This window comes from Malaclemys terrapin, chromosome 6, assembly GCF_027887155.1.
Source record: "Malaclemys terrapin pileata isolate rMalTer1 chromosome 6, rMalTer1.hap1, whole genome shotgun sequence".
Taxonomy (NCBI): domain Eukaryota; kingdom Metazoa; phylum Chordata; order Testudines; family Emydidae; genus Malaclemys; species Malaclemys terrapin.
In genome coordinates, this window is record NC_071510.1 from 39,815,477 (window position 1) to 40,040,299 (window position 224,823).

General features: G+C 41.2%; 1 protein-coding gene across 3 annotated transcripts; it reads right to left on the reverse strand.

The window, feature by feature from the left end:
• Positions 1-2,239: 2,239 nt before the first annotated feature.
• Positions 2,240-172,477, reverse strand: PIP5K1B (phosphatidylinositol-4-phosphate 5-kinase type 1 beta). Of its 3 annotated transcripts, XM_054032394.1 has the most exons (15): positions 172,414-172,472; positions 115,536-115,617; positions 114,071-114,139; positions 94,030-94,160; positions 79,824-79,941; positions 74,581-74,733; positions 72,091-72,390; positions 53,235-53,446; positions 51,313-51,396; positions 51,146-51,194; positions 50,141-50,225; positions 42,319-42,474; positions 40,904-41,048; positions 15,681-15,798; positions 2,240-3,002 (listed from the first exon to the last, which is right to left on the reverse strand). In XM_054032394.1, exons 3-15 carry the CDS (start codon positions 114,137-114,139, stop codon positions 3,000-3,002), a joined length of 1,623 nt encoding a protein of 540 aa, XP_053888369.1. In that variant the 5' UTR covers positions 115,536-115,617; positions 172,414-172,472; the 3' UTR covers positions 2,240-2,999. The 3 variants fall into 3 exon arrangements, with proteins under 3 accessions (XP_053888369.1, XP_053888371.1, XP_053888370.1); XM_054032396.1 differs by lacking the exon at positions 15,681-15,798 and having other exon boundaries at positions 172,414-172,477; XM_054032395.1 differs by lacking the exons at positions 115,536-115,617; positions 172,414-172,472 and adding an exon at positions 115,378-115,414.
• Positions 172,478-224,823: the final 52,346 nt, after the last annotated feature.

The window sequence follows — 224,823 nt, forward strand, 5'->3', positions numbered from 1 at the left end:
ATTGAAAGCAAATGTGCACATCATCGTGAAATGACTCAACAAATGGCTTATGTGCTGAATAGACAGCGTGTTGCTGATTTGCTCTTTATCACTGTCTGCTGTTCACTGGGTTGAGGCACGTAATGGTGAAAGATATCCTGTTGTATAGTAAAGCCAACACTACCTAAATAATACATCAAAGTAGGAGTTTGGTGGCTTTCTCAGTACTGAAATTTTAGAAGAGGTGCAGAAGTATCCAGTTTTTCAGTCAAGGGAGTATGCCACAAAATCTTGTTAAATGCAAATGATACCTTGATTTACTTTTCTCCCTCAGAATTCCACAGGATTACAGAACAATATCAGTTACAAGGTCACGTATAACAAGCCTAAATTATTCCCCGTACATTCCCCTAGTAGACATCAACTTTCTGCCTTTTCTTCTGGGAGGTTCATATTTAAACTAAAGAATTTAAATACCTGTGTATACAGATAGTGCCACATTTCTGTGTCCTACTTCTTCACATTTTGTTCCCTATGGGGTGTTCTATCTGCCCAGACCTGAAGAAATAAGCTAAGATGAACCTCTTCTAGACCAGAAAACCTAATATTTGGTGACCAGGCCTTCTTGCACATATTTTAATTTTTTCTGGCAGGTGTCCCCTTTTCAACTCTTATTGATGTGCATAAAATGATCCTTCAAGCTTACTTAAAAGCCATCCATGCAAACTAAATAGCTCCCAGTTACTTAAGGGTGAGACATGCAGAGTCCTTCCAAACCTATTTTTCAGTAAGATTTTCTGATATAGTTTCAGGCATTACAGCGCATTAGACCTTCTCTGGGTCAGGCTTGAACCATTGGCCATCAGGAGTGCTCCACTGGACTTCCTTTCACAAAGTCCATTGGCTGCACGGATTGGAAAATCATATCAACAGGAACTGCACACTTCAGAATGTGAGCCTTAGAAAGAAAAGAATCTTTTCACTAATACTTGGAATCTAACCTGGATTTCCTTTTGTCTGCATTGGATGGCTGTTTCTATTCAAGGCGGAAAGCAGACATGCTGGGGTGACACATGAACATGCTATGTAATCTTTTTATGTGGAGCAAATTCCCATTGAAGATTACAGCATTTTCATTTATAAAGCCTTTTAAGCAGCCACACAGAAGAAAGCATGTTATTTGAGAATTATACAATATAAAAATGCATCCTTGCATAGACAGGTCACTTTTCAATACATTTCTTTTTTCTGGGGTCTTGCTAAGGATAAGTGATTTGGGCATTCTGTAGTCCTAGAGAACTGGAAAACTGACATGAATCTACCAAGAAAAATTAAGCATCTATCTGTTTTGAAAAAAATCTCTGATGCCAAAAACTAGGAATTTTGTTTTTTTATGAAACAAAACATTTAAGTGAAATTTATTTTGTACATAGACATATTCTATATTTGTGATAGATTATGCAGTAAGCAGGAGGCAATTATCCCACATATACACATTATATGCAGCAGTTTTGGTCACAGGGCATAGATCTCTCTGTTGCTTAAGATCCATGGTGCCACTGGGAACTATCGTCTTTCTGAGAGTAGATAAAGCAGAGCTAGGAATTAGGAGATGGGGTTCTAGTCCTGCCACTGATTTTCTATGTACTTGAACAAATTGTATGACCTCGGTTTGTCCATCCCATCTGTAAAATGGGGATAATGCTCACCTACTTCACAAAGGTACAGAGGTTTGATTTGTTAATCTTGGGGAAAATCCTCACATGGCAGGTTCTACAGAAGTGCAGCTCCAGTGTCCTACACTTTATCCACTCTGCAAGGAATGTTATTTTTGGGAGAGATATAATCATCCCCAATAGTTTCCATACACCTTAAAGAGGCATTTATGAAGTTCCTAAATATGCTCCCACATCAAGGTCTGTATTCTTAGAATGATGCTTAGCAGTCCTTACCTTGCTATGACTAATCTCTGCTCCCATGTGGAAACAGATTGCTTCTACCTTTTTTGGCCTGGCAAGTGTTGCACATGGTGAGATCTGCAACATTTATCAAACCATACATGTTGCATCTGTTCCTTTGCCTTTCTCCTTCTAGTAAAATGTTTTTTCCACCCTCTTTTCTATGTGAGGCGAAATGGGACAGATTACCTGTTATATACTGTTTGGCACAGTGCATAAATAATGATTCTCTTAGAAAGGCTCAGAAGGACAAGAACAGGAAGCGTATAGACCAGAAACAGCTTGAAATGATGCACCATACATTTTGAGAACAAAATATTTTATTTCTGTCAATAAAACTATAGTTTACAGTAGTATTTACTAAATAAATTATATAATTTCTCTTTTACAAGCAATAAACTAAATCACACATTTCAAAGACAATGTATGTACATAACATAAGGCCTTGTTATAAATAGCTTTTTTTCTCATTTCACTATCAAACAGTGAAAATATCTTTAGAGGCTATTGTCCATAAAGCAAGTGCAGACATTTACATTAATCCTTGTTTGAAATCAATTTGGACTTCCAACAATATGGTCCTAAGTAATTACGATTCTGGGGGAGAAAAAAGTGGAATTAGTTTTATTTACCACTGTGTTGATGATGGATCTTTAAATAGGTAAAGCAGATTACATATTTTGCTTGTACACAATCACTGAATACATGCAAATGAAATCATGAGAGTCAATAGGAAAATATCACTTTCAAGTCCAAAAAAGGTGATTGGCACTAGTATAGAAAGCATCTTAAATACAGTTTATGCAGTTCTTCACAGTTTAGCAAGCAACAGCACATGATAGCAAAGTGTGGAATGTTTCATGTCACATCTGTTGAGTCTAGCTATCATTTCCACGGTTCAAGGTTCCCATGACATTTCTCAGAGATAAGCTCCATTGATTATTACTCTTTGTCGATTAGGCTCAGCAAATTCTTCCCTTTAAATCAGGAGTGCAGAAAGTGCTCTTCATCAACCATGGTCACTTCTTATCCACTTTTACTTTGATTTTCTTTTATTCTCTATTACTGGAAATAGAAAATGATTTAAGAGGTCAGGAGGTTTTGTTTCTTTATTCTGCACTTTATAAAATAGTAATTGGATAAAATCTTTCTCTGTGACCAAAAGCACTCCTGTAGTCACACCCTACACAATATTGTAATAATCTTTGTGCAAAATATGCCTTGCAAGGTATCATTTATAAACTAGTAACACTGATCATGAATATTCTTGTGTAATGTATATACAAAATGTATATGAAGAATTATGAACATTAAATGAAATTATAACAACCGTGTTTACCAGTCTATCTGGGGAGGGAGCAAACTTGTTTCTCAAAAACAAAAGACAAGCTGACACCTCTAGCCAGGTGTCAAAGTTGGTTGGTAATCACCTGTCACGAGGGCATTCTCTGGCAACAAAGGGGGACAGGAACAGATCTATATGTATTTTAGCAAATGACATTGAACCTCTTTAACCACAAGTTTCTATGTATTCTTCCTCACATCTGGAATGAATATTATCCATGGATAACACATTTCAAGGGTGCAAACACGCCCCAGGTCTTTTTCACCTAAGATGACAAAGGAACAAGCCCTTTGACTTTGTGGGGAGATTCTGACCCCTTAGCAGGAGTGAAAGTAACTTAAAAGTCTTACCAGTAGGGGGGCCTGGCTCCAGGCCCCCAGAAGGGGCGGGGCCTCGGATAGAAGGGGCAGGGCTGGGGGGGGGAGGCATCAGTCTCTCCCAGCCAGCCCTTCAGCACTGCCGGGCCCACACAGCCCAGACTCCGACAGCGATTTAAAGAGCCCGGGGCTCTGGCTGGGAGCCCCGGGCCCTTTTAAATTGCCAGGCCCTGGGACACCTGCCCCTTTTGCCCCCCCCCCCCCTCGGCGGCCCTGGGGGAGGCAAAAGGGCAGTGACATTAAAGCACTGCCGTGGCAACACTTTATGGGCCTGTACACAGCCAACGTTAACAGCAGCCACTTCTTACCTGTATGCCGTACTGGCCCGTACCAGCCCACTTTCATCTCTGCCCCTGAGACTCTGGTCAGCACAGTTGCTGGAAACATGTGGTAAGGATTTACCTTGAGCCAAGTCTAGCTTGTTAAATTTTAGCTACTAGGAAGCATTTTATCTTGATTTTTCCTGTAACCATTTCTGACTTTGATACCTTTATATTTGTAAAAAGCAACAAGAGAGTCCTGTGGCACCTTTAAGACTAACAGATGTATTGGAGCATAAGCTTTCATGGGTGAATACCCACTTCGTCAGACGCATGTGGGTATTCACCCACAAAAGCTTATACTCCAATACATCTGTTAGTCTTAAAGGTGCCACAGGACTTTGTTGCTTTTTACAGATCCAGACTAACACAGCTACCCCTCTGATACTTTATATTTGTACTCACTTAAAACAACCTATTTCTGTAATTAAATAAACTTGTTTTAATTTTAATCTAAACTAATCTGGTGTTGTGTTTAAACTGAACTGTTTGGTAACACCAATTAAAGTAGCAAACTGTTGAAAATTGACCCTTTACAAGACAACAGACCTTTAATATCCAGACTGTCCAGGAGAGGGGCTGGAAAGTGCAACACACATTTTTTGGGAAAATTTGGGACTGGGAATGTGTCGGCCCTGCAAGTAGTAACCAAGTCTGCTGGAAGCCAGAGTGTGATTGGAGTGTTGCTGATAGGCTGCTGGGATCAGAGTGGCTGGACCAGGGCTGCAGCTACACACAGACACTCAGTGAGTGACCTACACAATGTTAGGCTGTTTGTGAGTGGCCCTGGTTGGGAGCTACAACAACAAAGCATTGTGAAGCACTCAAGGTTGCAGGGCAGGTGGTGAGACAACCTCTCACTGGTCTGGATTGCAGCCTGGAATGAGAGAGACACCCTCCATCTCCACGCTTCAGTGACTTGCAGTATAGTTCTGCAGTGATCCTCTTTTTTTTTTTTTAAATTCACATGTATAGTATTATCTTCTCCCCTGTAAAATAGTATCCCTCTTACATTTATGTCTGTGAATATTGATATACTTAATACATAAAACCAATATTTGATCTTGCAAGATGCTGGGCAACCTGGATATCACTGAAGTCAGTGAAAGTGAAGGGCACCAGCCAATCACATGAGGCATTTATAACCTTGTAGGATTGATCAGGGCCTTAGAATGCACATGGGGCAAAATCCTGGTCTCATTGAAGTCAACTATAAAACTTCCATTAGCTTCAAAAGGACCAAGATTTGGCCCTTAGAAAATAAACTGAATATACATTCCTCCAGGTGTATGTTTTCTTATGGAGCTGTAAAGCCTCATGAATAATTAATGCATATGTAAATAATAAAGCTACAAAAGTCACTCATAATATGACTAATGAACATGACAGATTTAAAATTATATAACGAATTACTATATTCTATAATATTACTGGAGAAACTCATTTTTATAGCACAAATTTTATTTTTAATATTTCTGTAGGATCAGATGTGTCTATATTGGGCACTTAAATCAAGGTCAAATGGATCCCCAACAAACTTCTAGAAAAACCAGGGAAGACCATAATTGACATCACTAGAATTTCTAAAGTGAAAAAAGCCCAAACCAATCCAGACTCCACTTTAAGAATTTCTTTGTACATCCAAATAAAGCACAGAAGGCACAAAAGCCCCATTTTTATTAAACTCTTTTGTAGGTCACTGTTAACTTTAGTTCCAGATAAAGGTATTTAATTAACCTTCAAACAATTCAAGAAAAGAATCTAACCTTGGCAGTGGAGGAAAATGAAAGCTCCTCAGGCATTTTGAATAGCTTATCTTATTTAGGAAAAGGCAACCAACAGATAGAAATCATACACATAATGCTAATTAAAATAAATGTATCTGGCACCAGGCATATGATCCACATAATGTTACACTGCTGCAAACTTTCAGAACTGTGATTCAGTTGTACACTGGAAAATGGCGCAAGCAGAATTTTGTAATCAGTTGCTTACTGAATAGACTGAAGCATATATCTCCTCATCCTCAGTGTTTGGACATGACGTCCTGGCCATGGCAGGTTATGCTGCTATATGTGGGACGTGGGTTCAGTATGCAAAGTAATTTACTATGTAAAGTGAAACTGCTGAATAGGTGAATAGAATGAATTTGGGTGGATGGATGATGTGGAACTGATGACTGAACAGAAGGAATGTATTTTGATGACTGAGTGAAGTGAACCTGACAAATGAACCTTTTTTTTTTTTAAATCATCAATTTTGCAAGAAGACAGAGCTAAATAAATCACTTTGCTAGCATGTTTTCATGAGACCAGGATAAATGAAGCACAGTTTTCCCATTGATAACTGAGCTAGTGTGTGTGGCTGAGGGGCAGGGTCTGAGTGGCCATTGTTACATCTTTGGAAAGGGTACAGTATGCGTTCCCTCACCACACCAGTCGAACTCAGGCCCCACCCTCACTTCTCCTAGCCCCCAGAGACCAATAGCGCTGTTGGCACTTGCTTTAAGTGGTTCCTGTACTGTGTACTCTGCCATTGTGACTAGCTTCTCCTTGCTTCTTCTCAAATCCCTGACCTGAACAGGCTAGTCACAATTGAGCCCTAAACATTTAGGAAAAAAGCTGCACACAGTTTACAATGTGTAAGGAGAAGGATTGACAGGACTGAAGTTGGACATGACTACAGACTGACAGAATTAGTGCTGTGTCACAAAAATGACGCTCATGGTAGTGAGAAGAAAGGCAACTGGGCTGTAGGGGGTTGGTGTCTGGAATGCCCCACTCTGGGTCCAAACTTGCTATTTCAGGCAAAACTCCCATCTTCAATGTTCAGGAACTGTTTCTCTTTGAGCAATACCTATGGCGCAGTTGTTGCAGAGACACTGAGGGCAAACAGAGAAGCAGCGTTTCCTGCCTATATTGATAATGAATGAATATGGTCATGGCGATCAGAGCTGAGATCTTGGATGGGAAACGCATAACAAGACAAAAGTGACCGACAGCTACAATGGGCGAAACACTGAATCAAATAATGAGTTTGTACTAGCCAGGCTTTGTTATGTAATGGATTTAGAACGTGCTCCATCATTGGAGCATATTTTTGTGCTCTATTAATTTTTCATGCATTCATTCCTCAGTAAATTGATTTCCTCATGCAACACATTAAAAAGCCTCAGGGCGCCAATAATTTATGGTTTATTGAAATTTACACAGGCTTTCTGCACTCGACTCACTTCGCTAATGTGTTAATTGTAACCTGAAATACCTTTGCATTTAGTAAAGCACATTTTTCTTGTATCTGACTTTGATACAAAGAGAGATGGATGCCTTGCTGTGGTTATATTCTTTCTTAAAAACTTAAAATATGTCCCGTGGTCCAAACTCTGCTCTCAGATGCCTGGGTATAACTTCAGTTAAAGTCAATGGCAGCCATGCACTCCTATCAAAGGACAAAATTAGGACCTGTGTATTTCAAAGTGAACATTTTCCTTTTTAAAAAGAGGCAGTAATAAATGGATAAAAAAATACTTTCAACCATATTAGACTACAAATGTGTACTCCATTTTAGATGCCACAGCAACAACAGATGGCAGCATTGTGGGGGTTGTTTTTGTTCCCCCCCCCCCCTCAAAAGAAGATAATTTTGAAGGCCTCCATTTTTGGGTTCAGAGCCTTGGACATCTTGGGCCTGATCTTCAGAGGTACTAAGCATCCACAGCACCAATTGATTTGTCAGGATTGGGTCCACTCCATACTACCCAACCTCCCCAATACATACCTTAGGATTCAAAGACATTTGTTGAGATTTAAAGGAGGGCTCCAGATGCTTTTGTGTTCAGTTCAAAAAAGCTTCTGCTTGTGCACAACACTGACAATGTCACTTAATAAACAGGGAGCTTTGGACAATATTGTCCATAGACATATACACTATCCCTGCAATGACTGGATGTGGAGAAAGCTACTAGAGGGGAGGCTGTTCTAGATTTGATTTTGACAAATAGGGAAGAACTGGTTGAGAATTTGAAAATGGAAGGCAACTGGGGTGAAAGTGATCATGAAATGGTAGAATTCACTATTCTAAGGAATGGTAGAAGGGAGAACAGCACAATAGAGACAATGGATTTCAAGGAGGCAGACTTTAGCAAACTCATGGAGTGGTAGGTAAAATCCCATGGGAAGCAAGTCTAAGGGGAAAAACAATTGCAGACAGTTGGCAGTTTTTCAAAGAGACATTATTAAGGGCACAAGAGCAAACTATCTCACTGCATAGGAAAGATAGGAAGTATGGCAAAAGCCCGGCCTGGCTAAACCAGGAGATCTTCAATGATCTAAAATTCAAAAAAGAATCCTATAAAAAGTGGAAACTTGGTCAAACTACAAAGGATGAATATAAACAAATAACACAAGTATGTAGGGACAAAATTAGAAAAGCCAAGGCACAAAACAAGATCACACTAGCTACGGACATAAAAGGAAACAAGAAAACATTCTACAAATACATTGGAAACAAGAGGAAGACCAAGGACAGAGTAGGCCTTGGTTACTCAATGAGGGGGGAAAAGACAATAACAGAAAATGTGGAAATGGCAGAGGTGCTTAATGACTTCTTTGTTTCGGCTTTCACGTCAATCGGAGGTCTAAAATAGCGAATGCCAGTGAAAATGAGGTAGGATCAGAGTCTAAAATAGGGAAAAAAACAAGTAAAAAATTACTTAGACAAGTCAGTTGTCTTTAAATCACCAGGGCCTGATGAAATGCATCCTAGAATACTCAAGGAGCTGACTGAGGAGATATCTGAGGCATTAGCAATCATCTTTGAAAAGTCATGGAAGATAGGAGACATTCCAGAAGACTGGAAAAGGGAAAAATATAGTGCCCATCTATAAAAGGGAAATAAGGACAACCCGGGGAATTACAGACCAGTCAGCTTAACTTCTGTACCCGGAAAGATAATGGAGCAAATAATTAAGCAATCAATTTGCAAACACCTAGAAGATAATAACGTGATAAATAACAGTAAGCATGGATTCGTCAAGAACAAATTGTGTCAAACCAGCCCGATAGTTTTCTTTGACAGGGTAACAAGCTTTGTGGATAGAGGGGAAGTGGTAGATGTTGTATATCTTGACTTTAGTAAGGCTTTTGATACTGTCTCGCATGACCTTCTCATAAACTAGGGAAGTACAACCTAGATGGACTACTATAAGGTGGGTGCACAACTGGTTGGAAAATCATTCCCAGAGAGTAGTTATCAGTGGTTCACAGTCATGCTGGAAGGACATCATGGATGGGGTCCCGCAGGGATCAGTTCTGGGTCTGGTTCTGTTCAATATCTTCATCAATGATTTAGATAATGGCATAGAGAGTACACTTATAAAGTTTGCAGACAATACCAAGCTGGGAGGGGTTGCAAGTGCTTTGGAAGATAGGATTAAAATTCAAAATGATCTGGACAAACTGGAGAAATGATCTGAAGTAAATAGGATGAAATTCAATAAGGAGAAATGCAAAATACTCCACTTAGGAAGGAACAATCAGTTGTACACATACAAATTGGGAAATGATTGCCTAGGAAGGAGTACTGCGGAAAGGGATCTGGGGGTCATAGTGGACCATAAGCTAAATATATGAGCCAACAGTGTAACGCTGTTGCAAAAAAACCAAACATCATTCTGGGATGTATTAGCAGGAATACTGTAAGCAAGACACGAGAAGTAATTCTTCCGCTCTACTCCGTGCTGATTAAGCTCAACTGGACTATTGTGTTCAGTTCTGGGTGCCGCATTTCAGGAAGGATGTGGACAAATTGGAGAAAGTCCAGAGAAGAGAAACAAAAATGATTAAAGGTCTAGAAAACATCACCTATGAGGAAAGATTGAAAAAATTGGGTTTGTTTAGTCTGGAGAAGAGAAAACTGAGAGGGGACATAAGAGTTTTCAAGTACATAAAAGGTTACAAGAAGGAGGAAGAAAAATTGTTCTTAACCTCTGAGGATAGGACAAGAAGCAATGGGCTTAAATTGCAGCAAGGGTGGTTTAGGTTGGATATTAGGAAAAACTTCCCGTCATGGTAGTTAAACACTGGAATAAATTGCCTAGGGATATGGTGGAATCTCCATCATAGGAGATTTTTTAAGAGCAGGTTGGACAAACACTTGTCAGGAATGGTCTAGATAATACTTAGCCCTGCCTTGAGTGCAGGGGACTGGATTAGATGACCTCTCAAGGTCTGTTCCAGTTCTATGATTCTATGTGCACATAATATCTGACTCCATACATCATTTAAGGTATAATGCTACACAGTGTATATTCAAATTTTAACCAAGATTTGAGTATACAATACAAGCGTTAAAAATAAATGATTAGTTAGAAAAACAAACAAGCCAGGGGTTTTATTACAAAGCTCATGTGCTAAAGGATTTACCCTTATTTTCAAAATATACAACAAAGCACAGTATTTATAAAATCAAGTAAATTCCACATTTATATGACACTGTTGTATTGCTGGAAGAAATTATTATATTACTCAGAGTGGGTTCTGTGCGAAGATAAAGATAATGGAGACTGTTACTTGGACTATGCAGAGTGTTTGGCAAATAGAAACTCTCAGCATCACCGGCCCTATCAGACGAGGAAAGAAGAAACAAGGATATTTTAAGGAGGGATTAAAACTATTTTGTTGCGCTCGTTCTCTATATTTAGTTATATAAGAATGTTTTGATTATCTCTTATTTTGTTGCTTTGTTTATGGTTAATCATAAATATATGTTTATACTTAACATTTAGCAAGAAATTTACCTTCATTCTATTATTTGCTTTACTAATTAACTGCATCTTCCATGAGAAAAAAGCACACTGATATTTTAAATATGTATAAATTAGCTATTAAAAATTAATGGATTTCATACAAATGCCTCTTTTAAATTAAAGGCTCCAGAAAAATAAAGTCTTTATGATTTATAAAGTTCAAAAATTAATTAACTGAAAACATTCTTTAGCCATCTGACACCAACCCACCATTCTTACACTACTTGAATATTTGGAAACCACTGAGATTGCCTTGAACTTATTCTGCACGAAGCACGCTTAGTCATGTATTATTAATAAATTCTACGTTTGATTAATTTAGTATCTGGACTAAAAAGGTTTAACAGGAAAATAAAATAACCAGCAGTGTTTTACAGTAAAGTCTGACAAAAGTATTTTAACGTGAACACCAATTAAAGTGATCATATGTCCCAATTTTTCATTTAAGGTCCTACAGTCTCAGAATCTTCTTTTATGACACCTGAAATGTCTTGTTTTTTCCCCATTACAATCAAAATATTTGGCTTTTTTATAGTCACAACATATTTGTTCATAAAATATTGTTATACAATGTGGAATTTGTTCTATTTACCAGGAACAATTCAGTGGAACGAGGGTTCAGAGTAATGACTAGTGTTTGGAGTGAAAAGAAAAATTGAATGATGTAGACACTGTCAAAGTTGTTCTTTTGCTCAGAGAGAATGTTAAATGACACTTGTTCAACATTTCATGATAATTAATTCATAATGATAAGCTAGTGGAAAAAATTCTCCACTCTGAGTCAGAAGCTGGCAGTAACAACATCAACTCTTTTTTTTAAGTGTCCTTTTCTGTGTCTCTTTCACAACCTGAAAAAATGTCATCACAATTTTCCTGATTTTCAGTTTTGAAAATATGGTCACCTTAACATTATTTGTCATTAGTGTGCTTTCAAGGTTGTCTTCCCCCCCACACACTGCCCCCATATGTTCAGAACAGCACCTGCAAGAGAGCATTTTTTGCATTTCTACCCCGATTTAAGAGTTTAAAAAGCAACAGCTGCTAATGCAGAGTGAAACTAACCAGGACTGTGGTCAGCAATGGACTTCCTGGAAAAGTGACTGCAGGAGTATGGCACTACACTTCCTTAGCAATCCCCAATATTGATAGTTTGTCACAGGCATTCACATGCAACATGTAATATATATTAGACATAACAGACCCAATTCTGATCTCACACTAGCATGGACACGAACCGAGTAACTCCACACCAGTTTAAAATTAGATGAGAATCAGGTCCAGTAGCTATGAATAAATTTCTGCTGGCTGATGCCCATACACAAAGGCCAGAAAACAAATGGCCAAAAGAAAATGTAAAATGGAAGTTCTGTCCTGATTTTGGCTTCCCCACAAAACCCATGAAATACTCTGGAGGCTTTTCAGAATAGAAGCCTTGTAGGGGGTTTCCAGGTGGGTGTGGTCTATACATTTGTCTGTGTAAACCCCTTTACCTTTCTATGGCATGTAAGCAGCACCCCAAACCTGCAGATTGGATTACTCCTATTCTGGACTGAAATCTCCTTTGCAGGGCTTGGCAATTGTGCTTGGAGATACAGATGGCAAAAACAGTCAAGACGACATTTGCAGGATTATGTGCACCTGTTTCTATGATGAAATAGTGCAGTTCCAGAATTTGTCCATTAATACAACACCCAATAAACAAGAGCTCTTATCTACAACAAACTAATTTCTACCAAAACCCCCCAAGTTTACCCAACCATCTAAATTATTTGTTATACACAATATTGTTCAGAGCTAGATACTCTGCCCTCCCTGTAGGTGGTAAGTCCATTTTATTTTACTATTTTCCTCATTTATAGGATAAAAGACATGACTGATCTTATTTTATTGAAGCCCTTAATATTCTTTAAGAAGCTTAGCACTTCAAAGCAAGAAGAATAAGGCAATGGAGTTATTGAAATGAAGCAAGTTAAAGCATTACACATTATAATATCTAACAGATAAGGTTTTAGAAGCTTGCCTTACAACAAAACCATTGATAAGGATTAACCAGCCTGCTAACAAGATAACCTTCAAATGACATTTAAACATGTTTTCCTTTAATGATTGACTCATGTCAATTTCTTTTAAGATGATGTTCAACAGATGCTTAAATCCATCTGAAAGTAGTCATCTTTGATTTGTCTAGTTTTCCTAGGAAATGCATGATTAGAATGACCAGCTTTGGTGCGTTGTTCATGAAAACCATTTAATCATGATCCTAAACACAGAAAATGGAAGTGTACTCCGATCTACCAGCTGTGAATTAAGCTGAAAACATATCACTGCTACTTCAGTCCTGAGTCTTATTTTAATCCCAGCTTTACCATTGTTTCAAACTATATATGATGATCTAATGAGGTCTTCAGAAGTAAAAGGCTTGTGCCACAGACTGCGTCGCTGACCCTTCCTTCCTCCAGCATACAAAGTCACAAGACACCTGCTGGTCTGGGACATCCATTTGATTCTTTTGAAGTAGTTAGATGCAGAATAAGGCTGTCTACACTATAGCCTATGTCAGCATAATTTATGTCGCTCCAGGGGGTGAATAAACCACCCCCCAAGCGACATAAGTACACCAACTTGTGTGCCCAGCGCTGTTGGTGGGAGAGAAACTTCTGCCGCTTGCGAAGGTGGTTATTTTATGCTGGCATAGAGTGTCTTCACCATAAACATGGCCTCAGACCCTTATCAGTTGGGTGACATAACCTTGTCTCCATAACTCTTTTATAGTTGAACAAAAGCTTGACGACCTTCAGGGCACAGTTTCTTCCTATTTGTCCAGGCTTTTGCTTGAGGGGCAGAGTGCTGTGTACACAGTCTTCTCTAAGGGGCAGGATTTTATTTACATTGCTAGTCACACTGATCAATAATACATTTAGTGTTTTAATCAGAGACAAAGTGATGAAATGTGTTACCTTCACCTTGAATGGTCACTTACAACACGTTAACTCTTTATGCTAAAACAATCTATTCCACCTTGTATTTAGCTGTGACACTGAGTACCTTTCGCAGACCTAAAGAAGAGCTCTGTGTAAGCTCGAAAGCTTGTCTTTCACCAACAGAAGTTGGTCCAATAAAATATATTACCTCACCCACTCTGTCTCTCAATAAATCTAAAAATACATACCTCTGTGAGAGTCATAATGAGAAAGTTTATCACTTTAATTAAATCCAAACTAAGTTATTCCCACCACTGGATTTCCCAGCACATTCTGTCTTTTGTGCATCTTTCTTTTAGACTGTAATCTTTATTTTGGGGTTTACTTTATTTAAGTGTCCACTAGCATTTGTGCTAAGCAAATAATTAAAAATAAGCATATTATAGTTTTCTAAGCAAAATAAAATGTTTCATCTAGGCTGGATTTTTTGGGAGGGAATGAAGGGAAGAGGAGATCCATGTAACTGCTCTTTATATCTCCATTTCCCCTGATTTCCAACCTTAGCAAGTGCTCCATTGGTGGTGAATATTAATGTCAACAACAAACCAGCAACAAGGCTGATTTATACAAAGGGTAGAGTAGAGTGTAATGGATTGCTTGATGGACACAAAATTGTCAGTTAAACCAGTTCTATATATAAGTGAGCACTGGCTGCTTGCAACTGGTACTGAAGTGGGGAGCAATGACTGTTACATGGGTTGGATTATTAAAGGTGTTCGACATTCAGTTTTGCATGGCTTGAAAACTACTCAGGAGATAGAACATGTTGTGTGATAGTGCATGTAAAGTGCAAGGACAGTATGGGGATCTGAAACACAAACCACTGTAAGAGGTCTACTGGATCCCGTGGGACAAGAAAGCCAGAAACCATAAGACATCAGGAAAAACAGAATCCTAGGATAATCCTTTTCTAAGTGATAAATGATTGTCACCTTTTGGGATTTTTCATTCTAATCAGACATTTTCCTTTTTTCTCCACTGTAATTCATGCCAAAGTTTCACACAAAAACCTCTTGCCTTCATCCTATTAATCTTTTGCCTGCTCCATTTTTGAGGAAATTTCTATTTTCCATTTTAAAAACACAAAACCCCTAGAAAAATAGACCCAACACAATATCATCACGTGAAATTGAATGTATTTGGGTGGCAGGGGGAGAGACAGCAAGTATTGATTTTATTACAAAATGCTGTCTTCATGCTGGGATTTCCAAGTAGACCTGAAAGAGATATCTTTCCAAATCCCCATTACAATCCAATTGGATTTGGGTGCCTTTGAGGCTTGAAAATCCTAAACATAGTGATCAGAGTTATTTAAAAGCAGAACTGCACAGACACACATGTAGATAATCCAAACTGTGGCCTTATAAAGGAGTTTCTCACTTCAAATAATGAAATTTACTATACAGCAAAACACAGACTACTCACTGGGAACCACAGCAAAAGAGGAAAGCTGTAACTTCAACATACTTCTGCAGCCACAGCTGCGTTATTAAGAGTGAAAAAGGAACCACTGTTTATTTTAAGTCCAGCTGTGCAAAACCAGTTGTTTTTGACTTCACAAATATTTGTATGCAGAAATGATAGTTTTCAGTCTTGGAAAATTAAGCTGCAACACTATGAAAAGTTCATGGTGTGAAGTAAAAAAAAAAGTCTGCTTTTCCACAAGATTGTAAAAAAATTATTATTGCTAGGGTATGTTGAGAAATGTTTTGGCATACCTCTTGAATAATACAACAATGAATAATCACTTAGTGAACATTTGAATTCTTTAAGATTTTGATTAAGCAGGGTACTTAAGTGTGTGCTTAAGTTTAAATACTTGGAATATTTCAGTGGGACTATTGTGATCTTAAATAAATAAAACTAGAAGAAATCATAAATTAAGAAATGAAAGCAACACAGTCTGACAACTTACTAAATAGACATCCAAAACTGAAGCATTATCATTTTCCATTTCCAGTGTGCTCTGTTCTGAAGTCAAGTAGATGGCACTGTCTTCTAGGGTGAACGTTGAACTCGAAGGTAACCCTTTACTGGAAATACAGGGGGGGGTATAATGAATACAAAAGCAAATTACATAGGGGAAAAAAAAAAGCCCTACAAACTTCAACACTTACGTTTTTGTACTATTTTACAACTTGTTTTCCCCCCCTCCCCACTTCTTCAGAGCTATACTTTTTAAGCCGACAAGTGCAAATATGGCCGATTCCTCGTTAGCGAAAAGTGCTCACGTACGACTAATGTGCCTTATCCACACATTTCTATTGGTTGGGTTGCATTAAATAAAATGCTATCAGGAAGAAATGATGCTCTTTCTGAACGCTGTAGGCCAAATCCTGCTCAAAGTTACATCAGGATAAATCTGGAGTAACTTCACTGTCGTCAGAAGAGGTATTCCAGTTTTCACCGGATATAACTGGGAGAAGAATTTCCTGCTGTGCCCTTAATTTTTAAATTAAACCCAATGACGAGCGTAATAGCACCCCCACATAACACAAAAGGCTAAACCGTCCAAATAATACTCATTATATCCCCTACTTCAATTTAGTACAAAAGAAAAGGAAAAATTGACATTTTAGCCTCCCACCAATGTGATCAGGTTATACTGTGATCAATTTATAGTCATGTTTTTCCTGTTTCACTCATCCTGAATTACAAACAGTCATTACTTTGACAATGTAGCCTATTATTTATTATGCTGAAGTACCATTGTTTTCTTCATTTGGCCTAAATTAACTGTTATGTGTGAGGGAACACCCACAACAAGATTGTACCTGCACACAATTCAGAGTAACGAAGTTCAGTAATCGAGGACTGACCATATTGTATTCTGATGTGCAAATATGGGATTAATTTTCAAAAGCATGTCCCCATGCAAAACAAACAAAAAAAACAACAACAAAAAAGACACATGAAAATGTGCTAGTGTGTGCCATTAATGCAGTTGTGCATATGTAAGGCTAATTCTTTATCCACTGGGTGTAATTAGCTGATTTTAATGAATAATCGTAGGGAGGAAGTGTGAAACTGCAGGTGGATTTTTGCACTTTCTTGCAGGAAGAGCTTGGGCCTTCATTTTTAAAAATTGTCCCTTAAGGCTAGGATTTTTAAAAGGAGTCTAAGAGTGACATGCCCACCCCTTGCTGAAAGTCAATGGCACTGTGGTACCAAAATCCCAGCCTAGATTTTTAGTCCCAGATTTTCAAAGATGGTCATCCTTGCTTCATCCACAAGCATCCCAGGCAACCAGCTACAGTGCTGCCACTCCAGGACCTAGGAAAGAAGGATTCATTTATTCCTCCCCTGAAGAACTTCCCAGGTTACAGTTTGACTACTTGGGTTGTGTGCTGGGGACAGGTTTTGCTCCTATGTGTATGCCTAAGAAAATGCACATCACATACTACAAGAGTATTAGTCATTGCACTAGTCAGTATTATTAAGTCTCCTTTTCAGAATCAGTAAAATTAACACTCAAAATATAAAACAAATACAAACAGAATATAAAACAGAACGGATAAAAATGCCCAATACACCTGATGCCATACTAGTATTAGATGCATTCTATTACATTAAGATAGTATTGTTATTTTGTTATCTAGTGTATTGGGTGTCTTTTCAATAATAAGGCCTTATTCCCTTTCCTTCTGGGCTTATCCAATTCCCACTAACTTCAGGGGAAGTTGGATAAGACCCTCTATTTATATGCCATCTAGTAACATTTCAGTCATACTACTTTCACTTAACTAAAGACAACAAACAATAAATGAAGCCAATCTGCCAGGGTAGCACTGGGAGTGCTTCTTGAATGTTGACTATGTTTTATCATGCCACACAAATAAAGCACTGGCTTGAAAGATGTTGTCCCTGGCAAAAAAATGAGAATTAAACAGAAACAAGAGTTGCTTTAGCTTTCAAAATTCAATAAACTCATAGGGCCTAATTCAAACCTCAGTATGTACAAAGGCACACACACACACGGCCATGAAAGGATGGGAATCACACAGAGGGTGTGGGGTAGCTGTTATTTATGTAAGGATGGGGGCAGGTGTGACTGCAGAGACCAAAGGTCACCCTCCACTTTGGAAGATAGTGCTCCAGGCAGCTGGGTGTAGAGCAGACTGGCAGGCTGCAGTTTACAGCAGGTTCTCAGTGCTGTTTTGTAATGTTTAAATAGAAATAATTTAAATGATTAAAACACAAGCTCTTCATGCCCTAATAAGACTGCCGCCAATACACAGTGGCTTTTCTATCCTGCCCCAAAAAGCTGCAGAGCTCACATTCTGCAAGTCCTCTATGTTGGGAGCTGGAGAGACAGGGTGTAAGAGTTGGGTCGGGACATTTTAGCTGTTTTTCCCGATAAATCAGCCAAAAGTGGTTCTCTGACTACTTGGAACAAAAATCTACTTCTACTCCAGTTAGTTTATTGTTTCATTCAAAGCTCCAGAAAGAACCTGGTACTATACTTTCTTTTCTAGAACACACTGCTCTCCTTTCCTTACCAATACATTATTTTCTGCTACAGCCGATGTTGCTATAGCCTCCTGTGGCTAGATAGAGCTAACACCAGTGACATGATGCTAAGTGCTGTGAAATTTAACCAGTCATTTTAGTTACTGTACAGATAGAATCCATTTTAGTAGTTAGCAGCAGTAATGGTTTCATCTTTTAAAAAATGTAGATGCACTGTCTTCACCTTACAAGGTGCCCATCACCTACACATAGCAAGGAAGGACAATGGTTTCCATGTTATAGTCCCACCATGCAACAGGAGATGGGTATAAGGCAGCAGTTGAGGGAAAAAGAAAAACAGAAGGTGGGAGAAGACAAAGAGAAGCTACTCTTAATGGTCACAATCTAGTCACCCAGCCATGAACTTTCTATGAATAGGGCCCTACCAAATTCACAGCCATGAAAAACACACCATGGACCATGACATTTGCTCTTTTGTGTGCTTTTACCCTATACTATACAGATTTCATGGGGGAAACCAGCATTTCTCAAACTGGGGGTCCTGACCCAAAAGGGATTTGCAGGGGGTTCCAAGGTTATTTTAGGGGGTTGCGATATTGCCACCCTTACTTCTGCACTGCCTTCAGAGCTGGGCGGACCGAGAGCGGAAACTCTTGGCTGGGCGCCCAGCTCTGAAGGAGGTGCCCTACCAGTAAGGGTGGCAACATCATACTATTCCACCCTTACTTCTGTGCTGCTGCTGGTGGCAGCTCTGCCTTCAGAGCTGGGCAGCCGGCCTGCAGCCACCGCTCTTCAGCTGCCCAGCACCGCTGTCAGCAGCAGCAGCGCAGAAATAAGGGTAGCAGTACTGCAACCTCCTCCCCCTTCAATAACCTTGCAACCCCCCTGCAACTCCGTTCGGGGTCAGGACCCCTACAGTTACACCATGAAATTCCAGATTTAAATAGACTGAAATCATGAAATTTATGATTTCAAAAATCCAATGTCTGTGAAATTGATCAAAGTGAACCGTGAATTTGGTAGGGCCCTAACTATGAGGCAACAGTAGAGAGAGTAGGGGAGAGAAAGAAAGACATGGGAAAGATATAGGTAAGAGGGAAGAGTAAAAAACCCAATGATAAGATAAATCATTGGTTTGGGAATTAAGACCCCAAGGCCGTGGTCCCCAATCTTTTTTGTCTGGCGGGTGCCAGACGATGAGCCACAGAGGACCGTGGCGGTGGACAAGCATCCGCCGAAATGCCGCCGACAAGCAGCAACGTCAATATGCGTCGCCGCCGAAATGCCGCCGACAAGCAGCGTCATCCAGAGGCGTTGCCGCTGAAATGCCACCGAAAATCGGCGGCATTTCGGCAGCGACGCCTCTGGATGCTGCTGCTTGTCGGCGGCATTTCGGCTGATGCTCGTCCGCCAGCCAGTACGCGGGCGCACTTAGATGCCCAGGCGGGCACCATGACACCCATGGGCACCACGTTGTGGACCCCTGTCCCAAGGGAAAGAAGGCATCATAGGAGAAAAAGGAAGAGGAATGAGACAATAGGAAGTGCGTGAGCCAGCACATTTCTTCCTGTAATTGAACTCCCTACATGTATCTATGTGGACAGCAAGCTGCCTCTTGCTTCTGTGACTATCATTTCAAATGGTCACAGGCCATCCCTTTAGCAGCCATTCATAAAAAGGTGATAGTCTCCAGCACAGAGCTGTTTATTAGATGGGGCCTTCCTCCGGTGGTCATAAGATTTCAGTTGATCAGGTCCCAGGCTGCAGGGGAACCTCACTGTTGTGTGGAGGGATAGCAACAAGGAAATCACCACCCTTTCTTTCTTTTTCTTTCTTTCTATAGAAGATGGGGTAGAAAGTAAAAGCTCAACTACAAATCCTTGAAAAAGGCATGCTCAGAGCTACCTGGTGAACCAGACAATGCAAAACCCAAGATAAAGGCTGTCTCAAATACTGTGAAAAAGCTGCAGTGTGTCAATGGGCTGGCCATGTTACAAGAACTAGAGAAACTGGATTATGTGTGTGATAAAGTGGAGTACAATGGACTTCAATGGTAGGGACAATAGTAACCAACACCAAAAAAGTTGTTGTCAGAAGTCTTTGCAGCACTGATAAAATGTCACCTTTGTCCCTGGACAGGGATGGTCAGGTGCACTCACATTTCATAGGCAGCTCTTCATTTTGCAGTAAACAGAAAAAGGTTATGATGATGCCAAAAAGAGTAACACAGGAACCTGTAGTATCCTTGTGGCAGAACAGAGCTTCTTTTTAATCTACCTTGAAGTTCAGTAATTGGAAAATTACAGAAAATGTAACTGATACTATAAGAAAATGTTAGCTTTTACAGACTGAAAAAAAAAATCAGTACTTTATAATTTATAATTAATGGAGATATCCCATCTCCTAGAACTGGAAGGGACCTTGAAAGGTCATCGAGTCCAGTCCCCTGCCTTCACTAGCAGGACCAAGTACTGATTTTGCCCCAGATTCCCAAGTGGCCCCCTCAAGGATTGAACTCACAACCCTGGGTTTAGCAGGCCAATGCTCAAACCACTGTGCTATCCCTCCCCCCCACTTTGCAAACTTGGAACAGCAGGTAGAAGCTCCCCTTTATTTATATACCTGAGAAGTTTGTGTCTTATTTTTAGGTGAAGCATCTGGTTTGGAATCATTGCTGGAAAGGGCATGTGAACAAGGTCTGTCAGTACTGGGAAGCTAATCTGTCAAGTGAGTAAAGGAGAAAGTGGAAATTCTGAGTCACCAGCACATTAGTTTGCATTTGGAACCCATGCTGGTGCCAGAATGCAGGCTATAGCCTTTGCCAAGAGCCAAGTTCTGCCACACATTAAGCTGCAGTTTAATGTTTATTGATAATACTGTAATGTCACTTCAGTAATACACTGTCTGCAGCAAACTAACACAGAAATACAAAAGAACATACTGCCTGCGCCAATAAGGCTCCTCAGTTGGAAATCAGTCTGATGGCAGAAACCAGTCATTTAGGTTTATTAAAATTGTTTTCTTCATTGTGTTATGACAATTTCTAGAACAGTAGGAGAGACCATGCAATAGGCGGAAGCTATGTTTAAAGCTAGGCCTACTCTGGTTGTCTTTTCCTTTTAGAGGTATATGATGAGAATCAAACAGGCCTTCCCTTATTGTTTGCTGAGCAACTGGATCAACTTTGAGAGGTGCTGTAATCTGCCATTGTGTTATAGCATGGAGAACAGCTAAACGCCCTCGCTCCTCCTCAGCGCAATCTGGTAAATGCACTCAAGTGAACAGACTTCATTTTTATCTGCTCCTCAGCTAGAACAGATGTTGCTTGAGAAAGTAAAACCTTTACCTACTTAGATGAATTGCAGAAACCCTGCCATGGACATGAGATGCAACAAGTATGTTGATTTTGTCCTGGTTAAGGATTACTCACATAAATCAGGGTTGCGGGATTGGGCGCAAAGTTACTGATAGAATAATCAAAACTAAGCTAAACCTATGGTAAATATGTAACAGCACAACTCTTACATGCTTACATACTGCTCCTAGTTTTCTAACAAATGAGGGTAACAATGTCAGACTAGGTCAAAAAACTGATTGCACAAAAATCTGGCAAACCTATTTGAGGGGGAGGGTGGAAATCAACAGACTGAAAATCTGGTAGGAAACCCTCAAACCTTCCTAAATTTGAACACAGACATTTTTACTCTTCAACAAAATCTCCTGTCTTTATTTACTTATTTTTATTGAATTGTACTGGTCATTTAAAAGGTCCCAAAATTGAAAATTCTGGAAAACGCTAGTTATAGAAAAGATATGGCATTGAAAATGCAAGCTTCCCTATGCTGCTCTGTCAGTAAGCTTTGACTCTGGTCTACCTGTAGGAGTAATGGGATCATTTAGTCTCCACACCAATTCGATATATGCCTCCGCAGAACTCCAGCAAGTGTGCCAATTAGCAGGACAGGCATAAATAGATTTTTTGGGGGGGTGATATGGACATATCTTGTAGGAACTGAATTGAAACTATCAACTGCTTTCGTATAGGCTAAATTAATGTCACAGTTTCTTCAGTATAAGGTGTGGCTCTGGTGTATTGTAGTGTTACTATCATCTAATATAGATGAACATTATACTCATTACTCAAGTATCTCACAATATTTACCCCTATGCATCAGCACCTAGAATAGCTGCACACTGACAACTTTCCCATAAACATGAGGGTTCTCATGATAGAATATTAAGCTTTTCTGAGGCAGCCTACAGCATATCAACCCTGGATATAAAGTTTTCAAATGCAGTGCTTACAGAAGGAGGGCAGAAAACAGCCTTGTTTCACAGTGGCTAAGTAAAGTAGCAGCTACATGGGCAGTAAAACAGATGTCCTAACAAATGAGCTTTTAAAAGCTGTGGAAAATGCATCCAAATACATGTACATATTTGCACGGAGACAACTCACTCTTTATGGACCTATTTGGTATGACTGAATAATTAGTCTAATACAGGGGTGGGCAACCTGAGCTTGTTGTTTTGTGGCATGCAGGATGCTCAGAGGGGGAGGAGTGAGGGCATGGCAGGCTCGGGGGAGGTGGCAGGAAGGGGTGGAGTGGGGACAGGGCTGTGACAGAGCCAGGGGTTGAGCAGTGAGCACCCTCCGGCACATTGGAAAGTTGGCGCCTGTAGCTCCAGCCCAGGAGTCGGTGCCTAAACAAGGAGCCGCATATTAACTTCTGAAGAGCCGCACGTGGCTCCGGAGCCAAAGGTTGGCCACCGCTGATCTAATATATGTCAGCAGTGGCATCACTGCTGAAGCCCAACACTGCTTTTTGGTCTATAAAAAAGGAACAAATTGTATTATAAGGAAACTATCAATGATATTTTATTTGCACTGCACTCACTATTAAGTACCAAAGATACAGCTACAGAAAAACAATAAGCAGGACTAACTTTTTTAATGCTGGCTTTGCAGTGAAGTAGATTGACAGGAAAGTTCTTTTGTGCTCCCAGATCTAAGCTAATTGCAAACCATAACTTATGAATCGGTAAACATCATGGAAGCAGGAGATCCAATCCATGAAGATGACCGAGTCAATACTTTTATGCAGCTTCCATGGTAAATCATAACAGCAGTTGGCATACATTTTCAGCACAATAGGGCTGAAAACAAGAGACCAGCATTTAAAAGCCCACTCAGTGTTTTATTCCCAGCTACAGAAGGTGTTGCAAGTGGGCAGCATGTATAGCTTCTGGGAGGCTGGATCTTGATTCAGTTTCGCATCTGACCAAAAAAACCTCCAGCTCAGTGGTAATGACTGGGTCCAGCTGGAGAGAATGTAATCCTTTCTACAGAAGCCAATCAGAGTGAGTTTTTAAGTCATTCGCTCATTGAGTTTAGATGGAGGAACCAGTCTATCACATGACAGAAGCCCTCTTCTCCTTCGCTAGTTTATACTCTGGCTGTAAGAGGCCATTAGATATGGACCAGCCTTTTAAACCTCAAAATTATTGTCTGTCTCTTTCACCTGGCTTTGTCTTACCCACTGGTCACATCTTTCATTATGTTAAAAGACCTTCCAAAACTACTGAACTATAATTTTTACATAAAAACTTTTGTTGGTAGTTTTTGCAACCTTGGTGGTTTATTACTTGTTACTGAGGATCCCTCGTTAGAATAGATGACTTATGACAAAACAAACTGTCAGTTTTTGCCACAGATGTTGGATTCTTATTTGATATCTTTAGCTGTTGTTGATTCATCTATTTGCCTCCTTGTATCTACATGGGCAGATGGTCTACCAAATATTTCTTTTGGGATCCAGAAAATTCTTCTTACTCAATTAGGGACAGGGCCGGTGCTTCCACTAGGCGACCCTAGGTGGTCGCCTAGGGCAGCAGGATTTGGGGGCGGCATTTTGCCGCCCTCAGCGGAAATTGGTCAGTGGGGGGGTTCCTTCCGCTCCAGGTCTTCGGCAGAAATTCAGCAGCGGGTCCTTCACTCACTCCGGGACCCGCTGCCGAAGTGCCCCGAAGACGCAGAGCGGAAGGACCCCCACTGCCGAATGCTCAGAGGAGGAGCGCTGCTGCTAGGGCGGCAAAAACCCTGGTGCAGCTCCTGATTAGGGATTTTTTATTTTTGCTATTCATTCACTGAGAGATTTAACAGTACAAAGTATGCAGAAGTTGTATCAAAACCTAAATATTTGCCTCTAGTTTCTAACATCACCAAAGATAATATTTTAATGTGTCAATACAAGGAATAGTTTCATAAGAATCATAGAAATGTAGGACTGGAATGGACTACAAGAGGTCATCTAGTCCACATCCCACCTACCCAAGGCAGGATCAAGTATACCTAGACTATCCCTGACAGGTGGTTTGTATAACCGGTTCTTAAAAATCTCCAGTGACAGGGATTCCACAACCTCCCTTGGTAACCTAGTCCAGCACTTAACTATCCTTATAGTTAGAAAGTTTTTCCTGATTTCTAACCTACCTCTCCTTTGATGCAGATTAAGCTGGTTACTTCTTGTCCTACTTTCTGTGGACATGGAGAACAATTGATCACCATCCTTTTTGTAACAGCCCTTCACGTATTTGAAGACTTGTCAGGTTCAACCTCAATCTTCTTTTCTCAAGAATAAACATGACCTCATAGGCCAGGTTTTCAAAACTTATTTTTGTTGCTCTCCTCTGGGCTTTCTCCAATTTGTCCACATCCTTTTAAAAGTGTAGTGCCCAAATCAGCACACAATACTCCAGAGGAGGCCTCACCAGTGCCAAGTAAAGTGGAACAATTACCTCCCATGTTTTACATATGATACTCCTGTTAATATCCCCTAAAATGATATTAGCCTTCTTTGCAACTGCATCGCATTGTTAATTCATATTCAATTTGTGATCCACTATAACCCCCAGATATTTTCTGCAGTACTACTGCATAGCCAGTTATTCTCCATTTTGTACGTGTGCATTTGATTTTTCCTCCTTAAGTGTAGTACTTTGCTGCAATATCATAATATCAATTTCTGGCACCACAACGCCTGCCCAGGCTATGCTTAGAGAAACAGCTCAGACTGGCTTTGTCATGTAAATTTCCTTGGTTAGAGTACATTCAGAATTCTTTACATTCTCTAGGCCTCTCAAAATTGAAAATGATTAGACTTATTTTAAAAACATGAAATCCCTAATCAAGTTGAGATTAGAGGATATTAATAAACAATTAGACATGGCAGTTATTTCCATTACAAATGTGTCTCCTTGGTTCCCCCTTGTTAAAAAGAACCCAGGGTATGCAAGTTATTTAGACAGTTTGTCCAATAACAAGTTAAGGAGCTCTCCGTTTTCAATTTATGCAGTCAGATTACTTAGGGTATGTCTACACTTAAACACACACACACAAAACCCTGTAGCAGCAAATTTCAGAGCCCAGATCAACTGACTTGGGTTCACGGGGCTTATGTTCTGAGGCTTAAAACAGGAGGGTAGACCTTCCCACTTGGGGTGGAGCCCAGGCTCTGAAAACTGGCGAGGGGGGAGAGTCTCAGAGCCTGGGCTTCAGCCTGAGTGGCAACACCTACACTGCTATTTTTAGCCCCATAGCCCAAACCCTGCTAAAGCCCTGAGTCAGTTCACCGGGGCTCTGAGACTTGCCAACCGTGGTTCCATCTCCCCTTCCCCCAGTGGAGACATACCCTTAGAAGGCTGATGTACTGACATCAAGAAACATAACCACTTCTGTCCATGCGGCTCTGAGCAGGTAGAAGACCTATCCAATTATTTATTTTGTTGTAATCTGTACTGCCACTTGAGGTCAAAATGGCTTTCCATGGTTTTGTCCTTTTTCTATGACCTCTCAGAAAACAGAGTATTTATTAGGAAATTACATATCTGATCAAAGTGATTGTCCTATTGCCCTATTTGCATGGTCAGCCAATAAAATAAGGAAAAGGCAAGTGGCATGGTGCATATATATGGCTTAATCACTTTATGGTCTTTCAACATTTGTATTCATATTATTTTAATATTCTAAAATTTTGGATTTAGTTTTAAGCTTTACAGTAATATATTTTGGTTTTGGTGCATTGGTCTCCGGCTAAGTCACTGATAATAAACTTGACCTGCTTGTAGTACTTTGCACTTGCCTATATTGAGTTTCATCTGGTTGATTTCAAACCAATTTTCCAATTTGTCAAGGTTGTGTTGAATTCTAATTCTGTCCTCCAAAGTGCTAGCAACCCCTTCCAGGTTGGTGTCACCCACACATTTTATGAACACTCTGCACTCCATTATCCAATTCATTAATGAAAATACTTAATAGTACTGGATCCAGGACAAACCCCTGCAGAACCCCACTAGATTGTTCTTCCTAGTTTGACAGGAAACTATTGATAACTATTTCTGAGTAGCTCAGTAGAGCAGTACCATAAACTCACAAACCAACTAATGCAAGATTTATAGCAAAGACACATACATTATTAAACATCCTCTAATGTCTCATTGAGTAAAAAAAAAAAAAAGTACGTTTAAATGGTACAGAACTCTCTAAATGAAGAAAAAAACTGGATTTCTTTTCTGAAAGCCCAAATCAATCCTTGGTCTCAGCAGTAAACAGTAATTTCAAATCTTGTATCTGAATTCATGAGTGAGTCAATATTCCTTCTGCTGTCAAAGTACCTCATCAAACAACCCAAACTTCAATAAAGAAAATTTCAAATTAAATTCTTCCTAGATTGTAAACTCTTCAGGGAAGTGACCATCTTTTGCTATGCATATGTGCAGTGCCTAATTCAAGGAGATATTTGGGCTACTGCAATAAATGTAATACAAATCGAACTGAGGCATTGTTAGTTAAGATTACTTAGAATGCATATTTAAAAAGTCTTGTCTACTTAGTATTCAGAGACAAACAACCTTTCAGATAACTGGTGTAGGACCAGTGCAATAATGAGACAGATTTCTGTCCGTGTTCCCCCCCGCCCTAAAATTTAGCCACTAATATTACATTAAAACGATGCTAAGGTTAGTGATGATATCATTGGACAGAAGGAATTCTACGCTTTCCAACGGCATAAATAATATTATTGTAGTGCATGTGACTCAGAAAATATCAGGCTTTAAAACTGTCAAAAACTTACATTGACCTTTTGGTCTAGCAGTACTTTTGTGATACTGATCCAACTCTGTATACCTCAAATCCTGGCTTACAACAGTATAATTTTCAATCCTGCTATCACATTTTCCTCTTTTGTATAATACTTTAGTACAAGGTTTCCTACTACTGAACCCTGTCACCAATCCTTAGTTTCAGTAAAATATTTATCCTCAAGAGGAACAGGTAATTGATATATTCTGGTGACATCATTTGTTTCATACTGTAGGCATAAAACATTTTATACATGGTGCATCAAAATTGAGAAATGTGTTAATTACTGCAGCTGGAACCCTTTTCTAAAAAAGAAAGATAGCACAGCCTTTCAAATGGGCAAAGCTTTGCAGACAAGATGAAATACTGCCTCAACCAACTTTCCAACCATTCAAACAAATTACTGCCTACTCTTTTGAATCTTAAATTAGTAATTGAACCGAAACTGGCATGTGTATCAGTACTGCTCCAAAAAAAACTATATACAGTAAATGCACAAAATCTCTTAATGCAACTCTTAAAATCATCAAAAGCCTGGACGTGCAAAAGTTCAGGTTTCCATAGTGATGTCTACATACCTGCACACCATATAGGTTTGAAGGTATACATTCTATTATGCAATAACAGATTAAGCCATGTATTTAACTGGAAAAACACTACTACTAAATATATGCGTAAGCAACAGATTTTACATTGCATTCGAATTTTTTGCATTTAGTTTTCCCAAGAGTTTCATAAATGGAATGTTTCCTGCGATTAATACTAGCAATTAAATGGTCCCAATTAAGTTTAGCAGGTCACACAGAAGTGAACGGGGTTAAAGTGGAATGAGGTCCCATCTCTGTTGTTGGTCTCATTTTGCTGAATACAAGTCAATGTTACAGTCCCCCCCTACCCCCGCCTTTTTTTTTTTTTTTTTTTTTTTTTAGTGTAGTTAGAAATTTCTTACAATGGAAAGCTATTTTAACTCCCTCCCACCTTGGAGGAGGGGAGAGAGAGGGAACAAAACAGTTGAGTAGATTTTGCGAACTCTCCCATCTGCTCTCAAATATATTCATTTTCACAAGAAGTCCAGGCATAAGATGTTTCAGACCAAAACATTAATGTTTCAGCAAGTTTTAACAGTATAAAAACAAGGAGGAGGATACAATATAAAGTGTTTTGCAACCTGAATTATAGTAATTATCATCAGTGATGTCTATGTTCTATAGAAACACAATATTAGTGTTTCTCTCTGGTTACCTTACTTTCTTCAAGCTATGGTATAAAAACTATAGAGAACAGAACAGTCAAAAAAACCATATATAGATGAAATCTTATCTGATGGAAGTGGAGTAAGTTTTACTGTTTAACCTAACACCCATACAGAACTCACAAGGACAGATTATGCAATTGAATGAATTCATTACATGTGGCACAAGTCACAGAAGGAGATGTTGCTTTTTATTTAGAAAGTGGCTTTTTGACAAAAGATACGTTTCATTATAAAGTTCTTATGAGATGTATTGATTAGTTACTTTTAAATTAAACCTCACAAACAAGTCCTGAAGATATTTCCTTTGTGTTCTCATTGTTTTAAAAGAGAATGCCACAGCCTTTGCCTATGGATCTTGCAATTTTTGTGTAATTTTATGAACTTTTTAGTACACAGGCATGACAGAGGGATAGACTGAAAGCAAAAACAGTAGGCAGAAGGAGAAGAGAACCACAGGGAAACAGAGGAAAGGAGCAATAGAGAAAGCTAGAACAAAGGAGCAGACAGGAAAAATAGGGAGAAGAAAAGAAGCAATTGAAAAAACACAGCTAAGAGGCAGCAAACAGGAGAGAAATGAAGAAAAATGGAGAAAACCCATCCTACAGACACACCAGCTTGCATCCTTCAGAAAGAAGGGCTAGCCTAGGAAAGAAGCTAGCAAGAAGTAGGAATTTTCTATGAACAGAAAAACTAAAGAGGAGACAGAACATGCAACATTTCTTCCAGTATTAATATACTTCCAGGAGCTGCGCCAGGGTTTTTGGTGCCCTAGGCAGGGGTCCTTCCGCGCTCCCAGTTGTCGTCGGCAATTCTGTGGCGGGGGGGCGTGGGAAGGTGTCCTTCCGCGCTCCTGGTCTTCAGGGCACTTCGGCGGCGGGTCCCGGAGCAAGTGAAGAACCCGCCGCAGAATTGCCGCCGAAGACCCGGAGCGCAGAAGGACCCCCCGCCGCCGAATTGCCGCTAATGGCGGCAAAATGCCGCCCCCCCGCAAATCCTGGTGCCCTAGGCGACCGCCTAGGTCGCCTAAATGGAAGTGCCGGCCCTGCATACTTCATATTACATGAAGTTCTCAGCACATTCTGGTTATAGAAATCCAGTTCTTTACTCCTTTACAATCATAAAATATCCTGCTATATTTTATTGCTGGGCCCCCAAGCTACCATTTACAATATTTCAGTAGGTGGCACTGGACTTCCATAAAGACCATGACCTGACTGAGCTCTTTGCAGGTTTAAAAACAGAAAACGAGTTCAGGTCCTTTTACACAATCATGGCAACTGATACTGCACTTGACCATTTTGGATATAATTATGTGTTTTTAAATTTTTGCTGTGTGAAGAAGTTTTAGCACTCTGCTTTAGCAAATAGAGAAACAAATATTGCAGTCACTTCTGTTACATAAACAATGCACAGGATTACATACAAGAATATACATTTTCGAAGGTAAGGTTGAACTCTTTCAAATAATGGGACTTAAACTGAGCACACATGTATGTTATTGACTATAGTCATAAGAATGGCCATATTGAGACAGACCAAAGGTCCATCAAGCCCAGTATCCTGTCCTCTGACAGTGGCCAATGGCAGGTGCCTCAAAGGGAATGAACAGACAGGTTATCAAGTTATCCATTCCCTATCACCCAATCCCAGCTTCTGGTAAACAGAGGCTAGGGACACCATTTCTGCCCGTCCTGGCTAATATCTTCCACGAATCGATCTAGCTCCCTTTTGAACCCTGTTATAGTATTGGCCTTCACAGCACCCTCTGGCAAGGAGTTCCAGAGGTTGACAGTGCGTTGCGTGAAAAAATACTTTCTTGCTACCTATTAATTTCATTTGGTGGCCCCTTGTTCTTGTATTATGAGAAGGAGTAAATAACACTTCCTTATTTACTTTCTCTATACTACTCATGATTTTATAGACCTCTATCATATCCCCCCTTAGTCGTTTCTTTTCCAAGCTGAAAAGTCCCAGTTTTACTAATTTCTCCTCATACAGAAGCAGTTCTATACCCTTAATCATTTTCCAATCCCAATATATATTTTTTGAGATGGGATGACCACATCTGCACGCAATATTCAAGGTTTGGGTGTACCATGGATTTATATAGAGGCAATATGATATTTTCTGTCTTATTATCTATCTTTCTTGATTCCCAACCTTCTGTTTGCTTTTTTGACTGCCACTGCACATTGAGTGGATGATTTCAGAGAACTATCCACAATGACTCCAAGATCTTTCTTGAGTGGTAACAGCTAATTTAGACCCCATCCTTTTATATGTATAGTTAGGATTATGTTTTCCAACGTGCATTACTTTGCATTTATCAACATTAAATTTCATCTGCCATTTTGTTGCCCAGTCAAGCATTAGAACAACCACAGCATCAAAAGAAGACCTACTTGAGAAGGAGAAGAAAGTCTTTGAAGACTTCATAATGGGAGAAATTTTATTTCCTTATGAAATTAGTATTTGGCACTGCTTATCTGGCAAAACCACTTAACTGAGACCCCCTCTTTTGCCCTGACCCCTACCCCAAAACCATGACAACTGTCAATTTACAAATAGAAGAAAGCCAAAGGTCATTGACTAAAGTATTTATTACACATTATTTGCCCTGCATTAGTCATCATTTCCCCCCCTCTTGTTTCTGTTTTGTTCGTGAGGCCCTGCTACCCTGGAAATCTCAATTTGGCCATTCCCACCTGCTTCCTGCTGCAGTTATGGCTTCTCTAATTCTCCTCCAGCTATTCAAAGTTTGAAGAATGGCATGCTGAAAGGGGGCAACCCAGTAGTGCTCAGATACAGGTATGCATAATGCTACCGATGTCAGGATTTTATGACTGTTTATAGGTCCCTACTTCACCTCAATGACAAGCCTCTTTGCTGGGCCCTAGTGCATCGACTACCATTTAGTTGTGTGTGTTCTAATCTACAACAGAGCCCAGGATTCTCAAAACCCCATACTTTCACAGTACAACCTTCAGCTTCAGCAAAGCACTTCTGCATATGCTTAACGTTAAACACACAAGTAATCCCACTGAACCCAGCGGAATCACTGAGGTAGCGGATACCCTCCTCAACACAGACGAAATTCCTCATTGCCATAGCACATCTGGGTGGTTTGCACTCTCTCTCGAGGGCATGCAGAGTTTCTTTCCTCTAAGAAACTTTCCCCTCCCACTGAAAAATAGTTAAATGCATAGTTGATAAAAACCATTTATGTTTCAATAAATTAAAGCTAATACTCCAAATGAAAATCTTTGTCAAGCAACACCACGCTGTTCAAAATTAATGATTTGTTTTTCAACAGGCAATTAATGGATTCCATTTTCCCCACTGATCCATGAGTATATTCCCTTAACATTAATGGAAGTCATGAACACACACCGATAGATATATAACTACTAAGCATACATGCAGTATACATTTTATTTAGTAAATATAATACAGGGATTCCTGTCTACATACAAGCAGTTTCCTCATTCTGTACTTTATGCCAAGAGGCTTCCTAAAATACAGATACAGAACATGACAGATTGGAATGATATTAAATAATTTAGCAAAGTAATAGTCTGTTAAATATTTAAGGGCTGAAAATGGGTCATGTTTGTAAACAAATCTTTCAGTTTTAATGTCAAAGCCTGCTTTGGGCTTCCTTTTTATCAAAGAAAGCTCATGGAGTAATGGCTTTGCAATTAAAGTTCCTCATAAATTTAAAACACAAAAATCTAATCTCCCAAAATATCAAAGTACACCTAAAGTATCAATTTCATTTAATCTTTTTCCCACAAGGATTGAGGATTACCCAATGTGCCATAAAATGTAGGCAAAATGTAAAAAAGTGCTGCAGCATAAAGCATGTGTTTATGTCCAAAGAAAAGGAGAGCAGCTATGGCGAGGAGGGATTGGTATTTTTGCATCACCTGCCAGCAGGAAGTGCCCCGAATCATCCAAAAGGGCATAGTACAGAGTTGCCACCTTGGAGGTGCAAAAAAAACAGGACATCCAGGGTGATCCTGAGCCCGTAAATCTAGACAGCTGTCAGTGTGTTCCGAGCATCCTTACAGATTTCTGGGGGCAGCTACCTCAAGAAATGGATGATCCTGGGAAAACTTGGACACGTAGCAACCCTCGTGCATTAGCCGTTATTGAGCATGATCATTAGGTTTCTTTAAACCAAACAGAAACCATCATGGGCAAGAGGTTTTCTGTCTGTCCTACATACTCTGCCTGAGGGCTGAGCCAGAGCTTAGGGGAGAAATATAATAGTAATTAAAAGCCCTATGGGACTTTGGCTGAAGAAAATCACGTAAGGCTGGGAGGTATGCTGGGTATTAGGCCTGGGTCATCAGCACCTGTGGCATTGTGGCTACGGAGCAAGATCTTCCATTCTGAAACACAAGCTGAGGAGAGGCAGTCATCTAGTAACAGTGGAGGAAGAACTGCTAGCTAGAAGGATCCACTGACTAGACTTCTGTTTTGCTGACAAGACAGAATTATTTGATTCTGGAGAGAGTCTTGCAGTCCTATTCCAATTCTATAGGATCCTGGTGGTATGCACTACATTACAGGCCACACTAAAGACAGACAATAATTGCTGAAGATGAACCAGGGGGGAAAAAAGAACAAGTTTATAGGAGAGCACTAAAGTACAGCATAGGAGTTATTAAAAATGTAGGATTTTAGCACAGCAGCAAAAAGTTTGTGAATGTCTATATAGGGAGAACATGATAGATTCATTATCTAATAGCCTGTATTTAAAAATTATTTCAGAGTATTTAGAGTATTTTCTTGGTTTTCATTAAATATAAATGGTTGTTTACTAAGCAAATTGTGTGGTACCACTGGATTGAAAACAAAGGCACTATCTGCTTCCATAAGAGAAGAAGGTTGATCTTGTTAGGGTGCTAAAGTAGCACTCAGGGAATCCTCAGCTATGCCACAGACTTCCTGGGCAAACCAGTAGGGCTGAAGTTTCTAAACCCAACTAGCCATTGATTTCATTGCATGGTTGAATCCCCATAATACGTATGCAAAAGGAGAATGAATTAAAGAAGCCTGTGCCCAAAGTCACAAGGAGGAAAGGAGCTGAAGTCAAAAGACACTGAAACGTGGAGTAGTATATATGGTTGGGATCCTGGGACCAGCACATGGCTGGTATTTCTTACACAGCCATGCGAGCCTCAGTGCTTTTGCTTTCATAACAAACTTCCAAAACTATGCATTTCACTGCAAAGGGTTTGGACAAGCATAGTCCAGAAATGACTCAGTCCTACCAGTCTCCATATACATACAGAAGCGGGCAGGCAAGTATACTTCTAGGAATGAAAGATGTTACCTTGGCCAGAAAAAGACACACACTTGGTAATGTATTTTACATCATGTGCAAAGATAATACCAAGGCAAACATAAGCACATAGTTACAATGCTTAGTTGTTCATTTCTGCACAATCTGTAGCTGTGTGCATGTACTCAAATTAGGGCTGTCAAGCGATTAAAAAAATTAATCGCCAATAATCGCACTGTTAATAAATTACAATTTAAATAGTTTTAGATGTTTTCTACATTTTCAAATATATTGATTTCAATTACAACACAGAATACAAAGTGCACAGTGCTCACTTTATTTTTATTACAAATATTTGCACTGTAAAAAACAAAAGAAACAGTAATTCAATTCATCTAATACAAGTACAGTAGTGCAATCTCTATCATAAAAGTTGAACTTACAAATGTAGGCTCTAAGGTTTTACATTGTTTTATTTTTGAATGCAGTTATTTTTTGTACATAATTCTACAAGTTCACTCAGTCCTGATTGTTCAGCCAATCGCTCAGACAAACAAGTTTGAGCTCAGTGGTTTGAGCATTGGCCTGCTAAACCCATGGTTGTGAGTTCAATCCTTGAGGGGTCCATCTAGGGATCTGGAGCAAAAATCAGTACTTGGTCCTGCTAGTGAAGGCAGGGGGCTGGACTCAATGACCTTTCGAGGTCCCTTCCAGTTCTATGAGATAGATATATCTCCAAATTTGCAGGAGACAATGCTTCCCGCTTCTTGTTTACAATGTCACCTGAAAGTGAAAACAGGCGTTTGCATGGCACTGGCGTTGCAAGATATTTACATGGCAGATGTACTAAAGATTCTTATGTCCCTTCATGCTTCACCCACTGTTCCAGAAGACATGCGTCCATGCTGACGACGGGTGCTGATAGATAGCAATCCAAAGCAGTGTAGACTGATGCGTGTTCATTTTCATCATCTGAGTCAGATGCTACCAGCAGAAGGTTGATTTCCTTTTTTGGTGGTTCGGGTTCTGTACTTTCCACATCCAAGTGTTGCCCTTTTAAGGCTTCTGAAAGCATGCTCCATACCTCGTCCCTCTCAAATTTTGGAAGGAACGTCAGATTCTAAAACTTTGGGTCGACTGCTGTAGCTATCTTTACAAATCTCACATTGGTACCTTCTTTGTGTTTTGTCAAACCTGCAGTGAAAGTGTTCTTAAAATAAGCAAAATGTGCTGGGTCATCATCAGAGACTGCTATAACATGAAACATATGGCAGAATGTGGGTAAAACAGAACAGGAGACATACAATCCTCCCCCAAGGAGTTCAGTCACAAATTTAATTAATGCTTTTTTTTTTTTTTAAATGAGCATCATCAGCATGGAAGCATGTCCTCTAGAATGGTGTTCGAAGCATAAAGGGACACACGAATGTTTAGCATATCTGGCACGTAAATATCTTGCAATGCCGGCTACAAAAGTGCCATGCGAATGCCTGTTCTCACTTTCAGGTGACATTGTAAATAAAGAAGCGGGCACAATATCGCCTGCAAATTTAAACAAACTTGTTTGTCTGAGCGATGGGCTGAACAAGAAGTAGGATTGAGTGGACTTGTAGACTCTAAATTTTCACATTGTTTTGTTTTTTGAGTGCAGTTATGTAAAAAAAAAATCTACATTTGTAAGCTGCACTTTCACGATAAAGAGATTGGACTACTGTACTTAGTATTTTTCAATTAACCTCATACAGTGCATTGCTATTTTTACAGTGCAGATATTTGTAATAAAAATATATAAAGTGAGCATTGTCAACTTTGTATTCTGTGTTGTAATTGAAATCAATATATTTTAAAATGTAGAAAAACATCCAAAATATTTAATACATTTAAATTGGTATTCTATTGTTTAATAGTGTGAGTAAAACTGCAATTAATCACGACTAATTTTTTGAGTTAATCGCGTGAGTTAACTGCGATTGACAGCCTTAACTCAAATCCTTTAATTATTCATTACTGTATTTAACACATCCCCAACCTTATTGCAGGCTGTTCCAAGTTGTGGGGAGGGCAGAGTAATGAAGTCTGCACTTTTATGGGGAATTTTTAGCTGCAGGAGATACTAAAAGTGCAGGTAGTGGCTTTGGCTGTTAAAGATAAACACAGAACGCAAGCAATCTCCCATATGGCCTTTTGAGCATTTACAAAATACATTGTATGAAAATTACGTAAGTGTGTGTCCAAAAATGGTCTTGGAATGAAAACATTTAAGTCTCATTCTGTTTGTAAGTTTTAGCAAAGTTTTGAAACAACACACAAATCCAATTGGTTCTCTGAGTAGGTGAGCATGGTAATGTTTTGTCTGCACACATCAACCTAAAGCTAACTGCTAGTGAATGTGTCCTAAATGCAGGTTCTAAACATATATCCAGCAAGCAAAAAACCTATTGATTCTTTATTCATATTGAAGAAAAACTAGCAACTGAAAATTCCAAAATATTTCAACCAAAATAGTTCCACAAAAATTTTGCTTTGGTCAAATGAAATGTTTTCTTCAACCTGAGCTAGAGTCACAAAACAGCCAACGGAAGAGGAGGGGGAAGCTCCCTTATAGCATTGAGCCCAGCAGTTATGGTGCTCACCTGGAATGTGACGCACCCCGGTTCTATTGCCCCTTTGCCCGATGTGTAGGAGGGATTTGAACAGGGTCCCTCACCTCTCAGGGGAATGCTGTAACTACTGGCCATTGGGGTAGTCGGGGATGGGTGTCTCATTCTCTCCTGTTTAAGCTTTTAAAATCTGTATAAATTAGTCACTGGGGCAGGAGGGCTGGAACCTGGGTCTGCCACCTCCCATGTGACCAAAAGCACCCCTTTATTCACACCCAACATATTATTTTAATGGTCTTTGTGCAAAATAGGAGTTATCATTTAAAAACTGTAAAAAGCAACAGAGGGTCCTGTGGCACCTTTGAGACTAACAGAAGTACTGGGAGCATAAGCTTTCATGGGTAAGAACCTCACTTCTTCAGATGCAAGATCATTTAAAAACTAACACCACAATGGTCATCAATACCCTTCGGTCATCAATATCCTTCTGTAACATATGAACAAAATGCAAATTAAGAGTTATGGATAAAGTGAAATTATGACTACACTGTGTTTACCAGACAAATCTGGGGGTGGGAGTAAACCCATTTCTCAAAGACAAATAACAGGCTGACATCTCTAGCCAGTTGTTATCAAAGTTGATTGGCAATCACTGGTCAAGTAGCCATTCTTTGGCAGCAAAGGGGAGCAGGAACCAAACAATCTGCATTTTAGCAAACAATGTGGAACCTCTTTCACCATGAGTCTCCAGGTCTCCTTCCTCACAGCTGGAATGAACTTTATCTAGGGATAACCCACAGGAAAATGGGTCTGGGAGTTTGTTGGGGTCACCCTGCAGGTAGTAACCAAAGCTGCTAGAAGCCAGCGTGTGACTAGTGTGTTGCTGACAGGTTGCTGGGGTCAGAGTTGGTGGACCAGGGCTATAGCTATACACAGACACTCAGGGTGTGACCTGCATACTGTTAGAGTGTTTGGCTGTCTGTGAGTGGTCCTGGTTGGGAGCTACAACAGCAAAGCATTGTGAGGCACCCAAGATTGCAGAGCAGGTACAACCTCTCACTGGTCTGGATTGCCTGGGTCTTCCACCTCCCATGTCAATGGCCTGACCACTAGTCGACAGCCAGTCTAATTCTCTTACTGGCCCAATGAATAATTAATTATTTATATAAGTGGAACAAGAGATTGAGAGAGACCTGCCCAGGATATCCCATAGCCCAGTGGCTAGGGCACTCTCCTGACAGTGGGTGACTCAAGTTCAAGTCCCTCCTCCACATCAGGCAGAGGGGAGAACTGAATGAGTGCCCTAACTGCTGGGCTAAAGGTTGAAGGGGAGATGGAGGCAGCACATGCTCCCCACCCCATTTTGTGAAAGGTGCTGAAGTCGTGTCTCTGCCCTCCCCCCCAAATATGGTTCAAAACCATGTGGCAAATTCACATCTAATTCACTAATAGTTTTGGGTCAACCAAAACTGCATCTTTTGGGCAAATAAACTATTTGCCTGACAATTTTTCCCCTCCTCTACACAGGACTATGCAAAGCAGTATATCGTTATAAGACTGCACAAAAAACCTTGTATGAATGTACATATGGACAATTGATGCACTAAATTCTGAATGCCTTATGCAATTTTTACTCCTGCAGAGCATTTCAAGGTCCCTTCCAGTTCTAGGAGATGGGATATCTCCATTAATTTCATTTCATTTCATTTATTTATGGTAGTAAATATGATTTATGTGGTAAGTTAAATTTATGGGATTGATGAAGCAAAAATGTGGTAAAAAGTGATTAAAATGCTTCCCTCCCCCCTTGCAGATTTACAAAAGAAACTTGCAAACATTTCATACATGTGAGGAAGAAAAATGACATCAGAAAGGAAAGAAAGCAGAGCACCAAATACTAGCAAAATGAAGAGCTAATTCCTTTTCATTTTATGTAAGCATGTATGAAATTCAGAGAATCACAAACAAGCCTATGCTGACCACAGTAATGTAACAAGGAAATCATATGGAAAACAGATATTACTTTTAAAACTTATTTGTAAAGAATCATATATTATAAGAAATATTCATAAAAAGGTGTTTTAATTCTCTTCCTGTTAAATAAGGAATACAACATCCCATAATAAAGGCCTTAAAATAATGATTACATGCGACATAGCAAATGTGTCCTCAGCTGAAAATTGGAATTGCTCTCCCACTAGTTTTCTACACCCTTTCTACCTATTTTTAGGCACAACAATTTCTGAGCATGCAAATAATTTATGCACACAAATTTGTGTTTCCTGAGAATGTACTGCAAATGCAAATTGTTTGCTTAACTTTACATACTAAATTAAGTCTGCAAGACAAGTCTGTGTTGATACGACTCTCATTGAAAAAAAAAATTATATTATATATATAAAAATAAAAATAAAAATGCAACCTCCATGCAAATTAGTAGACACAAATCTGACCAAACAGCCTAGAACAGTTGAACTACCAAAGAATGTATGAGCTTCTTAATTTCCTACAGCAAACATTTCTACTAAACACAATAAAAACTTAAAAACCTAAAATTAAATAGTTTTAAATTAAAACAAATATTTTTTTTCTGCTCTCAGCCACATAACATATCAATATGTGGAATGTTAATTGAAAACACTTTCACTATTAACCTTGAAAATGTTCTCAACATGTTTATCATCTTACTATTAAGTTTGTGAATATGTGGACAAAAGCTTAAAGAGAATGTTGGGTTTGTTTATGATTTAATATTAAAATAATCATTACAAAATCCAAGAATAGATATGTTTACAGTGAATATTTAGATAGAAATAAAAATAGTTTTTTGTTTGGAATGTTACATTCACTTGTAATATCACAACCCTAACATTGTAATAGTTGTGCTAGCACATTGGACCTATAAAATGAAATAGATTAGCAACTCACTGTAGTAACAAACATGAAGCTATTTATTTTCACTGCCAAGCTGAGTGAAATACAAGTAGTCAGGAAAGAGCATGAATGGGTAAATATGTATTAAATCTGAAAGAATTTTTAAAATCTAGCAACCTAAAAGGTATTATAAGTAGAAAAAGGCAGGCACTCTTAAAATATATATTTTAACCTAATAAAACATCATACTGTTATAAACACTAACCTCTTTATATGCAGAGCATAGATATATTATGTTTACATTTGATAAGATTTATTATGGTTGTTTGTCATGTACCAATGTGAATCTTTTCATGATTAAGAGGACTTCAAATCTTCATCATGAAAAATTTCATGATGGTACACCGCTACCTCGATATAACGTGACCCGATATAACACGAATTTGGATACAATACGGTAAAGCAGTGCTCCGGGAGGGCGGGGCTGCGCACTCCGATGGATCAAAGCAAGTTCAATATAATGCCGTTTCACCTATAACTCGGTAAGATTTTTTGGCTCCCGAGGACAGCATTATATCGAGGTAGAGGTGTATATGGCAAAGATGAATTAAAAACAAAACAAAACAACTCCCCCCCCAAAATCTCCACCATAGCTAATTCGAAGCCCAGTTGAAACAGGAGGAGGGTTGGTGTCAGATTGGTGGCTGACCATGAAAACTCACCATAAACTGACACTACGAGTCCTCAGATGAATCAAGAAAATGAGGGGGTATTCTAGAAACGACGCACAGTGCCCCAAGTGCTGAGGATAGAGAAGCCAATGCAAGGAGAAGTGGTGGGATGTTATAGGAAGACACGTTAGCATGTGATATGATAGAGACTGTGGTACTGAACAGAACACCTTTTAGGGAGAGGACTCAGAGCAACTCCCCTTTTGATGGGGTTAACACAAGGAAGAAGATGGCAACTTCAAATGAAAGGCCAAATTCTCTCCACTATATCATGAAAAAAACAAAGGCTGAAGACAGAAGTTTTCTGCTCCAATTCTCACTCCTGTACAAACTCCCCCAGAGGTGCTGCTCCATGTGTTTTCTACAAGCAGGGGAACTGGCATTTTCCAGCTCAGGTCTTTGGGTCTATGTGTCTGTGTGCACAAACCCAGTAATCCAGCAAAACACAGACATGCTATTCCAAAATGCAAATACCTACATGTATCACAGTAATGAAATCAGCAGAGGACCACTGCAGTTAAAATATGGGCACACATTAATACTGATTTGTAGCACGTTTGCCTGTTTGGAGGGCATTTTTACAAGGAAGCAGAATTTGGCCCAAACTGGTCCCATCAAAAAATAGACTAATGATCGTAGTAGGTTTCCATTATAAATCATGCAAATAGATTATTTTCCAAGCAAGAACGTGTAAAATAGCTCCCAGGGTTAAGATATTTTCCTACATGATATGATATCTGTGACATATTTTCTGTAACTTAAATTAAACAAATCATTACCTGCTGGAATAAAGCAGAGTTCCATCACGTTGATATTGTTCATCTACATACAAAGAAGAAGAAGAAATAGTGGTTGCTAAGGAAGCTGCTTCAAATAGAGATGGAGTGCTTGGCACTAAATCCGGACGGTGCCGTGAGCCTAATACTGCATAGGAGAAAATACACGTTTTACTGTATATTCATTTTTAAAACTCATTTCTAATACAACTACCAGGGAAGTTATTGTTACTCCTGGGGAAATTCTGCACCCAAATAATTTAAAATTATGTGCATGATATTTTAAAATTCTGCATATTTTATTTGTCAAAAGAACAATCACAACAGTTTCAATTATTTTGGTAATTTATTTCAAAATACCTGTCAGCAAGTATGTCTAACAGTACAGACAACGAAAAAGATTCAGGAAATGTTTTTTTGATAAATAGTTTCCTTACTAGGCATTTTAATACAGAACTTTAAGTAATAATTCATTTAAACGTCAATACAGAAATATTTCCTGCACCCCTCAGAAACAGTGCAAAGGCTTGGGGGAGTCAGGGGTAATGGAGGAGCTGAGGGAGAGCGAAGTAATTGCTGGGAAGAAGCCTGGGAGTGAACTTGGAAGGTTGTTGGGTGTGGGAAGTATGGAACAGTTTTTTTTTTGGTGGGGTGCGGGGGGGGGGGGGGGGGAAGGATTGTTAGCGAGTTGGGGAGCCTCCCCCATGCAGATCCTGGCTGACCCCCAGCCTCTCCCATTCAGTCAGACACATCTGCCCCTGCCCCCATGTGTCCTGCACCCCCACTCCCATTCAGTCCTGGCTCAGTGCTGTCCCTCCACCAGCTCCTGTGCCCACACCCCAGTCTGTCCCCCCACTAGCCCGTCTGAACCCCAGTCTATGTGCCCCTCTCTGTCCATCACCCCAAGATCCCGTGCCTCCTCAACTGGCCCTGCAGGCAAGGCACTATGAGGAAGGCAGCCACTGCCCCTCCTTCGCCCCCTCCCCAGCTGGCTGCCCTCTCTTTTGGTGCCACAACAGCCCCTGGTGGGCAAAAGGTGTAATTGCAGCATCTCCCCAGCAGAATCTATTTTCTGCAAGGTGGCATGGGGGTCTGCAGGGGACATGAATTCTGCATGTGCACAGCAGCGTAGAATTCCCCCAGGCTTATTATATTATATTCTATCAGTAGCTAAACAACACACATGCATACGGTATAACAATACTAATTTTCCAGAAGCAATCCAACACATTTAACAGATGACATTAATAGTTAATGGGGTCTAGTCAGTGATGTAGGCACACTTCCACACCCCTGTAAGCCTCTTTAAAACCAAAGAACATGCTTATGCAGCTAGCCAAGACATTTATTATAATCTAGGTTCTCTATTTTGAACAACTGTGGCACTGATACCCAGGTTAGCCATTCCCAAATATTACCTTCTTCATCAAGGCTGGAAAAGCTCTGTCCTTCAGTAAGCATGTCATGCTTTTCATCCTTCCATTCTTGGCTAACAGCAGACACAATTTCTTGTGATGTTGCCTTTAGGGCTGCAATGGAACTGCATCGTCTCTTGGAAGGAGAGGACTTTAGAGCTGCATTAAGAAAAGAGTGCAATGAACAAAGCTGGTGAATTATAATGTTTTACTTTTCTTTCACAGAGTGCATATAGTTTTACTAACTACAAACCCCTTTCTAATGCAGATCAAGAATAAATCTAGTTAAAAACATTTTAACATATACCAGTTTTATTCTACAGAGTCCATATTAGACATTGTCTCTCAAAGTCTCAATTGAGTTTTTATGGTCTTCGGGCAAAAAAGGCTACAAATGGGATCTGCCTGTTAATTGTTTTGACATTTCCTACACTGCAAGTCATAACTTGAGTATCTGCCTGTAAAAGTCAGAGAAAAAGAACAGAATGCAGGATAATGAAAGGAAGAAAGAAGAGAAACAGTGATTGAGTAAGCAAAAAATAATCAAGGCTTTGGGCATTATCTGAGGATTAGGGACAACCTAAGATTGTTTATAGCCTGAGGACATAACTGCTATACTGTGAAAATATTTATCCTGCCTTATTTCCACTGTAGTTATGTACATCAATATATGTTTTGGATAAAACAAACATTTCCAAAATATTACTGACTGATATATTCGCTAATGATGTTATGCAGCTGATTCATGAACATTCCTGATAGTTTATAATGCTGAGCAGGACTTGCCTTGAATTCACTGACATACTAGACAAACACAGGATCAGATCCTCTCCACTATTACTCCCCAAAATTTGGTCCTTTGTCAATGCAATTTCCTCTCCTAAAAGGAGGTCAACCATTTCTGTTTGTGTGTTTAGTTCCCAAATGCATTAGAGCTCCTAGACACTGCCTGCAGCAACTCGCACAGAAAGAATTCTGGAACAAGATAGATACCAGAAGAACCAACTGCATACAGCTAAAAAGCTGTGACACTCTTGGAATGAGGAATTAGAAGCACAGAAACTCAGCACCAAAGACCCAGAGCTACTCCAGAACCCCTAGAGAGGATGCCATAGGCAATGGCCATGCTAACGCTGAACTGGCCTATGCCTAACATGGCCTTTTAAACAGACTAAAAATAGCGATCATCAGGGACCAGGTAAACTCTTGTACTGTGCATTGAACACTGGGGTGTGACATTGTAAAAACATATAGACAAATTTGTGGTTAAGGCGCTGGAATAAGACTGCTTTCCTACTATGTAAACAAGTTTTTCTTCCTACTGTGATCTCCCTGCATTGCAAAATGAACTATGGGACTCAAACCTCCATGGACCCACAATGGTGAGCAAAACAGAATTCAGTCCGTCCCATCTCATGACGGCTAACAGATTTCCTTCCAAGGACCTTGACTGAAAAGGCCCCCAATCTCCCATCCATTTCCCAAGCCATCCTCCCAAAATGAGCTACTGACATTGCTAGAGGTCCAAAGCACTATGTTCATACAAATAAATAATAATAATCACTGAAGTCTTCTAGGAGTCTTACTTTTCACACAGGATGCCACAAGACCAAGTGCCAGAAAGAAGCTTCCTATAGATGGTGAGGTTGCTGCCTTTACAATGCTTACAGCCTCCACTACCCTGAAAGCTCAGGGTTGAAACTGATCCTCATCTATAGGGAACTTTGCACTGACATTAGGATTGCTGGGATGGCCAGTTGACAGCATTCCCAATGCACAATTATTTTAGAAAAGCTACCTGTCCTAATGGAAGCATATTAATAGCTTCTCAGGATTAGCTGGAAGTGAGAGAATAGCAGGGTAAGATCAGAGACTCTTACCATAGAACACAGCAGAACCTCTGATCAACTAGGGATCCAGCAAAGGGACCAGAGGATTGAAAGTTTTTAGAGACATTCTCAGAGGAAGCTAGCAGCCTTACAAAATTTGGCTAAATAGGACATTCCGAATTCTTTATTTTGCACAAAAATGAAAATGTCCTTAAAACCTTTAATCCATATACAAGTAGATACACAGTCTTGCGTCAAGAACAAACCATGAAAAGAACCATCAGATACATCCGTTAGAACTTTAGATATGATTAGTTTTGAAAAGAAAGAAGATGGAAAATTATGATAACTAAGAAGAGCGAGCCCAAAAAGGGATAGAAGGCAAATACTCAGTCTTTCAACCTAGTCACCAACAATATATGGTCTTCCTGGGAATAAGACAGGAGCAGACTGAGAACAGACCGAAGTCTGAGAGTAGCCCAACTAGTAACCAACAAAAATGAATATTCCAAGTATAGTCACACTGTAGCCATAGGGAAAGGAAACAATACTGTTCCATGACAATGCCTTATCAGAACAGGTTTTTACCATTCAAAGATTTACCATTAATTTGATCACTGTCACCCTTAACCATTACTACTCAAAGATTCTCTTTCCTATTATAAAGCAACAGAGGGTCCTGTGGCACCTTTGAGACTAACAGAAGTATTGGGAGCATAAGCTTTCATGGGTAAGAACCTCACTTCTTCAGATGCAAGTAATGGAAATCTCTAGAGGCAGGTATATATCAGTGTGGAGATAACGAGGTTAGTTCAATCAGGGAGGGTGAGGTGCTCTGCTAGCAGTTGAGGTGTGAACACCAAGGGAGGAGAAACTGTTTCTGTAGTTGGATAGCCATTCACAGTCTTTGTTTAATCCTGATCTGATGGTGTCAAATTTGCAAATGAACTGGAGCTCAGCAGTTTCTCTTTGGAGTCTGGTCCTGAAGTTTTTTTTGCTGTAAGACGGCTACCCCTCTGATACTCTTTCCTATTATGTCTCTGAATTTCAGATTCCCCCATGCTGAATCACATTTTAGTATTCTCATTGTCTAGATCCCTTTGTCAGGAGAAGGGCTTTTAATTGTGCATTTTCCCAGCACCTCGCAACACAGAGCCCTGATCTGGGCTGTTAGGTACTCCCATTAATATATGGGAAAGGTCACAGAATTTCATGAGTTCAATCAGATCATCATCCACATTGGATCTTTCCAAGCATAATTTTTGAATTCTGGTCTGCTAGAGACTAATACTATTGTCTTTAGATCAAATGTAGATGAATAAAGGCCAGTACAATGTCAAAAATATTGACTTCCAGTGCTGGAATTTTTAATAAAAATAAAACCTGAATTGAACTTTTGATGGAAAGAGCCAGTAAGAACATGGCTTGCTAGAATCAGATTTTACCAGATAATCTCTTTATCTCATAATGAGCTAGTGACGGACCAATTTTCATCTGTAATTATATACAACCAAAATGGCTTTAATATTATGTAAGCCTAAATCTTCCTGAGGACACAATTACAAGTGAAAAGCTTATTTAACTCAAATAATTTAAAAAGGTATCTGACATTTTCAGCTCTACTGTACCTAAGGTTAATGTGAAAAACTTCAAAGGCCAAATCTTCAAAAGTGACCTTTAATTTTGCTCCATTTTTTTTTCAATATTCAAAAGATAATGAATTAAAACTGCATTCAAAAGTAGAGGCACGGTGTGACCCCTTTGAAAACATGGCCCATGTTGGCTCCTTATACCTCTCAGACCACACTATGAGTAAAGATTTAGACAAGAATACTGCCAGAAGAAAGAAAGACTGATGCTAATCCCATTTGCTAGACACTGTCCAACCTGCCCACTTATGAAGCATAGGCCCCAGGTAAATAATAGTATATGATCATGTAATTAAAAATTATAATATAAATGTATATGCACAAGAATGCAGAGTTAAGACTGCACCTACAATCTTAACTTAAGCATTTCCTGACTTTTGAGTGCTTCAATTTGCTGCCTTAGCATTGTTTTTATGGCATAATATGTTTAAAAGAAACTACTACTCTGCATTTCTGCAGCTCATTCTAAGGATTACAAAGAACTTTATAAACAAGAATAAACTAAACAGCCCAAGACCCCTGTGTGCTGAGGAAGTACTTTTCCCCCCACTGTAATGAGGTGTTAAAAGGCTAAGGGACTTGCTTGTGGTCATACAGTAAGTCTATGACTGAGTAAAGTGTAGAACTTTGATTCCTATTTCTATGCTTCAACCATATAACTACTACTTCCCTTTTATGTATTACTAATGGTTACTTATGTATATAGTAGCAATCACCTGCCCTGATCAAAATTGGGCCCTATTGTGCTAGGCATTGTGTAAGCAGAAGGTAGCATGATCCCAGCCCCAACCAGCAAGACCAGTCTTCATGTATACCTTGTCACACGTCTACAAAGATGCTTTTCAACTTTCTTATTAGCATGGGTTAGACTTGGACATTAGTAAATATCATTAGATTTGCAAGACAGCAAAGAGAAAAATCATCTATTTATTTATAAAATCCAACTGAGGGGCTTGGTTGCTTTCTTTTGCATATAGCAAGTTCTTGAAGTGAATAATTTTAAAGAAAAATTCAAGTACTATATTGTAGCTCTGGTCCAAAATTTAGATTTTGATCACATGTGTACACACACACACACACACACACACACACGTATTTAAAAACCTAACAAGAGAAATGTTTTCATGAAATTACATTTTGAAAATATTTCAAGATTTATTTTTACAAAAGCCCTTCAGTACTTAAAAACAAAAACATGAAAAGAACCAGCTTAATTTCACAGTCTAAGCTAAATGAAGTGCAAGAAGCAAACAAGCAGTACATGTAGGGCTTCTGTTTGGGGGGGTTTAATAATTTCATTTTTCTGGCTTTATTTTTTAGCATATTTTGAGTTTTATATAGATGTCCAAAATTGGAGATTTTCATGGATCTCTGCATATACTGTAATGAGTAATGTATATGATATACTTTACAGCATACTACTATAATGAATAATTTCTTTGTAATGGTCACTAGTGCACTTTAATGTGCAGAGAAACCTTTAGTGCCCACCAAGAGGGTTTATATGGACCAATTAATGCACAACACATTAGAGCACTTTAGAAATCACACCCCTCATAGTTCGCATTACTACTCTGTGCGGACAATCCCTCAGTTACAAGTAACCATTTCTGGTGTTTTTCTTGTGATTATTGGATACACCTATTTAATTTTTTTCCCTTGGGATATTTTATCAATGTTTATTAGTTAAACCCAAAAAAATCAGAAGCCCTGAGTAAAAGAATTTCAAAAGATCTTAATTGAAAACGAGTCTCCTGTTTTTGGTCACAAACATAATGCATAACTATTATGCAAGAATTAAGGTTTAGTTCAAATCAAATGTACAGTAACAGTAATACATTAATATAAAAATTATTTCAACAAATTCTTAGAAAATTATCAAAGTCAAGGACTGCATTATTTTATGGGCTCAATGTTCAGTGTGGCTTACCAGGAATAAGGGCTTAATAGAATCTATATTAATTTAACCAAATTTGAATACATGGAGGTCAGACATCAAAATTTTTCTGGAACAATCATATTCCAAATTTTCATGAACCAGCAACCCAGACTGGGTACACATAATCCACGGGCCAGACTGTCCCTCCCAAGCAGTGCTTAATTTGTAATGAAAGAGGCGAGGGGATTCAAGCAATTTTTTACTTTCATAAGTGACATAGCAAGCCTAGAGGTGCTTGGGTTATGAACGGCCAAGCCCAGAGGTGCCAGGTCTCAGCCCTAGTACAAATTAACCATTGCCTCCAGGGTTAAAAGCTGTGAGAGGGCACTTTTTGCTTGTAAATCTCCATAAGAAATTCCTCCAAGATTTTCCCGCATCATCATGTTCACTCAACCCTTTCCCCCTATGTGGAAAGCCCTTTGTAGGGCCCAAGGGGGTGGTGTCCGAGAGGCGTCCTCCATGTAGGGATCTAATTAGGGAGAATCTAGGTCTAAGATCTTAGCAGCAACTTTGGAACAACATATGCCTTAGGAACTTAATTAGAACATATGCCTTTTTAGCTTGTGTAACAGGGAGATCTGTCCCCTTTAAGGAGTAGTGGGGATTGGAGCCATCCAACCTGTTTCACGACATTGCCTCTTTAAGGAATAGGTGTTTAAGGGAGCAGCAGACAAGCTTGGAGAATCAGAGCCAGATAGTAATCAGGGAGCTACCTCCTGAACAGGATAAAAACCCAGCTAGTAGCGGACTATAGGAGATAGAAGAGGTTCTGTGTAGCGGGGTTGGAACCCAAACACCAGTAGGCCCGGGAAGTCTGCTGGAGTCAGTACCCAGCCCTATGCAGGAGGGCTGAGGAATCCCTTAACCAGGGGTTCGGATTTAAGACTCCAGGGACCAGGGTTGGGTGAGGCCTGTGGAAAAGACTGTCCAGAGAAGCCATGGTTTGCAGTGTGACTGACTGAGCTCCCTGCCTCACAGGTAACTGGAGGAGAAAACTGGGAACCTGAAGCCCTGGAAGGAGGATGAAATTGGAAACCTCAAGAGGGAAGGGTTTGGGCCTGATGGGCCAACGGAGACTGTGCTTCATAAAGACTCAGTAAATTGAACCCCTGGAAGGAGAATGTTACATTGAATACTCTGGGCAGTGAACAATTACTGGGAGAACTAGGAGGGAACTGAGGGTGAGATGCCTACAGGGCCAGGCAGTGCCACAAGGGGGCATGCTCTGGGATTGGACCCTGTCATAGCTTGACAGTTTCATTTTGAGCAATGGTAGGGAAGAAATTGAATAAAGCAGACTTGGAAACAAATCACTTTCTTCCTCTGGGACATTTGCAAATTCTTTTGTTTCTCTTGATAAGTGTGCCCAGACCAGGATAAAAGACCTGCTGTACTCCGTGGGACTATGGCAATATTAATTTGTTCTTCTCTTTACGATTTGGAATCAAGAAACAAAATATCTGATAGTTATTTCTCAAAAACTTTTACTGAAATCCAGGTTCCCACACCCAAATGGAAGGTAATTACTGGAATGTTATTTGTTCTACTCTAACTTTCTAGGTCTTCCTAGTTTTACTTCTTGTCTGGTTAGAGAGAAATGGGCTCTCACATCTTGTACTTTTGAATGTTATAGATACTCCTGCTCTTTTAAGTCAGAGAATCCAGTGCCATTTCAGTGGGTAGGGATGAGGGTGATAAATGTGGTTAATAAACCTTCCAGCAACATTTTAAATTTAATTCAGCAGTGTTTCATTGCTGCCTGCAGTACTGGTGGTGCTCTCTGGTTACACACATCTTTGTATCCTTAGTGAAGTATTTTTGTAATCTTTTTGGTGCTGCTTTCTCATTTCTGCCCAACTAACTTCTAGTGACATGCCCATTAATCTTGAAATGAGTTAGATGATTAAAGAAAGGCAAAATGAAGAAAAAAAGTTGAAATGGGATTTTAATCACGAAGAGGAGAGAATTTAATAATTTAGACACCTCCATCTTTCCAGGTTCTCAAAACCCATTTTTGTTCTGCTAAAGCACAACAGAAAAGGAATCGGAGAAAGTCCATCCTTACCAAACTTGTCAGATTTAGGGTCCAATCCTTCAATCTTTATTTATGTGACCTAGACACATTCAAGTCAATGGGACTACTCATGTGAACCAGGGTTGCAGGATAGGGTGTTACCTATAAGCTCTAAATACCCTTGACATCATTTAAAAATAAATCACAAGTGTCCTAATTCCAAAGATACGGGGAAAGCTCCTATTGGCTTCAGTGATTGGAAGATTTGGGCTCTTAGTGTTTGTAAAGTGCTGTGAGATCCCTAAATAAAATGCGCTATTCTACAGGAGTGTAAAACACTATAAAAAACCAGAGTATGAAGTTATCCAAAGGTCTTATAATGACAAACCCTTACCTTGAACTTTTTTGAAAACCCTCGAATTCATGAACTTTAAAAACCTGTCTGCATAAAAACTTGGTCTGTGGACTGAAACAGTGTCCTAAAAAGACAGAAAAGGCCTTAAAGTTACACTCTTCATATACAATTCAAAATGAAATGCGCAAGGAGAAAAGCCTGACATATTTTGGGTAAGTTATTTCATGCCCTGTTTCGGAATTCATGCAAGGAGATCTAGGATTTTGCCTTCTCAGAGGTTACTGTATAATTACTACATTCCTCTGCCACCCATTTTATTTCACTGTAATCTTGATAAAACACCGGTCTAATTATTTTAAGCATTCAAGATAATTTAGAAATATCCCTTTATAATTTATTCTATTCATATTTTACAAAGTCCTGCTCATATTTAAAAATGTGTCATTTCCCCTTTTGGGTAAAAATCTCAACAACTGAAGGCTCAATATTCAAACATGGGTGCCCTAAAATGACCAAATTCCTTATCTGAATGCTTTAATCAAGCACTGATGGGCACTTAAAATGGCAGTACGTCTAAGCACTCATTTAAGCACTGAATACCGTGGGGCCAAATTCTGCCCTGCATTACATCCTTTGCAACTGGACTGATGTTGATTCAGGGCACAATTTGAATAGTTAATTAGCTTTGAATTAGCGTTTCGGATGAATTACTCCATCCCCATTTTAATTGTATTGTGAGGATAGTTTTGTGTAACCTGGTACAGTGTAATTATAAGGATGATCTGGTCACCTTTGCACGTGTGTCTGTTTTTCTTTTTATCTTTTCTTTTAAAAAGTTAAACAATCAGCAAAATAAGATGGACATATAGGTCAGAAATCACATAACTAAAATCACTAAGGAAAACGTACAGAAAAAAAAAAAAATCACATCTAATTGCCAAGATACCACAGTGATGGGTGGATTATAAACGAAGTAGCTCACTGTCTTAAACAAGAATCAGAACTCTATTATGAAAAATGCTGATAATTTAAAAAGCAACTTACCCCATCATAAACAAGTGCTTTCCAGGAATGTTCTAGCTTCTTCATTAACCTAAGCAATTAAATCAAAAAAACTTTGTGGAATTCCCTCATCTTGCAATCTCAGAATACTTTATTAAGATAATGGCTTTAAATATAGCAAAATATTTTCATTCTAAACTGCCACTTACCTGTAAGACTGTAGGATATCAATAATACCCATAAATAGAAGCAGCTTCTCTCCTTTATGGCTTTTAGCTGGAATGCCTCCCATTCTAATGGCAACAAAATAATTTTTAGATATTGTATTTTACAGACTTTTTAATATCACTATTTAGAAGGTGAACTGCATTTACTAAAAAAAAAAAAAACAACCCACAAAACAAACAAACAAAAAAAAACCACCAGCAACATTAAGGCTAGTTGTCGAATGCAAGCTGCCCAGGGCTTCTTGCCTCCTCACCAGGAGCAGGGGTGCGGGGTGAAGTGGAGGGGGGGAAGCCGCCGAGGGCCTCTTGCCCCTGGGGAGAGGAGTCCAGGTGCCCTTGCATCTCACCTCCGCTCCCAAGCTATGAAAAATCACAAGACAGCCAACATTCCCAGCCGGGAGTGGGGTCCAGCTGCCCCAGCTCTGGGGGCAACTGGGCTCTAGGTGCCTGGCTTTCTTGTCAATTTCATGGTGCACAACAGCCAACAGCCAGTGTAAGGAATTCAGTGTCTACACAAACACTGCATTGTCCTAACCATAGGTGCCAACTCCCTGGGTGCTCCAGGGTTGGAGCACCCATGGAAAAAAATTAGTGTGCTTAGCACCCACCAGCAGCCAGCTCACGCCTGCAGTGCCTGCCTTCCAACTGCCAACAGCTCTGCTGATCAACTCCTCCCACTCCCTCCCACCCGCTGCGATCAGGTGTTCTGTGGCATGCAGGAGGCGCGGGGTGGGGGTGGGGGTGGAGGAGCAGGAATGGGGCGCGCTCGGGGGAGTAGGAGGAACTGGGCAGGAAGAGGCAGAGTGGGGTTTGGGGCAGAGTGGGGGTGAGAAGAGGCGGGGCGGGGCGGAGTGGAGATTTGGGGGAAGAGGTGGAGTGGGGGCTGGCCTGGGACTGAGCAGGGGTTGAGCACCCCCATGGAAAGGAAGAAGCCAGCGCCTATAGCCCTAACTACACAGACATAAGCCCTATGCCTCTCATTGAGGTGATTTTATTATATCAGCATAGCAGACAAGTTACATGAATGGATTGAGCATTTCAGTGTGTACACCTCCACTGTTTTGTGGACAAAACTGTGTAGTGTAGACACGGCCTTAGAAGCCTACATTCTATTGACTTTCAATGGGGCTTAGGTTTCTAAGTCTCCTGGGCACTTCTTAACATTTTACCCAACATCCCTACTCGTGTAAATAATGCCACAGGATTTTTGATGATCAAAAGTGGTCAGAACCTTAGCTTTAAGACTCATTGAAAACAGAACACTTCAAATAACAAAGTCCCCACCACCATGCTTGAGCATTGGTTCAGTATAACTCAGGACATCTTGTATGCAAATGAGAGTGTAATATTGAACACACTGGGCACAATTCAGCTCTGTCTCAACTTATATTCTAATACTTCAAACATTTAAAGCTGTATATAAATAATAATAATGCCCAGCTCTTATATAGCACTTTTTGTCAGCAGAGCTCAATGTGCTTTACAAAGGAGGTCAGTATTATTATCCCCACTTTCATATGGGGAAATTGAGGCACTGGAAGGTAAAGTGACTTCTCCAAGGTTACCCAGCAGCCCAGTGGCAAAGCTGGGAACAGAACAGCATTATCCTCCCATTAATTTGTTGTACGTTTAAACGCAGACTTCATTAGCTTTAATGGTATTTACCTGCATAACTCCCTGGTTAACCGACAGTTTTAACTTTCTGATCTCCAGTGAACCTTGGTATGAAAGTTTTGAACGCTTTTTAGAAAGTATTTAGTTTAATCCTTCAAATCACTCCTATGTAGTGTCTTCCAGGATGGGAAGATAGCCTGAGTTAGATTTAATACAACGTAGAACAGTTTGCAGAAATAAAATTTTAGAAATTCCCAGTCAATTTTTAACAACAGATTTTGGGGACTTACGTATTTGTAGCTTCTGTGATGACAGATTCCCCAGACTTTCCAGGACCCTGTATGGATTCCATAGCTGTAGAATAGAGAACTTTCTGTCCCCCATGACGTTTGGCATCAGATGCATTCTGGGAACTCTCCCCATCCTTCTCTTTTGTGATACTGTCCAATACATGGATCCCCAGCAGCAGACTATAATCCATGATTTTAAAGCTTTCCAGCACCTATGAATGAAGGAGGACTGCATGTATTGTAACACACACAAATGACTACACATAATTTAATTTCTGCTGTGTAATTCAACCACCTGAGAAAATCCAAATAAAAGGAAAAAACCCATACAGGTATGTCAATATAATGGGTTTGACTAGGACAGTTTGCAAAAAGATTAACAAAAATCATATTTTTGTACTAGCCTCCCACCTTCTGTCTGAGATTCCCAAATCAACTTACAAATAAATGTTAATAAGCTAACCATCACAGCACCCTCATTAAAAGTGGGAAACCTAAAGTACATAGAAATGTAAGACCATTTTCAGTTGGAGAGTTTGGCTCACCAGCAACTCCATTTCATTTATAGTGAGAAAGCAGTTAATTAGTGGTCTTCTACTCTGAAGCACTATGTACATCATTTTTATCCTATCTGATGTACTTATGGATAATCTGCTATACATATACAAACCCAATGTTGAAAAAAATCCTTGAAGGGCAGACTTTCAAAAAGGAAAAGGGGCAGTCAAGATGCCCCACTACCATGAAAAGTCAATCGGATTTGGCACCTAACTCCCATTTGTGCCTTTGACAATCTCTCCGTAACAGGCCAAAACTGGCCAATATAAACTTTATACTTCAACTATGACTTGATTTTTAACCAGTCTCCTCCCCTGGTCCTACCAATCACTTTGACTCCCAGACCTTGACAGGTTCCACTTCCCCATTCTTGCAAGTACGTATAAGATTCTAATCTCAGTTGCACCAGTACGAATCCAGAGGAACTCCATTAAAAGGAAAAACCTCTCTCTGAGTCAATTAACTGTGCACAGGATCTCCTTCAGTCCCCCTTTTTGCATTTTAATACTATATCAGAATCACCAGCAGACAGGTATGAAAGCCCTGTTTGGCACAGGGATAGCAACCTATTTAACTTCCTGTAATCTCAAAGAGAAATATGGAGCAACATGTGTCCTTTTCTTCATGCAGCTCAAGAATGATTTAATACAGATTTTAATACAAGATGCCTTACTGTTAATGTTGTAATTTTTGGCCCCGAACTGCAAAGTTTTTATGTCATTTTACCAGGAACAAGAACAATTTGATTTTACAGAGACAACAAATGAAGCACAGTAACTCCAGGTGTGCCAATTCAGTCAGGCTTATCAGAGCCTGACTGAATTGGTGTTTTACACAAAACACTGACTTATCTTATGAAACCCAGTGCAAATATTTGCATTTTTAAAATGAGATCTGAAAAGATTTCAACATAGCTGGGAGTTATGTAACAGGGAAGGGGAGATCCACCTCCTATGAATACATTTTATCTTACCAACCATTGACTGTAGACATGGATGTGGGGAGGCTGTTTTATTCAATATGCACATTTCATGCAAAAAGCACTCAACACTGTAATAACTAGAAGGTGTGTGTGTATGTATGTATATACACACACACACACTTACTTGATATTAGCATCCATTCTATCCCCATTTTGCAACTCTCCTGCATCTCATGTTACTTTATTGAATTAAATCACTTTTTGTAGTTGTCTTCCATGAGTAACATCAAGGCCTCCTTCTACCACTATTGTTAATGTGGGAAGGCTTGCACAAAAAGTCTTACATTGTACCCTAACTGCAGAAAGGTCAGGTCTCACTCTGATCTCTGGGGTAACTCATGTAAAATGACCGAGCAAGTGGTGTGAATATAAAAGGTAACTGAGCAAAGTCCAACACATACATCTTGCAGAATTCTTCTATAAAAAAAGAGGAACAGGTTGGCTTCAAACAAAGTGCAAGAAAAGTGCCTCCACACACAAATGCATGAGATGAAGCTATCAGCACCCCAGCACATCCTCTGATCCTGCCAATATAGGCTTTTGGGCAGCAATAAAATAAAAGAATCTAGAATATCACATGACAAGATCAGGAAAATATTTCATTACACAGAATGTGGGACTGATGGGTCACTAAACACTTCCTGTTTTATGGCACTGGGAATGTTGAACTGCAAAAACAGCATAGTTAAGGAATACAAGATCCTGTATTGTATGAATACATTAGAATACTAGAGTTAGAGGAACTCACACGAGTAGTTCTCTTTGCCTCTGCCATAGTAAAAAAGTTTATTTTAAAAACATTTATTGAAGATTTATTTTCATAGGTTGTCTATTTTTATAAAAATAGATGGTACAAGACAACCTGTATGTGTTCCATTTAAAATGGAGAGAAAGCTGATGCCTAGCATATTGCAAAAAAATAAATAAAAGGTAAACTAACATTTGCCCTTCTGAAAATACTACTCTGGTATTGCAGCCAGTATGAGTATCTATGTAAATCATGATTTCATCAGCTAAATATGCTTGGGAAGATGGTGCCATTTTCACTTGTGCACTTCACTTAAAAAAAAAAATAAATAAAAAATCAGCTTACATTCTTTGCTTTACTGAAATCTGTTCTTGCCCCATTCTCTAACCCCTTGGGATTAGATACTTCATGGTTCCGCTGAATTAAAATCAAGGGTAACATCAAGTTAATATCTTATACAGTCTCTTGAAAGACTATGGTGTATCTCCAGCTTGCCAGTGCAGAGGGATATATTGTTCAATACAGAAGAACTTTTCTAACTCTGACTGAAGTGATCAACCCCCATCTTATTTTGCCCCTGATCCTTGCGCTAAGCATTGACCAAGAGTTTCATTGCTGTCTGCATTTGTGTTCCTAGATCACTAAAACTAACTATGTACTACTTCCTAGCTGCTACTATGTACTACTTCCTAGCTGCTCTAAATCTCTTGGAAACTGAAGTGAGCAAAGTGATATTTTTTCCTAGGCAGACCCTCAGCACATATTTCATTTTTACATGCAGCAACCTATGTGAACCCTACTGTAGCCGTTTGAATCCTATTCTTGCTCTGTGGACATTTAACTGCACAAACCAGCTGAACAGATCCTGAATAAACAGAAATAATACTCAAATATTTTCACGGTACATTAAAATAGTGACTGCCATATAAATTATCTAGGCTCCAACATATCTGTATGCCTGTTGGTATATGAAACATGTACATTCTGATGACCTCTGTACCTATATATTTGCTAATCAAAGCAGGTAGCTAAGCCCTGATGCAAACTGATCTTAACCATGGTTCCATTTCCTTGTCAAAAGAAAAATGTTAATATGAAAAGACCATTAAACTAGCCAGAATGGGCAGGAAATTAAAAACTTCAGGGCCAATAAGTCATTGTCACCAAATCCTGCAGTCCTTACCTCAAGCAGAACTCCCATTAACCTCAGTGTGATTTTTGCCTGACTATGAATTGAGTAAGGACTCCTAGATTTGGCCCACTGTTAAGACTTGAAGGGGAGGGGGAAAAAACAAACAAACTAAACTCTGCTTCATTTAGAAAACAACATTTTTCATGCATTAATGTTAATGCAAACTAATAACTTTGGTTACACTCATAAAACTTACATGATCCAGTAAATCCTGGTATTTCTATACTTCTAATATCCCAAGAAGTGACAAAGGGCCCACTTCTACAACCTTTACTCATGTTGAATGAGGTCCTAATGTAAGGAGAGAGAAACCTCTCAAAGCAGAGATTGTGATACTACCTCTACAAAAACAGTAAAGCATTGACAAAAGCCTCATGCTTGGTCACGAGGGATCTAGAGATGCAAATGATGTCCCCACTTCCCTAAGAGCACGTTCCCTCTAGGGTTATAAATGGAGAGAGAAATTCTGTCATTTTCAGTTTCAGTCTTTCTGGATTTAAGGGCTCAAATGTATAGCACCAACATAATAAATCTTGCATTTTGCAAGAACTTCTGGATTTACTGACATTTAGACAAACAAGGTTTGCCGAAGTGCTATATTATATTGTAGCAAATTAGTACGAGTTTCAGTGAACAGAAATTACAACAGTCATCTAGTCTGCTCATTAGTAAACAGACATTCTCAGGGCACAATCTCAACTAATGAGTAGGTATGTCATCCCCTTCCCTCTAACCTGGGATGCCCTTTACAAGGCTTTGCTGCTGTAGCCTCCAGTCTGGAGTGCTCACAAACAGCCTCCAACATGTGTGTGTCCATGTTGCAGCCAGCCATACCTGGGCCCTTACCAACCTTGGTTATATTGCAGGTGTCCCAACACATCCCCAGTCCTAGATTTCCCTCAGAAATGCATGTCCTGTACTGCTCAGCCCTCTCCTGGACAATTACAAGCCTACATAAAAAGTCTGTCATTTCATTAATAAAAATAGGTTTCAGAGTAGCAGCCATGTTAGTCTGTATCCGCAAAAAGAAGAACAGGAGTACTTGTGGCACCTTAGAGACTAACAAATTTATTAGAGCATAAGCTTTCGTGGACTACAGCCCACTTCTTCGGATGCATATAGAATGGAACATATATTGAGGAGATATATATACACACATACAGAGAGCATAAACAGGTGGGAGTTGTCTTACCAACTCTGAGAGGCCAATTAAGAGAAAAAAAAAGACTTTTGAAGTGATAATCAAGCTAGCCCAGTACAGACAGTTAAGAAGTGTGAGAATACTTACAAGGGGAGATAGATTCAATGTTTGTAATGGCTCAGCCATTCCCAGTCCTTATTCAAACCGGAGTTGATTGTGTCTAGTTTGCATATCAATTCTAGCTCAGAGACTGCTGAGCTAGAATTGATATGCAAACTAGACACAATCTAAGGTGCCACAAGTACTCCTGTTCTTCTTTTTGCAGATACAGACTAACACGGCTGCTACTCTGAAACCTACAAACATTGAATCTATCTCCCCTTGTAAGTATTCTCACACTTCTTAACTGTCTGTACTGGGCTAGCTTGATTATTACTTCAAAAGTCTTTTTTTTTTTTTTCTCTTAATTAATTGGCTTCTCAGAGTTGGTAAGACAACTCCCACCTGTTTATGCTCTCTGTATGTGTGTATATATATCTCCTCAATATATGTTCCATTCTATATGCATCTGAAGAAGTGGGCTGTAGTCCACGAAAGCTTATGCTCTAATAAATTTGTTAGTCTCTAAGGTGCCACAAGTACTCCTGTTCTTTTATTAATAAAAATGACATCCACACATCTTGTTACCCCAAATGGCGTTTCCAGACATGATGATTTAAACTCATTGGATCAGATAAGACAATAAAACAAGTTTATTTACTATATAGAGATAGATTTGAAGTGAGTACAAATGATGAGACATAAAAGTCAGAAACAAGTACAAAAAAAAGTTAAAATACTACAGGTGCCTAACAAACTATATCAAATCCAAGCAAAGTTTCTCTCACCACATGCTCTCAGCAGTCTTACTGACCAAACTTCGTAGGCCAGGACCCCTACCCCAATTCAATGGCTGCTTCCTTTGTTCCTTCTGGTACAGTAAATTGATGGAGAGAGGGAGGGAGTCTGATAATTTTGATAGCTTTGTCCCTCCTTTGGGGAGCATTTCTAGCTGGGATCAAGGCAACATGCAGTCTGTATGGAAGGGAACTCCATACTATTTCTTTGCCAAAATGCAGATATTTTCGCCCTGTCCCTTTTCCCGTCAAAAATGGCCATTGAGAAGATAATGGCCCATCAGCCTCGTTTACACCTGGCTGAGGCATCAGCTTGCCCTTTGTCTCTGAAGAACTGGTTTGGCCTGCTTTTAGTCATGAGTTCAGTGTGTGTTTATAACTTCACATAAAACACTGCTATGTGCATTTTGCCATGATACCTCACAGGGCATATTTTGTACAAAGATGATTACAATAGTGCGTAGGGTGTGGACATAGGGTGCACAGGCCTCTGTCACAAACTTCCCCTGTTGGGGTTAATACATAAAGGGCTGGCTTCCAGCATAATAGTATCATCTGGTAATGATGCTAATGGTTATGGGTCTGGCTAGAGATGTTGTGAGAGCTTCTAGGTCATGGGCCCCAATTGCCCCTTCTATTCTTTACTTGTACTGTACAAAGATTTAACAGAATTGTCAAAAATAGTGTCCAAGCTGAATTTATTATGTGCTAAGAGGCAATACACTGTCAAAAAGAGTATGCCATAAGGAAATTATGAAAAATTCTTCTACCTCCTCCCATACACATTGTCATTTGAATGATTAGGTTCTCCCTCTGCTGAGTCTTTGAGTTAGTCAGGGGCCCTGGGAATAACCCTAGCGAGAGCCAACCACTTAAGCTACCACCGTTGCACTAAGCCCATGATAAACCAGCTAGTTCTGCCTCTGAACATCATTGTGTTCCTGATGCAGCATGTGCTGTACAGAGACTAATGATGGGTCTGCATGTATAATATGTGGTCACGGGCTATCACAGCACATACAAAATGATTACAGTATAGTAAGACATACTCCTAGTAGAACTGCTAAACAAGTTGTTCACAAGAACTAATACCATGAGCACATGGAATACACAATCAACCTTTTCAGATTTTGCCAATAGATCATTTCTTTTCTAGATGTATTTTCTTGACCCTGAATTTAGCAATACCACCAAAGTCCATCTGAAATCCAAAAATGTACATCTAGAGACTTGAATGCTGATTTCAGTAGACTTTGGATAGTGACAGTAATATAATTGCTAATACTACTGATAAAAAAAATACTTGACCAGATTTTTATCTCTGAATATATTACACTAGGAGAAATGTAGGGTTATTTTGGATTTCAGCTGATGTGAATGAGATCAGAATCTGGCCCACAAACAATAGCTGACTGCCATGGAAACATCCCACATGTGCTACAATACATGTTAGGCAAAGGAGAATGAGATACAAAAAACTATGGGCTTTACATAAGCCCACAAAAAGCAAAATTTGGCCATACAGACATCTATCCCTGGTACTCCATAACACCGCAACGGGTACTCAGCTGCCGTATGAGCTGTAGCATTTGGGCACAACAGATTGAATTAAGGCTGAAAGAAAATAATGCCTAGATCTAAAGTTCTTCTGAGAAAGGAGCTTTTTGTCCTTAACTCTGAATTTCCTTTACTTTAGTAGGTTTAAGTCAGGCCATTAATGTAGCTCTTTTAAAATTTAATTTCCTCAGTCAAGTTCACAATGTTCTTTGCTAATGCAATAAAAGAAAAATACAGACTGTGACAAACAATACAACTCTTACTGGTAAAAAAAACAGTATGAAATATCTGCCCTGTTCTTGAAAATTCATGATCACAACTAGATTAACTATTGTTGCTTCTGTAATAGCTATTTTGAATTTCTAGTATCAGTGAGTTAACTACTCTAATACTATGAATTATGAAACTTATGAACAGACTACACAACTGTTTGAAGTGTTTAAAGACTGCACTTTATTTACATATAATTTTGTAACTATAGAGAATGTTGCCTAACAAACAAACTTGTCTCTTCTTTGTTTTGTCTTCCTGATTCACTGGCTCCAGAGACCGAATAATTTCTTAATACTAAATGTTGCAAGTGTATTCAGAAAAGGAAGAAAAATGAATTCAATTATATGTTAAAAATTCTTTGGGACAAATTTAGCCTTGGAATAGGTGGGCCCAACTTCCATTGAGTTGAACAGGACAGATACCGAGTTACTCAAAATCTAAATTTGGCTCTTTAGTTTTGTTTGCATTCCAATTAAAAATAGCAGACAGACACTTAGGCTGGTCAGATAGCATATATCAAGATGAATTTCCAACTAGAAAAACAGGAAAATTACACAAATTTCCCACTATTTTCTGTCCAGCTCTATTTAGCATTGAAATATTGATTTTCCTTCTTCAGGATACTTTAAAACCAGTAACTCAATCCTCATAACATTCCTGTGAGGCATCTAAGTATTGTCCTAATTTTAAATTGGGAAAACTGAGGCAGAAAGGTTAAATAACTTGCCATAATATAAAAGAGTAAGAGCAGTCTTTAGAACTCAGAAATTTTTAGCTCCCTCACTTGTAGTCACATCATCTCTCTTACTCAGCAAATTGGGGGTTGAGGCTATTTGACTCAGAATTTTCTCAAGAGCGCTACATAAAATGTCCCCCTTTTCTCTTTTTTCTGGAAAAAAGACACTTGTGAGAAAATAATTTAAAAAACTGTAATGCATCTTCTAGTATATTTATCCTTTTTCTAGGTCATTAGCATTTTGATTGACAACTTTTCCTCATTTGTAAAACTGCTCCTGTTGAAACAGTACATCTAATTGCTTAGCATTAGATAATGGATGTCTTGTTTCAACACTGCCCAACAGACTATTCATGCATAATGACATAACTCTCCCAAATGTGTAAAGATACATGCCATGGCTAAAACTAAGCTACTGCATACCCAACGGGTACACCACATCAGGGTAAACACCTGGAAATACAAGCCATCTAAAACTTCGATTTCAGCACTGCAGGTAAGTGCGCTTGCCTTGTTTTCCCTTGAGGCAAAAATTTCATCAGAAAGTTCCACAATAAGACCTTTTTGTCTAAACCAAAAGTCACCACATGGTTATCCTCAAAAACTCCTTCACATGTCCCTTTTCTACAATGCATGTAAACCTGATTATCAGAATTTTTCAGGCGATATTTACAATGCTTAGTACAAACAAAATTTGTTTCTATACAAGGTGGGGTACACACAAATTCTGGATAAACTGGGTTCAGACAACAAGGTTTTTTGTAATCCCACAACAATTTAGTAAATCTTTCAGTTACATGATTACAAGTGTTTATACAGAAGCACATTGACAATTACTGGAATCTTTAGCTCACTTTTGACCCAAGTAGGATGGGGAAAAAACCCAAAACATAAAATTAGGACATTGTGTGGTTTTACAATCCCCTGTGGGGAATTTTGGTCTATAAACTCTCACACTAAAGAGATGCTGCTCATCTGGATAAGTTTTGCCCTCTGTGAGAGTTATAATCTCAACAGTCAGAGATACAAGGAGACAGTTTAGAGGTTTAAAGCAGCGGTTCTCAAACTGTGGGTCGCAGCCCCGTTTTAATGGGGTTGCCAAGGCTGGCATTAAACTTGCTGTGGCATGGGGCCGAAGCCAGAGCCCCACTGCCTGGGGCCAAAGCCCAAGGTCTTCAGCCATGAGTGGCAGGGCTCACATTACGAGCCCTCCCACCTGGGACTGAAGCCCTGGGGCTTTGGCTCCCCTGTCCAGGATGGTGGGCTCAGGCAGGGCTCGGGCTTTAGCATTGGCTTCGGTCCCCTTTTATGGGGTCGTGTAGTAATTTTTGTCATCGGGGGGAGGGGAGAGGGTTGCTGTGCAACCAAGTTTGAGAACCCCGGTTTAGAGCATGGTGGATGGAAGGGGGCTGGCTGGGGAATAAGACTATGGCTGTGGTCGGTGTCGGAAGTGAGGATGGTTAAGGAATATTGTGGTCAGGTGTCTTCCACCGGACAGGTGCTCTGTTTTTCTGATCTGGTCTTGCTTGATTCAGCAGTGAGTGGAAAAAGTGACCAGGTTCGCTGTTTTACTCATCTTCAATCAGAAATTTCCAAAGCTGCTCACAGATGACTCTGACATACAAGAACATGCTTTGTGCGCATGACACAGGATGTAAAGATTTCCAGGAAAATCAAGGTCTTGTCATTGACTCTATCCCCTTAGAATACAAGTTTCTCTGTTACCCACCAAAGCATGTTAGTTTAACTGGATTAGAAACAACAATTTGGAAGGGCCAAAGGGTCTGCACTACTTCGTAATAAACATTTATATCACTAAGATATTATTAGATTACATATCAGCTTTCTTTGATGAATTGCTTCACCTGCCTTGCACTCTGTGGGACTGAAAGGAGACAGAAAGGATGGTGTTGTACTTAAGACACTGAACTGGGACTCCCAAGATAGGATTTAATTCCCAGCTCTACCATATTCTTCCCATGTGACCTTCAGCAAGTCATCTACTCTATCTTTGCCTCAGATATCCACTGTAAAACGGAGATGATAATCCTTCCTTTCTCCCATCCTTTGTCTGTGTTGTGTATTGGGATTGTAAACTCTTTGGGGCAGGGAGTATTCCAGGTGTACATCTTTTACAGTGTATCAGTATAGTGCCTAGCACAATGATATTCTGATCTCAGTTGGAGCATCTTGGCACTACTAACAATGAAATGTTGCCTAACTTTACTTGGCTTCTGTGCCATCTGAGAACTAGTTCAGGGAAAAACAAACCACTACCATACCTCTACCGATTTCCCAAAGGAATCTGACTGCTTTAAATTGAATTATTGCTAATATACATACAGGGCCAGAATCATTCCTCAGATATGCACCTACACTCCCCCGACCCACTCAATTTCATCAATCGTTTAAATATTTGTCATTTAATTAAAAATAATCTGATTTTTAGTTCAATCTTCTCCATCTTTAGCACAAAATTCTCTAAAGACTGCACAATTCAACTCTCTCCAATGTCTGTGTTATATAATTGCAATGTCTTTCATATATTAGTGCGTAACATACATGACAAAGCTTCCATATTTTTGGACAGTTCACATTTAAAACAGTTTCTATTAATATTTATGAAAATGTAATTATGTCTATTGGAAATTGAGAATCTGCACTATGCTTAAATAATTTATTACTTGAAGCAAAGAACAACAGTGTAATGAATAGCATGATGATTAAGAATAAAACCAAGAAATTTAGGTCACACAGTTACTAAACTGACTGTGATCCATTTTCTATTTAACAATAAGAAATAAAGCAATGTTGATTTACTGACCATCATGAGGTAAAGCAGGTCTCAAAGGAAAACCACAGGAGAATTCTAAAGTATAAGAAAATACTAATGGCCCAATAAGAACAAATTGATTCAGTCTGGTAGAATGCTTTATATTGGTACTGTATACTTGATTTTAAGCTTGAAAATATGCATTTCCAATGTGTAATATTCATTATATTCTTTATCTATATAATTAACACTGACATTTTAAAAATAAGTTTAGCTTTCAATTGTGTACTATTGTATAATCTGAAGAAAACAGTATTTTACACTGAACCAGTATCTATTATTCTCCTTCTCAGAGTCCAGCATGGTTTGTATAATATATTAAATGGCAAAAAGCTATGTTAAAGGAATACTGAGACTGTAATTTTAAACAAGATCATACAAAAGGCAAGAAACACAAAAGTTAAAGGTATTTGTCAACTTCAAATCTAGTCATTGAAATAAAAAAATTGTTAAAAGCAATTTAAACAAACTTGCCCCCAAATCCTCCTTACTAGTTTGTGACTTTACAGTCACATTTTTCCCCGCTTTCTAAGAAAATGTTCTTCTCTCCCACTGTTGCTGTATAAAAACACCCACACAAACCAACAAGAGAAAAACAGTATGGATCTATTCCTGAAACCTGATCTGTGTTGGTGGCCCCCTTGGGATCAGGGTCTAAGACTGCACAGAAGTCCTGTGAAACACACAAATACAATTAACTGAAAGTAAGATGGAGATATTCCCCCCCCAACACACACACTTAATTTCTTTCAGTTACAGTAAAATTAGCATATTACTTGTTAAAATTGTAGGTAAAAAAATTATCAGGACAAATGTTCTATTTTTAAGTTCATGATATCTCTAGAGTACCAATAACAATTTGTCCACTGGGTATTTTATGGTTTATCTGGTCACAATTTTTCATTTTTTTTTTAAAAGTGAAAAATGGCCTTTTAATAAAAATTCTTTGTTTTCCCAAAATGCAATTCCCCTTCCCCCCAAAAAACAGGGGGGGGGGAAATCACTCCCCTCCTCCCGGTTTTCCCTCCTTTCTTTCCTATCCTCTCTCTCTTTTTCAGTGGCAAAGTGGGAAAAGGGGGGAAAAAGGGGGAAGGAAGAGGGAAAAAAACTTTAGGATTTTGATGAAAAATGGACAGATGAGAAAACTTTTCAAAATTTGTGAGAAACATTTATGGTTTTTTTACTAGCCATACTAAAAATATAAATAAGTTTAACTAGAAAAACAGCAACAGGAAATGCTACATATACACAATGCAGCCAAGTTAACATAGCCATTGAAACAATAATGGGATGTCTAGTTTAACATTACACTTCTACCTGAAATTTGTTTATCTATTGTTCCACACAACAGCTAAGACTAAAAGAGCTGAAAGATAGGATAATAAAAACCATAGCTGTAGTTCTTGAAACTTTTTTTTTAAACTTATTTTTTTTAAATTATATAGATTTCAAGTGGGTGTTTAACTTCTGTATTTCCTAATTTGTTGTTGAGCCATAAATGTGCATTAAAGTTGATAGAATAGTGTTTGCCATAATTTAAGGGAAAGATACATAGACTGTACATTAGGATACCACAAAGGAAGCACATTAGTCTCTGCTAAAATTCCTAGCAGATGCCTAAGACACATACTTCAGAGTTCTTAACTATTATATATTTTTTAAATGAACCTTTTCCCTAAACTACATAAGGGAGAATATCCTCCTTGTGGGTGGGCCCATGAGGCCATTTAGAGCCCCATTACAGTCAAATGGACTCCATGTGGGCAGAAGGGTCCATCCCATACACAGATAGTTGCAGGATTTGGGCCTTAATCTTTAAAGTCTTGGCCCTGCTGCTAAATAGATCAGACAGAGAATAACATCTGAAATCTGACATACCTCGTTAGCTTTTACTTGCCAAAGTTTTAACTCTGGGGTTTCTGTGAGGTTTCAGAATTTCTGTCAAGTATAATATTTGTTTTAGGGCATTGGCTGATCTCTCCTGAAACAGAACTTTCAACATTTCCCTCCCACCCCCGCCGGCCCTTTTTAAAAAAAAAATAACTGTTTGTTTGGGAATAAGCTCATGAATTGTGCCTGGAATGGAATCAGTGTCTACACAATTTGAGAGAGCACCTGCTGGGTACGTACATTGCTTTGGGGTTTACACTGCTTAGGACTCAGCACTCCTTTTTCCTCCTGAATGTTTACACTCTAATGAAAAAGAAGTGGCTCAGGAACCATTTATAAATGTGGGCAATTGACATTAGTTTAGTAATGACTTGGAAAAAAAACATCACCCAGTACAATAATTGGCAGAAGGACAAAAGAAAATGCCAGCATACATCCAAGTTCTTGTGGGGAGCTATTTCAGTATTGCCAACTCTTGCAATTTTATTGGGAATCTCATATCTGGTGTTTAGCTCATGGGATACTGTGATTACATGAGAACCTCAGCTTTCATTTAAAAATAAAATCAAAAGTTTCTAGACTTCGTGACTGCAAAGAAAGTTTGAAAATGTGAGCCGCCTCCCACAACTCTGCCTACAAGCAGCTGGGACAGGTGGCCGCTTGTGGGGAGCAGCCCATGGGGAGCAGCCCGTGGATCTGGCACCCCTCCGCGCCCCAACCTGCTGCCCCGAGCCTCTTCCCGCTCCCAAACTCCCTCCCAGAACCCGTGCTCCACACCTCAACCCCCTCCCTCTTAGTTAAGTGGCATTTTTCCACTTACCGGCACCCCCTATTCCCCCCACATGCCAGATAAAACAGCTTTTACTGTAAAAAGAATACAGAAAATTATTATTTTGTAAAACCCTCATGGCTATTAAACTAATCTCATGATTTTTGAACACTTGTGGTTGGCAATACTATCATTTCCTAAAAATCACTGCTATAAAGTGCAGAGTTTTTCCTTTCTCAAAATAAAACTGTCTGTTCCCATTGAAGAACAAACATATTAGTAATTGAGTAAATGGTTACTAGACAGCAGTATGCATCCTACCAGGTAACAACAGGGTACCTCACGGTCTAGTGATTAGTATTCTAGTCCCCCTCACCAACCTATTTAGGTCCTTCATCAGGATCCCATTTGAATCATAGACTATCAGGGTTGGAAGGGACCTCAGTAGGTCATCTAGTCCAACCCCCTGCTCAAAGCAGGACCAATCCCCAGACAGATTTTTGCCCCAGATCCCTAAATGGCCCCCTTAAGGATTGAACTCTCAACCCTGGGCTTAGCAGGCCAATCCTCAAACCACTGAGCTATCCCTCCTCCCCCACATTGAAGTTAATGGGAATTTTGATGAAATCCTGGTTTCACCTGCAAATTTCAGATTCTAATCTGAATTCAACCCAGATTCAAATTTAAAGTACCGATCGCCTGAAATAGCTGAGTTTCACTTCATTCAATGCAAACATAAAGTGATCCATTACTTGTAGAAAATAAACAGATGCAGATGGCTGCTCTTCCTCTCCCTTTTCCCCCACCCCTCTCCCAGTGACATACATCAGGCAAGAATTTGGATCTAGATACAACTTAATTTTAATACATCTTGACAAAGCTTAAAGTCTGATGTTGCATCATTTGCTACTGTAAATCTTGCATTGTATATTCCCTCACCTTTGTATATAATATGCTGTACACATTATTTAATGGAAAACAGGATTGTAATAAGCAATCGCAATAAACGAGAGCAGTGTTTTCTGAAGCAAGGGGTGTGTCTGCCTGAGGGGGAGCATCACAAAATAAACAAATAGAAAATCCTAGCTGGGGTGAGATGGTCAAAGTGGGAGCACACACACCTCTCAGTAGTTTTTTTAGTCTCAGATTTGGTTTTTAAAAATGTAACTCCCTACCTCCTATGATTGCAAAAGTAAACCTTGAAAATGTGAATCACGTGCAACTGACACATGAATGTCTGCCTGAGTTTGCAGAGAGCCTGAAACAATCATTCTGAAGTGTGAGTAGCCCCAACTCCTCAATGAGTTCTAACCCAGATGTCAATGATAATACAATGCAAACCATGTTAACTATTTCACTGTTAATCAAACCATGCAGAAAGGGAGATGAAGTATCGTTCTGAAAGTTTATGTAATCTATTCTAAGTGATTATTCATACTGGGTAGGCCTCTAACACCACATGGGCAGGACTGAAGTTGTAGCAGTTGGTTTTAGGGTGACCAGATGTCCTGATTTTATAGGACAGTCCCAATATTGGGGCATTTTTTTTAAAAATATGGGCTTCTATTACCCCCCAGCCCCCTTCCCGATTTTTCACACTTGCTATCTGGTCACCCCTAGCTGGTTTCATTTTTCTGAAGGGCAGGTTCATCTTTCAAAAAAGTTTGAGAACCACTGAACTAGTGTAAGACAGCATCACAATCTGCATTTTGGTCCTCCTTTTTGTCAACCTTCATATGTATGAATAAATGTTATTTTTGGTTTGGGGTAGAGGGGTAAAAATCAACAGACATTGTGGACTCATAAGAAGATGTACATACAAAATAGAAAATCTATAATCTTAGGGCTTATCTTCACTACTGTGCTAAATCAGTGCCACTCTATTGATGTAGTGGACTCAATGTAGCGCGTCTGGTGAAGGCGCATTATGTCGATGGGAGAGTGCTCTCCTGCCAACAAAGCGGTGTCTACACTGTGCTAAGTTGATGCAAGTTACGTTGCTCAGGGCCAGTGTTACCTCTAATTCTTCCCATCCATGTGTGGAATGAATTTTGTTATGTGCACCAACATGTAGGTGATGTGTGACACATCTCCATAATGGTGCACATAAAATTTATGTGGCGGGGGTGGGGCCAAGAGATTCGGAGTATGGGAGGGGGCTCAGGGCTGGGGCAGAGCGTTAGGGTACGGGGAAGGGAGGGCTCCGGGGTAGGGCTAGGGATGAGGGGCTCAGGGCTGGGGCAAAGGGTTGGGGTGTACAGGCTCTGGGGTGGGGCTGAGGGGTTTGGGGTAGAGAGAGAGAGAACGAACGAACTCCACCCAGCTCTCTCTCCCCCCTCAGCAGCACCTGGGCTGGGCTGGAAGAGGGGAAGGTTCCTCTCCTCGCCATGGCAACTCCATGGCTGGGTTGGGGCTGTGGGAGGAGCATCTCCCCCTGCCACGGCAGGTCTGTGCTGGGGCTGGATTGGGGCCAGGGAGGGGGCAAGGGGCGCATCTCCCCCGACCGCAGCAGGTCCGTCCATGCCGGGGCTGGATTGGAGCCGGGAAGGGGCGCGTCTTCCCTGGCCGCAGCAGGTCCGTCCATGCCGGGACTGGATTGGGGCCGGGGAGAGGGGTCTCCCCTGGCCACGGCAGGTCCATGGCTGGGCAAGGTCGGGGCTTGGGGAGAGGAATCTCCCCCACCGCAGCCAGAGTGCCTGCGCGGCGCTTAATAGGCTGCTGTGCGGCTGCGCAGCTTAAAGGGAACTTAGTTCAGGGCATGGTTTTTTCACACCCCTGAGCAACGTAACTTACGTTGACTTAAGTGGTGGTGTAGACAAGCCCTTAGTATTCAAAGACCTGCTTCTCCACCCTTTGTGACAACAATAAATCTTAACTCTGCCTTTGAAAACCTCAGGCTATTTTTTTTTTTTTTTTTTTTTTTTTTTTTTTTTTTACAGTTAAATTAAGGTGACGCTGTGAAAACTGATGTTTAGCCCTTACCTCAACGTAGACTACATGCTGAGAATACATCATGATTTAAAATACAGTTCCAATAAGAAACCCCTTCACATATTATAATTAAATTACTGATTCTTGTTTTTAATTTAATTTTCAGTCTATTTCGGTCTCTTTTAAACAACCTGTTTACCATTTTCTGTACACCAGATTTTTCTTCTCAAAGCTTTGATTGTGTAATTAACCTTTCTGACAATTGGGGGCAGAAAAGAGCATCTGGATTTCCAGATGTGACACACTGGTGCACTCTGCATTATCGCTAATGGCAGAAACTCAGGACATGCTCACTGCAGAACACTACAGGAACAGTGCCCTTTGTTAGAAAAGTGTCCGACAGTGAGCATGCAGCTGACTGTTAGATCACCCTGTTTTCCTTACAAAGCACAAGCCATTTCAGACACTCATTTATTAAACAAAAAGTAGCATTCATGTTCAACAACAAGACTTGACGTACAGCAGCACAGGTGGCAGCAAACAACAAAGTGCTGTGAGGGATGCCCTTTCTAGGCTATGAGCTCATCCCATCCATGCTGCTGTTTTCTCATCGAACTGTTAGAGGACTCCTATAGAATCCAGTTTTCTTCTTCAGTGGACCTCTCAGAGCCCTGGGAATCTCCCCCATTTCCTCCTTTGTGCTCGCTCTCCCTTTCACAGCAAGGCCAGAGATCTCTCCACTGTCACCAATGCCATCCTCCCAGTTGGATAGAGGGGCTTCTTAAGAGCAAGGGCAGACATTCTCACCCTCCCCTTGAAAAGACTTGCAATATGTTCTACTCCCTACCCTTCCAGCCTTGGACCAGAAGAGACCTCCTGGCTCATCAAGTCCAGTCCTTGCTCAAACAGGCACTCTGTCATATAATCCTTACGGGATTATGCTCTAGAACAGGGGTCGGCAACCTTTGAGAAGTGGCGTGCCAAGTCTTCAGTAATTTAAGGTTTTGCGTGCCAGCAATAAATTTTACAGGACCCCAGACGTGCAGCGGGCTGAGCGGGGCCAGCGGCAGGGACCCCGGCTAGCAGGGGCAGGCGGACGGAACCCCAGACGTGCAGCGGGCTCATCCCGCTGCCGGGCTGAGCGGCTCATCCCGGCAGCGGGATGAGCGGCTCATCCCGCTGCCGGGCTGAGCGGCTCATCCCGCTGCCGGGCTGAGCGGCTCATCCCGCTGCCGGGCTGAGCGGCTCATCCCGCTGCCGGGCTGAGCGGCTCATCCCGCTGCCGGGCTGAGCGGCTCATCCCGCTGCCGGGCTGAGCGGCTCATCCCGCTGCCGGGCTGAGCGGCTCATCCCGCTGCCGGGCTGAGCGGCTCATCCCGCTGCCGGGCTGAGCGGCTCATCCCGCTGCCGGGCTGAGCGGCTCATCCCGCTGCCGGGCTGAGCGGCTCATCCCGCTGCCGGGCTGGGGTTCCATCTGCCACCCGCGCTGCCGGTCTGGGGTTCTGTCCGCCGGCCCGGGGTTCCGTCTATCCAGGCTGGCAGTGGGTTGAGCGGAGCTGGTGGCTGGGACCCCAGACTGTCAGTGCAGGCGGCAGACAGAATCCCAGACTTGCAGCAGGCTGAACGGGGCCAAGACCCCAGCTGGCAAGGGGCTGGCAGCTGGAACCCCAGACCGGCAGCGAGCTGAGTGGGGCCAGCGGCCAGAACCCCAGACCGTCTGGCCCCACTCAGCCCGCTGCCGGCCTAGGATTCTGTTCACCCAGGCAGGCAGCGGGCTGCGCGGGGCTGGCGGCCGGGACCCCGGCTGGCAGAAGCGTGCCAGTAAAAATCGGCTCGCGTGCCGCAGGGTGCCGACCCCTGCTCTAGAACTAAACCAGAATCTGCTGCAACTGGGGTTTCATTCACTTTGTCAACTTCTGTTTGCTAATGCACAGATTCATTTAACAAAGCAACATACAGCACGGACAAGCCTGCAGATACTTTTGCACATTTGAGAACAGTACAACAATTATACTTGCTATACCTCAGAGAACAATTTTAAAAAATCCCGAAGTACAAAACCTCTGAGTTCTAATCCTTTTTTATTATGGTCTTCTAATAGGTATTCATCACAGAAAGCAGTTTACTGTTACATAGCAACCCATGTCAAATCTCAGCAGCTGGAGATAGAACACTTATGCCATTATAAAAAAATAACTGCAGTTGGAATCTGTTTATAATTAAATTGCATCAGAAAGCTTCACTAGTTTGAATGATTTACAGAGCCAGATTCTGTTCTCAGTGTTCTCTGGTATACATCTGGATTAAACAAATCTGAATGTCACTTTAAATATAAACAATTTTTACTTACTCGGCAATCCCTCTGTAGTGTTTTCATCAGTGCGCTGTACGTTTCTGAGTCAAAATACAGTCCTTCATGCATCTCTTGCAAGAAATCCAAGTCTTTAAATGTGGGGTTGGACTTCTCCCTCTCTTTTCTTGATGCTCTCCGTTTATAGGTAGAGCCTTTCAAGTCATATGTGAAATGCATTTTCATTGCCCGAGGCAAAACATTGTTCATCACAACGATTCTGATGTTAATGCCCCCGGACTGAACACAGTATAGTCCATAAAATTTTGGTAAGAGTGTCCTTGGATTCTGGTTCAAATTCTAAAAAAAAAAAACAAAAAAACCCAAAAAGGTAGAATAGATTTTTTTATAAACATCCACATCTTAGAGGGGTTTTCACACTTAAGCATATTAACATTGAAAAAGGGGTGTGTGTTATTTTATATTCTAAACAATTTCTTCGACCAGTCACTCATTCTCTCCATCCCACTGGGCACAAACTTGGCAAAGCTAGCACGACCCAGGAGATAAGTTTAAATGAAATTGAGGGATCTGTGTGACAGAAGTGTTAGGGCCAAAATCAAAGAAAGTCCCAGGACAGTCCAAAAGCCAGGCCATGTCTCCCTACACCTGTGCACTGAGGAGGCAAGAGCAGTGACGTAGAGGGAAGAGACTTGGCCTGCTGATTCCATTTTATGTCACTTTTGGCCACGTAGTTCACTCTGAACATTTTAAGCTTCTGACATGACCACATTTCCTCTTCTGTACTGCCTTGAAGAGAAACACAGAGTCTTTCATCACTGCACAACATAGGGTTTCTTTGTCCTCTTGCACGGGATCTATTTAAATTAGGTCAATAGCACAGCAGAAACTCAGCATTTTTGCTGTACTTGGCCTTAATGTGCCCTCATGAGAAGGCTCTTGATTGAGTCTAGAGATGTACTGAAGACTTTTAGCAGAACGACCCTCTCACCAAGATTTTTTAAGGAGTTTGGATCCCATTTTATTCAAGTCACCTCTGGTTTAGGTTTGTGAAACAAAAGCCCGACTCAGTGAGGTTTTGCAAAACCGGAGTTACTGCCAATTTTGGTCATGTTTATTATAGCCCAGATTATTGTCTACTTCAGAATGCAAAAAAGTAATGATCCTTTTATGACATCACAGTCTGCCGAAATGGAAACTGTATCGTATCCCAAATTCAACAGTAGGCGAAGCATCTAGCAGGCGAGGATAAGAGATGGGAAGGCAAGAACTGTATTTTAGATACTCACGTCTTCAATCACTATCAACATGAAAAACAGGTGAAGAAGAAATTATTTCTATTTTAAGTCTGTTATGGTTAAAAGTCCCTCTTTACAACTAAAGTAAGAAAGTTCCTCCTTAAGGAGCCTCGATACAGGAATTGCATGAATTAAACCTTTTTGATAAATGCTTGTGTGTATAATGTTAACTTTGTGATTGGTTAGTTCACAAAAACAAAGCAGAAAAGCCTTTATAATGTGTACTTGTATGATGGCCAACTCAGACATAAATCAAACAGATTATAATGATTAACAGTGAAGACTACCAGCTATGATATATTTTCTGAATCTTTGAATGAGTGAAGTCTCTTTACACAAACATTCAAACTCACAGTTACTTTATATTAGCTTAATACCACCACCATCAGATAATTACTGTAAATTTCAAAGAAATGGGGTGGAAAGTGTCCAAGAGTGATTTTTTTTTTTAAAGGGGATTGGGAAGATGGGGACACATCTGTTCACTACAGGTCCAATTCTGCAAGGTGCTGACCATCACCTGAGAGGTGCTGAGGGGCTTTCCTATTCATGGGAGCTCAGTAGCTATCAGGACAAATGTAGCCTCTTGCAGGATTTAGTCCTATTTGTTTCTGACAGTCAGTTTATTCACTTTGCTGACAATTGGCCAATATTAAAGAGAGACAATCAACTTAGTTGAAGCCCAAAAATGTATCTGGTTAAAATAAATATTTTTAAAGAAGTTATATGAATAGAAATTTTTTTCAACAAAATGTTGTTGTGCTAATTATAGGAAAACCCAAAATTAAAGCAGTTTAGAAACTGAAGGGAAATTGACCAGTCTAGTTTCTTTGGCCCCCTTGAATGAAATGCAAAGGGCAACCAAACATAAATGGAGAAAAATAAATTAGACTTTTAAAAATTCTTTCCATTTTAATACTAAATTATTAGGAACAACGATAAGGATTATATTAAAATGTAAACATCTTGATATTGTCCCTTTAGCATTTAGGATAGCAGTGACCTCGACTTTTAGGTTAAATTACTTTTTGCTGGTGAGCGTATGCCCACAATTAAGTTGTTTTTAAAGTGTAAGATCTATAAAAATATTAAGATAAATGTTAAATAAAAAAATCAACAAAAATATTGGAAGACAATCAATGAAATTATTCATAAATAAAAGGAGACGTGAAACATGAAGGATATGGAAAATGTATGGAAGTAAAAAAATTAACGATCTGCAGTTACTCACCATGTAGTAACCTGGTAACAGCTTCTGAAGAAACTCAGCCTCTTTGTGTTGAACTGTTTTGATGATGAACTCATCATCACTAGTTACAAAAAATAAAGACCCACTGGCACCAGGGTTGGATAATTCTATTAAAGGCTCACTGCAGATTGAATACTGAAACAAAGACAAAATGGAGTTTGCAGCCAATACAGGTGGTTTTCAATATAAAAATCTTTAAAAAGAATTGCTGGTACAAAAAGGGGGGGGGGAACAGATGGCAGTAAGGAAGATGGTTAAAGTTCCTCGATTCTCAAGCTGCCACAGCCCCTGCATAAGTTCGAACAGATAAGTGATCATACAACAGTTGAGAACTAGAAGAGCATGGATATGTTTCATGACCCCCAAATTATGGTGAGGAGATAGCCCTCTGACTCAAGAATACATACTGCAATTTGCCTTTACATTAGATAAAATGTAGAAGCTAGAATACTTTTAGCTGATGGGAATCAGATGTCCTATAGGAGAAAAATAGAAAATCTCTATATTTATAAATGTTTTACTGCATCAATGTTAATTCACATTTCATGCCCCCACTCAACCCTCTTAGTATCCGTTTCCTCTCTAAACCCAGTAATCGAGGGATTTTCATTTGTAATAAACTGAAGAGTGGGATTAATATGCTAATAAAAATATCTTGGTTAAGAATCTCTTTTCCTCTATTTAAAAAAGCAGGCATAGGTTAAGATCAATAACTTCATACACATTGAAATTGTAGCACAGTAACATTAATAAGGGACTGTCCCTCAAACAAACAAACTATACTTAAAACAAGATGTATTTTAAACTATTTACGTACCGGGGGAATCATTCTTAAAATAGCAGCAAGTTTACTGGTCTTTTTACAACTGCAAGAGTGGCTGTTCCTTAACTAGTTGCCCTTTCCACCAGGACTATCAAGAAAAGTGCCTGAAAAGGGCTGAGTTTCATTATAAGAAATCATTTTTTATAAACGAAATCCAGGTATTATTGAATTCAAAAGGAGTTCTGCCACTGATTTCAGTGGAACGAGGATTTGGTCCTATAGACATCAGTAGATGATGCTGTGAACCAGAGATGTCCAAGAACAAAAGGGTTGAGGTAGGGAAAGGAATGGAACAACAAGTATGCTTAGGGGAAAATATAGTTTAAAAAAATAAATGCTTGCTCTGAGTTCAAATGTTTCACCATGTACTACATATTTTTAAAAAGGCAACGCATCAAATTTTCACTTTCATTTTAGTAAATGTTACATTATACATTTTTGAATCAAGAGGGTCTTTACATTGTGTTACTATCCACATTTCTAGCCCATCCTGCCAACATATGCAGCCTCAATAGTGAAAAGTATTATTGCTATGAGGTTTTGAAGCCAATTATTTGGAAAATTAAAAGATAATAAATTACATTATTACAATAATCTAGGGATGGCCTATAAGGAAAATCACAAATCCAGGATTACATGTTATGAGACAAGGATCAGATTTTATCCTTGGATTTTTTTTGCAAAATAAAAGCTTATCTCACAAAGTTTTGCTCAACCAAACCTTGAGCCTTTTGCTCAAGACTGAGACGAGAAAGATAAATAGTTTGCGATCAACACACTGACATGCTGAATACCCGTGTTTTGTATACTTTCCAGTCACCATTTATTTGTACAAGCTGTTCAAATTTATTTTTTCCCTTCATCCTGCTTCCTGCAGCGCTTCCATACTGTACCATTTGGAAGAAGGCAAAGCTACAACAGCTGTGCCCCGCCAATGCAAATTAACAGTGTAAACCTACTTAGTGTTGCTGAGATACTTTTCCTTCCATTTCTCTCCTCCCCCTCTCTCTAACAGGAACCAGTATAAAAGAGCAATCCCACTATTTTCAGTTGCTGTATTGCAGCCTGAAAAGAAACTGATTAAGACAACAGAATTTTGAATCACATCTTGTATAGTGGACCGGGGTTGAGGTAAGAGGTTGTGAATGGGGAGAATGATTTTATTGTCAACTGATTTTAATTAAAAAATCCAACTCCTTCAGAAGCAAATAAAGTAGTAGCAGGGCTAAAACCACTGTAGCCCTTTCTAGAAATACAGAAAATGGTTCAGGTACTTCTTCTGGCCTAACACTGTGCATGTTCTAACTAGAGAAGATGGTCAAATCTGGATTGGTTTTAAACAAATTCAGGGCTGAGTATATAACAGCAGCAAAATCTTAAGAAATATTCTCATGAGATTTCTGCCATTTTTTGTTAAGGATTTCAGTCATATCCAAACTGGAAAAACTGGTTCCAGCCAGTGGTTTCTGATCTCATTATTACAATCCAATCTCCCCTGGAATTCAGGGTTCCACTTGTGATCTCTCTCATTATAATATGTGGCCCAAGAGACTCTTTAATGGAATCCACAGAGAGATGAATAAATCATTTGCATAGCCTTTTGAAGTACTGCCTACAGTGGTGATTTGCCCCAGTTATAAGTATCTGTGGCTAGTCAGAGGGGAAGCTGAACCGGTGCAAACCTATAAACCACAAATTCCACCGGTGTAGTTTACTCCTACTTCAAACTGGGTTCAATTGCACTGGTACAAATTGGTTGTGACAGCTTTCCCATCTGCACTGGGGTAGCTTCTCTGGTGGCCAGCCACTGATGGCTGAAATCCACAGTGTAGACAAGGCCTAAAACTATAGTGTCTCCAGATCCATCTTTTAAAAAGACAGATTTGCCCTTCGACTTTAAGGTCAGAAGGGACAATCATGATAATCGAATCTGACCTCCTACACATTGCAGGTCACAGAACCTCACACACCCACTCCTGTAATAGTCCCTTAATCTCTGGCTGAGTTACTGAAGTCCTCAAATCATGGTTTAAAGAATGAAGGTTACAGAGAATTCGCCATTCACACTAGTTTAAACCTGCAAGTGACCCAGGCCGCAGGGGAAGGTGAAAACACCCCCAAGGTTTCTGCCAATCTGACCCATTGGAAAATTCCTTCTCAATCCCAAATATGGCAATCAGTTTAAGTATTGTATAAACAAGGCCTTTGTGAAACCTAAAGCCCAACAAATATTTCCATGTAACTAATACAAATATCCCAATGGAAAGTTTTACTTTAATTTGAAGTTGGGATCAGTATAAGGCACCCAAGCACTAGCATAATGTTCCTGTGTTTGGGTTTCCAACACTGCAGGACAATATTTTTATTTTAAAAACTAACTAGGCTAGTTTCACAGTCCAAGATGAGAGAAATATATTAAACTGGATAGAGATGGTCTAGAAATATTTTGATTCTTTTATTAAACAAATTTTGGTGTGTGTTTCACTTAAAATAATTGACAAATAGCTTATTAAAATTCTTTCAACTGTAAAGAATCTCAGTTGTTAACAAGTAAATATATTTGTAAAAAATGCAGGTTTTTTTAAACCCTACATTGGACCTTTAAGCACAAGGAATGCAAAAAGCTGCTGGGCCTCCATATTGGGGGATACATAGCTCTGAAGTGAACTGGCAACTTGCAAAATGATCTGATCTTGCCCTTTTAACAAATGAGGTAGACACCCTACACCGACCCCTCACAACCTTGCCAGCAGCAGATGTGTAGGGGGAGGAAGATCTTGGACCATCCTCTTTTTGATAGTGTTGGTCCCCACAAGGTGGAAGGTCAGACTTGTCTACCTAACAAGGTTGTTATATTTTCACATTCGAGCACGTGCATGAGACACACAGTATGAGTAGGGCCCTACCAAATTCCCAGCCATGAAAAACATGCCACGGACCGTGAAATCTATTCTCCTCCTGTGAAATCTTTTCTTGTGTGCTTTTACCTTAGACTATACACATTTCACACAGGGAAACCAGCGTTTCTCAAACTAGGGGTCCTGACCCAAAAGGGAGTTTCAAGGGGGGGTCGCAAGGTTATTTTAGGGGGGGGGTTGTGGTATTGCCATCCTTACTTCTGCGCTGCCTTCAGAGTTGGGCAGCTGGAGAGCAGCGGCTGTTGGCTGGGCACCCAGCTCTGAAGGTAGCACCCCACTACTGCAACGCAGAAGTAAAAGGTGGCAACAGCATACCATGCCACCCGTACTTCTGCGCTGCTGCCTTCACAGCTGGGCAGCCAGAGAATGTCAGCTGCTGACTGAGGGCTCAGCTCTGCAGGCAGCAAATGCAGAAGTAAGGGTGGCAATACCATACCATGTCATGTCATCCTTACTTCTGCAGCGTCTCTGCCTTCAGAGCTGGGCTCCCAACCAGCAGCCACTGCTCTCCAGCTGTTCAGCTCTGAAGGTAGCGCCACTGCCAGCAGCAGTGCAGAAGTAAGGGTTGCCGTACCACAATCCCCCATAAGATAACCTTGCGACCACCCCACAACTCCTTTTTGGGTCAGGATCCCTACAATTACAATACCGTGAAATTTCAGATTTAAATAGCTGAAATCATGAAATTTACTATTTTAAAAATCCCATGACCATGAAATTGACCAAAATGGACCGTGAATTTGGTAGGGCCCTAAGTATGATTATTAAGGGCTTCTCTACACTAGAAATGATACAGTGGCACAGTTCCAGTTGTGTCGCTGTAGCATTTCAAAGTAGATCCTACCTATGCTGAAGGGAGTGGTGGTTCTGTCACTACAGGTATCCTCCTCCCTGAGAGGCAGTAACTAGGTCAATGGAAGAATACTGAGTTACTCAGCTGGGCTGACAACTTTTTAGTGTAGACCAGGCCTAAGACTGCAAATCAAAAGGAACAGAACAGAAAGTAGCCTTTACAAGGGTATCAATGTCTTTCTCAGGTCATCTCTTTTTCCATGTCAAGGTTAGAACATATGTACGTAAACACTTGTTTTCTTGTAAAAGTACATAAATAAAGCAGTTAGCATATGAGAGCACTCAATTAGAATTCAATTAGCAAAATTCACATAAGTTTTTAAATCTAATTATAATATTCATGCAGAGATAATTACCTGAACTAGCAGCAATACTCTAGGTATTAAACTATCAATTAACATGGCAGGTTTTATAGCAATCACTTAAAAGCTGGAGAATTAAAAAAAAGTTTTGCCAAAAGCTAAATTTATACACCAGTTACAAAATCTAAAAACTTCTGCTCCTGTTTAGAGCATTGTTAGCCACCCCCCTCTGCTATAGAACTAGAATAGTGTTCACATCACAACATTTTTTTTTTTTTTTTTTTTTTTTTTTTTTTTTGTAGTTCAGGGGAAAAATTATAAAATTCTTACCAAGTAATCATCAGGCTTGATACCAAAAAGTTCTCTGAAGTAACGGAAAGCTAGAGGAGCATAGGTCTTAAATCTGAAGTCGGGGTAATGATGAGCAGGGGTCAAATTGCTGCCTTCACTGCATTGAAAAGACAAAAAGAAAACAGCAAATATTACAATACATTTTTATAAAAGACTTCTTTTTGCAGCTAGTTTTCATTTAATACTTCCCACCATGATCACTGGCATCCTGAAACAAAAGTCACTCGAAGGAGTTTGAAATAATGTAGAATCAAATGTTAATATAAAAGTGGTGTCAGGAAAACAGCAGTCTTGTGTCCTCTCCTCACCCTGAGGGAAGTAACCATTATCATCATCAGTCACACCATCAATGGGTTAAGGTACTATTTATACCAGCATCTCAGCCTTCATATGTCCCCTCAGTGTTACTCTCTCTTGCAAACTAGGTCATGGCACTACCGTAGGCTCCCTCAACCCTATAACTTTTTAGTCTGCAACCAGTTACTTGCATGGCTGGCTCTACACCTGGTGTTGGGTCTGCAGGACACATGGTAAAAAAAACCTCCATTAATTACTGTGCTCAGCTAAAAGCGTTTTTCCCCTACCACAGGTGCAGGCTGCCGCATGACCGTGGGCTGAACTGGTTAAAGGAAAACAATTTTTTTCAGTGTGAACAGAGTACCCTAATCATGACCATGTTACTGGATTGGCTATTCCACAACCCCCACATTCCCCCCCAGCCACAAAAAACAAAGAAAACCCCACCTTTCTTGGGCAGGACATCCCAGAGTGCATTGCCTCATGTACTATGATTCAACTCTAGATGCATGTCCTGTGGGAATTCTATCCCATGCTAAGTGACTATGGAATAACTGCCCAGATACATTGATACAAGACATGTTTCAGCAGCATAGTAGGATGTGTACCCAGACAGTTATGGCGGATAGCTGCTGTGTTAACACAACTGAACTGTGTAACTTGTAACCAGATACAAAATAGCAGATAAAAGTTGTAATGCAGACAGGGTCTAGGACATAATGCCCTAATTTGATCATTTCAGCCATACATCGTGTATCCAAAGTTCATTTACCTCTGCATAAATTTGTTTACAGTAGAAATATCTAACATATAAAAAAAAGTATAAATAGCTAGTAATAAATGTAAATATTTGAACATCCTGTTTTTTATACTCCAAATTGTTTTACTACCAGAATTGAAACAGATGACCTGAAATATATTCTGAACATATGCACTGAAATGATATTATAATAGTAACATTGTGATGGAAGAAGTTCATTCAGCTCATCTCCATCTATCTTTTATTATCAGGCAACAATAGAAAACTGAGGTTAACTCAATTGTGCGAGCTGGAAAAAAAGTTCTCTGAGCCTCCACAAAACTGACCCCCAAAACTCTCCAGCAGGAGATCAAGGGATAAAAGAACCGATGAAACTACAGGCTAAAAGTATTGTATCAAAGAAAACTGACCGGCTAGCTATTCTCTACCCTGGTTGCTAGCTGCTAATAAAAGCTGCTTTTTCAAAATGAACTATTTTGCAGATTTTATAGGATGTGCAGCACAAACTGTCTTAGATACAAAATCAATTCCATTCATTTGTTTATTGCTCCTAAAATGGCATGGCAAAGGGAGAATCAAGAGATTAAGGTGAACGGGTAGCACTGCCTATAGTTATGATTGCCTGACAACACCAATTATATGGCCCTACTTTCCATTGGTTTTAACTTGGCCAAACTTTAACTGTTTGGGCTGAAACTGTCCAAGCTCGGTGTATGCCTCAGCCTAATCTTTTGGGGGAAATGTTTAATCAAAAATGGTTCCCAATTATAAGATTAGGGAAAAACTAAAAACTGTTTTGCCCATGTTAAACTCTTACCACAATTTCATAAGGAAGCTCCAGTGCCTCCAGGCTTTGATTTGAAATAAGGCAGGGGCATTGTCCTGATATCGGGGATGTGCCTTTTGCTGTTCTTATGTAAGAACTCCCAAATTTGGCCAAGTATAAGCCTCTGAAAAAAATCACACATGGTCAGCAAAGACAAATCAGAGTCTAGCAGCTACATTTTCCAAAGATTCCATCTGCACTGAGCCCGGTCCAGCCCAGGGCTAGAGGGGCTGAGCAGGACATCTCAGGTACTTGAACCGAGAGTTGTGAGACTGTCTAATGCAGACACAAAAAGGGGCAAGAGCTGGGGGTAGGGGTGGTGAGTGGCAGCAGAAGAAGTTGATTGGAACAAGACCAGATCAGTGAGGGGATTCCAGGTGTAGGGGTCTGCATGGAAGAAAGCACACAGATGAGAGAGCTTTCCAATATCCAGTGTTTTCTATATGCCAACAGAGAGGTTAGTCATGCAGCACTGGCAAGTGAAAAGTGATTAACTGAGTCTCAGTAGTGGCCACAGTTTTTATTTCACTTCCTCAAATGAAATTTTACAACCTTAGAGTTTTCCTACTGGTCCATTTTCCTCTTCACAGAGCTGTGTTATGGGATTCTGTTTGTGAAATGTGTCTTCACTCTCAAATTGAGAGGCTTCTTTTTAGGTCAGTGACCATGTAACCCATGTGCCTAATAGGGAGATATCTCTTTAAGAGCTCTATTGGTGCGGGGTAGTAGGAATGAGTAGGGTCTTGATCACTGTGCATCTGCCTAGCAACATTATGTAGGCTACGGAGTGGTCTGCTGTTTCGCGAAGCTTCTGCGGCTGTAAGGCTCTGCCACTGCCGCCATGTTCGGCTGTTTGGTGGCGGGTAGACTGGTGCAATCAGTGGCACAACAGGTGGCCCAGGATAAGTTTGTATTTGACTTGCCTGACTAGGAAAACATCAACCATTTCCAGAGGGCATGGGAGGATCTGTCTAATTCTGCTTTCCTGACCAGAGTGGGATGGCAGTGTGGCAACTCTTGGGGTTTGTCACCAATGAGAAGCCAAGCGCCATCTTCAAAATTTCTGGTTTAAAATCTGGTAAGAGCAGTGAAATATAGCAGTTAAACAACAACAACGCAGTTATACAATGAAGTGGATGTTTAGTCTCTAATGAATAAATATAATAAGATATTGGAAAAACAAAAAAACAAAAACAAAAAACCAATTAGCTCTCCACACTCGGAAGTTTCTGGAATTGGTGTAGTAGTTTTGGGTCTGGTTACTGGACTCAATCTCTGAAGGCAAGTTGCTTTGGAAAAGGCCACGTGCACCGTATGGGCTGAGAGAAGCTGAGCCTCAGGAGCAGAAAGCAGGATGTTTTTCCCCTAACTCAAACATTTTGCAGCAGGGTTTAAAAAAAACAAAACAAAAAAAAACTATGTACTTAACTGAGCAGTTGGTTAATTGGTTCACTGACTAGCTAATGAGAGATTTCAGCAGGAGGAGGAGGAGGAAGAATCTGTATGGACTCCAGCTGAAAATGGAGGGAAGATGTTGCTTTTGACTCACCTGACTGCATAGATTTGGTGATCAAAGACAGACTCAGGTGAACTCAACCAAAGCCTTTGGGAACTCTGAGTTTCTTCTCACTGTATTTCTGTGGGGACTGACCTGTTTAGATTTAATTTTGTTTTTGTTTTTTTTCTTTATTTATGTTTATGTATAACTGAAGATACTGTATGTGGCTGACAAAGTAGCCATGTTATGCTGTAGACGTTAAATTGCTATTATTGTTTCTTTATCATAAGGTTTTATAAACTTCAGAATTAAGTTCATTCCTTTTGTTCTTTTGGACTTGAATGTGGGGAAGCTGACCCTGTGCAATCTTTGCTGAAAACCCTCAATGACTGAATTCTGGGTCTCAGGGTGCTTTTCTATAGGAGTTGCGGGTTTTTAGCTACTGGAGAAGGGCAATGAAGTAAACTCTAGCCCACTCAAAGGTTCCAACAATGCAACTTTATGAAGTAGGCAGTAAGTTAAAAATACAACCCCCCCCCCCCCCCTCTCCAAGAGAGCATCTACGCCAGAAAATTTGGGCCAGATTTGTAAAGGTATTTACACAATGGGAGTTAGATGATTAGGTGCTTTTGAAAACCTCACTAGGCACCTGTCTGCATTTTTAAATACCTTTGAAAAATCTAGCTTTGTGGCCATTTTTCAGCATCTGCAGGGTCTGATGGCCTGGTGGTAAATAAAGTTTATGCCCTCTCTATACCAGAACTCACACCAGCACTGATACAACTTTATCCATGCTGGAAAATTCCTACTCCTTTTTCTAGGATAGATGAAACCCAAGAGCATGAGCTACTTCAGGCACACATGAAAGGCTTGTCTGCACAGGTAAATTGACCAGCACAGATATTCTAGAATAACGCTCTCTCTCTGAACCTCTATTCTTGACTAAGAGTAACTTTTATTTCAGAATATTACGAAGTGGAGTAATTATTCCATAATTAAGTCAGTTTTAATCCAAAATAGAGTCCACATAGAGACCCTATTCCGGGGGGAGAGGGGAGGGGGCGCGGGGGAACCACACACCATGGTGGAACAGCTTACTTTGCTGATCAATTTCCCTGTAGACAAGCCCTAGCACTCCGCAAGAGATTACACTGTTTTTAAAAATTCTCCCTGGTTACTGTGGGTATCCACAGCTGCTCACTATTTCCCACTGTTTCCATTCATTACACTGATTTTTTCAGCTTCACTGCCTCATTGGACTGCTCAAAGGTCAGGGGTGGCAAGTTCAACTGCATTGCAGTTGAACAAAATTTGACAAGAGTTTGAGATTTTCTTGCCATGGCATACAAGGCATCTATGGATGACAAGGGTCTGCATTTCTTGAGAAACACATCCTGCTAGCTGGCTTAAAAGCAGTAGTATGGTGCAGTAGTACTCTTGCAGCTAGAGATAAGATGCTGAAAAGAACTGCATGATGGGAGGAAAAGAAGTAAGAGGGAAAATATGGTTTAGAGGAACATTAACACTAGTGGGCTAGGAAAGAGGTTTTCAAACTCTAAACCCACAAGCTTTTTATTCCCCTCCCCACCAATCTAGAAATTTGAGGTTCTCAGCCCCAAACCTATTAGTTTTGATCAACATGGATTTTTGCCCCATCCCCACTGTTTGCTGGTGAGATTTTAGGAGTTCAGGCTCTGGCTGGGCTATTTTCAGAGCTGAAGTAGCACATGCAAAGTGAACTGGACAATATGCTTTAACCAGCTTACAAAAATATTAAGGAATTTGTACGGGGAGGATTAAGTGTTTGTAGCTGGCTAAGGCATATTTTGCTCTGTTAACTATAATGTCTTAACTGACCACTTGATGCAATCTGGTGCATTCCAAAGGGAAAATAAACAAACTGTTCTTGAGAAATCTCTTGAAGATACAAACATAAGCGTCACTCCTGGTAGGAATGGCTTAGCAGCATCCAGAGGAAGCCTGCTCTTTACATCAATGCAAACACTGTGTGCTAGTTAAATTGCAAAGCAGCTATATTACTGTATTCAACACTTTTCATTTCTACTGAAGAAAAACCTAAAACTGCAAAATTATAACTTTGGGCACATATGGGAGAACGGGCAATATAAAGAAAGGAGACAACCTCAATAACTTTCCATCTTAAGACAGGGAACATATCCAGTGATTAGAGCGCAGAACTAGGTTCTGTTACCAGTTTGACGTTCTGTGACCTTGGACAGCTCAAATTTCTGTACCTGAGCAATGACATTTAATTCGGGTCTTGGAAGGATTGTGAGGCTTAATCATACTGTTTGGATAGTGCTTTAAAAAGCTTAGATAAAAGACCCTATACAAGTGCAAAGTACTATTTTTATTCAATATACCCCGATATAACGCGGTCGTGGGGAGCCAAAAATCCCTACCGCTTTATAGCTGAAACCCCTTTATATTGGGGTAGGGGCGGCCAGGGTCCGGCAGTGATTTAAAGAGCTCCAGGCTCTGGCTGCTGCGGGGAGCCCGGACCCTTTAAATTGCCGGCGAGCCCCTCTGCCGCAGCCCCGGGGTAGCGGGAGCAGGGCTCCAGCGGTGATTTAAAGGGCCCAGGGCTCCCCACAGCAGCCGAAGCCCCGGACGCTTTAAAGCACCGCCAGAGCCCCGCTACTACCACACTATACGCGAACCTGTGTTATATCGGGTCGCGTTATGGTGGGGTAGCAGTGTATTAAAAAGACTAAATTTACCATGAAAGCTCTGTTCTCTAGTAGCTATGCAGGTAACTACACATTCTGGGCGAGGAATGGTCTGCCTATCAATCCAGGGGAATAAGTTACAGTATAAATGATGCATATCAATCTAAAATTTATCACAAAGAATTATATTTTGAGGTCCAGCCCTGTATTGTTTTGTGGGAGACTCAGATGTGTTTGTTGGCAGTCTCTCACTCCTTGGCTTAGCATTGACTGGAAATATAAAGGAGGCAACACACTTAGCCCCCACAGTCAGAAGGAGTGTTACTACTTTCAACAGTACATCCTCTGACCAGTTACAGTGGTGTTAAGGGGTTCTGAAGGAAACTTCATTTTCTCTCTCTCTTTTAACGCAAGAAAGCAGCTGCAATGTGGAGCCTTGGTTTTGTGTATGTGCAAAGTGAGGGAAACGACAATGAAAAAGGGAAACTTCAGTGCCCCAATATGGAATGGACTCCTTACCCCATTTACCCCAAAAAATCAAACAAAATATTCAATGTGTTAAAAAAAAAAAAAAATTCAGGTCTTACTAGTCTTGGAAAAAGTTGCTCTTTTACTTCTCACTGAAGTGCATTCACTATCCTTTTCCTGTATGCAATAGATAAATGCACAAGTATGCACAACTAATCCAGGCCTCGCTTTCCAATGCTCCCATTTCCTCCCTAAAGAGCAAAGATAAATGACTGCATCATTTCTGCCTATAGGAACTAGTCACTATTTCTATACTTACATAGCTATCGGCTTTTGGTTGATCTAGGATAGAGACCAATAGTGATATCCTTATTTCTAGATATATCTTTCTTTGTATTATTTTCAGCTACAGTAAGATGTGCTAATAAGTCTCTTGATATAAGACATCTTTAAAAGGCAACGCATGTGAACATTAAAGAATCTCAAAATAAATCAAGACAATTATATTTGGGTCCATAAGATTTATGTGGCAATAACCACCAAATGGGCATTCTTAATTATTTTCTAATGATAACAATACTACTACTAATTTTGCACTGGTGATAGTCCCTTGTATGGAGGCATCTTAAAGCACCTAAGAGACAGGTGGCTAAGTTTAAAAATACATTTAAAAAAAATCAACTAATTCACCTTATCTATATTAGGAATTGGTTTTTACAAGTCAAAATGGCTGATAGTTCATAATAGGCTTGATTTTGTACTTGGAGTCACAGTGTCTCCATTTTGAACAACATTTACACATACTGGAAGAAATGGCAGAAACTTCCCTACCAAGTTGCTTTCTGCCCAGATTCTTTCATCCCCTAAAAAGTGTTCCTCAGCAGATCTGCATGTCCATGCTGGAGGAGCACGAAAATGGGAGAGAGAATTTTACCGAAGACTGGATTTAAGAAACTTCGGCAAGTTACATACATTCCTCTGTGTGAAATAGGTCAACATGGAGCCAATAGAGTGGGCATGAATTACAGCATAAGTAGTTATGCGTGTGAATCTGAATACTGTTGATGTGTATCCTACAGGGAATGGTGTACATATAATTATTTGGGAAACACTTGGCCCTTCAACTCTCCTAGGTTTTTGTATGGAAAGTGCCTCTGAAATTCAGAGCTTTTCTGATCTTTCCATAACATTTCTGGAAAATACATCAGCTAATGGTTCATTTATTTTGTATAGTGGAAGCTCAGAGACAAGGCACCCCTACCCTGATATTATCAGATACAATATGACCATTGCTAACTACTGTTAATTAACTGTAATCATACTTTCACGCATTAATTTTGCCTACCCACTTTTTGATATCACCAGACTCCACAGCTGTTATAAAACCCTGACAATATCTCACATGCCATCACATATTGTGAACTACTGACTAATGTTTCAGTAACAAGACAGCAAGAGAAAATGTCCATACCTTAACTAAATCATTGTAGAAACAGCCTTGCCTGCAATACAACATGTATAGATGAAAACCAAATAATGTAAGCCTCCCAGTTGGAATGCTGAGGAACATGACTGGGGATGCTGGTCAATGTCTAGAAGCTGAAATAAGGCATATGGCAGAGGGGGAAAGTGAGAGACCCATAAATGGACTTGTGAAGATTGAACACTTGACAATATTTGGCAAAAGCCTGGAGCTTAGAAGTCCTTCTACTGAAAGAAGTGAGAAAACAAAAAGGCAGAGTTTGGCATATGTTTCCTAGTGCCCAGTGCCTGCAATGCGGTTTGACAAATTTTTAAAGCTAGATACATGGACCTTCTACAAATGGGCAGAAATGAGCCCTGGTGCTGTCAAAAAAAAAAGCTCGGGATAACTTGCATTTAACTGGTAAAATATTTTAACTATATATCTATACCTATATCTATCTCATGACAAAGTGTCATATCATAATAAGGTTGTGTGAACTAGAGTTACTCTGTGACATGTCTAACACCAAGACCCCTGCAAGTCATAACATCACACTGGATCTAAGAGGACCAGTGGCACGGAGCATGCAGCATTTCCCCAAGATTCCAAGGTAGAGTGGAGAATCCTTTAAAGTTGGGTGACAGAAGGGAAGAGAATGATTAGGCTGCATAAAATATCTCTGACAGCTTGGCTGTTGCTGCCAGTATTGCTACAGTAACTGCATTGGCCCTAGTAGAGGGAAGAGAGGCTATGGATTTGCATAGGGGTGTTTATGAGGGACAGGAGAGACTATTTGCATAAGTTCCCAGAGTAGCGTCATACTACCCAAATGTAGAGCAGCCATAGGTTCCCTCGTCATATGTCAGGCAGGCCAATTGCCCTCAGGATCAACTGGCTCAGCCAATTTGTGTTCTGTAAAATGAGCACTCATGCTCACTGCCATTTAAACGGCATCCAGAATCTGGTCCTAAAAATGAATGACTGTACTGTAACCCTCTGTGACACATCACAGTTGGCTCCTAAAAGCTACATGCTGTCAACTTCCTTCTGGATAGCCCAATATGAACAACAAGAGCTTTGCCTGTCACATCCTGTCCCAAAGATCAATGTGAAGAGGAATAGAAGCTGGGAAGGAAGGTATCTTCTCATCCCTGCACATGTGCTATAATGGCCAGTGAAAGAAAACATTTTAAGTGGTTTAAAGGCACAGTGCAAAGACACGGTAACTTACTGAAACTGACTGAATCAAACATGCAATACACCCAAGCATTGGGCCAAATTCTGCTCTTAGATACACCGATGTAAATATTAAGTAACTGCACTGAAATCAGTGGAGTTATTCCTGCTTTACAGCAGTATAACCCAGCAGAATTTGGTCCATTATGTGGAGTTCTAAACTAACCAACCATTTTCCTCCTTTTCTCTCGGTGTTTTTACCACATGAATCTCTTATTGTTAGTATCCTGAAATAATACTATGTTTTGCTATGGTTATTAAACTATCATACAGATGGTGCAGTTTACTTGCGAGGTGGAGAACTACACAGAGGTTATTTCTTTTCTGTTATTGCTTAATCATAAAACAATTGTTGGCTATCTTTCCGCCGTTTTTCTTTTATACAGCACTGTAAGGGTCATATGATTTTGCTTGCTGGAATGCAAGAAGTGTTGTTTCATTGCACTTCAAGTAGTCTGGATCTACAGCGTCGCACTCCCCATCAGTACCCGGCCCGGGCCAGGGAAACTAATGATCCAACCAACAGACCAAATTTGGTGATGAATCCTGGTCACGTGCTACCTCAGGCACATTGCGCATATGCTAAAAACACCACCACTGCAACAATGCTCCCACTACTATGACAGGAGTGCACGGAACTCTATGAAATAAGTCACTTCATTCCCTGTATCACTCATCAGGACTGGGTGCAGACAAGGGACTAGTCAAAGGGGAGATGAAATGATCAGGACAGCCCGTAAAAACAAAGTGTTGCTGCAAGTGGACACGTACATTATGTAGCAACATGGAAGTTAAATATTCTGGATGGGGCTACAGCTAAATTACTTGAATTCAAGGAAACTTGAAGCTAGTGCAAAATGTGGCTGCTTGCTTGTTAAGCCTATTTTCTCCTCATGATCACATACACCCCTTACATAGCTCAAATTTGCCAATGATGCCCTAATCACAGAGAGGGAATCATTCAAATTATCATCAAACTCACCTTTGCCTAGGCTTTCTCGCTAGATTAGCTGTTGCTAGGGTTTTGCCTCCTTTGTCTCAGTCACTACTCCCTTTGCATTGAGAAAGAGAGACTCCTACTACTTTTATATCCTAGTTGACTAAATCTGCTGGTGACACTCAGGAATAATCTGCATTGTACTTTCAAATGGGACCCAACAGTGGAGCTCCCTACGTTACTATGAAGGGTCCTCCTCTTGAAATTCATACCAACTAGCAGGAGCGGCGCCAGGGTTTTTGCCGCCCTAGGCAGCAGCGCTTCTCCTCTGAGCATTCAGGGGGCCTGGGGTCTTCGGTGGCGGGGGTCCTTCCGCTCCGCATCTTCGGGGCACTTCAGCGGTGGGTCCTGGAGTGAGCGAAGGACCTGCCACCGAATTTCTGCCGAAGATCCAGAGCGGAAGGACCCCCCGCTGAGGGCAGCAAAATGCCGCCCCCCCAAATCCTGCCGCCCTAGGCAACCGCCTAGGGTCGCCTAGTGGAAGCACTGGCCCTGCTAACTAGTACCTTATTATTTCTACTCAATATCATTTTAGACAGGCAGATAAATATGCAGTTTACAAAGAAACAAGACACAGACTTTCCATCTCCTTATAAAACCTAATGCACAGAAATTGTAGATTCAACAGTTGGTCTTAAAAGACAAATGGATTGCTACTCCTGAATCTAATGGAGGAAGATCATCAATAAATACCCTTTATAGAAAGATCCTTTTATTTCAGTCAAGGAGACTGACTATATACAACTCTCTCTTGCTTACTGACTAGTAAAACCAGACAGCAAGTCAAATTACTTGCTACATCTGGCTATACCTTTAATTGATATTTTTCTGTGTGTTATCTTTGGATGACTGGACAAGAAGATGCTACTAATTTTTTTTTTCTCTGTTAAAACACAAACTCTGTCAATACAAGCAAGCCAATTTGCTCCTCATGCCCACATTCCATTTTTAAAACAGAAGAAATTGGTCTTATCTCTACCATTAACACAAGAACCACACAGGCATTTGGAAATTGCATTTGTAAGTGTGTAATGCAGGAGTGTTTTCATATCAGGTAACTAACCTGTTATGGCTTTCACAACATTTTTTTTTTAATAAATGTTAAAAAAATCAAACTGGAAAAAAAAGGAAACTGAATGGATTCTTCCACTTCTATGCTATTAATTCAAAAACAAGTGCTTATAGTAGTTTTTGTGAAGGCAAGTTTCACTTGATATTTAAAAGAATAACTTGGGTTCTGAAGTCTTTACAGATAGCCATGCAGATTCCTATTGGGTACATGCACCGTCTTTGTAATGGCAACATCCTCATCCAAATAGGGCTATTATTTTGGTTTTTGAAACAGTGAAGAGTTTGTTTACATGACAATATAGAAGCGGTAATTTACTTCTTGTAATCTGAAAAATTCTTGGTGAAGTATTAAACGGATTTATTTGGTTAGCATCTACATATTTTCCCCAGAATATATCACACAGAAAAAGCATATACAAAACTCATCAATTATAGACACTCACAAACCACGAGCATGGAACATGAATAATTCCCACTGGCACAACTACAGCATGTGGGGTAAAGACTGGATATTATCCAGGCAATATGTTCCAAAGTTTGAGATTTTCTTTAAGAAAATGCTTTAGATTAACTTAGCCTCGCGTCGTCTTCCACATAAACAATGGCTTTACATTATCAGACCAGATCAATTTTTTAAAAAATATGGCTGTCATAGAACCATAGAAATGTAGGGTTGGAAAGGACCTCAAGTAATCATCAAGTCTGGCCCCCCTACGATGAGATAGGACCAAGTCAACCTAAACTATCCTTGACAGGTGTTTGTCTAACCTGTTCTTTAAAAAATCTCCAATCATAGGGATTCCACAACCTCCCTTGGAAAATTATTCCAAAACTTAATTATCCTTTAGGTTAGATTTTAGAAAAAACTTCCTAATTACAATCTCCCTTGCTGCAGATTAAGCCCATTACTTCTTGTCCTACTCTCATCTGACATGGAAAACAATTGATCACCATCTTCTTTATAACAGCTCTTAACATATTTGAAGACTTATCAGATCCCCTCTCAATCATCTTTTCTCAAGATTAAACACTGCCTATTAACAAATACATACATTGTTTTAGTGATGTCATTTCTAATGTTTCTGAGGACTATATTTTATGTTAGAGATGATTTATGGGTTTATGTTCAGATTAAATCTTAGCCCACATGCAAACTGCAACACATACTCAACTAGGGACTTGTCTACATGAACACTTAGTTTGCAGCAAGCTGGGGAGTAAATCTACCCCACACTAGCCTGCTGCACATTAAGTGTCCATATGGACCCTGCTACCATGCACTAGAAGCGCCCTAATGCACTTGAATCTACCCTGCTTTGAAACAGGAGATCAAAATGCACTAGGTGCAGTGCTTCTCAAAGTCGGGCTGCCGCTTGTTCAGGGAAAGCTCCTGGTGGTCCGGGCCGGTTTGTTTACCTGCCGCGTCCGCAGGTTCGGCCGATCGCGGCTCCCACTGGCTGCGGTTTGCTGTCCCAGGCCAATGGGGGCTGCGGGAAGGGCGGCCAGTACATCCCTCAGCCCATGCCGCTTCCTGCAGCCCCCATTGGCCTGGAGCGGCGAACCGCGGCCAGTGGGAGCCGTGATCAGCCGTACCTGCAGACGTGGCAGGTAAACAAACCAGCCCGGACCGCCAGGAGCTTTCCCTGAACAAGCGGCGGCCCGACTTTGAGAAGCACGGCACTAGGGAACTTTTAGTGTGTGGTAGCAGGATCCACATGGACACTTAATGTGCAGCAGGTTAGTGTGGGGTAGATTTACACCCCAGCTTGCTGCAAGCTAAGTGTTCATGTAGACAAGCTTTAAGTAGGTGGCTTGAAATGCCTGGCACCTGCAGCGCGCAGTGACTACAGTGGGAGCTGTTGGGGACTCAGTATTTCTGAGAATCAGGCAGGTACCTAAACGTGGATTTAGGAAATCTTATTTTTGAAAATCTTGGTCTATATGTTCTTTATACTTTGTCACATGTGACAGTTTGGAAAAATATATAAGCCATTATGTAACAAGTTTTTTTTATTGTTGATATCAGCTGTGATCTGGATTTCCCACATAAACAGGAGTATGTTATTTCAAATATTATCCCTTAAATAGGGCTATAGGAATATCTGAAACTGCTATCTGCACAATAACTATGGTGTCCAGTCGGTGTACAAATGCGTAACGTTGGCACCAGTTATGGAGTTAGATGTTGGTTGAAATTTTCTACCTATGTTGTCCCCATCACCATAGGACCTGACTGCCTCACATATTAGTCCTCACAACACCTTGACAAGGTAGAGAAGCATTATTAGGCTCATTTTATACATGTTGAGTTGAGGCACAAAGATATTCAGTGACTTGCCCAAGGTCACACATGCAGTCTGTGGCAGTCTCAGAAATTTAACCCAGATCCTGAATTTCAGTCTAATATCTGAAACACAGGACCATCTGTTCTCACTAATCAGTGTGCACATGGTAATCCCTCCCACCATCCTTACACCACCATATTTGGAATTATGGATCTGGAAATATGGATGCTTCTGAATGAACTGAATGTTGGAGACAGTTGGCAGACCTAACTGTGTGCAAGGATTTGCTTCAGTTGTGGCTATGGCACAGGAGAAAGGTAGAGTCTAGTCTACTACATTAGTTTTCAAAGTATTTTGAAAGCCAAACTTCCAGTTGAAATAGTTCATATTCATTTCTTTTTTATTATTATTATTAAAATATCCTCTCATAAAAACACTGAACTTCTCTTACATTAATAACTTACTATGATCCCATTTGTTTCAGGATAATTCTCTTTTCAAAATAATCCTTATAGTTAGCACATCTAGTAAACGAAGGCATGCTGTTAATTTTTGGTTTGAAAAGTCTTATATTAGATAGGATTGTCTTTACCTGGGTAGAAATACACTTTCCACTACATAGAAGTCTTGCATAAGTACATCTCTGTCTGGCTTAGAGGTGAGGTTACCTACTGTGTATCCTATTCCCAGCTGAATAGTTCCTTTAATAGCAGATGATGCGGTCTGCAAAAGAAAAGAAGCATTAAAATGTCAGTTTACTATATCTGGATTCCTGCTCTTTATCATGAGCACTCTTTGAACAAAGCATTTTATTTTAATTAAATCTTTCTTTGGGGTTGGTACCAGGTCAGCTTTACTTTTTCGGGTTGGAAAGCAGACGAGATTCACCTCTAACTGGAGTTAACTGCTACTCAGAAAAAAAAAGAAGATTTAAAAAGAGAGACTGATGTAGCTGAGGCCTCAAATATAAACACATCTTATAAAATTTGCATAAGCTGCAATTTTCAAAAGTGTCTAAGGGATTTGGACATGGGAACTGTCCTAATTCCTATGGGAACTGGGCATCCAAATCCCTTCAAGAATTTTGAAATACCACCTATAATCTTACAGAGAATACCCTCCCAAATTCTAAGGGCCAAACTCTGTATGCAGAGCTATGACGAATGCTGATATTTGAGCTTCAAAATATAGATTCTAGCGTAACTATTAATTATATATTGGTGAGATTAACAACAGCAGCAAAAGTGTCAACAGTTTAAACACTGGTGATCAAGAGCGGTATTCAGTTCCAATTCTGTAGTACAGACTATCATAACTGCTAGCAAAAGAATATCAGAAACAACCGGTTTGTTTACCTGCCCTGCCTGCAGGTCCGGCCGATCGCGGCTCCCACTGGCCGCAGTTTGCTGCTCCAGGCCAATGGGGGCTGCTGGAAACGGCACGGGCCGAGGGACATACTGGCTGCCGCTTCCAGCAGCTCCCATTGTCCTGGAGCAGCGAACCGTGGCCAACGGGAGCCGCGATCGGCCGAACCTGCGGACGGGGCAGGTAAACAAACCGGCCCGGCCCGCAGAGGCTTTCCCTGTACAAGTGGTGGCCCCAGTTTGAGAAATACTGTACTAGCTCTTATTTTAGTTCTCAGAAGTGCATGTGCTATGGTGAATGTTTATTTTTAAATGTGAAATGATGTAGCGATGTGTACTTATTTTAAATAATTAACACTACACACCAGGCAGACCTTGCACTTGCATAACAATTCATAACAGGTCATTTGGTGGAACGAAACAACAGATTCCTTCTCAAAGTGCTACTTCTACTATAAAAGTTTTGGCTTGTGTGTGGTTAAGAAGATTCCCACTTCTCTTTCCCTGAAAAACTGTGATTCATGAATGATTAATGCCCTGCATAAGCACTAATTATGTCGCTTCGTTTAAGTTGGTATTCATGCAGACAGATTCTTGGTACACAACTGGACATCCATCTAGTACACGGCTGGAAAGAGGGATGGAGACTGAAAATATGGCAGATAATGAGGAACTGCAACTTATTATTGACAGAGGATCACAGACAAGTCAGGTGAAAAAGCAACAGGGAACTCAAGAGGACATTAACCTTGCCATCACAGTTGGGCAGGAACATGAGCTGTTCCTGAAGATTTCGCCAAGTGGGCACAAGTAACCACGTATAGCCTTGTAGTGCAGAAGTTCTTACGCTTTTTTCATACCGTGGACCACATCTTAACAGAAAGATTGTTTTCTAGATCACCTCCACTTCCATTCATGATTGCCATCAGGAGCGGAGTTGGTCAGTACAATCAATCACCATCCCCATAGCAATCACAGCAATTGTTTAAATGGAGAAGTAATACTGGGAAAGTATTTATTGGGTTTTTGGTTTATTTTAATACAATTTATAGCAGCTGGAAGCAAAGAGGAGAGCCAGCATTCCCTGGACCACTGGCAGCTCACAGACTGTGGAGCCACTGGTATACTCTTTACTTCAAATTCCTAAAGCATGGTGGCCCAAGCATGCCCTTAACTGAGAGTCAATCCAGTATTTAGAGTTGCATCAGATGACAAGATAACGTGTATTTTAAAAAAATGCTGCAGTCTTTCGCTACAGGAAAACATTTGTTCCAGTTTAAAATATTTTATTTTGTTCCAGGGTGGATAAAAATCAATGATTTAAAAAAGATTTTTTATTTAAAATCAGATTTTTTTGATAAAATGATTTTTGAGGAAAAACCTATCTAAAGATAGTTTTAATTAAGACACATTATAGCTCAAAGATATTTCATCATGGAATAGGGATTATAAATTCTAATTATATAGTATGAGACAATATATTCATGTAAAGTTTAAGAAAAGTTTTGTAAATGAGTTCCAATAGTTCATGGATGCAATCTTATGGGGTTCCAGGGGCTTCTGTATAGATTATTTAGGTTAAATCTTTCTATCTACCCAATGGGACTCAGTGCTCAGTCTAGAAGATACCATCAGAGATGCTTAGTTTTGCAGTTCTCAAACTGTGGATTTGTGTCTTCAGAGATACCATGCTTGTCAACAGCAAAAGTGTTTTAAATAAATAAATAATATATGGAGGTGAGAAATAACAGACCTCAAACCTATTGGCCCTCTGCAAGTTTGAGTACACAGAGTCAATCCCTTACCTCTCTCTAAAAGTGCAAAGTTTCAAAAAGTTCAATGAATAGAAGATTGTTGGGGGGGCAGAATAAATCTGGACAAGGAGAAGAAGTCTGTCCCTCCCTTCTCACATTTATCTCTGGGCAGTAGAAACAAAAGTGAAACTGTTTGAGCAGCATATTCCAGAAGTCTTGAGGTCTTTCTGGGTGTAGCCTTCATTGATTTGAGATCTACCATACTATTCTCTCACTAGAAGGGAAAACCTATAATGGCAGCAGGCCGTAAAAGAGATGCAGTCGGGGAATATTTTAATGAAATTCCTCTATGTGTGGATAAGACAGGCATGCGTGCAAAATGCAAACAGTGCAACAAAGAAATGCAAGGCTTGGTTGCCAGAATGAAACAACATCATGAGAAGTGTTCCTTCTCAGGAGGAAGCTGCGTTGAAGATGATGAAAGGAACATGTCTGAACATGCAGGATCTTCAGGTTGGTAAACTTTTTTTATTACATACTTCTTTCTTAAGGACTGCCTGTCTTCCTTCTGGACTATTCTTGAATTCTCATGTTTGAGCAAAAAATATAGTTGTTACTCTATGGTACTATCATTTTAGATGAAGTTGTGATAAAAATAAATAGCTGAAATAGGCAGATCTTCCTTTTACAATTTCACCTTTAAAGTAGTACTGAGCGTCAGTGAATGCAATAAGTAATACTAAATGAGCAATATGGTAATAATAATTAAATAACTGCATTGACTTATTTTGTTTAGGAGAATCTATCCTCAACATACAGGATTCTGAAGACTATCCACCTCAAGATCACCATCAATTTTCTATAGTTTCAGAGTTATCTGCCAACGATAGTGTTTCAATTATATCATGTATGTCACATAGCCAGAGTATATCACCGGTAGCAAAAAGAAAAAAAACTCCATAATCCAGAAACAACTGTAGATAAGTTTGTGATAAGAACGAGCAGAATACAAAAAGAGGTAATTGATGAAAAAAATGCCCGGTTTGTTTATGCAACAATAGGGTTACCATATTTCAGCAAGCAAAAAAGAGGATGGGAGGACCCCCGCCCTAGCCCCGCCCCATCCTGCCCTAGCCCCGCCCCTATCCCTCCTACTTCCCCCCCCTCAGGACCCCCAACTCTCCCCCTGCTCCTTGTCCCCTGACTGCCCCCTCCTGGGACCCCTGCCCCTAACTGTCCCCCAGGACTCCACCCCCTACCTAAGCCTCCCTGCCTCTTGTCCCCTGACTGCCCCCTCCTGAGACCCTCCCCCCATCCTAACTGGCCCCCTAGGACTCTACCCCCTACCTGTCCCCTGACTGCCCCAACCCTTATCTACACCCGCACCCCCCACACAGACCCCTGGGACTCCCACACCCCATCCAACCATTCTCCACCCCGACAGCCCTCCCCAGAACTCCCGACCCATCTAAACCCCTCTGCTCCCTGTCCTGACTGCTCCAATCCCTCTCCCCACCCCTGCCACCTGACAGCCCCCCCCGAACTCCCAAACACCCCCCCACACTCCTTGTCCCCTGACTGCCCCCTCCTGGGACCCCTGCTCCTAACTGCCCTCCAGAATCCCACCCCTTACCTAAGCCTCCCTGTTCCTTGTCCCCTAACTGCCCCCTCCTAAGACACCCCCCCCAAATGCCCCCCAGGACCCTACCCCCTACCTGTACCCTGACTGCCCAAAACCTTATCCACACCCCCCCCGCCCCGAAAGCCCCCCCCCGAACTCCCGACACCCCCTCCCCCCCGTCTCTTGACTGCCCCCTCCAGAACCTCCCTGCCCCTTCTCCGACCCCCTGGCTCCCTTGTTGTTGGCCTTCGCCTAATGTCTCTGAGCTTGCTCAGGAAAGGCCTGAGCCGTTCGTCCCGGCACACTGGGCAGCAGTGTGGGAGGAGCTCCAGACTGCCGGAGGCAACCTGCGAATGCAGGGAGGGAGGGAGTGATCTCTGCTGCAGGGGAGAGGAGGAGGGACTCTCTCTGGCTGTCAGAGCCCCATGTAAGTGGCACCATCCGGCCAGCTGCCCTGTTAGCCGCGCACGCTCTGCATGGGGGGGGGGGGGGGGAGGGGAAGGAAGTCCGGACATTTACAAATTCCCCCTGGATGCTATTTTTAGCTCAAAAAGCTGGACATGTCCGGGGGAATCCGGACGAATGGTAACCCTATGCAACAAACTCTCCTTTCCGTATGATTGAGAACCCACACTTTATTAACATGATTCAGTCATTAAGATCAGGATACAGTCCATCCAACAAAGCAGATATCGCAGGCAAATTGCTGGATAAAGCATATGAAAGAGAAATTGAGCAGTGAGCAAAAGGTCTAGAGAGGGTAAATTGTTAACCTGAGTCTTGATGGGTGGAGCAATGTCCACAATGATCCTGTTGTATGTGCTTGTGACACAACAGAAGAAGGGAATGTCTTCCTTACAGAAACAATTGATACATCAGGAAATGCACACACAGCAGAATACTTACAAGTAGTAGCAATAAAAGCTATAACAAACTGTGAAAAAAAATTCAAATGTCTAGTATGCAGCTTGGTCAGAGACAATGCTGCAAATGTATCCAAGATAAGAAGAAATTTAGAAGAGAGTCCCAAGCTAACAACATACAGTTGCAGAGCTCATTTGATGCACCCTCCTAGCCAAAGACTTCAGTGTTCCAAAAATAAAGGCTAATATTGTTGAAATTGCAAAATACTTCCGTAACAACCACTTTGCAGCAGCTGCTCTGAAAAAAGTGGGAGGAACCAAGCTAACTCTCCCACAAAACATGCGATGGAACTCAGTAGTAGACTGTTTTGAGCACTATATCGAGAACTGGCCTAATCTGATGACAGTTTGTGAACAAAATCATGAAAAAAATAGATGGCACTGTCACAGCCAAAGTTCTCAACATTGGGCTTAAGAGAAATGTTGAACACATCTGATTACCCTGAAGCTTATTTCTGTAGGCTTGAACAAAAGGTAGGGAAATAACTTTTATTGCTGACACTGTTTAAATTTGGAAGGAACTGAGTGGGATCTTAAAAGAGAAATATGCAATGACAGAGTTAAATTACAATAATTTCTTCTTCGGCACGAATTCGGCGGCAGGTGCTTCCCTCTGAGAGGGACCCGCTGCCGAATTGCCGCCGAACAGCCCGACGTGCCGCCCCTTCCCCTTGGCCGCCCCAAGCACCTGCTTGCTGGGCTGGTGCCTGGAGCCGGCCCTGACCAGTGAACTGGTGGAAGTCACTTAAGCACTTGGATTCAGAGACTGTTGAAGTGATAATCTCACTTTTAACAGCAGTAGCTTCTTCTGCCAGTGTAGAAAGAATACTTTCTTCCTTTGGACTAATTCATTCCAAACTGAGAAATCGTTTGGGACCTGAAAACGCAGGAAAGCTTGTTTTTCCTTTTCCAGATTATGAACTAGAAAATGAAGGTGAAGACGACTGAGTTAGCTGCAGAAGCCAATATTTTAAGTTTCTCATATTGACCTGGCTGACACAGTCGATTTAATTTTTGTTTTTTTTTTTTTTAAATATTTCGTTTAACTATTTTAGTTAAAACAATTTTAACAAAAACAAACCTGATTTTAAAAAACCTGAATGTTTAATTAAATTCAAAAATTCATACACTTGTTTTATTAAAATATTATATGGTTTGCTGTTGAGAAAAAAATCCAGAATACATAACGTTCTTTTAGTTAAATAAAACAATTTAAATGTCTGTCTGGTGATGTATGGCAAGAAAATCCTCCAAATATTAATGATTAACCTGTTGAATTGGAGATATTTATGAAGTCATTGGGAGGTGAACTATCTGCTTCAATTACCTTTGGTAAATGAAATAACCAAACAATTATTCATTTTCTGATATAGCTACAAAACTAATCTGAAAAGTTTTCAAAAAAAATCACTTTAAAAATGGATAGTGTGTACCTTCTAAACATGAAACCTGCATCTATCTCTGAGTTGTGAGGAATATGTATTAAGGTTATAACGACCAACAAGAATGCACTTTTATGTAGAAATCCATGATTAAATCGAGTCTTCCTTACTAGTGATTTAAATCAAATCCACCCTGTTTTGTTCTTAAGAGTGCAATCTGGGGCGGGGGAAGCACAAGGGAAGATGACAAACTTAGGCCATTTTACAGCTGGTCCCTGAGCCTTCATGGAAGCATTTCTCGTAGGCTGTGCCTACACTACGGGCCTTACAGCAGCACAGCTGCAGCGGTACAAGGTCTCCTGTGTAGCTGGTCTATGCCAGTGGAAGAGTTCTCTCCGGCCAGCATAATTAAGACACCACCAATGAGCAGCGGTAGCTGTGTGGTTTTTTTTTTCCACACCCCGACCGACAAAAGTTTTGCCAACAAAAGTGCTAGTGTAGACAAAGCCTTAGTTTCCCTATCTTACTACTGCAACAATATATTTATTGGCCATTAAAATCCCTTACAGTCTGTGGGAAAATTCCACTCCTCACTTGCATTTTCTCTATACTCATGGTTCCCTTTTATAGTATTCCAAGGCAGCAATACAGTACAAGATCAAGTTTCAAACCATGTCTGGTATATTTTTAAATTCCCTTTCAAGACTCCAGTGCAGTAGAGTTGGCAATAAAGTTCAGGGACCTTCAGTATGAAGAGTTCTCTCCTTTTAGAGACTGAAATTGATTTTTCTTCATTTTAGCCTCATGTGAAGGTTCATAAGATATCCCTTAGCCCCTCCATCATCAAGCATAACTGCACAATGATTCCAAGATCACATAACTGGGAATCAGCATATTTTAGAGTACTAGTAACAGTAGCATGAGAACAATCATCAGCAATCAACACCGATATGCATATTTCATTAACCTTATGCTATGAAACCAATTGGCTTCTTGTCTCATGTTCTACACTATCACATACGTTGTCTGTCTGTTATTGAAAATGGTTGTAGAGCCCATTATATTACTCAACTCATTTTCCTTCTGTTTCCTCTGCACATATCTGAATCACATTTAGATGAACTGTTGGCCACCCCCACTGAGACTCATGCATGCTAATATGTCTGAACATTGTGTTGCTACATACTGTCCAACCCATACTTCTGCCTAGTTGCATAATTAAAATGTTAAATAGCACCATCTGGGCCAAAATCTGCTCTTAGCTATGCATACACAACTCCTGACTTCAGTTGGATTGCATATCAAGCCACTGCACAGAAAGCAGATTTTTGGCCCCCAATGTTTAATGCTTGATCAACCACTCATCTGCCCTTTTAGAAACAAAGTGATCTGATCAACAGAAATAAAAAAAAAATTGCAATGAAAAGGAAAGATTGCTCTGAACCTCAAGGAAAGCAATATATATATATATAATTTGTGTCTCCATGTTTACAAGTAAAAATATATTACAGATAAAACTCCTTAGGAGTTTTGTAGCTTTTCTAGATGAAATATAAAATGTACTTAAAATTCAGGTGCTTTTTCTACATTAAATTGAAGATAGTTACCACATACAAGGCCTTACTATACTTAAATAGAGTGGCACAGTTAAAAGCTTTCTCTTCTCTTTTTTACTGGTAGTTAAGATATTACTAGTTTGAGGTATACACTAGACTTACAATAGGAAACAGTACTAGATCTAGTAGTATTGTACTGGTAAAAAGGTGAGAATCTTTTTTTTAAATGGCACCTACTGTATTGTACAGAAGGAAAACCACAATGCCAAGAGCCCCTCCTCTTTCAAACTATGGTACAGTCACTGCAAATGAGAAGACCAACTCTGGATTTTTTGAAGTTGTTTCAGTTTGAGACTTTTGCAAAGAAAATAAAGTAAATAAATGGGACAGATGTTCCCCTTCCCTGCTGCAGTAAGAAGAGGAGAAAGGGGCCAGAAAAAAGCCTAGAAGCCAGCAGAAGGAGCAGAACAGAACTTGCCTCTTTCCCCAGTATTCAAAGGCAGAGCAGGTGTTGGTGTAAAGCCAGGAAACACATTCTCACAGCATGCTTTAAAAAAAACTGGGGGAAGGGGAAGATAGCATCCAACTATTCAGGAAACTGACTTCCTCACTATGGCCCTGAGTAAACTCTCACTTAAGTGTTTGCTGAAAGTTAAGCACATGCATAATTCCCAATGACTTCAATGGGACTTAGAACACATACTCAGCTTCACACACATGCTTAAATGCTTTGTTGATCAGGGCCTATGATTTTAACTGCGTGAAGGAGGTATAAACATGCAGCAGTAGTGAGGATGCAAATGCCAGCAGAGATCAGGAGCCAGCATGCTGTCAGGATAAAAGGGACACCATTAGCCCAGCTGGAGGGAATTCTGCTTCACTGTTTGGTTGGAGATTTATGTGGTTGGATCCCCATTCTGCACTGGCACTGGAGATCCTGACAACTTCATCTATGAAACCTCCACCCTCACACAGTCAAGGTGCTATGAAAATGATGTGGTGCTCTACATGCAAGTTTTCCCCTACTACTGGTTATTTTGTGAAAGGTGCTGATCTGGGCTTAAATAACTGTAGAAAAGAATCTTCTCACCTCCTCACTCTCCAAAAGGTTTATTCTAAGCTGCCAGTTGATTTTAAATATTTGTCTGAACGTATTTTGACAGACACACACAGAATGGGACCATTTCAGTGTGGGGACAAAGTTCATTCCATGGAGGCCTGCAGCATTCCACGGTTGCAGTGAGGGGATTCCAGGAGGAATTGTGTCTTTTTGAGTAAAAATTCCTCCCAGAGAGAGACTCCAGAGTTTATGTGGCTCCACAGTGCCCCCACTATGGTACCAGACTTCTGCACTGAGCATAGGACTGTCCCCGACTAAGCCCTTTAGAAGATCAAAGTGTTCAGTTCGTAGATTAGCAAATTGTGAAAATAGTAATATTAGAGGATCCTACTGTGAAGTCATTTTTCTCAGGTTTTAAGTTTTATCATTGCAAACTGTGATCCACCCAGATCTCTGACTGGAATCAACAAGTTATGAAGTTTAAGGTCACCCCCTCCCTGGCATCCCCACACATAAATTTGAAATGAACTCCCCTTCCTTTACCTCCCGCCACTAGCACCCTCCTGTAAATAACCAGGGCTTCCATTTTTCAGGGTTTACTATAATTTCATTTTGGAGGCATTCTTTTTAGCAATATGAGTTTTATGTAGATGTCCAAAAAAAAAAAAAAAAAATCAAGGTTTTTCCTCTTTGTATATAATGTATATTATCTCTTTCTAAAGTCCTCTACTGTACTTGAACATAATACTGTTTCACTATGTTAAAGCGCTCTAGGGAATCTTTGCGCACACCAAAAGGACCAATTCATGTGCAACACATTAGTGTACTTTAGAAATCACACCCCTATAATCCTCATAATTGCGCCATGTAGACAAGCCTTTTATACACGTATCCATTACGCTTGTTTTTCCAGTGTTTTGTGGATAAATACCTTTTTTTGTTTGTTTGTTTTTTGAGCATCAGGGTTGGTTGGTTTGTTTATTGGCTAACACTTGAAATCAGAAGCCCTAAAATAACTTGGCTTTCATCCTGGGATGTACTTGTATCCCTCTTTTTTTTGGTACATATATTGATTTTAAAATTTTAAAAAAGTATGGAGTCTTTTTTATAAATGCTTACATTGAAAGGTTTGTGTAGGAGAAACCGGTTACTTGGATACTAAAAAAAGCAGTAGGCCCTGACAAAAGGCTATAGAATAAAGCCACAATATCATACAGGTACTCGGTCAGCTTTGTACCTATAGTTACTTTCTCCCTAGTGAAAATATTCTCACAGACTGGATATATTGCTAGGTGTATTACTACCTCAACACATAGTAAATAGGCTTCTGTCTATTTAGACTACCTCACCATGAGCTGAAATCCTGTAACTAGCTGACATGCAAGCAGTTTCTGAATAATACAATAAACAAGACCTTAAATCCTTTCAAATGGGGTATTAAGTCACCACATGATCCTGTGAATGTAATAACTAAGATTTTAATGATATTATGCTGGCTACAGACACAGAGTTTTCTATTTTAAGCTGGATCTGTGGAACTCATCACTATATATTTATGCTGCCTAACATTTTATATAGAGGAAATTATTAAATGGTTTCATTTCAACAAGTTTTGTTAGGGACCTTGTGAGCTGGCTACAAGGTTACAGAAAAGACGGCCTTCATTAAAAAAAAAAAAAAAAAAAAAAAAAAAGATGGTTAACAAATTTAGATTCTATAGTTATCGGAGAAGGCATTGCTTGTTGCTAAATTATTTCCATGAGAATTTGAAGGCTGTTACCTGCTGCCATGTAAGTTAATGGAAAAAACTCCCATTTATATAATGGTGAAAGATTGGCCCTGAGCACAAGACACTATAGAATAAAGTATTTCAGATAAACTATGAAGATAAATCATTTAAAATAGTAAAAGACCCAGATCTGGGCTGAAGGCACATCAAAAGGCCACATGCTCCCCTTACTATGTGAAGGGGACATTGACATAGCAGAAGTTTTGCATGAAGACTGAAGGGAGAACTGAAGGAGAAGAGACGAGTAGGGCATTGGGAATAGACTCAATTTCATTTTATTTAAATTGCCTATACTCAATCTGTTTTATTCAACAGAGTTATACATGTTAATAGGATATCACCATAAGCAAAATAAGTGAGATATAGGATAGAAGCATCATAGAAGATGCTGAATTCAATCTTTTTTTTTCTTTTAAAAAAATAAAGAGTTCAATAGCTTAAATAAACCCCAAGATCCAACCTAATCCCTTAGTGGGTTGCTCCCCTCCTTCTACACTCTGCCAGTGGCAACAGTTTTTCTAATCCACTCAGCCATTTCTCCCACAAACATCTCTTCCCTCACCACCACCAACACCCCCCACCGTGCTGTAAATGATCACAAATGAATGAAATTCCCTCCCTACTCTGGTCCACTATGAGTAGTCTACACTGCAAAGAAAAACCCGCAGCACCAAGCTTCAGAGCCCAGGTCAACTGATTGGGACTCATCTATCTTGGGCTGCAGGGATAAAAATAGCAGTGTAGACAATCAGGCTCAGGCTGTAGTCCAGGCACTGAGACCCTCCCTGCCCCTTGCTGGGTTTCAAAGGCCAGCTCCAGCCCAAGCCAGAACATCTCCACTGTTATTTTTAAGCCTCACAGCCCGAGTTCTGCAAGCCTGAATCAATTGATCCGGGCTCTGTGACTGTGCCATAGGATTTTCTTTGCAATGTAGACACTATTCTTTCATTTAATTTGTATCCACAGGCTCAGATTTTCTGCAATGCCCCAAATAAGCAAGTCATGGTACCAATTATATATATATTAAATAAAGATTGGGGACCTTAATTGAACCACCAAAAGGAGCACATGCCTGAACAGAGTAACTGCACAACCACATTGATACAATTATCACACTTATTCGCCCAATCCCCTTCCTTTTGTGTCACTCAGTTTTAGATATGACAAAATGAGTGAGATTATAAACTCTCTGGGGAAAGGACGTGTCTTTCTGTTCACCTGTGTAGCACCTAGCATGGTAGTATGTGATACAAAATAACTACTCTCTCTGTGCCTCTATTTCTCATATATACAAGAAAATACTTGCTTTTTTCCAACCCTTGTCCACTTTGTCTATTTAGACTGAACTCTTCAGGACAGGGACTTACTATATCGATACACAGCACCTAACACAGTGGGGCCAAGATCTTGGTTAGGACCTTTAAGTGCTGTAATACTATTATTATTAAATACTAATAACCACCTTGCTCTTTATTAGTGCAGTAAGGAATAGTAGGGATAGTTAAGTGCCCAAAGTTGGGCCTTTCCACCATTCACTGTTTCTTGCCCAAGGGCAAGAATATTTATAGGGAAATTTTCAGTGACTTGTTCTGTCCTGCAGCCATGACTCCTGTAAGGAGACTTCCAGTGCCCCACTTCCCTATCTTGCTGCTTGTGGGATTTAGCCAAATGGGCTGATTCTGTATCCCATAGCACCCCTGTCCTGTATGCCACAAGCAACCCATCCTTCTCTCCTGCTCCCTGCCTGCTTGGTGCTAGTAGTCTGCTTCCCTTGGCTGTTGTATTGCTGTTTTGTTTACATTTGCTACTCTTATCTCCACAATTCAAGTCCCAGAGTTTCAACAGGTTTATAATAATTCTTAACACTATTCAACTATATTCAGTACATCTTCCTTTAGAAACCCTGGTGTCTATTAAATTACTCTCCCCACTGCAGTTTCACATTGGAGGACAGTTTCTGTTAAATTACTTCCCTCTCTGGGGCTCGCATGACATAGGTACAACTCCTAAATGAGAGAATTCCCTAATGTAAGGTTGATTTACATGAAAGTACATGGTATATAATTTTTAAATTGTCAGTGTAATTAATTTAAATTATACCACACTGCACAATGATAAATCTGAAAAAGGGACTAAAGGTAAAAGGCAGTTGTTTTGCAGGCAGGACTCCCACTAATTTTAGCGAAATACTAGAAATTTCCTTATTTTAAAAAAAACCTCAATGATTCGAGTCAGCTTTGAGTCACGTTCATGCTCTAGGAATTTTTGACTACAAGAAAGCATTTGTTCTTCAGTCATACTTACTTATCATAAGTAACAACAATCTACACACAGGACCTTTTCCAATCCCATGCAAACACCTTTCCCATTCTCATGAAATAAAAACAGCCTTGATAGATTTCTATGAATCTTAAGCCAAACCACCTAAGGTTAGAGCATGTCGCATAGTGATATTTCCTCTTGTCACATTTTAAAAGAGATGTTACAGCAGTGATAATTTTATTTTTATTATTTTGTTAGGTACTGGCTGTGTCCAGTTAACTTTACATCCAGTTAACTTTACAGTGGTTGCTGCTAAGGGAACATCCAGCTCTGGGTGGGTGCTGTGCCACTGATACAGCACCCATTTTAATTGTTCTTTGCTTGGGGGGGGGGGCAGAGCAGGGGGTGGGGGGAGAAGGAGGATAAATTCCCTGACTTTGCTGGTCATTTTTGAGGCAGTCACACTTTCGACATTTTTTCGTCTCATCTCACTGTTGTAACATAACTACTCCAAAATAAAGGTCTCTCCTTCGTTATTTTTAAAAGGCCCGAGCTGCATAATCCTACTGTTTCACCACCATTTGTAACTATGAGTCGCTGCATTCTAATATCCCCGATTTCAGACTGCACTCTGACTACCAGCAAGGACACCCACCTGTTTGTGGTACTCTTAGATCTGGGACTGCAGTCCCTCATAAACCCCTTTCCCTTAGTACTGCTGGGTAGATGGACACTAGTACTTGGCTTTTCCTCTCCGGAGAACAAGATCACCTTTATTGTTATTGCTGCACATCTGCTGTGTTGGCAGCAAATGTGACTTCCAGACCTACAGGCCAAACCTAGTTCTAATTGCAATAAAACAATCTATCGCTTAAGAGCGGGAAGGAAGAAAACATTTACTCTTATCTTATAGATGCAGTTATAGGAAGCTGCAGGAAGTGGTGGGTCAGGAAAGGTACAAAAGTTTAGTGGCAAAGATATAGGGGCAGCTACAAAGGTTAAAGGTCAGCAGTAGCAAGAGGCTATGTCTGCCCTCTCATCTCAGAAACCCATGTGTTACACAGTTCTATTCCTGGTCCTTGATCCATCCCTCTTCCCTGCCCCTTAGAATCACATCTCAACAGAACTCAATGAAACGATGGTGGTTACTCTTTACAATGACTAATATTTTTATATTGAACATGTAATTGCACTGCAACTTTCTTGTGACGTTGGAATTACAATGAAACAATTGCAACATTGTTCTCCATATCAGTTTCACTTTCCGATATGCTGCACTGTTCAAAAGGGGGTTGGGAAATAGATTTCTTGTAACTGTTTTATGAATGGTGGCGATCACTGCTGGGCAGCTCGGCAGGAAATTCAATTAAAATCACTGTTTTTCTAGCTTAAAAGTTACTAAAATTATTTTCTTGCCCAGTTTTAATCCGAGCATCCTGTACACTGCTAAGCTGGGTAAGAGCATATTTGTTCATTTTCGCCACTCTTTGAAAATATCTCTGCTTACATTTTTAAGAGTGTTTGTTGATTCTGGGTGCCCAATTTGAGAAAACGTGGGCCTCACTTTCGGAAGTACTGAGCATCCATAACTCCAAGTGATGTCCTTGGGAGCTGAGGGTGGTCATAGACTAAGACTTTAAGGTCAGAAGGGACCATTATGATCATCTGGTCTGACCCCCTGCATGCTGCAGGCCACAAAACCGTCCCTACCCTTCCCTTGACTCTGCTGATGAAGTCCCCAAATCCTGTGTCTTGGTGACTTCAATTGGCAGAGAACCCTCCTGCTAGCAATCCCTGCCCCATGCTGCGGAGGAAGGCGAAAAAACTCCAGGGCCTCAGCCAATCTACCCTGGAGGAAAAGGGTAGACCCTTTAAGGTCAACACCCTTAAAGAAAATAAGCACTCAGTCAGAGGTCACTTGTGAAAATGTTGACCTTAATTTTAATATTCTGGGCTAGATTTATTTACATAACCCATTCAGTGCTCCACATAAACAGAGAGGACCAGGTTCACTTTGGCTTCTATACCAGCTTCCACCGGTGTATCCCCCCTCTCTGCTCTGCTAGGAGCCTGCAGATGACTAGCACAGCCCAAGAAGTGGTGGGTGATAGCAAGGGAGAGGGGACATAGCTATGGCAACTAAAGGATGTGGTAATTTAGTGCATTCACACTGCAGGCTCCCTCAGCAGGGTTTGTATGGTATCCATGGTGGAAGTTAAAGCCCTCACTCATCACCTTCCTTCACTTGAGTGCTTCCCCCCCAGGGGTGCCGAGACCCAGGCTGACAAAGGGAGACAAATTACAACCACTATAAACCTGACCCACTCTGTTTAAGTGCAACTTTCAATCGGTTATGTAAAGCGTGTGTTATAAAATGCAAAGCAGAAGGAACTGAAGATAAAGCTGAGGTGCAAAGTCTGATTTTAGTGTAAAGGTTGTCAGTAAATACATAATCTAGGTATTAGTAAACTCACTGCAACTGCCACAACACAGACAATTAATGCTTTCCACATTTGCTTTGACTTCAGCCTTGCCTTTATTATTATTATTATACATACCCCACCATGGGCCAGTGGATTCCCCATCAGAGTGGCAAGTGACAGGAGACTTCTGAAATCTGGTTTACCCTTCACTGGGGAGCAGATCTGGGAGCTGCTCTGTGGCTGGGAACATGCAGAAGTTCTATGCCCTAATCAGGGTCTGAGGCCTCCTCTATTGCCTGTTGTAACTCACACAAGAACCACAGCAGAGACCACAGAATCCTTGGAGCCGATCAGCAGAGATTGTAAACCCCAATGGATATTTCATGCAAGTGACAACCTCCTCAGGCACCCAGAAGATTGTGTGAGGTACCCAGCAGAAGTTCTAATCTAAGGCACTCTGCTATGGAGGGGTATGTCTACACTGCCGCTAGAATCATGCCTCCCAACCTGGGCAGACAGACATATGCTAGTTCTGCTCAAGCTAGTGAACAAAAAACAGCACTGGATGTTGTGTCATGGACAGCAGCACGGGTTAGCTGCCAGAGTAGAAGCCCACCAGACTCACTAGGTCAGTACTCGGATGGCTAGCCTGTGCCACTGCCCATGCTGCAACATCCACACTGCGATATTTGGCACACTAGCTTGAGAAGAGCTTGTGTGTGTCTATCTACCTGGGCTGGGAGGCATCTTCCTACCTACAGAGTAGACATATCCTAAGCTCTTTTGATAAAGATTTCATAGCTATTTGACTCACAGAGCTTTCAGGCCCCAAATGGTGTGTCTGAAGCTTTTAGTTTCCTTAAAAATCATACTATCTGGTTTACAGAGCGTACAGAATCCATTAGCCATATCTGCATAGTTTGGGATCTTGAACTGAAGTTATTCAATTTCTTCAGTTTAAAAACTGTATTTGTGAAGTTTCTGTATTTCTTTAGCCAAATTATTTGATTAGAGAGATTGCAAATCCCTCCGGTTATATCTAGAATATTTATAAACCCAGCAAAACCAATCAAGAAGTTTATAAATTCAGCCAAAACGTAAAATAGGTCCCAGAGATTCTAATGTGTGTGGTGAATAACTCCAAAATGAACAAGCTGTCTAAAAACTAGGGCCGTCAAACAAAAACAAAAATATTGTGATTAATCAGGAGAGTAAAAAATAGTCACAATTAATCACAGTTTTAAATCACACTGTTAAACAGAATACCAATTTAAATTTATTATAAATATTTTTTAATGTTCTTCTACATTTTCAAATATATTGATTTCAATTACAACACAGAATACAAAGTGTACAGTGCTGACTATTATTTATTATAAATATTTTTACTAGCTGTGGGAAAGAATCACAAAATAAACATAGAAACTAAAGTACATAGTAACTAATCAGAAAACACTGTAATTTTATTTTAAGAAGTGGGCAGCATTATCTCCTGTAAATGTAAACAAACTTGTTTGTCTTAGCGATTGGCTGAACAAGAAGTAAGACTGAGTGCAGTTATGTAAAAAAAAAAAAATCTACATTTTCAAGCTGCACTTTCCCAATGGAGACTGCACTACAGAACTTGTATGAGGTGAACTGAAAAATACTATTTCTTTTTAGTGAAAATATTTGTAATAAATAATAAAGGGAGCACTCTACACTTATGGGTCACTGGATTTTACATCACAAGTAGAAATTTTCCATGCATCATATTCCTTTTTTGTATGTATTTTAAAAATATGACTAAACCTCACTGCCTATTACTCAGAGATGAATAAACACAGGAAATAAACTATTAAGAAGCAAATTACAATATCTAAGGGACAAGCTTCATTTGTGTGTCTTATAAATAACTTTGCTTTTTAAATATTAGGTGCCAAATTCAGCCCTTGTGTAAAGCAGGTGCAACTCCATTGACTTCAGTAGAGTTGCACCAGAACTGAATGTGGCCGTAATGGTTTGGTTTTATTTTTGTCATCTGAACATTACTAAATCTTCAAATGTTACGGTATGTGTCTGCAAGGAGTCTGTCTGCTGGGTTAGACGCCTACAAAGCCATTTCAGGTCCAGATTCAGCAAAGCATTTAAGCACATATGTACTTTCCTTAATCAGCACTTTAGTAAAGTACTATAAATTGTTAGTACTGGGGCAGAGGCACCCCAGTTAGACAGACAGTTGTGTTGTGGGGGGTGCGGGTGTCACTTTGGGAGAGAACAGCTTTAAAATCCTGCTGAGGCTCTACAGGAGCCCAGCCAAACATGGCTGGCCGGGAGAGTTGAACTAGCACATCTCTGGGCCAGGACTGCCCACTTTTGAAGTTGTGCCACCAGTTCCGGGCCTGCGATGGAACAGGGGTTGCAAGTAGCTTGCACTGCTGCATTCTAGCTCTAGGCAGATTTACTCTTGTGAACTGTCATCACCCTGGAGCAAATCTGGCCTGTTGACAATATTAAGGGAAAAAAAGCATGAAATCTTACCAGTCCAAAAACAGACCTCCAAATCCCAGGAACTTATGCAACTACAACCTCAAGCACCCTTTGATAATGCATTCCTTAAATTAATATGAAGAATTCCCTGCAGAATAACTAGTGTGTTAGGTAGTGCGTGTTAAGATTCTAAATCACAAAAATACTTGGACATCTTTGTACTTTTCCTACCTAAGAACATATTGACAGCAACAATTTAAAAGTCAGCTTTCAGTTCTTCCATAAAACAAACAAACAAAATCTGCGGATGTCCCAATGCCTCCTTTTATCTCTACTGGTCCACTGGAGATTTTCCAGTCATGACTGGTGTCATTTTGCACTAGGACAACATATGTGAGTTGCCAACAAAACTGGATCAATCTGATATTGTACGTATACTTCTTTCAAAAAATTAGTTCTAGAATATACACCTGTCAATCTCTGGGCACATTTTCGATCATTAAAAATTAGCTGCAAAGAACTGCAAGAGGCAGCCACAAAGCATTGTGGGACTGGGGTCATGGCAAGAAACTGGCTAGTTTTGGGATTGGGAGGACAGGGAAAGATTGGGAACCTCTGAGGTAAGGGCATGAGTCCAGACAGAATAGGTACAGCAAAACAAACACAGGTGAGTTGTGGCCAGTAGAGGTTACACTCCTCATGGAAGACGTACTAATTTCATAAACTGAAGTATTCTCTCTCTACCTACCGTACCTCTCTATTGGAAGTACTATAGTCTCTTCGTTTACCGGAGCCAAGAACCCAGCCTTTTTCTGTACCCCTGCCTCAAACACCCATCAGTATTCAATCCTTGGGGGACGCTAATACAAACAACAAAAAAGTCACATCTATAAACTCAGCTCAAAAACATAAACTGCCTGTTGCTTCTAAGGAAAGAAAAGGGTCTGGAATTTTAAAGCCACCCACATACTGCGAGTGTGGCTGCCAAGGAAAGGAAGAATTAAAATGGAATGTTTAAAAATCCTCCCGGACTTTACCAGTGTTACAGCAAAACTGCAAACATGGAAAAATTATCATTTATTATTGGTATTGCAGGAACTTTTATAGGCCAGAGCTCAGCTGTACTATGCGCTGTACAAACACATAAAGGGAGGGACCGTCCCTGCTGTATAGAACAGTGTTAGCAACAAAAAGGGGAGAACTGAATCCAGTAGCCAAGAATTTGTTCACTTTAAAGATACTGATTTTTTTCTACACTAAATTTATATTTTAGTTTTAATTTTAAAAAGCTTATTGTGGGTACCATCATTGCTAATAAGACTCTCGCTTAATGTCACCCACACGGAAAATCAAGGAGAGGAAGCAGCAGTAAGGAAGGTACCATATGTTGATGTAGCACCTAAACAACAGTCTCTGTTGCACTGTGCTACAAATACTGTGTTAATCTCTATAGTGGTTATTGTAAGAAAGAATTAAAGGCATTAAGTTATCTATTAAACAAAATTACCTAAAAATCCATACAAAACAAAACCCACACCTTTGGCAAAATATTAAGGAGGGTTAATTTGTAGTCAAGAGACACAGTACAAACATTTGAAGCATTTGAGAACTTACTGTACTAGATTCTTGGACAATAGTGTTTTTAGCAACAGAGATATCTCTGTTGCTAGGAGCCAAGAATTTCCCATGCTATAGCAAGGTGTGTATTTAAGAAGAGATGTTAATATTCAGTAGTCACACTTACTGGGTATAGGAACTTGGTATACTTTTACAAAAGAGAAAGGACTCAGAAGTGAACAATGGCATTTATTTTGTTTGTTTTGCTTCTTTGGCCTATTTGGTTGAATGTTTGACTTACAGCAAGTACAAAGTTGAGGGAGAGGGAGATTTGTTTTCTTCTACTTTGAAGGCTCCACATTAGGAATGCTCGAGTATTAAACTTTCATGCACTAGAGTCTAAAAAAGACAAAGCTGTAGAATCGATATACTGTACTAAATCTTACAAAAGGAAGGTTACTGGTCACATTTACCTTTTTATATGTTTTCTCCTCATTTTGTTTTCCAGCAGGGGCATCTCCATTTTCAGAAACAGATGACATCTAAGACATAGAAAAACAAGTATTTTTTTAAACCATAAATACTAATTTGTTATCCCCTCCTTGCTAAATTCTGATTTTTAGAGAGGACAGTAGTAAGTTGTTAAATTGTATAAAGACTCTCAAAAAATTGTTAGTTTAGGGTTTCTTTGAACACTGATTTAAGTTAGAGGCTAAAAGGAGCTCAAGATTGCACTGACCTTTCCTGCTGACATCCCGCACTACTAACTCATGCCTAATTTGCCATCCACTCTCACCCATATATGTTATGTTTTTTGTAAAACTTTCAACCATGCTTCTAATCTCTCTAGGTCCTTCTGTATTATTTCTTTCCTTACTAATATCTGTAACTCTTTCCTAGTTAGTATCCTCAGTGGATATTCAGTAACATTCTTTTTACTCCCTCTTCCAGATTATTAAAGAAATGTTAAATGAACCCAGACCTAGCAGCATGACCAACTGTAGTGTTGCACTAGATATCTGATAAGCGATCACTTGTCACCACCCTTTGGTTATGGACCTTCAGCAACTTTCAAACCCACCTGTCAGTTTTTATATTCAAGCCAACTTGAATACATTTTTCTTAGTGTCGAAGTTTAGATAGATTGTAAGCTCTCTGGGGCAGGGACTGTCTTTTTGTTCTGGTTTTGTACAGCACCTAGCACAACAGGGGCTCCCAGGCAGGACCATAATACAGATAATAAATAGTAAATAAGATTTGGAGAACAAGACTGCCCGGACATACTATCAGACTTTTTTTTACTGGAATCCAATTAAATGACATCTTCTGCATACCCCTTTTCCCCTCCTTTAGTCCCTCAACACAATCATCTGAAAGATGGATTCTTCCCCCCCCCCCCCCAACACAAAAACATGCAGTTCCCTTTGTTTCTTATATTTGGATCATTTTATAAATTCAATGGGGTGGCTAAGTTAATGTCACCATTTGAGACAAGTACATTCTCAGACCTAGCAGTGTTTAAGAGCTAGACTCTCCATCATTCTCCAAGATTATACTTCAAACTTGTTTGTACAAGACTACAGATGTAGAAGTCAAAGTTTGACTTCACAACAGATTCTGTACGACAAGCTTGATATATCCAACAACAGGTGTAAACCATGAGGATTGTTCTTTGGATCTAGATTTGTGATGGCACATCCTGCATGCCCAAGAGACCCAAGACCTGTGGCTAAGTTGACACACTGTCCCCAAAGTTGCAAGGTGATGTTTGACATTGTACCTGCTAATTGCAGTAAAGCAACACCAGTTCAAGAATAAGTCATATTCCCCCACCTAGATCACCTGCAAGTATAGATGCCAAGAAAAGGAAGAATTAAAATGGCAAGTTTTAAATCCTGCTACATTTACATATTAGTGTTAGAATGAAGATACACATACCTTTCTGAACTAAATTGCAAGTCATCTGGAGCTGAGAGTGACAGTCAACCCATTCATTGATGCTGTCAATTTTTCCAGGTCCCTGTTAACACAAAAATCATTCAGCATTATGTAATCTGAGTTTAACGTCTGTTAGATATTGTTTAATGTTTCATGTAGAAAGGAATTTTTACTTTCTGAGTAGGTTAGAGCTTTGAAAGAAGCTGGACAATACAAGATCTTTCTCAAATGGTTTGATTATTAATGTATATTTAATAAAACTAGCTTTTGCTACACTGAATAAAATCAATATGGTCATCCTTTCTGAGTTCTAACTTGCCTTTGCCCTAGATACAATGCTACTGTGTCATGGTCGTCCTTATTGTAAAACATTTATGTAGGGCCATAAATTTTCATGGCATTGTACAGAACAGAATTAAGACACGTTCTGTGCCCTGAAGAGTTTGTAAAGTGAACACCCAACCCTACAACCTTTACTCACTTGAGTAATCCATACTGAAGTCAGCAGGACTACTTGCATGAGTGAGGGTTTGCAGGACAGGGCAATGAATAGTAAATATATAATTAACTTTACTTCAGAAGGAACTCAATCAGCAGTTACTATACAAAGCATTCTAACCTGTATATAATTAAGCTATCGTAATTATGTAATATTATTGGTAGTCTGGGAAAGACTAGCTTTTTATTGGTAAAGGTCAATTTCACCCTACACACGGAAACCCATGAAAATATTTCCACTGATAATTACTGAAATTTACAGATAGGCAAAGACAGACAAATGCTTCCTGAAAACTGAGTTTGATTTAAGGATATTTACTTTTTATATTTGGACACGTGATGTTGACAATTTGTGTTCTAATAATTTTAAAGCTTTAACTTTTTGAATCTCAGTGTCTACAGTCATTAAATAATTGTCTGACCTCATCCATAATTTCCCACAACTGTGAAAATTTAAATAGAATTTAAAAAAAAAAAAAAAAAGCTTAAAATAAAAACCATTATTTATCAAAATTATATAAAAAAAGATAAAAATTGAGGTCTGCCAAACTTAATTATAGAATAAATTCTGCTTGCTTTCCTCACATGAGTAGTCCCATTGACTTCAAGCAGAATTACTTTCTTGAATAAATAAGGTACATGGGTGCCATTTGGTACCTCTTTGGAAGTGTGCGTGTGTGCGCCTCTCCCTCTCCCCTCTAGTAAAATTATACCCATAAGATGGTAGTTCAATTTTGGTTTTCCCCTTCCTCTCCCCCATGAACACATTTGACTTTTCTCTTGCAATCAGTGTAAACATCTCCTTATACATAGCTACACACTTAGAAGTAATTTTCCCTGGAAGGAAAGCCTATCCTTAACTTTTTAAGACGTTTTCATAAAGCAGCAAACTTTTCCTCTTGGAATGGCTAAAGAATTGTAGCCCCCACAGATCAAATATGGCTTGTGTCAAATCTACATCTTTGGAAAATTAGTTTCTCCATTAAGAGCTAAAAAAAATTGTTACTCAAATCCTCTGAGAAGGATAAACCTTCCTAATATCACCCACCAGCATTTTATCATGCATCACAAGTTTCATTTTGCCCTTTAAGTCTTCACAAGCAACTAATATCTTCATTATTAATGTTATTACTTGGCCATATCCTCCCACCATCCTACACGCAGAACTCCCACTCAAGTCAGACAGAGCCATTTAAAGTAGGTTTCATTTGTTCAGAAATGTACATACATGTCAACTATTTTATAACAATATTAGGCAGCTTCATCTACACTTACATTTCTACCCACAGTGGTACTAGACACGTTTCTCTAGAAAAACGCTACCATGGTTTCAAATTCCACCAGAAAGACAGCCTAACTGCTACTGGTTACTTTAAGATTAAAGCTCCTCAGAACACAAACAAACAAGAGCAAGATCCTATTCCTCCCAGCATTAACCTGAGATAGGATCAGACCAACTCAAAGAAAGTCAAACATCAATACAGCATAGGAATTTCCTCCCAATAAATGTTAGCTGAAGAAAACATTCATGCCGGATGTGGAAGAAAAGCCTGTTTGTGCCCAGTATAGCCAGATAAATTATTCAAGAACATTTAATCCATGTGAAAAATATGCCCCTGTAATGTTGCCAAGGTTAGGGAGACAGATGGTGATCTCCTGACTATAGTAACAATTGAACATGCAACTTAAATTTCTATGAAGAAAGTAGAACTTGGCTATTTGTGCTAGTTTCTTCCATTTTCTAAAGCTGGTTGGCCCAGATAGAACCATTACTATTCTTGGTCCCAGGCTTGTGGGGAGCCAAGCACCCTTAACTCCTTTGAATTTAATGGGAATTTATAGTGCTCAGCATCTTGAAGAATCAGGCCTCTATTAGCTGTAAAGAATATGATTAGGTTAATTCACTGAACTAATTTGTTATGCAAAACATCCTTATCTCTTTATTCTTTAGAGACCTGTGGTGCCATTTTGGTACTGAGGTGCTTTGCAGAATATGTATTTTGCTGTAATTGTTTCATTTCTACAAAAATACATAGTGCATTTATAGTGCAGGGACATTATATCCCCAGAGTGTTTGGAATGTATTCACAGGCTACACTACACCTCTGATTCTTAAAATCCACTACTACCCTTCCATTTGAAACAGAAGGAAGTTCCTGGAGAACTACAGTATTTGATCCTAGCATGGGCCAGGCAGTTCTAGGTACATACGGCACACTGAGATAAAAGGAGTTTAGGAAGCTTTTAAGACCCAGAATTACTTCATGACTCAGTATTAGACCAGGCTATTTATAAAGGTCTTCATTGTGGCTCCTCAGGCACAGTCCCACTTGAGGGCATGGGGGAGGCACGCTATTCCCCAACAGTAATTTTAGGAAGCATTTTTCCAGACATCTGCAGAGTACTGTCCCTGGCTTTAGGGTCCCCCACCCACGAATCCAAAACTGAAGGAAGAGGTTCAGCTCCCAGAATTTAAATCCTTCACTACTGAAGGCCCTTGGATTCAAAGTTTCAGTTCAGGCACATCAAATTTTAAACAAATAATAATAGTTTTTTTAAAAATTCTGAGATTTTTTAAACAGAAGTTATTCTTTTAAATTAAAAAAAAAATCATTTTTATTGCAACCATTTGTGTTTTAGGATTTACTTCACATCACTGGAAAACAGACTCCTACACCTTCTAATGTTACAAAACTCTAGTTGCAATTCCAGTGACCTCAGAGATAATAGCACTCTGCACTTTCCCCCTGAAAATACACTGGATGATTTCTGTCAGACTCCCCCACTGAGTCAAAGAAAAAAAAAATCCAGTCATGTTGTAACAGTCCCTTTTAAGGGTACGTCTGCACACAAACAGCCGCCCAAGGCAGTGAGTCTCAGAGACAGGGTCTACAGACTCAGGTTTGTGCTATGGCACTAAAAATAACTGTATTGACATTTGGGCTTTGGCTGGAGCACAGGCTCTGAAGTCCAGGGCCCAAGATCCCAAGCTCAAATGTCTACACAGCTACTTTTAGCACTGCAGTGCAAGCTTGGGTCTGTACCCCCAAGTTCTGCTGTGTAGACGTTCCCTAGGCAGCTGGAGAGTTGAGGACAACACTGATACAATAATCTCCACGGGTATATTAGAAATAGGAGTTTAATAGTAAGGGGATAGAGGGAATGTGGGCTTCCCAGAGTTTACGAGCAATGGGTATGCAAGTGTTTGTTCAGGAAGAGCTCCAGTGCTGTTAATTTTAATCTACCATAAAGTTGAAGCAGAATTTTGTGTTTTTATTGAGTGAACAGGATGAATGGGGAGAAAGTCACACACAATATTAATAAAGAATAGACAGTTTCCCTGTTCAGTTTTGTATTACTGCCTGCATAGAGTGTAAAAGTTGTTAAAGAAACAAAACAGGAAAGGTAAGAGCCTCTCAGGTACACAGCTTCACAGGAGTTAACACAACAAAGGCTTGGCAATCAATTGGGTAGAGAACTTGCTTAGCTGATTCCAACCAGGCTACAAGGTTTTACTTTTCTCAAGGCTAAGGCCTTGTGTACACAACAAAACTATATGGGCAGAACATCCAGCAGAGACACAGCTTATGACGACTGAAGGAGCTTCTCTGCCAGCACAGTAATACCACATCCCTGACAGACATTAGCTCAGCCAACTTGTCAGCATAGCTGTGTCTACACTGGGGGTTTTGTCAGCACAGCTGTGCTGGCTAGCCTAGGGGTTTCTTCCACACGCCTGACTGACATAGCTATGCTGCTAAAACTTTGTAGTGTAGACTTGGCCTAAGCCTGGGATCAAAAGGAGATCTAAAACCTCCGAAGAGGATAGAAAAGGGAGTGCGGGGGGGGTGTCAGATGAGCTGAAAGGCTGGCCAGAATGTGTCAGTGAAACGGCTGACAGTCTGAGACAGACCGGGAGCATGCTGCTGCATTATACACTGTTTCTTCCTGCCAGGGATGGAGTTAGCCAGGCTGAGGGGGAGTTATGTGAAAGACAGACCCACATGACTAGGTCTTTTGTTTTACCCTGTGTTCTACCTGTTTTATACCTTTGAGTAATGAATAAATTGTACTTGGTTTTGAAGAAGCTGTTTCTGTATCACTGCACATGTGTGCTGTCACAGGCCCTTAGAGCAGTGGTGGCCAACCTGTGGCTCCAGAGCCACACGCGGCTCTTCAGAAGTTAATATGCGGTTCTTTGTATAGGCACCGACTCCAGGGCTGGAGCTGCAGGCGCCAACTTTCCAATGTGCCGGGGGGTGCTCACTGCTCAACCTCTGGCTCTGCCACAGACCCTGCCCCCACTCCACCCCTTCCCTGAGCCTGCTGTGCCCTTGCTCCTCCCGCCTCACCCCCAGAACCTCCTGCACGCCATGAAATAACTGATCGGGAGGTGCGGGGAGGGAGGGGAAGGTGCTGATTGGCAGGGCTGCCAGTGGGTAGGAGGCGCTGGGAGTGGGGGAAGCTGATGGGGGGGCTGCTGAGGTATTACTGTGGCTCTTTGGCAACGTACATTGGTAAATTCTGGCTCCTTCTAAGGCTCAGGTTGACCACCCCTGCCCTAGAGCAGTGGTCTCCAACGTGGGGTGCGCGCACCCCAGGGGGTGCACAAGAGGATCCTTGGGGGTGCGCAGCAGAAGGAACGTTTTTTTGCTGTTGTTTTGGCAGTTCGGGCGGGAGTCGGAGCGGCTTTTTTTTTTTTCCCCTTTCTATTTTGGTTCAGCAAAAATGGTAGAGCCGGTGCGGCAGGGGGTGCGTGCTCAAAATTTTTTAACTGATAGGGGTGCGCAATCAAAAAAGTTCGGAGACCACTGCCCTCGAGTATAAAGCTTGCAGTTGCCAAACACCATTGGACATGCTAAAGTAGTCATGGTTGATAGACCAAGACCTAGGCTACAGCCTATTGGGTAAGAGTGGGCAAATTGCAGAACTCCACCCCAGGAGAGGTGGACTTGAGGCTTGACACTAGCGGGGGGCAGGGCACTAGGTAAGACTCAAGAAGGGACAGCAGTGCAGCTAGCCTAGTAACTGTGAGAGTACATACACCCGAATACATACAGCCAAAGCTTAGAGCTAAAAGATTGTTTATATACGTACTTAAGTTTCTTGGTCTGGCTAATGAAAACAAGCACTATTACTTTAGTCCATTTCAGCTCAGATTTAAGTCAACAGCAAAACTCCCACTGACTTCAATTACCCAAAATATATAAATATATATATTATTTGGTTCTTGCCGGTTGCCTCTGTTAGTACACTCAGCTAATGTTTTCTTACCATTGCCGAATGTGAAAAAAAAAAAAAATATTTCTCAGAATCTTCAGTTCACTAACTTTCTATGAGAAAAGAACCTGGTTTCTATTTAATTTATAAACAAAAAGCATGCTATTTAATTGGCATATTCCACATATAAGCAATGTTGCCTTTCACAGCTATTGCTAGCATGGGTTGGTACTAACCAACTTTTGTGGGGGGTTTTGTCAGCTATTTGCACATGTACACCACCTGACTTGCACTTTTTCCCTGATGAGTACCAAATCTAGGAAGAACACATTAAAATGAAAGAGTACCACTATTTTTCATCTCTTATAATAATTATAGGTAAGTGAAGTCAGAGCAGTATCCACTTTGAAAATAAAGTGATACAAACAGATTTTTTGTTTTTGTTTTTAACCCTAGATGTCAATGTCCATATAGTATAGTCATTGGTTTCATATAAATGCCATAGACAACTACATACATACAGAAGTATCTCGGAGACAGAATTTGGAACAGATAACTTTGAAATCTCATGAAACACTGGACGGGACTGTTTTTGAACAATTTGACCATCATCATACAATACATCAGAATTAATCCAGAAATCCTGTTCTTACTTTTGTGCATTTCAGGTAAACTTATTTACTAGCAGTAGCTACTTTCTAATCACTTCTAATCTTTTCATAAATACTTTCCCCCAGGGGCATTCAGGATCCTGAAACTGGCCTGTTGCCTGTCTGGAATAAAACACAAGAATTCCCACTAAAAGAATTCAATACTAGTCACAAGACAAACAGATTATCATTTTAATCAGCTAGCACTAACAACAAAAGGTTTCAACATGCAAGATTTGTGCTTCTCATTTCTTAAGTGTGGCCATTTGCCAAACCAGCCTGCACAGATTCTACAGGCAACATTTCAAAGTGAAAACTTCAGTCTGCTTACTGTTATATACTGTATTTATTGGCTCTATTAGAAGGAATTATTGTCATGGTAAGACTGCATGTTAAGTGCTTTTAGGTCAGTCACAGTAATTTCAAAGTCACAAAAATGTCAGCTTTATAACTATGAAACTTCACTTATTGAACTTTGGCAAGAAACATTTTCAGCTGTAATATTTTCAGCTCAGTCCTACTTTTAGATATGCTGCCAGTCATCGTGTAGCTTTGTCAAGTCAGTTACTGGATTGTCCAGATGATTTTTCAGATCTACAATACACATCCATTGGATTTAACAGCAAGATGCAGCCCTAGACTTCCAGGTTTCATGTCCAAGTGTCACTATCTCAAATCAGAATTCTTTGTGCTTGGGTGTATAGGGTAACAAAAAAAAAGTTTATGAATAAACGGAAAGTATCTATATTCATCCATTCATTAGCCAAAAGGACATCTACGTACCCCTTTGCAAACACTTCAGCTCAGTGGAATTCTGCTTCCTTACCTGATAACATTGATGGGATTAAAAATATATAGCACAGTTTTGAGTTAAGAACAGCTATCACTTTGGGCTACTATTCTCTTATGACACGTTATATTCGCAGAATTTTGGCATGGGTAACTGAACATACGGTATGACTACCCATAGATTTTTCATTTCTTTGCATCTCTATTCATTGGTTCAAAGGCTGCCTATTAGAAATGTTGTCAAAACTTGGGAGGACTAAAATGTAACTAATTCTTGAACTATAAAGGTTATGCTTTTCTCAAAAATAAGTAACTATATCTCCACACTATAAGCCATCACACAGTAGAAAACAAATCAGTGTGCTTCTAAATGTCCCTGGGAATGAGAACAGAAACTGAAAGAGACCTTTGTGTTTTTTTCTTTACAGTCTACACATTACATAGGGTTACCATATCTCATAAATAAAAAAAGAGGACCCTCCACGGGCCATGGCCCCGCCCATTTCCCCACCCCTAGCCCCGCCCCAACTCTGCCCCTTTCCCCCACCCTAACTCCGCCCCCTCCTCCCTCCCACTCCCAGCCAGGGGGAAAGGGCTGCCCCAGTGCTACCAGCATCACGGTTTCCCGGGCAGCCCCCAGACCCTGCGCCCCCAGCCGGTGCTTCCCCAGCGCAGCTGGTGCCCGGGAGGGGAAGCGCCCAGCCGGGGGCGCAGGGTCTGGAGGCTGCCCAGCAAACCGTGAAGCCGGTAGCGCTCGGGCTTTGGGCAGCCCCTATGCCTCCGGACCCTGTGCCCCCAGCTGGGCACTTCCCCTCCGGGGCTCCGGCGGCTCTGCGTAACTTACACTGTATAAGTTACACAGAGCCGAAGAGGAGCAGAGCCTCCGCAGCTGGAGGCTCTGCTCCTCTTAGGCTCTGTTTAAGAGCCGGGCTGCCCCAGCGCTACCGGCTTTGGGCAGCCCCGTGCCTGGAGACCCTGCGCCTCCGGAGCCCGGGAGGGGAAGTGCCCGGCTGGGGGCGCAGGGTCTGGAGGCACGGGGCTGCCCGAAGCCGGTAGCGCTCGGGCAGCCCGGCTCTTAAATAGAGCCGCGGGGGCTGGAGCCTCCAGCCGCCGGGGCTGTGTGTAACTGACACTGTGTCAGTTACACAGAGCCCCAGCCGCTGGAGGCTCTGTTTAAGAGCCGGGCTGCCCGAGAGCTACCGGCTTCGGGCAGCCCCGTGCCTCCAGACCCTGCGCCCCCAGCCGGGCACTTCCCCTCCCGGGCTCCGGCGGCGCAGGGTCTCCAGGCACGGGGCTGCCCGAAGCCGGTAGCGTTCAGGCAGCCAGGCTCTTAAACAGAGCGGCCATTTTCCCGGACATGTTCCGCTTTTTGGCAATTCCCCCCGGACGGGGGTTTGACTGCCGAAAAGCCGGACATGTCCGGGAAAAAGAGGACGTATGGTAACCCTAACATTACACTAATTTCTGAACTTCCCAAAAGTAGCTCAATTTCTAATATTAAATGGGGCACCTGCCCTAAATTTTCAGTGCTTTTTAAAATTAACAGTATTCCCAGAGAGAAATGAAATGTTAACTGCCTTGTATAGTTCTCTTCTCTCTCTCTTTTTTATGCTTACTATACTATGTAAAGCTTAACTGTCCATGTTCTGATTTAGTGGGCCAGACTGACTAGTGATGTGTAAGCAGGTAGAAGTTATATGTCAGTCAGCAGATGTAAGTGGATGAAAGGGAATTTAAATTTGTTTAACTCACACACGTGGGGCCCAAAGAGGGCGGAAGGGGTAGCAAGAAAACCAACTAACAGAAGGAGGTAAGACGATTTATGTTAGAGTAGACCACAAACACCATCTTCTAGCACCTCAGCATATAACTCGTTTAGGCCCTGATCCTGCAGTGAGTTCTGCACAAGTGAACCCCTGTGCAGGGACCCAATAGGGTCAATGGGGCTGTACCTGGACCCAATGGTGTACCCACACAGAGCTCTCTGTAGGATGAGAGCCTTAGAGTCCCTCAGACCTACATACAATCCCTTACCAGAACATAACACCACCTCAGGACTTGGCTCTGTGCATAATGTATTTATAAGTCTTCAATTTCAGTATTTATCTTTCACTAAAACTAACATCAATAAATAGGGATATGCTCACAGAAGCCCCTTGTTCAAGTTCTGCCACAAAACTGAAGAGGTTTACAGTAACTTCTCTGCTTCTGAAGGAACTGCCCCAACCTTTGGACACTGCTGAATCCTCTCTGCCAGGAATACCTTATCCTTTGGGTGCATAAACAGAAGTCTGAAGAGCCAATTATTTGTCTTCAGAATGCACTAGCTTCAGGACAAAGCATAAATAAATAGTTCCAGCGAGTGCACTCAATACAGTATCATTGGCTGGCATGTGGTATTGCTACCCTCCTGGGGAGTGGTTATAGAAACAGATTTGTTTTAATGCAAAAACAATAGGCTTCCCCCAACCCCTCTCTCCTCCTCTTTGCATCACCTCTGCTCCCTCAAGTGCTTGGGGTCTAACACAAGTTAAGGGGGGATATTTGTGGGGGATCTCTTGTTGAAATATTGGCAGCACATCACTTGGGTGTGGAAGGCAAAGTGTAGCAGGACCACACGGGGGAAAAGAGCTGTACAAAGCACTTGAGCTCTTTACACAACATTGCGCAATGGAACCTGCTTTCACCCTGGTATGCAGCAGGCAGTCTGGGTCTCTGTGTTCAGCAGCATGCAAGGGGCAATGACACTGCACCCCACATTCTTCAGTGATATTAGTATGATATAATTATACCATAATTATGATGTATTTTATGCACGATAAGGCATGCAAGGTGTCATTGGAAAGGTTATGGTTTGCTGAATATGATTCTCCTATTTCTATGCATCTATCATTTTAGTATCTGAAGTTATGAATATTGACTATGTATCTATTTCACATGTAGCTATTCCTGGGCAATGCCCACTGGGAAAAATGCTCTCAGTGTAGATTGGGTCCATTGAGGTTAATGAGCCATTAGGAAAAAACAATAGACCTTAGGAGAAGCTCATCTCCCACCTGGTGAGCCTTCCTGTGAATGCTCCAAACAGCCAATGGGGGATGGCTGCTGAGACTCTACTGGCACATGTGACCAGGTCACCTGGTGCTGAATTCCATCTTGAGATGTCAGTGTTTTTCCACTGACTGGCATGGGAAACCAGCTTTGAAACAAAGGGTTCCCGAAATATGCAAAAGCTAACTTCAAATCTTTTGTAGTTAATACAGTTGGTTTTGCTCTATCTAAACCAGTGTGGGGGAATCATAACTCAGGGCAGAAAGCTGTTGCATATTCTTCTCCACATTCAGGGAGGGGGCACATTTTATGAGCGTACTCTGTACAGTTCCCTGTGCAGCGCAAGATGGTGTAATTTTGAGTTTACACTCCAGAAGGGGTGCATGCCTAAGAAACTGGAAGGTGCGATAGCTCATAAGTTCTCACAAGCCCTTTCAGGGGGGTCACGGACCCCCACAGCTAAAATCAGAGCCTGAGATCCAGCACCTTCCGCAGGGCTGAAGCAAGGTGCCGTGGGGCTGAAGCCCTGATCCCCAGTACTCCCCATGGGACAGAAGCCCTGAACCCATGGACAGAGTTGGGGGGGCACAAGGGGCATTGCCCTGCCCCAAACTGCAGTGCAAGAGCAGGGCAGTCCCACACCCCCTTCTCTCCCTGAATAGACAGGCAGGTAGCTAGCTACATGTTGGCAAAGGATTCAAAACCTACAAGCCCATTTAACAAAATCCATTTAGACCTGAGAGATCAGATCTTATGAGACTACGTGGTCTTTGAAGTCTCTCCCACATTAGGAAGTAGTTACACAAATCAAGACAGGAATGGGCATTGTTTAAAAGGAAGCAGGGAACAGCAGGAAGATTTTAATCCTTGTATCTGGGAGTGGGCCATTAGTTGTCATGCCTCCTGAATTCCACTTTTAATGTCTTGAGTTCAAGAATGCATGCTGTTACACTTGAAAACCAGCACTAAAAGTGATGGAAGTCCTGTAACCCAAATCACTTCTAGGGAACGAAGTTACAGCAGATGGGAAAGGAAAGTTATGGAAACATTTCTACACCCAGGACCCAGAGGAGACAATGGAGTAAAAGGAGAGATTTAGTGTAATCCCTACTGCATTTAATCTATGCAGTTAAACTTTTTATTAGTTTTTCCATTCATCTTAATTTTCTCACCTATAATAGACATGGACCATTTAATTTTCCTTACACATTTACTACAAGCTTCCCCTTTCTAGGACACCTATGAAAGTGTTATGTTTGCCTACTCATGTGCACAGAAAATTGTGCAATGCCCAGCTTCCCCAAACCAACAATATTCTGAGAAAATCCAGCCCCCAGAGTTCTGTTAATGGTCTTCAAAGGGTCATGATGGATAGAGAATAAGGAATCTCTCTTATTCATAACTTTAACAAAGGCTAGATGTTTATGTTTGATAGGGCTGCATTTCTAACTTCAAGAAGCATCCACCACACCATCGGTTCCTTCAGAAATTATGATTTCACAGAAAGCAGAACAGGAAGGGACTCTAGAACTAAGAACTAAAGTAAAGCTAAAACCACACCCAAAACAAGGTGCTAGTATCAACTAAAACAAGATGCAGAGTACATTGCAATTTTATGATTTGGGGGCTTAACAGTTTTTCCAGTGGTTTGCCTCTTGCCTAAACACCATGGTATCACTAACAATACCAGTTCTTTATACGCAAGAGAGTGAGTTTTAGAATTGGCTGGCAGTCTCTCTTGGGGGAGATTTCAGCTGACTCAGCACTAATACACAAGCGAGGGTGTGTCTCTGTGCATGGGTCAGCTACAATGTGGCCGTAGAGCACGGGCATTGCACAGCTCACACCATCAAGCCTCACTAAAGGGGATGAGATATGTGTGGGGCCCTGGCCTTCCCCTCCCCCACCGGCCTGTGGAAAGGGTCTGGAATGGGAGGAATATGTGCTGAAACAGTGGTTGTCTCAGTTTGGCACGTACACACACACACACACACACTCCCAGTAGAAATTCTGGCTGAGTCAATAAGAAATCTTTCTGCAGCTCCTGCTGCAAAGCAAACCCCTTCACATTCTTTCCCCCAAAGCCACACAGTCTATACCTTGATAACCCAGCCGAGACTTGATGTAATATTTATATATTTGACATGAAAGTATAGTTCACTTATCGCAAGGTTTGCAGTAGTGGTAATAGAGCTGACAACACGCTGGGCTGTTTCCCTTGAAGATGCTTGCACCAATAGTGACAAACTGGGAAATTTCACACCCTTTCAAATTAATTTCCCCTCAAATCACTGTCTTTTTTCCCCCCCTTAAACCACATGCTCATTTCTGGGGCAGTCCCAACCCAAAGGAAGGAGGTTGTAGTTTAATCTCAACAAGCCATAAAGTCAGTCCCCCCAGAGTTATATTTAACCTACAGACTGTAGGTGGAAGAGAATTATTTCTTTGTTTTTAAAAGGACATGATAATGTAAAAAACTTGCCTTTCAAGCAGGGGAAATAAAGATGGGGAAATAAAGATTTTAGATCTATCCAGGAAGCCATTTTAAACTTTAAACCATTTATATTAAAACAAAGATTCCAGGAAAATAGACAACGATTGACTTTGTTTACAGACTTTGCATGCCACAAACTCAAAGAAGGCACACCTGACACAAGCCAGGGATTCTTGGTAAACTGTAAGTCTCTACCAAAAAGTTGTCCTCATTAAGCACTTCACATGTATTTTAGAAACATGCTGTTCTGGCTAGTTCTCAAATAACTGTTTAATTATTGTTGACCCTGGCCCTACTGCTACAATGTAAAGATTCCAGTTTTTTGCTTCGCTTTACATTGTGTTATTATGCCATTATACTACGCAGGGTAAGACGGGGGGCGGGAGGGGAGAGAGAAGGCATGAATACTGGTAATTGCCAAGGTCAAAAAAAACTGAAATACTATATATAGTATACTAAATATTGCTGTTAAAGGCGATAAAACTTTAAATACAAAAACTGTAACGAAACTTTCACCCAGCACTCAAACCTTCCCTCAGTCTGCACAATAATCCCACCCCCTTTTAACTTCAATGAATATTCCATATGCAGAACAGTGGCAGGATGCACCCCCTCATAGTTAAGAGCTGGAATCTTACATCCCCAGACTAGAAGTCATTCTTTTGGTGACTGATGTTTCACTGATCAGATAGTTTAACTGTTTATATGTCTTCTTTGATCCTAACATTTACTCTCGATTCTCCCCAAATAGTGTGTAGAATGGACTCATCTCTTGACAACAGAGGCCATCTAAGCTCCAATAAAACTCTCTGTCCACATACCTGAACTATTCAAAGGGGTGAAAATATTTATAATTTTTCTACTGATAGATCTCAAGGATAAAATCCTCTCATGACTTTATTCTTTCCCAAAGCATAAAATGGGAACAAACCTCATGATTTTTTATTTAGCACCAGGACTGTAAAATCTCCAGACAAGTATTTATAGCTTATCTACACACCTCTGTTAGTGTCTCTTTTTAAATCTGGTTTAAAGAGGTGGCAGACTTTTGACTGCAAATTCAGATCTCAATGTTTTTTCTTGTTAAAAATAGTGCAAAAAGAGAAGGGAACAGCAACAGGTGACATAAGAATTCTTTGGTGAATTGCCAAAACAAAGAAATACATGTCTACTTTTGTTAAATTATCAAGCTGACTTCCATTTCTAAAAAAGGTTGGTTGTATCAGTTGAAAAACTTGTTGAAAGGCAAATTTTCAAGTCAGTTCTGAAAATGCCAGAAAATATTTGAACGCTCAGCTGTTCTCTTATCAAGTCCAACTCTTCTCATTTTTCATCAATGAATGTTACGATAATAATTTTTCAGAGTTAGCAGCCACTCTGGGTAAAAAGAGTGGAAAAGTAACTTTAGACTGCTGGGTCATGCAGAAAGTTAACCATTCTTAAGACATCCACACAAACAACCCAATTCACCAGTTTAAAGCGCTGCTTATCCTATAGATATTTCTTACTTGTGGCATACATAACTCTCTATTGCTCTTGAGGAACAAGAGAGAGACATGTATGCCACAATTAGTATGTCTACATTGATGGAATTCATGTTCTGAGGAAACTTAGAAAGAGAATTTACATTACCTCTTAAAAGTCTTTTCTCGATCATATTAATAAGAAGGTATTAAGACTGAGAAGTTTTGAACCACACAGCTGCAAAGCAACTCCAAGCTGCCATTCAAATTGTTCACTCAGTCTTGCCCAAATATAACATATCACTTTCACTTGTTCAGTTTCAATAACTTCCATTAATTTTTATGCCTTGTAAGATCTTTCAGACCCTAAAATAAGTTATACAAAAACAATCTGAAGATTCCTATTCTGTTTGATGTTTTCTGCCACGTTATTCTAGTCTCAGGAATACAGCTTGGCATTTTAATGGCAATAAAATGGCAACCCTGGGAACCAGAGTTTCTCCCACCAATTCCAAGATTCTTCTTAACACTGAACTTCAGCCTGCAAAATACACTTTTGAATATCAGATAAGTCAGTCTGTTCTTTGCAAGTGTGTTCAAGCCTATGTTTCTATTCTTTAATTTTAAAAGCTGCCAAATCTGTCATCCTTTTTCTCAATGTAGGATCAAGTCACAAGGAAGTAATGAGCACCCGTAAATACCCACCCACCTCACTGAGAGGTGCAGATGCTCTACACTTCTCAGGAATGGGCCAAATATTAATTAGCAACTGCACTGCAAATAGTGGTGACCTACTACTGTATCTGTGACTCAGATCCTGGCATATTGTCAATTGTGAACATCCCAGTCTATTCAACTATACCATACAACTACAGTAATGGTGTATTATTCTACAAATCATGTACTGTACTTTATTTTAGAATAATCTGCCTTTTTTTTAATGGAGATATGCCCAGTATAGTAGGAATAAAGCTTCCTTTAGTGTTTGTTTTTTTTAAATAGTAAAATAGTATAAAAGGTACAGAAGTGCTGCATTGTATATACACTCAAATATACATTATATGCACACACCTGAAATCATAGTGTAGAGTGCATTACCAAACACAAGACAAACCCTTCTTCTTTGTTTAAAATGTAGAAAATCTCAAGATTAGAGGAAATTACAAATATGTACAGTACAAATGCTTTCAGGACCAGAAAAACTTCTCCCAGCAACAGTCCTGGAGCAGTGATCAAAAAGAAAAAAAAAAAAAGAAAAAAAAGTGATCCTTCAGAAAATTTATATCATTGGGAAATGTATATTAACACTATATGAAGAATTATAGATCCTGAATGATATGCTTCCAGTCAATGATCAAACAAAAGGGAGAAACAAGTTCCCCCCATCCACCCAACCAGACAGGAGGGAAGACAGCTACCTACCTGTCTCCAGTTAAACTAAACAAAGTGTAATCAGAAAGAATGGAAGCTCTATTTACATAGGAATCAGCAGGGGGATGGGAAGACCACAGGAAGGGGGGAAAAGGCCATTGAACTTTGGAAGACATAGGTTTAAGTGATACCAAGTATGAGGAATAAAAACAGAAAGGTTTACAAATAAAAATAAAACTACACTTCTAAGACTAAAACTTACATTCAGTAAATTACAATCTTTGACTAAGCAGGTTTCTAACCTATATTCAGTTCCCAGAGACTTCAGCCCCTGGCCTGAAGGGCCCAACATTCTGTGATTTCAAGAGCTCTGGCCTCTTGAATCTCCCAAGTGATGGACAACTCAAACGTCTTTTTGCCCTATCATATCACCACAAAAAGTTCATTGTTTCTATTATAAAAACGAGGAGTCCAGTGGCACCTTAAAGACTAACCTATTTGGGCATAAGCTTTTGTGGGTTAAAAACCCACTTCTTCAGATGCTTCCTGTTGACTTCCCATCCCCATGCTGATTTGTATGAAAATGGGGTGTCCATTGTTTTGATTTCATAATGCTTAATTTAGGTTGGAGACAAGTAGACAGGTACATCCCCTCCTGTCTGAGGGCAAACCTGTTTCTCCCTGGTTTTGGTCTCAGACTTTGAAACATGTTATCAATAATTCCTCATGTAGTGTTAATGCACACAGTTCAAAATGCTATTCATCACCAATGTGTTACAGGCTTTAATAAAAGATCTTACTCTACTATAAAAGTATATTGTACACAATCAGTTGATTCAATTGTTTATCATTTGACGTTCAGAATCCCTGTCCCTGTCGACCAGTCAAACTTTGAAATGTATCCAGATAAAATTTCTCTCTCCTGCTTGGGCGTAAACACCATGCTATCTTCTCCTGCTTATTAGATCAATGGCTTTGTTTACCTAATATGTAAATGTACCTTCATCTTCTCTGCTTGATGATCAGGCTGGTCAGACATGCAAATACACATTCCTTTGTCTAAGGACATCTTCACTTATGCCTTGGTTGCAAAACAAATTTTAAGACCATAATTTTAGCACACATTTATAAAGCTTACATACACCATACATATATCATGCAAGATTGTTAATGCTCAGTTAGTTACTACTTTTCACTGACAAACGGTAGCATGTAATATATCATAACAGTGTATTAAACACGGTTAGTATGTCAGACCTGACAAGTGTTGCTGACAGAGTGTTGAACCACCACTGGGCCTCTGTCAAAGTAGGACAGGAGTAATTTGCTTTTGGGGTAAATTCCTCCTCTTTTCCTCCTTAGTCTCCATCTCTTTTCTGGAGATCTGCATATACCCACTTTACATTGCTTCCACGGCCATATGCTTGCTGAGACTTGGCACAGAACTCCCATGATATTAAAGTGGAGACAAGGAATGAAGGAGAATACGAAAGCTGTCAAATGGACCTATTGTTCTAATGGCCAAATTTGTCATGGTAATTTATAGGGATATCAAGGGTGGACCTGAGAAGCTCATTTGTATACATTCCTCACACACAAAAACCTAAACACACGTCCTACAGCAAAAGCGGACCCAAATTATGTAAACCCTAAAAGACTGGTGTGACCAGGGTCCTAAGGGGACACACTGAGGTTACCCAATTAGGGCAAACTGCAAAGAATGGGGCAGACAATCCCCAAAGCAGATGGATATTCCAATATTTAAGATTTACCAAGACAGCATAAAACAGCTTCTACAATACCTTCCTGGTTGCACAGAAGAGAAAACACAATTCCCTTATAGCAACCCAGACTTGGGCTTCCACCCAGACACCCAAGTCAGATATGATGAGGATTACTGAAAATATTATATAAGAAAGTTCTACCAATTCCAAAGGATCAGACACATTACCTCCCAGGTTAATGAATGTTTCAGATCTTACCCAAATACACACTTAGGGTACGTCCTCACTACCCGCCGTATCGGCGGGTAACAATCGATTTATCTAGGATCGATATATCGTGTCTCGTTAAGACGCGATATATTGATCCCTGAACGCGCTCACCGTCGACTCCAGAACTCCACCAGAGCGAGCGGCGGTAGCGCAGTCGACGGGGGAGCTGCGGCCGTCGATCCCGCGCCGTCTGAACCCCAGGTAATTCGATGCAAGATACTTCGATTGCATATCTTGGATCGATCCTCCCCCCCCAGTGTAGACCAGCCCTTACAGACAATTCTTATTAACTAAACTAAAATTTATTTAAAAAGAAAAGAAGAGAGAGAGTATTGGTTAAAAGATCAGTACACATACAGACATGAGTACAGTTCTGAGATCAGATCCATGGTAGAGATGGTGAGCTTTGGACTTACAAAGAGTATTTAGAATTAGTTAAGAGATTCAGTTCAATGTTCATATTCAGGGTGATCCAGATGGGACTGGAGATCTCAGTCTTACAACTTAAACTTCCCCTGTATAAAGCCAGGTTTCAGAGTAGCAGCTGTGTTAGTCTGTATCCGCAAAAAGAACAGGAGTACTTGTGGCACCTTAGAGACTAACAAATGTATTAGAGCATAAGCTTTCGTGGACTACAGCCCACTTCTTCAGATGCATATAGAGTGGAATAAATATAAGACCTTTATACAGTTCCAGGCCTTCTCTTGAAAGCACAGAGTCCTTAGGTGAACAATAGGCAATCATGGAGACTTCAAAGTAGACCTATTTCCTAAGCATCACCGGTAATTAGCTACACGGATTAACATAAGGCAATTGCCTGTTTTCCACGATTTGCAAGTGACTTGCTATATACCTTAAAGAGAAATCAATAGTGATATCACTATATTTACAGTTAACATTTAAATGTTAAGATCGCCTCTTGATTTCTGAATTAGAAGAATACAGCATAGACAGGAACTGTTTCATTACATTGTTAACCTCTAACAATACATATATAAACACACACAAATTATCTACCGATATGTCCATAAAGGTTGAATTTGGATCATTTATCCTGCAGGATGCTTAACCCTTTCTGGCCATGTGTCACAACTGGGCAAGAACACTGAAAGGAAAATAAAAATTAGGCTACAATATTAAAAAATGAGTGCCTAAGGTTAGGCTCCTAAACTCATATTTAGGCACCTACGACCGTAACCTGTTTTTCAGATGTGCCAAACACCCAGAATCTACCATTGATTTTAATGGGTGCTCAGCATGTCAGGTCACTTACTCGGGCACCTAAACATGGATTAAAAAGTCTGACTTTAAGCACCCAAGTTTAAAAATTATGGTCTTAGTGTCTAATTTCAGGTGAGAGAACAGATTTTATTGTCCAATACACTAATTACAAAAGCTCCCTTTCCTGAAGGAAAGTAAGACAGCAGTTAGCAGAAGCAATGCTAGCAGAGCACCTCACCGTCCCGGATTGAACTAACCTCATTATCTCCATACTGATTTATACCTGCCTCTGGAGATTTCCATTACTTGCATCTGAAGAAGTGAGGTTCTTACCCATGAAAGCTTATGCTCCCAATACTTCTGTTAGTTTTAAAGGTGCCACAGGACCCTCTGTTGCTTTTTACAGTTAGCAGAAGTTCTCCAAGAATCCCATCAGTCTATTTTTAACAGTCTTGACAACCTAGTTTTAGGAAAATGGTAACAAGCTCTTCTGCCCCTATCAGAGTGGAACGGTGCACGGTAAGGCTCATTTCACCACTAAAATGCCTTACCTCAGGTCAGTGGTTTTCAGATTCTCTGGTCTGTGGAACAAAGAAGGGTTCACAGACCTTTCTAGTACATGAACAAGTCAATGGGAGGGGAAGAAGAGTGCCCTTTATCAAGTGGCCTACAAATTAATGAAGTCGGAGAACCATTATTTTAGATGATCTCTCTACATTTCTCTCTTTTTTTTTTTTTTTTTAAATATAGAGAGAAAAAGTCCAAGGTGAATAAAATCTCACAAGTTTAAGAAAATTGTTTTAGACAATTAAAATTGTTTAAAATTTAAAAAGTCTACAAAATAAATGGTTCATTTAAATCAGTTAAGGAAAGATATACACACACACACACACACACATTCAACAATTAGAGAAAAGGCCTCTGCACTTAGGAAGTTTTTTGTGACTGCTTTCTCTAGTCACTATCAAACTGACATCAGTTTTTCCAACAACCGAGGTAAGCCTGCTTCAGTAACCAATAATCTTTAAATGTAAATAGGATTCTCTCCAACGGCAGTCACTTTAATCATTAAGGCTATGATCCTCTCTCACGGAACCACATTGAGGGTTCTGGTAGATCAGACTACAGGATTGAGGCCTAGCTCCATCACTATCTTTTTCTTGAGGTGAAACAATAGGTTGATATGTGAGCCAAATTCAGTGTACAACTTACAAAAGAACACACCGCTAAACAACTCCCCCACCCCCGCACAAAAAAACAAACAAATCTATAAACCAAACCAAACGCTCTTTCAAATGCACATGTAATTCTCATGGACTTTTATGGAAGTGAGGTATATACAGAAAGAAGAAAACATATTCCACCTGCTTTTTTAAAATATAGAACTCGTCACAGATTTTACCATGTTTTTCCCCCCATGGTGATTAAAATGTTTAAAATTATCATTTTAAACAAAATTTAGATAATGGGTTGTTTTCTATAAGCACTCAAAGACATTGCTTGCAGAGTCCCACTGACTAGCAAGAAACTGTCCCTGAACATTTTTGGCAGCAAGCATGGTAAAATGAGGTCATTGCTACTTATTTTTGCCAGTGCCTGATCAGTCCATTAATTTCTAAATGGCAGTTCATGGATTACACAATGCACCAATTTTCAAAATAAAGAAGTCCTTTGAGTCAGTAAATGATTTGCATTCACAAATACACCCTATGCTTGATCTCCCATCTATTCCCCTAACATTCAGTATTGGCAAAACTTCAGCAAGTGGTAGTAACCATTAGACAAGAATCTCTCACTTTGCCAGCTTGTGCCATTGTACCAATGGCCAGCAATAGTTACTGGAAATTCTGCAAAAACCCTATATTGTCACTGTTACCAGGCAGTACATCTGCACATTACTGTATTTCTATCAACTGGTCTACAAGTGAGTAAATTTTTTAAAAAGTGGCTTAAAATAAAAGAAGGCAGCTCTAACAGCTCCAAGTACAAGAGGTGAGTGAAGATTTTCTAGTAGAACTGTATGCAGCCTGACACTTTCAGATTTTGAAAAGAACAGATCAGTTATCCAAAGGAAACTGAGCCTGAGTTTTCCCCCAAATGAAAGCGGCTTCTAATTCGCTTCAGAGCGAGGGCTGAATAAGGCCTGGTCTACACTACGAGTTTAGGTCGACTTTAGCAGCATTAAATCGAATTAAGCCTGGACACGTTCACACGACGAAGCCCTTTCTTTTGACTTAAAGGGCCCTTTAAACCGGTTTCTTTACTCCACCTCCGACGAGGGGATTAGCGATAAAATCGGCCTTAGCGGGTCGGAATTGGGGTAGTGTGGACATAATTCGACGTTATTGGCCTCCGGGAGCTATCCCACAGTGCTTCATTGTGACCGCTCTGGACACCACTCTCAACTCAGATGCACTTACCAGGTAGACAGGAAAAGCCCCGCGAACGTTTGAATTTCATTTCCTGTTTGCCCAGCGTGGAGAGCACAGGTGACCACGCAGAGCTCATCAGCACAGGTAACCGTGATGGAGTCCCAGGATCGCAAAAGAGCTCCAGCATGGACCGAACGGGAGGTACGGGATCTGCTCGCCATATGGGGAGATGAATCAGTGCTAGCTGAACTCCGTAGCAGTAAACGAAATGGCAAAATATTAGAAAAGGTCTCCAAGGCCATGAAGGACAGAGGCCATAACAGGGACGCACAGCAGTGCCGCGTGAAAATAAAGGAGCTAAGGCAAGCCTACCACAAAGCCAGAGAGGCAAATGGAAGGTCCGGGGCAGAGCCGCAAACATGCCGCTTCTACGCGGAGCTGCATGCCATGCTAGGGGGTGCAGCCACCACTACCCCAACGGTGTGCTATGACTCTGTCACTGGAGAAACACACAGGGAAGCGGGTTCGGGGTACAAGGAAGATGAGGATGAAGATAATGTATATAGCTCACAGCAGCAAGGAAGCGGAGAAATCGGTTTCCCCAACAGCCAGGATATGTTTATCACCCTGGAACTGGAGCCAGTAACCCCCGAACTCACCCAAGGCATGCTCCCAGACCCTGAGGGCACACAGGGGACCTCTGGTGAGTGTACCTTTGTAAATATTACACATGGTTTAAAAGCAAGCGTGTTTAATGATTAATTTGCCCTGGCAATCGCGGCCAGTACAGCTACTGGAAAAGTCTGTTAACGTGTATGGGGATGGAGCGGAAATCCTCCAGGGACATCTCCAGAAAGCTCTCCTTCATGTACTCCCAAAGCCTTTGCAAAAGGTTTCTGGGGAGGGCTGCCTTATCCCGTCCGCCATGGTAGGACACTTTACCACGGCATGCCAGTAGCACGTAGTCTGGAATCATTGCATAACAAAGCATGGCAGCGTATGGTCCCAGTGTTTGCTGGCATGCAGACAACATCCATTCCTTATCTCTCTTTGTTATCCTCAGGAGAGTGATATTACAGTCACCTGGTTGAAATAGGGCAATTTTATTACAGGGACATTCAGAGGTGCCCCTTCCTGCTCTGCTGAACAGAAATGTTCCCCGCTGTTAGCCACGCGGTGTGGGGGGGGGAGGGGTGAAGTGATCATCTCCGATAATTGGGTGTGGGGGGGAAGACGGGGGGTTAGTTGTGTTTGTGCTGCATGTTAACCCGGAAACCGCAGCCCCTCCTTTTACATTGCAAACCCATTTTAAATGGCCAACCCAAAGGGTGCTTGGTATGGGAAATGAGGGCGTTACTGTTTGAAACCATTCCCACATGTTAAGAAGGTTAAAAAAAGCCAAAAGACTGTGGCTTACAATGGCTGCCTGCAAGCCGAAATCTGTTGCCTGGCACTGTGTGAGTGATCTCTCACACCAAACTGGCAGGCCCTCAATATAAGAGGAAAAATGCGACCTTGTAAGGAAATCACATGTGCTGTGTAATGTGAACAGCAAAATTTAACGTGAAAGAGTGTACCCATTGTTCTCTAAAATGTGTCTTTTTTAACCACCTCTCCCTTCTCCTCCACCAGCTGCAAATGTTTCTCCTTCACAGAGGCTAGTGAAGATTAGAAGGAGAAAACAGCAGACTCGGGATGATATGTTCACGGAGCTCCAGATGTCCTCCCACGCTGAAAGAGCACAGCAGAATGCGTGGAGGCAGTCAATGTCAGACTACAGAAAAGCACAGTATGAATGAGAGGAGAGGTGGCGGGCTGAATCGCGGGATGAACAGAGCAAGTGGTGGGCTGAAGATGATAGGTGGCATCAGCTTGCAGACAGAAGGCAAGAGTCGATGCTCCGGCTGCTGGAGTAACCCCCTGTGCTGCCCCTGTGTAACCAATAGCCCTCCTCCCCAAGTTCCATAGCCTCCTCACCCAGACGCCCAAGAACACGGTGAGGGGACCTCCAGCCACCCAGTCACTCCACCCCAGATGATTGCCCGATCAGAAGGCTGGCCTTCAATAAGAGTTAAAGTTTTAAACTGCAGTGTGTCCTTTTCCTTCCCTCCTCCCCCACCCATCCCGGGCTACCTTGGCAATTATCCCCCTAGTTGTGTGATGAATTAATAAAGAATGCATGAATGTGAAGTAACAATGACTTTATTGCCTCTGCAAGCAGTGCTCAAAGGGGGGAGGGGAGGGTGGGGTGGTTGGTTTACAGTGAAGTAGAGTGAACGGGGTGGTGGGTGGGGGGCGGAGGGTTCATCAAGGAGAAACAAAGAAGTTTCACACCGTAGCCTGGCCAGTCACAAAACTCATTTTCAAAGCTTCTCTGATGCGCACCGCGCTCTGCTGTGCTCTTATAACCGCCCTGGTGTCTGGCTATGCGTAATCAGCGGCCAGGCGACGTGCCTCAACCTCCCACCGCACCATAAATGTCTCCCCCTTACTCTCACAGATATTGTGGAGCGCACAGCAAGCAGCAATAACAATGGGGATATTCTTTTTGCTGAGGTCTGAGCGAGTCACTAAGCTGCGCCAGCGCGCTTTTAAACGTCCAAATGCACATTCCACCACCATTCGGCACTTGCTCAGCCTGTGGTTGAACAGCTCCTGACTCCTGTCCAGGCTGCCTGTGTATGGCTTCATGAGCCATGGCATTAAGGGGTAGGCTGGGTCCCCAAGGATAACTATAGGCATTTCAATTATCCCCAATGGTTATTTTCTGGTCCGGGAAGAAAGTCCCTTCCTCCAGCTTTCGAAAGAGACCAGAGTGCCTGAAGACGTGAGCATCATGTACCTTTCCCGGCCATCCCACGTTGATGTTGGTGAAATGTCCCTTGTGATCCACCAGGGCTTGCAGCAGCATTGAAAAGTACCCCTTGCGGTTTATGTACTCGGTGGCTTGGTGCTCCGGTGCCAAGATAGGGTATGGGTTCCGTCTATCGCCCCACCAGAGTTTGGGAATCCCATTGCAGCAAAGCCATCCACTATGGCCTGCACATTTCCCAGAGTCACTACCCTTGATATCACCAGGTCTTTCATTACCCTGGCAACTTGGATCACAGCAGCCCTCACAGTAGATTTGCCCACTCCAAATTGATTCCCGACTGACCGGTAGCTGTCTGGCGTTGCAAGCTTCCACAGGGCTATCGCCACTCGCTTCTCAACTGTGAGGGCTGCTCTCATCCTGGTATTCTGGTGATTCAGGGCAGGGGAAAGCAAGTCACAAAGTTCCATAAAAGTGCCCTTACGCATGCGAAAGTTTCGCAGCCACTGGGAATCGTCCCACACCTGCAGCACGATGCGGTCCCACCAGTCTGTGCTTGTTTCCCAGTCCCAGAATCGGCGTTCCACAGCATGAACCTGCCCCAGTAACACCATGATTTGCACATTGCTGGGGCCTGTGCCTTGTGAGAGGTCTATGTCCATGTCAATTTCCTCATCACTCTCTTCGCCGCGCTGCAATCGCCTCCGCGGCTGGTCCTGGTTTTGCTTTGGCATGTCCTAGCTCTGCATATACTCCAGGACAATGGGCGTGGTGTTCATAGTGCTCATGATTGCCACGGTGATCTGAATGGGCTCCATGATCCCAGTGCTATGGCATCTGGTCTGAAAAAAGGCGCGAAACTAGTATCTGACGGACGGAGGGAGCGAGGGGCGAGTGATGACATGGCGTACAAGTACAGGGAATTAAAATCAACAAAGGTGGCTGTGCATCAGGGAGAAACACAAACAACTGTCACACAGAATGCCCCCCCCCCCCCAAAGATTGAACTCAAAACCCTGGGTTTAGCAGGCCGTTGATTTCACGGAGGGAGGGGGAAGCAAAATGAATACAGAACAAATCTATTTTTTACATCTTAAGCTGGCAGACGACGGTGCAGCATGACTGATAGCCCTCGGCATCTTCTGGGCGCTTGGCAGAAAATAGCATACTACGACTGATAGCCATCATTGTCGAGACTGTTCGATAGGACTGAGCATGTCTGCCCAGGTGCCCATGATTGACAGCCACTGCAGTATGACGACGACGGATATCAGTCGTAATATACCATCTTCTACCAAAAGGCAAGGGGCTGCTGCTGTGTGCAATGCAGCCCCACGTCTGCCAGCCCCATGTCTGCCAGCACCCAGATCGCCGATGAAGGCTACCAGTCATACTGCACCGTCTACTGCCAAAAGGCAATTAGCTGCTGCTGTGTAGCAATGCAATACCACGTCTGCCGGCACCCAGAGGACATATGGTGACGGTGAGCTGAGCTGAGCGAGCTCCATGCTTGGCATGGTATGTTGTTTGCAAAGGTAACCCAGGTAAAAAGGCGCGAATCGATTGTCTGCCGTTGCTCTGACGGAGGGGGAGGTGCCTGATGACATGTACCCAGAACCCCCCGCGACACTGTTTTGCATCATTCAGGCATTGGGATCTCAACCCAGAATTCCAATGGGCAGCGGAGACTGCGGGAACTGTGGGATAGCTACCCACAGTGCAACACTCCGGAAGTCGACGCTAGCCTCGGTACTGTGGAAGCGGTCCGCCGACTTAATGCACTTAGAGCATTTTATGTGGAGACACACACGATCGGCTGTATACAACCGATTTCTATAAAACTGGCTTCTGTAAATTCGACCTAATTTTGTAGTGTAGACATACCCTTAGAATCTGTCTAATCTACATAGAAGCCCTCAGAGATTGGTTGCATCTCTTTCTCTTTATGAAAGGAGTACAAAACACACACTGAATTATCTATATAAATACTGTCAGTTAATGCATCCTATTACACTTTTAAAAATTAAAAATTCAGCTTTCAGCATCTGATGGATTTTTTCCTCCTAATCACGCTGTAAGAATAGTTAAATCCTTTTTTTGCTCCATGTGTATACTTGTGAATCATTAGCTTAAAAAAAACAGGCAAATTATCATCTTAGTCATTGCCTATGAATTTACTCATTTATATTTTCCATAAACCTAACTAAAGAAAAAAGATTAACTGAATAGGACCTTCTCCTTTAATAAAACCAGGATATTCTGACTATTTAAGGCACATCATGTGAAACTGTTGTTTCTGATAGGCTTCACCACACAATGATCAGCTTCAGGAATGTCAAAGACTTAAGAGTTATTATAGCTTTTTCAGCCTTGATTTTGCAGGTAATTTGATTTTTATTAAATTCACGTGGATGCAGTGAATACTATGAAAAGCATGTGTGTGCGTGTGTGTTGTGGGACAAATTTAATACAAATAAATAAAACTGATTAGCTCTGTGGTAAATATCCTCTCTTTCAGTGTACAAAATAGGAAGGGAATCTTTGGAAAGCTACTGAGGGCTAAACAAAAAACTGAAAAGGATATTTGTTATTGTCTGGGAGGGAAGCTTAACTAGACAGGGCCTCTCTGCTGAAGAATGAAATAATGATTTTGTTAATTAGTAATAGTATTATAGCCATAGGTATCAGAGCTGTAGCATCAGCCTCTAGCAAATAAATAGAAAACACAACAGGAAGAAAAACAGCTCACAATACTCCAGATTCTGCCCCATGTTGCGTGCCTCTTTCTGCCATGCTGGCAGGGGCTTCAAAGGAGGCAAAAACAGCCCTGGCAGACTCTACCATGAGAGGGGGAGAAGGTGGTTTTCCTGAATGGGTCCATACTGTACCCCCCCCACCCCCCAACACACACCTTTACAACCCCTGCCATGTGGGGGAAGCTGATATCTCAGAGTGGGCCAGAAGCATAGCTGCAGCACATTGCACTCTGGCTATTTGGTGATAGCATAAAGGCCTGTAGAGGGGTGTGACAAATTCAGAGAAGCTCAGGGATACTTTAAGTTGCTCGAAGAGCAAGTACCAGAACTAGGGAGATTCAAATGTGCCATAAAGCCACCTTCCACTAGCTATAGCCAACCTGGTCCTACACTCAGCCCAGAACTGGAAAAAACAGAAAATCTGGCACAGTCTCTTCAATGCATGTGACTTTCAGCACAAAGCACTTCTGCTCTGGCCAGCTTACAGAAAGGCAGTTCCAAAAGAAAAGGCTCACATCAGCCATGGGGTATTACAATAAAGGGGAAAGATACAGTCTTAACATAGGAGTGGCTAAAGCAGTCAATTCCCAAAGTTCTTCATGCGTTTTTGTTTGGGGTTTGGTCTGGGAGTCTTACAGTGCTGCCAACTCTCCTGGTTTTTTTTGTTTGTTTTTAATTAAACTTCCAGCCCCCTTTGAGACTTTCAAGCCAGGTGGATAACAGCCCCAATTGGTTGCCTTCCCCACTGCCCACCTCCTGGAAAAGAGCAGCTAATGAGCCTGCTGGAGGAAGCAGGCAGCGTTCTCTCTCACCACCTGACACCATTCTTACAGGAGGGGAAGTGGGACCAGAAAGAGCCCAGCAGCTCAGGGCTGCCTTGCTCCCTCCTCCCCTCCTGTGAGCAATGTGTCCCTTACTCTCTGCTTCTTCCTCCCTGCAATAGCTGGCCTGGGAATGGGGAGAGGAAGGTGAAGGACCCCTGGAACTAAGGAGAAGCAGGGGGCAAGACTCAGAAGGGTCAGAAATGATGGGAGGAGACAGAATTGATAAGGGGGGGAGGCAGATGTGGGGGCCAGAATTCCTGTAGTGGGGGCCAAAATAAAGTTATTCTGTTCATTGGGGAGAATTGGCAACACATTGTCTCACACACTATGGGGTGGGCTGTGCCAGGAGGAGCTCAAAAATTAAGTCAGACCAATATAGCCTTATTAAAATATAAAAATATATATATTTCAAGATCTATTTTATGATTTTTGAACATCTGGGATTAGAAATACTGCTTCTAGGATTAGGAGAAGAGGGGAATACCTGTTTCCTCAAGAGCTCGAGTTACTTGCCTTCCCTGCTAATATATCTGCCTCAATAAGCACACATGGGAACCTGCCTTTTTCAGCCAGCAGAGTGAGCAGCTTCTCTGGGTGGGGCAGGCCATTTATCTACCATAGTATCCTTTCGAAGGAAGCCAACTCTTTACTGCCTGACTGAGCATTGGGTATACATATCCCCATCGGCAATACACTTATGGCTCTTGCAGCTTCCATCATGTATCAGGAGTGTACTATGGGAAAAATCTGCTAGTCACTAGGGTTAGCAAACTTATGGTCCATGGGCAAAAGGTGGCCCTATTCTCGGTACCCTTATGTGCTCACTGAGCAATGGAAGTGAAAACCTATCATCATCTCTGGTAACTTTCACTTTAATCTACTCTGCTCATTTCCTTTGTTGTGTGAGTATGTGTACATACATGCACAGCAGGATACAAAGTAAAACTAGCTAAAAAATCTGAGTTTCACTTTGAAGTCCTCCCAGCTGTATACCAGACAGGAAAGGTGTCAGAGAACAGACAGTACAACATGGGGTGGGAACAAAAAGAAAAAGTGGAAACAGGAATCAGGGTAGGAAGAAGGGGGTGGACAAGACAGGCTAAGAGACCCTGGAGTGTGGAATCAAAGGGGAGGAAGAAAAATTAGACCCAGAGAGTAAATGGATGTGGAAAGGAGAAGAAACAGGTCAGGAAGAGAATTCTGCTCTCACCTGATAAAAACAAAGACTATTAATTTTGAACATACATGAAGGACATGACAAATCAGTAAATGTTTGTGAGGAAAATATTGTTTTGTTGTGGTAAAGAAGGCAGCGGAACCTATTGAAAATGTAATTTGATCCTTAGCCCAAAATGATTTAGATACTCCTACACTAGCAGAACTGATTCCTGTAAGCTATGGTGAATTAGCTGAAAGAAAGAGCCTGGCATGTACCATGAATCTTGCCTACTCCTCTGTAATCAGGAGGGCCCTGCCTCCAGAACTGGTGCAGCTCTGCTGTATGGAAACAGGAGGCAGGATACCCGCACAGGAATACATATCCCTGTGACGATGTGCCATAGAGCTGAGTTCAGGGGGAATGGAGTTCATGTGTGAGCATGTTATACAGTTTGCTGCTCGCAAGCTACAACTACTAGGTGGACTAGGGATAAAATGAAAATAAATTTCTCTGTGTAAGTGAACAATGATCAGATTCTTTTATATCAGGGGTAGGCAGCCTATGGCACACGTGCCAAAGGCGGCACACGAGCTGATTTTCAGTGGTATTCACACTGCCCGGGTTCTGGCCACCAGTACGGAAGGCTCTGCATTTTAATTTAATTGTAAATGAAGCTTCTTAAACATTTTAAAAAGCTTATTTACTTTACATACAATAGTTTAGTTATATATTATAGACTTCTAGAAAGACCTTCTAAAAACGTTAAAATGTATTACTAGCATGCAAAACCTTAAATTAGAGTGAATAAATGAAAACTCGGCACACCACTTCTGAAAGGTTGCCGACCCCTGTTCTATATACTACTCTTTCAGCCTGCAGTCAAGGGTGAAAGTAACTTAAAGAACTTATTGGTATGCAGGGCGGCCGGGGTCCTGGGCAAGGTGGCGGGGGGCAGCTCTGGGCCCCGGAAGGGGAGGGGTCTCGGGCAAAAGGGGCGGGGCCCCACAGACTTCCCCCAGCCAGCCCTTCAGCACTGCCTGGCCTGGGCCCCCTGGAGCTCCACAGCGATTTAAAGGGCCTGGAGCTCCGGTCACTACCACAGTAGCGGCGGTAGCCGGGAGACCCGGCGGCAATTTAAAGGGCCCGGGGTTCTGGCCACTGCCGGGAACCACAGGCCCTTTTAAAATCGCCAGGGCAGCTGACCCCCCTCCCATCAGCAGCCCTGCTGGTACAGTGCTTAAAGCGCTGCTGTGGCAGCACTTTAATGTCGGCTGTGTACTGGCCTGCACCAGTGGCCACTTTCTTACCAGTACACCGTACCGGCCCATACTGGCTTACTGTCACCTGTGCCTGAAGTTGATGCACTCTGCCCCTCAATTGAGCCACTGGATACATGGCACTACCTTCCTAAATTGTAATTTTCTGTCTGTAATTGTCAAGTACCACTGGCCTAAAGTCAACCACTAATTTTTTGTTTGTTTTGCTATCACATTTCTTAAGAAATTTCAATACGAGCACCAAAGGAGATCAGTGGAGTTCTTATACAGAGTGCATTTGCAGAGCACAAATAATTAGGAAGATCAATATGAGTCGTCTCCCAAAAATGGAGTTTTGACTAAGGGCAGGTCTACACCACAATCGCTACAGTGGCACAGCTATACTGATGTAGCTGTGCCATTGTAGCACTGCTAGTGCCGACACTCTGTGTCGATGGGAGAAAGTTCTCCCATTAGCATTAATTACTCCAGCTCTCTGAACAGTGGTAACTATGTCAGCGGGAGAGCATCTCCTGACAACAAAGCTCTGTCCACACTGGCACTTAGGTTGATGTAATTTAAGTTGATCAGGGGTGTGAGCCATTCCTCTGAGCGATGTAAATTATATCGAAGTAAACACTAGTGTAGACCTGCCCTCAGACATAAAAATATATTAAAAAAAAATCTATGACTCCAAGAAATCAGGAATACAGACAAAAATCTATAGCCTATACAGGAGTAAACAAATGTAATGAAGAACTCAAAATGTTTAGCACTTATTTTAAAACTGCTTTTGCATGGCACTATAAAAATAATGCTAAGTGTGCATTTTTAGACCACCACATTTCAGTCACACTGTGAAAGTACGTTGTGATTAAAAAAATTCCATCTTCTTACACTGTTGCAAGGTAGACTGTCAATTTCTATAAAATGTTAATATTTGATCATCTAAATGCATGGCAATGATGTTAAGAGAGGTCACCTTAGAACAGAACAAGCTGAAAATGGTATATTAAAAACTACCAATGAACACAAGAGATCCATGGTTGTTCAAACTTTCAGTAAGCCTCCAACAGAGCATTCACCACTTCAAATTGGTACTTAGGTAGCCCTCTGATGCTGTATGAAAAGGAAGAGGACCACTTATATCATTGTTGCTACCACGGTTAAACAATTGCAACAAATCCTGTACAAAGTACATCATGTAAGGTATCATTTGAAAAGTTATGGTCTGCTAAATAGGATTATGTTTATATGCATGTACCCTCTCTGTATATGAAGTGTCTGTCTCAAACATGTTCTGTTCCTTGGTAAATTTGTCTGGTGGGATTTACACTCAGGCTTGGTCTACACTAAACCCCCAAATCGAACTAAGGTACGCAACTTCAGCTACGTGAATAACGTAGCTGAAGTTCGAAGTACCTTAGTTCGAACTTACCTCGGTCCACACGCGGCAGGCAGGCTCCCCCGTCGACTCCGCGGTACTCCTCTCGTCTAGCTGGAGTACCGCAGTCGACGGCGAGCACTTCCTGGTTCGACTTATCGCGTCCAGACAAGACGCGATAAGTCGAACCCAGAACTTCGATTGCCAGCCGCCGAATTAGCGGCTGGGTGTAGACATACCCTCAGACTAGCCATCACTGGTTGATGGGCCATCCATGTGGTGACGGGCCATTGAGGGCAATCAGCTCTTCAGTGAGCCCTCCCTCAGCCAGCCTGGAGCCAATGGCTACCCCCAATGATTCAGCAAAACATGTAAGGACATGTGATCTAAAACTCCATCTTTTGCTAATAAATTTCAATGCACCTTAACTGTGGTATAAAAGTGGAAGCTGTGTCATCACTTGCCTGTTTCTCATTTCTGGACTGTGATTTTCTAAGGTAGCTGGGGGGTGGGATGGGGGAGGTGTCATTCGGTCCTTTGTTCAGTCTGCTTGGGTGAACCAGAGAGACTTATTACAAGCTAGCAGATTGAACATCACTGCTATTACCCTGACCTGCAAACTCTGAAATCAATTGTAATGTATAAGATTATTCTTTTTTATTATTAAACCTTTAGTTTAATTCTACTAAAGGAATTGGCTACAGTGTGCTATTTGGTAAGATCAAAGTATACATACTGACCTGGGATCCTTTGGGATCAGAAGAACCTGGTTTTCAGTAACCTCTCATCATTAAGACCAAATGTCTGGGTGGTGATAGGGGCTGGATTGCATAAGGAGGAAACTATTTTTGGCTTTTTGTTAACCAGTGGGGGGGAAAACAGGAGCTCACTTTTATTACTGGCTTGATGAACTCTAATGTTAGATTTCAGAGTAGCAGCCGTGTTAGTCTGTATCCGCAAAAAGAACAGGAGTACTTGTGGCACCTTAGAGACTAACAAATTTATTAGAGCATAAGCTTTCGTGGACTACAGCCCACTTCTTCGGATGCATACCAAGATGCATACCAAGCTTATGCTCTAATAAATTTGTTAGTCTCTAAGGTGCCACAAGTACTCCTGTTCTTCTAATGTTAGAATAACCACCAGTTTGGGGATGCAACTGCCCTGTTGAGTCTGGCATTCTCAGCTGTGACCCACACCAGATATGGTCCACAGGCCCAACTATCTGATCTGTGCAAAAACTCTCTCTTTGTATACACAAGATGTTGTGTTTATACTTGCAGGTTTATACATGCACTAACTGAAGGCATGCTGAAAACTCAGGCTCAGAGCTCACCATCAAAGTTGGGAAACCCAAACTTGCCCTGCCCACTTCTCTATATTTGTTTTGCAAAGTCCTTATGTGTTATTCTGTGTGCTTTTCAAAACAAAAGCCAGCTTTTCAGTACTTCCCTCACCTCTACCACCATAAACCCCAAACCTCTCTGCAACCAGTCCCCTATGGATGAGCAACCCTACCACAACAAAATCCATAGGTGACAACTCCGTGAGTACACCCATGGAAAAAAATTAGTGGTTGCTTAGCACTTACCAGCAGTTCCCCTCGCTCCAGTGCCTCCTGCCCATCAGCATCTCCACTGATCAACTCCTCCCCGTCCCTCCCACCTGCCATGATCAGCTGTTCCGCGGTGTGCAGGAGGTGCTTAGATGGGGAGGAGTGAGGATGGGACACTTGGAGGAGGGGGCAGAAAGAGGTGGGGCAGGGATGGGGGCTGAGCACTGCCTGGGTCAACTGGAAGCCAAAACCAATGTGTGCACAAGATAAAGGAAGAGACAGAAGCCACTTCTGTAACAGGTTTTGATAACAAAGCCTTTATCATGAACATCTCAATGTTTAACACCCTTTCCTTCCCCCCACCTGTGATCATACACAAAATACAGTTAAAAAGAAAAAGAGATGAAAGTTTGTCTACATTCTTCTTCTTTCTCCTAGCACTTGTGCAAATTTAGCCTTCCACTTTAATAATGAAATTATGCCTTACTTTGCAGAGTTAACTTCTCACTCACCGGGCCATCAGCACTTGCAACTACAGATAAGGATACAGACCTATTACTTGTGGGAGAAGATAGGCCTTATTCATGGCTATCCTACCCAGGACAGCCAATGTGAGCCAAGCAGACAAGTCTAAATATCTGAGCACAGACCAGGAGTCTGGAATGTTTTATGATCAGCACTGACACTTACTTCCTTTGCAACCTTAAGCAAGATGCACTTTTCTGCCTGAATTTCCTCATCTATAAAACAGAAATTATTCCAACAGAGATGCTGCAAGGAACAGCTAGTTAATGTTTGGAAAATGTTTCAAAAGATATAGAAGTGCAATAAGCCATTATCATCACCGTCTGTTTTAACTTTGCTTTTAGAGAAGCTAAAGGTCTTGTCAAAAATATATTTACATATTCCAAACAATTTGAAAACATTAAATTCACTGACGGCGATTTTGGACTGAAACTTAGAACCTTAAAATTATGATTACATTTGCTGAATACTCTTAAATGTTCATGTATAATGAGCAAGGCTCAGAAGGAATCAGTCAAGTGACTTGAGTGAGTGAAAAATAAATGGAAACATGTTTTAACCTGCCAGTTTTCCCCTTTGTAGATTTGCAAACATTTCTGCTCCCTATCCCTTGTATTTCTTATAATGCTTTAGCCAACTGGCCTACTTTTATTTGCTTCTTGTGTGGTGCACAAACATCAACGAAGAGAGCAATACTCAAGTAATGGAATGTATCCATTAAGCACCTCAAAGGAGCAGAAGAGTTTTTAATTGTTGTTCACCCAAGAAAAACTTATGGCTATTATTTTATTACTTATTTTCTTAAAATATTATCAGTATTTATCATATACAGAACATTTTGTATCCAATTGTTATAATTTAAAGGAATGTCGTTTTGGGGTCCAAATTTATTTTACAGTATCCCGGGGACAGGAGGCAGGCTTGTAGGGGGAAGTAACCTACATTGTTTATAAGTAATTGCATTGTTTCTAGAGTCTACTTTATTTGACACAAATATTACTGGCAAAGATTTTAGGAGATAAAACGGTTTCCTCCATCCTCCAAAGAGAGACCCACTTAAGTTTCAAAATATATTTTGCTAAAAACTAAGGACAAACTCTGACCTTATTCGAGCCTACCGATATCATTGAAACAAAGGTTTGAATCAGGACAGTATTTAGCCTTTAATTAAAACCATATTTTAAAATATTTATGCACTATATTCTAAGCATTCAGATGAATAAATCCATCCTGTTTAAAATCACTTCCTCCCGTGCAGAAGAGTATAGCTAGCTATAATTTATAACATTAAAAGCTTATGTTTACAAAAAGATCAGTTTACTAAATAGTTTGGTAATTAGCAGCCTTCTCTGAGAATCAGGCCCTAAGTTCTAAACATACAGAAAATAATGATCAGTTAACTGTTGTTGCTGAATTCATGTTGGTAGCAAAAGTTCTGTAATAATGACTCTTTCAGCAGCTAATTACAGGCAGCTTGCAAAGGCAACATGAGTTTGAGCATTTCGTCAAAAGGCTCATTTAAAAAAAAAAAAAGATATTTAGTGCACAGATTTAAAGGTGGTGAACTTTCCACATGCTTCTATTCATTTCCCTGTACACCAACTTTGCTGATGTATGCACATTTCCAGCTTTAGTGTGCTTATTTATAATGAATGTGATTAAATCAGATCAGAGTATTTTCAGTTTCACCAACAAAAATATTCTTTAGAAAAGAAAATCACTAATTTTTACCCTTATCTAAAAGGTATTAGCATATCGAGTAACCTGGTTGAGAGAAATACATAAGCTATAATGCACACACACACACCCCCAACCACTTTCTTCCTGCTAATATATTTTTCCTTTTCTTCTGAATTTAGGGTGAAATCCTGCAAACCCACACAGCACTCCAGACAGGCTCGTAAGTCCCAAAATGCAAGAGAAATATTGAATTTTCTGCACAGAAGCCAGATTACAGAGAGCCTATGGAAATGGCAACAACAATCCCTGCATACTGTGAAAGCATTTTTAGTGGTGGTTCTCTGGACTGAACTACGGGAAAGAGGCTGTGGGGTACAACGGTGTGAATCCACCATTCCAGGTGGCCACTTGGGAGGCAGGATGGAGAGAGAAGTGAAAATGCTTGTACTGATACTCCAGCCAAGATATAGGAATGGTGGTCATGGAATACTGCACACAGCCTGATAGATTATCTCTGGTTTGGACTAAGATAAGGGAGAACATTTTCCCATCCCTGCTAGAGGTCGCCCTGCAAATGTCATTTACTAGGATTTCTATGAAGGACCAAAATATCATCCTTTAGTTACAATACGTACTTGATCATGTACAAATTACCAAGTACTGCTATAAAGTAGAACTGGCAGGGACGAAATATTTTGAAATTGTTTTAAAAGGTTCCTCATGTATAACGATGAGCCACAGAAGTGTGTTGTACATATTTCATTGTTATTATCTGATAGTAAAGTGATTAATCTTCAGATGAACATCCAGTTTCAAAAACTTTACAGTGTCTTCCCACAACACCCAATAATCTACTAACTATAAAGAGGAAAATATATACATGTTCTAATAATGTTGTCTTATGGTGAAGTAACAATCCATTGTTACTTTCGTTTGGTGAAAGATTCAGCACTTCATGGTAACTCATATAGTATATTGGAGGTCCAGATAACATTATAACTTGTGTCATGTCTATCAAATTCAAAGAACTATAGTAGTAAATCTACAATAGGGAACCATCTCACACTGGCAGGAAAATGGACTAAAGAAGTTAGGGATGGAATATGCCTGTGATTCTGTAAAAAAAATAATTTGGACAACTTTAACAATGTTTATTCTAATGGTTCCTGATCTTAAGTACCCATGCTGTAGCCCTTAGCACTACAAAAGATCATTTTATTTTACCTTTCATTTATCAGTGCACAGTGGCACACCCACAAAGTACTAGACAAATAGTTTGGTTTGGAGCTTCCACTAGGGCTTGAAGAGGGAAAGAGCAGAAGACTGATATGAAGACTGGCTTCACTGAAAACAAACCGTCTTATCGTTCTAGGTCACTGCTTTACTCCTTCTGTTTCAATTTGCTCCTGCAGGTTTCCATTAAACTGGCATATTATCTAACTTCAGCAGGGAGATGGGGCAAGGAGAAACTAACAGCTTTCTCCAACATGGCTGTCAACAATACTATTCTGCAGATCAGCCAGCAGAGGACACACAATTGGCCTCTCAGAGTTGGTAAGACAACTCCCACCTGTTTATGCTCTCTGTATGTGTGTATATATATCGCCTCAATATTTATTCCACTCTGTATGCATCCGAAGAAGTGGGCTGTAGTCCACGAAAGCTTATGCTCTAATAAATTTGTTAGTCTCTAAGGTGCCACAAGTACTCCTGTTCTTTTTGCGGATACAGACTAACACGGCTGCTACTCTGAAACCTGTAACAAGTGTGGCTCAGAGAACAAGCACACCCTATCTCTGATTCCAGTGACCCATGCAGGGGAGCAGTGCCCATGGTTTACTTCAGGAATTGAGTATACCACTTCAGGAAAGATATAATTGCTGAGGGGAAAATGTGTTTTAATGCAGAGCTTGTAAAGTTTACCAGACACTTACTAGTCAAGGCTGAGACCAAAGAGGGGACCTCCCCACAAATCAGAATTGCAGGACAACGCCAAGGTGGGAAACCCACCTTCCCCCTCTCCTGACTGCCAGGAGAAAGGGGAATTGCAGAGTTCCCATCAGGCTTCATTGAGAGACCTCTTTGGTACTGACCTTCGCTAGTAGGTGTCTGGAGGATGGCAGTCCCCTTCCTGGCTGCTGGGTGGAGTGGAGGGAAGCTTTATTCTCCCCATTTTTGGGTGCTGGGATAGAGTGTGCTACTTTTTCTCCACATTTCACTTCTGGTTACTGGGAAGAGAAGGCACCCCTTTCAACACCACGCCTTTCCCGGGCTTGAGTCCTGGTACCTCCTTCTCTACCCCCACAATAAGGAGAATTATTCAGAGTTAAGTGCTCCATTTTCTTCATTCTGGGTGAGCAGAGAGTGTAGTGCAGTGCCTATCACAGGAGAACTACCAGTTGTCTCCTGCAATTTATTCTCTGTCCCAGCCTAAGTGCCTCTGGCAGAGCGATGGGAGGGAAGTGCCTATTAATGAACCCTAGCAGCACGAGAGCCGAGCAGCTCCAGGCTACATTCAATAGTTCACTAGCTCGATTTCACTTTCGCAAGAAAACAAGTGTATTTTTCAAGACTAGCTCAGATGTTGGATTTCATCATCTCAGTTATCAGATCCACAGACAGCACATAAAAGAGTGGCACAGAGTGCTCCTCAGAAAATGAATTCTAATTCTTCTTGGGTTGTGGCTCCATTAAGATCCCACATACCATACAAAACATCTAAAAGTGCCACTGGACCCAATTGACAGAAGTCTTGGAGTAGCTCTCAGATCAACTAGACATCTAGTTGTCTCTGTCTGTGCTACCAAATGAGCTGCTTGTTTATTTTCATCTTTAAAACAACTCAACCAGGAAAGTAGTATCCAAATTCTCAGAGGGTTAAAATAAGGTTGAACAAAATGCCTCATCATCCTCACATTTCAGAAGAGGAGTGGTTCTGAGTGACTCATTTCATTTTCTAATGACCCCACTTGTCCTTCACAAGTATAAAATAGAGCAAGATTTAACAGGCTGCATAATAAACATCTGTATACTTATTTTTGTCACCTCAGCATCATAAGGAGCACTCGACTGTCAATCCTTTTTGAATGTGACACTGCATACAAAATGGACACTTTCCTCATACATTTTCAGAGTCAGACTTATTACTTTGCAAAAATCCTGCCCAGGAGAGGAGAATGAATATTTAAGCTGAAAAAAATCGAGGCACATTGATTAAAGAGGAAATACGCAACACAACTTAGTTTGCTCAAAGAAGGTACTTCATAAGGAAGGTGGAAATTGTGATCTATGCAAGTCAAAGAACAAATGCTAATATGCAGATTTCAAAACATGATGAAAATGGGGAAATGGAAAAGAAATAATTTCTTCCCACATCCACTGCCTTTTTTATTTTTATACACACACACACACACACACACACACACACCTCTACCCTGATACAAAGCGACCCGATATAACACAAATCTGGATATAAGACAGTAAAGCAGTGCTCCGGGGGGGGGGGGGCTGCGCACTCCGGCGGATCAAAGCAAGTTCAATATAACGCGGTTTCACCTATAACGCGATAAGATTTTTTGGCTCCTGAGGACAGCGTTATATCAAGGTAGAGGTGTATATATAGATATATAAATAAAAGAAAAATAGACATTTACTGACAAAAACAGTTTTCTAAATCTTCGCATTTGGTGTTCTTTGCATGTCAGGTAACTAGTATTGCTTTGTTGTACAAGTAAGAGAACATATTCCCTCAATAACTGATTAATAAATGGTTTTGTTCAAAGAAAATCTGGTTGACCATATTAAAAACAAACATTACACACAACCACCATTGCATAATATGACTATGCTCTAGGAAACTAACCAGGTCATCTTGAATAACCTAACTTTGATACCCAATTCTGTAGCCTCTGCTCATGCCAGCATGAATAAGGGTTGAGATATTAACTCAACCTTATAGCATACGCCTAGACTCTACTGTAATTCAGTGTGGGAGCTAGCTGAAACCTGGCTATTCAAGGCTCTGATTTAAAAGATAAAATTATTAATACTACACATTTTTGTCATGACACAATGCAACAAGAAAAATAAATTTGTTCTGTATTTGTAGCACTTAGCACAACAGGCGTCAAGGTGCTACCTCTGCCTTTCTTCACCTGGGTGCGGAGGGTCCTATCTGCAGGGGAACCTTCATGGTTCTTTTTGCAGGGAGAAAAGGATCTACGAAGCTTGAATATTAGGAGATGCATGCTCAGCTGCACAAGCTTTTAGGTGGGGATTGTTTACTGGCATTCGCTCCAACAGCCATTCCCCTGAACAGAGAGGGGACTTGGGAACCGCAGTGGCTACTGAAACTGTGCAGTGGTATTGGGCTGATCAGAAAGGCGGGAGCACATTTCCCTCTGGCACCCCATAGTGAACAGCCAGCTTAGTTGGGCAATGCTTTAGAGATGCAATTTCTAGAGCATCAGTATATTTATCACCATTCAAGCAAACTGTGTAAACAGAAAATGAGGGCTTCTTTAATCTAACACACGAAAGGAAATCTAAGCTAAACTTCAGAGTCTTATGGTTTTTAACTTGCATAAATTCTTATAAAAGAGTCGAAGGCTCAGACTTGTGTGAATTCCTGTGGGCAGAAACCAATGAGTTACAAAACACTCTAGATATTAGCAGCACAAACAAACAATCTTTTTATGAAACTTAAGACCTTGTGAACTTAGTGTCCTCTGGCAATTCAAAACTCAGGACTGGATTTCAGCCTCCTGCCCACAGCCCCCGTCCCTCAAAAAGCCCCCAAATCACTCCACACACTACATCTTCTCTCTATAGGTCTGTCTCATCTTACGCTGGGGTTACGTTCAGCACAGTCAGCGCCTAAAGCGAAAATCGTGTATAGTCTAAATTACATTGAGTGTAATGGCAGGTGGAATCGCCCGCACTACAGAAACGGTATTTTTATTGTTATTTTTCTCTTTGTTTTTGCTGACCACGTAAAGCTGAAATCGCGCATGTTAAATGCGCCTAAGATGTGACAGACCTGTAATAATATTTTAGTGTGGGTGGGGGCTTTTTGTTCACCCTTTTCTCAATACCTTTGGGAAGAGGGTCACTGGCCAACATGTTTCCCACACCTGCCTTTTGAACCAGCAGGCCTCTCTCAATCCATGTGAGGTATCTTTAGTAGGAAGGCAAGCTACCAGCTCACTCTAGTGTCCTCCGCAAGGGCTGAGAAAAACCTCCTCCCAGTCCTGCCGCAATTGAGCCATTAAAGCACTGGACAGAGGCACATCATTAATGCCCTGGCACATGCATAAGTGGGTATGTCTACATTTCAAGCTGGGGGGTCCGATTCCCAGCTCAAGGAGAAATACTGACACTGTTTCTCATTGCGCTAGTGCACTAAAATTAGAATCTAGTCATAGCAACACGAGTTGTGGCATGGACTAGAGGCCCTGAGTGAGTGCTGACCCTAGACACATACTCGGGGCAGTTAGCTTCTGCTGCTGCTCATGCTGCCATGGTTACACTATTTTTAGCACACTAGATCAACGAAAGCTAGCATGGGTATGGCTCCTCGAGCTGGGAATCACACCTCCAGCTCGAAGTGTGGAAGTGTAGACGTACCCACAGTGCTAAGGCATTGCAGCCAAGTGAACAGTACCAGTCCCTCCAAGAAAATGGCTTATGGGAAGCAGGCATTTATCCCCTAAAAAGACACAAACTAGATGTTGGAGGAGAAATAGTAAAATTGACCTAACCTGGTCAGCCTCCCAAAGGAGCAGAAAGGGGAAGGGGCTGGTTAGTTACCCCTAAAAATCCAAAACAGGGGAAAATGCTGTCTCCTAAAGACATAAGGAAAGCAGGTAAAAGCTACTATATTTACAAACAAATCACGGTAACAGGACAGTAGTACAAGTCACACAGCGAGATGGTGGGACATGTCCAAGGTCACACAGGAATGGTCTGATCTTGCATCCTTTTAAGTCAGGGACAGCACTGCAGCCTTAATTAATGCAGGATCAAGTTGCCAAATACAGGTTTAGAACCACAGTCTCCTGAACCCCAGTACTCCAGGCTTTGATGCCTCCCACTGTAATAGTCCATTATCTCCAATGTACTATTCATACAAATGTGAGGATTTGCAGACCGCACCCCTGAAGAGCACAGCACTTGCCTGCAGATCTTAAAGACAGGGATTGTTGTTGCATCACAGGCTTCATCCTGCCAGTTACTAAACTGTCCTTGTAGATGTTTCCCTAACCATGTTACTAATACCACTTACGTTTTTAATAAACTGAAGAAATCTAGCTTATTTTGCTTCATTTGTGCTGTTTACTTTTGCCATTTCATTCAGTGAAAAGATCAACAGTTTCACTTTTGTTTACAGTTTCTACGAAGTTTCAACTTTCTGGTTCTGATTCATTAGCACAATGCTACTATGTTTGAGTTGCAAACACTGGATGTAAATATTTCCCCTGCAAACAAGACACTGCTCACAGATTTTTTTATTTTAAGTATTAAAAACAAGGTTTATCTAAAATTCAGTTTAGCTTCTGTTTTCACTTTAAAAATTAGCATTGTGTGAAAGCCAATAAAGAACTCAATAGGAAAGGAACACCTTTATCTTAAACATCCTATTAACAAAACAATTAATATTTCTCTTTTATTTTATCTGAAATAGTGACATAAGATCAACTCTGCTACTAGAGGAACGTTATTTGATGTTTCTGTCATTAACCAAGAGACCTAGGTTACATTCCTTTTGTTATGATGTTTTATATGAGCAATCTTCTGATTCTCAGTCAGAATCCAACAGAAAATATCCAAAGGCATCTTTTGTTTGTGACTCAGTCTTTATGAGCTGCAATCCCTTGAGACCTTGGAAAGAAGTAAATATATCTGTCTTATCGTACCAGTATCTGGAAATATAATAAAAACAAAGCTAATCCTGTTCTGCAAAAGTCACTCTGTAATAAAAGTGCAGTTTACATTATAAAGGCCTTCATGCTACAGTCCTTACACATACTTAACTTCCAGAGAAGTCAACTGAACCTTTGTGATCATGAGGATTGCAGGATCAGGTAGTTAAAATGCCAGAGGCTAATCTACACCAGTGTTCCAACAATTGCGAACACCAGTAGCTCTGCACTAGTGGTAGCAATAATGGCACATTTAGGAAAACAAGCAAGTGCACAAACGTCAGATTTGGGAGACAAGTTCAGATGGTATGTAGCAACTACTGCATAAGAGTTTAAGTTATTCATATATCACACACAACTAGTAAAAGCAAAGTGGGCTCACAACAAACCTAGGTCTAAAAACTCAGAGCCTCTCTTAATTTAAAATCTGTACTGTGTCTCAGGTCCACCTCTAGTAAAAATAGATAAATAAATAAAAATAACAAAAAAAAACAGGGCCCTAATCCTTCAAAGTCTTATGCATGTGTTCAACTTTACCTAGCTGGAGTAGTTCTGTTGATTTCAAGGAAGCTACTTAAAGAGCCAGATTCCCTGTTGGCACAACGCCATTAGTGTTAGTTAGGTGAGCAGAGAATCGGACCCAGAGTGCATACAGATACACATATGCTTAAGATTGGCGCCCCAACTGTTACTTACCCAAAACAAAATAAAGAGCCTGCGTAATGGTTGCAGAATTTGGCCCCAAGTGACAAAAGTTTTAGAGTTGTTTCATCATAATTATTACTGTATATCAGAGGAATAAACTACATGAGTTTTCCAGTAATTAGTCTTAAAAACACTTGCTATAATGCATTTCTCTTTCAAAGACATAAAAATAAGTACAATGCAAGAATATGGTACTGGAAATCTATTTTATTCACTAAAATAATGAAAACAAGCAATCACCGACTTAGATTTATGTACACAATAATACCAAGGCTTGGCTTTAATTACAGTTTCCTCTAAATACCTTAAAAGAAAACACTATGTCAATGTTCTTTAATTGCCGTTGCTTCAGACAGAATACAATTCACACTATTAAACACAGTAGACAAACACACAAAGGATGAAATCTGCAAGGCTGTGCGCGTACTGGAAGGCTTACTACATCAAACTAAGTAAGGGTATGTCTACACTACCCGCCAGATCAGTGGGCAGCAATCGATCCAGCAGGGATCGATTTATCGTGTCTAATCTAGACATGATAAATCGACCCGAGCCCTCTCCCCTCGACTCCTGTACTCCAGCACCACGAGAGGCGCAGGCAGAGTCGACAGACGAGCAGCAGCAGTCGACTCACCGCAATGAAGACACCACGGTAAGTCAATCTAAGTACGTCGACTTCAGCTACATTATTCACATAGCTGAAGTTGCGTAACTTAGATCGATAACCTCCCCCCCCCAGTGTAGACCAGGGCTAAATCGTGCTCTGACAGTAGAAAATTATATTTGAATAACAGCAATGACTGTAAAACATACATATGTATTCACTAGGTATATCAGGCTTCTCTTGTTAAGATCTTAACAAATTTTACAAAAGTGGGCTAGCATTATTATCCTCATTTAACACAGAAGCAACCAATTCTGAAGCTAGGGCTCTGATCTCATGTCCATTGATTTCAGTGCAGGAAGATCAGGGCCTAAACAACTTGCCTAAACTCATAAAAAGATCGGAATGGTTAAAAAAAATCCCAAACTTCTGCATCCCTAGCCTTTTTTTCCATTAGCATTTTTCTTCCTATTTTCCACCACAGCATTATCACTGGTGCAGCTCCACTAGTGGTAGCTACAATAGAAGAAGTGCTGTAGACAGGCTACTAGCAGCCACCAGCATTTTAACTACTTGACAGTGTAGTTGCAGAGCAGGGCTAGATAACATGCTGGTTAAAACACCAGCAGTAGGTGTCAGGTTTCCACCATCGTCATCAGTAGCGGCCACACTGACAAAAGGCTCCCTAAGCCAACCTTAGGGTCAGTGCAGGCCAAAGCAGTTTCACCTTCAGAGAGAATCCGGGCTTGAGTATATAGATAAAATAATCACAAAGCGTGAAAGTTAAGGCGGTATTAATGTAAATCAATCTCTGGCTGTAATATATCTTCCTTTATTCTTAGAGATAAAAATCAATCCCCTCATTCCCCCAAACACAGCCCACTACCTGCTCACCTAAGTAACTGAAGTGCTCCCTTCTCCCCTACCCCCCGACTCATGGAGTTTGACACACTCGATCGATGTAAGCATGGATCCAGAGTCAGCTCCTTCAGCTGGCTGTTTTGGGACTGACCCCACCTGCAATACACAGGGATGAACACTCTCTTTTGCCCTCCTGCCAAGTTCCCTTAAGTAGGGAGAGTATGGGGTTTAATTGTGTGAAGTCTGCATGGGCCCTCCATGCTTAGATTAATTTTATACATTAGAGACATGCACCTAAGAAAGTTATAGGTTTTGTGCTGTCATTTTCCCTTTGGTGAAACATCACATACAGATTACTTCTGGGGGAATTCTGTGCCATTGCGGAATACAGAATTTTGCAGAATTCCCTGTTTCCCCCACATAATTTCTGGTTGCCACAAGGGGCCGCTGGACTCTGCAAAGCCTCAGATCGCAGTAAGCAGAACGCCCAGCCTGGTGGGGCTGGTGGCTCCATGCTCTTTGATCCTCATTCTTCCAGGGACGGGAGAGGGCCTGGGAGACCCAGCCAGCTCTGGCAAAGAGCGAGGAAGGGCTAGGCCACACCAGACCATGTCCCCCAGTGAGACAGTAAAAACGCTGGGGGTAGTAAAGGCTCTAGGACTGCTGGTGTCTGGGCTAGGCTGCTCCATGGCTGGGCTCTGTGGGGAGGAGGGTGCTGGTGTCTGGGAGGTGCCCCTTGGTTGGGCTCTATGGGGAGGGGGAATGCTGGTGTCTGCTCTGACACACAGCCCCCTCCAGCACCCCCCCAATTGGAACTGGGTTGCTGTAGGGGTTTCTTTAACTCTCTAGTTGTGAGGGAATCTTTTTTGTTGTTGTCTGTATTGACGACATACTTGTTGACAGGTATTTTGAAATAAAATTACCAAAATAATTGAAACTGCACGGATTACATTGCGTTCTTCTGACAAATAAAATATGCAGAATTTTGCAGAATTTTTAATTTTTTGGCACAGAATTCCCCCAGGAGTAACAAATGTATATAAACCTGTTGCTATCACTTACCTAGTGGGATGCTGGTACAGTATACAACCACCTCCCTTCTCCATTAGCTCTTCCATACAGTACATTTTCCCTGAGCACTACAGAGAATAACTGATGTTTACTTGAAGAATGATGCCCATCTTATTGCTACTGTTGACAAGACTGACCCCCTCTTCCCCTCACAATTCATATATGTACTATTTTTTCCCCTCTGTTACACTAGAAGAACTGAAAAGCAAGCAAAAGGAAACCGCCCCACTGATTGATGTGGCCACACCAAAAAAACCAAACCAAAACAAAATGTTTTAGGTTTCTGCAATCTTTTATTATGGATTACCATGTGCCTTGTAACTTTTTTTTTTTTTTTTTTTTTTTTAAGACCATGATTAAAGTGATACAGGACGTAAAAAGCAATGCTGAATTACATGAATTCTTTGGAACTAACTTGTAAGTTGGGAGGAGCTGGGAAGGATTCCACAGACTTGTGCTAAAGATGACTACAGTTAACGATAATTATGCAGATGCTCATGTCTGTTTAATAGTAAATGAGTGAGTGCTCAGAAAGGTGAGGGAGCTGTTAAAAAAAAAAAAAAAAACTCAGTTCACAAATGCTAGCAACAAAAGATAAGGGGTCAGATTCTCTGGCAAAGCATGGCTGCTTTGTTTCATTACAGCTACACTTTGGCCCTAAACCCATCTTAACAAGTCCATGGAAGATTACCATGCAGTCAGTATCACTCCTGTGATATAGAACTGATGTAGGGGTTAGGGTTACACCACTCCTCTACACCACTCCTCTACTCACCGCTGGGGAAGCAGGCATATATAACAGAGGTGGGCAAACTACGGCCCGCGGGCCACATCCGGCCCACGGGACCGTCCTGCCCAGCCCCCGAGCTCCTGGCCCAGGAAGCTAGTCCCTGGCCCTTCCCCTGCTGTTCCTCCTCCCCCACAGCCTCAGCTCGCTTGGCTATCAGCGCAATGCTCTGGGCGGCGGGGCTGTGAGCTCCTGGGGCAGCGCAGCTGCAGAGCCGGGCCTAACCTGGTCTCTGTGCTGCGTGGTGGCGGCGGCGGCATGATCCGGCGCCGGCCGGGCAGCGCAGCTGGAGTGCCACCAGTGCTCCAGGCAGTGTGGTAAGGAGGCAGGGAGTGGGGGGGGGGGTTGGATAGAGGGCAGGGGAGTTCGGGGTGGTGGTCAGGGGGCGGGAGTGTGGATAGGGGTTGAGGCAGTCTTGGGGGAACAGGGGGTTGAATGGGGACAGGGGTTCCAGGGGGGCAATCAGGAAGGAGGGGGGGGTTGGCTGGGGCAACAGGGGGCAGGGAGAAGGGGGGTTGGCTGGGGCAGGGGTTGTGGGGGGGCCCCCCCATCAGGAATGAGAGGAGAGGGTTGGATGGGGCAGCGAGGGTCCAGGGGCTGTCAAGAGACAGGGAGTGGGAGTGTGTGGATGGGGCAGGGGTCGCAGGGGGGGCCATCAGGGAACAGGGGGGTTGGATGGGGCAGGAGTCCCAGGGGGGCAGATAGGAGATGGGGGCCGGGCCACGACCCCCTCCCCTAACCCGCCCTCCATACAATTTATGAAACCCAATGCAGCCCTCAGGCCAAAAAGTTTGCCCACCCCTGGTATATAGTGGCTTGGTAGTGGACAGAAGCATGATTGGGACACCCATCCAAAGATCTACATGGTGCGTATGTTTTCAGCCCTGTGGAGCAGTTATAGCCTGATGTCAGTTAAAGCATATGGAGCAGAAGAAAGCTTGGTACATTGAAATGTTACACAGGCTTTTCTAAGTCAACTGAAAGCCTCAGGGAACGTGTAAGATGTGCTCAGTTGCAACCTTACTGTGACAGAAGTCAGATTTCAAAGATATCCAACATAATCTAGTACCCACGGATCTTTGTCAGGAGTGGCTAGAAACCATCTCTCTTTCTAGAGAAGATGTCATTCCCCAATCACATCTCAGATCATTGGTGTGGTTAAGAATGTCCCATTAATGTACATTTACCAAACTTGTAGCTAAGATAAGGACTTCCCTTCTCAGAGCTACAAGCTTAATTATCCACCATACATAAAGGAAACGTACCAGTCTTCCCAGTGTGCATATATAAAATGCACTCTATAATCAGAACTGTTAAACTAGGTGTCAGACTATCTACTACAAGCTAGAGCTGCAAAAGCAATGGAAAAAATATGAATGTACTTTATTTGAAAAATACAAAGTTAGTCAAATTGATTATTCTATAAGTCGTTTGGATTGTTTTTGTAAATTATTCTATAAATAGCAGCTGAACTTGTCAAATACTAACAGCTAATGAAGCTACTTGAATTCAAGTGTTAGTGACCTGTGTTTCTGCAGTACAAGAGTCGGAGTTTTACCCTTACTTTCACCATGAAAGTAACTCATGGTGGGCAAAATGATAACCATGAAACCTCTGAACATGGATTTGTACAGTTTGTTTTATTAAAGAGACTTTAATCCCAGATGTTTCACTGACCAAAAGACGAGGAGGCCTTATAAACACTGAACACATGCACATCATCACAAAATCTTACCAAATATTAATCTATCTAGGCACTTGTAGGATTCCCTTCATTGCAGCATGTGAGCACCTTAAAAGTACATCAGACACTAAATAGATTGGACAGTATTTCTCCATGGACAGGTCAAAACAATTATTATTTGTCTGTCCTTGTTTCCAAAACCCTATGAATTAACTACAGTGCACAACAAAAGACAACATACCAAAAGAATATCCAGTACTTCATTAAATCCTTTTTTGGCTAACAATAGAAGAGCTCCTCACATTGCTCTGTTTAAGTAGAAAACTAAATAATGTGAGTTCTGAATGCAAACACAACCTTCACAAAGCATTTCGATTATGTAAAAGTTACAAGAGCTATCTCAACCTAAATTATTTATAGCTCTGAGCTATTGGTCTTTTGATTTCCAGCTTGGGAAAGCCAAATCTTAAGCAAAAAGAAAATGAAGGGAAATGTAATTTTTTTTTTTTATGTACACCTACATGAATAGCATGAATAAAAATTCAACACTTGGATTCTGTTAAAAATATCCCTCTGAGTTATGTGGAACTACAATTGCTTTATTATATAGCCCTAAAAGCACTAAAATAATGTTGCCTTGTCTCTGAATATGTAATATAGATGAAGTTTCTGCTAAATGTATGGCATCATCTAAAACTAATTATATTTAAGTCCAAAATTTACATTTTCTTTAAAACTATACAAAACTTCAGTCTTTTAAAGAAACTTCTTGTATTTTTTCCTCTGTTTTTTATTCTGCTATTTGCACTTCAATCCCAAAAGAGAAACGAGAAAGCATATTTCAAGGCACCTGTTCAACACGGTGATCTCCCTCTAGTTTTCTACTGTAGGTTTAGAAATTTATAAGCTATCATAAGAATTGTCAAACCGGATCAGACCCACCATGGTTCATCTAGTCCAGTATCCCGTCTCTGACAGTCGCCAGCACCAGATGCTTCAGTGAAAGCTGTAAGAACCTTGTAGTAAGCAGATGCGGGATAATCTGCCCCCCTCATTAGGTCCCATCCTGGTCTCCAATAGTCAAACTAGCTTGAAACAAAATCCAAGTCTGGTTTTCCACAGCTCCTGAGGAATACCCACTAATCTTTGTTATTTTCTTTTTCACCATTAAAGGGATTGTTAGATTCAGTTTCCCAGCGCAATAAAACTAAAAATAGTCAATAAAATCTGGCAACAGATAAAACACACAAATTATTTTATTGAAGGGTATTTGTTGCATTATCATGCTTCTATTAAAAACAAAACAAAATCAGAAGCTGAGGTCTTCCATGAAAAGGTTTCCTATTTCATAGCCAAAACATCTTCTGGAATAGTTCTTTTCTTTCTGTTTTGAATAAACTGACTAAATTTGGTTGGACTGATCTCTCCTCCCTCCCCCCCTCCCCCCAAGTTGTTTTGTCGGGGGGAAAACAAAACAAAATTTCTGGGGATTTCTTTTTGTAAAATAGCATGTGTGTATGTCAGAAAAAAAATCTGGATTAGTATGCACTTAATAAGCAATAAACTCATAAAACTTCAGTCCTGCAAAGAGATACATACTTATCTTTGTGGACTGAGTAGCTGCGTTGACTTCTGTGGGACCATTCACAGTGCATAAAGTTAAGCACATGCTTGAGTTTTTCCAGAATTGGGGAACGAGGTCCAGATCCTGCAAAGATTTACATACAAGAGTTTGACTGCAATGGGATTGCTTACATATGTAAAGCTAACCACATGCGTAAGTCTTTGCAGGATCAGAGCCTAAGGCTAGGTCTACACTATCCACCTGAATCGGCAGGTAGAAATCGATCTCTCAGGGATCGAATTATCGCGTCTCGTTGGGACGAGACAATCGATCCCCAAATCGATGCTCTTACTCCACCAGAGAAGGTGGGAGTAAGCGCCGTCAACGGGGAGCCGCGGAGGTCGATTTTGCCGCCGTCCTCACAGCGGGGTAAGTCGGCTCCAATAGGTCGAATTCAGCTACGCTATTCGCGTAGCTGAATTTGCGTATCTTAAATCGACCCTCCCCCCCGTAGTGAAGACCTGCCCTAAGTAACTTTCAACTACCTGAAAGCCAGTTTACCACAGGTGAGTGTGAGAAAGACTGTAAAGCAGCATTTCTGTGCTTCCAAGTCTTACATAGCACGTGGGGGGGGGGGGGGGGGAGTTAACAGGCTGAGTGGCTGCATAAGAGAGAACCTTCACTCCTGCCTACAAATCACAGAGCAGACCCCATCCCACCCCTGAATAGGCTGGATTAGAAGGGGCCATAGGCAGGCATAGAAGGGGCCATAGGCAGAAGAAGCAGAGATTCTAATCAGCATACACCAAGGTGGATCCACTGACTATGAACTACCATACAGTGGGTGTAGAAGGGCAGCCATCTTTATTCTAACCCAGAGGCTGAGATCAGCTACAGAAGGACTGCATTGCAGCCTGTCCCTGGGGTGAGAAGTTGAATTCCTTCCTTCCATCCATCCACCCCCGGTTAGTCATCTGGAAAAAGCCAAAGCAATCAGCCACACAGCCCATTTTCAAAACTATGTAATAGGTGAACTATGCAAAATTCCTATATTTACACAAATGAAACTGCATTTGTGCACACATACCAAATAACTGCTTATGCAAACAAGCTTGTGCACACAAATACAAGAATTTGCACATGCAGGTAATGAACATTACATGCAAATGAAGAATTTTAAATTTACAAAAGGAGTGCACCCACCTTTTGCACAATTCCTGTGTTCTGTCTCTTTTTGAAAGTATGACTTATGATGTGTACTTGCTGACAAAAAAGTTGCTTTACAGACATGGAGATTTGTTTGTTCAGATTAATCCTTATCTTGAAGTTAGGGAATAAAATATTAAGATAGATGCTTTCAAAAAAAGTACCATGCAAGTCCCATGGGACTTTGGAGCTTTTTGAAAATTTTACCCATGCCTTTGATTTTTATAGATTTGTTTGTCAATATGGATTATAATTAAGCTCTATACTGAACTGTTACTCCTGAAATGGGCTTTTTAAAAATTTTTAAACCTAACGAGGCAACTATAAAAAATAAAGCTCATTATTATTGGCTTCTGACCTAATGCGACATATTTATAGATTTTTGAAGCAGTAATAAGCAGAGCAAATACACATAGGTTTGTTTTTCATATGGTGAAGAGGAAAAACTCTAAGTACACTCCAGATTGATATTGACTACTTAAACAGTGCATCAGCTGGTTCCAGGATGGTTTTGATGTTCTTTCAGGAGCTCTAATGCTATTAAACCATTTGTTTATATGGCTCCTGTACTACTACATTGTTTTTATGCCAAATCTTTGACAGCACTTACACCAGAGGATATGCATATCACCAGATCTGAGAGGAAACATCAACAAGCCTTACTTTAAGTGCTAACAAATTTTATTCCACAGTGACATTGGATAAACTTTCTTTTTATTCACTCTTGGACATGGAAAATCTTGACAAGAGACAAAAAACTTTGGCTGGTTATACAAATTAAAAACAGAAGGTTTGACTATGCATGAATAAATTAATAGCTATAGCCCCTTTCACAGCTAGAAAGTTATTACCTTAACAGCCTGATCCAAAGCACACTGATTTCAATGGAAAGACTCGCATTGGCTTCAATGGGGTTTGGCTCAGACCCTAAAAAATGCAACGAACAGAATTTTGAGACAAATTTTTAGCCTCCTTGCAACTTTGGCTAGGAAAACTGGCTTGGCATGAAAATGGTCAGATTTACTCCGAAGGAAAATGACTTTTTTCCTGTTCTCTCTAACATTACTTTTAAAAGTTACCCCAATTAAAACTAATGACTGTCCACATTTTCTTTGGGTCCCTGATAAGTTATTACTGCCCCTTCAAACTTTCTAAAAAGAAACCTCTCTTTTTGAAAACTAATGTGTTAACTACAATTGGGGGTGGGGAGGGAAGCTTGTAGTTAAGCAAAGTTATTGTATCTAATTATAATGGGAGGGTGTACACAAGTATAACAAAATATCAAATGTTAGGAGAGTGTGGCATTTTGTGGACTCATTCCAGTAGCCAGAGAGTTCTCATTAAACCCAACTCAGCAAGAGAAAAAACTGAATGTCACTCCCTATACCTCTCATTCCAGAGAGCCAAAGTACTGAGGTTAAACCAGCTTGAAGGGAAACTGGCATGAGGTTCTCAGTAGAATTGTGAATACAATCCTGCCTCAAAGATTTGTTACAAAATAAAAAGAAAGCTGCAACATTCATTAAGAACTATCCATCTCATACAATGAGTAAGGCAGGTGTCCTGTAGAAAATATGGTCTATGATTCTGTAATACAAGATATAGCAAACTGTATATACACAATATGACAGAGTTAAGGGTGTGCTGATAAATGTCAGAATAGGAGTGGAGTACTTAACTTTGCAGATTTAATGTTCTTGTGTTGCAGGTTTTGGGGGGAGGGAGGGACTTGTATGGAAAAATCTCACACTGCACATTTAAAAAAATATATAGATATAGATATACACACACACACACCCCTGATGTTGGTAGGTGAGTAATGGGGGATAAAGAGGAATACTTACAATGACTCCAACTGTGCCATTTTTCCACACCATTTACTGCAAATTAAAACAATACTCTCAGCACATATGTTGGCTGCTCTCTCCCCTGCTTAGTATAAAATTAATAACACTAGCCTGATGATGAATAAATTACACTGCGGTCTGACCGTCTGTGGCATACATGTAAAGCGGATTGGAATTGGGAAATGTGCGGCCTACAGGAGGATGGTATGGTTCTTTGACTCACATTGGGAGGATGAATAGGGAAGGTAGAATGGAATTTCCAGTTCATATAGGGAGGGCAGATGGGGTAGTTCAAGCTTTCGGCCTCAGAGGGAATGGGGGAAGACTTCTGTTTCTGGATTGTAAAGTATGTGATGAAGATGAGATGTGTAGTCTCTTGACCATAGACAGAAGCTGGAATGGGGGAAGAGGGCCAAGTCTGTATAGGGAGAGTAAGAATTGAAGTGTTAGTACCCCAGCCCAAAATGAGCAGATATAACAGAAGACAGCCTGTGAGTGAGTCTATGGGCTATACAGTGGTGATTTGAGAAGCTATGCAGCTCATGTTCAAAATGTAAATAACCCGGTGTGAGTAGGTATAAAAGACTTTCTCTGTTTCATAGGTTCATGCTGGGCAAGGATTGAAGGACAGATTTAAAGTTGGTTTTGGAATATACAATATTTCATAAGTGCAGATTTATTATATTGTAAGTGATTGTTGGAACTGTGGTTGTATTTGAATATACATCTACCTTCCCTTAACTACTTATTTCTATACTTCTAAATGCCGTAACTGAATATTTTTTAGTTAAACTTTAGCTTCTTGGGCCTACATATGTTTAAACTTTGGTGCCAACTAGCCACTAAGGGTAACAAAGGTTTACACAGCTCCTTCTGTACTCAAAATATCTTAAAGCACTTTACAAAGTCATAAGTTAAAACACTGGCAGTACAGTGACTGCAGTAGGCAAATAAAACAACTATTATGCACTTAGTAGCAGCTCCCAATCCTGCAACATGCTCAGCACTTTGTGGGAGCTGTGCAGCACTCCTATCTCTCACTGAAACAAAAAAGTTGAAGGACTCAGTGCCTTGAAGGAGCTGATCAAGCACTAAAAGAGGGAATGTTGCCGAACACACCAGGTTCTTCCCTGAATTCTTTGAGCAATGCCAAGAGACTTAACATCCATTGCTTTTTGTATGATGCATAACCAGAGAGTGGATATTAATGTAATGGAGCTGCATGAGATAATGAGCTATTAGTACTATATAAACAAACTCTAAACAAACCACCAAAAAGGTACTTTTAGAACTTCTGGTCAATTCTGCTGGTGTCAAAAAAATCAGATGCGTTGGTTAATTTATTTGGGTATTAGATACGAGAAAAACATAATTCATACATTTCACACAATTTTAATCACATGCTTAAGTCCCATTTACTTCAATGAGACTTAAGTGCAGGCTTAAATACTTTGCTATAACAAAGTCACAGACATAATCCTGCATCAACAAGAAACCAATGGCAAAAATCCCATTGGCTTCAACAGATGAAGGATCATTTCCCAAACTTGTTGATTCTCCACTTATGTAATGAGGGGGCATGGTAGAAAAATGTGGGATGGGAATTAGAGTAAAGAAAAATGTTTCTAAATGCTTTATGCTTAGTAACTACTTGCCATGTATGAGCTTTTTCTGGGGTTTTTTAATTATAAAAGCAGATTTGGAAAACAATGTTTCTCTATTCAGACCTTTTCCATTAGCTGTAGACAGTTCTTCCTGAATTATATTTTTCAGGTGCCTATGACACAAAGAATTATGGACCAAAAACCCCATGAAAGTTGAACGTATTGAGGAAGAATATGTTTGAAAAATGCTGAAAATGCCAAAGCAGCCACTATGGCTACCATGTCAGCAGTACATGTATTTTGTGCTCTGAAAATTTCTGTCTAGGTCACAAACTAAAGTTCTTAAAGAAGTATTCTTCAGAATTCTTTTACCATTATGTTAAACTCAAATTCTCTCAACAGCCAATATTCTTTAAATTAAGTTTAAGAGAAAAAAAAACCCTCAAATTCTGCTTTGAATTGAGTCCTTCCTGCATTATTGAAGATCAGCATAAAACATTTACAGAAACATTTAGTTTGTTTTGTCTCTGAAAAGGAGAACTCTGTTTCTTCACCTCCAGCAACATCCTTTTAAAAGTGACATGAGCCAACCACTACTGACATTTTCTTTAGGAGACCTAATGCGACATATTTATAGATTTTTGAAGCAGTAATAAGCAGAGCAAATACACATAGGTTTGTTTTTCATATGGTGAAGAGGAAAAACTCTAAGTACACTCCAGATTGATATTGACTACTTAAACAGTGCATCAGCTGGTTCCAGGAAGCACTGCTGTTTTAGGTAAACCACCCAGTGATACTCCAAGATAGGTCTGCTATATTTATGAGACTGTTTCCTGTTTCAGGACGTTATTCAGCAAATTTAAAGTCTTAAATCCATATATCACAATTGCCTTAGTCCGTCTCAACTCTTCCAAACACTGAAATAACTAATCAACACAGATTCACACCATAACCCCATCCTATGAAGATTTATGCATATGCTTAATTTTAAGCATGTGTGTAGTCTCACTGAGTTTCAGTTTAAGTTAAGTCTGCAGCATCAGGACGTAATTCATGTAAAAGCCTTGACTTCTCCAACCCCTGAAATTTAACAAAAATTGTTATAGACTTATACGAAGTTTGTAAAGTTCGGAGATATATGTAGATTAGACTGTAGTGGCATTCTTTTCAAAGAGGACATAATATTTTAGGACCAGACCTCCACGCATATATCAAATCTTACTGCAATTATCATCAGGCTACCAGCCCTATAATCTATGCATGGATTCATTAAGGTGTGGGTATATAATTAGTATACATTCTCTTGTTCACGAGAGTATTTTCTCAGTACACATTGAAATTATTTCAGATTTATATTAAGCCAAATAAATCATTATTACCTCACTTGTGATTCCCCTACTTAGATTGTTTAATAGAGATTTTCTATGTAAACCAATCTTCTATATAGTGTTACATTTTAATGAAGATGTCTGTCCTTTTACCAGACTGCTACAGCAAAGGTTGAGATTAGGGAAGATAATTTTCTGCTGTGATTACAAAACTGTGAAGTAAAGAGCTAATTGTTGCTCTCTCCATGTTAGTATGTTTCAATTACCAGAAGGCAAAATTCTGGAAAACACAAATCCTTAAATACCTTGAGGTTTACAATGACCTAGCAGCACTATAGTGTTTGAGGCACTTAGGGCCTCAATATGAAGGGGTTTGTGCTTGTTTTGTTGGAAGTAGCAGTACAAATTGTAACTTGTGTAAGAGTGTTAATGGAGTATTATTCTTGTTCCAGAGCATTGATTTTACTGTCTGACACGGAACAAGGTAGCTAACCATCTAAACAACTTCCTAGAACCAGGTTACAATCCACCCCGTCAACCACAAGGCAACAGCAGAGACGGATTAGCACCTGCAAGGATAGCAAATAAACAAACCTGCCTTTGTAACTGAAACAGCGGAACAATTTGTACATTTTCCATCTCCCTTCCCCCGGTTAACCAGCGCAGGGTTCAGTATCAGTCTGAAAGGCGTGGGGTGGGGAGAAAGGCTTTGCAGCATTTGATGTCGTTACACCACCACCCCACTTGTTCAATCCGGATCCACAGCTAGCAGTGAAAGGAGTTGGACGGAGCCTCCCCGGCGACATACAGGGGCCCATGCAACCCCGCTGTTGCACGCCGCCACCCTCTTCCCCACCAGCAGCCACCCCAGCTCCCTCCCACTGACACCATCCCTCTTCTTCACCCCGGGTGCCAGCCCCCTTCGGTGCCCGGACAGCCCCTTACTGCCCAGCCCCCGGGAGCGGCGGTGCCCGCACAGTTCTCCCGCTGTCACCCGCCCCTAGCCAGGCTGCTGCCTACGAGTCCCTCCCGGCTGGCAGCCGGCAGGACCCGGCCTGGGAAGGGGCGGAGGAGCCCGAGTCCCTGAAGGAGCAGCTGTCACAGCCCCGCACCGCACCGCACCGCCCCCGGAGGGAGCAGCCAGGCCGGTCCGCAGGGGGCGAGCCGCGCGCACTTGCCTCTGGCCCGGGGGCTCCGCGCTCCAGTCCAGTTGCACCCCCGCGGTGAGTTCCGGGGCTGTCGGAGCGCTCAGCGCGCCCAGCCGTGGCAAGCTGCAGCCTCCGGCTCGGCTCTGCCGCCCTCTCTCTCCGGGCTGGACTTCAGCCCGCCGGCCCGGGCTTCAGCCCGCCGGCCCGGCGCGGAGAGGTCGGTCCCGTCCCTGGGCAGCGGTAAGATCCCGCCGTCCTCCTGCTCCTGCTCCTGCTCCTGGCAGGCTGGGTGAAGTTACGCACCGAGTCAGCCCGGCCTCCCTCCCCTCCAGCCCTGGTGCTCTGCGCGCCTCCCAGACACAGGGCTGCGCCGCCGGCTGAGGCCCCGCCCGGCAGCAGCCCAGGCTCTTCCCCTTCCTCCTCCCCCGCCCGACTCGCACTGAGCGCCGGGCTTCATCTCCTCCCCACTTACCCTTCGCCAGCCCTCAGGGGGAGTGGGGCTGCTTGGCGGCTGCCGGGCTGCGCGAGGAGGGGCAGGGTGCCCCTGGCCAGGCCACAGTTGCACGCCTGCACCCGGGGGGGGGAGAAGGTTCTGCAAGGTTCCCGCACTTGTGGCCTGGAAGGAATGTTTGGGGGAGAGGGGGGCACGTTGCTGGGAGAAGATACACGCAGCAGGTGCGTAACTTCACAGCGCCAGGATGGCAGGTGTTTAACACAAACCTCTCCTCCCTGCATCACGCAGCTGATGTAGAATATGGCACCCTCTCCAGGCGCTTTGTTGTCTCCACCTCCTCTTATGCTTAGATTGTAAGCTCTTTGGGGGCAGGGAATTGTCTTTTCCTTCTGTGTTTGTACAGCTGCTAGCACAAATAGAGGACTCTAGATGTTCCTGTTGTACAAATATTAATAATAAATATAATTTTAAATGCAATAGGATATTTCATGTACTATATGTTAGGCCCTTATGGTCTGTTCATATTACAGTATGATCTAGTGTAGTGGTACGGAAACTCTTCTAGTCACACCCCCACCCTCACCCCCATTGTGCCCCATTGCCACCCTTGCAGCTGCGCTGCTGCGGGTGATGGTGCTACCTTCAGAACTGGGTGGCTAGAGAGCAGCGGCAGCTGTGTGAACCGTTCATGTTGCTTGTGGCATGGCAGGACTATTTTTTTTAATCCTGCTCTCCTCCTGCCCTACAATACTCATTCTATTTTTATTCCACTCCTGCTATTATGGCAGGGGGTCATGTGGGACCTGCAGGATCCCAGTTTCTTTATGCCCCAGTGAGAGAAGCTCTTATGTCCCCCCAGGGGGTACACCCTCCCACCCCAATTTGCACACTACTGATTTAGTGGATTGACCATGGGACTGGAATCCAGGAACTCCCTGAGACAATAACTTATATTAATGGCTTTGGGGAAGCCCTTTAAACTCTCTGTTCACCCATTAGAGCTAGCAATGCAAAGAATTGAGGTTTAATTAATGTTTGTGCAGTGCTTTGGTGTGCAAACCATTATGGAAGTGCAACATTATAAAAATGCTCACATACAGTAATACAAATAGTAAATAATTATTAGTTTATTTTTAGAAGGAAGAACTATACTTCTTCCCATGATTTCATGACCTGTCTGTAAAACCAGATTAAAACTCTATACTTGTGTGAATGTTTGCTGTATGGGTATGTTCCCAAACTCAGAGAAGTTCAGGAGCCATTTTAGATTTCTTTCATTCCCAAATCAAGGGAATGTCTCTCAAAACTAAAAGCATATGTATATTCTGAGGTGATACCTTCAAAGAAAGCTACTTTTTGGGGAGAAGTGTATTCAGCAAAGAGGTACACCCTGAAGCATAACTAGCTCACAGCAAAGTCATTCAGGTGAGCCCTATCCACTCTTACAAGGCTCAAATTCCATCCATGAACTTCTCCACCACATCCTTCACCTATCTCAAATGATTCTGCCATACCACATAGGGGTATCCATTTGTGGGACAGAGGAGGCAAAAAGGCAATGCCCAGAATGATGCATGTATGAAGGAAGTTAAAGAAACCAGGTATGAAGATTTCCTGTTAAATAGGATGGGCGGGGTGGGAGGAGCTTGCACCAACCAGTGCGGTGATCAAGGAAACATCTGGATTCCTTAGAGGGCTCAGCTTATCACCATAAAATGAGCTATTATGTCATGTCACTGGAGCATGAACAATGAATGCTACATTACCCTTTGAGTGTAAGCAACCATAATTCAAGAAGCTCTAGATGGAAGATCCCTCTCGGGAGGTCTGGGCCCATTTTTATTCCTTGTTGAATGGACTCATACTCAGACCGCACAAACTAGATAATGTTATCTCAGTATTTACTACTGTAAATTAGTGACATCAGATATGCTGACTCATGCATGAGGAATTACAGAAAGTGCAAAGGGAACTATACAAAATATGTTTGTGTGGAAGACCTTGTATCATTTCAAAGTCCTGCTTTCATTTCTGGTTGTTCCTTTCATTGGGGTCTTTATCTTCAGTAATGCTCACAGTGACAGGCAAGAGAGAGAAGTTGCAGCCTAGGTTTATCCAGTGGACTAGTTATCCAGTTCAAAGCCTCCTTAGGTCAGTCTAGGAAGATAGACAGCTAGTGGCAGTAGCTTCTGGGCCTCTCATCTCCCCTTGTTTCCTGTAGAGGCAGGGAGGCCTACCCTGCTTCTCCTGTTAGTAGTACCACTGTCCTCAAAACACCATGGACAGGAAGAAGAGCTGCCACCTGCTTGCCCTGCACCCCTCCTTTTGCAGTCCCCTCAGAGTGGCAAATTTGTTTCATATTCCACCAAAAGTCTGCAGTATAGCCAACAGCAAGCATTCAAAGATCAGGAGTCAAATCACCAAAACATCATCATGAGACTAGGTTAAAAAAATCATTTTACATAAGTTATTTTCTTTGTGAACCACTAGGATGCACTCACTCCACATTTACAAGCTTTACTCCCCAACAGAAAGCTAGGAAGTTACTTTGTTTAAATAAAGCTGAGATGAATGCAATCTTTTTATTCCAATAACTGGTGCTGTAAAAAAACAAAAACACTCATGATCAAAAGAACTCTTGATAACATTGTAGGAGACTGGGACGGGGGAAGCAGGGCAGACAACTCTTCCTGCTTGTGGCGCTCCAGAGAATCATCCTGTAGTAGGAGGAAGAAGCTGATGTGATTCTGTCTGCCTCAGCAGGAGTGATGGGGAGCTCAGGCATCTGGAGGATGCCTTTCACCCCCACATGGTTGCATTGTTTGCAGGGATTAATAGTGCTTTCAGGGGATAGTAGAGGTGAAGCCCCTTTTTTTCCACTCCATTAATGCAGCATTTGGGTTGGTGTCCTCCATTCGGGGAGCCCTGGAGTGACATCCCCTTCTCCACAGGAATAGCCATGAGGTTGCTTTCTGCTGATACCAGTGAAAATACCAAGGGCACTCTGTTTCAGGGGGTGGGGGTGCTATTCCTAGTTTGGCACAAGAGGCTCTAAACCCCTGAAATAATCTTAATTTTTAGAAAGTTATTCTATAGTGCATTTCCATGCCAGATTTCACCCTTCAACACGCAGCTGTATGGCTCTTCCCAAAGCCTTTTTATTTTTAAATAATGGAAAATTATTTTACCTCACTCTCCTCATACTAAAAAATATCTCAACCATTTCCCCTCAAACTTTCAAAAATATTAACCTGTATGTGTGCTAGGTTAATTTTATGTCAATCTATTTTTTAATCAAAGTGTCATGAGGTACTAAGTCAAATGCCTTACAGAAATCTAAGTATATTACATCAATACAATTACCTTTATCAACCAAATTTGTAATCTCATCAAAAACAGATATCTAGTTTGATACAATCTATTTTCCATTAATTCATGTTGATTTACATTAATTACATTACCCTGTGTGGTGGGGTGAACCAGGCCCCCAGGCCCCCTGCTGGAGGCCTTGCAGCCCTGCCACCCCCAGTCCTAGAAAAGGGCAGTGGAGAGGTTTCTCCAACCTGCCTACAGTGGCTGTAGGGGACACAGCGAATTGGAAAGGGGCTGCAGGGAGCAGCCAGTCAGGGCCCAGCAGACTAGTATAAGAAGAGCTGTGGGGCCAGCATGAGATCAGTTGCTGCTGGGAGCTGGAGGAGAGAGAATTGTGTTCCTGGCTGGCTGAAAGAGCAGTAGGACCATGGATAGCTCAGTACTGGCAGGGACTGGGGGAGCGAGAAGGAGCTCTTTTCTTACTGCTGGTCCTGAGTAAAAACTGAGCCCTGGGAGGGCTTCAGGAAGATAGCATCTCCAGGAAGGAAGCCCTGGGGCTATGACTCCATATCAGGGCCAGAACTAGTTAAAGGGCCTGAGCCTAGGCAGGGCTACAGGGAAAGAAAGTCAAACCCAGGGGTACTGAGATAGGGCCCTCCTGTCAGACTGTTTCCCTGGAAGGGGGTTTTATTTCACATACAGCAGTAGTTCTCAAACTTTTGTATTGGTGACTCCTTTCACATAGCAAGCCTCTGAGTGCAACCCCCCTTATAAATTAAAAACACTTTTTTATATATTTAACACCATTATAAATGCTGAATGTAAAGCAGGGTTTGGGGTGGAGGCTAAGAGCTTACAACCCCCCATGTAATAACCTTGCAACCCCCTGAGGGGTCCTGACCCCCAGTTTGAGAACCCCTGACATACAGACTGTGTGTGACTAAGTTGGAGGACTGAGTCACTTGAGGACCCTCCACAAACCAAGAGAGTGTACAGGCACATGCCTTTTGAAAGTCTGAGGTGCATGTGACCCCATTACACCCTCCTTTATGCAATTTGAGTTACATGAATAGCGTAACTCAAATCAATGTACCTTAGATCTACTTACCACAGGGTCCGCATTATGCAACCCATCGACTCCCCTTACTCTTCTTGATCTGGTGGAGTACAGAAGTTGATGGGAGAACGCTTGGCAGTTGATTTAGTAGGTCTTCACTAGACCCGCTAAATCGACCGCTGATGCATCGATCGCTGCAGCATCGATCCTCCAGTAAGTGTAGACAAGCCCTCGAAGTTATTTCTCATCAGAGGAAACATACACTTGGTGGAATGGACTAAATTTGTTTCATTGGAGCCAATGGGGCCTTGGTTTGTTGAGCCTAGACTCTCCCCTGGCCCCACTGGCTGCTTTTATAAAACTAGACACTGTTCTTAAGGGATTTCCTTGCTTTATGCTGACTATTTGCAGGGTTAGTTTTTCTTAACTAAGACGATGATACTTGTTGAACATTTTCCACTATCTTCAAGCACAACTCAGATCAATGTGAGCTCAGCCAAAGGAATCAGTTCTTGACCCCCTTCTGAAGAAAGGAACATACATGCTTAAGCTGCTGATGTGATGCTTCCCAGGGGTACCCAGAGTTGTATGGCACCTCACTACCAGCTGCCTTTAGCACTGTGCCAGCTGTGGATCAGCTCCCTGACTCCAGGGCCGGCTCCAGGCACCAGCCCAGCAAGCAGGTGCTTGGGGCGGCCAAGGGGAAGGGGCGGCACGTCAGGCCGTTCGGCGGCAATTCGCCGTTGGATCCCTCTCGGAGGGAAGCACCTGCCACCGAATTCCCACCGAAGAAGAAAGCAGCACAGTGGAGCTGCCACCGGAGTGCTGCCGATCGCAATTGCGATTGCAGCTTTTTTTTTTTTTTCCACCGCTTGGGGCTGCAAAACCCCTGGAGCCAGTCCTGCCTGACTCTACCAGCCTCTGTCAACACAAGCCCTCCCATTTGTGCCTCTGCAGGACTTGCTCTCCCTGTATGGGTTAGTGACAGGCACATGCCAACTCCTGAGCATCCCTCTGGAGTGCTCAGCCCCCATTCCACTGATCACTCACAGAACGTTCAGATTCGCTACTCCCAAAGGAATAGTGTACAGCAGCTTGCAAGATTCAACGCAGGATCATCACTCTACTTAACACACTGCATATATACCGCTACCTCGATATAACACGACCTGATATAACATGAATTTGGATATAACGCAGTAAAGCAGCGCTCTGGGGGGGCTGGACTGTGCACTCCGGTGGATCAAAGCAAGTTCAATATAACGCGGTTTCACCTATAACGCGGTAAGATTTTTTGGCTCCCAAGGACAGCATTATATCGAGGTAGAGGTGTATAATGAAAACTAGTATAAATTTATTATCAATGAACAGAGATTCAAGAGATAGAAAGTAAGACTATTGGAAACAAATGGTTACATATAAAACAAGATCATAACGTGCTTTCTAGAGCCTTAACTTAACAAACAAGATAGGTTACCACAAGTCCTTTTCACAGCATTTGACTGAGATCCCTTCCCATAAGATCAAGCTGTCTGGCTGCTTGTCCTTACAGATTGACAGAATATCTGGGGAATCATCAGCACTCCAGATATAGTTTCAAAAGTTAATTGTCTCACTCCCAAACAGGATAATCCTGACCCTGCTGGTTTTGTTTTTTCCTCCAGCCCTGGCAATTTGTTGATTAGCATTTTGCTCAAACTGTAAATGGGCATCCATTGTGAAACATACAATATTTAATTTCCACATGACCAGCCAGAGTGAGACAAGCATCTCTTCCCCCGGCCTGTCAAGAGTAGGTGAATTGCCTTTTGGTGACCTGTCTTCACTCACAAACCCAGAGAACAAATTTTTAATATATATACACATAACTCTTCACATATTTGCTGCATAAACATTTCACAATAATTATAACCCCTGTGACACAGGCTTTTATTAGAGACTTTAATGACATTCTCTGATGGACTAGTATGCAGATATCAGACCCTGGGATCTCATATGCACCCCTTTCCCCTCTGCCTTTTGGCATCAAGAGGACCTTGTGTCAGCAATTCCAGTATAAGCTTTCTTTTTGGCTTAACTGTAGAGTAAAAGTATACATATATTTGATGGTGCTGATGTCAGCCCTGGGACAGGAAGTTCTCAATATATAACTAGGTCACTATTTCCTATATTTTGAAGACAACTGGCTGATCTAGGCCATGTCCGTAGGGCTGGCTTGGATATGCACGTAACCAAAGTAACTATTTTTCAAGGCCTACAGATGGGTAACTTGGTCTGCTGTCAGTCCAGCACTTTGCAATTCTGGATGGCCTGTTTGAGCACCTGAATGGAAAATATGCTTATAACAGTGGACAATATTATCAAGGTGCAGATGCCAGTCTCTTCATAGCTGAGAACAATGACACTGTATCCAGCAGTGTCTTCAAGTTCTGCAGAACGTTGAATTCTGTTTGCAACCAATCCTGCTTCAATTGAATTCAATTTTGAAAGTCTCACTGACTCCAGTGGGAGCAATTTCAGGCTCTTTGTGCAGTACAGAAGACATATTCAAGGTAATAGAGTATCAAGAGCTACTATATCAAGGTGAACTATGGAAAGTCAGAATAATCTATGTTTAAAGCAAGGAAACCTAAGTCCTTCGGGATCCATTCCACTAGTACAATAACAGTTTCCTAAGGTAAAGGAACAGAATCTTCTGTAACTGTATAGAGGGGAGATATTAAACAGCACTTCTCACCTTTGCCAAATATTATGCTGTGTAACTACTGTATAAGTAATGGAAACTTTTTTGTCCATTATCTTGTAGTGAAGTGGTTGTCAGATAGCTAGCGGCCATTAATTCCTTGCTAGCTTTTGTGTTATTGCTTTGGGAAGGTTCCAAACACCAGTAAGGGATAATACCAAGAGAAGAATATTTTCCTTTTTATTTCTCCGAGTTCTCACGTACTAGACAGGGATACCCTACTTGACTTATTTTACTGGTTGCTACCCTGTTTCCCCGAAAATAAGACAGTGTCTTATATTAATTTTTGCTCCCAAAGATGCGCTAGGTCTTATTTTCAGGGGATGTCTTATTTTTCAGAAATGAAAAATGCCTTATTATCGGTGGATGCCTTATTATCGGGGAGGTCTTATTATCGGGGGGATGCCTTATATTACAACGAGAGGCAAAACTGTAAGTAGGCCTTATTTTCGGAGGATGTCTTATTTTCGGGGAAACAGGGTAATACTTAATTTTGATTCTGTTATGATTAGTTTATTATGTTTATGGAGTTACTCTTTCTAGACGTGATCAAATAATTCATAAAGAATAATTTAATCAATTAATTTCATCTCATAGGTGTACTGCAGAAAAAAAGCACAGAGTGTAATTCTCAAATATATCAAAACTTTTTCATGTGTACAGCTAGCTATGTGAAATCTGAGCTATGTTGCTTACTCATGATTGGCCATATAAGTTAGATGGTATCGATTCTGTGCCTTAATTATATGAGTATATATCCCATAACCACTTTCTGGGGATGATGTTCAAAGAAAGCAAGTTCAAAATATGCTTTCCATGAGCATTTCTCCTGTTCAAAGAACTCAGGTGAATCTTGGTAAAAAATTAACACAAAACTTGGCTGAAGTAAATGTGTTTAAAGACTTGAACAAATATTCATAGCACATCTTTATACAGCATTCTCCTAGTTCTACTTTTTTTTAGAAGTAACGTAACTGAACTCCTTGAACCAATTAACTCATTATATAATAATAAAGCATTTTGCATATATCCTTAAGCTAGATTGTGGAATTTACACTGAAGCTTGGCTTTATAAGAATGTTACTTATTTACTAGCATGCATAATAAACTATATTAATCTAACACAAGTGGACTTTAATATTATTGTTTCCAGTGTTGTTGTCCCAGGATGTTAGAAAGACAAGGTGTATGGAAATAGTATCTTTTACTGGACCAACTTTTGTCCTTAATTGCACTTCTTCTATATAGTTTGAAATACAAAATTATACAAACAAAAAGTGCAATGTGACAGGATAGCACCTATATTTTCCCATAATTCTCAGTACTGGCTTTCAGCCATACAACACAATCTTTGTTCTTCTTCCCTCTGAAAGCCACACCTTCTTTTCAAGGGGCAGAATCTAAACAAGCTCAGCTGCAACCAACTAACTCCATTATGATGGCATCCCTCTGAGTTGTCTGTGAATCCTGGCTTGGAATTAGCCCCTGTGAAACCCCCACACTATTGTCTGGCTCCTCTTAGAGGCACCACTGGGGCTGAGGGCATCCCCTCGATTGGCACGTGAGGACCTTGTAAACCCTTTCACAGGATAAGACATTTTACCCAGTGAGAAAAGAACCAATTTTGTTTTTAAACCCTTCTGTCTAGACATTTGTTCTCTCCCTCTTAAAAAAATCATCTAAACTTACCTGAGTCAAGGATGTTTTACTCAGTGACAGAGGTCAGGAAATCTAACCATAGAAGCAGTGAGCATTCAGTGATTTCCTGCATTCTGGTTTACAAAGTAAATCCCTGATCTTACAATGTGATATATAGGGGTGTGGACCAGGGCCGGCTCCAGGCACCAGCCTGGCAAGCAGGTGCTTGAGGCAGCCACTCCGGAGAGGGGTGGCACATCCAGCTATTGGGCGGCAATTCGGCGGACGGTTCCTCACTCCCGCTCAGAGCGAAGGACCTCCCGCCGAATTGCCGCCGCAGATCGCGATTGCGGATTTTTTTTTTTGGCTGCTTGGGGCGGCCAAAATCCTGGAGCCGGCCCTGGTGTGGACCTTTGCCCATGTGCATCACAATGCAGGCTAAGGGCCTCTCCTTTTCACAACCTTGATTTTGTGAGTTTCTAATGGTACTTAAAGTCACACTGCTATTGTAATTGTGTGATATCTTCCTGTATTATGGAAATATTTTATCTGGCTTTTACATGTACAAACATTTATATGTAAGTTTTATATGCATAAATTTCAGAGGCCCTTGGAAAAAGTGGTGTGACAGATATGACAATTTCCTGCAATAGCTTTGAAAAACATTATTGAATTAATTAAGTGTCTTTGGGGGTCTATTGTACTAAATATAAAGTTTATGTGTTACTGTGGGCCGGGATTGTATGTAACCTCTCTTGGGGGGAGATGTGATATAAGGCCTAGATGATCAAAAGACTATATTGAACAATGTGCCAGACAAGAATGAACTTTTGGGATAATACGTGTGCAGTGAATTTTCTGCGAAATATTCAGGTGGTGGTGAATGCAAATTCCACATCTCCATTTAGGCAAAAACTCAGCCTTTTGAAGCTACACCCTGAGGAGTGGCCCTTTGTCTGCAGATCACCTGTTACATAAGGCCAAGATCAAAGGCCCAAGCTGTATAAAGGAGAGACTGAACTATTCATGGTTGTTCTGGTTCTGAATCTGAGACTGTTATGAACTTGTATCACAGGGAAAACTCAGTTGTGGGTTTTGAAGGACTGACTCCTACCAGAGCCTGAGGCTGAAGTTGGGGGTGATCGCTGGTAAGCTTTTTAGCTTGCATATAGGTTCTTTAATTGTTTTTAATGTTTTCTCTGTAATGCTTTCACCTTAAGCATAAATGTGCTTGCTTAAAAAGAGCTCTGTTGTAACTTACAACTGAGGGCAATTTCAGCTGTTCATAGCCTTCTGAGAGAAAGCAAAGTGCAGACACTGGTCTGTTTAGGCAGACTGGCTTGATGGGGATATCACAGTTTAGGCTGGGAACTATGAAGTCTGGAAAAATCCTGGTCATGAGGGAGAGAGACCTGGGTCTCCCCCAGAGAGGTGAGCCAGCAGCCTTGAATGGGTGCCCTGGGTCGACCAAGGAAGGGGAATACAGGCACAGTTGTCCTGAACTGTGACATGTCGGACATATGGTGTAGTGGTGATTTTAAAAATGCTTTTTTAATCCACAGGAGGATATGAGCACTGAGAGGATTGCTATAAGCCACAGGGCTCATGAACAGGCCCAAGGATGTTATATCAGTAAATGGAAGCTAATTTTGAGTCTTTCTTGGTTGGAAAATTTAGAAGAGATCAAAGTATTGACGTAAAATGTCCAAAAAAACCCTGCAAAATTTTCAAAAGATTTTCCTCCCTTCCATTTTCAATAGCTATAATAATACTCTGGAGAATTTTTGGAGAATCTAGCTATATCAGTCTTCCTCAGGACATATCCAATAATAAACATACATCTGAAAAGCCTTTCATTGACCTGGACAAAGAGACAAATGATTGATGGACTCGTGGAATGGGTTTAAACAGCAGACTGCAACTTCATTAATTATAACTTGAGAGGAGCACTACATTGCCTGCCCCAGCTCTCACATACCAGGCATTTAATTGGTTCAAGTGCAGGTAACAAGGTTTTGACCATGAACCGAACAACAACTCGGGGTAGACCCTTCCTGTCTATCCCATGGACTCAGTTCAGTTATGAAACCTCTACCCACCCCACCCCCACATATGTGAGCGGGGAGTGACAGAGGGCACAAGGCTGGGTGAGGTGAACCGTAGTCTGCAAAGACCTGAAGCTTCTCTACCTCATAAGTGCAAAGTTCAACTGCACGATCCTCGGTCTCATTTACTGCTGGGAGTTGGGCCTTTTAGCCTTTACCTAGACTAGACAACGGCTGTAAATTTCAGTGAGTCAGCAATCATAACAGCATTATACGAATCTCAAATCCTCTTGCTTCTAACCCAAGTGTGTTACTGGGAGGCTGTGAGGAAGGCCAAAAAACCTAACCAGGCTACATGCCAATTTAGCCCAATGGAAAAATTCCTTCCTGACCCCCTAAAAACAGGTGATTGGTCAGATCTGCAGCATCATAAGCAGCACAGTTCCTAATCTACAGCCACAGGGAGTGAGGGCAGAGCAGTTTACTGGAGAGAAGCCTGGGATTAGTTCAAATTGACTGCTGCTTGTGCCCCATCTTCTTCTTGCCTATCAGCTGTCCCCATCTCCTTTACCCAGGCACTGCTAAGCAGGGAATGAATGGATTGAGGCTCCCCTCCTGCCAAGCATGTGTCTGAACCACTCTCACCCCCTGCCGTCCAGTCAACATTCCTCTCCCCACTAATGGTGTTAAGAAGGTATTGTTAAGGAATTACACGTCCATCTCATGCCCCCCAAAAGCCCTTTCTTAGGCCCCAGTCCTGCAGCGAGCTCTACATAGTCAGACCTTTGTGTTGAAGCAGAGCCCCCAGTGAAGTTAATGGGAATCCGTGCTGAGCTATGACCAACTGCATGGAAGTCATGGCAGGATCAAGGCCTAAATCAGGTAGAAAGAGTTGTTGTTAACCTGTATGTTTTGGCTACAGGCTCCTGAGTTTCAAAGTTTAATAGCTTCAAGAGGGGATAGCAACACTTCTATTTTCTTCTATCATTATGACAGGTTTCAGAGTAGCGGCCATGTTAGTCTGTATCCGCAAAAAGAACAGGAGTACTTAGAGGCTAACAAATTTATTAGAGCATAAGCTTTCGTGGACTACAGTCCACTTCTTCGGATGCATATCTTAGAGACTAACAAATTTATTAGAGCATAAGCTTTCATGGACTACAGCCCGAAGAAGTGGGCTGTAGTCCACGAAAGCTTATGCTCTAATAAATTTGTTAGTCTCTAAGGTGCCACAAGTACGCCTCTTCTATCATTATGTAACCAATTGCATTTGTATTGATATAAAATAGCACACCTATGAAAGTGCTATCATTCAAACCACATTTTGGGTCCAGCTTAAATTCATGAAATCAGTAAAGTTATCTGGAGCGAAGGATCAAATTTTCTTCATCACCCTTCACTTCATACCCTCCCCGGCTGTATATAGCTAAGAAAAAACATTATCCTTAACTCAGTTTCCCTGCTTTGATGTTTTTATATTCTGAATATTGATTGAACCTAATTTGCTTGTGACTTAAAATCGAAGATATTTATTTATGTTTATATAGGCTGGGATTTTAAAAAGGGGTTAAGGAAGTTAGGCACTCAACTCCCATTGGATTTCAGTGGGATTTGGGCACTTATGCCTTTTAGGTGCCTTTGGAAAAAAGTATGGTAGAGATTTCAAATACGCTTCTTGTCATTTCCTTTGGAGGTGTGAGTGAGAGGGAAAAGGCAGGATGGTCACTGAATAATCAAAATCACTGATTATTCTTGCTTGTCCTCATGCTTTCGAATATCTCTGGGAAAATAAGAAGTCATGCTGTACAATTAACCTTCCTTCACACTGAGCATGCTGCACCACCAAGAGGAAAGAACATGGAATAATGTCTGCAGTCAAAACTGTATAAAAGGGAGCACACTTGAAAACACAGGGTGACTAGTGAGAAAATACCTTCTCATATCCCCTCCTCTCACTTTCTTATATGTGTGCATTTTTTCTCCTCCTCCTCTTGGTGAGGAAACTATGAGGCTTTGATCCAGCCATTGACTCTGCCTGTGCCCACATGGAGCCCTATAGACTTCAATAGGGTGGGGGAAGAGGAGTCTTCTTGCAACTGGTGTTTGCTGGATCAGGGCTGTTGGCTTCCGAAACAGTGTGTAGTGGATGTTATAGATGAGAAGAGTATTCTATTATAAATATCTTCTTTTGGTTACTCTTAAATATCTCACAAAAGCCCTTTTGGAGTTGAAACTTCACACGCCCAGTCTAAGAATATTCTTTTTTTCCCCGCTGTAAAATTTGAGCAAAATTCACAGTAAGTGCAGAGTTTTGTGAGCATGGGGGAAAACGCACTGTTTTTCTGCTTTAATAATTTATTGCAGTCAGTTTAAAAGCAGCTGAACCTTAAATGTAGCCTCTAACCTTCTAACTGGATCTATGTGGGTGGATCCCTGAAACTTTGTAGAGCCCCCTTGACTTCCGGGGGTATGTCTACACAGTAAATTAAAACCTTTGGCTGGCCTGTGCCTGCCAACTTGGGCTAATCACAGGGCTCGGGCTGCGTGGCTGTTTCATTGCAGTGTGACCTCCAGGCTCAGGCTGGAGCCCAAGCTCTGGGACCCTCCCACCCCGCAGGGTCCTAGCACACAGGCTGCAGCCCAAGCCCAGAAATCTACACAGCAATGAAATACAGCGCAGCACTGTTCCCTCTAATTTTCCCCACCCATGTGCGGAATTAATTTTGTTATGTGCACCAACATGAAGGTGATGTGTGACATATCACCTCCATATTGGTGCACATAAAATTCATGTGGTGGGGGTGGGACCGAGAGGTTCCAAGTGTGGGAGGGGGCTTAGGGCTGGGACAGAGGGTTGGGGGTGCAGGGGAGTGAGGGCTCTGGCTTGGGGCACGGGCTCTGGGTCTGAGGGGTGCAACGGCAGGTGCAGGGCTTCGGGAGAGGCATCTCTCCCTGCCACAGCCCTGAGTGCCTGCGCGGGCATTAATCAGCAGCTGCACGGGCATGCAGCTTATAGGGAATTTAGCCCCACAGCCCAAGCATCGTGAGCCTGAGTTGGCTATTATGGGGAAGCCGCGGGTACATAGTTTCCGTGTAGAGATATGCTAAGGAACGCCTCAAGGCGATAAGCCCCACCCATGTGCATCACTTTTCATGAATAGAGCCTGAGCACATACATGGTCCTCAATAAGGCATGTGACCCTTCTTCATTTTAATTAAACCAAATTGATTAAATAATTATGGGCTTGATCCTGTACTAGTGAAGTCAAAGTGTGTTTTGCCATTGAATTGAATGAGAGCAAGATTAGACTAAGGTCCCAATCTTGCAAAGACTTAGGGCTTGTCTACAAGGTGTGTTAGTGCACACCAGCTGGGATGTAAATTCCAGTATGTGCTAACATGTCGCACACTAACTGTCCACGTGGGCCCTGCTGGCATGCACTAAAATTTTCATAGCGCCATGCTATAGTCCTATTTTGAACAGAACTACATCAACACTCACTAAAGAATTTTTAGTGCATGTCAGCAGGGTCCATGTGGATAGTTAGCACCTAACACACTGTCCTGCACTATAATTTACACCCAGCTGGTGCACACTAGTGCACTGTGGAGACAAGCCTGTATATACACACATTTAACTTAACACAGGTGAATAGTTCCATTGATGTTAAGCTCCCTAGGGAGTGGTTCAACAAGGCTCAGAACATGAACCACTGATTTATCTGCATAAACAGTCATGAAAATACTGCATATGTGCAAAGGGGCTAAACTAGTATTGTTGAAATATTAAAACTTTGAACTTCCTGTCTCCCAGCCCTATAAATTCTTCACCTTTCACTTGTAAAATTTAACCATGATTTGCATGAAACATAAAATAATGAGATGAATCCATCTTTGTAGTTACTGCAAGTGGAAGACAAGTCTTTGCAACAAAATCATACACACACTCATCCACACAAAAACTTGCACAACAAGGGCTATTTAATTCACAGTAGGTATAAATCTAAAGACACACTACGAACCCTTGAAAGTTCAGATGGGTTTTATTGTTTGTTTCCTCTGTGCGTCACTAATGTTTTACATGTTTTAGATCACTTCCATATCTCACTCATTTTTCTATTCTTTGCTTTCATTGCCTTTTAGTTGACATTTATATTCTTATCAATTTTAGTTTTGTTTCTATTTTTATCTCCAAATATTTAACTGGCTTTCTATGACTTATTTTGATTTGATTTGTACCAATAAAATCTCACAAAAGTTGGGGATTTTTTTTGTATGTTTCCATTCATCTGTTGCTGAATCTTCTGACATCACATACACGCACAGTCTTCTTTGTTTAACATGTGCCAGAGTATTTGTTTGCCTGAGAACCTCAATAATCAAATATGCTTTATGGGTGGAGCCATATTCAACAGCAAAAATAAACAATGACCAGGAGTTCTCTAATGCTAGCTCCCTTGTTTGAACATCTTTGTCCTCGGCAGCATTTCCTCCTAATATTTTAATCTCTCCTCTTAAAGGGACATTGTCAACCATAAGCCACATTAGTATTATTTCCTACTTTTATTAGAAACAGTATTGCCAACTCTGACAACATTTGATATTTTACTTAAAATCCCCAGCTCCTAGACACAAATGATTACATGAGAAGCTGAGTTTTCATTAAAAACAACAAACAAACAAAAAACCACGACGTTTCTAGCCCTTATGGCTGACAAAGTGATCCAAGTGCATCCTGAAGGTTCAAAAGCCAGAAGGCAAATAAAAGAACCCAAAGTGTATTTTTGAAAAAAAACATGATTTTTAAGCCTTCCATCAAGTATGATTTCATAATAATCCTTTGGCACAGGAAATTAATAAAAAACTCCTACTAGTAATTGAGCTAAGGGAAAACCCATTTTCCAGAGATAAGGGATTATCATGGGAGAACTATAATTTTATTATGCATATTTTGTTTAAACAAGTGTTGCTTTTAAATAAGCCTACATTTGAGATTGTTGTTGTGTCTTTGTCAAAAACTTCTCAGTTTCACAGTCATAGCCAAAATATTATTGGTAAAGTGTCCTTATCTGTGGTGTATTTTATGCATAGTTATTAAATATAACTGGGTTAAAAAAAGAATTAGATGAGTTCCTGGAGGAAACTTTGTTAGCAAAGATGGTCAGAGATGCAACCCCATGCTCCAGGTGTCCCTAAACCTCCAACGGCCAGAAACTGGGACTGGATGACGGGATGGATCACTCAAAATAGCCCTGCTTTGTTAATTCCCTCTGAAGCACCTGGCATGGACCACTGTAATAAAATAGGCATTTGTTGCAAAACAGGTAAGTTATTTCCATGCTACCAGCTAGGAAAGTAAGATCTGGAAATGACAAAAGTGTTCTTCTCTTGATGTATAATGTGTAACCCATATTAAGGGGCTAGATCTTGCTCCCATTAAAGTCAGTGGCAGAACTGTCACTGATTTGAGTGGAAGTAGAATCAAGCTCAAAGTTAGTGGGGGTTCTTTGCATATACCTAGAGGAAAATATAGGCTTTAGTGAGTATGAATTACAATTGAGTTTCCTGGAACAACTTGTACTCGTGAGCCTCATCTGCTGTATAGTCAGCCAATAACATGTCTGGGTACCTGAGATTGTACACATTTTTTTCAGCTAAATCAGAGATCCAAATGCAAGATCCAGCAACAGATTTATGACACTGCTGGAAAGTCTTGGATCCAAAAATAAATGAGTTGATTACATTTATAGATTTGAATACTTCCCCTCCCCACCCCCATCTGTGACAGACATATTATTTAGTCAGCAGTTAAATCTTTGCAGGCTTTGTAAACTCAGCTTTCATTTTAAGTGCTCAGGAAGTTTCAATTTCATTCATAAATAAATGGAAACCGCTTCACAGGAGCAATAGACCAAAGTTGTTACCATGTGATGGTTGTTTGGTCACCTCACCAGCATAAAATGAGCTGGTGTCCTCAGTCCTGGAGGCTGAAGTCTTCTATTTATCCACAGAAAAGTTAAAGCACAGGCATCATCAAATGCTTAAATGCCACATTCTGCACCAGTGTGCCTCAAACCTAGAGGGAATTTGTGGTAGTTCAACCTCCATGCCCCTTAATCCTTGGCCTCTCTGCTATGATTAACAGCCAGCACCAGCTGTGTGATGGGCATTGTTTATTGAAAGTGAACTTAATGGATCAAGTTCTGACCTTGTTTATACCTGTGCACACCCCAACAGCTAATTACATGTGGCAGTTAGAAAAGCGTGGGCACGAGATATGGCAAGGAAGATAAGACACACGATTGTTCTGTTCCCTCACAGCGTGATATCCACTGTCTGAATCACATAGTTCACATTCCAAAGGGTAAATAACTCAATTTGGGGCTTATACTAACCTCAGCAGGTGCACAGAATAAGCAGTCCTGACTATTTCTGTAGTGCAGGGGTCAGCAACCTTTCAGAAGTGGTGTGCCGAGTCTTCGTTTATTCACTGTGATTTAAGGTTTCGCGTGCCGGTAATACATTTTAATGTTTTTTAGAAGGTCTCTCTCTCTAAGTCTATATATTATATAACTAAACTATTGTTGTATTGTAAAATAAACAAGGTTTTCAAAATGTTTAAGAAGCTTCATTTAAAATTAAATTAAAATGTTGATCTTACGCTACCGGCCCACTCAGCCCACTGCCGGTCTGGGGTCCCAGCCCTGCCCACATACAGTGGGTACCTACCTTCTCCCTGGTTCTGGCCCATTCTCTTCCTCTCTCTGCACTGAGCTGAGGGTGGAAATGCACTGAGCACAGGGCTGTGGGTGAAGGGTCTGGCCAGGAGCTAGAATGAGGGTGGGAGCTCAGGGTTGGGGCAGGAAATTTGGGTGTGGGGCACTTACCTGGGTAGCTCCCATTTGGTGCGAGGGGTGCAGGTGGGAATGTGGGGTGTGTGCGCGTGTGCAGGAGCTCCCATTTGGTGCTCAGGGTGGGGGTGGGGATGTGGGGGGTGCATAGGGTGTGGGGGCGCTGGGTATGTGGGGGGGCAAGAGTCAGGGCAGAGGGCTGTGGGCATGTGAGGGGGTGCAGGTGTCAGGGCGGGGGGGGGGCTGGGTATGTGTGGGGATGCCAGAGTCAGGGCTGGGGTCGTGGGGGTGGGGTGAAGGAGTCAAGCAGAGGGTTGGGTGTGTGTGAGTGGGGTACAGGGCTCAGGGCATGGGCCTGGGGGACGTGCGAGGCTGTGGGGCTCAGGGCAGAGGGCTGGGTGTGTATGTGGGGGAGTTTCAGGGCTTAGGGCAGAGGGCTCGGGGTGTGTGTGTGGGGGGTCAGGGCAGGGAGCTGGGTGTGTGTGGGGGCTCAGGGCAGAGGGCTGGGTATGTGTGTGGGGAGGTCGGGGCTCAGGGCACAGGGCTGGGGGTGCGTGGGGGGGTCACAGCAGAGGGCTTCCCCCACTCCTGCGGCCCCCAGCTGGTTCACCTACTCGGGGCCACGCGGCACACCGCACGAGTGCAACTAGCGCCCCCCGGCGAGAGAGTCCCCTCTGGCTGTGTCTGGAGGAGCCGCTCCGGGTGGCGCATGACCCCGCGGTATGCAAGCTCCTTGTCCCAGGGCTCTCTGGCCACCACCGTTTCCCGCTCGCCCGCACCTGCTGTGCACTCAGCGCCGCCGGGCCGCAGGGCTCTCCACTCCTCCCAGCAAGTACCGATCCATGGCTGCGGCCGGGCGCCTCCTCCCGGGGATGCTCAGCAGCCGGCGCTTACTGCCGCCGGGAGTCGGGACCGGGTCCGGCAGCGAACCCGCTCCCCCGGCGCGCCGCCAATCCACCATGGCCAGCTATACCAAGGCAGCCCAGGTGAGCGGGCTCCTTGCTGAGTGAGGGGACGCGGGAGCCTACGGGCAGGCCGCTGAGGCGGCTCCTCTCTGGGGCAGCGCAGGTTCTGCCCCTTACTGGCTACGTGTCCTCGGGACTTGGGCAGGCAGCAGCGTGCCATTAAAAATTGGCATGCGTGCCATAGGTTGCCGACCCCTGCTGTAGTGTGTCAGTAGTATGGTATATTTCACAGTACATTTAGTTATCAGTAACATTACTCTAATCTATAGTTTACCATAGAGATTACTGGGAGATTCTTTGGCCTGTGTTATGAAGAAAATCAGACTAGATGATCATAATAGTCCCTTCTGGCTTTAAAATCTATGAATTACTGGATTTCAAGTCACTCAAAACATGAAAAAATAAGGGTTCATGTCAAACAATTGTGTTAAAGCTACAGTCATCAGAGTAGCTACTGTGCAAGTGAACGCTTCTGTCTTAGAACAAATTGTGTTTGTTATATAGACTAAGTTTTTACAGTTTGGCTGCTTAAAATTAGGCTCCTAAATCCTTGTTTAGGTACCTCTGTGAGTAGCTTGATTTTCAAAATGACACTAATCTTAACTGGAGTAACAATGGTGATTCAGGCCTGTGGAACTCACTCTTCACAGGTCTTCCACAATCAGAGCTATGGCGGTAGCATTCCAGGGAGGGGAAAGGGCTTATGGGCAGCAAATTTTAGTGCATACTCTACTCACTGCCCCTATATCTTATTCTTGCCTTTGGAAATAATTATCTGAGTGAAGGCACTGGACTACAGCTAGATTAGAATCTGAGCCTACACTAATGATGCCTATGTAGTATTGGTGTATCTCCATGTCTGTCACAAAAATAAGTATGGCATGACGGTGTCTCTGAATAGTCTTTTCACATAAGAGGCTGCATCTCGTATGGAAATTGTCCATTTTGGAAAGTCTCAGATTTCCAGTGCCTTACCATTATTCCATAGCTATCATTAAACCTGTAACCCGTGAGATTCTTTTACTATGAAGTTTTTCCTAGCTCAATAATGTAATTTAGGACAACTTCCATTGATATAGAAATACGATGGGCTGGAGTTTACATTTTGTTATGTCACTGCTGACATTTCTTAGTCTATTTAATGTACACAGTGTGAATTTTCACCTTAGAATATGCTGTCTCTTTCAGTTGACTATACCTGTGTTTAATTACATAGTATATATTTAAATACAGTATGTGCCTTATGCACTTCAGTATATAATATGTATTTCTTTCAGTATAACATATAGCAGACTGTTGCGCACTCACATGAAATGTTTCATTAAGTAGTTTAATCTAAATATGACTTTTGCCCTTAAAGATTACTAGTACCCTATATGCCTTTTGACACTTCTAGCTGGTTATTCCTTTCCTCTGTTTATTATAAGCAATGCAATTAAATGAGACAAAGTATCACTAAATAATAGACCATCTAAAACAAAGCAGTTGAAAAATGTATCCAGATTATAAAACTAAAGCAAGCAATCTTTTTCATAATTGCTACAATTCTGATAACTGATTTAAAGTCTTGATAGTTCCTCCCCTCTTTTACTACTGCATGATTACTGAAAATGGTTCTCTGGTGCAACAAAAACATAAGGTATAAATGAAAAGCAGATTGTTTCACACACTGTTAACTAATTCAGTTCAAAGCAGTAAATGACTCACTGTGGGCTTAATCCTGCTCCATTAAAGTCACTAGTTTTTTTCCATTGAGTTGAGCAGGGGCAGGATCAAGCCTTGTGTGAGGAATTGATTTTTGCGATTTAAGACTATTTCCTCCTGTGTTGAGAAAACAAAATACAGGCACCCTGCCGCAGTGAGTTGTGGGGACACCTTGCAGAACTTGCTGCACTTGAAAGACTGTCAGTTAACTGGCGGTGCTTACTGCTACAAAGGGAAATGTTGGATACTGTAATAATTAGCATCACCTCGCCTGCCTTGAGTAAAACTTACCAACAGATTCAGCCTCATGATGACCCCCGTCTTGACTGGAGAAAAACTGGAAGAGATAGGAGAGGAGAAAGACATGATTGCTGGGAAATAAATAGAGCAGCTCAAGAGGATATTTGCCAACTTTGGGCATTTTACTGTCTTCAGTGTGAGAAAGAACAAGATGTTATTACTAGCACCATAAGTGTGTACACTGCACTTTCCAATAAAGCAAGCATGCCAAGCAGTTAACAAAACCCTGCTCCGAAGAGCTTTCACTGTACAGATGAACAAGCAAGTAGATCACAAACCAAAATGCAGCAAGGCATCTGATCACAAGTGGAAGGGTTCCCAGAGCAGATGGGGGTTCAGAAAGAAAGAAATTGACGTAAGTTTTACTCATAGGTAAAGTGCAGTTTTTTGTTGGCACTGCGGTGTTATCATGAAAGAGGGGAATACTACAAGTGCGAATTTACCAACTGTCACAAAGCTCCAAGGGAAAAGCTTTGATTGATGTATTGATATAGAAGAGATTATTAACGCAAACAAACCAAGGCCTGTAAGCAAGTTGCCAGGGCCCTGACAGATTCTCATGTGAATATTATTAAATTTTAGCAGAGGATCTGGCTCCGACACTTGCAAATTTGTTTAACAGTTTCCTAGTATCCTCTCAAATTTCAAAACTGATGGTAGAAGCCACTAGTTCACTGACTTTGAAACCCAACAAAGACAAAATCATTTGTGCCTCTTCTAGGCATGTTACCCTAATAACATTGATGCAAAGATATTGATCAAGATTAATAGGCAAATATCTCTATTGCCACTATTTATTGAGAGACCAGAGAAGGTTTTTTCAAGTTTGACAATGAATGAAAAATTCACAGTTGTGGGAATGATCCATGTGGCCCAGGCAAAAGATACACCTGTTATGTGACTGTGACCTGAATGAGAGAATGCCTAGGATCAGGTGGAACGGATCTGCTTAAGAAGAGTGCTGGATAATGTGGGGGCAGGGTATTATTGTATAAGATGGATGGAATTTCTTTTTAAAACCCACAAGGGTCAAAGTTTTGAACAGCTACTTGGAACTTATTAGCTGTCAGATAAGCACCCAGCAGAGATGCCGTCATCACCCTTTTTATTTGTAATGGCCCTAGAGATGTTTGTACACACACTCAAAAATAAATCCAGTATAAATACAAGAGGCTTAGAGAACAACAGTGCCCTTTATGTGGAGCATGTTTTAACAACTACTGCTGATCGCCTTACTTCAATGCTTCATGGTATTAAAATAGTTACCGGCATTCTGAGAACTCCCAGACTGGAGTCAATTAAACCAAATCCCGGTTATTAGCATTTAGAAACACCACAAAATATCCACAGATCAATAAAGGAAAATCAATTTGACTCCATTAGTCAAAAAACTTGATAAACACTTAGGGGGTGTTTATTACCTGGCATCCAGAAAAAAGTCATGCAGTGCAAATTATGTATCTCTGTTGCATGAATTTAAGCTAATAATATCATGGCTTGATAGAATCACAGTGGTAAACATGACCCTTTTCCTGAAGATTAAGTTATTTTAAACACTATGTGACCAGGTGTGTCTGGAGTAGCCCTCAGTGGAAATGCCAAGGTCAGGGCAGGCTGCAAAGGGAGAGCAGATACTCACCAGTCTTGGGAGTAACATAGAAGTTAAACTCCCCACGCAGTCACAAACTGTGCTTCTGATCCCCCACACTGGTTATCAAGAAACAAAAGAAAGAAATCACACAGCCCCCTTTATTGCATTCCAGTCTCTGGCTCCCAATCAGCACCTAGGTCCAGCACAGCAAGAAGTTATTTAAAAAACTCTGCTCACATATACAAAATGTTCTTCTGACACCAAAGGGCCAGCCACATTACCAGGTCAGTATAGGTTTGACTCTTACCCAAAATACCACGCTGCCAGCCAATCCTTTAGTGTCTAAAACTAAAGGTTTATCAGAAAGAAAGAAAGAATAAGAGAGTTGTTAAATGGTAAAACAGTCACATACATACAAAGACTTCATAGTCCATATATCAGGTTCCTAGCAGTATTGGTGAGTTTGCTGCTTGAAAGTCCCTCTGGAACACATCCACAGCTTGGATGGGTCATTCAGTCCTTTGTTCAGAGCTTAATTTGTAGAAAAGTTACTCCAGAGGTAAAAAGCAGGAATGAAGACAAGAAGCAAGCAGGACTGAAGACCAAAATGGAGAAGATGCAGCTGCCTTTTATAGTCTTTTGCCATGTGGCTTTTACTTCTTGTGTCCCAAACACAAGCTGCCCAGAGCTCACTCCATGCCTCTGCATGCCTTGCTGAGTAATAAGGTGTATCCTTGGATTCTCTCAATGGGTCAATTGTATAGCAGATGGTCCTTAATGGGCCATCAAAAAGGCTAGGCAGTGCTAATGCCAATCTGTCTAGGGGTGTCACCCAAAAGCATAGCACAAGTTTTGAATTACAGATGTGTAGGGTATATCTGTACCTCATAATACAAAGGTGATACTATCATACTTGCCAAATCATAACATTTCCACAGATATCTTACATGGCATATCTGGCACAACTCATTGTAATTTTACAATATTGGTGTTCATAATATCCTGAAGTGTCCCCCAGATTCCAGACAGTGTCACACACTTCCAATAGAAATGCCTACTAAGGTGTTAGAATTGCAATCCTTTAACATTTTATTTGGAGCAGCAAGATAGCCAGGGTTAATACATTTATATATATCTAGACAAGTACTGGAGGGAGGGCTTAGCACCACTTGAACCTTAGGGAATATTATTCAAGCAGCAGAACTATGGGCTTGGATAAGATGATTGTTAAAGGGGCACTCAGTGCTAGAGCACCTCCTTGTGGTTGGGCATGGCAGTTCTCCCTCCATCTGAAGGCCACTGCTGATGGTTGCTTGGGCACTGCAGTGGCCCGGTCTCTTGGCATAACTCAGTCCTTCAGCCAGGTCACAATGTAGTCCACTCCTTCTGGTGTAACAAGTCTAACAAATCAGCATCCAAGATCTTGTCTCAGGTCTTCAGTCCCAACTCTGGGTCCCTTGGTCCTTACTCCTGGTCCTCAGGGCTCTCCAATGGCTTTGTGACCTTCTCTGGCCTCATGCCACCATATTAGCGGATGGGAGGGGAACCCAGGCCCTCCCATTACACTGGGTTCCAGCCCAAGAACCCCATAAAGAGCAGCCAAGGACTGATTCATTCAACTTTTTGCTACTGCTTCCCAGAGCTTCTTCCTGCTCAGCCTCTCTCAGGCCTTTTCCCCACAGCCTCTACGTTCCTCCTTGTCTCAGGGCCCTTCCCTGGGATCCCCTTAACAAGCCCAAATCAAATGTATAAACTCAAACCAATTCTCATCCTCCTCAGGCTTTGCCTTTCATACCTTTCAGCTACTCTGTTTCCTCTGCTTTGTTCCTTAACTGAACATCTCCCAGGTCTCTCTCCCTGGAAGTCTAGATCCTGCTCTTTTTATCAGGTCTTGCCTCTGGAGTCTGTTTTGTCTCTTCCTTAGCCTCTTTTCAGACTTTCTGCTTAGGAGAAGATCCTGCTCCCAACTCCCTGTCAGCCTGCTGGTCTCTCCACTCTCTAATTGCTCCCTCTCCCAACAGCCCCCTTTTTTGTCTTGGTTTGTTTTTTGGCACAGCAGGCTCATCATGCGAAGCTACGGCCACCACTTCCTTCATTCATTTTTAGGCAAGATTTTATTTTTTGTATATTTATTCTTTCATTCAGTCTAGTATCCTGACAGAAACAAAACGAGGCTTTTTCTATTCAATTCTCATTAGTTCCTTTAGGGAAAAATCTTTTCTTCCAAGCTCACAATTTTTCATAAAGAAACTTACCTTCCATAGAATATTACCCTAGAACAGGGGTCGGCAACCTTTCAGAAGTGGTGTGCCAAGTCTTCATTTATTCACTCTGATTTAAGGTTTCACATGCCAGTAATACATTTTAACGTTTTTTGAAGGTCTCTTTCTGTAAGTCTATAATATATAACTAAACTATTGTTGCATGTAAAGTAAATAAGGTTTTTAAAATGTTTAAGAAGTTTAATTTAATTTTAAATGAAGATGTAGAGCCCCACGGACTGGTGGCCAGGACCCAGGTAGTGTGAGTGCCACTGAAAATCAGCTCACATGCCGCCTTTGGCACACGTGCCATAGGTTGCCTACCACTGCCCTAGAATGTCATAGAACATGATCAACAGTTTTAGTTTTTCACACATTACACAGCCTGTCTTTATGTCTTTTTAATAAGTTTAACTTATCATTTAAGGCGCAATGTTAACCCTCTAAAAATGTGCACTACTTCACTTCTCTGTCATGACGAGGAAGTACAGTATTATCTTTGGTTTTTGAGCATACATCCTAGAACCTTTGCTCTTTTGTTTCTTTAGTCCATAGCTCTTGCTATTCCTTGCAAACTCCTTCATGACCTCACTTTTAAATTCTGGTCTGCTTACAGGTATCTTAATGTCCACCTCCCCATTTTTAGAGCATGTTTTGCTGCTCTGTCAGGCATCTCATTTCCAGGTATTCTGATATGTGCCAAAATCCATGCTATTGTTATACAGATACCTGCTTGCATTATTTCCGTAGTTAGGAACATTATTTCAATTATGTCATTTCTGCTTTTCAGAGTCCCTGTTCTGGTTGTCATAATGCTTGACAAGGAATCAGATAAAATTACAGCTTCAGCCAGTCACACATCTCTTATCCAGGTTAGTGCCAACATTATCCCATTAGTTCAGCTGTCAGAATGGTCATATAATTTGATAGTATTTTTAATTTCTGGATTCTAAGATTAGGAACACACAAAGCTGCACCTGTGCTGTCATATTTTGATCCCTCTGTATAGACTTGACAAAGGTGGCTCAATTTTGCATAAATAAATTCAGAAATGTCATGATGTGTTTTTCCTTCCCTCATTTTTTTCATACAATCCCAAATACACAAAATGGGGAATAACTGTCCAGCTGTAATTTGATTTCCCATGACTACAAATTTTTAGTTCTCTCAATTTTTCTTTTTTACGTACCTCCTTTACCCATTTTTGGAGGAAACCTATGGCAATCCATAACATTTTGTTTCTAACCTCCCAGTAGTCCTCATAAATCTGTGGTGTACTTCTATTTTCGTGATTCCCTTTTTTACTTTTGCCCAAAAGATTAGATCTAACAGTTTCATCCTTAGTTTTATAGGTGCTTCTCTGCTGGCTATTTGCAGCACGCATATTGGTGTTCTCATTGTGCCACATGCCAATTGCAGAGCTTGGATCTGGAGCAGGTCCAAGTTTCTAAGAGATGTTTTTGAGGCTGAACCAAAAGCTTGGCAACCATAGTCTAAAACTGGGTTTAATCACTGCTGTATTCATCATCATTCATACCTGCACCCTATTTGTTTCCAGCTACACCTTTAAGTAAGTTCATCCTACTTTTACACTTTCGTATGATATTATCTGTGACCTTTCTACATTAGTTTATCATCAAGGAACATCAACTTTTGAACTAGCTGAATTTTTTCACCATAAAGAAATAAGTCCCATTCTTCCCTAATTTTCTTCCTGGTTAAAAGCATTCCTTATGTTTTTGCAAGTGAGAATTTAAATCCTCAATCATTTTCCCCACTTGGAAATTCTCTGGAGTTCCTCCTTGTCTTTTCCACAGCTACTCTTTAAGTCTTTTATCCTTAGTCCATAAAGCATAGTCATCTGCAAAAAAGGGAAATACCTATTCCTGTCAGCACACTTTCTGGGAGGTCATTGATCATAATGGAAAACGAAATAGGGCAGATAATACTCCCTTGTGGGTTTTTGATAAAGCTGTTCTCACTTTGATTTGTATTATTCTGTCACTTAAAAAGTCCCTTATCCACCAAAACAGTCTCCCTTTTATTTCAATATTGACTAGTTTACATGGGGGCCTTCCCTACATAGCATGTCATATGCTTTTTCAATGTCCAGGAAGATGATCATAAAGTTCTTAGATCTTATGCTTTTTTGGATCTCAGTTTCTAATCTCACTATATGGTCAACTGTGCATCTTCCTTTTCTGAAACCACTTTGTACCTCAGTTATAAAATCATTATTCTTCAAGTATTCCACTAGTCTTATATTTATTTATTTTTTCCACACTTGATATAAGGACAATAGGCCTATAAGCATTAAGTCTTCTATGTACCTTGTCTGATCTCCTAATTGGTATCACCAATGCATATTTCCATTCTATTGGCAGCAGTCCTTTTTCCCCACATAACCATAATAGATTCTTTAGACTCTTCTGACAAGTGTTGAAGCATTTTATTACTTATACTATCATTACCTGGAGCTGTATTTTTCCTTTTTCTAAATGGCTGCAATAAACTCCTCCATAACAACATTTTTGTTTAACACATCATCAGTATATGTTCTCCAGCCATTTAATAGTTCACAGTTATCCTCCATAAGCTTCCATTTTCCCCCTCCCACAAAGCTCATTGTTTTTGAATTGTATCACTACTGACCTTTTGGAATTTTTTTGCTAAAATGTCTGCCTTTCCTAAGTTGAAGATTTATCTCAATTTCATTGTTGACAATAAGATGAGGCATACATGTACTTTTACTTCAGATTCCATTCATTCTGTGAATTTACTTGCATGTTTCTGAATGCTTTGAATCTTGGAGAAATTTCTGTGGGAAATTGAACAAACTTTCTTATTTTGGTCTTTTTGATAATTGTTTGTGCCACTACCTTACATCTTTTATAATTCATTACATCTTAACTATTCATTGTGTGTTTTGCTTTCTTGTATGCCTTATTTCTTTCCTTGATTGCTAATTTCCAATCCTCGGGCCACCAGAGAACTGGATTTCTAAGCCAGGGGCAATGTGACATTTTGTAGATGGCCAGATCATCTGCTTGTATAGTTCCTTTTATTACATTGTTAGAGAATTTTCCTAGGCTGTCACTTGTACAGTTACTACATAAATATTTATCAGTTTTAACCTTGAAAATGCCCCAAATCAGCTTTTTGAAAATCCCAGTTAGGAACACTTTTTTGTGTTTTTGACATTATCTTGGTCTTAGTACTCAATAAGCATAGGGCAATGATTACATCCCTTTCCATCTTCTTTATGACTTCCCCTGCTGCATTTACTAGCTATATTAGTTACAATCCCCAGATCCAAAACAGAAAAGGATCCATCCACTGAATTAAATCTAGTAAGTGCTCCTGTATTCAATACTACCAGGTTATGCATATCAATAAATTGTTCTGAGCATTTACCATTTAGGTCAGTTTTCTTACTTCCCCATAGCTCATTATGGCTATTCAAGTCTCCCCAAATTATGACTGGCTTTTTGACATTATTAACTATTTTTCTATTTCTAAAATAAGTATTTTACGTGGATTATAAACATTATAAATCCATATATGAATTTTTTTCTGCATGAGAATCTCAGTAACAGTATATTCAAAACTTAGTTTTTGCACATCCATTTTGAGTCCCTGTTTTATAAATATACAAATGACCCTTGTTTACCAGATCCATCTGGAATACATCATATACAGACTTGTTAGACATGTTTCTTGGAGACACATTACATCAGGCTATTTTTCCATTTCAAAGGTGGCTTTCTTAAATTCCTGTACATGCATTATTAAGCATTATTATACACATTCTAGCTAATGATCATTAAGACCATGTTATTTAAGCTGTATTATTGCCTTCATTTAAAATCATGTGAATGCAGTCTGTCGAGAGTTTGTCTATCTTTAGGTTTTTTTGTTTTTTTTTTTTTGGCTGTTTTTGCTATGATTTTAATCCTTTCAGATTTTTTCCCTGAGCTGCAAGGTGCAGTTAATTACTTCTATAATGAACTCTATAAATTTCTCTTTACCTACAAGCAATATACCAGCTCCCATTCCTCTCATATTCTCCTCCCTGACCAGAGATGTGTTATGCTGCCCTGTACATCTGCTCTCTTACTTGTGTTTTTCTTTTTCTATTTTGTGCACTGAGTAGCCTCCACATATGACTCTTTTGGAATAATTTGTATTTCTGTAGCCTGTTCTACTACTGCAAATCCTTTATACGCTGTACTGTGCTTTCCCTATTGCTACATTTAGGTTCTGTTCCTGCTATATGTTTACTGCACCTCATTGTTCCCTTACAAATAGGTACCACATGTCCAAACCTTTGACAATTATAGCATCTTGTGGGGTGCAGATAGGGAGGGGAAAATATGGTTTAACCCAGAAAGATTGATACCACATTTGGATCCTATCTGGAAGTGTCCCACCTTTAAGTGTTATGCATCCAGCTGTAGATGGCCAGTTATTTCCTTTCTCTTCTACCAAGTAGCCATTTAACAAACATTACTTCACCTATACTCTTTTTGATATCATCCTCAGACAACTTTCTCTCCCCTCCCAGCCTCTCCTCTTTGTCAGTTTCAATGTTCATCTTCCTTTCAATTGGCAGCCAGCTGCAGCCCTGGACCCAACTGACTCCTACAGCCCAGTCTCACCATCTTCAACACCAGCTCCAGCCTGCCAGCTCACTCACTTCTCCAGCCCCATCACAGCACCCTTCTGCTACCAGCTTCCTCTTTTTATACAGTCTGCTCCTGCCCAGCTGGACTCCATGATCAGTTAAGCCTCACTCTCCAGGTGCAGCCTGGTGCATTTATCGGCTTCCTGAGCCCACAGTAACCCATTCAGGTACACCCATCACACTGATATAAAATGGGACTCATAATAAACATTAACAGGAAGATTTCTTACTAAATCATCTAAAGCCAACTTAAAAAGATTCTATGCCAGCAGTTTTCCTTATCTTAAAAATCTAGAACAAGGCAGAGCTATCTCTGCTCTTTATAACAATTAGATACAATCCAGGCTTCCCTCCAGGAGACAGTGAGCCCATTATATAAAAGTGTGCCTGCAAAGTATAGGGCAGATAATTAAAGGGGAAGAACTGATGCATGCTGATATATTATAAAAAACTTTGTGTATAGATAAGGTACCAAAAAAGTCTAAGAACAGCTGGTGGGGGGGGGAGATATAATTTTTATGCCTGTAATAATTGAAATAAACACAGCTCCTCACATATGGACACACATGGAGCTTCATATATTTGCATATTGGAATGTATTTAGATTTATACACGTTAAAAAGGGTGCATATTTATATACTTTATGCACCCTTGACACAATTTAAAAATACATGTTACATAACTCCAACACTTAGCAGAATGTACATTTAGTAGAAAATGGTGTACAGGATCACTCTTGTACTGAAATTTTTTAAAGGTATAAGTGCCTGAAAATAGGAACTTAAAATAAGTCCCTTCATGTCCTACCTATGTTTCTAGCATGATGCAATTTATAATTAGATAATTTTTGGTTTGAGCTTTATGTGAAAGTACACAAGTGACTGTTGCCAGATATGAGTGATGTTTGCAGGCATAAAGAAAACACACTCCTTTTCAGTCTCCCTATTTTTTTGATGCATGCATGGCATAGAAATAAATCAGTTTTGGGAATATGATTGTGCTATAGGATTTTATTCCATTCAATTACCATTTTAAATATGAAGCAAAAGTCTCAATTCTAATGGAGTGTCTGCTCTGCCTTGGTACTACCAGTCCCACATTTCAGGGTGTAATGTTATTATAGTGGAATGTTATCAGGAAATAGGAATATTGCAGGAAAGTATCAAGCTGGGTATTCAAGGGAATAGTGAGTGAATCCCAGATAGAACCTACCTATGATCATCACACAGGGGCAGTGCTTACTAATATTGGCCCTGATTCTGCAAACATAGGCTTGTGTTTAACATTTTGTGTGTGAGTAGTTCAATAGGTGTTTTAGAGTTATGTGTGTTTGCGGGACCGGGGACTAAAGCTGAGCTGCTGTGAAAGTTCAGGGCTCCTTTACTCTGCTCTTACCCTGGAAATAATTCATTAGCATTAGAGCACTTTTTTACCTGTGCTGAAACTCACAGGTGAATTCTAGACTGAAATATCTTACCCGAGTTAAATGGTTTCTAGTTATTCCATCCCTACGCATTAATCAACATGCCTGATGTTTATTTTTCTATATTATGAAAGTGTTTTATTGTGGCCCCTATATACACGTAGAAATGATTTAACCTCATCAACCTACACATATATAGTCATTAATGGTAAATAAGAGAAACCCTGAAGGGAAGAGGAAAGAAAAAATAAATAGAATGGGTTTCAAAAGAGAAGGAAGAGAGGGGGCACAAAATGGCAGGGAAGGGAGCAGCAGGAGGGGGAGGAATAAGACTGCTGCTGCTAGGTTTTGGAGAAAGTTAATGAGAAATTAGGAGCTTGTGGACCACATTAAGTTTGCTGGCAGAGAGCACAAGCATTCCAAAGGGACCAGAACAGGGTTGGTGGGATTAGAGGTGGAGGGGAAGGAATATAAAAGAGGGAAGGAAGAGTAGGGCTTGTTTAGGAGAGATGTCACCAGCAGCAAGGGGGAGGAAGAAAATTACATGCTTTGGAAGCCTTGTAGTGGGGCATGAAGCACAGTGGGAGAGAGGAAGTAAGTGCCTAGAAGTAATCTCTAAAGAAAAGTGCCCAAGCTCCATGCTTGGCAGGGAAACGAGGGAGGATAGAGACTCCCTACGGCCTATTAGTATGAGGGGGCCATATCCACATGCATTCCATCTGGTTGAGTGACTCTACAGACAGAGAAGGGTTATAGGTATATGGGTGGCTGCCTGACATATGGGTTGCTGCAATAAGAGGAGAGGCTGTACTACAGACTTAGCAAGGATGATCTAAAAGGAGTCACCCTGGCCCTCCCCCATTTTTGGGCAACAGCCTGGCCAGCAGCCCCCAAAAGAGGCAGATTATCAGTGGCAGAACCTGGAGGATCACATCTCATTCTCCCCCTGCTTCCCCAGCATTGTCCCACTCCAGCATCCTCAGTCATTTTTATTGGGGAAGAAGCAAGAGGGGCAGAGAAAAAGTGGGTGTCTTAAACTGGGTGCTCCAAATTAGTGGAGACTTTAAAAATGTGGGCTTAAGTGACTTGTGGGAGGAGAGAACAGTTATTGTGGAGAAAGGCTGCATTGTTGCAGGACTTGCTCCAGAAACAGCAGAACAGATGCAAGAGCAGAAGTAAAAGAGAGCCAGGGTTGGGTTTAGGGTGGTAGATGGGGCATCTTAATGATCTCAGCATCTTCCTTGCCTGTAAGATGCGTGCAATGACACCCATCCATGTTCAGAAAGCACATTGAGATCTCTGGATGAAAAGAGCCATGCAGGAGCTGGATGATAGGATGATTATTAGGTGTTATTAACCTCAGGAGAAAAATGTTATATTGTGTAAGTGCAATGTGTCATTTATAAAATGCCACCCAGGAATAACCAGTACTTGCTTATTTCAAACCTAGCATTTTCCTACTGCATGACTCTAGTAGCTACACTCCCTACCTTATGAGTGGGAAAGGTCCCAATGGAAGTTTATAATTACTTGCTTAACATGATGTTGTTTCAACATTTAACTTGTAGCCTGAAGGCTCCCAGCTAGACATGCATCACTGCATGCTGAATGAGATATTTCACTGCCAAAAAGATGTCTGATTCAATTTATGGAATCAAAGCAGGTTTTGTTAAGTGTATTACCTTCAGATCAAGCATGACTCAGGTAGAAACAGGAAGATAAATTGAATTGCTTCCCACTGGGTAGGCTGGAGGGTTTCTTTGGGGAGGGTGTGGAGGGAAATAAGGGAAGGGGGAATTATAGGTGGGTTTGGTTTTGTTTCTTTGTGGGTTTTTTGCTATATTAATTATTTGAAAGACAATATTCCATATTCTCCTGCTCAGAGATAGTCCGACCTTGGGTATACCTACACAGCAAAAAAAGACCCATGGCAGCGAGTCTCAGAGTTTGGGTCAATTGCGGCTCACGCTGCAAGGCTAAAAATAGCAGTCTAGATGTGCAGGCTGACACCCAGCGAAGGGGGAGGGTCTCGGAACCCAGGCTCCTGCCCACTCCCGAACTTCGACATGCCTGTTTTTAGTCCTGCAGTGCAAGCTCTGCGAGCCAGAGTCAGTTGACCTGGGCTTTGAGACTCGCTGCCATGGGTCTTTTTTTGCTGTGTAGACATACCTGTAGAGATGACATGTGAAGATTTTAGAGTGACTCCTTTATTTAATGTTAGCCCCTTCCTCAAAAGACAGGTTTATAACATCCAAGACTCTAATTTACAGAAAAAACAACAGGTGACCTATTGACCAAGAAGTATGTTCCTGCATATGGAGTTGTACAAAAAGTAGTACAGTTGGCTAAGCAGATGCTCAGCTAAAGACTGATCCAAAGCCTACTGCAGTGAATGGGAGCCCCCCCTTCCAATTCATTTCATAGCTTCTTGTTCAGCCTCCTAAGCATCGACCTGCACCAGACACTTATATCCAACCCTAATGTTCTGGAACATACATTCTGCCATTCATTGCATGGTATCCGTTGTACTGATTTTCATCTTTGAGACAAATCTTCCAGGCTGCCAGATAAAATTGCAATCTATATTTTTCTTATGATTCCATTTGCCCCAAGTGGCATGCATTACATTTCTAGTAATATGTGTTTGCTATTGCACGGGGACGGCACTAAATATTTATTATTGACCTAATGGGGACAGAGTTAGATCAAAACTAAGTGATTTTGAAAATCCCATCCCTAATTTTTAGAGGAATAACAAAATGTCTTATGAATTGGTATTTCCTTTTTTAAACTGAAAAATGAATTTGTAAAATCTGGTGGCATTACATATATAACAGTAAATTCAAAATTCCCTGGAGTATTTTTTTAATCTTAAATTCCATGATGGCTAGTGAATATCTTTCCATTCCATTTTTCTGTTCATCACTAGCATAGGGATTAAAAGGAAAAGCCATTACTCCAGACCAAACTTTATAGCCTGTGGGGTACCCACAGTTTGAAAATTTCGGTGCTAAATGGAAGGCTGAAATCTGGGGGGTAGGATCGCACATGACCCCATCTCCCTCCCATACCTCTAAGGGGTGCAAATATACTTGCTTGCCCTGGGTGCTAAAATGTATAGTTATGGCTCAGAGTTCTGTGCTGCTTCTACAGGCCTGAGAGTAGTAAGAGATTTTCACAAGCAAGCAGATATCACCTGTATTACAGTGAGGGAGCAGAGCTGGTGAGAGCAGGTGCCATTTTCAGTGACACTTTTTATAGTAAAACTACACTTTCATGCACAGTAAACATGTCGTACTCTATACAAGATCAGCCAGAGTCCTCAGTGAACCACTAACTAGCAAAGTGGCATGAGTTAAGGATGGAACTCGAGCGCCTGCTTCTCCTCCACTCAGTTATACCAATTTTAGATCGGTGTAACTTACTACAATGGAACTACTTCTGATTTACCCCAGAAAATAAAGGTCCTGAGTCTTAATTCTGAATTTCTTGGTTATTACTGTATTCAGCAGAAGTTTTTATTTTTTTTAATTTAGGACTTGATCCTGAAGCTGCATCATACTAGCCAACTTAAAGTGAAGTTACATTGAAGTCACTTAATCCAGTATATACCTGCCTAAAAATCTTATTGCTACAGCTAACATAGGAAGGAATTCTAGAAATTAAATATGTGCTCTCAGGATAGCTTTAATAAGCACATGCAATAGGTTAGGTCAAAAACTGCACATGAAAAAATATTGCAGGTACAAAAGGTGTGCTTGTGGGGTAAAGAAGGCTGTGTTTTCTTCAGACAAATTTCTACAGCAAAAGTTGGGCATCTGTATTAACTGCTTTTTCTTTGAAAATCCTGTCTTCATATTCTAAAGTAATCAGTATTTCTGCTATAAAATGTTATTAAAGTTTACAACGGTTATCAACTTAGTGTATGCAATCCTACTGTTATAGCAATACTCGTTAGCGGAATGATATCACTTGCTATTTTGTTTTACTCTTCTATGGAATTAATAACAAGAAGCTGTCTGATGTTATGCAAATGCATACTAGATCTTTGGTTTTGAAACACTGTATCACACACAAAATACTGCACTATTTCATCAGTCCCTCCTCTCTGTACTATACAAGAAACATGCATGATCTTTGGAGGGTTCTGGACTAGGGAAGTATGAGTAAGATACAAACTGCTGAATATTTTCACCCAAAATGTGATTCAGATTTTTATTGATATGATAAGTTTCATTTGTTTGCATTTTTATTTTTAATATCAGTGGTGTGCCTGTATTTTCCAGTTTTAGCTGGGAAGCAGAAGTACCAAAATAGAATGAGAAAAGGTCTTGCTGCCTTTCCAATGCTTGACAGGAAGTACTGGCAGTCTCACGAGAGAGCCTAATCTCATCTGGATTCCCTAGTCAAATCAATGTAGATAAGAAAAACATTCAAACTTCTGGATTCGATTTGGGTTGAATGCATCCAAAATGAGATTTCAAACACTTGTGGCCATCCAACATCTTGACAGATGAAAGGAGACACGACAAAGTCAGTCCATCAGTGGTGCTTAGGTATGGGAAAGGAGTCTGATGTGCAAATGACAGACCTTCCCACAGTGGCTACAGATCCACTCGCCAGATGGAGGTTGGAGCATATTTTGCTTCCTGACTTGCCTGAGGGTCTCAGCCTGGGCTCTCTGATGGCTCTCCATGGTGACTACACCAGCCTTAACCCGGCTTCTCCAAACTGAGCGATTGTGGGCAGGATTTTCCCAGTTGTCAGTGGGAATGCTGAATTTCTTGAGGCCTTGCTTCACCCTGTTGCTGTATTGGAGGTTTGGCCTTCCTCTGCGTGATGGGTGGTTCTTAAGCTGGCCATAGAGCATAGCCTTCAGCATACGATCTTGAGGCATGCGCTCCACATGTCCCAACCAACGAAGCCTGCAAACGTCCAGCATAGACTGTAGGCCGATTCTCTGAAGGATCTCGTTGTTGGTGATCTCTTGGTCCCAAGTAACTCCAAGAATTTTTCTAAGACAGCGGAGATGGAAACTGTTCAATCTCCAATCCTTCTTGGAGTACGTAACCCAGCTTTCACCGCCGTAAAGGAGGGTACTCAGGACACAAGCCTGATAGATGGACACCTTTGTGTTCAGGGTTAGCAAACTGTTGTTCCAGACATGGGAGGTAAGTTTTTGCCAAAAGTGACAGAAGCTTTGTCGATTCCAGCATCAAGTTCTCTATCAAGGGTAAGCTGGTAAGAATTAAGCTGAGCAGTGATTCACATGATCCAGAGCTTCATTATTGACATAGATTTTAGGTGGAATGTTGGTACTTTGTGACATAACTGTTTTCTTGATACTGATTACCATACCAAACTTGTATCAGAGGGGTAGCTGTGTTAGTCTGTAGCCACAAAAACAATGAGGAGTCTGGTGGCACCTTAAAGACTAATAGATTTATTTAGGCATAAGCATTCATGGGTAAAAAACCCACTTCTTCAGATGCATGGAGTGAAAATTACAGATACAGGCATAAATATATATTGGCACATGAAGAGAAAGGAGTTACCTTACAAGTGGAGAACCAGTGTTGAAGGCCAATTCAGTCAGGGTGGATGTTGTCCACTCCAATAATTGATGAGGAGGTGTCAATACCAAGAGAGGGGAAATTGCTTTCGTAGTGAGCCAGCCACTCCCAGTCCCTTTCAAGCCCAAATTAATGGTGTTGAGCTTGCAAATGAATTGTAGCTCTGCAGTTTCTCTTTGAAGTCTGTTTTTGAAGTTTTTTTGTTGAAGAATGGCTACTTTTAAATCTGTTATTGATTGTCCAGGGAGACTGAAGTGTTCTCCTACTGGCTTTTGTATGTTACCATTCCTGATGTCTGATTTGTGTCCATTTATCGTTTTACATAGAGACTGTCCGGTTTGGCCAATGTACATGGCAGAGGGGCATTGCTGGCATATCAAGAATGGTAACATACAAAAGGATATCTTTGCTCAACCTGGTCGGCAAGGTGCTTGCAAGGGTCCTACTGAAAAGGCTCCAAGTCCTTGCTGAGAGAGTCTACCCTGAGACCTGGTGTGAGTCTACCCTGAGACCTGGTGTGAGTTCAGAGCTGGACACTCTATGACTGACATGTCCTTCACATTACGCTTGTTGCAAGAAAAAAGCCGTGAACAACTGGAGATGAGTATTAAAATGGACAATAGTAGAATAGACTCCCTGTAAAGGAGGATTTTTTCTTAATTCACTTCAGTTAGTGTCCGCTGAAGCATGAATGTTTATATCTATTACATTTTCATCCTAGCTGATCACATTATTCACGCAAATGTATAATGCTTTTGAAAATCCTGTTAAGCATTTGAAGTCTATGGTATCTTGTGGCAATGAGCTCAACAGGTTAATTATGCATAGTGTTAAAAAAATTCCTTCTATCGATTTGAAAGTTGTTGACTTTCAATTTCCTTGAAAGTCCCTTGGCTTTTTATTATTAATTATCATTCTTATTATGAGATAGGGTAAAAAGGAGTAACCAATTTTCCTGTTTTATTCCTATCAGTGCTTTGTGATATGTCAGTTGTGTATTCTCTCTACACTAAATAGTCCCAAACTTTTCTAGCTGTCCTTAAACTGAAGTCTCGCCAAGCCTCTGATCATTTTGCATCCATCTCTGACCCCTTCTACTTTTGCTACATCCTTCTGGAGATGGAGTGGCCAAAACTGAGCACAATATTCCAGGGGAGGGCATGCTGCTGATTTTAATAATCACATTGTAACAGTTTCACCATTATTTTCTATTTCATTCCTTATCCATCCTACTGTCTCCAATGGGCTCTTTAGGTCAGAGACTCTCCGGATGTGTACATCCGGTACAGTGCCCAACCCTCTCGGTCCATAAAATAAGTATTCTGAAAGAGAACCTGGAAATTTTGTTAAAGAACTTGACACACCCATTGCTTACAGCCTATCAAATAGCTATTGCATAAGGTAAAGCAATTTTGAGAGTCCCCAAACTCTTTCACTTATTGCAATGATGTATGAGACCCTGTTCTGCACAATATGTGCTACACTGATCTCAGAGAACACGCAGTAATGTGCCCCTCAATCTTTCCAAAACAAAGTCAAATAAAGAGTTCTAATTGGAAACCTTGAGGCAGGGAAACATGCTCATGTCAATCACGCTCAAAACATCCATCCTTACCTCTGAGATCTGCAGTCTTGCTAACACTGGAAACTATAAAAAGGAACATTTTGGGGGGAACATTTCTACCCCAAAAAAGAAAAATACAAAAAATGTCAATGTTGCATTTTAAGTCCATGAAAATACATCAGACAGGTGCTGGAGGAAATAGTCTATGGAAATACAAACTGCTTTTGGAGTGACTGAGTGGGAAAATGCTAGGTACTTGGCTAAAAAATTGGGCTTGGCTATCAATTAGCATGCATCAGGAACACATTTTAGTTTTAGACCAAATAATCGTGAATCTGTCACTGCATGTAAATATATACATATATGCTCAAAGGAATGTGAAGCACAGTGTTGGACTATGTTAGTAGAAATATTTCTGTGCATGAGTGTTGTGTTAAAGTAAACTGGCCTTTAGATGGTGCTATTGCTATACTTTTATTTATCATTGCATAAGTTACCCATTCAAGGTATGCACGGCTCTTACTGCTCCAAACTGTGGTATCCCAAGAGGAAAAGAGTCACTCTAGCTATGTTCACATCCTGGTGACTCCCCATCATTTTCAACTTGCTTCTTAGAGAAGTGCCATGACTCCTGTGAATGCAGCTGCTCATGTTTTAATGCACATGCCTCAGCAGTTGCCAAGTTTTTCCAGAGACCCACTTGATATTTCTTGTGTTTTGTTCTTATTGTAATGGGTTTCCCCTCTCCAACTAGCTGGATTGCAGGTGGGTGTGGACGGAGAGAGGCAGTAAATGCCTCAGTCCACACTCACCTGCAATCCAGCTATTGGGAGAGTGGGACAGGAAGAAACCTGCCTCTTTCTCTTTTTGAATGTGGCACTGCCTGTGGCCTCTCTAGGAGAAGCTGGTAGTGCTGCTTGATGGTGGGGTTTTTTGGGCAACGGGATCCCACCTCATTCATTCCAATACCCTTGATGTTACATTGTATATCAATAGTATTTCCCAGGAAAAAAATTCTGACATTCAAGAATACAAATTTTCAAGAGGATCTAGTAAGACTCTTTCGATTATAATGTGTATATATTTAGGCAGTATTAAAAGGCTTAGACATTCTGGCCAGGTAAATATCAGAAACACAACCACAATAATTACAGCAATCAGCTTTTGTTGACAGAAACCTGCTACAGGAATATACTCATCAGCTCTCTCTATTTCACTGTGTGATTCCATATTACAGAGTGAGCGTCATTACAATACCTATGACACAATAAGACTCTCATTTTTGTCCTTTTTTTTAAGTATGGAAAATCATAGGAAATTTAAGGGAAAATATAAAGGAAATAGCTCAAAAATAATGGTTTCTTGTGTTGTTTCCTGTGCTTCCTTATACTGCTATTCCACTGTAAAACCAGGAAGTGTTGTCAGATGTGGACAACAGGTGTAATCATATAAACAGCGTTCTCTGAATCTTCCAAGGGCTTTGGGTTCAGTGCAGGGTGAGAACACAAATGCATTCCTCATGAATACTCAAGCAAAATTGAGTGCACACAACACTTTCTTTCACTTTCTATTAAACACTCATCAAAAAATCCCTAAACTGAACTGTTCTCTAGCCAGCTGGGTAAGTATCCTCTCACTCTGGATACTGGCTGTCTATGGTCTGCAAAGGTATTAGCTTGACTGGTTTTTCTCTTGCTAACTCAAAGTAGGACCCTAGCCTAAAGCAACAAAACAAAACAAAACAAAAACCCATCACCATGTTCACACTTGTCAGGGAAGCCAGATAGGATTGGGCCCAAACGGAAACCCTGGATTTAAATTGTATACCTTGGTCTCACCTTTACAACCAAGCTGCTAACTGCTGTAGTTAAACCCAGCTGTAGCTAGAATGGTTCTAATCCCAGTGTGGGCAGGGCCTTACATGTCATTCTGTGCAAACAAATATTAGGCTAATGAAACTTTGGGTAGAAAGGCAAACATTAGGTGACTTGTGATGGCTCACTTTTTGAGTGCCAAACTTGAGACACCTTAAAGGGGCCTGATTTTAGAAAGTGCCTAGCATCCACCCTTTGAAAACCAGGCTTCTTTAAGGTGTCCCTGTCACCGTTATATAGTGATGCCATAGCAGCGCTTGCTGTATTGTGGGCCTGCCCGGAATCCTGGGTAATGACTTGGGTAGCTAGCCTGCACTGAAGCCCATGCTGCCATGCCTTCACTGCAATGACAGCAGCTGCAATGACTCTCACCCCTGTTGTAAATAGACCCTAAGAGTGGATCTCTGTACGGCAGACCTTTGATTCACAACTATGATAATTCAACAGGCCCAACACTGGTCTGGCCCCTGTATGCCGTCTCGCTCCAGGGACCTGTGACCAGCACTGGTTAAAGCAACTCAAAAACAAGGTCTTCACAATAAAGCATTATTTATTCATTCATACAAATGTATGTAGCATTCATAGCAAAGGGTAGAAACAATAAAGGTCTACATCCATCTTTCCCTTTACCTAGTCCATAATCTTTATTTGCAAGCTTTTGTAGTTTCAGCTATCTCTGGCTTGCGAGAAGCTGACTGCCCCAGCTGCAATTTCTGCCTCTCTTCCTCTGTGTCTCCTTGTCAGCCTGTCAGCTTTCGCTGACACTCTGGGCAGCTTCTCTTAGCTCACCTAAATCTAACTTTCCTTTTCTTGGCCTGGGCTCCTGTAACGATTTACTGATCTGTCTCTTGGCAAAACAGCTGTGTCATTAGCATTGGCTTTGAGGTGTCACCTCTTTGTACCTATAAACCTGTCTATTGTTGGGACATCCCTTATCTAGCCCATAGTTTTACCTTTCCTGCTTGGTTCCTCTAACAAACTCTCTTGATCGTACCCCATAGCAAGTAACTCAACATAAACACACACGGGAGCAAGCCTGTATTCATAAAAAATAATGCAGCTATTTCCCAGTTTGCCATAGTCTCACGTTGGGTATCCAAATCCAATTACTTTTGCAAATTTAGGCCAACAAGTGTGGCTATAATTAGGAACTGTTATTCTTATCTGTGTAGTGGCTTTGTGACAGAATAATCATTGACACAAAGGTAGGCTCTCTGCATTTTTTCCAGGACAATGGACAATAATATTTAGCACCAAGAGCAATCTCTGTGTAAACTGAAATCTAAGGTAATTAAACTCTGACAACCTTTTTTGGGTGTCCCACCTTTGCTTCACCGGAGTGACATCAAACCAGAAACATATCAGGAAGTCCAAGTTAACCAAGCTATAATATTTAACTTTATTATTTCAAATCTAATGAGAAACAGTGTTTTAATATTAAACCTTCTCGTGTAGCCAGACAATTAGTTGAGAACCTTTTAGGTTATGTCAGGATAAGATCTTCCAGCAGTTCTCAAAGGACACACTTTAATCCACTTCAGACAGCATGGGCCAAATCCTAGGGCCTGACCCTGCTGCCATTGAAGTCAATAGCAAAACTCTCACAGTGGAAACAGGATCGGGCACTTTGTGTTCTGACTCAGCAAAAAAAATCTCATTAAAGGCAGTGGGAGTTTTGCCACAGTGAAAACTGGATAAGAACATAGAGTGCATGTCACCCACCCTAAGAACAGCAGCATGAAGCCTACACATCACTTAAGTCCCATTTAAGCCCTATTTTGGAACACTTAAGAAATACCTTGTGCTGACCACCTGCACAGGGACAAATTTCACTCTAAAATCTTAGTTTAAAAGGAAAGGAAGCCTAATGTGTGAGGACAAAGATTTTCAATGGAAACTAAAAAAGAACAGGAGTACTTGTGGCACCTTAGAGACTAACAAATTTATTAGAGCATAATAAATATAATAATATTCTTAATAATAATTAATAATATTAATAATTATTAATATTAATAATATTCATAATAATATTCTTCGGGTGCATCCGAAGAAGTGGGCTGTAGTCCACAAAAGCTTATGCTCTAATAAATTTGTTAGTCTCTAAGGTGCCTCAAGTACTCCTGTTCTTCTTTTTGCGGATACAAACTAACACGGCTGCTACTCTGAAATGGAAACTAAGTGATGGGATTTTGAAAAGACAGATTTTTTTTTAAAGTTGACATACGAACTTCAAAACAAAAAACGCTATTGTTTATACACAGCTGTTTCCCCTCCAAGGTTTTTTATAATGTCGTTAGACAATGTAATCGCCTAATTGTACATGATAACACATTCTAACAGTTACGTGATTACATATCATTACATGATTAGATGGAATTGCACAAAATGCTTGAGGTGCAGAATGATGGGCTACAAAGATATTTTTAGGATGAACATTTACAAGTTAGCAGACTATATATTTGAAAATCAGACTCAGAGAAAGATTACTGATACCTCTCACACAGTGGATGCCATAAAAGTATTTACATATGCCAAACAATAGCACACAGTTGTTTCTTATTTAGAGTACAGGGGAAACAATTGTTTCTTGACACCATTGTGTGGCAACTATTGGCAAAGGGACTTTTTAAAATGGTGGTGATCCCTGTACCCCAGTAGCCATTCACACTTAACTATCTCTTATCAACACTATTTTATCCATTATTAAAACCCTTATGCCTTGGCAAAACAGGATAATGCTTCTGCCACTACCCTTTTATGTCCTGCTGTCTGTAAGTAATGCAGATTTCCTTTCTTTCTGGGCAAGCCTGAACTGCATGGGGTCTGGGTACTAATGATTTTGGCTCTCATTAAACAAACATTTTTTACTTTTTGTTCAGTGTTTTTCACCTTAATTCAAACCAGTGACTTTCAAGAGAAATGTAGTTGGTGTATTTTTATAAGACACTTCCCCCCCAATGTACTGGAAGCATGTGCAATACAAACCACCAAGATTCTTAGATTCTTGTTTGAAAGTAGTTCTTGCCCTGTTTCTAAGAATTCCCAGGATTTAAATATCATAATCATAGGTGTGATATTAAGAAACAAGCAAACAGAGAAAGCACTATAGGGTCACAAACTATAGGGTCAGATTCCCCACCTTTACTCACATTGAGTAGTATCTTATTCTGCAACTAGTTCCATTGAGATCAATTGAACTACTCAGTGTAAGGCACTACTTAATCAGTGTAGATGGCAAAAATATGGCTTTATATTTTTATTTTTAATGTGACAACCTAGAACTTGTGTTTTGACAGAGAGAAATGGAAATCGGACCTCCCTATTGTGCCCGGAACTCCCTCATTTTCTTTCAAATTCTTCTTTAATAACTTATTCTGCAAAGTGCACTAACAGCCTGCCAAAGAAAGAATGGTGCGACCTACATTATTTAAAAAACTGCATTGTTTTGTGATAAAGCCACTTTCTGGATCCCTACCACACAATATATGAACCGTATTGCTTGTCCTGTGTTGCCAATTCTTGTGATGTAATCACAAGTCTTGTGATATTTGGTGTTTTTAAAGCCTCAGCTCCTGGAGACATGTAATAATGTAAGAATCACAGCTTTCATGTTCTTTTAAAAAAAGGAAGTTTCTGGCCTTCATGTTTGTGGAGTAAAGCTAGAAAACATGAACTGAAAGGCATAAAAATAAGAAGGCAAATAAAAATGATCCAGAATGTATTATCTTTTAAAGTCTCATGAGGTTTGGAACCTGACTCCTGTTTTTTTTAATTTTCAGGTTGACAATTCTCCTTGTCTCTTTACACCATAAACTCTGAGGGACAGGGACAAAATCTTTTTCACCTGTCTATTTTGTAAATTTCTCAATAAGTAACAAAATCAGTAAGGCATTATTTTCAAGTGAGTTCTTCCACTCCCTACTCCTTTCACCTACTGGCCGCACAACCTTAATACAGTTTGCTTTGTACAGTCCAGTCATATGTTCCAAAACATCAGCTAGGCCTTGTAATGTCATCATATCTTAATGGAGGTGAAATAGTCCACTTTCAGTTTACAGCACTTAGTTTACTGAGCACCACACATTAAGTAGGTTTCACTAAATTAGTTGAGTCAGACCCAACTTACTTGTGAAATATGTACCTGGCCTTAATACTGTTTGCATATACAAGAACCCAAATCCACTACAGCTGTGTACAAAAGGACCAGGCATTGATTGCTTCATGCTCTTACTTTGTTACTACTAAACTAAATCCATAGAGGAGGAGGAAGCAATACACTCAATGAACTTTTAAATAAGCCACAAATTGCGCAATAATTGCAACTGTCAAATTATCCAGTGGAACATCCTGTTAAACGCTCGACTGCTAACTTCCTAAAGAGAAGTGCTTTTTGAGCTTTTGTCAGGTTGCCATTTGACCTTGGCCCTGGGCCAGTGCCACTCTGCAACACAGTATTAGCTTTTCTATTTCCCACCTGAGCCTCATTAGGACTAACTTTTTTCCTGTTTTGTAGCACAGAAAAGTAGCCTGACCATCCAGCATGTAAAGTCAAGCTTCACTGTACAGCTTGAGGCTTTGCCAGTGAGATGGTTAACTGAAAAAAGGAGAGGGAGGGAGGGAAAGTGGAGGTTAGCATTAAAAAACAACGACATCAACCTCCCCCCAAACATCTGAAAGCAAGAAAAATCAGACCCTAATGGAAACAACTTTAAATCCCATGCCAGTCTCCCATCTTTTCTTCTTTGTTCTCTTCAGACCTACTTTGTAAGATGCACTACTTTTGAACCAAGGACTTTTCCCCAAGACCTCAAGTAAGTCTCTGTCCATAGGTTGTGGCGATCTTAATCTGGGAGGAGACACAGAACTTCCATGGTTTACAGGAATATGAAGGTCTGCAAATCTGAACCAGTGGAAAAGGAAGTTCACAGGAGCAATGTGCCCTTCCTAAGGCCCTTAGGAGATTCCCAGGAATGGGACTCCCAGCCTATTGGCTTCCTGCTGCATCACCATGTAATTTGCTAATTACAGCCGCACTCCTGAAAGGCCATCTACTATTCTGCAGGAGGGGACCCCTGGCACTGTGCACCTCCTAAGGTGAACAGGAAGGGAAACCTGCTCAATTTCACAGGTGTGGGCTCTCCTCCTTAGGACAACAGGAGAAACTGAGGGTGCCTTCTGCTCTTCCTTGTTTTGCAGAGGAGACCAGGGAGCAGGTGAGGGTAGAAAGCAGATGTAACATGCCTGGAATAGCTCACAACTGTGAGTGCCTACTTCAGGGCAGGCTGTCAAAAGCAGGGCAGATACCCCAAACTGGTGGTATGTTCTAGAGTTAGATTTCACCAACCCAGTTCCAAATGTGAACTCCCAAAGTACTATGATAGTCTTATAATGGAGTAACAGACAGTTCCCTTAGACACTCCAGTCTATCTTGCCACGCAGGCAAGCTGGACTGTGTGATAAATGGTCACTTATACTAAAAATCACAAAATATTTAGTCCCAAGTCCCAAGAGACCAGTCACTCATGCAGGTTGATTTGCATCCTAGATCTCACACCAAAGACAACACTGATAGCCAATTCTATAATAAACTAACTAAAGGTTTGTAGCTAAGAAAAAGGAATAAGAGTTATTGAGATGTTCAAGCAGATAAAAATATATGCACAGGTGAGTCCCAGTCTATAATTTCAAAAGGTAGCAGAGATGTAGTTATCTGCCAGTTTCCCCAAAAGCCTTCTAGGGCTACCCAGAGTACCTCTGGAGAGTTCTGTCTTCTTGTTTGGTTATTCTGCCCTATTAGAATCCAAAGAGTCTAGAGATAAGATTTTTTTCCCCTTCTGACCATACTTATGGCTTCATCTCCCAGAAAAACAAGTTGACAGCTTGGCTACCCACCTGGGCTCTTACTTTGATGGAGAGGGGAATGCTTTTAGAGTCTTTGATCTATGATCATCACACACAGCGTCCACTTGCTTTGAAATGCACAGGAATTAGCACCTTCCTGTTACAGACCTTCATTTGCATTACATGAGGCTTCTTTCTGTTTGGTGAGTCACTTAGATATAGGGTATATACAATGTAGGTGTTTGCTACTACATTCTAACAGGATACAGGTAAATAAAAACAATGCATGCAACCTCTCATTAGTTTTTATGAGGTTTAAACACCAAACACATTCTAAAACATTTAACAGACACTTTGATCTATACTAATACACAAATGAATTGATCTGACTTCCAGCTGTGAATTTGTCAGTTTTTAGCTGATGCTTATGGCCTTGGCCAGAACTGGCACCAGTGTTACAGATGGCTCCTGCTTTACATTGCACTAAGGAGTCGTGCCTCATCTCGCCACTGTTGATACTCCCGTTACAAACCCATGTATGCTCCACCTTTCTGATGAGCTTTTCAAAGCTCAGGAGCATCCCAGTATATTCTGCATGGCGGATGGGAACTTTCCAGTGTCTCCCTAACCATGCTGACTGACATTCCAATGGCAGCATCTAATAATTTTCTAAACCGGATTGTGAGTGTTCCAGATTTGGGTTTGTGCACTACTGCTCAACTAGATGGATCTAATCTGCCTCATTTTAGTTTTCTCAGTCAGCCCCTAGGATGTTATAAACAAATAAATACAAATTAGAAGAATTCTCTTACCTTGATGGCTTACTTTTCAGAGGGGCTGAGCATTCAACCCCACCTCCCCCTCCTGCTTTTGGACTTCAGAGAGAGCTGTAAGTGATCAGCAATTCTGAAAAATAAGAAATCAGGCCATTATTTTAAATTTCATTTTTAAATGGCTGATGCAATTCACTGCCATTCTGGTGAAGCAATTCTCTCTGAGACCCCTTACTGAAAGCTGAAGTGGAAAGGATGCTTTTACAGGATTTGGGGAGGATAAGGGGCAGGGTAAAATCATTAAGATGGAAAGTGAGATTCCATTCACGGTATAGCATCAGTCTTCTTAAGCAACACTGGTTGCTTTCAACAAGCAAAATATGACCAACCATTTTTACTGGTAGCATCAAAGAAACAACGCCATAGCAATTTTGTAATAATTAACTTATGATATATCCACAGAGGTATAATTTCTGTTTAATTTTATCACCTGCACATAAAGCAAACAGGTCAATAAGTGCAAGGTGGTGTCACCATCAAAATTATTGCAGCAAATATTGTGTGTGATCGGAAGGACACCCAGTTCTGTAGATGATCTGAATTACAGTCATTATCTTAACGATAGATAGAGGTCATAGACTATTCAATAGGTGTATTTACCTCCGTGCGTTATCTGAAAGATCTGCACACTGTAAACAGCCAGGAGAAGGAGGGATTATTCAGCAATTTAGCAAAAAGGACATATAATAAAAGGAATAGGATGCAAATTAGAAAAGGAAAGTTTGGGCTGAATATCAGGAAAAGCTTCATATTAGTATCTATTAAATCCATTAGCTTGTGGGGGGAAAAGCGTCCCATGGGACGTGGGGGAAGCACCAATACTGGAATATTTTAAACTGGACAAAACATTAGGTAAATTTACAATAAAGAACAATCCTGCACTAGCAGGGAACTGAACAAGTTGATTGAATAGATTATTAGATTGCATGTAACAATGTCGGTTAATGGGACAGTAGTAGCATTTTCCAGTCCTGAATGTCATATGGTTACTGTGCCAGGTACACCTACAGTTACACAGTTTAGGACAGCCCCATTATGGTTTTTTGAAGCTCCTGATTGTCTCACTGATCTCCACTCTCATCCTCAGGGTGTCAGCTAGTCAGTCTGCTGACTGTATCTGCAGCCATAAAACAGGGTGGCATACCCCTTTGATGCACAGATCACCACTTGTACTGTGTCAGAGCTGGTCTAACTAGCCTAGGCATGCTCAACTTTGCTATACCAAAGGCCAAGTTAGCAACCTTCCAGGATCCCAGAAGCCACAACAAATATGCATTTACATACAGCTTAAAATACAAAATAGATGTGTGCAAACCTCACCTTTGCTCTTCCTTGATGGAGCAATGGCTCCCTGGTGAGGAAATTCTTGTTGCTTGTGTTTGTCACCAATAAAACAGTGGAGATTTTTCAACATGAGCCTCATCAAGCAGTTATAGAGAGAGGGAAGGAGACACATTTTATGTCAAATTATGTCAAAGACACCTCATTGTGCCCCCCAGTGCAGCCAGGAAACTATTTATGGGGCCCAAGAGATGCCCAATACAGCTATGGGGGCTAGATTCAAAGGGGGAATCAGGCACCTGTAGACACCTACATTTCCACAGGTAAAGTTTCTGTTTGTGGGCATGCACAAAAACCTCTAAGCCCTGACACTGCAGAGCTGTTCCGTGCACTGGTACACACCTACGCCCCAGTGGGATTCATAAACTAGGCATTCCTCCCCATCTTGTCCAGTCTAGTAGGTATGCTCTGAAAATACCCCGCAACCCCCATACCAACAGCCTATTGGTTAGAGCACTCACCTGGCAGGTAGAGACCCAGGTTCAAATCCCTGCTCTGCAGTAGGGATATAAATGCAGGCTGTAGGGTCATGCTTGCTTTTCCTCTCTGGCTTAATGAAAATGTAATTTGTGCAAAGTGGAACATATTCAAGAGTAGAGATCGAGACACACACGCTGCAATACCCAATGCTCCAGAAGTTAAGGCACTCACCTAGGTGCTGGTAGACCTGGAGTCACATCTCTTCTTTTAAACAGGCAGAGTGGGGAGTTGAACATGGGCCTCCCACAGGAATACTCCAACTCCTAAGCTATTAGGGAAGCATCACCACTGCCTCCTCCACCTTGGTTTTTCACAAGAAAGGAGTGACCTGCATTAGGCACCTAGCTCCAAGAGAGACTTCCTAGCTATGAATCCTGAATGGAGAGTGGTGTCTCCCTCCAGCCCAGAATTAGGCATGTAGCTACCGGAGAAGGGCGGAGCTTATGCCTCATCCCTCTTCTCAGCATTTCCTACTGGCCAGTTAAGATGGCTCCCAGCTCATTTTGCTGACTTCTTGGAATCCCATTTTCAGGCGCCTAGCTCTCCCTGTGCATTGTATAAAGAGCCTCATCACCTAACTCGGGGCTGCAAATTGCACTAAGCAGTAGCACACCCAAAAGTTAGGTGTTGCAATGCAGAACAATGCAACATCTATGTTCCCCTTGTGATCTAGTCCTCTATGTAGACATGTTCCTAGAACTATATTTGCCATGAACTAGCTTCTAGTTTGGGGCAGTGCTGTGTTTGGAGTCTTGTATAGCTATTGGTCTAGACACAAATGAGACAAACAGTGGTTTCTAAGCCTTTGAGGCCCTTCACAATTTAGCTCTGTCCTACTTAGCTGATCTACTATTTTACTGCAACACTAATCCCCACTTTCACTCTTCTGCTGTCGGCACCATTCACCAACCACCAGTCCTCAGCTCCCTGAAATGCCTCTGCAATGTTTCCAAACATCCCCTTATTGGTCTGGGAAAACTCCCTGGAAAATTCCGGCAAAGCCACTACCTTATCCACCTTAAGACTCACCTCTATCATGATGCCAATGAAGCACTGCCAGATGAAAATGATGAAGTAGTAAATGAGCCGAGACTGCCTGCTTATTGTTTGAGAACTTGCTTGCTTTAACGTTTCCTCATCTTCAACTCTTTGTCTCTTCCACCTGGTGTGTCTTGTGATAACCTAGACTGTTACTTGGGGGGAGGGGGGGGAGGACACGAAGGCCCAGATTTTGCAAGGTATTTAGGTGTTGCACTGCTCAGCCTTGCATGGCCAAAGTGACGTAGATGGAGAAGGCCCATTTTCGAAAGTGGCTTAGGCACGTAGGAGCCAAAGTCCCATTGAAAATTTAAAAATATGGGCCATAATACCGGGACACTACCCAAAGCTGATTGAAATCTGATGCCAGGACACTTAGTACCTAGAACTGATTAACACCACACCTAATCAGAGCAATGAATTCAATTTTACTGCATACGATAAGGGATGCAGGAGATGACATGTTATTTTTGTGATATTATTTATATTACCCCTTATATACAGTGAAAACCTCTATTAGTGAGCTTGGCTTTGCCCCACCAGTTATAAACAGACTTTCATTAGGTGGGCCCTCTCCTGCCCTAGTGAGAGACCACCCATCCCCCTTCACCTATTAAGTGCAGTTGCAGGGGACACTGGCAACTCTCTGTGGGAGGCTAGGTGGCCACATCTTCACTCCACTGGAAAGTAGCAGTAGCAAGACTGTCTCCTTTTCACACTCGGCTGGGTGCAATTGCAGGTAGACAAGGATTGCTGGTTTCTTCTGCCATGGTATAGTGGCAACTTCTCTTAATCTCTTCCTTTGCTCCGCTGAAGAAGGGGAGGTGATAGTCTCTTTGGAAGAATCATTTAGCACCTTTCTGGTAGGCGATAATTGCTGCAATCCAAGGATATTAACTGGAGTTGATTGGAACTAGCAAATGAATTTTCAAGCAGACTGAACCGTCCCTATAAGCCAATGTAAGGATATTGAAATACACATTCAGGAAATTCACTCCACTTCCTTATAGGCAGAATTTCACTGCAACTGAGTTCATTATGAGCAAGTTCCACTATAAACCTTTCAACTACACTAAGCAAATATCTAGCTGAACACTACAAGAAACATGTAAGCAACATTCAGAGGAACAATGTATAGTAGTTCACTCTTATCAAAAAGGTGGGAAAAATAACGTGTCATTCCCTTCAGATAAGCAGAATTCTGAGTTCAAATTTCAAGGTAATTTATTTTTATTTCACAGGAAATAACTCAGATTCCTGTGCTAAGATCCTTATATCAACAATTAACAAGCAAGAACACTGCTTATGTATTTGTTTTATTCTACGTTGTAAGTTTTGCTAAAATATTTATTAAAATGTGTGAAAAACACAGTGTATCTTTACTGGAAAGTTAGCTTGTGTGATCTACACTTGAATTATTTCTCTGTTTGCTTAGCTTGAGTGAGAGCAGTCACATGGCAGAATAATACTTGAGTTGCTTTAATGCCCTGTGTCCGCACTGCCACTCTACTCACTTGTGCTGTCTGCTGTGGGCGCATCCCCTCGTTCTTAGCATTGCAGTAAACTGAGCCATGCTAGGAATTTTTTGCAGTGTAACGTGGGAGCACTTGTCTGTCCTGTCTGTGCACATGGGCGAAACTGGTGTTAGCCTGACACCGCAACTGAATCAGTTCTAGTTTGGCATCAGTTCCACAAGTTTTTCCCAACTGGTAGCAGGGTGAGGATCTAACTTGGAGGAACCTATACCAAACGTGGGCTCCATTGCAACTCTCATTCTGGCAACAGGAGGAAGATACAGGGTGTGAGATGCAGTGGCAGGCATTTCAGCAATGGCTTGACATCATGGGAAAGAGGTGGTATGCTTTGTTAAGAAGAGCACATAAGCTGCGTGCAGAACTGGAGGAGTTTTTATTGGGTGAAGTTTTTAGTGGGTGATGAAGCCCCCCCTAATAATGACTGGCAGTTCTGGAGCAGGACCACAAGCTCAGAATAGTGGAACTGCATTATCATGCAGACCTGGGATGACTAGCAGTGGACGCAGAACTTCTGTACAAGCAAGACCACATTCCTGGAGAAGTGTCAGGCTCTTCAGCAGCAGGACACACAGGTGAGAGGGTGCCATAACAGTTCCAAAACAGGTGGCTATTGCTATCTGGAATCTGGCCACCCCAGATTGTTACAGATCAGTTTGGTTTTGGCAAGTTAATTGTTGGTTCTGTGACGGAGGAGGTTTGCTGTACAATTATTGCTTTGTTTCTTCTATGGGGAGTGAAGGTGATATCCAGGCTAGATGAATAGGAAGAGAGCAAGAAAATATGACTATGGGGAATTGTGGGAAGGCATTGGAAGACTGGCAGCACTCCAGACACTAGCCTGCATTCATGTTACTGAGTGGTCATGTTAGCAGGCCAATTGTGCCAACCAACTTGAGTTAATAGCGCCACCACACTTGAGTGTGGGATTTTTGTGTGTGGATGGGGGTTGAGTTAACAGGAAGATTCACGTTATAACATGAGTTAACTTTGCAGTAAAAACTGTCCCCAATAGCTCTTTATGTGAATGCTTTGCTCTATTAAGACAGGCTTTTGCCAACTTTAGCTGTATGGTCCCTTTGGTATCACCGAAAATGAAAAGGTGACCAACCTCAAAACACCTTCTCACAGTTGATAGAAAAATCTGCTGCACCCACTTGTTTGGGGGCTGGTTCCATTGAGTAGATGCACTGATACAGCGGAAGAGGGCTGAAAAGTACATTTTTCACCAGAATGTATGGCAACTTTGTGACAAAATAAACAAATAAGCATATTATTTATCAAGAGTCCCTAGCAAAATGTTTGAGGTGGTGCCCACACAGGTAAAATACAATGCTAATAAATAATCATAATTAAACCACTGAACAATACATGAATAGAGTCACAGGGTGAGATTGTGTGCTGTGCCTCCAGGAAGGAGTGAGGCAAAGGTGACCTTTGTGCCTTTGGGGTCCTGGGCTGGTCAGATGGCAAAACAACCCAGAGTAATTTAGGAAGCCACAAGAGCTACTGTAATTTGTCACCCTACTTGGGCAGCCCATGGAGGTGTGCAGAATGGTCACAGTGGCATGTGCTATGGCCCCTCCTCTATCCAATATGCCCCTTTCTCCCCACCGGCATGGCCCGTGCCAGGACTTGTGAGGCTTTTATGACCCCTATATACCATGGCAGCGGCGTACAGGAGCTGTAGTGGAAGAAAGAATCACTCTTGAAGACTTAAGGCCAGAAGGGATCCATATGATCATCTAGTGTGACAGGCCATAGAATTACACCCACTA

Coding starts and splice junctions, on each gene's coding strand:
- PIP5K1B (XM_054032394.1), bottom strand. CDS start 114,139: ATGTCATCTGTTTCTGAAAATGGAGATGCCCCTGCTGGAAAACAAAAT. Junction 79,942..94,029: donor GAAAGTGTATTTCTACCCAG/GTAAAGACAATC, acceptor TTTTCAATGCAG/TGAAGGCAGCAATTTGACCC. Junction 50,226..51,145: donor AAGCACTTGTTTATGATGGG/GTAAGTTGCTTT, acceptor CTGTCTTTTTAG/GACACTGTTTCAGTCCACAG.